This window comes from Taudactylus pleione, unplaced genomic scaffold (assembly GCF_031769625.1).
Source record: "Taudactylus pleione unplaced genomic scaffold, aTauple2 ptg000427l, whole genome shotgun sequence".
Classification (NCBI taxonomy): domain Eukaryota; kingdom Metazoa; phylum Chordata; class Amphibia; order Anura; family Myobatrachidae; genus Taudactylus; species Taudactylus pleione.
Genome location: NW_028284829.1, coordinates 243,575 through 531,932, shown reverse-complemented (window position 1 = coordinate 531,932; position 288,358 = coordinate 243,575). Strand labels below are relative to the sequence as shown.

Here is a 288,358-nt window from a genome sequence, read left to right as displayed (position 1 = left end):
TATAGGGGGAGGGGTCTGTATAGTGATATATAATGAGGAATAAGTTCCCAGCACACACACTGTGTATGTGATATTATTATATAGGGGGAGGTGGTCTGTATAGTGATATATAATGAGGAATAAGCTCCCAGCTCACACACTGTGTATGTCATATTATTATATAGGGGGAGGGGTCTGTATAGTGATATATAATGAGGAATAAGCTCCCAGCACACACATTGTGTATGTGATATTATTATATAGGGAGAGAGGGCTGTATAGTGATTTATAATGAGGAATAAGCTCCCAGCTCACACACTGTGTATGTCATATTATTATATAGGGGGAGGGGTCTGTATAGTGATATATAATGAGGAATAAGCTCCCAGCACACACACTGTGTATGTGATATTATTATATAGGGGGAGGGGTCTGTATAGTGATATATAATGAGGAATAAGTTCCCAGCACACACACTGTGTATGTGATATTATTATAAAGGGGAATGCTGGTCTGTATAGTGATATATAATGAGGAATAAGCTCCCAGCACACACTCTGTATGTGATATTATTATATAGGGGGAGGTGGTCTGTATAGTGATATATAATGAGGAATAAGCTCCCAGCTCACACACTGTGTATGTCATATTATTATATAGGGGGAGGGGTCTGTATAGTGATATATAATGAGGAATAAGCTCCCAACACACATTGTGTATGTGATATTATTATATAGGGAGAGAGGGCTGTATAGTGATTTATAATGAGGAATAAGCTCCCAGCTCACACACTGTGTATGTCATATTATTATATAGGGGGAGGGGTCTGTATAGTGATATATAATGAGGAATAAGCTCCCAGCACACACACTGTGTATGTGATATTATTATATAGGGGGAGGGGTCTGTATAGTGATATATAATGAGGAATAAGCTCCCAGCACACACACTGTGTATGTGATATTATTATATAGGAGAAGAGGTCTGTATAGTGATATATAATGAGGAATAAGCTCCCAGCACACACACTGTGTATGTGATATTATATAGGGGGAGCGGTCTGTATAGTGATATATAATGAGGATTAAGCCCCCAGCACACACACACTGTGTATGTGATATCATTACATAGGGGGTCTGTATAGTGATATATAATAAGGAATAAGTTCCCAGCACACACACTGTGTATGTGATATTATTATATAGAGGGAGGTGGTCTGTATAGTGATATATAATGAGGAATAAGCTCCCAGCACACACTCTGTATGTGATATTATTATATAGGGGGAGAGGTCTGTATAGTGATATATAATGAGGAATAAGCTCCCAGCACACACACTGTGTATGTGATATTATTATATAGGGGGAGGTGGTCTGTATAGTGATATATAATGAGGAATAAGCTCCCAGCACACACTCTGTGTGTGATATTATTATATAGAGGGAGGTGGTCTGTATAGTGATATATAATGAGGAATAAGCTCCCAGCACACACACTGTGTATGTGATATTATTATATAGGGGGAGAGGTCTGTATAGTGATATATAATGAGGAATAAGCTCCCAGCTCACACACTGTGTATGTCATATTATTATATAGGGGGAGCGGTCTGTATAGTGATATATAATGAGGAATAAGCTCCCAGCACACACATTGTGTATGTGATATTATTATATAGGGGGAGGTGGTCTGTATAGTGATATATAATGAGGAATAAGATCCCAGCACACACTCTATGTGATATTATTATATAGGGGGAGGTGGTCTGTATAGTGATATATAATGAGGAATAAGCTCCCAGCACACACTCTATGTGATATTATTATATAGGGGGAGAGGTCTGTATAGTGATATATAATGAGGAATAAGCTCCCAGCTCACACACTGTGTATGTCATATTATTATATAGGGGGAGAGGTCTGTATAGTGATATATAATGAGGAATAAGCTCCCAGCACACACACTGTGTATGTGATATTATTATATAGGGGGAGGTGGTCTGTATAGTGATATATAATGAGGAATAAGCTCCCAGCTCACACACTGTGTATGTCATATTATTATATAGGGGGAGGGGTCTGTATAGTGATATATAATGAGGAATAAGTTCCCAGCACACACACTGTGTATGTGATATTATTATATAGGGGGAGGTGGTCTGTATAGTGATATATAATGAGGAATAAGCTCCCAGCACAAACTCTGTATGTGATATTATTATATAGGGGGAGGTGGTCTGTATAGTGATATGTAATGAGGAATAAGCTCCCAGCTCACACACTGTGTATGTCATGTTATTATATAGGGGGAGGGGTCTGTATAGTGATATATAATGAGGAATAAGCTCCCAGCACACACATTGTGTATGTGATATTATTATATAGGGAGAGAGGTCTGTATAGTGATTTATAATGAGGAATAAGCTCCCAGCTCACACACTGTGTATGTCATATTATTATATAGGGGGAGGGGTCTGTATAGTGATATATAATGAGGAATAAGCTCCCAGCACACACACTGTGTATGTCATATTATTATATAGGGGGAGGGGTCTGTATAGTGATATATAATGAGGAATAAGTTCCCAGCACACACACTGTGTATGTGATATTATTATATAGGGGGAGGTGGTCTGTATAGTGATATATAATGAGGAATAAGCTCCCAGCACACACTCTGTATGTGATATTATTATATAGGGGGAGGTGGTCTGTATAGTGATATATAATGAGGAATAAGCTCCCAGCTCACACACTGTGTATGTCATATTATTATATAGGGGGAGGGGTCTGTATAGTGATATATAATGAGGAATAAGCTCCCAGCACACACATTGTGTATGTGATATTATTATATAGGGAGAGAGGGCTGTATAGTGATTTATAATGAGGAATAAGCTCCCAGCTCACACACTGTGTATGTCATATTATTATATAGGGGGAGGGGTCTGTATAGTGATATATAATGAGGAATAAGCTCCCAGCACACACACTGTGTATGTGATATTATTATATAGGGGGAGGGGTCTGTATAGTGATATATAATGAGGAATAAGCTCCCAGCACACACACTGTGTATGTCATATTATTATATAGGAGAAGAGGTCTGTATAGTGATATATAATGAGGAATAAGTTCCCAGCACACACACTGTGTATGTGATATTATTATATAGAGGGAGGGGTCTGTATAGTGATATATAATGAGGAATAAGCTCCCAGCACACACATTGTGTATGTGATATTATTATATAGGGGGAGGTGGTCTGTATAGTGATATATAATGAGGAATAAGATCCCAGCACACACTCTATGTGATATTATTATATAGGGGGAGGTGGTCTGTATAGTGATATATAATGAGGAATAAGCTCCCAGCACACACTCTATGTGATATTATTATATAGGGGGAGAGGTCTGTATAGTGATATATAATGAGGAATAAGCTCCCAGCTCACACACTGTGTATGTCATATTATTATATAGGGGGAGAGGTCTGTATAGTGATATATAATGAGGAATAAGCTCCCAGCACACACACTGTGTATGTGATATTATTATATAGGGGGAGGTGGTCTGTATAGTGATATATAATGAGGAATAAGCTCCCAGCTCACACACTGTGTATGTCATATTATTATATAGGGGGAGGGGTCTGTATAGTGATATATAATGAGGAATAAGTTCCCAGCACACACACTGTGTATGTGATATTATTATATAGGGGGAGGTGGTCTGTATAGTGATATATAATGAGGAATAAGCTCCCAGCACAAACTCTGTATGTGATATTATTATATAGGGGGAGGTGGTCTGTATAGTGATATGTAATGAGGAATAAGCTCCCAGCTCACACACTGTGTATGTCATGTTATTATATAGGGGGAGGGGTCTGTATAGTGATATATAATGAGGAATAAGCTCCCAGCACACACATTGTGTATGTGATATTATTATATAGGGAGAGAGGTCTGTATAGTGATTTATAATGAGGAATAAGCTCCCAGCTCACACACTGTGTATGTCATATTATTATATAGGGGGAGGGGTCTGTATAGTGATATATAATGAGGAATAAGCTCCCAGCACACACACTGTGTATGTCATATTATTATATAGGGGGAGGGGTCTGTATAGTGATATATAATGAGGAATAAGTTCCCAGCACACACACTGTGTATGTGATATTATTATATAGGGGGAGGTGGTCTGTATAGTGATATATAATGAGGAATAAGCTCCCAGCACACACTCTGTATGTGATATTATTATATAGGGGGAGGTGGTCTGTATAGTGATATATAATGAGGAATTAGCTCCCAGCTCACACACTGTGTATGTCATATTATTATATAGGGGGAGGGGTCTGTATAGTGATATATAATGAGGAATAAGCTCCCAGCACACACATTGTGTATGTGATATTATTATATAGGGAGAGAGGGCTGTATAGTGATTTATAATGAGGAATAAGCTCCCAGCTCACACACTGTGTATGTCATATTATTATATAGGGGGAGGGGTCTGTATAGTGATATATAATGAGGAATAAGCTCCCAGCACACACACTGTGTATGTGATATTATTATATAGGGGGAGGGGTCTGTATAGTGATATATAATGAGGAATAAGCTCCCAGCACACACACTGTGTATGTCATATTATTATATAGGAGAAGAGGTCTGTATAGTGATATATAATGAGGAATAAGTTCCCAGCACACACACTGTGTATGTGATATTATTATATAGAGGGAGGGGTCTGTATAGTGATATATAATGAGGAATAAGCTCCCAGCACACACACTGTGTATGTGATATTATATAGGGGGAGCGGTCTGTATAGTGATATATAATGAGGATTAAGCCCCCAGCACACACACACTGTGTATGTGATATCATTACATAGGGGGTCTGTATAGTGATATATAATAAGGAATAAGTTCCCAGCACACACACTGTGTATGTGATATTATTATATAGAGGGAGGTGGTCTGTATAGTGATATATAATGAGGAATAAGCTCCCAGCACACACTCTGTATGTGATATTATTATATAGGGGGAGAGGTCTGTATAGTGATATATAATGAGGAATAAGCTCCCAGCACACACACTGTGTATGTGATATTATTATATAGGGGGAGGTGGTCTGTATAGTGATATATAATGAGGAATAAGCTCCCAGCACACACTCTGTGTGTGATATTATTATATAGAGGGAGGTGGTCTGTATAGTGATATATAATGAGGAATAAGCTCCCAGCACACACACTGTGTATGTGATATTATTATATAGGGGGAGAGGTCTGTATAGTGATATATAATGAGGAATAAGCTCCCAGCTCACACACTGTGTATGTCATATTATTATATAGGGGGAGCGGTCTGTATAGTGATATATAATGAGGAATAAGCTCCCAGCACACACATTGTGTATGTGATATTATTATATAGGGGGAGGTGGTCTGTATAGTGATATATAATGAGGAATAAGGTCCCAGCACACACTCTATGTGATATTATTATATAGGGGGAGGTGGTCTGTATAGTGATATATAATGAGGAATAAGCTCCCAGCACACACTCTATGTGATATTATTATATAGGGGGAGAGGTCTGTATAGTGATATATAATGAGGAATAAGCTCCCAGCTCACACACTGTGTATGTCATATTATTATATAGGGGGAGAGGTCTGTATAGTGATATATAATGAGGAATAAGCTCCCAGCACACACACTGTGTATGTGATATTATTATATAGGGGGAGGTGGTCTGTATAGTGATATATAATGAGGAATAAGCTCCCAGCTCACACACTGTGTATGTCATATTATTATATAGGGGGAGGGGTCTGTATAGTGATATATAATGAGGAATAAGTTCCCAGCACACACACTGTGTATGTGATATTATTATATAGGGGGAGGTGGTCTGTATAGTGATATATAATGAGGAATAAGCTCCCAGCACAAACTCTGTATGTGATATTATTATATAGGGGGAGGTGGTCTGTATAGTGATATGTAATGAGGAATAAGCTCCCAGCTCACACACTGTGTATGTCATGTTATTATATAGGGGGAGGGGTCTGTATAGTGATATATAATGAGGAATAAGCTCCCAGCACACACATTGTGTATGTGATATTATTATATAGGGAGAGAGGTCTGTATAGTGATTTATAATGAGGAATAAGCTCCCAGCTCACACACTGTGTATGTCATATTATTATATAGGGGGAGGGGTCTGTATAGTGATATATAATGAGGAATAAGCTCCCAGCACACACACTGTGTATGTCATATTATTATATAGGGGGAGGGGTCTGTATAGTGATATATAATGAGGAATAAGTTCCCAGCACACACACTGTGTATGTGATATTATTATATAGGGGGAGGTGGTCTGTATAGTGATATATAATGAGGAATAAGCTCCCAGCACAAACTCTGTATGTGATATTATTATATAGGGGGAGGTGGTCTGTATAGTGATATGTAATGAGGAATAAGCTCCCAGCTCACACACTGTGTATGTCATGTTATTATATAGGGGGAGGGGTCTGTATAGTGATATATAATGAGGAATAAGCTCCCAGCACACACATTGTGTATGTGATATTATTATATAGGGAGAGAGGTCTGTATAGTGATTTATAATGAGGAATAAGCTCCCAGCTCACACACTGTGTATGTCATATTATTATATAGGGGGAGGGGTCTGTATAGTGATATATAATGAGGAATAAGCTCCCAGCACACACACTGTGTATGTCATATTATTATATAGGGGGAGGGGTCTGTATAGTGATATATAATGAGGAATAAGTTCCCAGCACACACACTGTGTATGTGATATTATTATATAGGGGGAGGTGGTCTGTATAGTGATATATAATGAGGAATAAGCTCCCAGCACACACTCTGTATGTGATATTATTATATAGGGGGAGGTGGTCTGTATAGTGATATATAATGAGGAATTAGCTCCCAGCTCACACACTGTGTATGTCATATTATTATATAGGGGGAGGGGTCTGTATAGTGATATATAATGAGGAATAAGCTCCCAGCACACACATTGTGTATGTGATATTATTATATAGGGAGAGAGGGCTGTATAGTGATTTATAATGAGGAATAAGCTCCCAGCTCACACACTGTGTATGTCATATTATTATATAGGGGGAGGGGTCTGTATAGTGATATATAATGAGGAATAAGCTCCCAGCACACACACTGTGTATGTGATATTATTATATAGGGGGAGGGGTCTGTATAGTGATATATAATGAGGAATAAGCTCCCAGCACACACACTGTGTATGTCATATTATTATATAGGAGAAGAGGTCTGTATAGTGATATATAATGAGGAATAAGTTCCCAGCACACACACTGTGTATGTGATATTATTATATAGAGGGAGGGGTCTGTATAGTGATATATAATGAGGAATAAGCTCCCAGCACACACACTGTGTATGTGATATTATATAGGGGGAGCGGTCTGTATAGTGATATATAATGAGGATTAAGCCCCCAGCACACACACACTGTGTATGTGATATCATTACATAGGGGGTCTGTATAGTGATATATAATAAGGAATAAGTTCCCAGCACACACACTGTGTATGTGATATTATTATATAGAGGGAGGTGGTCTGTATAGTGATATATAATGAGGAATAAGCTCCCAGCACACACTCTGTATGTGATATTATTATATAGGGGGAGAGGTCTGTATAGTGATATATAATGAGGAATAAGCTCCCAGCACACACACTGTGTATGTGATATTATTATATAGGGGGAGGTGGTCTGTATAGTGATATATAATGAGGAATAAGCTCCCAGCACACACTCTGTGTGTGATATTATTATATAGAGGGAGGTGGTCTGTATAGTGATATATAATGAGGAATAAGCTCCCAGCACACACACTGTGTATGTGATATTATTATATAGGGGGAGAGGTCTGTATAGTGATATATAATGAGGAATAAGCTCCCAGCTCACACACTGTGTATGTCATATTATTATATAGGGGGAGCGGTCTGTATAGTGATATATAATGAGGAATAAGCTCCCAGCACACACATTGTGTATGTGATATTATTATATAGGGGGAGGTGGTCTGTATAGTGATATATAATGAGGAATAAGGTCCCAGCACACACTCTATGTGATATTATTATATAGGGGGAGGTGGTCTGTATAGTGATATATAATGAGGAATAAGCTCCCAGCACACACTCTATGTGATATTATTATATAGGGGGAGAGGTCTGTATAGTGATATATAATGAGGAATAAGCTCCCAGCTCACACACTGTGTATGTCATATTATTATATAGGGGGAGAGGTCTGTATAGTGATATATAATGAGGAATAAGCTCCCAGCACACACACTGTGTATGTGATATTATTATATAGGGGGAGGTGGTCTGTATAGTGATATATAATGAGGAATAAGCTCCCAGCTCACACACTGTGTATGTCATATTATTATATAGGGGGAGGGGTCTGTATAGTGATATATAATGAGGAATAAGTTCCCAGCACACACACTGTGTATGTGATATTATTATATAGGGGGAGGTGGTCTGTATAGTGATATATAATGAGGAATAAGCTCCCAGCACAAACTCTGTATGTGATATTATTATATAGGGGGAGGTGGTCTGTATAGTGATATGTAATGAGGAATAAGCTCCCAGCTCACACACTGTGTATGTCATGTTATTATATAGGGGGAGGGGTCTGTATAGTGATATATAATGAGGAATAAGCTCCCAGCACACACATTGTGTATGTGATATTATTATATAGGGAGAGAGGTCTGTATAGTGATTTATAATGAGGAATAAGCTCCCAGCTCACACACTGTGTATGTCATATTATTATATAGGGGGAGGGGTCTGTATAGTGATATATAATGAGGAATAAGCTCCCAGCACACACACTGTGTATGTCATATTATTATATAGGGGGAGGGGTCTGTATAGTGATATATAATGAGGAATAAGTTCCCAGCACACACACTGTGTATGTGATATTATTATATAGGGGGAGGTGGTCTGTATAGTGATATATAATGAGGAATAAGCTCCCAGCACACACTCTGTATGTGATATTATTATATAGGGGGAGGTGGTCTGTATAGTGATATATAATGAGGAATAAGCTCCCAGCTCACACACTGTGTATGTCATATTATTATATAGGGGGAGGGGTCTGTATAGTGATATATAATGAGGAATAAGCTCCCAGCACACACATTGTGTATGTGATATTATTATATAGGGAGAGAGGGCTGTATAGTGATTTATAATGAGGAATAAGCTCCCAGCTCACACACTGTGTATGTCATATTATTATATAGGGGGAGGGGTCTGTATAGTGATATATAATGAGGAATAAGCTCCCAGCACACACACTGTGTATGTGATATTATTATATAGGGGGAGGGGTCTGTATAGTGATATATAATGAGGAATAAGCTCCCAGCACACACACTGTGTATGTCATATTATTATATAGGAGAAGAGGTCTGTATAGTGATATATAATGAGGAATAAGTTCCCAGCACACACACTGTGTATGTGATATTATTATATAGAGGGAGGGGTCTGTATAGTGATATATAATGAGGAATAAGCTCCCAGCACACACATTGTGTATGTGATATTATTATATAGGGGGAGGTGGTCTGTATAGTGATATATAATGAGGAATAAGATCCCAGCACACACTCTATGTGATATTATTATATAGGGGGAGGTGGTCTGTATAGTGATATATAATGAGGAATAAGCTCCCAGCACACACTCTATGTGATATTATTATATAGGGGGAGAGGTCTGTATAGTGATATATAATGAGGAATAAGCTCCCAGCTCACACACTGTGTATGTCATATTATTATATAGGGGGAGAGGTCTGTATAGTGATATATAATGAGGAATAAGCTCCCAGCACACACACTGTGTATGTGATATTATTATATAGGGGGAGGTGGTCTGTATAGTGATATATAATGAGGAATAAGCTCCCAGCTCACACACTGTGTATGTCATATTATTATATAGGGGGAGGGGTCTGTATAGTGATATATAATGAGGAATAAGTTCCCAGCACACACACTGTGTATGTGATATTATTATATAGGGGGAGGTGGTCTGTATAGTGATATATAATGAGGAATAAGCTCCCAGCACACACTCTGTATGTGATATTATTATATAGGGGGAGGTGGTCTGTATAGTGATATATAATGAGGAATAAGCTCCCAGCTCACACACTGTGTATGTCATATTATTATATAGGGGGAGGGGTCTGTATAGTGATATATAATGAGGAATAAGCTCCCAGCACACACATTGTGTATGTGATATTATTATATAGGGAGAGAGGGCTGTATAGTGATTTATAATGAGGAATAAGCTCCCAGCTCACACACTGTGTATGTCATATTATTATATAGGGGGAGGGGTCTGTATAGTGATATATAATGAGGAATAAGCTCCCAGCACACACACTGTGTATGTGATATTATTATATAGGGGGAGGGGTCTGTATAGTGATATATAATGAGGAATAAGCTCCCAGCACACACACTGTGTATGTCATATTATTATATAGGAGAAGAGGTCTGTATAGTGATATATAATGAGGAATAAGTTCCCAGCACACACACTGTGTATGTGATATTATTATACAGAGGGAGGGGTCTGTATAGTGATATATAATGAGGAATAAGCTCCCAGCACACACATTGTGTATGTGATATTATTATATAGGGGGAGGTGGTCTGTATAGTGATATATAATGAGGAATAAGATCCCAGCACACACTCTATGTGATATTATTATATAGGGGGAGGTGGTCTGTATAGTGATATATAATGAGGAATAAGCTCCCAGCACACACTCTATGTGATATTATTATATAGGGGGAGAGGTCTGTATAGTGATATATAATGAGGAATAAGCTCCCAGCTCACACACTGTGTATGTCATATTATTATATAGGGGGAGAGGTCTGTATAGTGATATATAATGAGGAATAAGCTCCCAGCACACACACTGTGTATGTGATATTATTATATAGGGGGAGGTGGTCTGTATAGTGATATATAATGAGGAATAAGCTCCCAGCTCACACACTGTGTATGTCATATTATTATATAGGGGGAGGGGTCTGTATAGTGATATATAATGAGGAATAAGTTCCCAGCACACACACTGTGTATGTGATATTATTATATAGGGGGAGGTGGTCTGTATAGTGATATATAATGAGGAATAAGCTCCCAGCACAAACTCTGTATGTGATATTATTATATAGGGGGAGGTGGTCTGTATAGTGATATGTAATGAGGAATAAGCTCCCAGCTCACACACTGTGTATGTCATGTTATTATATAGGGGGAGGGGTCTGTATAGTGATATATAATGAGGAATAAGCTCCCAGCACACACATTGTGTATGTGATATTATTATATAGGGAGAGAGGTCTGTATAGTGATTTATAATGAGGAATAAGCTCCCAGCTCACACACTGTGTATGTCATATTATTATATAGGGGGAGGGGTCTGTATAGTGATATATAATGAGGAATAAGCTCCCAGCACACACACTGTGTATGTCATATTATTATATAGGGGGAGGGGTCTGTATAGTGATATATAATGAGGAATAAGTTCCCAGCACACACACTGTGTATGTGATATTATTATATAGGGGGAGGTGGTCTGTATAGTGATATATAATGAGGAATAAGCTCCCAGCACACACTCTGTATGTGATATTATTATATAGGGGGAGGTGGTCTGTATAGTGATATATAATGAGGAATAAGCTCCCAGCTCACACACTGTGTATGTCATATTATTATATAGGGGGAGGGGTCTGTATAGTGATATATAATGAGGAATAAGCTCCCAGCACACACATTGTGTATGTGATATTATTATATAGGGAGAGAGGGCTGTATAGTGATTTATAATGAGGAATAAGCTCCCAGCTCACACACTGTGTATGTCATATTATTATATAGGGGGAGGGGTCTGTATAGTGATATATAATGAGGAATAAGCTCCCAGCACACACACTGTGTATGTGATATTATTATATAGGGGGAGGGGTCTGTATAGTGATATATAATGAGGAATAAGCTCCCAGCACACACACTGTGTATGTCATATTATTATATAGGAGAAGAGGTCTGTATAGTGATATATAATGAGGAATAAGTTCCCAGCACACACACTGTGTATGTGATATTATTATATAGAGGGAGGGGTCTGTATAGTGATATATAATGAGGAATAAGCTCCCAGCACACACACTGTGTATGTGATATTATATAGGGGGAGGGGTCTGTATAGTGATATATAATCAGGACTAAGCTCCCAGCACACACTGTGTATGTGATATTATTATATAGGGGGAAGGGTCTGTATAGTGATATATAATGAGGAATAAGCCCCCAGCACACACACTGTGTATGTGATATTATTATATAGGGGGAGGGGTCTGTATAGTGATATATAATGAGGAATAAGCTCCCAGCACACACACTGTGTATGTGATATTATTATATAGGGGGAGGGGTCTGTATAGTGATATATAATGAGGAATAAGCTCCCAGCACACACACTGTATGTGATATTATTATATAGGGGGAGGGGTCTGTATAGTGATATATAATGAGGAATAGGCTCCCAGCACACACACTGTGTATGTGATATTATTATATAGGGGGAGGGGTCTGTATAGTGATATATAATGAGAAATACGCTCCCTGCACACACACTGTGTATGTAATATTATTATATAGGGGGAGGGGTCTGTATAGTGATATATAATATGGAATACGCTCCCAGCACACACATTGTGTATGTCATATTATATAGGGGGAGGGGTCTGTATAGTGATATATAATGAGGAATAAGCTCCCAGCACACACACTGTGTATGTGATAATATTATATAGGGGGAAGAGGTCTGTATTGTGATATATAATGAGGAATAAGCTCTCAGCACACACTGTGTATGTGATATTATTATATAGGGGGAGGGGTCTGTATAGTGATATATAATGAGGAATAAGCTCCCAGCACACACATTGTGTATGTCATATTATTATATAGGGGGAGGGTTCTGTATACTGATATATAATCAGGAATACGCTCCCTGCACACACTGTGTATGTGATATTATTATATAGGGGGAGAGGTCTGTATAGTGATATATAATGAGGAATAAGCTCCCAGCACACACATTGTGTATGTCATATTATTATATAGGGGGAGGGGTCTGTATAGTGATATATAATGAGGAATAAGCTCCCAGCAAACACACTGTGTATGTGATAATATTATATAGGGGGAAGAGGTCTGTATAGTGATATATAATGAGGAATAAGCTCTCAGCACACACACTGTGTATATGATATTATTATATAGGTGGAGGGGTCTGTATAGTGATATACAATGTATTGTTCTGTAAGTTGCTTGTCTACAACTTGTTTATGTACTTTGTAAGGCGCTGCGGAACATTTGTGGCGCCATATAAATAAATAATAATAAGCTCCCAGCACACACACTGTGTATGTGATATTATTGTATAGGGGGAGAGGTCTGTATAGTGGTATAAAATAAGGACTAAGCCCTCAGTATACACACTGTATATTTGACATTATTATATGGGGGGAGGGAGTCTGTATATTTATGTATAATGTGGAATAAGACAGATTTATTTTGTAACTTCCTTATCTCATGTTGCACTAAGCTTTCCTATGATTACTCCTGAGATGGCAGAGCCATATTCTCTGCATACGGGACTGTCAGTCACACTGCTTCTAAATCCTCGCTAATAAAACTTCACGCATGTGGACTGCGACTCAGAGGTATGCCCTAATTGCTCAACTGCGTAATCATCGACATTACGTTCATCTCTTAATCAGACCCTAAGGCCGCTAAGGGGCATATTCAATTGGGTGTGAGGTAAAAAAGCCTTGTACCCAATTTTGTATTACCGCTGGTATGCGCGCTCCCGATACCGGCAGTAACCAATAAAAAAAAAGTAATTGCGGGGTTTTAAGCTGTGAAAACCCCACCAGTGTTCTCCCCAGGCTGTTTTCTGCGGGCGCATCGCCCGGCAGAAACAGCCTGCCGCCCGGCACTTTTCCCCACTGACCCCCGCCGACCCCCGCTGTGGAACACTAGCCTCTGAAGTGACCGGAGGCTAAAGAAGCCTCCGATCGCTTCAGAGGCCAGCGTTCCCAGTGATGCACTGCGCGGGTGACGTCATGACGTCACCCGCGACGTGAGGAGCCTTCCCCGCGCGTCTGCTGGATCTAGTTAGATCCAGTCAGCCCGCGGTAGCAGCAGCGGCGAGCGGGAGACCGGCCAGCAAGTAAAGGTAAGTGCTGGGACCGGGACCAGTCTGGGGGCATTTTATAAAGGAGCCAGCCTGGGGGTATTTTATAGTGGAGCCAGCCTGGGGGCACTGCACAAAGGGGCCAGCCTGGGGGCATTTTATAATGGAGCCAGCCTGGGGGCACTGCACAAAGGGGCCAGCCTGGGGGCATTTTATAAAGGAGCCAGCCTGGGGGCACTGCACAAAGGGGCCAGCCTGAGGGCATTTTATAAAGGAGCCAGCCTGGGGGCATTTTATAAAGGAGCCAGCCTGGTGGCATTTTATAATGGAGCCAGCCTGGGGGCACTGCACAAAGGGGCCAGCCTGGGGGCATTTTATAATGGAGCCTGCCTGGGGGCAATGCACAAAGGGGCCAGCCTGGGGGCACTAATTAAGCCTGGGGGCACTGCATAAAGGGGCCAGCCTGGGGGCACTGCATAAAGGGGCCAGCCTGGGGGCACTATTTAAGCCTGGTGGCACTACATAAGGGACCAGTCTGCAGGCACTACTTCAGCCAGGGGGCACTGCATAAGGGCAAAGCTAAACTACAGGGAGCAGTGCATAAAGGGGAAAACTACAGGGGGCAATGTATAAAGGGCACAAATACAGGGGGCACTGCATAATGGGCACTTTTGACTGAGAGCCAGTGGGGGAGCAGCCTGAGACATGTCGGGCTGGATTGGTCTGGGAGATACCCTTTTCCCGGCGCACGCATAATTGCAAAGGCCCCCACCCGGCTACTTTTGGATGCCACTCGGCTGGAAAAAATTTCTGGGGAGAACACTGCACGCTGCTTAAAAAAAATTACTTACCTTCCCAGGGGGTCTCCAGTGGTCTCTGCGGCTCCCGGTGGCCTCTCCTCCATCTTGTCACTGGGGAGGGGGCTGCTGGGAGGCTCAAGGGGCTGTAGAGAGGCGCAAGGGCTGCTGGGATATGTAGCACCGCCCGTTACATGGGGTAGGCATAGACTTACACTGGGGGGTTGGCATACACACAAACTCATGCACACACTCACTCATACACACTTACGATCCCTCACACACACTGACATACTCACCGCTGCTGCAGGAGACCAGCTCCCGACGCTGGATGCAGAAGACACGGCTTCGGAAGGTGAGTAATTAAGGACTAATTAAGCTAATTGTAAACTTCCAATTGCTTAATTAGTCCTCAGGGGGGGGCCTAACGATTTTAGGAAAAATCAGGCTTGCTCTGGAGGTGCTCGAAAAAACCTCCCGGCGCCCAAAATAGAAAAAAACACGCACCTAATTGAAAAGCACAAATCCTGCACCTGCAGGGAAGACCTCGCAGGTGCGGAATATTTTCTATTCTCTCCCCTAATTGAATTTGCTCCTAAGCGAATCCTCTGCTAGGGGCATCTTGGGACCGTCCCCAATATGGATGAAATAGAAAATAAGATTCTTGTTCTTCCCGTAAAATCTGTTTCCCTGAATCCATTTAGGGAACACTGCGATCCCTCCCCAGTTTCTCTTGTTATTTTTTTTTTTTTGTCTGATGGTTTGTATATACATGAGCTTTGTGGTGATAAACTGAAGTCCTTCCAGGAAAGGGGCATAGAGGGACAGAAGTCAGAGACCAACAAGTCTGTAGCTGTGTCCCCCAAATGGCTGCAGAAATACAGATTTCACAGTACTGTAAGTACAAAAATCCCTTTTTTTATATTTATTCCTAGACAAATGGGGCTGTGAGAAACCACAGAATATTTTATTAGGCTTCAAGTGAAGGTGAAACTGGTTCTGTATAAATCACTGATTCATGGAGGATGGACAAAGGCAAGAGTGACAGGATATTACATCTCACCCTGGAGATCATCTACGTGCTGACTGGGGAGGTGAGGTCTTATGGGAATGTCACAGTGACATCATACTTATCACTAGTAATAATACCGGGACATGACTGGGGAGGTGAGGGCTTATGGGATTGTCACAGTGACATACTTATCGCTAGTAATAATACAGGGACATGACTGGGGAGGTGAGGTCTTATGGGAGTGTCACAGTGACATCATACTTATCACTAGTAATAATACAGGGACATGACTGGGGAGGTGAGGGCTTATGGGAGTGTCACAGTGACATCATACTTATCACTAGTAATAATACCGGGACATGACTGGGGAGGTGAGGACTTATGGGAGTGTCACAGTGACATCATACTTATCGCTAGTAATAATACAGGGACATGACTGGGGAGGTGAGGGCTTATGGAAATGTCACAGTGACATCATTCTTATCGCTAGTAATAATACAGGGACATGACTGGGGAGGTGTGGTCTAATGGGAATGTCACAGTGACATACTTATCACTAGTAATAATACAGGGACATGACTGGGGAGGTGAGGGCTTATGGAAATGTCACAGTGACATCATTCTTATCGCTAGTAATAATACAGGGACATGACTGGGGAGGTGAGGTCTAATGGGAATGTCACAGTGACATACTTATCGCTAGTAATAATACAGGGACATGACTGGGGAGGTGAGGGCTTATGGGAATGTCACAGTGACATCATTCTTATCGCTAGTAATAATACAGGGACATGACTGGGGAGGTGAGGGCTTATGGGAGTGTCACAGTGACATCATTCTTATCACTAGTAATAATACAGGGATATGACTGGGGAGGTGAGGGCTTATGGGAGTGTCACAGTGACATCATACTTATCACTAGTAATAATACAGGGATATGACTGGGGAGGTGAGGGCTTATGGGAGTGTCACAGTGACATCATACTTATCACTAGTAATAATACAGGGACATGACTGGGGAGGTGAGGGCTTATGGGAGTGTCACAGTGATAACATTCTTATCACTAGTAATAATACAGAGGCATGACTGGGGAGGTGAGGCCTTATGGGAGTGTCACAGTGACATCATTATTATCACTAGTAATAATACAGGGACATGACTGGGGAGGTGAGGGCTTATGGGAGTGTCACAGTGACATCATTCTTATCACTAGTAATAATACAGAGGCATGACTGGGGAGGTGAGGGCTTATGGGAGTGTCACAGTGACATCATACTTATCACTAGTAATAATACAGGGACATGACTGGGGAGGTGAGATCTTATGGGAGTGTCACAGTGACATCATACTTATCACTAGTAATAATACAGGGACATGACTGGGGAGGTGAGGGCTTATGGGAGTGTCACAGTGACATCATTCTTATCACTAGTAATAATACAGAGGCATGACTGGGGAGGTGAGGGCTTATGGGAGTGTCACAGTGACATCATTCTTATCGCTAGTAATAATACAGGGACATGACTGGGGAGGTGAGATCTTATGGGAGTGTCACAGTGACATCATTCTTATCGCTAGTAATAATACAGAGACATGACTGGGGAGGTGAGATCTTATGGGAGTGTCACAGTGACATCATTCTTATCGCTAGTAATAATACAGAGACATGACTGGGGAGGTGAGGGCTTATGGGAATGTCACAGTGACATCATTGTTATCACTAGTAATAATACAGGGACATGACTGGGGAGGTGAGGGATTATGGGAGTGTCACAGTGACATCATAGTTATCACTAGTAATAATACAGGGACGTGACTGGGGAGGTGAGGACTTATGGGAGTGTCACAGTGACATCATTCTTATCACTAGTAATAATACAGGGACATGACTGGGGAGGGTGAGGTCTTATGGGAGTGTCACAGTGACATCATTCTTATCGCTAGTAATAATACAGGGACATGACTGGGGAGGTGAGGACTTATGGGAGTGTCACAGTGACATCATTCTTATCACTAGTAATAATACAGGGACATGACTGGGGAGGTGAGGGATTATGGGAGTGTCACAGTGACATCATAGTTATCACTAGTAATAATACAGGGACATGACTGGGGAGGTGAGGGATTATGGGAGTGTCACAGTGACATCATACTTATCACTAGTAATAATACAGGGACATGACTGGGGAGGTGAGGACTTATGGGAGTGTCACAGTGACATCATACTTATCACTAGTAATAATACAGGGACATGACTGGGGAGGTGAGGTCTTATGGGAGTGTCACAGTGACATCATTCTTATCACTAGTAATAATACAGGGACATGACTGGGGAGGTGAGGTCTTATGGGAGTGTCACAGTGATATCATTCTTATCACTAGTAATAATACAGGGACATGACTGGGGAGGTGAGGGGTTATGGGAATGTCACAGTGACATCATTATTATCACTAGTAATAATACAGGGACATGACTGGGGAGGTGAGGACTTATGGGAGTGTCACAGTGACATCATTCTTATCACTAGTAATAATACAGGGACATGACTGGGGAGGTGAGGGATTATGGGGGTGTCACAGTGACATCATTCTTATCACTAGTAATAATACAGGGACATGACTGGGGAGGTGAGGACTTATGGGAGTGTCACAGTGACATCATTCTTATCACTAGTAATAATACAGGGACATGACTGGGGAGGTGAGGGATTATGGGAGTGTCACAGTGACATCATAGTTATCACTAGTAATAATACAGGGACATGACTGGGGAGGTGAGGACTTATGGGAGTGTCACAGTGACATCATTCATATCACTAGTAATAATACAGGGACATGACTGGGGAGGTGAGGACTTATGGGAGTGTCACAGTGACATCATTCTTATCACTAGTAATAATACAGGGACATGACTGGGGAGGTGAGGGATTATGGGAGTGTCACAGTGACATCATAGTTATCACTAGTAATAATACAGGGACGTGACTGGGGAGGTGAGGACTTATGGGAGTGTCACAGTGACATCATTCTTATCACTAGTAATAATACAGGGACGTGACTGGGGAGGTGAGGGATTATGGGAGTGTCACAGTGACATCATAGTTATCACTAGTAATAATACAGGGACGTGACTGGGGAGGTGAGGACTTATGGGAGTGTCACAGTGACATCATTCTTATCACTAGTAATAATACAGGGACATGACTGGGGAGGTGAGGGATTATGGGAGTGTCACAGTGACATCATACTTATCACTAGTAATAATACAGGGACATGACTGGGGAGGTGAGGACTTATGGGAGTGTCACAGTGACATCATTCTTATCGCTAGTAATAATACAGGGACATGACTGGGGAGGTGAGGTCTTATGGGAGTGTCACAGTGACATCATTCTTATCGCTAGTAATAATACAGGGACATGACTGGGGAGGTGAGGACTTATGAGAGTGTCACAGTGACATCATTCTTATCACTAGTAATAATACAGGGACATGACTGGGGAGGTGAGGGATTATGGGAGTGTCACAGTGACATCATAGTTATCACTAGTAATAATACAGGGACATGACTGGGGAGGTGAGGACTTATGGGAGTGTCACAGTGACATCATTCTTATCACTAGTAATAATACAGGGACATGACTGGGGAGGTGAGGGCTTATGGGAGTGTCACAGTGACATCATTCTTATCACTAGTAATAATACAGGGACATGACTGGGGAGGTGAGGACTTATGGGAGTGTCACAGTGACATCATTCTTATCACTAGTAATAATACAGGGACATGACTGGGGAGGTGAGGGATTATGGGGGTGTCACAGTGACATCATTCTTATCACTAGTAATAATACAGGGACATGACTGGGGAGGTGAGGACTTATGGGAGTGTCACAGTGACATCATTCTTATCACTAGTAATAATACAGGGACATGACTGGGGAGGTGAGGGATTATGGGAGTGTCACAGTGACATCATAGTTATCACTAGTAATAATACAGGGACATGACTGGGGAGGTGAGGACTTATGGGAGTGTCACAGTGACATCATTCTTATCACTAGTAATAATACAGGGACATGACTGGGGAGGTGAGGACTTATGGGAGTGTCACAGTGACATCATTCTTAGCACTAGTAATAATACAGGGACATGACTGGGGAGGTGAGGGATTATGGGAGTGTCACAGTGACATCATACTTATCGCTAGTAATAATACAGGGACATGACTGGGGAGGTGAGGACTTATGGGAGTGTCACAGTGACATCATTCTTATCGCTAGTAATAATACAGGGACATGACTGGGGAGGTGAGGTCTTATGGGAGTGTCACAGTGACATCATTCTTATCACTAGTAATAATACAGGGACATGACTGGGGAGGTGAGGACTTATGGGAGTGTCACAGTGACATCATTCTTATCACTAGTAATAATACAGGGACATGACTGGGGAGGTGAGGGCTTATGGGAGTGTCACAGTGACATCATTCTTATCGCTAGTAATAATACAGGGACATGACTGGGGGGGTGAGGGCTTATGGGAGTGTCACAGTGACATCACTTATATCTATAGTAATAATACAGGGACATGACTGGGGAGGTGAGGTCTTATGGGAGTGTCACAGTGACATCATTCTTATCACTAGTAATAATACAGGGACATGACTGGGGAGGTGAGGGCTTATGGGAGTGTCACAGTGACATCATACTTATCACTAGTAATAATACAGGGACATGACTGGGGAGGTGAGGACTTATGGGAGTGTCACAGTGACATCATACTTATCACTAGTAATAATACAGGGACATGACTGGGGAGGTGAGGACTTATGGGAGTGTCACAGTGACATCATTCTTATCACTAGTAATAATACAGGGACATGACTGGGGAGGTGAGGGCTTATGGGAGTGTCACAGTGATATCATTCTTATCACTAGTAATAATACAGGGACATGACTGGGGAGGTGAGGACTTATGGGAGTGTCACAGTGACATCATTCTTATCACTAGTAATAATACAGGGACATGACTGGGGAGGTGAGGACTTATGGGAGTGTCACAGTGACATCATTCTTATCACTAGTAATAATACAGGGACATGACTGGGGAGGGGAGGGATTATGGGAGTGTCACAGTGACATCATTCTTATCACTAGTAATAATACAGGGACATGACTGGGGAGGTGAGGACTTATGGGAGTGTCACAGTGACATCATTCTTATCACTAGTAATAATACAGGGACATGACTGGGGAGGGGAGGGATTATGGGAGTGTCACAGTGACATCATAGTTATAGCTATAAAATTATCAGTTCTGCAATCTGCATAGAAGTTGGGATATATGACATATGATATCACAGTGTGCTGGTTTTTGTGGTCTCTATTACACTGATGGCACTTTGGGATCTACAGCGTTTTCTGTATATTTAGGTGTAATTAAATTACAGTTCTATTGTGTTCACTTTCCTGGACTTTCTCTAAATGTACACGGCGTGCGCATGCGCGAGCCCCGTAGCGAGAGAGAGAAATTCTCTCGCTCCGCGACTCACTACAAAAGGGGCGGCTGTCGATGTTGTTATCGACAGCTCACCCCGTTTTGTAGGCGGGGCGGGGGGGTGGCTACACAAACAGAGGCGTTCCCGAATGAACGCATGCCGTTTGTGGGCGGCCCTACTGACATCACTCGTGATGTCAGTAGGTGGACTTCCTGCTCTATTATAGCAGGAAGTCCACTGGGGCTTGGGCAACGAGACCCTACCACAAGGGTCTCGTCGCAAGCCCGATGGTAGCGATGGTCTTGACCATCGCGACCATCACCTGGCTGCTCGCATAAGCTGTGGGTGGTCACAGGAGGCCGTCTTTAAGAAAAAAAAAAAAGGGACGCTCTGATTCAGAGCGTGCGCTCTCAAAAAGCGTCCGGCTCTGAGTCAGGCCCTCAGACCGATGGGCCCTATGGAGATGTCGGGAGAGGTGACCCCTTGTATTGCTCTCTTTCCCAATACACAGGATTACACAGCACTGATACAGAGATCTGGTGAGTGTGAGACACCCAGGAGCCATCCCCATGTGTCAGGAGGCCTGAGCAAGACCCAGAGCTCCATCACGGTGCCTCCACCTCACTCCCTGATACATGAGAGAGACAATGACCAGAAGATCCTGGAACTCACCAACAAGATCATCCGGCTGGTGACGGGAGAGGTGACTGCTGGGAATGGGAGGTTATACAGTAACACCAGGGGATGTGTCTGGGTGATGACTGTGTCACTGTGTGTGTCAGGTTCCCATAAAGTGTCAGGAGGAGCCGGAGAATTCAGAAGGTCACCAAGATCTGTATGAGGATGTGAGGATGGAGAATCACTGGCCCCTCTCATCACTGGGTAAGTGGGGACTTTCATTTACTGCAAATGGGGGAGCGGATTTGGGGGTCACCTAGATACACTCATTATTTACAATGTACTCAGTCACCGTGTGTCTCCTACAGATGGACCCAGCAGCAGAAACCCCCCAGACAGAGATCTCCGTTATCGTCATTCACAGGAATGTACAGAGGGAAATCACAGGACCCCACAGGAGGATCAGGTAGGTGGGATTGTAGGGTCTCCGCATTTGTGACTTTTTATTACATGATATGTAAAAAAAGCTGCCTTGATCTTATACACAGTGATATCCTCCTGCTTCATGTCACTTTGGTCATTTATATAAATAAATATATCTTAATTCAAAAAAGTGAAAAGCGGGTGCTCATAGTGTAACATATCTTAGTATAATACCATAGTTAATTTTATGCATACTTTGAAATCATTGACTGTGAATGGAAAGTAACAGCTTCCGATTTTGGAAAGATTACTTTAAAACTTGCCGGAAAGCTGCCATTTTAAACCACGCATTGCCACAAGTCGCCATCCGTGTTGTGTTTTTGTACCCTCAAAATTTTGTGAACAGATATTGCCGGAAGTAAAAACGCGCCGAGTTCACAATTTGCTGACAAAAAATGGCTTTCTGCCCTGACACTGTTATTATAAAACATGAAAAAGACTTGTGCTCAGTGGCCACCTGAGCTTTCTGTCTGGTTACTCCTAGTGCGGAATTTGCCTACCTTGTGCACTGGTTGCCCCTCCGTACAATGGACAAACAAACTCAGCTCTGAAACGTCTCCTTCCCCCAGACTTCCCACTCTCCAAGTGCCTGTGTCCGGGCCTTCACATTCTATATGTCTCACTATCAGTATACAGCACTTGCTACTAGCGCCGCGAGCACTTGATCTAAGAGGGACCCTGAATAATTGACCGTAGCTCCTTCTCACTACAACTTTCTCACAGCCTTACCTTCTTTCCCGATGGACTCAGTGCCATGGGACCTGCTAATGTGCTGCCTCCAGGCCGTTCACTGCTCCCTCTCCTCAACTCTACTCTTCCTAAATAAACACCTGTTTATTTACCACAAAGCCTGAATGGAGAAGAGAAAGAGAGGCATGCAGATGAAGGACGAGGTGAAATACCCTGATGGCTCCATTCACTTTAATCTGTTTAGCTGTTTTACTGAAAAGTTTGTCTCTCTTCCAGGCGACCTTGAACAGTCCCAAAGTTCCCTTAGCTGACTGTCTTCAACTTGGCTCCAGGCTTGAAACTTACACCCCTCTTCTCCCCCTCTTTTATCAAGTGAGATGGTAACAGGTGCGCCTCAAACTCCAGTTCCACTATCCTCACTCTCAGACAATAGGTTTCTTGCAATTGCTCCACGGTTCTGAGGGTCTGATAGCGGATTTCTTATCTATCTGCTGTTACCGCTGTAAATAGAGAAAAAATCCCTTAGGACCCAACTCTTGGACAAAATTAAGGTCTTTGACACATGCCACAAAGCCTCCCATTAACTGACATTTGTATAGAACCCTCCTCTGTGAGGACAGTACTGAACAAGCTTTTCTATGAGAAGACTAAACTAGGCCTACCCAATTGTAGACACAAATCTTACCTTTGGAGCAACAAAACTGGTAGATGCCTCTTTAAGAGCACTTAGGCCCTGATTCAGAGCCGGACGCTCTGACCAGAGCGCTCGCTCTGAATCAGGGCCCACCTCCATTAAAATGGAGCGTCCTCCTGGACGCTCGTATAGCTGTGGGTCACCACCCACAGCATATACGAGCGTCCAACAAGATGGTCGTGATGGTCTTGACCATCGCGACCATCGGACTTGCGAGTGAAACCCTGTGGTCGGGTTTCTCAACCGCAAGGCCAGGAGTGATTTTGGCTTTATCAGAGCCAAAATCACTCCCACTGACATCACTAGTGATGTCAGTGGGGCCGGCTTCAGACGGTAGGCGTTCCCATAGGAACGCCTCCGTCTGGCAGGCACGCCCCCAGCACGCCCACCAAAGGGGGCGTGCTGTCAATCAACATCGACAGCACGCCCCCTTTGGTGCGAGACCCCGAGCGATGGAAAGTCCTTCGCTCGCCGGGCTCGCGCATGCGCACAACGGAGCTCCCTCCATCGTGCGCATGCGCAGTGGGGACCATCGACCCACTTGCGAGCGTACTGCCGCTCGCGAGTGGGTCTGAAAGACCCCTTAGTGGACAAAGAACTCAAACTTATGTGCATTCCGCCCGGGATATGAGATGTTCTTCTGTCTTTACTATTTACAGAATTGCAGAATCCTTCCATGATTATACCACAGCTTACTGTAGAGGCTTTATCTGTCTTGTGAGAACATTCACGATTGAGAAGGCTGATCACCTTGTTGGCGTCTACTTCTTATGGGAGGATCCTGGGCCCTTATGGGTACCAGTTTCCCATTATAAAGCTTTCTTAGGTCCCTCTTCTTGCACAAGTTCGATGGCGTGTCAAGTGAAGATATGTTCTTTACACTAGAGCCACACATCACTTTGAAAAGATAAATTAGTGTCACAAGCAGCAGCCGTGTCTTGTTGGACAATGGTGCTCCTGGCGCTCCTCTTAGGCCTGTTGCTGGGAGACGGGGACGCCACACTGTCGACTCATGAAGTGCTCCCATCTGGCTGTTACGTCATCTCTGCCTGGACTGGCTTGGTTCCTCCTTCTTTCTTTCCTGCTGGTGCGTTGCTCGGATGCCGGTGATAGTGTCTTTCGCGTGTTCCGGTTCCATAGAGTTGGTACCTCTCCTTGTGTACCTCCAGCGTTTCCAGTCCTGGTTGCGTTACTGTCTAGTGCTGAATCAGTTCCCGGCGGCACAGTACGCACTGCAGCGCCTGAGAATATCAGCATTACACCACGACACCTCCGCTGCATGGTGTTCCTGTCATCTTCAGGTGCCGCAGCACTACCTGACGGCATTTACCGCACAGCAGAGTCTGAGTGGACTCAGCCAAAACATCACGGCTATCTCCGCTGCTCTGCGTCTCCAGTCACCATAGTTGCTGCACCACTACCCGGCAGCATTTACCGCACAACAGCGTCTGAGTGGACTCAGCCAAAACATCATGGCTATCTCCGCTGCTCAAACATCTCCAGCCTTCTAGGCTGCAAGTTGGCATTGCACATCTTTAGCACAGAACATGGACAAAAATGCTGTGTTGCTTTAATGCGCATCCGGACTAAGATTGGTGCATTGAGCAAAGCCGGGTACACATTAGACCACCTGTGTACCCAGCCAACCCACAATGCGATGGACGAAATATTGTGCAGTCCGTACACACCCCACGATCTGGTGAACGACCGCATGATGTCGTTCACCAGCCGCATCCACAAGCATGGGGTCGTTCACCAGCCGCATCCACAAGCATGGGGTCGTTCACCAGCCGCATCCACAAGCATGGGGTCGCTCACCAGCCGCATCCACAAGCATGGGGTCGTTCACCAGCCGCATCCACAAGCATGGGGTCGTTCACCAGCCGCAACCACAAGCATGGGGTCGTTCACCAGCCGCAACCACAAGCATGGGGTCGCTCACCAGCCGCATCCACAAGCATGGGGTCGTTCACCAGCCGCAACCACAAGCATGGGGTCGTTCATCAAACTGACAGATTTAGCTGCACGTAGACTCGATCTGCTAATGCGATGAACGACCCCGCGGGAGCGCGCATAGTCGTTCATGGTGAGTACACACTTGCCGATGTGGACTATATGACGGCCTGATCCATCGGATCGGGCGATATATCGTGTAATGTGTACCCACCTTCTGAAACTGAAAGGATAGAAGAGAGGAACAGATTAAAGTTCATAAGAGAAATAAAAAGGGAGATTTGGCTTCTGGGCAAATATATAAGTAGAATAAATAGCTGTCACTTCCCCCGGAGGAATTAGGAGGATGGGGGAGGGGGTATGGGGCCAGAAAGCACCAGGAACAAAGATTGGTGGGAAGGGAAAGAACCCCCGAACTATCGGAGGAACAGAGGGCCTGATTCAGACCCGCTCGCGAGCGCTGAGCGCTTGCAAGCGGGTCGATGGTGCCCTAGTGCGCATGCGCACGACGGAGGGAGCTCCGTCGTGCACATGCGCGAGACCCGCATAGCGACAGCCAAGCTGTCGCTCCGGGTCTCGCACCAAAGGGGGCGTGCTGTCGATGGTGAGTGAGCTGTCGATGGTGAGTGGGCGTGCCGGGGGCGTGGCTGCAAGACTGAGGCGTTTCCATGGGAACGCCTACCGTCTGGGTCCGGCCCCACTGACATCACTAGTGATGTCAGTGGGAGTGATTTTGGCTCTGATAGAGCCAAAATCACTCCAGGGCTTGCGGTCACCGAGACCCTACCGCAGGGTCTCGTATCAAGCCTGATGGTCGCGATGGTCTTGACCATCGCGACCATCATCATGGACGCTCGCATAAGCTGTGGGTGGTAACCCACAGCTATGCGAGCGTCCAGGAGGACGCACCAAAAAAAACAACGCCCTGATTCAGAGCGGGCGCTCGCTCAGAGTGTCCGGCTCTGAATCAGGCCCAGAGGCCCAAGATGCAAATTAGAGGAGAAGCCGACATAAGAGTTGTTACCTTATTATGAAAGCTTATTACAGATGAACACACAGGCCTTCTCAGTGATGGAGCACACATTACCCGTATACACATGTATAAGCGGGAGATGGACCTTAAACTATTCAGTCTGAAATTGCTCTGATTTTCTCAAATAAAGAGAATTAGCACAGAAATATGCAAAGCTCACCCATGGTTATCTCAGAGAGTGACAACATACTTTGCGAGTCATTTACGGAGGATGGTAATACAGCCTGTCCCTGCTGTGGCGGCTGCCGGCTCCAGGGCTCCACGCGGGGATCTCGCGATACTTGCGAGATCCCGCGCATGCTCAGTAGAGCCGGCCGGGACAGAGACACAGCGCATCAGCACTAGGCTGATGCGCTGCTGTCTCTAACGGGTAGCGCCGGAGGGGAGAGTTAACGCTCCCCCTCTCCGGCCGATGAGATGTTCTTACATCTCATCGGTAGTGCTTCCTGCTTCGCCTCGGTAAAGAGGCGAAGCGGGAAGTGTTATAGCGGCACGGTAAGTGCCGCTATAATACATCTACCCCTATGTACGGTAACAATCACAGGAGCGCATTTTAGAAACTCTTAGTAAATGTGAGCCTGTGATGACATGGTGATAAATCCTTCAGGCAAGGGAGGCAATATTGTCATTTGGCTGAAAGCAGACTATGGGCCTGCGTCAGGGATGGATACTAATGCAGTCACATCAGCCATTTCACACGGAACACAGACGTGAGAATATGCTAATGTATCCAAAATGTACCCGGGGCTGAGGGACGCCCACTGCTGCCTTCTCCTATCTGTCCGATGACGTACAACAACGTAAACATCGGTAACATTGATGCAAAATCGGGCAGTCACACAGCATATGCTGCAAGTCTGACCAGCCGCAAATACGGCGTCTCTCCTGACACACAGGTGACTCTCATGCTGTGATGGCTAATTTAAGCACGCCCATGTAATGCCATTTAAACGGACAGACACACCTGCTTTATTCCAACTTCAAACCCCGCCCCCCCGTTGCCTCCCTCAAACGCTGACTACCTGTCACCCACTTTGCTAACGGATCGTGAAACGTCCCTTATAACATGTTGTGCATTCAGATGTTGTATTCTTTTCATAATAGGCATACAAGTGACCACCTCTCCCTCCTATGTAACTAGGACATGTCACACTGTGAGCGCTCTCTGTCCTCTATCTGTACTGTGTACTTGGTGTAACCCGTTGCTGGTTTGGGTTGTGATCAGGACAAAATGCTGATTATTATTGTATTTGCTTGTGTATCATACCTACTTCTGTCATTATACCCCATAGGGAGCTATGCTGATTGTTACTGTGCTGTGGTATGGGATTATTATCTTTATAATATATTTGTTGTGTCTGGGATTATTAGCTTTATGATATATTTATTGTGTCTGGGATAATTAGATTTATGATATATTTATTGTGTCTGGGATTATTATCTTTATGATATATTTGTTGTGTCTGGGATTATTATCTTTATGATATATTTGTTGTGTCTGGGATTATTAGCTTTATAATATATTTGTTGTGTCTGGGATTATTATCTTTATAATATATTTGTTGTGTCTGGGATTATTAGCTTTATGATATATTGGGTTGTGTCTGGGATTATTAGCTTTATGATATATTTATTGTGTCTGGGATTATTATCTTTATGATATATTTGTTGTGTCTGGGATTATTATCTTTATGACATATTTATTGTGTCTGGGATAATTATCTTTATGATATATTTGTTGTGTCTAGGATTATTAGCTTTATGATATATTTATTGTGTCTGGGATAATTATCTTTATTATATATTTGTTGTGTCTAGGATTATTAGCTTTATGATATATTTATTGTGTCTGGGATTATTAGCTTTATGATATATTGGGTTGTGTCTGGGATTATTATCTTTATAATATATTTGTTGTGTCTGGGATTATTATCTTTATGATATATTTATTGTGTCTGGGATAATTAGTTTTATGATATATTTGTTGTGTCTGGGATTATTATCTTTGTGATATATTGGGTTGTGTCTGGGATTATTAGCTTTATGATATATTTGTTGTGTCTGGGATTATTAGCTTTATGATATATTTGTTGTGCCTGGGATTATTATCTTTATGATATATTTATTGTGTCTGGGATTATTAGCTTGATGATATATTTGTTGTGTCTGGGATAATTAGACTGACGTCCTGACTGCTATTAAAGTAGAATTAGAAGAGGAGGAGGAAGAGACGTATGTGAGGGGTGATCGTCAGTGTAAGGAGGAGGAGATCCCTACAGATATCAGCGCAGGTGAGTGATACACTTGCTACAGGAAACTGTCTCTTATTCTTCACCCTCTGTCAGTATAAAGTAATGAGAGGAAATCCTGTCTTCCCAGGGAGGGGGTTATCAGACGTCACCTGTCCCTATTACCCCCCTGCTCTCCTCACATCACATCATTGTGTGCTGGTAGCTAATAGATCCCACCAGTGTCCTCCGCTGTATCTCCAGGGATGTCACCCAGAGCAGGCTCCATGGTGTCACCCATGATCCTCCCCCTATGGCATCACCTATTCTCATTTATCCGTATATCAACACCGTATTACTAAGGCAAATACCAGACTCTTCTCCCCCCTGTAAGATCACACAGCCCATCCCAACATCCACCTTCTCACACACACGGAGGTGTCACCACACAGCCGTCATTGCCCAATAGCTCCCCTCTAATCTACTGCTGCTCTTCATCTGCTCATCTGCCCCTGTACCCTCATCTGCCCCTATACCCTCACCTGCCCCTGTACCCTCATCTGCCCCGTACCCTCATCTGCCCCGTACCCTCATCTGCCCCTGTACCCTCATCTGTCCCTGTACCCTCATCTGCCCCGTACTCTCATCTGCCCCTGTACCCTCATCTGTCCCGTACTCTCATCTGCCCCTGTACCCTCATCTGCCCCGTACCCTCATCTGCCCCGTACCCTCATCTGTCCAGTACCCTCATCTGCCCTTGTACCCTCATCTGCCCCGTACCCTCATCTGTCCCTGTACCCTCATCTGCCCCGTACTCTCATCTGCCCCGTACTCTCATCTGCCCCGTACTCTCATCTGCCCCGTACTCTCATCTGTCCCGTACCCTCATCTGCCCCGTACTCTCATCTGTCCCTGTACCCTCATCTTCCCCGTACCCTCTTCTGCCCCGTACCCTCACCTGCCCTTGTACCCTCACCTGCCCTGTACCCTCACCTGCCCCGTACTCTCATCTGCCCCTGTACCCTCATCTGCCCCTGTACCCTCATCTGTCCCTGTACCCTCATCTGCCCTTGTACCCTCACCTGCCCCGTACTCTCATCTGCCCCTGTACTCTCATCTGCCCCGTACCCTCATCTGCCCCGTACTCTCATCTGTCCCGTACCCTCATCTGTCCCTGTACCCTCATCTTCCCTTGTACCCTCACCTGCCCCGTACTCTCATCTGCCCCTGTACCATCATCTGCCCCGTACCCTCATCTGCCCCGTACCCTCATCTGCCCCGTACTCTCATCTGTCCCTGTACCCTCATCTGCTCTGTACCCTCATCTGCCCCGTACCCTCATCTGCCCTTGTACCCTCATCTGCCCTTGTACCCTCATCTGCCCCGTACTCTCATCTGCCCCGTACTCTCATCTGCCCCTGTACCCTCATCTGCTCCGTACTCTCATCTGCTCCGTACTCTCATCTGCCCCGTACTCTCATCTGCCCCGTACTCTCATCTGTCCCTGTACCCTCATCTTCCCCGTACCCTCATCTGTCCCGTACCCTCATCTGTCCCGTACCCTCATCTGCCCTTGTACCCTTATCTGCCCCTGTACCCTCATCTGTCCCTGTGCTTTCTTCCACTTCATGCTGTTACCCGTCTGTGTCCTGCTCCATTTTCTTACTCTGTCCTGATGCTTTTTGTGTCTCTGTCCAAGGGTGTGTGTGTAGTGCCATGCCAGGTCTCGCTGCTAATGCCAATGGTGTGTGTGTAGTGCCATGCCAGGTCTCGCTGCTAATGCCAAGGGTGTGTGTGTAGTACCATGCCAGGTCTCGCTGCTAATGCCAAGGGTGTGTGTGCAGTGCCAAGCCAGGTCTCGCTGCTAATGCCAAGGGTGTGGGTGTAGTGTCATGCCAGGTCTCGCTGCTAATGCCAAGGGTGTGTGTGTAGTGCCATGCCAGGTCTCGCTGCTAATGCCAAGGGTGTGTGTAGTGCCATGCCAGGTCTCGCTGCTAATGCCAGGGGTGTTTGTGTAGTGCCATGCCATATCTCGCTGCTAATGCCAAGGGTGTGGGTGTAGTGCCATGCCAGGTCTCGCTGCTAATGCCAAGGGTGTGTGTGTAGTGCCATGCCAGGTCTCGCTGCTAATGCCAAGGGTGTGTGTAGTGCCATGCCAGGTCTCGCTGCTAATGCCAGAGGTGTGTGTGTAGTGTCATGCCAGGTCTCGCTGCTAATGCCAGGGGTGTGTGTAGTGCCATGCCAGGTCTCGCTGCTAATGCCAGAGGTGTGTGTGTGTAGTGTCATGCCAGGTCTCGCTGCTAATGCCAGAGGTGTGTGTGTAGTGCCATGCCAGGTCTCGCTGCTAATGCCAAGGGTGTGGGTGTAGTGCCATGCCAGGTCTCGCTGCTAATGCCAAGGGTGTGGGTGTAGTGTCATGCCAGGTCTCGCTGCTAATGCCAGAGGTGTGTGTGTAGTGCCATGCCAGGTCTCGCTGCTAATGCCAAGGGTGTGGGTGTAGTGCCATGCCAGGTCTCGCTGCTAATGCCAAGGGTGTGTGTGTAGTGCCATGCCAGGTCTTGCTGCTAATGCCAAGGGTGTGTGTAGTGCCATGCCAGGTCTCGCTGCTAATGACAGAGGTGTGTGTGTGTAGTGTCATGCCAGGTCTCGCTGCTAATGCCAGGGGTGTGTGTAGTGCCATGCCAGGTCTCGTTGCTAATGCCAAAGGTGTGTGTGTGTAGTGTCATGCCAGGTCTCGCTGCTAATGACAGAGGTGTGTGTGTGTAGTGTCATGCCAGGTCTCGCTGCTAATGCCAGGGGTGTGTGTAGTGCCATGCCAGGTCTCGCTGCTAATGCCAGAGGTGTGTGTGTAGTGCCATGCCAGGTCTCGCTGCTAATGCCAAGGGTGTGGGTGTAGTGCCATGCCAGGTCTCGCTGCTAATGCCAAGGGTGTGGGTGTAGTGTCATGCCAGGTCTCGCTGCTAATGCCAGAGGTGTGTGTGTAGTGCCATGCCAGGTCTCGCTGCTAATGCCAAGGGTGTGGGTGTAGTGCCATGCCAGGTCTCGCTGCTAATGCCAAGGGTGTGTGTGTAGTGCCATGCCAGGTCTTGCTGCTAATGCCAAGGGTGTGTGTAGTGCCATGCCAGGTCTCGCTGCTAATGACAGAGGTGTGTGTGTGTAGTGTCATGCCAGGTCTCGCTGCTAATGCCAGGGGTGTGTGTAGTGCCATGCCAGGTCTCGTTGCTAATGCCAAAGGTGTGTGTGTGTAGTGTCATGCCAGGTCTCGCTGCTAATGACAGAGGTGTGTGTGTGTAGTGTCATGCCAGGTCTCGCTGCTAATGCCAGGGGTGTGTGTAGTGCCATGCCAGGTCTCGCTGCTAATGCCAGAGGTGTGTGTGTAGTGCCATGCCAGGTCTCGCTGCTAATGACAGAGGTGTGTGTGTGTAGTGTCATGCCAGGTCTCGCTGCTAATGCCAGGGGTGTGTGTAGTGCCATGCCAGGTCTCGCTGCTAATGCCAGAGGTGTGTGTGTAGTGCCATGCCAGGTCTCGCTGCTAATGCCAGAGGTGTGTGTGTAGTGCCATGCCATTCCAGTACTCCGAAATACAGATTTTTTTTTAGCATGACTGAGATAGTGAAACCTTTGCTTTCTGAGTAGTACACAAACTTTGTTTAAGGCACAAAATTATTAAAATATTGTATAAAATTACCTTCAGACTTTGTGTATAATGTGTATATGAAACATAAATAAATTTCAGGTATGTACACTAATTTAGTTTGCGCCACAAAATTATTGAAAATATTGTATAAAACTATCTGCAGGCTGTGTGTATAAGGTGTATATAAAACATAAATGCATCCTGTGTTTAGAAATATCTTTCCCAAGATATTTCATAATGGTATGCAAATACTGTATACCAAAATACGGAATATTCCGATATCCAAAATACCCCTGGTCCCAAGCATTTTGGATATGGGAGACTCAACGTGTATTAACATTTTGGGCATTATAAAATAAGTTGTCTATATCCATATATTTATTTCTAGCAGATGGATACAAAGACGAGAATATCCTGGAGGGACAAGAACTTTTATGTACAGATTTTAAAACGGAAGATAACATCGTACAATACGCTCCAGGAGAAAACCCTATTATCCTAAATGTATATTCAATGCTTCCCAGTGCCGATAAATCATCGGATCCTGCTAATCCTGAGACATGTTCCCCTGATAACATAGACATTGCTACACATAGTACAGCTCATATCGATGACAAAATAGTTCCATGTTCTGAGGGTGGGAAAAGTTTTACCATTGAATCATCTGTAAAACACCAGAGAACTCACATAAGTAAGAAATCATTTCCATGTTCTCAGTGTGGTAGATGTTTTAAATACAAGTCAACTCTTGTTCAACATCAGAGAACTCACACAGGGGAGAAACTCTTTCCTTGCTCTGAGTGCGGGAAGAGATTCTCAGCTAAATCCTCTCTCCTTGAGCATCAGAGATCTCACACAGGTGAGAAACTGTTTCCATGCTCTGAGTGCGGAAAGGTGTTTACAACAAAGTCAAAACTTACTAGACACCACAGAACACACACAGGTGAGAAACCATTTTCATGTTCTGAGTGTGTTAAGGAATTCTCAACTAATTCCTCTCTCCTTGAGCATCAGAGATTTCACACAGGTGAGAAACCATTTCCATGTTCTGAGTGTTGGAAAGGGTTTCCAAAAAAGTCAAAACTTATTATACATCAGAGAACTCACACAGGTGAGAAACCATTTTCATGTCCTGAGTGTGGAAAATGTTTTACATACAAATCAAGTCTTATCCGACATCAGGCAAGTCTTGTTAAACATAACAAAACGAACATAACTGCAAAACCCTTTCCATGTACAGAATGCGAGAAATGCTTTACAACCAAAGAACTACTTATTGTACATCAGAGTACTCACACAGGTGAGAAACCGTTTCTATGTTCTCAATGTGGGAAATGCTTTACAAACAATTCGCAACTTATCGTACATCAGAGAACGCACATAGGTGAGAAACCGTTTCTATGTTCTCAGTGTGGGAAATGTTTTACAAACAATGCGCAACTTATCGTACATCAGAGAACGCACATGGGTGAGAAACCGTTTTCATGCTCTGAGTGTGGGAAATGTTTTATATACAAGGGACAACTTATTATACATCAGAGAAGTCACACAGGTGAGGAACTGTTTCCATGTTCTCAGTGTGGGACAAGTTTTGCGAACAATGCACAACTTATCGTACATCAGAAAGCGCACATGGGTAAGAAACTATTCCAATGCTGTGAGTGTGGGAAATGTTTTACATACAAGGGACAACTTATTATACATCAGAGAAGTCACACAGGTGAGAGGCCATTCCCGTGCTATGAGTGTGGGAAATGGTTTACAGCTAAATCCTCTCTGGTTGAGCATCAGAGAAAGCACACGGGTGAGAAACCTTTTCCGTGTTCTGAGTGTGGGAAACTGTTTATACAGCAATCAATACTTATTCGACATCAGAGAACACACACAGGTGAGAAACCTTTTCCGTGCTTAGAGTGTGGGAAGTGTTTTACAATGAAAACGCATCTCATTGTGCATCAGAGAACTCACACAGGTGAGAAACCGTATGCTTGTTCTAAGTGTGGGAGATGGTTTACACACAAACACAGTCTCGTCAGACATCAGGGAACTCACACGGGCTAGCAGTCATTTCCGTGCTCTGACCACAGATCAGGTCTTGCTCAACTTCATTACTTAGACTAAAAGCTGCTGGACGTAAAACGCGGTGGCTGCGTGACTGTAAATATCGTAGTAACAGTTGATATTAGTGCAGTTGAATAGATATGGTTTATATAATTTGTTACTTTGACATCTTTGACTTATGGAGATCAATGCAATGCTCCAGTCTCACGGTGTATATATAAACAATATATAAACTTACATATCATGTCTGTCAATGGGAATTATGTCACCAACATAGGATGGGAACAGATGTTGTGTGTGGAATTTTAGGGCAGATTGCTGACTATTGGACGCTGAGCACCACAGTAACAACTACACTTCGTTGTTATATAGAGTGTAAGTAGTGGTATAATCCTGGCAATGGGCTGGAGCTATGATGTTGGATCTGGGACACTATTACAGTATGTTCCTGTTCTCTGATGTGAGATGGATCATATAATTGGCCAGTAACCTGTGAGTAGCTCACTGGGGAGCGATTACAATGCTCCTAATGTACGGTGTAATACAGTTCTGTGATGCCAGGTGGCTGTTATTATACAAACGCTTCCATTTATGCCATATCCTTATCACTTATATAGGACTCAAGTGTTACGCATACTTAGAGCTGGGGAGGTGAGGCTTCAGCCTTTATCTTTATATGGGCCTGATTCAAGAGTTAGGAGCAGTTTGCACCCGAGCAAAGCCATGTGACACTGCAGGTGGAGCAGATTCTAACATGTACAGAGATTTATAGTTGGGAAAGGGTGTGACCTAGCCTCATTCTACATGGCAGTGTGAGAACCAGGCTGCCCAGTATGTGCTCATTACATGCACATCAGCCAGTGTGTACCCTGCATGCAGACATATAACTACATGGGCACCCCCGCCATTGCTACGTGGTTTATTCCAAGAGCAAATTGCTCCTTGGTTGCTCAATTTTATATGCTCCTAACTCTGAACTAGGACCAATAGGAGAAATGACATTTATAGGGACATACATGTAATAACACTCAGACACTAATGTAGCATGTAATAATTACAGTCCTTTGGGACATACATGAGGCGTGAATGAGAGCAGTGTTTTTGGAATAAAGTGTAAAAGGTGACATTAATGAGGAGTGTGGTGCTATATAGTAGACAGGATGTTTGGTTATAGTGGTTACTCTTTCCCCCATGCACATCTTCATCTTTACTCGCAGACTATTGCACAGTGACAGCTATATTTCTTCCCAAATGTGGCATGTGGGAATGCTCCCATGTCATCGCTGTGCCAGTATACAGGCGTATTTCTGTAACCGCGCTCTGGTTGGTAACTTACCCCCTGGGCTTCCAGCCATTCTCTGGTTGGGTGTTCCTGATAGAAGCGTTACTGTACATGGATTCCTCATGTCCTGGCAGCAGCCGGATAAGAGCCTCTCTCACCTTCTCCGTGGACTTGGATCAGGGGGATAAGGACATCTCTGTAATGATATCTGATGGCCTCTTACTTGGACATAATAAATGGTGCTAAGAGGCCGCAGGACATAGGGAACTGATGTGTGTCCATCTTGTCTTATACCATTTAACGCATCAGCTGCACAATATCCATGTGACAGGAAGGATTTGTACAGGAGATCCCCATATTTGCTGTATGTGAGTAATGAGTTGTTGGGCCTGTGAGGACTTCCTGGAGCTCTGACGTGGATAGAGGCACCGGCAGTATACAGATTAAGGACACAGACCTCATCCATGACCACGAGGGCAATTCTGACATTAATATCATTCAAGAGAACAAATTCAATCAGCATCTTTACAGCTAAAGTCATCACACTCAGCTTTGGGTTACATCATACAGACACATATATGTGACTACGTTATGACGGCACCCGTGATGTATTGCATGTAAGATGGCTCTAATAATTACAGTGTAACAATCAGTCATGGCCGCCATGTTGTGCGCTGTGGTGACCTCCATGAGAATGCCGCCTCTCCGCTCATTAGCAACCAATGACATCACCGAGGAATTTTATCACTGAATTCTAAAGACTTCCCCAAAATGGCGGCATGTACTATGGGCTGGTGACAATTAAGATATATATGTTAGATATCAGAATATTTTCACTCTTTATGCATGTTATGGTACATTATGCTTATGTCCCTCATATACTGTGTACTTTTGTAGTTTTCACAGTGACTAATGGAACTTGTTCTAGTTGATTTTATTTTGTATCTATACTTTTTATTCTTTGCATAGAGAATAAGTAGCTGATGTAACAATACAGGACATATATGGGCATGCCATGTAATTATGGGGTTAGTACACACAGCAGGTAATAAAGTCTATATTTACCAACCAAGTTCACTTCCTGTGGTTATTGTTTAAGATCATGTAAATATGGAAAAATAAGTGAAAAGACAAAGAAAGAAGCCCGTAATTAGGGGAAAGCCTGTATAACGTATGTATACAATATTGGGAATATATGGGCTATTACTATTCCCCATAGTGCTCTGCTAATATCTTCCTATACTGTGTCATAGCCTGTAATTCCATACTGTCACATATACGCTGGCCGTCTTCCCTCTGACACTAATGCTTGGCCTTCCATTGCCTTTATTCAGGACAGTGTGTAAGTCTGATCTCTTTGAAGCTGTTGTCATGACACCCAGGGGAGAGGCTGGGCCCAGTTGTCTCTGGTGACTTCTGAATTGTTGGAGATCTACTACTAGCGTCACTGGGCATCTATGAAACATTGGATAACACTCTGGATGATGCATCAAATTGTCTTCCAGGCATAGTGACACAGTGTTTTGGGGACATTATAGCCCTTTATAAAGACGCTATGCTGGGCCCGAAATGTGTATTATTGAACCAGAGTGCTGTCCTAGGTTTGTTCCTGAATATTTACCTTTTCGCATCAGGACATTTCATTTTTGTATTGTAGGTCCCCCCTTCCACCTTCTTTAAATCACAACACTGGGCTTTCTAATCGACTCTTGTTCCAATCAACCCTAATTTTGCTCTGCTAGTCTTGAGAAGCGGAGACTAATGAACCCCCTAGTGTGCAAGCACCGGATTAGACTGGTGAGGGAAGTAGAAACACTTGCAAACTTGAGAGCATAAGGTTCACGTATAGGAGAGGCACTGTAGAGCAGAGCAATGATAAATGCTTAGATGATACCGCAGGACTGCCGAAGCAGTGCGGGAGATTATGCGCGAGAGATGCTGCAGGACTGCTGGAGCAGTGCGGGAGATTATGCACGAGAGATACTGCAGGACTGCCGGAGCAGTGCGGGAGGTTATGCACTGGAGATGCTGCAGGACTGCTGGAGCAGTGCAGGAGGTTATGCACTGGAGATGCTGCAGGACTGCCGGAGCAGTGCGGGAGATTATGCGCGAGAGATACTGGAGGACTGCCGAAGCAGTGCGTGAGATTATGCACGAGAGATACTGGAGGACTGCCAGAGCAGTGCGGGAGATTATGCATTAGAGATACTGCAGGACTGCCGGAGCAGTGCGGGAGAGTATGCACTAGAGATACTGCAGGACTGCCGGAGATTATGCACTGGGGATGCTGCAGGACTGCCGGAGTAGTGTGGGAGATTATGCACTGGAGATGCTGCAGGACTGCCGGAGCAGTGCGGGAGATTATGCATGAGAGATACTGGAGGACTGCCGGAGCAGTGCCGGAGATTATGCACTGGAGATACTGCAGGACTGCCGGAGCAGTGCAGGAGATTATGCACTGGAGATACTGCAGGACTGCCGGAGTAGTTTGGGAGATGCTGCAGGACTGCCAGAGCAGTGCGGGAGATTATGCACGAGAGATACTGGAGGACTGCCAGAGCTGTGCGGGAGATTATGCACGAGATACTGGAGGACTGCCAGAGCAGTGCGGGAGATTATGCATTAGAGATACTGCAGGACTGCCGGAGCAGTGCCGGAGATTATGCACTGGAGATACTGCAGGACTGCCAGGGATTATGCACTGGGGATTCTGCAGGACTGCCGGAGTAGTTTGGGAGATTATGCACTGGAGATGCTGCAGGACTGCCGGAGCAGTGCGGGAGATTATGCATGAAAGATACTGGAGGACTGCCGGAGATTATGCACTGGAGATACTGCAGGACTGCCGAAGCAGTGCAGGAGATTATGCACTAGAGATGCTGCAGGACTGCCGGAGCAGTGCCGGAGATTATGCACTGGGGATGCTGCAGGACTGCTGGAGTAGTGTGGGAGATTATGCACTAGAGATGCTGCAATGCTGCCAGAGCAGTGTGGGAGATGCTGCAGGAATGCCGGAGCAGTGCGGGAGATTATGCACTAGAGATACTGCAGGACTGCCGGAGCAGTGCGGGAGGTTATGCACTGGAGATGCTGCAGGACTGCCGGAGCAGTGCAGGAGGTTATGCACTGGAGATGCTGCAGGACTGCCGGAGCAGTGCAGGAGGTTATGCACTGGAGATGCTGCAGGACTGCCGGAGCAGTGCGGGAGATTATGCGCGAGAGATACTGGAGGACTGCCGAAGCAGTGCGTGAGATTATGCACGAGAGATACTGGAGGACTGCCAGAGCAGTGCGGGAGATTATGCATTAGAGATACTGCAGGACTGCCGGAGCAGTGCGGGAGATTATGCACTAGAGATACTGCAGGACTGCCGGAGATTATGCACTGGGGATGCTGCAGGACTGCCGGAGTAGTGTGGGAGATTATGCACTGGAGATGCTGCAGGACTGCCGGAGCAGTGCGGGAGATTATGCATGAGAGATACTGGAGGACTGCCGGAGCAGTGCCGGAGATTATGCACTGGAGATACTGCAGGACTGCCGGAGCAGTGCAGGAGATTATGCACTGGAGATACTGCAGGACTGCCGGAGTAGTTTGGGAGATGCTGCAGGACTGCCAGAGCAGTGCGGGAGATTATGCACGAGAGATACTGGAGGACTGCCAGAGCTGTGCGGGAGATTATGCACGAGATACTGGAGAACTGCCAGAGCAGTGCGGGAGATTATGCATTAGAGATACTGCAGGACTGCCGGAGCAGTGCCGGAGATTATGCACTGGAGATACTGCAGGACTGCCAGGGATTATGCACTGGGGATTCTGCAGGACTGCCGGAGTAGTTTGGGAGATTATGCACTGGAGATGCTGCAGGACTGCCGGAGCAGTGCGGGAGATTATGCATGAAAGATACTGGAGGACTGCAGGAGCAGTGCCGGAGATTATGCACTGGAGATACTGCAGGACTGCCGAAGCAGTGCAGGAGATTATGCACTAGAGATGCTGCAGGACTGCCGGAGCAGTGCCGGAGATTATGCACTGGGGATGCTGCAGGACTGCTGGAGTAGTGTGGGAGATTATGCACTAGAGATGCTGCAATGCTGCCAGAGCAGTGTGGGAGATGCTGCAGGAATGCCGGAGCAGTGCAGGAGATTATGCACTAGAGATACTGCAGGACTGCCGGAGCAGTGCGGGAGGTTATGCACTCGAGATGCTGCAGGACTGCCGGAGCAGTGCAGGAGGTTATGCACTGGAGATGCTGCAGGACTGCCGGAGCAGTGCAGGAGGTTATGCACTGGAGATGCTGCAGGACTGCCGGAGCAGTGCGGGAGATTATGCGCGAGAGATACTGGAGGACTGCCGAAGCAGTGCGTGAGATTATGCACGAGAGATACTGGAGGACTGCCAGAGCAGTGCGGGAGATTATGCATTAGAGATACTGCAGGACTGCCGGAGCAGTGCGGGAGATTATGCACTAGAGATACTGCAGGACTGCCGGAGATTATGCACTGGGGATGCTGCAGGACTGCCGGAGTAGTGTGGGAGATTATGCACTGGAGATGCTGCAGGACTGCCGGAGCAGTGCGGGAGATTATGCATGAGAGATACTGGAGGACTGCCGGAGCAGTGCCGGAGATTATGCACTGGAGATACTGCAGGACTGCCGGAGCAGTGCAGGAGATTATGCACTGGAGATACTGCAGGACTGCCGGAGTAGTTTGGGAGATGCTGCAGGACTGCCAGAGCAGTGCGGGAGATTATGCACGAGAGATACTGGAGGACTGCCAGAGCTGTGCGGGAGATTATGCACGAGATACTGGAGGACTGCCAGAGCAGTGCGGGAGATTATGCATTAGAGATACTGCAGGACTGCCGGAGCAGTGCCGGAGATTATGCACTGGAGATACTGCAGGACTGCCAGGGATTATGCACTGGGGATTCTGCAGGACTGCCGGAGTAGTTTGGGAGATTATGCACTGGAGATGCTGCAGGACTGCCGGAGCAGTGCGGGAGATTATGCATGAAAGATACTGGAGGACTGCCGGAGCAGTGCCGGAGATTATGCACTGGAGATACTGCAGGACTGCCGGAGCAGTGCAGGAGATTATGCACTAGAGATGCTGCAGGACTGCCGGAGCAGTGCCGGAGATTATGCACTGGGGATGCTGCAGGACTGCTGGAGTAGTGTGGGAGATTATGCACTAGAGATGCTGCAATGCTGCCAGAGCAGTGTGGGAGATGCTGCAGGAATGCCGGAGCAGTGCGGGAGATTATGCACTAGAGATGCTGCAGGACTGCCGGAACAGTGCGGGAGATTATGCACGAGAGATGCTGCAGGACTGCCGGAGCAATGCAGGAGATTATGCACTGGAGATATTGCAGGACTGCCGGAGATTATGCACTGGAGATGCTGCAGGACTGCCGGAGCAGTGCCGGAGATTATGCACTGGAGATACTGCAGGACTGCCGGAGATTATGCACTGGGGATGCTGCAGGACTGCCGGGGTAGTGTGGGAGATTATGCACTGGAGATGCTGCAGGACTGCCGGAGCAGTGCGGGAGATTATGCATGAGAGATACTGGAGGACTGCCGGAGCAGTGCGGGAGATTATGCACTGGCGATGTTGCAGGACTGCCCGAGCAGTGCAGGAGATTATGCACTGGCGATGCTGCAGGATTGCTGGAGCAGTGCAGCAGATTATGCACTGGAGATGCTGCAGGACTGCCGGAGCATTGCGGGAGATTATGCAGGAGAGATACTGCAGGACTGCCGGAGCAGTGTGATGGTATAATGCACAGTTGTTACTGCAGGAACTGATTGTTTGCATTATTTTTGGTCATCAATGCCTACATCCTGGAAGAACAATCTTAGATTTACGATTGCTGTCCACAGCACTTAATTGGTCACCGGTTTGAGCTACGGTATCATGCACACCAGATGGGCGGGTGTTCCAATACGCTGCGTTTAGTGGGCTGGATACAATGCTGCCCACACCAGCATCCAGCGAGCAAGAGCTGACAGCGTGCACCTGTCAGCGTCCAACAGCCCGCTGCCACTCACGCATTTCAGAAGGAGGTACCGAGTCAGAATTCTGCAGTACAAGGTAGAGTGCACATAAAACTAAATACCCATGTGACTGGTGGTCATATGTAGGGGGACCCGGGCTCCGCGCTCCTCAGAAATCTGTGACCTTGCCAAGGAGAAAATGGTCGCCAGAGATCCTGGAAGAGGCGTTCCTGTGGGAGGAGAGCTGCTGCAGCTAAGCCAGACCACAGTGGAAGGCGCGCTATGCAGAGGGGAGGAGCCATCTGTAAACAGGGAAGGAAGCCTCCCCTGGCCGGTGATTAACTCCTGTGGCACTGAGAGTGCAATGTTTCCCAGGCAGCAATGTTTGCATCCCTCATGTCCTCAGGCAGGTTGTAAGTGGAAGCGCAGGTGTCCTATGGCCTCGCTCCACCACCGTCATCCCCCGGTCCGTCCCCAGAGATCCGGGGGGAAAGGACTGCAAAAAGCGGATCAGCGGTGATCCGCGGCTTACCTGACGTCCCCGTAAATCTGTCTGCAGTCCTGGGAGTGCTCCAGGGTCTGACTAGCACAGACCCCGGCTCCTGCCGCGATCCCCGGATCAGTACCGGCATCTCAGCAACAGCGGGGTGACGGAGCAGCAGCGTGGATGTCCTCCGGACTATCCGCTTACAGAAGCGAAGGGTCTTCTTTAAAATAAAAAATCTTCAGGGGCTGTTAACCCACCGTGTGCAGTGACCCAACTCCGGCCAGGCACCCAACGAAACTGAGGTGCCTTTGGCCCGGGGTGTAGGAGGGAGACCCAGTGGATCCTGGGAGAAAAATTTAACGGCGTGTTGCCCGGATGACTCCGTCACCTATACCCCAAGGTCACCCTGTGGAACCCTATGGACTCTCAAATAGAAAAATCAATATGATTAGTGCATGCTTAAAAAAAACCTGGCCTGTAACAGATGTTAAACAGCTGAATTCAACCGTATTTTAACATCGGCAGGCCATCGCTTCCACACCATTCAATGGTGACTACCATCAGAAAACTGCCATCGAATGGTGAAAACACGTCCATTACAAGGAAAACGTTAATGGTAATAAAACATTGGAAACAAGTGTCATCCCTACTGAGTATTAGGTTGCCGCTATTTCCAAGTTGGAGAAAGCACCTCTGTGACGTAACCACCACGTGACCGTTGCAGGAGGCTGGACCGCTCCTGCGTTACCATCCACTAGGGCATAGAGGGGGAATAAAGAATTGTGGCGAGCGCAGTGAGCCACCGTGCCCGAAGCGTAGCGAGCCCGCGAGGGGACACTTTTGGTCCCCCGTTACCATCCCCGCCCCTCCCCCTTTAAGGCCGGGTCACGTGGGTGTGACATCACAGGTCCATCTGCGTTCTATAGTCTAGTCCTAACCCTGAGTATTACCCTGGGCCACTCTCTAGTTCAGTCTGACCCTGCCTAGGACACCACATAAATATAAATAATAAATAGATAGAGCCACATGCAGCCATACACAGAGTGGAGAAGCCCCTGTAAGGCTACACAAAAATAGAAATCACTTCTCAGCAGTCACATATATTCCGTTGTGACATGTACAGGACGCCATAGCAACAGCAGCTGCACCCTCTGGCCGGGAGCAGCGTCACCAGCTGCCATACATACTTTATTATAGCTGTACTGTCCTCAGTATGCGGCGGCCATTTTCCTGTAGCCTCCCAGGCACTGACTTTGATGGTGGTACAGGTCTTTATCACCACCACTGACATTGCGTGGGGCTGCTGAGGGGACGTGGCCACGCAGTCTCCATGGCGCCATGTTGGAACCTGGAGAGCGGATGTTTCTCCTTCATGCTCTATAATTACATCCGGGGCTGTGAGCCGGGTAGAGGTAATATCTGTGTGTAATAATGTTATTATTTCCTCAGCAGGGGGGAGATATGAGGGAGGGTTATTATACCGTGCGATACAGCAGGGGATATCCAGCGTCCTCTGTATAATGGTGATGCGTTATTATAGACAGGTCTGTATAGTGATATATAATGAGGAATAAGCTCCCAGCACACACACTGTGTGTGATATTATTATATAGGGGGGAGGGGTCTGTATAGTGATATATAATGAGGAATAAGCTCCCAGCAAACACTATGTATGTGATATTATATAGGGGGGAGGGGTCTGTATAGTGATATATAATGAGGAATAAGCTCCCAGCACACACACTATGTATGTGATATTATTATTTCTACTTCAGGGTCCATAGGGGGTCCACAGGGTTGACCTTGGGGTATAGCTGGATCTGGATTCACGGGCACCACGCAGTTAAAGCTTTCATTGCTCCCAGGTTGCACTTGGGTCCGTCCTCCTCTATACCCCGAGCCACAGGCACCTCATTTTTAGTTGGTGCCCGGCCGGAGTCGGGTCACCCTGTTGCAGTGGGGCTGCAGGAGCAGCCCCATAGCTTTATTTTAAAGAGAACATTTTTTTTCTTTCTTTTTTACACTATGAGAGCGGCAGCATCAGACTGTCCTTTAGGACGTCCACGCTGCCGCTCCTATTCCCCGCTGGCGCCGCAACGCCAGTACAGATCTGGGGATCGCGGTGGGGACCCCAGAGTCTGTACTAGCAGGGCTCTGGGGACTCCCTTGGCTGCTGCCGGATCGCCGGGGATCAGGTAAGCCGCAGGTCGCCGCGTGCGGCGGCCCGCGGATACTTTACATGCAGTCAGATGCCTCCGGTCTCTGGGGACAGACCGGAGGCGCTAGCAGCGGCGGCGGGCTCCCCCTCTCTGAGGAATACCCAGCACGACCGCTAGACCACCAGGGTAGTAGGCTGGAAGCGGGACCAGCAACCCGGGGGTTAATTGCTAGCCAGGGGATGCAGCCTTCCCTGTCTAGCGGCTCCTCCCCTCAGCTCAGTGTGCCTTTCAGCATGCAGTCTGGTGTCGCTGAGCTGCTCTTATCTCTCGGCCACTCCTCCTCTGAGGTCTCCGGCGGCCATCTTTACTGGCAGGCATCGCAGAACTCCCAGGCGGTATCAAGTGGACCGGTCCCCCTGTGTACCTCTCCCCTGCTGAAGGACAGTGTACACAGCGCTATAGCCCTCCCAGACACTGAATCTGGGCGGCTGATTGTAGCGGAAGGTGCAGTGAGTACTAACTTTTCTGCATTGTATGTGACTATTGCTAGTGCTGCCTGTCTGTGACTTATTCTCCTTGCTGTCAGCTTATAACTATCCATTTCCTTCTCCTACGGCCCGGCAGGTGTGTGGGGGAAGGGCGTTTTTCTGGTAACCTCACTTATGTAAATCACGTATTTGTGAGGTCAGTCACATACTGTTGTGTGCTGCACAGTACCATATCTGGGCTGTTTGTGTTGCATACTGGTGAGTGTGCGGGTGTTAACACTGTAATTCCTCTGGTGATACGTATTCATTAAATATTTACTGTATCATGTCTGATGAGGAGATTGAGCGCTCCGGGGATCCTGTGTTGTTTTCCTGCAGACGCTGTTCTGCGAGAGTGGACAGGGAAGATTTATCTCAGGATGGTCTGTGCCAGCTGGTACCTGGTCCCTCTAAACTCCCTATATCGCAGGACCTTCCTTGGGCAATGTTATCCCAGGTGCTGGCGTCTATTGCGGACCGTTTATCAGTCTCAACAACGCTCCCTTCTCAGGCGTTCAGAGTTTTCCTCAGTGGGCTCCTCCGCCCTGGGTAGATGTTCTCTCCAGCTCGGTACTGAGTCTGGCAGCCTCATCTTCAGCGTTTCAGTCGATGTTGCAAAGTGATGTGCCACCAAGGGCGTTTAAGCATCCTGTTGTGGGTTCACTGACGGCGCATTTGTCGGACACGGACGTGTCGTCAGATGATGGAGAGATTCATGAGGACTCTGACTCTGATGCCGTGGGCCAGGAGGTAGAGACTAAGTCCTCCATTAATGTGCCGGCATTGGTTAGGGCGGTGCCGGCTATCCTCCATATAGAGGATGATGCGCCGGCTCCTAGGTCGAAGTTTCCTAATTTTAAAAAGGCTAAGGTAACTTCGAATGGTTTTCCCCTGTCTGACCAATTGACGGATCATATGGCGGTGGCCTGGCAGTTGCCCAGTAAGAGATTCCAACCGCAGAAAAGGTTGGCGTCTAATTATCCTTTTCCTGAACCACATTGCAGGAAATGGGAAACCCCACTGGCGGTGGATTCCCATGTCACCCGCTTAATTAAGAACGCTACGTTGCCATTGCCGTCTATCTCTTCTCTGAACGATCCCACGGACAGGAAAGTGGAGACTTGTTTAAAATCTATCTATTCCCTCTCTAGAGCTGTGGCCCATCCATCCATGGCCATCTCTTGGGTGGCTAAGGCCATTGAGAGCTGGGCCAACGCTTTGGAAGATACCTTTCCGGACGATGCTCCGGATAGGCAGTGGGCGTTGGTGGGACAAAGCATCGTTGGATGCTAGCCTGCTGACCTCTAGGGTGTCGGCTGCAGCTGTGTCAGCTCGTCGGTCCTTGTGGCTGCGGTCCTGGAGGGCGGATGCGGATTCTAAAAAGGGCCTGGAGGCCTTACCTTTTAATGGGGAGTTGCTATTCGGTCCGGACTTGGACAAAATAGTGGATACTCTGGCTAAATCCAAGTCTGCCTTCCTCCCTTTGGCTACAGCACCTGCTAAGGTGAGGAGCTCTGCTTTTTGGTCCTTTCGGGTTCAGGGAAAGACCAAAGGTCAGTCCTTTCCGAGGCAGTCGGCAACCAAGTCCGCCTCTAAACCCAAGAAGCAGGCCTGGAGTGCCAGGCGCCCTGCTTCCAAACAGGAAGATAAACCTTCTGCCTGATGGGATGGGCCTCCGTCTGGGGGACCCCAGAGTGGGAGGCTGACTTCTTCAATTTGCCCAGTGCTGGCACAATACCACTACGGATGCCTGGGTTCGAGAAGTGGTCTCCCAGGGGTATGCCCTGTATTTTCGGCACAGACCGCCCCACCAGTTTTTCTACACGAGTCCTTTTTAGGACAAAACCAAGGCTTTACAGATTCAGGAGGATATAGAGTCCTTGCTGAAAGCAGGGGTCATTGTTCCCATTCCTCAATCACAACGAGGGACGGGGTACTACTCTACTCTGTTTCTGGTGCAGAAACCCAATGGTTCTCATCACCCTATCCTCAATTTGAAGTCTCTGAACAAATTCCTCAGGGTTCCCAAATTCAGGATGGAAACGTTACGTTCCATCATTCTGGCATTACATGGTGCCCCTGGATATCCAGTATGCCTACCTCCATGTTCCGATAGCACCTTCGCACCAGCGGTATCTGAGGTTCGCTATCCTTCAGCATCACTATCAGTTCCGGGTGCTACCCTTTAGCCTCTCCACGGCACCAAGGGTATTCAGCAAGGTGATGGCAATCATGGCCGCACATCTTCGGAACCAGAACGTACGGCTGCTGCCGTACCTGGACGACCTCCTTTTCCTGGCGAGCTCTCATTGAGGTACTGCTTCAACATCTCCACCTGACGATCGCTTGTCTGCAAGAGCACGGGTGGTTGATACAGTGGAGAAAGTCTTCCCTGATTCCATCACAGCGGATGGTTCATTTGGGAGCCCTGCTAGATTCTTGTCAGCAAAGGATCTTCCTGACTCCGGAAAAGGTCTCCTCCCTACAGCTGCGGATACACAGTTGCCTGAGCAGTTGCCGCCTGTCGGTCCATTCGGCAATGAGAGTTCTGGGGTCCATGGTGTCGGCATTCGACATGGTGGAATTTGCCCAGTTCCATTCACGGCCCCTGCAGAGGCTGATTCTATCAGAATGGAATGGGTTACCTCACCGGATCCGCTCTCAGATGCTGGTGTTTTCCCCGGGGGCCCTGCAGTCATCCGGTACCGCTCTTCAAGGAAGGGCGGTTCAAGTTCAGTCCGACAACGCCACCACGGTGGCGTACATCAACCACCAGGGAGGAACTCGCAGTCGGGCTGCGATGTCGGAGGTGTCTCGAATCCTTGCTTGGACGGAGTGCCACATTCCAGCGATCTCGGCGGTCTTCATCCCTGGAGTCCTCAATTGGGAGGCGGACTTCCTCAGCCGTCACGATGTGCATCCCGGGGAATGGTCGCTTCACCCAGAGGTGTTTCAGCTACTCGTGGACAGATGGGTCTGCCGGAGCTGGACTTGATGGCCTCCCGTCACAATCACAAGTTGCCCGTTTACGGGTCAAGGACAAGAGACGCAGGCTCATGTCTGGTAGACGCGCTGTCGGTGAAATGGACGTTTCACCTGGTGTATCTGTTTCCTCCGATATACCTGCTACCTCTGGTCCTGCGGAAATTCAAGCAGGACGGCGGCACGCTCGTGCTGGTGGCTCCAGCGTGGCCCAGACGTCATTGGTACTCCGATCTGAGGAGCCTCTCCATCGACGCTCCGTACCTTCTTCCTCAGCGTCAGGACCTACTATCTCAAGGGCCCTGCCTTTACCCAGATCTGGGTCGGCTGTCTTTGACGGCGTGGCTCTTGAGACAGCCGTCTTAAGGTCTCGGGGCTTCTTGGGTTCGGTTATTAGTACCATGCTCAAGGCCCGCAAGTCTGCTTCAGCACAGATTTACCACAGGGTGTGGCGCACTTACTTTCAGTGGTGTGAGTCCAGAAACTATGCTCCTCAGATGTTCCGAGTTTCTAGGATCTTGGAATTTCTTCAATCAGGTTTGGACTTAGGCTTACGCCTTGCCTCACTGAAGTGTGTCGGCTCTGTCTGTGTGGTTCCAACGTAGGGTCGCTACACTGCCTGATGTTCACACTTTTTCCAAGGTGTTCTCCGAATCCAGGCTCCCTTCGTGCCTCCTGTGGCTCCTTGGGACTTGGCGATGGTTTTGCGGGTCCTGCAAGGTCCTCCTTTTGAGCCTCTTGAGTCGGTGGAACTCAAGTGGTTAACGTTTAAGACCATTTTTCTCCTGGCAATTGCTTCTGCCAGAGGGTGTCAGAGTTGGGGGCGCTTTCCTGTCGTCCCCCTTTTCTGATTTTTCACCAGGACTGAGCAGTGCTTCGCACTCGTCCTGAGTTTTTGCCTAACGTAGTCTCTCATCAATCAGGAACTTGTGGTGCCAGCTTTTCAGTATCCTGATCTTACAGCTGGTGAGGCTTTGTTGGACGTTGTCCGTGCTCTCAGACTTTATGTTGACAGGACTGCTTTGTTAGAAGGTCCGATTCTTTGTTTGTCCTCTTTGGTTTTTGTAAGAGGGGTTGGCCTGCCAACAAACAAACTGTTGCCCGTTGGCTTTGTTCTGTTATTCGTGAGGCTTATATACAGGAAGGTTTACCTGTTCCGGCCTCTGTTAAGGCTCATTCCACTCGGTCTGTGAGTCCTTCTTGGGCTGCTAGACGTGGCGCCTCTGCTGTTCAGCTGTGCAAGGCAGCCACTTGGTCTTCAATTCAGACGTTTTTGAGGTTTTATGCGTTTGACACCTTTGCCTCTCAGGATGCATCTTTTGGGCGCAGGAGTCTCCTTTCTGCACAGGAGCGTCCCCGCCCTTAGTTGAACTGCTTTGGGACATCCCCAAGGTCAACCCTGTGGACCCCCTATGGACCCTGAAGTAGAAAACAAGAGATATGGTAAGAACTTACCTTTGTTATCTCTGTTTCTACGAAGTCCATAGGGTCCACAGGGCGCCCGCCCTGACGCACCTGGCTTCAAATGGGCTGTGTGGCTGGTCACCGGTTTTTCTGTCTTCTGTGAGTATGGTTTCTTGTGTGTTCCAGTCTTCCTTCTCTCTGTTTAGTCTCCTCCTCCGGCCTTGGCTGCTTACCAACTGAGGTGCCTGTGGCTCGGGGGCGGGGTATAGAGGAGGACAGACCCAAGTGCATCCTGGGAGCAGTGAAAGCTTTAACTGCGTGGTGCCCGTGGATCCAGATACAGCTATACCCCAAGGTCAACCCTGTGGACCCTATGGACTTCGTAGAAACAGAGATAACAAAGGTAAGTTCTTACCATATCTCTGTTATAGGGTAGGAGGGTCTGTATAGTGATATATAATGAGGAATAAGCTCCCAGCACACACACTGTGTATGTGATATTATTCTATAGTGGGAGGGGTCTGTATGGTGATATATAATGTGGAATAAGCTCCCAGCACATACACTGTGTATGTGATATTATATAAGGGGAGAGGTCTGTATAGTGATATGTAATGAGGAATAAGCTTACACACTGTGTATGTAATATTATTATATAGGCGGAGGGGTCTGTATAGTGATATATAATGAGAAATAAGCTCCCAGCACACACACTGAGTATGTGATATTAGTATATAGGGGGAGGTATCTGTATAGTGATATACACTGAGGAATAAACTTCCAGCACACACATTTGTGTATGTGATATTATTATATAGTGGTAGAGGTGTGTATAGTGATATGTAATGAGGAATAAGCTCCCAGCACACACACTGTGTATGTGATATTATTATATAGGGGGAGAGGTCTGTATAGTTATATGTAATGAGGAATAAGCTTGCAGCACACACACTGTGTATGTGATATTATTATATAGTGGGAGGGGTCTGTATAGAGAAAAATAATGAGGAATAAGCTCCCAGCAGACACACTGTATATGTGATATTATTATGTAGTGGGAGGGGTCTGTATAGTGATATATAATGAGGAATAAGCTCCCAGCAGACACACTGTGTATGTGATATTATATAGGGGGAGGGGTCTGTATAATGATATATATAATGAGGAATAAGCTCCCAGCTCACACACTGTGTATGTGATATTATTATATAGTGGGGAGGGGTCTGTATAGAGAAAAATAATGAGGAGTAAGCTCCCAGCAGGCACACTGTATATGTGATATTATTATATAGGGGAGAGGTCTGTATAGTGATATATAATGAGGAATAAGCTCCCAGCAGACACACTGTGTATGTGATATTATCATTATATGGAGAATGAATGATGGGCTCTATGGAGATGTCGGGAGAGGTGACCCCTTGTATTGCTCTCTTTCCCAATACACAGGACTACACAGCACTGATACAGAGATCTGGTGAGTGTGAGACACCCAGGAGCCATCCCCATGTGTCAGGAGGACTGAGCAGGACCCTGAGCTCCATCACGGTGCCTCCACCTCACTCCCTGATACATGAGAGAGACAATGATCAGAAGATCCTGGAACTCGCCAACAAGATCATCCGGCTGGTGACAGGAGAGGTGACTGCTGGGAATGGGAGGTTATACAGTAACACCAGGGGATGTGTCTGGGTGATGACTGTGTCAATGTGTGTGTCAGGTTCCCATAAAGTTTCAGGAGGAGCCGGAGAATTCAGAAGGTCACCAAGATCTGTATGAGGATGTGAGGATGGAGAATCACTGGCCCCTCTCATCACTGGGTAAGTGGGGACTTTAAATTACGATAAACGGGGGAGCGGATTTGGGGGTCACCTAGACACACTCATTATGTACGATGTACTCAGTCACCGTGTGTCTCCTACAGATGGACCCAGCAGCAGAAACCCCCCAGACAGAGATCTCCGCCATCATCAGCCACAGGATGGTACAGAGGGAAATCACAGGACCACACAGGAGGATCAGGTAGGGGGGATTTTAGGGTCTCTCCAATTACCAAAGTGACTTTTTATTATATGATCTGTAAGAAACGCTGCCTGGATCTTATACACTAATATTCTTCTATTTCTACTTCAGGGTCCATAGGGTATCCACAGGATACCTTGGGGTATAGGTGTGACGTCAGTCGCAGGGCACCAAAGAGTTAAGCTTTCAGCCTCCCAGGATGCACTAGGTCCCCCTCCTATACCCCGCCCCCGGGCCAAGGCACCTCAGTTTAGTTTGGTGCCCGGCCGGCGTCGGGTGCACCTGTCGGAGTGGGGGCTAGAAGAGCCCCTGAAGCTTTCTTCAGTGCAGTCAGTCCTGACGTCCATGCTGTCTTCCCTACACCCCCGCCGGTACCGATCCGGGGATGCTGGTGAGCATCTGGGGTCACAGCTAGCGGTGACCCCAGATGTTCCGGACCATGGCCGGATCCAAGGGGGACAAAGGTAAGCAGCGGGGTCCCGCGGTGGGTCCCCGCTGGTCACATGGTCCTAAGTCCCCAGGCAGGGGGCTCCCTGGGGACTGTCTGCAGCGTGGAGCCAGGTACTGAACCTGCGCTTTCCACTACCCCCTGGGACAGCGGACCGCAGCAGAGCGGTAGCGCTGCGGCGTCCCAGGGGTTAAATGCATGCCAGGGGAGCGCGCCTTCCCTGTCTCACTGCCGGCGCCTCCCCCGCTGCACACAGCCCTCTCTGCATGCTGCCGACTGGTCCTGTGGCAGCGCTCCTCCCCCAGGCCAGCCTCCTCTCTGCTCCTCGGCGGCCATCTTCTCCAGAACGCATGGTGAACGCTGCTGGAAGCCTGGAAGGAAGCATCATGGTCTGGGTCCCCCCGCATACCTCTCCTCCGCTGTGGCTCAGGTCTGTGTATGCAGCGCTGTGTCCTACCAGGCCCTGTGTCTGTGTAGTTGAGTGATCAGCGCTGTTAGTGCAGGAATTGATTTTTTTTGCATTGTATGTGACTGTGCTAGCGCTGCTGCCTGTAACTTTATCTTCTCAAAACTGTCAGCTTTATTACTGTCCCTGTTCTTTCTGCTAAAGCCCTTGCAGTGCGGTGCTGCAGGGTGGTCTCTCGCCTATTTAATACTTAATTGGTGAGAGAGGTCACATACGTGGTGCCATCATGTCTGAAAGTGATTTTCCCCTCCGGCTACAGTGTACCACGTGCAAAGTACCGCTAGCGGAGGGGGAGGGTAGCGCGGAGGGCCTTTGCCGGCAGTGTTTGTCCATGGCGCGGCCTATTACGGTTACAGCACCGGTACAGGAGCCGCCCTGGGCTTGTTTCGCTCAGGCGTTAACAGCTTTAGTGGGCCAGTTAGCTCCGCAGCCCGCGTTTACTCCGATGGGTTTGTCCCAGCAGTCTGTGGTGTCGTCACCCATGCAGGGGTTCCCACGACAATTGGTGGTACCCCACAGTCTCCCTATTTCCCCGCTCCCGGGTTCTCAGGAGCCAGCGTGAGTTAACTCCCTGACGAGTTCTGTACAGCACTTGTCGGATGTGTTGCAAGGGGAGTCTGTGATGCGGCCTCATAAAAGGCCGATGGCGTCTCTGTCCGCTCCTTATGAGGATGACGAAGGGACGTCTGATGATGGGGAGATTCTGGATCCTTACGATCAGGAACCTCTCCATACTAAGGACACTGATGCTAAGTCCAAAGTATATATTCCTGGACTTATTCGGGCGGTCCGCACAGCCTTGGTGATTGAGGACGAAGTTCCCCCAGCGGCTAAATCTAAGTATGCCTTTTTCAAAGATGTGAAGGGCGATGCCACAGTCTTTCCTCTTTCGGGTCAGTTGGTGGACCATTTAGAGGAGGCGTGGAAACAACCTGGCAAAAGATACCAGCCGCAGAGACGCCTGGCGGTGGCTTATCCGTTCGCGGATAATTATTTTGCTAAGTGGGAATCTCCTCCACAGGTGGATTCTCACGTGACCCGTCTTGTCCGTAGTGCCACATTGCCGATGCCATCCATGTCCTCCCTTAAGGATGCTACGGACCGCAAGGTGGAGATCTGCCTGAAGTCCGCTTATTCCCTTGCAGGGGGGGCAGCACGGCCGGCTATGGCCATTTGCTGGGTTGCCAGAGCGATGGAGCGCTGGGCGGATTCATTAGAGGCTTCTTTTGAATCCGACTGTCCGGCCGAACAGGCGGAGTTGATTGGCAATCTCCGTGATTCGGCCACATATATCAACGAGGCGGCCCTAGACATTAGTACTCTGGTGTCTAGAATTTCTTCAGCAGCGGTAGCTGCTCGTCGCACCTTGTGGCTGCGATCCTGGAAGGCGGACGCAGATTCCAAGAAAGGTCTGGAAGCGTTGCCGTTTACCGGAGAAGTTCTCTTCGGTCCGGATCTGGATAAGATTGTGGCCACGCTGGCGGCAGCCAAATCTGCTTGTCTCCCGTCGGCCGCTGCTCCTTCTGGTTCTGGACCATCGTCCTTTCGGTCATCTAGGGCCCAGGGCAGGCCCAAACCACAGTCATTTCCTCGACAGGCTGGCCCTAAGAAATCGGTCAAGCCCCGGAAGCAGGCATGGAGTACCAGACGTCCGCCCCCCAAGCCAGATGACAAGCCTGCGGCCTGACGGTCCGGGCCTCCCTTTGGGGGATCCCAGGGTGGGAGGCCGCCTGCTACAGTTCGCCCAGTGTTGGTCGACCACTACGACAGACACTTGGGTTCTGGAGGTGGTTTCCCACGGATACGCCCTCTCCTTCCGGCACAGACCCCCGGCTCGATTCTTCACCACGGGTCTACCATCAGACCGGAACAAGGCTACGGAGCTGCGGAAGGTATTGCACACTATGCTCCAGGCTGGAGTTATAGTGCCTGTTCCATTCTCCCAGATGGGCCAGGGTTTCTATTCAAATCTATTTTTGGTACAGAAACCCAATGGGTCATATCGTCCGATTCTCAACCTCAAAGCACTCAACAAGTCTTTGCGGGTCCAGAAGTTTCGGATGGAGACCCTATGGTCCATCATTCTGGCGCTGGAACCTGGGGACTACATGGTGTCATTGGACATACAGGACGCTTACCTGCATGTCCCTATTCTTTTGCGCCATCAAGAGTTCCTTCGGTTTGCAATCCACAGTGACCACTTCCAGTTTCGGGCGTTACCTTTTGGCCTGGCGACAGCACCACGTGTTTTCACCAAGGTGATGGCGGTCATGGCGGCTTCTCTGCGGCTGCAAGGAGTCCGCATGTTGCCGTACTTGGACGACCTGTTATTGGTGGCAGGATCTCCAGAGCTCCTGTTACACCACTTGGACCTGACCATTGCACTGCTGCAACGGCACGGCTGGCTAATCAACTGGCAGAAGTCCACTCTAATCCCGTCTCGGAGGATTCTGCATCTTGGAGCCTTATTGGACTCGGGACAGCAAAGGATCTTCGTGACGGAGGACAAGATCTCTGCTTTACAGTCAAGGGTGCGCAGTTGTCTGCACAGCCGCCGGGTGTCCTTACACTCGGCGATGAGGTTACTGGGCTCCATGGTGTCGGTGTTCGACATGGTGGAATACGCCCAGTTTCACTCCAGACCTCTGCAGCACCTGATCTTGTCCAAGTGGAACGGGCTGCCTCAGTCTCTGAAGTTCCAGACGATTGTGCTCACCCCGGAGGTTCGCCTGTCCCTTGCGTGGTGGTTAAAGACGACCCACCTCAACAAGGGACGTCCGTTCTGGGTTCCAAATTGGGTCCTGTTGACAACGGACGCCAGTCTTCGGGGCTGGGGAGCAGTTTCGGGTCCACACTTGTTCCAGGGCAGGTGGACGCCGACAGAAGCGGAGCTTCCAATAAATATCTTGGAACTCCGTGCGGTCTTCAATGCTCTCCTGCAGGCACAGGACAACGCTACCACCGTGGCCTACATAAACAGGCAAGGAGGAACTCGCAGTCGGGCGGCTCTCGTAGAGGTCTCTCGGATCCTGGTTTGGGCGGAGCACAATCTACCGGCCATATCAGCGGTCTTCATCCCGGGAGTGCTAAATTGGGAGGCGGACTTTCTAAGTCGCCAGGACGTTCAGCCAGGGGAATGGTCCCTGCACCCGGACGTTTTTCAACTACTGGTGGGCAGGTGGGGTCTTCCAGAAATCTACCTCATGGCGTCCCGGCACAACAACAAGTTGCCGGTGTACAGGTCTCGCACAAGAGACGAAGGGGCGTCTCTGGTGGATGCTCTGTCCGTCCGGTGGACGTTCCGGTTCGCATACCTGTTCCCTCCGGTCTCCCTTCTTCCACGGGTAATCCGGAAATTCAAACAGGAAGGAGGGACGCTCCTGTTGATAGCTCCCGCGTGGCCCAGCGGGCACTGGTTCTCAGACCTTCAGGGTCTGTCCGTGGACAGTCCTCTGCGGTTGCCGCTACGACCGGACCTTCTGTCTCAGGGTCCTTGCCTTCACCCGGACCTGACTCGGCTGTCTTTGACGGCGTGGCTGTTGAGACGGCCACGCTGAGGTCCCGGGGGTTTTCCAGCTCTGTGGTGCGTACCATGTTACGAGCTCGGAAACCGTCTTCCGCAAGGATATACCATCGCGTGTGGCATACGTTCTTCCAGTGGTGTCGACCGAGAGGTTATGCACCGCGGGAGTTTCGTCTGTCTCGGATTCTCGCCTTCCTGCAAGCGGGACTAGATCATGGGCTTCGCCTTGCTTCTTTGAAGGTACAGGTTTCGGCCCTATCTGTCTGGTTTCACCGTAGGATTGCTACAATCCCGGTTGTGTTCTCCGTATTCAGCCGCCCTTTGTTCCACCTGTGGCGCCTTGGGATTTGGCTGTGGTCCTGAGGGCTCTCCAAGGACCGCCTTTTGAACCACTGGGCTCAGTGGATATTAAATGGCTAACAGCTAAGACTGTTTTCCTTCTGGCCATTGCTTCGGCCAGACGTGTTTCTGAGTTAGGGGCTCTTTCTTGTAGACCCCCTTTCTTGGTTTGGCAGTGCTCCGCACTCGGCCCGAGTTTCTTCCCAAAGTTGTTTCCCAGTTTCATGTTAACGAGGAAATAGTTGTTCCGGCCTTTAACTCACCGGGTCTTTCCGTGGGTGAGGCCTCTTTGGATGTTGTGCGGGCCTTAAGGACTTATGTTGACCACACTTCTTCGTTTAGGAAGTCGGACGCTTTGTTTGTCCTCTATGGCTTCCGTAAAAAGGGTTGGCCTGCTTCAAAGCAAACTTTGGCAGCCTGGATCCGTATGGCTATTTCTGAAGCTTATCTTCATGAAGGCCTACCGGTCCCTCCTTCTCTGAAGGCTCATTCCACTAAGTCTGTGGGTCCTTCGTGGCAGCTCGACGTGGTGCCTCGGCAGTTCAGATCTGCAAGGCTGCTACGTGGTCTTCTGTCCATACCTTCGTGAGGTATTACAGGTTTGACACCTTCGCCTCTCAGGATGCTTCCTTCGGGCGGCGGATTCTCCTTTCTGCACAGGAGCGTCCCCACCCTTACAGGATACTGCTTTGGGACATCCCCAAGGTATCCTGTGGATACCCTATGGACCCTGAAGTAGAAAATATGAGATATGGTAAGAACTTACCCTTGTTATCTCTATTTCTACGAAGTCCATAGGGTTCCACAGGACTCCCGCCCTGTCGCACCTGTGCTGCAGATGGGCTTTGCTCTGGTCACCTGTTTTCCGTCTCCCTCTGGTGAGAATCTGATTCTTGTATGTGTCCAGATCTTTGTTCTCTCTCTTCCTTCTCCTCCTCCGGCCTATGGCTTGGTAACTAACTGAGGTGCCTTGGCCCGGGGGCGGGGTATAGGAGGGGGACCTAGTGCATCCTGGGAGGCTGAAAGCTTAACTCTTTGGTGCCCTGCGACTGACGTCAGACCTATACCCCAAGGTATCCTGTGGAACCCTATGGACTTCGTAGAAATAGAGATAACAAGGGTAAGTTCTTACCATATCTCATATTTTCATATCAGTTTATTCAGTCATATATTATTAAATATATCTTAATTAAAAAAAAAACAAGAGACAGGAGAGTTCTCATAGTGTAACATCTTACCAATCGCTATGGTGATTTACCCGCAGCGATTATCGGTGGTGTGTGCATGCATCACACACGCGGGGAATGAATTGCGATCGAATGATCGAATTGTGTCAAATGATTGACAGGAAGAGACCGTTTTGTGGGTGGTTACAAGGCGTTCCAGCTAAAAGTCGTATCGGGGCCGTTTCCTGGGCGTGTACTAGCCAGCGTCTGCGATCGCACGCGCGTAGAACAAAGCTCCAGCGTCTCAGTTACCGCGGCCATTCTGAGTGACCATAGACTCACTCTAGGAGTCGATGTTTTCAGGATCTTGCTCCAATACTGCGTTTGTGTGCGCAGTTGTGGGCAGCTGTGAGGGCTCCGGTGGGCTTCTTAATACAAATTCCGTCAGCTGACGCATTACCATATTTTATTAATTGCTAAGCGGCAAAATGCGCAAATGCCTGTGAGCAGAATGGAACCGTCTCCGATTTTGGCAAAATGGCAGGTTTCCCGGTAATTGCTGTGAATTTTACACAACATTTTAACGCAAGCCGCCGTTCTGTGGTTTTTCCCCTATGTCCTGAATACTTATTGCCGGAAGTAATACGCGCCGAGTTAATAAGTTGCCAGAAAAAATGACGTTCTGGTCTGACACTAAAGGCTCGTGCTCAGGTCCTGTCAATGAAAGATTTCCGCAAAGCCAATATTTACGCAGAACAAACGATTGTTTCCAATTGCACATGTGCGAAAGCACACTGCGCGCCCGCAGCAATTACGCTCGTACAGAGGAATCACTCACAGAGTGAGTGACAGGTAGTCAGCGTTTGGGGGAGGTAACTGGAAGGTTAGAAGAACGCAGGCATGTCTTACCATATAAACGCCATTTCATGGGCGTGCATAAATCAGCCATTGCGTTCTCCTGCGCAGCATGAGAGCTCTCTGCGTGTCAGGAGAGACGCCGTGTTTGCGGCTGGTCAGACTGGCCTTACTGCGTGGCTGCCCGATGTTTGTTGATGTTACCGATGTTTACGCTGTTGGACGGATTTGAGAAGGCAGCAGTGGGCGTCCCTGTGTTCGGGTAAGCTTTGGAAGACATCATCAAATTTCCCCATGGAAATTGTTGCCGATGTGCCATCTTCAGGCCGTTCACTGCTCCCTCTCCCCTACACTCCTCACTGCTACCAGTCTGCTCTGCAGCCTCAGGTAGGGGGAACAACATCTCACTCCACCTGTGCTGCCCTTCTGCAGTGCTCCCTGCATGGTGACTGTCTCTTACAGCACCGACCTCACCTAACCACAGCCTGCTCTCCAGCCTCAGGTAGGGGGAACAAAATCTCCCTCCACCTGTGCTGCCCTACTTCAGTGTTCCCTGCATGGTGACTGTCTCACAGCACCGACCTCACCTAACCACAGCCTGCTCTCCAGCCTCCAGTAGGGGGAACAAAATCTCCCTCCACCTGTGCTGCCCTTCTGCAGTGCTCCCTGCACGGTGACTTCTCTTACAGCACCGACCTCACCTAACCACAGCCTGCTCTCCAGCCTCAGGTAAGGGGAACAACATCTCCCTCCACCTGTGCTGCCCTTCTGCAGTGCTCCCTGCACGGTGACTGTCTCTTACAGCACCGACCTCACCTAACCACAGCCTGTGCTGCCCTTCTGCAGTGCTCCCTGCATGGTGACTGTCTCTTACAGCACCGACCTCACCTAACCACAGCCTGCTCTCCAGCCTCAGTTAGGGGGAACAACATCTCCCTCCACCTGTCCTGCTCTTCTGCAGTGCTCCCTGCACGGTGACTGTCTCTTACAGCACCGACCTCACCTAACCACAGCCTGTGCTGCCCTTCTGCAGTGCTCCCTGCACGGTGACTTCTCTTACAGCACCGACCTCACCTAACCACAGCCTGCTCTCCAGCCTCAGGTAAGGGGAACAACATCTCCCTCCACCTGTGCTGCCCTTCTGCAGTGCTCCCTGCACGGTGACTGTCTCTTACAGCACCGACCTCACCTAACCACAGCCTGTGCTGCCCTTCTGCAGTGCTCCCTGCATGGTGACTGTCTCTTACAGCACCGACCTCACCTAACCACAGCCTGCTCTCCAGCCTCAGGTAAGGGGAACAACATCTCCCTCCACCTGTGCTGCCCTTCTGCAGTGCTCCCTGCACGGTGACTGTCTCTTACAGCACCGACCTCACCTAACCACAGCCTGTGCTGCCCTTCTGCAGTGCTCCCTGCATGGTGACTGTCTCTTACAGCACCGACCTCACCTAACCACAGCCTGCTCTCCAGCCTCAGGTAAGGGGAACAAAATCTCCCTCCACCTGTGCTGCCCTTCTGCAGTGCTCCCTGCACGGTGACTTCTCTTACAGCACCGACCTCACCTAACCACAGCCTGCTCTCCAGCCTCAGGTAAGGGGAACAACATCTCCCTCCACCTGTGCTGCCCTTCTGCAGTGCTCCCTGCATGGTGACTGTCTCTTACAGCACCGACCTCACCTAACCACAGCCTGCTCTCCAGCCTCAGGTAGGGGAACAACATCTCCTTCCACCTGTGCTGCCCTTCTGCAGTGCTCCCTGCATGGTGACTGTCTCTTACAGCACCGACCTCACCTAACCACAGCCTGCTCTCCAGCCTCAGGTAGGGGGAACAACACACCCTGCTCCGGCTGCATGAATCTCTGCCCATGCTGCTCCTCAGGCCCCCTGTCCTGGAGCTGTCACAGCCAGTACAGAGCCATCACATTCCACTTCCCTGGAGTGCAGTTGGCACCACACATCCGAGCCCTAGACATTGCCCGATGACTGTGTGGTGTGCCCATATCCCTTGCAGCTGAGCCTGCCATCACTATATTATGGAGGTATGGTGGAATCTAACACTCCGGTGACGCTCGCCATCTCATCACTTTAAGATACTTACTGCAGCGTCTGCCTCATTAGGTCTGTTGGTTGATCCTCTGATCCTATGTCTTTATCCATATTTATCCCTTAGACATGCCGCACTGTATGCTGCCTACCACCAGTATGTACTCTTTTGAGCTGCCTATCAAATACACCCACCGTTGCTCTATATATTACTCTGGCTTCATGGGTCTTGCTGCCACCTGCTGGGTAACTTTTTGTTCCTGTAGGCCCCAGTGGCAGGTTCAGGGTGGGGAGGCGTTTGTGCTCAGATCTGGCCCATCCCCCTACTCTCGGCCACACAGTCTGCTAAAGTGCCTCTGGCGTTACATTGTATCACTGCGTGGCCGTCTGATACACGGCAGTGTTACGTTCTGTCCCGGGTATAAGCTGCAAGTTGTAATTCAGTAGTTTCATCTGTTTGTGACGTCGCTAGGCGACCATACGTCACCCTGGCGTCGTGTGCTGATAGGAACTCGTATGCTGATCATTCATTGGCCTTCATGGGTTCCTTACTGCTCAGGTATCACAATTGGCCAGGACTCGGATAAATACATTCAGTGATCTTCTCACCTTGCTGGTGTTAGGTTCTACATAGTCCTCTGCTTGTGCCTGTACTTTCTGTGATTGGTCAGAATGTGCGAAAAGGCCTCGGATCCATACTGCACTGACCTCAACTTCAGCTGCCGCTGCGTATGTCCACCTGGCTCTGGGAGGTCCCAGATCACCTTCTATTCCCTACTGTGAGCAGCAATCATTTCGTCAGCCGGCTTTAAGCCATGGTTATTACCGCACTGCTCCAGATTGGCCTCTGTTTGGCCAGTGATTTATTAAAAGAAATAAATAACAGAGGCTAAGTGTGCAATAAAACGAAAAACCACACTAAATTATAGGGCGCAACACCTCACAGCAGCTCTGGTTTAAAAAAATGAAACACCACTTTATATACATACATAGGTACAACAGAGAAATCCATAAACAGCGCTGAGGGGTCAAAATCCACCGGGAGACACAGATCCCAAATGTGCAGCTGTAATATTCCAACGAAGCGGTTTTATATTCTCATAACTCCAACGTGGATTATCATGATATGAGAAACAAAATACAAAGAATGGGGTACATAACTATTAGGATGTACACAGTTACTGAAGGATGAGTCCATGGATTCCCAAGGACGTGCTCAGTAGTAGAATACACCGTTAGTGCATGTAGCAGAAGATGTATAAAGTAATTACTATAAGCTTACATCAGTAAGGCATATTGCAGGCTCACAAAGGTTTCTTCTCTCCATATATATTTCCCTTCAACTTCCCATTGGCCACATATATGAAAGTGAAGATAAACTCAGGATCTAGATACAAATCACTTTTTAATGTATAAAAAAAAATTATATATATATATATATATATATATATATATAGTGTTCCCTCTAGCTCCGGCGCGAGGCAGGGCGCCGGAGCTAGAGAGTACATGTCCGTGCGCCGCCGAAGGCTCGCGACCGAGAAGGGGGCGTGTCTATAAGACGCGTCCTCTTTTCCCCTTTTTGTCACTCTTGGGGGCGTGCCCAGCACTTACGGACACGCCGGGCAGCCCCCAAGCCCTGCAGACAGGGAGAATAGATGCCGGGCGCATGCGCCCGGCGTCTATTCTCCGGCGGTGACCGGGTCACCGCACATTTCTTCACCCGCGGGACACTGTGACTCTCGGGTGAAGACGGTTGCCGCAGGCTGTTAGGGCAGGGCGCTTTTTGCCCTCCTTCTGGAGGGCAGGGCGCTTTTTGCCTTCCAGAAAGAGGGCAGGGCGCCGCGCCCCGCTAAAACAGCCTAGCGGGAACGCTATATATATAAGCAATAATACATCCATACCAGATGGTAACAAGACTAATCCATGACCTTTACAGATGGTATAGAACCCGGGTGCTCTATTTAAATGGCATGAAATAGGCTTTGCAGGTACGGAATGTAAATTCACTGTCACTCACAACGCGTTTCAACGCTCGCCGGCGTCTTTATCAAGTGGAGTGACCCTCTTACAGGATCAAACCAGCACTAGTATCCACGGCCACGGTGAGTGACAGTGAATTTACATTCCGTTTGGAAGACGGGCCGGGGGGGTGGCAGCCCAAACGGAGGCGTTCCCATGGGAACGCCTACCGTTTGGGGGAGGCCCCACTGAGATCACTAGTGATGTCAGTGGAGAGCTTCCAGCTCTGACAGAGCCAGAAGCACTCCGGAGCTTACGACAAGGGAGACCCTACCCTAGGGTCTCGTCGTAAGCCCCGATGGTCGCGATGGTCTATGACCATCGCAACCATCACCCTAGCGGTCATTAGAGCTGTGGGTGTAAACCAACAGCCTAACGACCGAAACAGAGGCGGGCGGTCAGGATGCAAGCGGCCGCCCAGTTTCTGAGCGACCGCTTGCATCCTCCGACCGCCTCTGAATGAGGGCCCAAGTGTGGCCCGAAGTTTCATTAAGAATCGTGAATGGACACTTATGACATTTGCTGTATTCAGATATCCCTATTCTCTTATTCCATAGTAGGCATAAACCTGACCACCTCTCCCTCCTATGTAACTAGGACATGTCACACTGTGAGCGCTCTCTGACCTCTATCTATACTGTGTACTTGGTGTAACCCGTTGCTGGTTTGTTTTGTGATCAGGAGAAAATGCTAATTATTATTATATCTGCTTGTGTATCACACCTACTTCTGTCATTATACACAATAGGGAGCTATGCTGATTGTTACTGTGCTGTGGTATGGGATTATTATCTTTATAATATATTTGTTGTGTCTGGGATTATTAGCTTTATGATATATTGGGTTGTGTCTGGGATAATTAGCTTTATGATATATTTGTTGTGTCTGGGATTATTAGTTTTATGATATATATGTTGTGTCTGGGATTATTATCTTTATGATATGATTATTGTGTCTGGGATTATTAGCTTTATGATATAATTATTGTGTCTGGGATTATTATCTTTATGATATATTTATTGTGTCTGGGATTATTATCTTTATGATATATTTATTGTGACTAGGATTATTAGCTTTATGATATGATTATTGTGTCTGGGATTATTAGCTTTATGATATTATTGTGTCTGGGATTATTAGCTTTATGATATATTTATTGTGTCTGGGATTATTATCTTTATGATATATTTGTTGTGTCTGGGATTATGATATAATTATTGTGTCTGGGATTATTATCTTTATGATATATTTATTGTGTCTGGGATTATTAGTTTTATGATATATTGGGTTGTGTCTGGGATTATTAGCTTTATGATATATTTGTTGTGTCTGGGATTATTATCTTTATGATATATTTATTGTGACTAGGATTATTAGCTTTATGATATGATTATTGTGTCTGGGATTATTAGCTTTATGGTATATTTGTTGTGTCTGGGATTATTAGCTTTATGATATGATTATTGTGTCTGGGATTATTAGCTTTATGATATGATTATTGTGTCTGGGATTATTAGCTTTGATATATTTATTGTGTCTGGGATTATTATCTTTATGATATATTTGTTGTGTCTGGGATTATGATATAATTATTGTGTCTGGGATTATTAGCTTTATGATATATTTATTGTGTCTGGGATTATTAGCTTTATGATATATTGGGTTGTGTCTGGGATTATTATCTTTATGATATATTTGTTGTGTCTGGGATTATTAGCTTTATGATATATTTGTTGTGTCTGGGATTATTAGCTCTATGATATATTTGTTGTGTCTGGGATTATTAGCTTTATGATATATTTGTTGTGTCTGGGATTATTAGCTTTATGATATATTTGTTGTGTCTGGGATAATTAGACTGACGTCCTGACTGCTATTAAAGTAGAATTAGAAGAGGAGGAGGAGGAAGAGACGTATGTGAGGGGTGATCGGCAGTGTAAGGAGGAGGAGATCCCTACAGATATCAGCGCAGGTGAGTGATACACTTACTACAGGAAACTGTCTCTTATTCTTCAGCCTCTGTCAGTGCAAACCAATGAGAACAAATCCTGTCTGCCCAGGGAGGGGGTTATCAGACCTCACCTGCCCCTATTACCCCCCTGCTCTCCTCACATCACATCATTGTGCGCTGGTAGCTAATAGATCCCACCAGTCTCCTCCGCTGTATCTCCAGGGATGTCACCCAGAGCAGGCTCCATGATGTCACCCATGATCCTTCCCCCTATGGCATTACCTGTAATCCGCTCTGTGTGCTACACTTTATATCACCTGTTCTCTTCCCTGTGTGATAATCCATTAATATATGGTCTTCATTTATCCGTATATCAACACTGTAATACTAAGGCAAATACCAGACTCTTCTCCCCCCTGTAAGATCACACAGCCCATCCCAACAGCCACCTTCTCATACACATGGAGGTGTCACCACACAGCCGTCATTGCCCAATAGCTCCCCTCTAATCTACTGCTGCTCTTCATCTGCTCATCTGCCCCTGTACCCTCACCTGCCCTGTACCCTCATCTGCCCCTGTACCCTCACCTGCCCTGTACCCTCATCTGCCCCTGTACCCTCATCTGCCCCTGTACCCTCACCTGCCCCTGTACCCTTATCTGCCCCTGTGCTTTCTTCCACTTCATGCTCTTACCCGTCTGGGCCCTGCTCCATTCTCTTCCTCTGCCCTGATGCTCTTTGTGTCTCTGTCCAAGGGGTGTGTGTGTAGTGCCATGCCAGGTCCCACTGCTAATGCCAAGGGTGTGTGTGCCATGCCAGGTCTTACTGCTAATGCCAAAAGTGTGTGTGTAGTGCCATGCCAGGAGTCGCAGCTAGTGTCACCCATGCCTGCTCCAGTGTCTGTGGGTGAGGGCAGCGCCGCCTTGGATAATGCCACTGGCCGATGAGGCTTCCCATCCTATGGTACTGGCCGGGAAACGTGTCTGCTTCTGAAATGTTACTCGCCACAGTCTGCATTCTGCTGGCGCTGTCCCATGTGACCATGCAATCTGCGTGTCTGCGTGTCAGTGTGGCGTGTATGTATGTAATGTGCTTGCTGATGTGGTTGTATATTTGTAATGAGCTGTTCCTAGTTTTACAAATTGAAATGATACAACTGGACATCTTGAACTGGCATTCTAAAATAAGTTGTCTATATCCATATATTTATTTCCAGCAGATGGATACAAAGACGAGAATATCCTGGAGGGACAAGAACTTTTATGTACAGATTTTAAAACTGAAGATAACATCGTACAATACGCTCCAGGAGAAAACCCTATTATTCTAAATGTATATTCAATGCTTCCCAGTGCCGATAAATCATCGGATCCTGCTAATCCTGAGACATGTTCCCCTGATAACATAGACATTGCTACACATAGTACAGCTCATATCGATGACAAAATAGTTCCATATTCTGAGGGTGGGAAAAGTTCTACCACTAAATCATTTCTTCATAAAATGCAGAGAACTCACATAGGTAAGAAACCATTTCCATGTTTTGAGTGTGGTAGATGTTTTAAATACAAATCATCTCTTGTTGGACATCAGAGAACTCACACCGGGGAGAAACTCTTTCCTTGCTCTGATTGCGGAAAGGCATTCATAGCTAAATCCTCTCTCCTTGAACATCAGAGATCTCACACAGGTGATAAACTGTTTCCATGCTCAGAGTGTGGGAAAGGGTTTACAAAAAAGTCAAAACTTATTAGACATCACAGAACACACACAGGCGAGAAACCCTTTTCATGTTCTGAGTGTGGGAAATGTTTTACCAACAAATCGCAAATTCTTATACATCAGAGAATTCATACAGGTGAGAAACCATATCCATGTTCTGTGTGTAGAGAATGTTTTGCATATAAAGCGCAGCTTACTGTACATCAGAGATCTCACACTGGTGAGAAACCATTTCCATGTTCTGAGTGTGGGAAGTGGTTCACAAAAAAGTCAAAACTTATGGTACATCAGAGAACACACACAGGTGAGAAACCATTTCCATGTCCTGATTGTGGGAAATGTTTTACATACAAATCAAGTCTTATCAGACATCAGGCAAGTCTTGTTAAACATAACAAAACTAGCATAACTGTAAAACTCTTTACATGTACGGAATGTGTGAAATGTTTTACAACCAAAGGACAACTTATTGTACATCAGAGAAGTCACACAGGTGAGAAGCCGTTTCTATGTTCTCAGTGTGGGAAATGTTTTACAAACAATGCGCAACTTATCGTACATCAGAGATCACACATGGGTGGGAAACCGTTTCCATGCTCTGAGTGCGAGAAATGTTTCATATACAAGGGACAACTTATTATACATCAGAGAAGTCACACAGGTGAGAAACCATTTCTATGTTCTCAGTGCGGGAAAAGTTTTACAAACAATGCACAACTTATCGTACATGAGAGAATGCACACGGGTGAGAAACTATTCCAATGCTCTGAGTGTGGGAAATGTTTTACATACAAGGGACAACTTATTATACATCAGAGAACTCACACAGGTGAGAGGCCATTTCCATGTTCTGAGTGTGGGAAATGGTTTACAGCTAAATCATCTCTAGTTGAGCATCAGAGAAAGCACACGGGTGAGAAACCTTTTCCATGTTCTGAGTGTGGGAAACTGTTTATACAGCAATCAATACTTATTCGACATCAGAGAATTCACACAGGTGAGAAACCATTTACGTGCTCCGAGTGTGGGAAGTGTTTTACAATGAAAACGCATCTTATAGTGCATCAGAGAACTCACACAGGCGAGAAACCGTTCTCTTGTTCTAAGTGTGGGAAGTGGTTTACACACAAATCAAGTCTCGTTAGACATCAGGGAACTCACACGGGCTAGCAGTTATTTATGTATTCTGAGCGTTAGGCTACGTACACACCTAAAGATATATCTGTCTGGTAGGAACAAAAATCTGTTTGGGAGCAAATTTCTCTTGTTATTTGCTCCCATACATACCGGATTTTCCATCCCACCAGACTGACTGGACAGATCAATATTTAGGTTTGTACGCAGCATAAGAAGCTGTTTACACACAGATCAGGTCTTGCTCAGAATCCAAAAATTCACAGAGCAAAAGCAGCTGGATATTAAATGTGGCTGAGTGACTGAATATCGTAGTAACAGTTGATGTTAGTGCAGTTTAATAGATATAGTTTATCAAAATTGTTAGTGTGATATCTTTGACTTATGGAGATCAATTCAATGTGACAGTCTCACAGTACATATATAAAGAACTAGCTGAAGTACTTGGTGGTGCCCGGGTTTAAATTTTTACATTTTATTATATGATGTCGTCCAAATCCATCCCAGGCTCCCTGGGTCAAAGTTTTGACCGGCACCCTCCGCCGTGAGGTCCAACCAGGACCCCAACCACTCCGTTAGGCATCCCTGGCCAATTGCCACCATTCTGTCAAGTTTTCATTCAAATCCATCCAGTGGAAGGCTCAGGACAGGCTCCCCGGGTTAAAGTTCTGCCCAGCGTACACCAACACAAAAGTCAGACTGGTGTTTGTAACCCCCTAAAACCTGTCTAGGAACTGGACCAGCTCATGTTGGTTTCATCTCAGTCGGTGCAGGGGTGTAGGAATGCATAACCGGACAGGCAGATAAACAAACAGACTAATTACTTTTATATATAAGATGTATAAACTTACCCTCAACAGGTTTGGAATGCATGTCTCCAACATAAGACGGGAACTGATCTCTTGTGTAGACTGCTGATTATTATACCTTGTTGTCACACTCACAGTATTAGTGGTATAATCCTGGCAATGGGCTGGAGCTATGATGTTGGATCTGGGACACTATTACAGTATGTTCCTGTTCTCTGATGTGAGATGGATCATATAATTGGTCAGTAACCTGTGAGTAGCTCACTGGGGAGCGATTACAATGCTCCTAATGTACGGTGTAATACAGTTCTGTGATGCCAGGTGGCCGTTATTATACAAACGCTTCCATTTATGCCGTTTCCTCATCACTTAAATAGGACTCAAGTTTTACGCATACTTAGAGCTGGGGAGGTGAGGCTTCAGCCTTTATCTTTATATATGTGACTCCTTTTGTACCTTTCAGGTGCATTTAATGGGCCTGATTGAGAGTTAGGGGCAGTTTGTACCCGGGCAAAGCCATGTGACACTGCAGGTGGAGCAGATTTAAAAATACAGAGAGTTGTAGTTTAACATTTCAATGTGAAATCAAGGCTGCCCAGTACATGTTCATTATACGCTGTTATGTTCCTCTGTCTCCGCGGCTGATAACCCCTATACAGAACTATGGTGCGAGATGTGTCACCAATAACAGTAGCCTTTCCCTGAACCACACTGATCACTAGTACTTAGCTACCGCCTGGACTTCATCTGAGTAGTGCATAGCTGTTATCACCTAATAGTGAAGAAGAGTCTGGGAGAGAGACTCACAGCTATGGCGTCTCAAGCAGGACATATGATACAGACAGGATACATGGCAGGAGAAGGACACAGAACAGATGCAGGCAAGAGTTCAGGAGTCGGCTGGGATCCAGCGCATAGAATAGCACAATCCTCAGGAACGGAAATGACAGGAGCTCGTCCAGGTAAAACCTAACACTGACAGGGCAGTGACTGTACTGAAGGCCTGATTCAGAGCCGGACGCTATTTGCGCTCGCTCGTTCAGAAAAAGGGGCCGGATATTTAAATAGAGCGCTCGCTCTTTGCGGTCTGTTGACGCCTCTATGTCTGAACAAGCAAACGAAACATGTGCTCGCTATTTTTAAAAAAACACCCCCTGGCCGCTCGCATCCTACGTCATCTCCGCTATTTATTAGATTAATCGAGTACAACGAAAGGCGTATGAACTGCTCGCAGTGCTTGTGGTTGAATTTTCCTATAGCAATCATGCGAGCAGTTCAGGCTGAAAGACAACCAAGTGACGAGGTCGATGACGCTGCTTTGTTAATTATGCACACCCTTAAAACGCCCGTTTTGACCGTTTGGCACGCCTGCGTTCGGATCTCCACTCCCCGTTTTCAAGCACCTTCCCCTGTTACCACCCACAAACTCCTCCATTCTGTCACTCAAATTAGCAGGCATTCGCTATTTTGCGAGCACACAATTTCCGACCGCAATGATTGGTTCGCGCATGCGTATTACAACCCATGCGCAGTTGTGCGAACATCGCTCGGAGAGAATGAGCGGCTCTGAATCAGGCCCTGAGTCCATTTATATGTATAACACCCAATCGGCTGCTGGTATGAAATCATGTGACCAACCACAAGAACACAGTGTTGATTAAAGCAGCTGTGAACTAGCGGCCATGAGAGCTGTCAGTCAGGGCAGGAGCTGCCTAATTAATGGTGAGCCAGAGTGGAAAGGCAGTTACCTAGCAACCGCAGCACACACCATCCCACTACCAGCAGGCAGATCACAGACAGGAGTGTAAAGCTGCGTACACACGCAACGATTTTTTGGACGACAACGATAACGACATCGTTCAGTCGTCCAAAAAAAACGTTAATTATCAGCCCCATAACGATAACTACCAATGCGCACTCCCGTTTGTAGTTGGTAGTTATTGTTCATCGCCTAAACCTCCCATCCAACCTGACGATATAGTCAGGTTGAACATGTTCGGGGATGACGGAGGGAGCCCGGCATTGAACGATATCGTTCTTGATTTCGTTCAGTGTTTATGCTCCGTGTCGTTAACGGCTCTGAGCACACCCCTGCCGGGGACACACAGGACGCTTTCGTTCATGGAGCACATCGTCCCGCGTGTATGTACCGTAACACATGCACAATCGGTTACACCTATACATACATGTACACCCCCTGTATTGCAAAATGGTTTGTTCCAAGAGAAAATTGCTCGTTGTTGGTTCATTTTTCTATGCTCCTACCTGTGTATCAGGTCCAATATGAGAAAGTACATTTATAGGGACATACATGCACAAGTAATAACGCTCAGACACTAATGTGGCATGTAACAATTACAGTCCTGATGTTCTCTAGCTCATGATTTAGCACGAGGCGGGAATGAGCAGTACTTTGGAGAAAGGAGTAACAGCTGCAAAACTAGATGCACCAAAAACAGAGATATCATCCATAACCACAGGGACAATTCTAAGTCATGGCTTTCAGGTGTGGGTAATGTCACACAGACGTGTATATCACACAACAGCGTGCGGTGACTACCTTCTGGCTGCACGTAGGATGGTTCCTCTAACAATTACATTGTAACAATCAGTCATGGCCGCCATGTTGTGCGCTGTGGTGACCTCCATGAGAATGCCGCCTCTCCGCTCATTAGGAACCAATGACATCACCGAGGAATTTTATCACTGATTTATAAAGACTTCCCCAAAATGGCGGCATGTACTATGGGCTGGGGACGATATTGAAGATGTATGTAACACGTTAGATGTCACGATATTTTAATTTGCCGCTCTTTTGTATGTGTGTTACAGTACACTGCTAGCCTATCTTACGTTATGTTCATATTCCTCATATGTTATGTACATGTGTCGTTTTTTACAGTGACTTCTGGAATTTGTCTTAGGTTTGGTTTTATTTTGTATCTATACTTTTTATTCTTTGCATAGAGAATAAGTAGCTGATGGATCAGTACAGACATGACATGTAATTATGTGATTAGTACATGCAGCAGGTAATAAAGTCTATAATTACTGACCAAGTTCACTTCCTGTGTTTAATTGTTTTAAGATCATGTAACCATGGAAAAAGGTGAAAAGACAAAGCAGGAAAGGAGAATGTAACAAGGGGAAAGCCTGTATAATCTTATTAATACATGTTCTATTACTATTCCCCATAGTGCTCTGCTAATAGCTTCCTATACTATGTCATAGCCTGTAATTCCATACTGTCACATATACGCTGGCCGTCTTCCCTCTGACACTAATGCTTAGCCTTCCATTGCCTTTATTCAGGACAGTGTGTAAGTCTGATCTCTTTGAAGCTGTTGTCATGACACCCAGGGGAGAGGCTGGGCCCAGTTGTCTCTGGTGACTTCTGAATTGTTGGAGATCTACTACTAGCGTCACTGGGCATCTATGAAACATTGGATAACACTCTGGATGATGCACCAAATTGTCTTCCAGGCATAGTGACACAGTGTTTTGGGGACATTATAGCCCTTTATAAAGACGCTATGCTGGGCCCGAAATGTATATTAGTGATCCAGAGTGCTGTCCTAGGTTTGTTCCTGAATATTTATCCTGTCTGGCACCAGGACATTTCATTTGCCCTAAAAATTTGAAATCCATAACTCTTCTTCATTTCAAATTGAGTTGGTGTCTCTGTGGCTCTTGGATCAGGAGTGTAAAACCTGTTGATGACCAATGGTATAAGCAGAAAGATTAGAAACGAGTTAGGGATTGGGAGGGATGGAGGCTGGATTAGTGGCTTGAAGGATACTAAAGAGACCGATGTAGCGCTGGGCAAATAATTTGAATGAACTTTGTGTCAAGAGTGTCTCTGACCTTTAGATTATTAATGGCTCTGTTTGTCAGCAAAGAATTCATATTGATCAAAGGTCTTGAGATTGTACTTAATCTGCCAGATTTTAGAGAATTTTTTGAGATGAACCTTGGCAGCAGGAACTGACGGAGAAGGGAAAGAGGAAGGCAGAGGTACTCGAGGATGAAGACCATACACTATGTAGAAAGGAGAATTGGTGTATGAGTAATGACTAAACTGAGCTGCCCTCTTTTGATGAAGAGATATAGAATTGCAAGTTTTCCTGATCTTGGTTGACACATTCGGTCTTTCCATTTGATTATGCATGGTAACAGATGAAAAGACTGATTCCTCAAGCTTTATATAAGGCTCTCCAGAAGTTGCACCTTCCAGAAGATATCTCCTTTCCTCCAAGCGCAGGTGCAAAGTGAGAAGCTCCTAATCCCCAATGGTATTGTTTTAGTAAGTGGAGAGGCATTTCTAGAGTACAAACCACATAGATGAAGCTTCCCATCCTCAGACCTTTGAGAGAGTACAGAACCTGCTCAGACAGAGGAATCATCAACTTCCAAATAAAAAGATTTGGTCACATCCGGCTGTTTCAAGATAGGAGCTGACACAAAGGCTCTTTCAGGTTTTGGAAGACCAAGAACCTGAGGTGTGTTCCAATCTAAAGGGAATGTTGTTGAAGCCAAGATAACCCTAAAATAAGTTGGCAGGAAGTTTTTGGAATAATAAAAAAAGATCTTGGGATCTACAACCCCAATTTATAGATAGAACCATATGTAGCAATACATAGAGAGGTGAAGTACCTGTGAGGACACCACATACATAATAATTTGAATAAATAAAACCATATGTAGCCATACACGGGGAAGGTGCACCTGTGAGGACACTTTCCCCTCCGCTGCGTCATGGACAACCTCGTCCACACCTTCCAACGGGACATACACTTCTCACCTGGCCATCCAGGTGAGTAGTCTATGTCCCAGACGGAGGGGGGGATGTCCATGACCAGTCCATGACCTGGCACCTGCGCACACCTATGCATATACATAATAGGAAATAAATGAATAGATAGAGCCACATGTAGCCATACTTAGGGCTGTATTTATTAACATTGTGTGGTCTAAATAAGCAACAAGCTGATCACTGGAACAATAAAAACACCTGCATCCAGGGTGATCGGTGCTCTGATGAAGTTCAATGGGGCTCCAGTCAGCTGGTCTCCCGGCTCCTGCACAGTGACCCCCGGTCAGCTGCTGCATAGAATAGCTGACCGGGTCACAATGCAGGATGGGAGAACAGCTGACTGGAGCCCCAGAGGACATCACCGGAGGTAAGTGTGACTGAGCGGGGGGTCGCGGTATTCGGAGGCGACGCATGTGCAGTCTCCCTGTAATTTTTCCGAAAAATACAGGGAGAAGTGTGCGGAGGGGATTCTAAATAAACGACAAGCTTATCACTGCAAAAACCCCCTCTTACCTGCATCCAGGGTGATCGGTGCTCTGATAATGTCCAGTCAGCTGGGCTCCCGGCTCCTGCACTGTGACCCTGGTCAGCTACTGCATAAACAGCTGGCCGTGGTCACAGTGCAGGATGGGAGAACAGCTGACCGGAGCCCCAGAGAATATCAACGGAGCAACGATCACCGGCGGTGTGACTGAGCTGGGGGTCGCGGTATCCGGCGGCGGCGCATATGCAGTCTCCCTGTAATTTTTCCGAAAAATACAGGGAGAAGTGTGCGGAGGGGATTCACAGGGAGAGAGCTTTATCGCATGCTCTGTCCCTGCAAGAGATGTTTCATACGTCCCTGTGATATTTCCTTAATTCGTAATGCAAATTTCGTCGGAAATATCACACTACAAACACATTTTAAATGCGGATTGTAGTAAATAGAGCCCATAGAGAAAAGGAACACCTGTGAGGCTACACAGGGGTGCATAAAATAAGTCCCTCCATTCTTAGCAGTAACAGCTGAGCTATCCCTGGTGACACCCCGTACAGCAGCAGTCTGCATCCTCTGGCCGGGAGTAGCGCCTCCAGCAGCCATACAGATCTTAATATAGCTGTACTGTCTTCAGTAATCAACGGCGGCCATTTTCCTGTGGTCTCCTAAGCACTCACAGTAATGGTGTCATTAATCAATATCTCCACGTGACGCTGCTGAGAGGGCGTGGCCACGCAGTCTCCATGGCGCCATGTTGGAACCTGGAGAGCGGATGTAACGCCTCCAGGCTCTATAAGTACATCCGGGGCTGTGAGCTGGGCTGAGGTAATATATGTGTGTAATAATGTTATTATTCTCCTCAGCGGGGGGAGATGTGAGAGAGGGTTATTATACAGTGCGATATAACGGAGGATGCCTAGCGTCCCCTGTGAATAATGCCGACGTTATTATCATTATTATATAGGGGGAGGGGTCTGTATACTGCTATATAATGAGGACTAAGTTCAGAGCACACACACTGCATGTGATATTATTGTTTAGGGGGAAGGGTCTGTATAGTGATATATAATGAGGAATAAGTTCCCAGCACATACACTGTGTATGTGATATTATTATATAAGGGGAAGGGTCTCTATAGTGATATTATATAAGGGGAGGGGTCTGTATAGTGATATATAATGAGGAATAAGCTCCCAGCACACACTGTGTATGTGATATTATATAGGGGGAGAGGTCTGTATAGTGATATATAATGAGGAATAAGCTCCCAGCACACACATTGTGTATGTGATATTATTATATAGGGGGAGGGGTCTGTATAGTGATATATAATGAGGAATACACTCCCAGCACACACATTGTGTATGTGATATTATTATATAGGGTAGGAGGGTCTGTATAGTGATATATAATGAGGAATAAGCTCCCAGCACACACACTGTGTATGTGATATATTATTATATAGGGGGAAGGGTCTTTATAGTGATATATAATGAGGAATGAGCTCACAGCACACACTGTGTATGTGATATTATTATATAGGGGGAGGGGTCTGTATAGTGATATAAAATGAGGAATACACTCCCAGCACACACTGTGTATGTGATGTTATTATATAGGGAGAGAGGTCTGTATAGTGATATATAATGAGTAATAAGCTCCCAGCACACACTGTGTATGTGATGTTATTATATAGGGTAGGAGGGTCTGTATAGTGATATATAATGAGGAATAAGCTCCCAGCACATACACTGTGTATGTGATATTATTATATAAGGGGAAGGGTCTCTATAGTGATATTATATAAGGGGAGGGGTCTGTATAGTGATATATAATGAGGAATAAGCTCCCAGCACACACTGTGTATGTGATATTATATAGGGGGAGAGGTCTGTATAGTGATATATAATGAGGAATAAGCTCCCAGCACACACATTGTGTATGTGATATTATTATATAGGGGGAGGGGTCTGTATAGTGATATATAATGAGGAATGAGCTCACAGCACACACTGTGTATGTGATATATTATTATATAGGGGGAAGGGTCTTTATAGTGATATATAATGAGGAATGAGCTCACAGCACACACTGTGTATGTGATATTATTATATAGGGGGAGGGGTCTGTATAGTGATATAAAATGAGGAATACACTCCCAGCACACACTGTGTATGTGATGTTATTATATAGGGAGAGAGGTCTGTATAGTGATATATAATGAGTAATAAGCTCCCAGCACACACTGTGTATGTGATGTTATTATATAGGGTAGGAGGGTCTGTATAGTGATATATAATGAGGAATAAGCTCCCAGCACACACACTGTGTATGTGATATATTATTATATAGGGGGAAGGGTCTTTATAGTGATATATAATGAGGAATGAGCTCACAGCACACACTGTGTATGTGATATTATTATATAGGGGGAAGAGGTCTGTATAGTAATATATAATGAGTAATAAGCTCCCAGCACACACTGTGTATGTGATATTATATAAGGGGGGGGGGGTCTGTATAGTGATAAATAATGAGGAATAAGCTCTAAGCACACTCTGTATGTGATATTCTTATATAGAGGGGGTCTGTATAGTGATATATAATGAGGGCTAAACTCCCAGTACACACTGTGTTTGTGATATTATTATTATTATTATTATATAGGGGATAGGTCTGCATAGTGATATATAATGAGGACTATGCTCCCAGTACACACTGTGTATGTGATGATATTATATAGGGGGAGAGGTCTGTATAGATATATATATATATAATGATGAATAAACTCCAAGCACATACACCTTCTTTATGTGGTATTATTATATAGGGGGATGGGTCTGTATATTGATGTGTAATGAGGAATAAGACAGCTTCCAGCACACACACACTGTGTCTGTGTATGTGATATTATTATATAGAGGGAGGGGCCTGTATAGTGACATATAAAGAGTTATTTACTCCATGTTGATTATAGTTATTTTTATATTTTCTACACAATTGAGCTAGGAGAAACCACATAATCTTTTATTAGACTTCAAGTGAAAGTTAAACCCGTTGTGCATAAATCGAAGATTCACTAAGGATGGACAAAGACAAGAGTGACAGGATATTACATCTCACTTTGGAGATCATCTACGTGTTGACTGGGGAGGTGAGTTCTTATTGGGATAGAAACAGAATTTGACGGCAGATAAGAACCACTTGGCCCATCTATGTCACAGTGACATCATTAGCTCTAGTAATAATACAGGGACATGACTGGGGAGGTGAGGGCTTATGGGAGTGTCACAGTGACATCATTCTTATCGCTAGTAATAATACATGGACATGACTGGGGAGGTGAGGGCTTATGGGAGTGTCACAGTGACATCATTCTTATCACTAGTAATAATACAGGGACATGACTGGGGAGGTGAGGGCTTATGGGAATGTCACAGTGACATCATTCTTATCACTAGTAATAATACAGGGACATGACTGGGGAGGTGAGGACTTATGGGAGTTTCACAGTGACATCATTCTTATCACTAGTAATAATACAGGGACATGACTGGGGAGGTGAGGTCTTATGGGAGTGTCACAGTGACATCATTCTTATCGCTAGTAATAATACAGGGACATGACTGGGGAGGTGAGGTCTTATGGGAGTGTCACAGTGACATCATTCTTATCACTAGTAATAATACAGGGACATGACTGGGGAGGTGAGGACTTATGGGAGTGTCACAGTGACATCATTCTTATCACTAGTAATAATACAGGGACATGACTGGGGAGGTGAGGTCATGGGAGTGTCACAGTGACATCATTCTTATCACTAGTAATAATACAGGGACATGACTGGGGAGGTGAGGTCTTATGGGAGTGTCACAGTGACATCATTCTTATCACTAGTAATAATACAGGGACATGACCGGGGAGGTGAGGACTTATGGGAGTGTCACAGTGACATCATACTTATCGCTAGTAATAATACAGGGACGTGACTGGGGAGGTGAGGTCTTATGGGAGTGTCACAGTGACATCATTCTTATCACTAGTAATAATACAGGGACATGACCGGGGAGGTGAGGACTTATGGGAGTGTCACAGTGACATTCTTATTGCTAGTAATAATACAGGGACATGACTGGGGAGGTGAGGGCTTATGGGAGTGTCACAGTGATGTCATTCTTATCCCTAGTAATAATACAGGGACATGACTGGGGAGGTGAGGACTTATGGGAGTGTCACAGTGACATCATTGTTATCACTAGTAATAATACAGGGACATGACCGGGGAGGTGAGGGATTATGGGAGTGTCACAGTGACATCATACTTATCACTAGTAATAATACAGGGACATGACTGGGGAGGTGAGGACTTATGGGAGTGTCACAGTGACATCATTCTTATCACTAGTAATAATACAGGGACATGACTGGGGAGGTGAGGTCTTATGGGAGTGTCACTGTGACATCATTCTTATCACTAGTAATAATACAGGGACATGACTGGGGAGGTGAGATCTTATGGGAATGTCACAGTGACATCATTCTTATCGCTAGTAATAATACAGGGACATGACTGGGGAGGTGAGGGCTTATTGGAATGTCACAGAGACATCATTCTTATCACTAGTAATAATACAGGGACATGACTGGGGAGGTGAGGGCTTATGGGAGTGTCACAGTGACATTCTTATCACTAGTAATAATACAGGGACATGACTGGGGAGGTGAGGGCTTATGGGAGTGTCACAGTGACATCATTCTTATCGCTAGTAATAATACAGGGACATGACTGGGGAGGTGAGGACTTATGGGAATGTCACAGTGACATCATTCTTATCACTAGTAATAATACAGGGACATGACTGGGGAGGTGAGGGCTTATGGGAGTGTCACAGTGACATCATTCTTATCACTAGTAATAATACAGGGACATGATTGGGGAGGTGAGGCCTTATGGGAGTGTCACAGTGACGTAATTCTTATCACTAGTAATAATACAGGGACATGACCGGGGAGGTGAGGGCTTATGGGAATGTCACAGTGACATCATTCTTATCGCTAGTAATAATACAGGGACATGACCGGGGAGGTGAGGTCATATGGGAATGTCACAGTGACATCATTCTTATCACTAGTAATAATACAGGGACATGACTGGGGAGGTGAGGGCTTATGGGAATGTCACAGTGACATCATTCTTATCGCTAGTAATAATACAGGGACATGACTGGGGAGGTGAGGTCATATGGGAATGTCACAGTGACATCATTCTTATCGCTAGTAATAATACAGGGACATGACTGGGGAGGTGAGGCTTATGGGAGTGTCACAGTGACATCATTCTTATCACTAGTAATAATACAGGGACATGACTGGGGAGGTGAGGGCTTATGGGAATGTCACAGTGACATCATACTTATCGCTAGTAATAATACAGGGACATGACTGGGGAGGTGAGGTCTTATGGGAATGTCACAGTGACATCATTCTTATCGCTAGTAATAATACAGGGACATGACTGGGGAGGTGAGGGCTTATGGGAATGTCACAGTGACATCATTCTTATCGCTAGTAATAATACAGGGACATGACTGGGGAGGTGAGGTCTTATGGGAATGTCACAGTGACATCATTCTTATCACTAGTAATAATACAGGGACATGACTGGGGAGGTGAGGTCTTATGGGAGTGTCACAGTGACATCATTCTTATCGCTAGTAATAATACAGGGACATGACTGGGGAGGTGAGGTCTTATGGGAATGTCACAGTGACATCATTCTTATCACTAGTAATAATACAGGGACATGACTGGGGAGGTGAGGGCTTATGGGAGTGTCACAGTGATGTAATTCTTATCACTAGTAATAATACAGGGACATGACTGGGGAGGTGAGGGCTTTTGGGAGTGTCACTGTGATGTAATTCTTATCGCTAAAAAATTAGTTTTTCAGTTTAAAGGTTCCCACTTTCCTGGTCTGGAATTCAGAACGACGCTGGACCGAGCGAGGTAAGTACGGTCCGTGCGTCCTCATAGCCGCTGGGTTTAGGTTCAGGACACCCCGGGGGATTAAGGGCTAGGCACCCCCCGGGAGGGTTAGGCTAATGGAAGGGGGGGATTAGGCACCCCGGGGGAAGGTTAGGTGGAGGCACCCCCCCGGCAGTGTTAAGTTTAGGGTGCGGAGAGGGCGGGATAGGTTTAGGCACCCCAGGGGGGAGGTTGTGGTTAGGCACTAAGGGGGAAGGTTAGGGTTAGGCACCCCTAAAGGAGGGTTAGGGGGTGGGAGGGGAGGGTTAGGTAGTTTACTCACCTCCGTTGGGATCTCCACTGTTCGGCCTGCTGGCGTCGGGATTTCGAACGCCGGGCTCTTCGTCATTCATAACAATCCTGTATAAAGCACTTACCTCATACTATCTTCTGTAGTTCACCTGTTGTCAGCCCTCTGTCTACTACAGGCCTCTATATAAAGTCATCTCACTGTTTCCATTAATTTGATGAAAGCAGATGATAGACCTGTGGGTGCTGGCTGTAGATAGGGGACTCAGAATGATGGGCCCTATGGAGACGTCGGGAGAGGTGACCCCTTGTATTGCTCTCTTTCTCAATACACAGGACTACACAGCACTGATACAGAGATCTGGTGAGTGTGAGACACCCAGGAGCCATCCCCATGTGTCAGGAGGACTGAGCAGGACCCAGAGCTCCATCACGGTGCCTCCACCTCACTCCCTGATACATGAGAGAGACAATGACCAGAAGATCCTGGAACTCACCAACAAGATCATCCGGCTGGTGACAGGAGAGGTGACTGCTGGGAATGGGAGGTTATACAGTAACACCAGGGGATGTGTCTGGGTGATGACTGTGTCACTGTGTGTGTCAGGTTCCCATAAAGTGTCAGGAGGAGCCGGAGAATTCAGGTCACCGGGATCTGTATGAGGATGTGAGGATGGAGAATCATTGGCCCCTCTCATCACTGGGTAAGTGGGGATGCATATTCAATAAAATATACTGAACAACAGGATGCTATGACCCGGCTTAGTCGCATTTTCCCTAGTGCGCCAAACAGTGCGATGGAAGGATGGGTCAGTGAGGACACGTCTGTATGTACAATGTACTCAGTCACTGTGTGTCTCCTACAGATGGACCCAGCAGCAGAAACCCCCCAGACAGAGATCTCCGCCATCGTCAGTCACAGGGTGGTACAGAGGGAAATCACAGGACCCCACAGGAGGATCAGGTAGGGGGGATTTTAGGGTCTCTCCAATTACCAAAGTGACTTTTTATTATATGATCTGTAAAAGACGCTGCGTGGATCTTATATGCTGATATGCTTCTGCTTCATATTAATTTACTAATTCAAATATTAAATATGATTTATCAATTAAGAAAGAGATGAGATCCCTCATAGAGTAACATGTAACAAGTAAATAGGACGGACGTTATACACTTATGGTGAAATAGGAGACTGTGGGTGCTAGGTAACAGTTTCCGATTGTGGCAAGATGGCCGGTTCCTCGTGAATTGCAAATCACTGTATGTCATAGGGTAAACCCTTGGCCACAAAGCCGCCATTTTGAAGCCACACGACACCACAAAGTTGCTTTCCTGATTTGTTCCATGTTCTGTATAGTAATCGCTGGAGGTAATAAGCCCCTAGTGCACAAGTGGCAGAGAGCGCGCTGAGATATAGAGGTGTTAGTGACCGGCAATATGGCTGCTTTATATTACATGTACTTGGTGTCACCCAGTGCTGGTTTCTATTGTGATCAGGAAAAGCTGCCACGAATCTCTTGTGACTGTTATTATATCTGTGTATCTATCTCTGTGTATACACAATAGGGACCTACGCTGATGTTATTACTCTCCTTTTGTTATGGGATTATTAGTCTTATGTTATATTTATTGTGTCTGGGATAATAAGACTGACGTCCTGACTGTTATTATATCTGTGTATCTATCTCTGTGTGTATACACAATAGGGACCTACGCTGATGTTATTACTCTCCTCTTGTTATGGGATTATTAGTCTTATGTTATATTTATTGTTTCTGGGCTAATTAGACAAACGTCCTGACTGTTATTATATATATGTATCGATCTCTGTGTGTATACACAATAGGGACCTACGCTGATGTTATTACTCTCCTCTTGTTATGGGGTTATTAGGCTAATGTTATATTTGTTGTTTCTGGGCTAATTAGACAAACGTCCTGACTGCTATTAAAGTAGAATATCTAGACGGAGAGGAAGAGATGTATGTGAGGGGTGATCGGCAGTGTAAGGAGGAAGAGATCCCTACAGATAGCGCAGGTGAGTGATACACTTACTACAGAAAAGTCACCTATAGATGTCTCCTCATATACTGTTGCTAAAGTTATGTCTGATAGTCCCTCTCGCTGCGCAGGATTCTGGTCAACTCCGCTACACCAAGTGTCTTTCTCACTCAAAATGTGCGTCTTATTTGCAACAAAACTACTCTACTAGATTGCACTGATCAGTTTGATGGGCGACATTTGTACATCCGTGTGCGCCTGAGTTTGAATCTGTGTACGAAGCTCTACGGTGCAGAAGCCTTTTCCATTGTGCTTCATCTGCACCTTTCTACGTGTTTAAAACGAATTCCTGTGCTGTTAAAGTGGTAGCTCAGTGTCGGCAGTGTACTGTGAGTGACGTTTCCTTGCGTCTGTAGTGCGCTGTGAGTGGTTTTATCCTGCGTCTGTAGTGCACTATAAGTGCGGTTTCGCTTCTTTTGTAGTGCACTGTGAGTGGGGTTTCGCTACATCTGTAGTGTACTGGGAGTGGTTTTTCCCTTCATCTGTAGTGCACTGGGAGTGGTTTTCCCTGCGTCTGTAGTGCACTGGGAGTGGTGTTTCCCTACGTCTGTAGTGCACTGTGAGTGGTTTTTCTCTGCATTTGTAGTGCACTGTGAGCGGTTTTCCCTTCGTCTGTAGTGCACTATGAGTGGTTTTATCCTGCTTCTGTAGTGCACTGTAAGTGCAGTTTCGCTGCTTTTGTAGTGCATTGTGAGTGGGGTTTTGCTGCATCTGTAGTGTACTGTGAGTGGTTTTTCCCTGCGTCTGTAGTGCACTGGGAGTGGTTTTTCCCTGCGTCTGTAGTGCACTGGGAGTGGTTTTTCCCTGCGTCTGTAGTGGACTGCGAGTGGTTTTTCCCTGCGTCTGTAGTGGACTGCGAGTGGTTTTTCCCTGCGTCTGTAGTGGACTGCGAGTGGTTTTTCCCTGCGTCTGTAGTGGACTGCGAGTGGTTTTTCCCTGCGTCTGTAGTGGACTGCGAGTGGTTTTTCCCTGCGTCTGTAGTGCACTGTGAGTGGTTTTCCCTGTGTCTGTAGTGCACTGTGAGTGGTTTTTCTCTGCGTTTGTAGTGCACTGTGAGTGGTTTTTCCCTTTGTCTGTAGTGCACTGTGAGTGGTTTGATCCTGCTTCTGTAGTGCACTGTGAGTGGTTTGATCCTGCTTCTGTAGTGCACTGTCAGTGGGGTTTCGCTGCGTCTGTAGTGTACTGGGAGTGGTTTTTCCCTGCGTCTGTAGTGCACTGGGAGTGGTTTTTCCCTGCGTCTGTAGTGCACTGCCAGTGGTTTTTCCCTGCGTCTGTAGTGCACTGCCAGTGGTTTTTCCCTGCGTCTGTAGTGCACTGCCAGTGGTTTTTCCCTGCGTCTTTAGTGTACTGCCAGTGGTTTTTCCCTGCGTCTGTAGTGCACTGCCAGTGGTTTTTCCCTGCGTCTATAGTGCACTGCCCGTGGTTTTTCCCTGCGTCTGTAGTGCACTGCCAGTGGTTTTTTCCTGTGTCTGTAGTGCACTGTGAGTATTTTTTCCCTTGCGTTTGTAGTGCACTGTGAGTGGTTTTAGCCTGCGTCTGTAGTGCACTGTGAGTGGGGTTTCGCTGCGTCTGTAATGCACTGTGAGTGGGGATTATCTGCGTCTGTAGTGCACTGCGAGTGGTTTTTCCCTGCGTTTGTAGTGCACTGTGAGTGGTTTTAGCCTGCGTCTGTAGTGCACTGTAAGTGCGGTTTCGTTGTGTTTGTAGTGCACTGTGAGTGGGGTTTCGCTGCGTCTGTAATGCACTGTGAGTGGGGATTATCTGCGTCTGTAGTGCACTGTGAGTGGGGATTATCTGCATCTGTACTGCACTGCGAGTGGTTTTTCCCTGCGTTTGTAGTGCACTGTGAGTGGTGTTTCCCTGCGTCTGTAGTGAACTGCGAGTGGTTTTTCCCTGCGTCTGTAGTGGACTGCGAGTGGTTTTTCCCTGCGTCTGTAGTGGACTGCGAGTGGTTTTTCCCTGCGTCTGTAGTGGACTGCGAGTGGTTTTTCCCTGCGTCTGTAGTGGACTGCGAGTGGTTTTTCCCTGCGTCTGTAGTGGACTGCGAGTGGTTTTTCCCTGCGTCTGTAGTGGACTGCGAGTGGTTTTTCCCTGCGTCTGTAGTGGACTGCGAGTGGTTTTTCCCTGCGTCTGTAGTGGACTGCGAGTGGTTTTTCCCTGCGTCTGTAGTGGACTGCGAGTGGTTTTTCCCTGTGTCTGTAGTGCACTGTGAGTGGTTTTTCCCTGTGTCTGTAGTGGACTGTGAGCGGTTTTCCCTTCGTCTGTAGTGCACTGTAAGTGTAGTTTCGCTGCTTTTGTAGTGCATTGTGAGTGGGGTTTCGCTGCATCTGTAGTGTACTGTGAGTGGTTTTTCCCTGCGTCTGTAGTGCACTGCCAGTGGTTTTTCCCTGCGTCTGTAGTGCACTGCCAGTGGTTTTTCCATGTGTCTGTAGTGCACTGTGAGTGGTTTTTCCCCTGCGTTTGTAGTGCACTGTGAGTGGTTTTAGCCTGCGTCTGTAGTGCACTGTAAGTGCGGTTTTGTTGTGTTTGTAGTGCACTGTGAGTGGGGTTTCGCTGCGTCTGTAATGCACTGTGAGTGGGGATTATCTGTGTCTGTAGTGCACTGCGAGTGATTTTTCCCTGCGTTTGTAGTGCACGGTGAGTGGTTTTAGCCTGCGTCTGTAGTGCACTGTAAGTGCGGTTTCGTTGCGTCTGTAGTGCACTGTAAGTGCGGTTTCGTTGTGTTTGTAGTGCACTGTGAGTGGGGTTTCGCTGCGTCTGTAATGCACTGTGAGTGGGGATTATCTGCGTCTGTACTGCACTGCGAGTGGGTTTTCCCTGCGTCTGTAGTGCACTGGGAGTGGTTTTTCCCTGCGTCTGTAGTGCACTGGGAGTGGTTTTTCCCTGCGTCTGTAGTGCACTGGGAGTGGTTTTTCCCTGCGTCTGTAGTGCACTGCCAGTGGTTTTTCCCTGCGTCTGTAGTGCACTGCCAGTGGTTTTTCCCTGCGTCTGTAGTGCACTGCCAGTGGTTTTTCCCTGCGTCTGTAGTGCACTGCCAGTGGTTTTTCCCTGCGTCTGTAGTGCACTGCCAGTGGTTTTTCCCTGCGTCTGTAGTGCACTGCCAGTGGTTTTTCCCTGCGTCTCTGGTGCACTGCCAGTGGTTTTTCCCTGCGTCTGTAGTGCACTGCCAGTGTTTTTTTCCTGTGTCTGTAGTGCACTGTGAGTGTTTTTTCCCTTGCGTTTGTAGTGCACTGTGAGTGGTTTTAGCCTGCGTCTGTAGTGCACTGTAAGTGCGGTTTCATTGTGTTTGTAGTGCACTGTGAGTGGGGTTTCGCTGCGTCTGTAATGCACTGTGAGTGGGGATTATCTGCATCTGTAGTGCACTGCGTGTGGTTTTTCCCTGCGTTTGTAGTGCACTGTGAGTGGTTTTAGCCTGCTTCTGTAGTGCACTGTAAGTGCGGTTTCGTTGTGTTTGTAGTGCACTGTGAGTGGGGTTTTGCTGCGTCTGTAATGCACTGTGAGTGGGGATTATCTGCGTCTGTAGTGCACTGCGGGTGGTTTTTCCCTGCGTTTGTAGTGCACTGTGAGTGGTTTTAGCCTGCGTCTGTAGTGCACTGTGAGTGCGGTTTCGTTGTGTTTGTAGTGCACTGTGAGTGGGGTTTCGCTGCGTCTGTAATGCACTGTGAGTGGGGATTATCTGCGTCTGTAGTGCACTGCGAGTGGTTTTTCCCTGCGTTTGTAGTGCACTGCCAGTGGTTTTTCCCTGCGTTTGTAGTGCACTGTGAGTGTTTTTAGCCTGCGTCTGTAGTGCACTGTAAGTGCGGTTTCATTGTGTTTGTAGTGGACTGCGAGTGGTGTTTCCCTGCGTCTGTAGTGGACTACGAGTGTTTTTTCCCTGCATCTGTAGTGGACTGTGAGTGGTTTTTCCCTGCGTCTGTAGTGCACTGTGAGTGGTTTTTCCCTGTGTCTGTAGTGCACTGTGAGTGGTTTTTCTGTGCGTTTGTAGTGCACTGTGAGTGGTTTTCCCTGTGTCTGTAGTGCACTGTGAGTGGTTTTTCTCTGCGTTTGTAGTGCACTGTGAGTGGTTTTTCCATTTGTCTGTAGTGCACTGTGAGTGGTTTGATCCTGCTTCTGTAGTGCACTGTAAGTGCAGTTTCGCTGCTTTTGTAGTGTACTGTGAGTGGTGTTTCCCTACCTGTAGTGCACTGAGTGGTTTTTCTCTGCATTTGTAGTGCACTGTGAGCAGTTTTCCCTTCGTCTGTAGTGCACTATGAGTGGTTTTACCCTGCTTCTGTAGTGCACTGTAAGTGCAGTTTCGCTGCTTTTGTAGTGTACTGTGAGTGGTGTTTCCCTACGTCTGTAGTGCACTGAGTGGTTTTTCTCTGCATTTGTAGTGCACTGTGAGCAGTTTTCCGTTCGTCTGTAGTGCACTATGAGTGGTTTTACCCTGGTTCTGTAGTGCACTGTAAGTGCAGTTTTGCTGCTTTTGTAGTGCATTGTGAGTGGGGTTTCGCTGCATCTGTAGTGTACTGTGAGTGGTTTTTCCCTGCGTCTGTAGTGCACTGGGAGTGGTTTTTCCCTGCGTCTGTAGTGCACTGCCAGTGGTTTTTCCCTGCGTCTGTAGTGCACTGCCAGTGGTTTTTCCCTGCGTCTGTAGTGCACTGCCAGTGGTTTTTCCCTGCGTCTGTAGTGCACTGCCAGTGGTTTTTCCCTGCGTCTGTAGTGCACTGCCAGTGGTTTTTCCCTTTGTCTGTAGTGCACTGTGAGTGTTTTTTCCCCTGCGTCTGTAGTGCACTGTGAGTGGTTTTTCCCTGCGTTTGTAGTGCACTGTGAGTGGTTTTAGCCTGCGTCTGTAGTGCACTGTGAGTGGGGTTTTGCTGCGTCTGTAATGCACTGTGAGTGGGGATTATCTGCGTCTGTAATGCAATTAAGGAGTAAAATGTAAATACATTATGGCACCCTACTCCTCTTGGTGCTTCTCAGTGGCGTACATGCACTAGGTGTATGAAGATTCATCTGTATTGTTTTTATTTAGTCACTATAGCAATCTCTTATTCTACACCCTCCTCTGTCAGTGCAAACTAATGAGGAAAAAGTATCTGTCCGGGGGATTGTTTTGGAATAAAGTCCCCTGGTAAAGTCACATTATGTAGTCTTCCTTCTAGCACCCTGCACCTGTCACAGCCTGTGCAGTTCTTGTATCCTGCCTAGGATGTCACTCTCTGCTCTGGTGCTTCTAGCACACTCATCTGATGCAACAAACTGCTGAGATTAAGCAGTTTGTGTGCTAGCACCGAAGCAGAAAGCGACACCCCAGGCAGGAAAAGGAACTGCACGGGTTTTAACAGGTATAGGGAGCTAGAATGAACTCTATAATGTGAATATAACAGGTGATTTTATTTAATAAAATCTCCTTCATATGATAGTATAATCACAGGGGAAAAGCAACAATGTTGTTTTATCCTCCCAACTATTAAGGCACTAGCTTTATTTATTGTAGAGAAGCACCCCAAAGACTGACATATTGTTAAAACATTATATATCTATATATATCTATATATATATATATATACACACATACTACACTGATCCATAGATCACACACAGCGGACACTTATTTCCTACTTTGGACACATCAATCCTTAATCTGAATTCTTACACTTCACTATAGATATATAAACCACTGTGTATTTTTAGTGCATACCGAGAAACTTTACACTCTAACCAATAACGGGAGTTTCTCATGGAGATTACGATACTGTAACTAAATATGTATCTTTAAGTGATAATATGATCACAAACTACTCCCTGAGTGCGGCTATATGTACTCACCCGGCTCTAACTTGTGTTATCTGGTAGTGACTAGTGACTTTGGCTGCACCGCTTTAACCTTAAAAACTACAAATATATTAACGTATAAGTCATTGTATGAGAAACCTATAATACCAAATAAGATATTAAAGGTAATTATGATATACAGGTATTATTACATTAGGGAAGAGGATTAGCGGACCAATTGTTAGTAACTGAAAGACCATAATAGTCACTCTGTGCAGGGCTATTAGAAGTGGTGGATTATCTATAATCTCAGTATAGTATATACCCCGTGTGATAATATATGATTTTATGGTCTGCATTTAGCTATCTATCAACACTGTAATACTAAAGCATAATACCAAATGACCCCCTTCCCCAAAAAATATCACACACCCCATCCCAACGCCACTACACACAAACTCCACCTCCTTCTAAGGGAAGTGTAGCCACGCTCCCTTAGTGCCATCCCAACCGACACGCTTGGATGTAGGGTTTGCCAATTCGACACTAATTCCAATTAATATAGGGTCAACACATACAGATCGAATAAGGCCAAAAACCGTGGGTATAAAATTGATATTTTGGCACTAGAGTACTCTGGCGGTCATTCAGACCCAGTCGGAAGCACCGATGTGCTCGCAACCGGGTCGATGGGTAGCCCTGTGCGTGTGCAGTGGCCGCACTATGCGTGTGCAGTGTCTACACTGCGCGTGCGCAAGCCCCGGAGTGAGAGAGAAACTCTCTCGCTCCGGAGCTTGCTACAAAAGGGGCGGCGGATGTTGATCGACAGCTCACACCTTTTTGTAGGCGGGCCGGGGGGGTGGTTTCCAAAACGGAGGTGTTCCTTAAGGAACGCCTACCGTTTGTGGGCGGCCGCACTGACATCATCAGTGATGTCAGTGGGGAGCTTCCTGCTCCATCAGAGCAGAAAGCTCCCTGGGGCTTGCGAGTGCCCAGACCCAACCTTAGGATCTGGTTGCAAGCCCCGATGGTTGCGATGGTGATCACCATCGCGACCATCACCCTGGTCGCTAGCTAAGCTGTGGGTGGTAACTCACAGCTTAGCTTGCGACCAGGAGGCGCACCAAAAAAAAAAAACAGCGCCCGCCCTCATTCAGAGAGAGCGATTGCTTCTCTCTGAACGAGGTCCTCTGTCCCTAACATTAACTTCAGTTACTTATGACAGAGTCCCCGGGGTCTGTCATAGAGCTCAGCTGAGAACACGTAGAGGACACTAGCAGGTGTAGTGTCCTTGTTATGGCGACTGAATCCACCCCATTATAACCTGCTCCTCAATATAAAATAAGATTTGTTTTTCCATACATTTATTTCCAGCAGATGGATGCAGACACAGGAATATATTGGAGGGACGTCTCCTTTTATCCACAGATTTGGGAATAGGCGATAACATCATCAAACAAGAATTTCCAGGAGAAAACCCTGTCACCCTAACTATACATCCATTACCTCCCAGTGCGGGTACATCATCGGATCCCACTAATCATGGGACATGTTCCCCTGATAACATAGATACCGTTACACATAGTACAGCTCATACAGAGGACACCATCATCCCGCGTTCTGAGGACGGGCAATGGCTTACAGCTACATCCTCTCTTCATATACATCACGGAAGTCACACAGGGGAGAAGCCGTTTCCATGTTCTGAGTGCGGGAAAAGTTTTACATTCAAATCAAAACTTATTAGACATCAGGGAACGCACACAGGGGAGAGATTGTTTTCATGTGCGGAGTGCGGGAAATGTTTCAAATACAAATCAAGTCTTGTGGAACATAAGAAAACGCACACAGGGGAGAAGCCCTTCCCTTGTTCTGAGTGCGGGAAATGTTTTACGCAGAAATGGAAGCTTGTGATACATCACAGAACGCACACAGGTGAGAGACCGTTTATGTGTTCTGAGTGCGGGAAATGTTTTGCACTGAAATCATGTCTCGTCATACATCAGAGAATGCACACAGGGGAGAAATTATTCCCATGTTGGGAGTGCGGGAAAAGTTTTACCATGAAGTCTAATCTGGCCATACATCAGAGAAGCCACACAGGGGAGAGACCCTTTCTGTGTTCCGAGTGCGGGAAACGTTTTACATACAAATCAGGTCTTGTTGAACATAGAAAAACACACACAGGAGAGAGACCATTTCCCTGTTCTGAGTGCGGGAAACGTTTTCCACTGAAATCATGTCTCGTCATTCATCAGAGAATTCACACAGGGGAGAAACCATTTTCATGTTCTGTGTGCGGGAAACGTTTTGCAAATAAATCCAGTCTGGTGAGACATCATGGAACTCACACGGGTTAGAAATCCTTTCCTGGGATATGAGTGTGAGTAATGGCTGCCACACACGTTGGATCTTGTTCAACATCAAAAACATTGCACAGGACGAAGGCAATTGGGCATAGAATGCTGCTGCGATACTCTCTGATTGTAGATATGAGATGATATGTAGTTAGATGTGTAATATGTTACTATCCCACTGGGGTCCGGTTATAGTGCTGCTTTGTGATATAATGTGGCTGTTTTTATACAAACACTCCCATTTATACCGTACCCCCGTTGCTTAGTGCAGGGGTGGCCAGACTTTTGGACTCGGTAATCTACTTATAAAGCTAAAAAATTATTTTGTGATCTACCGAGTATGTACATTTGTTCTTCTGAAAAGGGGGTGTGGCATGCAAAATAGGGATGTGGCTTGCAAAAGGGGGTGTGACTTTGCAGCAACGGGCATGGGGACTGTCCTACCGAAATCACACTTTGACTCCATCAGCGACCCAGACCTTACCCCGTTTCTGTATGGTCAGTAATTAACAACGTTCATTATAGAATTAAAAATTTGTAGGAAAAAAATTAAATTGCTTAAAATTAATTTACAGTACACTGTTAACGGTGTTAGAAAGGGAATGCAATAAAAGCTGCTCTACAAATCCCGCATCTCATCATGCAGAACATAAGCATCACCACGAAAATGACAAATTAGAGCCCTTAAGCATGTACATTTATAGTGCTTAACGAGAGAGGGATTAATCGCTGTGTTCAGGCTTCCCATGTGGTCATGTTGGAGGGCTGGTAATGTAGTGATATAATTTATTTACAGATGGTTGTTGGCTTCTTTATATTTTCACATGAACCAAACTGCAACAAGTGATTTTTTTTTCCTATACAGAGAATTTAAATTAATTCAATTAAAATGAAAAAAAAACTGAGTTTTGAGGAGTTTTTGGCATTAGCCCTATCCTAAAATGCAGTTTAAAAAACGGCAGCTACTTGTGTACAGCATATGAGGTCTCGTAGTGTGTAGTATGTGGCCTCCATGTGGTCTCTTGCCCACCCTGCAGAATTTGCTCACCTGTAAAATTTGCACCTATCTACCCCATTCTGTACTAATAGTAATTTTGATTTTGGAAATGAATATGGTTATATTAATATTATATTGCTATTATTATGATGTGTATAGTGCCGCTAAATCCATATCGGCATGTACTGTCCTGGAACATCATAATCACTCTTGCGTACCAAATACATAAATAGAAGTGATCCCGGTGTATGGATGAAGAGAAAAGGAAACCTATGTAATATAGTAATTAACACATCAATCCTAATATAATAAAGCTACATGTACAATAATTACAAAGACCTACAATACCCCCAGGGGCAGTCCAGGAGTTCTGTTGCTCTTTTTTTGCCTTAGCAAGCAGTATTGTGCAATGTAAATGGGGTACAAATATAAAAGATGTCAACTTGTACTGATAGTGGTCAAGGTATTCTAAAAATGCAGCTCCCCGACGCGTTTTGTTCCGATTCCTAGAACTTCATTAGGGGTATATATTAACTAACATGTTTATATAGTCACTAAAAAAGGTCCAGTGTGAATGTGCATGTGTCAGGGGCCAGGTAAAGCAATCATTCATGTGTCCACAGTAATATAATGCAGTGAGAAGACACAAGCAAATCGTATTGCTTAACTGCACAAGTGCACCCATATCACTTTGCCTGTACATAAATATGGTCTATAACGAATAAGGTTTAAGTACAAATTTAATATGCATGTGTCAGCAGCCTATATAAAGCAACCTAAGTGCATCATCCAGTAGGAAACAAGTACAGAAATGGAGAAACGCGTGCCTGGATTGTTCTGCATGGCCATACAAGCAAAACATATCTAGAAAATAATGACTGTAACTTGTTAAATTAAATAAACACAAGACCAATTGTAAATACAATTAACTTATCAAACAATTATTAAACATAGCTCCCGGGAACATAAACACATCATTACACAAGAGACCGAGTAAAAAAACAGGTACAAATATACTCTAAGTTGATAAGGAAAAAGTTAACACACACTAAATGTTAGAAAAAGCCCTGCAACGTTGATAAATATTGCAGAAGAACTATACATATGCTCACCACTTCTTACATTCTCCGGTGAGTTAGGAGATGTTTTAATTAGCAGAGATCCGATGGAAGTGAAGAAGAGCCCAATAGGTTCAGGCTCAAATAGACCCACCTGTGTGTTCACAAATCCCATAAGGCAGACTAGCATATTGGTGTGTTATTATCTGGGGAGTCAGCAGGGCAATAGCAGCAGACGGCGTATTCACTGAACGGGGAGCCGGGCTGATGGAGCTAAGCTCCGAACTCTACTCACTAATGCCGCTGTGACTTGCTGTGTTACCAATCTCTGAGACACGACCACAAGGATTAATGCCACGGAATGTCCGCCTACTTGTAAGTGTTAGGCACTAGGTGTGGGGGGGGAGTTAGGGTTAGGCACGACCTTGGGAGGGTTAGGGGGGGGGGGGTTAGGGGTAGGCATAGCATACTAACCACCCCTGTCGGGATATTCATCAATTGGTATACCGCTGTCTGGATATCATACCAAACCCCCTATTACCCAATGTGACCGGACGCCTTTCGCCTAGGCCGTCCCTGGTCATGGGTTAGCGCTTTGGACTCCCACTCACCGTCAGTGACCGCCTGTCACTGACTCCACCCACTGCGCCGTGGGCGTTTAACGATGCTGCCACCACCAAACTCTACCATCGGCGTTTGGAACCGCTTATTATGTACACTCAGGCTCCTGCCTCGGAACCTGGAACCGCTTCTGCTGCGTATGCGTTTGATTAACTGCAGACACACCTCCTGTTTGGTGTCGGCTGTTCCCACCTGATCCCTCGCAATGGACCAGGTCTGCACGGTAGCTGGCAGAAGGCTTGAACTTGGAGACACGGAGCTCTTACCCAGAACAGCAGGAGAACGGAATAGTGTTTTGGCGCAATTCTGTTGGTCGCAAGATTGAGGCAAACGGTGTTTATTTGCTCAATGTCTTGAAGAAGACCCTCCCTTCCGTCTGAAGGGGAATATCACACAGAAATCAAACAGCAATTCTCCACAAAGGATTCCCAAAGATGTACCACATACAGGAATCTTATCAGCAGGTCTCCTCCACATAGAAGTTACAGGGTTGTACACATACAGGGCTCACAGTCCCTCTTTTTATGTCATTGTTACACACATCACCACAGGGGGGCAAATCCACCCTGTGCTCCTTCTAGCCAATCAGGCTATCTCAGAAAACATAAATTAACAACATATTACATTTCAAAGGAGTCTCTCAATATCCTCCTTCCTAATCCACCACACAAACTGATTTATCATACATTATACTGTCTCCTATAATGTTGGTATAACATGTCACAGGAAATGGTAAATGACATTCATCCTTATCAGTTTGGCATTTCCAACCTTAACACTATTCAGTGACATCCAAAAGGTTCTTAAAAACAAATTGTCTTTTCAAAGTAAGTTCTGTACATGAAGTGTTTGGCTATATGACACCATTCACACCTTCACACAGAGAACTTCCAGTCACCCTATTCATCACACCTCCTGCTAAGGGAATCACAATCAGCATCTAGTATCTGCAGACACAGAGGCTGCTCATGTCTTATACAGACATATATTCAAGAAGTGCATTTTCTCTACAAAATATACATGTAAAGTAAACCATATAGTGCATAGCCTATTAAATATACGTTGCTTCATGCACTAATGCATTGCAGCAATACATATATACTTTAATATAGTTTATTATAAACCACGTGCAGTGTGCTTTTACACTGTCCTTTTAAAAATGACGGCACAGCACGGGGGTTAACTCTTTCAGTGCTGTGGCAGCCATTAACCCCGTGTGGCCTGCCTCCGGCCACTCCCCATTTAAAGGAACTTGTGTTTAGTAAAGTCTCATTTCAGTTGAGCTTAGGCCAGCAGAAAACTTTCTTGGGACAGGCAAGTTTTTGTATAAAGATGATCACAGTTCTATTATACGGGTTAGATGAACACTCTTCAGAGCTACTACAGAGAGACAGGTGGTATACGCCACGCTTGTGTCCGATTTCCTCATTTCTGTTTGCCACATAGCGAATTTTATGGCCCTGCATTATTACGGCTTCTGATGTTTCACTAAACAAGTGACGGTTGTCCAAGAGCTCTAACACACAGGTTCTCAAACTCGGTCCTCGGGACCCTGAACAGTGCATGTTTTCCAGGTCTCCTCACAGAATCACAAGAGAAATAATTAGCTCCACCTGTGGAACCTTTTAAAATGTGTCAGTGAGTGATGAATACAGCTGTGCACCTACTGGGTGACCTAGGAAATGTGTCAGTGAGTAATGACTACACCTGTGCACCTGCCGGGTGACCTGGGAAATGTGCCAGTGAGTAATGACTACACCTGTGTACCTGCTGGGTGACCTGGGATATGTGTCAGTGAGTAATGACTACACCTGTGCACCTGCTGGGTGACCTGGGATATGTGTCAGTGAGTAATGAGTACACCTGTGCACCTGCTGGGTGACCTGGGAAATGTGTCAGTGAGTAATGACTACACCTGTGCATCTGCTGGGTGACCTGGGGAATGTGTCAGTGAGTAATGACTACACCTGTGCACCTGCTGGGTGACCTGGGATATGTGTCAGTGAGTAATGACTACACCTGTGCACCTGCTGGGGGACCTGGGAAATGTGTCAGTGAGTAATGACTACACCTGTGCACCTACTGGGTGGCCTGGGAAATGTATCAGTGAGTAATGAGTACACCTGTGCACCTGCTGGGTAACCTGGGAAATGTGTCAGTGTGTAATGATTACACCTGTGCACCTGCTGGGTGACCTGGGAGATGTGTCAGTGAGTAATGACTACACCTGTGCTTCTGCTGGGTGACCTGGGAAATGTGTCAGTGAGTAATGACTACACCTGTGCACCTGCCAAGTGACCTGGGATGTGTCAGTGAGTAATGATTACACCTGTGCACCTGCTGGGTGATGTGGAAAATGCGACCTGTGTGGGGTCCTGAGGACCGAGTTTGAGAACCACTGCTATAACGTTTCACCTAAAAACTTAGCCTGTTTTAATTTCAAGGATTGAAGCTGCTCAGATTGAGAGAGATAGGAAGGGAATCTCCGGAAGACTATTCGTGGTCCCACTGACGGATGCCTAAACGCTGGAGTGTGATTGGTTATGTCAGTGTCATCCAGTCCAGCATCAAAAAGCAACAGATGTGTGAGAAAGATCCATGGATTCCCAAGGGAACATGTATTAACGTTCATTGTGGTTACATAACCACCAAGGGTCCACCAGGGTACGGTTTGCCTTAACTTGTGAGCCTAGAAGTGGTGTTTGATGGGGAGGTCGAAATGTCAGCTGTACGTAAATCACCTCCTATGTTGAGATTAGGAGTGTCCCTCCTAAATACGAGGTGGGGGATTACAAAAAGATTTAGGGTGGCATCAAAGGGGTATCCAGAAATGCAGCCTGAGGAAAAAGGAATGATACCAACAGCCCCAAAATAGGAGGGGTGTGTAAGTGGTCCCATTGCTCAGGGCCCTGGGCCGACACTATGGAGAAAGAATATGGCAGAGGGAGAACGTACAGGGAGAGGAAGAGAATATATGGAGCAAGAGTACAGCAGGAGGGAGAGAGGACAGGGAGAGGAAGAGAATATATGGAGAGAGTACGGCAGGAGGGAGAGAGGACAAGGAGAGGAAGAGAATATATGGACAGAGTACGGCAGGGGGGAGAGAGGACAGGGAGAGGAAGAGACTATATGGAGAGAGTACGGCAGGAGGGAGAGAGGACAGGGAGAGGAAGAGAATATATGGAGAGAGTACGGCAGGGGGGAGAGAGGACAGGGAGAGGAAGAGAATATATGGAGAAAGTACGGCAGGGGGGAGAGGAAGAGAATATATGGAGAGAGTACGGCAGGGGGGGGAGAGGAAGAGAATATATGGAGTGAGTACGGCAGGAGGGAGAGGAAGAGAATATATGGACAGTACGGCAGGGGGGAGAGAGGACAGGGAGCGGAAGAGAATATATGGAGTGAGTACGGCAGGAGGGAGAGAGGACAAGGAGAGGAAGAGAATATATGGAGAGTACAGCAGGAGGGAGAGAGGACAGGGAGAGTAAGAATATATGGAGAGAGTACGGCAGGAGGGAGAAAGGACAGGGAGAGAAAGAGAATATATGGAGTGAGTACGGCAGGAGGGAGAAAGGACAGGGAGAGGAAGAGAATATATGGAGTGAGTACGGCAGGAGGGAGAGGAAGAGAATATATGGAGAGTACGGCAGGAGAGAGAGAGGACGGAGAGGAAGAGAATATATGGAGAGTACGGCAGGGGGGAGAGAGGACAGGGAGAGGAAGAGAATATATGGAGAGCGTACGGCAGGAGGGAGAGGAAGAGAATATATGGAGAGTACGGCAGGGGGGAGAGAGGACAGGGAGAGGAAGAGAATATATGGAGAGCGTACGGCAGGAGGGAGAGAGGACGGAGAGGAAGAGAATATATGGAGAGAGTACGGCAGGAGGGAGAGAGGACAGGGAGAGGAAGAGAATATATGGAGAAAGAGTACGGCAGAAGGGAGAGAGGACAGGGAGAGTAAGAATATATGGAGAGAGTACGGCAGGAGGGAGAAAGGACAGGGAGAGGAAGAGAATATATGGAGTGAGTACGGCAGGAGGGAGAGAGGACAGGGAGAGGAAGAGAATATATGGAGAAAGTACGGCAGGAGGGAGAGGAAGAGAATATATGGAGAGAGTACGGCAGGAGGGAGAGAATATATGGAGAGAGTACGGCAGGAGGGAGAGAGGACAGGGAGAGGAAGAGAATATATGGAGAGAGTACGGCAGGAGGGAGAAAGGACAGGGAGAGGAAGAGAATATATGGAGAGTACGGCAGGAGGGAGAGAGGACAGGGAGAGGAAGAGAATATATGGAGAGAGTACGGCATGAGGGAGAGAGGACAGGGAGAGGAAGAGAATATATGGAGAGAGTACGGCATGAGGGAGAGAGGACAGGGAGAGGAAGAGAATATATGGAGAGAGTACGGCAGGAGGGAGAGAGGACAGGGAGAGGAAGAGAATATATGGAGTGAGTACGGCAGGAGGGAGAGAGGACAGGGAGAGGAAGAGAATATATGGAGTGAGTACGGCAGGAGGGAGAGAGGACAGGGAGAGGAAGAGAATATATGGAGTGAGTACGGCAGGAGGGAGAGAGGACAGGGAGAGGAAGAGAATATATGGAGAAAGAGTACGGCAGGAGAGAGAGGGAGAATATATGGAGAAAGAGTATGGCAGGAAGGAGAGAGGACGGAGAAGAAGAGAAGATATGGAGAGAGTACAGCAGGAGGGAGAGGGAGAATATATGGAGAAAGCATGGCAGGAGGGAGAGAGGACAGGGAGAGGAGAATATATGGAGAGAGTACGGCAATAGGGAGAGGAAGAGAATATATGGAGAGAGAACGGCAATAGGGAGAGGAAGAGAATATATGGAGAAAGTACGGCAGGAGGGAGAATATATGGACAAAGAGTACGGCAGGAGGGGGTATGCAGTCAGGAAGCCGACGGTCGAAATGCCAACTGCCGGCTACCCGACTGTCTAATCCCGGCAGGGGTCTAATGACAGGCGTCGAAATCCCGTCGCCTGTCATTTTACTGATGCCGGGAGCCTGACGCCCAGCATCCCGATCGAAGGTAAGCTGAGCCGGGTTAAGGTTAGGCTAGTGGAAAGGGGGGTTAGGGTTAGGCACCCCTCGGGAGACTTAGGTTTAGGCTTCGGGGAAGGGGGGTTAGGTTTAGGCACTTACAAGGGGGGGGGGTTAGTGTATTAGGTTAGTGAATACTAAAATACTTACCTCTCGGGATTAGAACCGCCGGTCTTCCTTTCATACTGATCCCGTTGAGAATATATGGGAAAAAAATTAAACCACAAGTAGGCAACAGCAGGTTCAACATCAAAGTATATATATATATATATATATATATACTTGCAATACTATCCCTTTAAACCAGGACACTTATGAATTATACATGCTCTGTGGCTGGCTGAAGTCAGATGAAAAGCAGACTTGAAGTCAGCCAGCCACAGAACCTGTATAATGCATGGGTGTCCTGGTTTAAAGGGACAGTATGGTAAGCCTCTATATATGTATATATTTATATTTATTTGTTGCAGCATACAATAGGTACAGTGGTCATATCATACCTCCCAACATGACCCCTCCATCAGGTACACAGTGCTCTGCTCCTGGACTTCTTACCTAGTGTATGATTGCAGCCACCTGTGGGGAAACACCTTTCTCATCAATGACCTAGTTCCCCACAGGTGGCTGCAATCTTACATTAGGTGGGGAGTCCAGGAGCATGGTACTAAACCTGGTGAGAGGGGTCATGTTGTGAGGTATGGTCATATGAGGTCCTATCTCCAACTTTGATCCATTTTGGACAGGTGTTATCACAGGTTGTTTTTAATTCATAACTGTTCAGATAAATTCTAGGTCAGTGTTAAGCACAGGCCAGGTATTCCTCTGCAATGTCTGCAAGTTGTGCTGTTGGTAAAGATACAGTGTAGCGCGGCAGCCATTTTCCTGTAGACTTCCAGGTACATACGTCTCAGGAGTAGTTCTTCCCCACGTGATTCTACGAAGGGGGCGTGGCCACGTTGTCTCCTTTGCGCCATGTTGGAATCTGGAGAGCGGATGTAAGTACTTCCGGGGCCGTGAGACGGGCGGAGGTAACATCTAGGTGTAATGTTGTTGTTCTCAGCGGGGAGAAGTATGAGGGGGATTAGTATATCATGCGAAATTGCGGGGCATACCCAGCGCTCCCTGTGTATAATGCCGGCGATATTATCAATATTATAGAGTGGGAGGGGTCTTTAGAGTGATATATAATGAGGGGTAAGCCCACAGCACACACATTGTCTATGTGATATTATTATATAGGGGGAGGGGTCTGTATAGTGATATATAATGAGAAATAAGTTCCCAGCACACACACTGTGTATGTGATATTATTATATAGGGGGAGGGGTCTGTATAGTGATATATAATGAGGAATAAGCTCCCAGCACACACACTGTGTATGTGATATTATTATATAGGGAGAGAGGTCTGTATAGTGATATATAATGAGGAATAAGCTCCCAGCACACACACTGTGTATGTGATATTATATAGGGAGAGAGGTCTGTATAGTGATATATAAGGAGAAATAAGTTCCCAGCACACACATTGTGTATGTGATATTATTATATAGGGGGAGGTGGTCTGTATAGTGATATATAATGAGGAATAAGCTCCCAGCACACACACTGTGTATGTGATATTATATAGGGAGAGAGGTCTGTATAGTGATATATAAGGAGGAATAAGCTCCCAGCACACATTGTGTATGTGATATTATTATATAGGGAGAGAGGTCTGTATAGTGATATATAATGAGGAATAAGCTCCCAGCACACACTGTGTATGTGATATTATTATATAGGGGGAGGTGGTCTGTATAGTGATATATAATGAGGAATAAGCTCCCAGCACACACACTGTGTATGTGATATTATATAGGGAGAGAGGTCTGTATAGTGATATATAAGGAGGAATAAGCTCCCAGCACACATTGTGTATGTGATATTATTATATAGGGAGAGAGGTCTGTATAGTGATATATAATGAGGAATAAGCTCCCAGCACACACTGTGTATGTGATATTATTATATAGGGGAAGGGGTCTGTATAGTGATATATAATGAGGAATAAGCTCCCAGCACACACACTGTGTATGTGATATTATTATATAGGGGGAGGGGTCTGTATAGTGATATATAATGAGGAATGAGCTCCCAGCACACAGTGTATGTGATATTTTATAGGGGGAGGGGTCTGTATAGTGATATATAATGAGGAATAAGCTCCCAGCACACACACTGTGTATGTGATATTATTATATAGGGGAAGGGGTCTGTATAGTGATATATAATGAGGAATGAGCTCCCAGAACACATTGTGTATGTTATATTATTATTATATAGGGCAGAAGTTCCCAATCACGGTCCTCAATGCTCCCCAACAGTTTAGGTTTTAGAGATATCCTGGTTGAGCACAGGTGACTTAATTAGTACCTCTGTCAATTTAATTTAACCATCTGTACTCTACCAGAGATATCTCTAAAACCTGAACTGTTGAGGTGCCTTGAGGACCGCGTTTGGGAACCTCTGATATAGGGGGATGTGTCTGTATAGTGATATATAATGAGGAATAAACTCACAGCACACACTGTGTATGTAATATTATTATATAGGGGAGGGGACTGTATAGTGATATATTTTAAAGAATTAGCTCCCTGCACACACTGTTTATGTGAAATTATTATATAGGGTCAGGTCTTTATAGTGATATAATAAAGGATTTTACTCTATGTTGATGATTTTTATATTTATTCTTAGACAAGAGCTATGAGAAGCCACATAATCTATTAGACCTCAAGAGAAAGGGAAACTGGTTCTGTATGACTCACAGTTTCACTGAGGATGGACAATAACAAGAGTGACAGGATATTACATCTCACCCTGGAGATCATCTACGTGCTGACTGGGGAGGTGAGGTCTTATGGTAATGTAACAGTGACATTCTTATCACTAGTAATAATACAGGGACATGACTGGGGACGGGAGGTCTTATGGGAGTGTCGCAGTGACATCATTCTTATCACTAGTAATAATACAGGGACATGACTGGGGACGGGAGGTCTTATGGGAGTGTCGCAGTGACATCATTCTTATCACTAGTAATAATACAGGGACATGACTGGGGAGGTGAGGTCTTATGGGAGTGTCACAGTGACATCATTGTTATCACTAGTAATAATACAGGGACATGACTGAGGAGGTGAGGTCTTATGGGAGTGTCACAGTGACATCATTCTTATCACTAGTAATAATACAGGGACATGACTGGGGAGGTGAGGTCTTATGGGAGTGTCACAGTGACATCATTCTTATCACTAGTAATAATACAGGGACATGACTGAGGAGGTGAGGTCTTATGGGAATGTCACAGTGACATCATTCTTATCGCTAGTAATAATACAGGGACATGACTGGGGGGTGAGGGCTTATGGGAGTGTCACAGTGACATCATTCTTATCGCTAGTAATAATACAGGGACATGACTGAGGAGGTGAGGTCTTATGGGAATGTCACAGTGACATCATTCTTATCACTAGTAATAATACAGGGACATGACTGGGGAGGTGAGGGCTTATGGGAATATCACAGTGATATCATACTTATCACTAGTAATAATACAGGGACATGACTGGGGAGGTGAGGGCTTATGGGAGTGTCACAGTGACCTCATTCTTATCACTAGTAATAATACAAGGACATGACTGGGGAGGTGAGGGCTTATGGGAGTGTCACAGTGACATCATTCTTATCACTAGTAATAATACAGGGACATGACTGGGGACGGGAGGTCTTATGGGAGTGTCGCAGTGACATCATTCTTATCACTAGTAATAATACAGGGACATGACTGGGGACGGGAGGTCTTATGGGAGTGTCGCAGTGACATCATTCTTATCACTAGTAATAATACAGGGACATGACTGGGGAGGTGAGGTCTTATGGGAGTGTCACAGTGACATCATTCTTATCACTAGTAATAATACAGGGACATGACTGGGGAGGTGAGGTCTTATGGGAGTGTCACAGTGACATCATTCTTATCACTAGTAATAATACAGGGACATGACTGAGGAGGTGAGGTCTTATGGGAATGTCACAGTGACATCATTCTTATCGCTAGTAATAATACAGGGACATGACTGGGGAGGTGAGGTCTTATGGGAGTGTCACAGTGACATCATTCTTATCACTATTAATAATACAGGGACATGACTGGGGAGGTGAGGGCTTATGGGCGTGTCACAGTGACATCATACTTATCACTAGTATTATTACAGGGACATGACTGGGGGGTGAGGGCTTATGGGAGTGTCACAGTGACATCATTCTTATCGCTAGTAATAATACAGGGACATGACTGGGGAGGTGAGGGCTTATGGGCGTGTCACAGTGACATCATTATTATCACTAGTAATAATACAGGGACATGACTGGGGAGGTGAGGGCTTATGGGAGTGTCACAGTGACCTCATTCTTATCACTAGTAATAATACAGGGACATGACTGGGGAGGTGAGGACTTCTGGGAGTGTCACAGTGACATCATACTTATCACTAGTAATAATACAGGGACATGACTGGGGAGGTGAGGGCTTATGGGAGTGTCACAGTGACATCATACTCATCACTAGTAATAATACAGGGACATGACTGGGGAGGTGAGAGCTTATGGGAGAGTCACAGTGACATCATACTTATCTCTAGTAATAATACAGGGACATGACTGGGGAGGTGAGGGCTTATGGGAGTGTCACAAATACATCATTCTTATCACTAGTAATAATACAGGGACATGACTGGGGAGGTGAGGGCTTATGGGAGTGTCACAGTGACCTCATTCTTATCATTAGTAATTATACAGGGACATGACTGGGGAGGTGAGGGCTTATGGGAGTGTCACAGTGACATCATACTTATCACTAGTAATAATACAGGGACATGACTGGGGAGGTGAGGGCTTATGGGAATATCACAGTGATATCATACTTATCACTAGTAATAATACAGGGACATGACTGGGGAGGTGAGGGCTTATGGGAGTGTCACAGTGACCTCATTCTTATCACTAGTAATAATACAAGGACATGACTGGGGAGGTGAGGGCTTATGGGAGTGTCACAGTGACATCATTCTTATCACTAGTAATAATACAGGGACATGACTGGGGAGGCGATGCCTTATGGTAATGTTACAGTGACATCATTCTTATCGCTAGTAATAATACAGGGACATGACTGGGGAGGTGAGGCCTTATGGTAATGTTACAGTGACATCATACTTATCACTAGTAATAATACAGGGACATGACTGGGGAGGTGAGGGCTTATGGGGATGTCACAGTGACATACTTATCACTAGTAATAATACAGGGACATGACTGGGGAGGGTGAGGGCTTATGGGAGTGTCACAGTGACATTCTTATCACTAGTAATAATACAGGGACATGACTGGGGAGGTGAGGTCTTATGGTAATGTCACAGTGACATCATTCTTATCGCTAGTAATAATACCGGGACATGACTGAGGAGGTGAGGTCTTATGGGAGTGTCACAGTGACATCATACTTATCACTAGTAATAATACAGGGACATGACTGGGGAGGTGAGGACTTATGGGAGTGTCACAGTGACCTCATACTTATCACTAGTAATAATACAGGGACATGACTGGGGAGGTGAGGACTTATGGGAGTGTCACAGTGACATCATACTTATCACTAGTAATAATACAGGGACATGACTGGGGAGGTGAGGACTTATGGGAGTGTCACAGTGACATCATACTTATCACTAGTAATAATACAGGGACATGACTGGGGAGGTGAGGACTTATGGGAATGTCACAGTGACATCATTCTTTTCGCTAGTAATAATACAGGGACGTGAGTGGAGAAACTGTGATATTCTTATTGTTGAACATTTATCAGTCCTGTAATTTGCACAAAGGTTGGGATATACATTACACTGGCTGATGTACCTAGTTTCAACTGGGTCGACCTTAGATATATACTGTTTCCATTTCCTTCTCTTTACTTCAGTTACACATTAATCCTTCACCTCTGTAGTAATGCATCATTGCTATAGTAAGACATTACCCTCCCTCACCTGTGTACTAACACATTTCACTCACCTCACACCTGTAGTAACACATTACCCTCACACCTGTAATAACTCATTGCCCTCCCTAACCTCTGGAGTAATACATTCCCCTCACTTACCTCTGTAGTAACACATTCCTCTCCTTCGCCCGTGTTGTAACACATTTCTCTTCCTTCACCCCGTAGTAACACATTTGACATTCCCTTCCCTCACCTGTGTAGTAACACATTCCCCTAGCTCACCTCCGTAGTAACACATTCCCTTGCATCACTATACAAATTGGGGAGCCACACCAACTGCCAGTGATGTTTGGCAGCACCTGGGGTGACAGTTGGTGTTTGAATTCTGAACCGAGCTGCAGCCACGATGAGACAGTCAGTCAGGACATTGCACAGGGGGAGGAGGGGAGGAAACATTTTTAGCCCTTTTCAACCCTTTAGGAGTATAATTTAGAAAAATCCCTTTTTAGTGGGTGCCTACGTCATAGAAGGAATATACTCCCCGATTTTCATGTTTCGAGATGTTTGGAACAACCCCTCTGCCGAGTTCCTTCAAAAACTGTGCAAGTGTACCTAGAAGAATTGATGCTGTTTTGAAGGCAAAGGGTGGTCACACCAAATATTGATTTGATTGAGATTTCTCTTCTGTTCATTCACTTTGCATTTTGTTAATTGATAAAAATAAACTATTAACGCTTCTACTTTTCAAAGTATTCTTTACTTTGCAGCATATTTTCCACACCTGCCTAAAACGTTTGCACAGTACCGTATGTAACTGAAATAGAAATGCAGTAAATTAGAACATATAATATAATTTAATTAAATCTGTGGCCACATAACCAAAAAATAAAACAGAAGTGACTGCATAAAGCAGACTTGTATGGCTGACAGCTGCTGTCTGGGTGGGGGCAGGAAGTGCACAGTCTCCCTAATAATGTGGTATTAGAGGGCGAGTCTTAGACACGTACTGCTTAGACAGCTGTAATCAGTGGTATTTGTTACAGGCCGGTAATCACTGTAATATTCTGCGTTATTTTACTGCCCACCTGATCCGGTCTATTAAACATGCAGCATAGCTCGTCAGGGAAGTTCCTAATATACAGACAGAATATCCCACAGCACACACGTCACCGACAGCACAATGTGCTCACAGATATCAGCTTCTCCAAGCCTCAAGCAGCCTGGTACTATATCCAGCAATATCAAGCTTATACAGATCATGGCGGAGCTCAATCTCCACTGTGTCTCTCCACCTGCCGCTCAGTCTCTCATCTGGTGCTGGGCTTATTGATCTCTCGCTCGGCACTCTTGTTTTTTTTTTAGTGCTGCACACTTGTGGCTAATGTTTGGTCTCTCATCCGGCGCTCAGAGGAGTGGTCTCTCACCCGGCGCTCTTGAGTGCTGAACCGGAGAATCGCAACTCCACACGCTGTTGACTCCAACCCAACGGCTTACTTTCCTCCATGCATTTAAATGGAACCGCCTCTTCCTATAGTGGTTTCATTAGATACATCTCCTGTCCTAAATGTATACTGTATCCTATGTGTGCTGTCTGGTAGACTATATTAAGTACTTACCTCTCATACTATCTTCTGTAGGTCTCCCGTTCTCAGCCCTCTATCTACTACAGGCCCCTCTATAAAGTCATCTCGCTGTTTCCATTAATTTGCTGAAAGCAGATGATAGACCTGTGGGTGCTGGCTGTGGATAGAGGACTCAGAACGATGGGCCCTATGGAGATGTCGGGAGAGGTGACCCCTTGTATTGCTCTCTTTCCCAATACACAGGATTACACAGCACTGATACAGAGATCTGGTGAGTGTGAGACACCCAGGAGCCATCCCCATGTGTCAGGAGGACTGAGCAGGACCCAAAGCCCCATCACGGTGCCTCCACCTCACTCCCTGATACATGAGAGAGACAGTGACCAGAAGATCCTGGAACTCACCAACAAGATCATCCGGCTGGTGACAGGAGAGGTGACTGCTGGGAATGGGAGGTTATACAGTAACACCAGGGGATGTGTCTGGGTGATGACTGTGTCACTGTGTGTGTCAGGTTCCCATAAAGCGTCAGGAGGAGCCGGAGAATTCAGGTCACCGGGACGTGAAGATGGAGAATCACTGGCCCCTCTCATCACTAGGTAAGTGGGGATGCATATTCAATAAAATATACTGAACAACGGGATGCTATGACCCGGCTTAGTCGCATTTTCCGTGATGTGCCAAACAGGTCGATGGGAGGATGGGTCAGTGAGGACACGTCTGTATGTACAATGTACTCAGTCACTGTGTGTCTCCTACAGATGGACCCAGCAGCAGAAACCCCCCAGACAGAGATCTCTGCCATCGTCAGTCACAGGATGGTACAGAGGGAAATCACAGGACCCCACAGGAGGATCAGGTAGGGGGGATTTTAGGGTCTCTCCAATTACCAAAGTGACTTTTCATTATATGATCTGTAGGAGAACCTGCCTGGATCTTATACACTATTGTTTCTTCATTTTTATTAATTCAGGTATAATTAAATATGATAAATAAGAAAGAGATGAGATTCCTCATAGAGTAACATGTAACAAGTAAATAGGATGGACGTTATACACTTATGGTGAAATAGGAGACTCTGGGTGCTAGGTAACAGTCTCCGATTGTGGCAAGATGGCCGGTTCTCCGCGAATTGCAAATCACTGTATGTCATAGGGTAAACCCTTGGCCAGAAAGCCGCCATTTTGAAGACACTCGACACCACAAAGTCGCTTTCCTGATTTCTTCCATGTTCTGTATAGTAATCGCTGGAGGTAATAAGCCCCTAGTGCATAAGTGGCAGAGACCGCGCTGAGATATAGAGGTGTTAGTGACCGGCAATATGGCTGCTTTATATTACATGTACTTGGTGTCACCTGGTGCTGGTTTCTATTGTGATCAGGAGACGCTGCCACCAATATCTTGTGACTGTTATTATATCTGTGTATCTATCTCTGTGTATACACAATAGGGACCTACGCTGATGTTATTACTCTCCTCTTGTTATGGGATTATTAGTCTTATGTTATATTTATTGTTTCTGGGATAATTAGACCGACGTCCTGACTGTTATTAAAGTAGAATGTCTAGAGGGAGAAGAAGAGACGTATGTGAGGGGTGATCGGCAGTGTAAGGAGGAGGAGATCCCTACAGATATCAGCGCAGGTGAGTGATACACTTACTACAAAAGAGAGTCATATATCATCTGTATTCAGGGCCTGATTCAGCAAGGATAGTAATTGCAAAGCTGCACTAAGGGCTATAGGTATATGATGTATACACGCAGGCTATAGATATGATGTATAAATGCAGGCTATAGATATCTGATGTCGGCACGCGGGCTATAGATATCTGATGTCGGCACGCGGGCTATAGATATCTGATGTCGGCACGCGGGCTATAGATATCTGATGTCGGCACGCGGGCTATAGATATCTGATGTCGGCACGCGGGCTATAGATATCTGATGTCGGCACGCGGGCTATAGATATCTGATGTCGGCACGCGGGCTATAGATATCTGATGTCGGCACGCGGGCTATAGATATCTGATGTCGGCACGCGGGCTATAGATATCTGATGTGGGCACGCGGGCTATAGATATCTGATGTGGGCACGCGGGCTATAGATATCTGATGTCGGCACGCGGGCTATAGATATCTGATGTCGGCACGCGGGCTATAGATATCTGATGTCGGCACGCGGGCTATAGATATCTGATGTGGGCACGCGGGCTATAGATATCTGATGTGGGCACGCGGGCTATAGATATCTGATGTGGGCACGCGGGCTATAGATATCTGATGTGGGCACGCGGGCTATAGATATCTGATGTGGGCACGCGGGCTATAGATATCTGATGTGGGCACGCGGGCTATAGATATCTGATGTGGGCACGCGGGCTATAGATATCTGATGTGGGCACGCGGGCTATAGATATCTGATGTGGGCACGCGGGCTATAGATATCTGATGTGGGCACGCGGGCTATAGATATCTGATGTGGGCACGCGGGCTATAGAAATATGATGTGGGCACGCGGGCTATAGAAATATGATGTAGGCACGCGGGCTATAGAAATATGATGTAGGCACGCGGGCTATAGATAAATGATGTAGGCACGCGGGCTATAGATAAATGATGTAGGCACGCGGGCTATAGATAAATGATGTAGGCACGCGGGCTATAGATAAATGATGTAGGCACGCGGGCTATAGATAAATGATGTAGGCACGCGGGCTATAGATAAATGATGTAGGCACGCGGGCTATAGATAAATGATGTAGGCACGCGGGCTATAGATAAATGATGTAGGCACGCAGGCAGCTTTGCAATTGTGATCCTAGTAGTTATGGTAATGCAGCAGATGGCATCACGCCTCCTGTACATTACTTAACCGAGCTGCGTTGTCCAACGCAGCATCGGATACTCTGCGGACCATCGGCCGGCTGCGTGACCCATGGGGTCCCGCAGCCGGCCGCCACAAATTAGAGTAAGAGGCCAGGAAATCTCCATCAGCCGACGGAGATCCTGGCCTCTTCTCTCCCCCCCCCCCCCCCCCAACGGCGGCGACAGGCCATCGCCACCCCCTCCCTGCCCACAAACACCAGCATACTGACAATCTGCGTGCGGGATTGCAGGCCCATTCAGAACATGTCATGTGCCTGCGCAGGTTCCCGATCAGCAGGAATCTGCGTTCAGCAGTGCTCGCTGAATTAGACTCTCAGTCCCCAAAACAATCTCTTATTCTACACCTTCTTCTGTCAGTGCAAACTAATGAGGGGAAAGTATCTGCCCGGGGAATGGGGGCAGGAGCTCCTATTTGAACCCTGCTCCCTCCCTATCAGTCTGACTATGCTTTGTATTTACATACATTTATTTCCAGCAGATGGACGCAGACACAGGAATATATTGGAGGGACGTCTCCTTTTATCCACAGAATTGGGAATAGGCGATAACATCATCAAACAAGAATTTCCAGGAGAAATCCCCATCACCCTAACTATACCATTACCTCCCAGTGCGGATACATCATCGGATCCCACTAATCATGGGACATGTTCCCCTGATAACATAGATTCTGTTACACATAGTACAGCTCATACAGAGGACACCGACATCCCGTGTTCTGAGGATGGGCAATGGCTTACAGCTACATCCTCTCTCCATATACATCACAGAAGTCACACAGGGGAGAAGACGTTTCCATGTTCTGAGTGCGGGAAAAGTTTTAAATACAAATCAAGTCTTGTGGAACATAATAAAACGCACACAGGGGAGAGACCCTTTCCGTGTTTTGAGTGTGGGAAACGTTTTATGCAGAAATGGAAACTTGTCAACCATCACAGAACGCACACAGGTGAGAGGCCCTTTCCGTGTTCTGAGTGCGGGAAACGCTTTGCACTGAAGTCCAATCTCGTCATACATCAGAGAATGCACACAGGGGAGAAATTATTCCCATGTTGTGAGTGCGAGAAAAGTTACACCATGAAATCAAATCTCGTCATACATCAGAGAAGTCACACAGGGGAGAGACCCTTTCCGTGTTCTGAGTGCGGGAAACGCTTTACGCAGAAAGCAAAACTTGTCATCCACCGCAGAACACACTTAGTGGAGAAACCATTTTCATGTTCTGTGTGCGGGAGACGATTTGCAAGAAAATACAGTATGGTGAGACATCAGGGAACTCACACGGGTCAGAGATCCTTTCCTGTTATCTGAGTGTAAGAAATGGTCGGATCTTGTTCAGAATCAGAATCGTCGCACAGGACAATGGCAACTGGACAATAAAATGCTGCTGCGATGCTCTCTGATTATAGGTGTAAGATGTTATGCAATTAGATGGGTAATATGTTAGTATCTTACTGGGCACCGGTTATAGCGCTTCTCTGTGACGCCATGTGGGTGGTTTTGTACAAACGCTCCCCTTTATACTGTAACACCATTGCGAAGTCATTATGCACCTGCAGAATGCAGAGCGTTGCTCCATCATATGGTAGGGGGTACGTGGGTCTGGTATTTCCTTTCTGCCAGGCCGGTATGCTTTAAATTATATCTGAAATGCACAGAGCCGCAATATGATGAAAAATTTTAATCTGTAATTATTAAAAATACACTAGTTACTAAATGTACAAATTACTAAAACATCACCGCATATAATACAATGATTCGCATATCTACCTTGGGGACTAAATTATATGTTACATTCCCATCAGAGAAGATGTATTATAGATACTTAGTCAGGAAGAGTCAAAGGAAATGTGTATAAATTGTAAATCTCTAACCTGTTATAATGGCTCAGTGTTATTCTCACCAGGAGCTGCTCCTGGTCTCTATACACCGTACACTGCTTATTCCTACAGCCAGGTGTACGTGGTACCGTGTGATGGGGTGTGCGTATATTGACGCAGTCTAAGCCGCTAATCGCTGCTTCGGAATAGTCGCTGATAAATCTTGAGACCTAGAAGGAAGATGCATCTGTAATTGCATTAGAGCAGGGAAATATTCAGAATGACGGTGATGCTATGCACATCTGTCATTATCTGCGCCGATGTACCTTGATACGTCATTCCGACAAGTGCAGGTATCGAGTCTGACAGCTCTTTTTGTCGCTTGCGCACACACAGCACCGTCCCTGGCTGTCGGAATGTGTGAACACAGTTTATTTATTTTTTTTAATTCTGCTATAGTTACACCTTTTTGGAAAATTGGTTGCAGGTGCTGCTGGGAAGTTTAGTCCGTCGAGTGTGAATCACCCTCTTCTGCAAAAGCTTTTTTCACACATTCTGTCGATAATGGGTCCTGCTTTACCTTATAAGCTAAGCAGGGTCTCCACATAATGATCTTTACAGTGAAGCTTAATCCATCTCCCCCAGGGTATCCTAAGAAGAGCAGCTAGGTAGCGTGGCGTACAAGTCACAGATTAGTCAGGATGCCTGGAGTGTGTAGTATGTGGTCTCCATGTAATGATCTTTACAGAGAAGCTTAATCCATCTCCCCCAAGGTATCCTAAGAAGAACAGCTAAGTAGCAAGTGTGACGTACAAGTCACAGATTGGTCAGGATGCCTGGAGTGTGTAGTATGTGGTCTCCATGTAATGATCTTTACAGAGAAGCTTAATCCATCTCCCCCAAGGTATCCTAAGAAGAGCAGCTAGGTAGCGTGGCGTACAAGTCACAGATTGGTCAGGATGCCTGGAGTGTGTAGTATGTGGTTTCCATGTTGTCTTTTGCCCATTTTGCTAAATTTGCTCACAGGCAAAATTTGCGCCAAACTCTCTATTTGCCCCATTGTGTACTAATAGCAATTTTGGTTTTGGAAATGAATATGGTGATATTAATAGCGTTCCCGCTAGGCTGTTTTAGTGGGGCGCCGCGCCCTACTCGATTTCAGAAGGGCAGAATGCGCTCTGCTAAAACAACCTGCAGGTTGCCGTCCTCACCCGCGGGTGGCAGTGGTCCGTTGGCTGGAAAAATAGCGGTGCAGCGGTGCAGCGATCACAGAGAAGGGAGAGCTTGGGGGCAGCCCGGCATCTCCATAAAGACAAGCCGGGCACGCCCCTAAGAGTGATGAATAGGGTGCGCATCGTAAAGACATGCCCCCTTTTCTCATGGACATGCCCCCTTTCTGGGTGCCCTTATTAGGTCTGGCACTGGATGTAGTGTGAACACTATAATAAGATTATATTGATATTACTATGATGTGCCACACACTGACCATTTTATAGTGCCACTAAATCCATATCCGCATTAAATTTCCTAGAACATAATGATCACTCCTGCGTACCAAATACACAAATTAATGTGATCGTGTCTGTGGACAGGGTGATCGCAGCTGGATCACCATACTGGTAGCATTGTCACTTCTCAAGTTCCAGTGTATGGAAGCCTATGTAATATAGTAATTAAAACATTAAATCTTCATATATTAACAATATCCCCGGAACCAGTGCAGGAGTTCTGTTGCTCTTTATTGCCCTAATGAGCATTTTTGTGCAGTGTATATGGGGTACACAATTGAAAGATGTCCCCTTGTACTGAAAGCGATCAGTATATTCAGATAAAGTGCAGCTACCCGACCCGTTTTGTTCTGATTCCTGGAACTTCCCTAGGGGGTATATATTGACTAACATATTTAGTCCATGTGAAGATCCCCTTGTGAGTGTACATGTGCCAGTGGCCAGGTAAGGCAACCATTTATGTATCCACAGTAATATCATGTATCGAGAAGACACAAGTACTCGTATTGGTTGCTCTTACCTGAATTTGGTCTATAACGATTAGGGTCTATGAGCAAGATTAATATGCATGTGCCAGCAGGCTATATAAACCAACTGTGAATGCATCAACAGGTGGCAAACATAACATATGCAGAAATGGAGAAACGCGTACATGGGTTGTTGTACTGCATAGCCATACAAGCTAAACCAATCTAGAAAAGTACTTGTTGAATAAACACAAGACTAACTGTAAATAATAAATAAAGAATATCTCCTGCCTGCATAAACACATCAATTACACAAAATGCCACATATGTAAAGAAACAGGCTCAAATATACTCTAAATTCATATAGAGAACTTAACTTACACTAAATGTGAGAAAAGGTCCTGCACCGTTGATAACGATTCCAGAACTATACATATGCTCACCATTCTCCGGGGATTTAGGAGATGTGTCAATCAGTAGAGAGCCGATGGAATTGAAGAAGAGCCGAGTAGGGAGCAGTGGTTCAGGCTCAAATAGATCAGTCTCTGTGGTCAAAATCCCACTAATGCCTCTCTGTGACCCACTAATGCCTCACTGTGACCCACTAATTCCTCTCTGTGAATTACTCACTGACACATTTCCCAGGTCACCCAGCAGGTGCACAGGTGTAGTCATTACTCACTGACACATTTCCCAGGTCACCCAGCAGGAGCACAGGTGTAGTCATTACTCACTGACACATTTCCCAGGTCACCCAGCAGGTGCACAGGTGTAATCATTACTCACTGACACATCCCAAGTCACCCAGCAGGTGCACAGGTGTAGTCATTACTCACTGACACATCCCAAGTCACCCAGCAGGTGCGTAGGTGTAATCATTACTCACTGATACATTTCCCAGGTCACCCAGCAGGTGTACTCATTACTCACGGACACATTTCCCAGGTCACCCAGCAGGTGTAGTCATTACTCATTGACACATTTTAAAATATCCACAGGTGGAGATAATTATTTCACTTGTGATTCTAGGAGGAGACCTGGAAAACATGCACTGTTTGGGGTCCTGAGGAACAAGTTTGAAAACCTGTGTATTAGACCCTTCAACATGACCCATTCCTCTGGTAAAAAATGCTCTGTTCCTAGACTTCCTTCTTAGGCCTGTATGCAATTAGCTGCGAAAAGTTAAACTTAAAGACTAGCAAAATAGACTTTAGGGGGGTCTGCAAGTATGGGGTGAGGTGTTTTTTGGATTGCAGGTTCTTGCTTCAGGTGCATTTTTTACAACTTTACTTTAGTGACTTTAAACCATGCTTGCTCCCATTTTCATGTACCCCAAATGTGACAGGACTACTTATTTTCACCATAAAAAACTGCTTAATGCCATTCTTCACCACTAGTGCAAAGACACTAATTAGAAGAAACTGACACAACTTAAGTACCCCAAACAGCTTTATTAGGGCTATACGGGGGCATGTCCATTGATCCCTGATGTTAGTGCATCTTTTAGGGGGTGTCAAGCTCATTTTCCCAATTCCGACAGCACTTTTCGCCTGATTTTCATTCGCCGGGTTGCGTTATCGCATGTTTTGGAATTGAATACGGCGAATCGCGGGGATACGTGCAATAAGTTTCTGCTGCTAAAATACGCGATGTAGGCGAAAAGTCCGGCATATGAAAAAGTATTGCGGATGCGAAACTAATTGAATACGGCCCTTAGTGTATGATTGCAGCCATCTATGGGGAAACACCTGTCTCATCAATTCACTAGTTCCACACAGTTGGCTGCAGTCATACATTAGGTGGGGAGTCCAGGAGCAGAGCACTGTGTACCTGGTGGGAGGGGTCATGTTGGAGGGTAGGATAGATACAGATAAATATATTAAAATATATATAGATACACACAAGATATGTACAGTGGTAATACACTATATGCAGACGAATACCCTGTGCACAACACTGAGCTAGAATTTATCTGATCAGTTATGAATTACAAAGAGCCTGTGATAACACCTGTTTTCAGTGACTGCGGCCATTTTCTTGTAGTCCTCATTAGAGGTCACTCTGACAGGTTATTAATCTCAGGGCAGATCTGTATGTAAATTCTAACACAATCCTTCCAGTTATCTTGTAGTACTGACAGTAGCATAGAGAACTAGAGATACAATAATGAACAGCGGCGGCCATTTTCCTGCAGACTTCCAGATACGGTATAGAGCTCTACGTCAACAACAAATCTTTGCCCCCTTAAACCGCCTAATGCTGCGGACGGGCGTGGTCACGCAGTCTCCCTGGCGCCATGTTGGAATCTGGAGAGCGGATGTCACTCTTCAAGGCTCTATAAGTACATCCGGGGCCGTGAGCCGGGTTGAGGTAACGTCTGTGTGTAATAATGTTATTCTCCTCTGCGGAGGAAGATATGAGGGAGGGTTATTATACCGTGCGGTATAACGGGGGATACCCAGCGCCCACTCTGTATAATGGCGGCGTTATCATTATTATATAGGGGGAGGGGTCTGTATAGTGATATATTATAAGGAATGAGTTCCCAGCACACACACTGTGTATGTGATATTATACAGGGGGAGGGGTGTGTATACTGATAAATAATAAGAAATAAGCTCCCAGTACACTGTGTATGTGATATTATTATATAGGGGGAGGTGGTCTGTATAGTGATATATAATGAGGAATAAGCTCCCAGCACACACACTGTGTATGTGATATTATTATATAGGGGGAGGTGGTCTGTATAGTGATATATAATGAGGAATAAGCTCCCAGCACACACACTGTGTATGTGATATTATTATATAGGGGGAGGTGGTCTGTATAGTGATATATAATAAGGAATAAGTTCCCAGCACACACACTGTGTATGTGATATTATTATATAGGGGGAGGTGGTCTGTATAGTGATATATAATAAGGAATAAGCTCCCAGCACACACTGTGTATGTGATATTATTATATAGGGGGAGGTGGTCTGTATAGTGATATATAATAAGGAATAAGCTCCCAGCACACACTGTGTATGTGATATTATTATATAGGGGGAGCGGTCTGTATAGTGATATATAATAAGGAATAAGTTCCCAGCACACACACTGTGTATGTGATATTATATAGGGGGAGGTGGTCTGTATAGTGATATATAATAAGGAATAAGTTCCCAGCACACACACTGTGTATGTGATATTATTATATAGGGGGAGGGGTCTGTATAGTGATATATAATAAGGAATAAGTTCCCAGCTCACACTGTGTATGTGATATTATTATATAGGGGGAGCGATCTGTATAGTGATATATAATAAGGAATAAGCTCCCAGCACACACACTGTGTATGTGATATTATTATATAGGAGAAGAGGTCTGTATAGTGATATATAATAAGGAATAAGTTCCCAGCTCACACTGTGTATGTGATATTATATAGGGGGAGGTGGTCTGTATAGTGATATATAATAAGGAATAAGTTCCCAGCACACACACTGTGTATGTGATATTATTATATAGGGGGAGCGGTCTGTATAGTGATATATAATAAGGAATAAGCTCCCAGCACACACACTGTGTATGTGATATTATTATATAGGGGGAGGGGTCTGTATAGTGATATATAATAAGGAATAAGTTCCCAGCTCACACTGTGTATGTGATATTATACAGGGGGAGGGGTGTGTATACTGATAAATAATAAGAAATAAGCTCCCAGTACACTGTGTATGTGATATTATTATATAGGGGGAGAGGTCTGTATAGTGATATATAATGAGGAATAAGCTCCCAGCACACACACTGTGTATGTGATATTATTATATAGGGGGAGGGGTCTGTATAGTGATATATAATAAGGAATAAGTTCCCAGATCACACTGTGTATGTGATATTATTATATAGGGGGAGCGGTCTGTATAGTGATATATAATAAGGAATAAGTTCCCAGCACACACACTGTGTATGTGATATTATTATATAGGGGGAGGTGGTCTGTATAGTGATATATAATAAGGAATAAGTTCCCAGCACACACACTGTGTATGTGATATTATTATATAGGGGGAGGTGGTCTGTATAGTAATATATAATAAGGAATAAGTTCCCAGCTCACACTGTGTATGTGATATTATTATATAGGGGGAGCGGTCTGTATAGTGATATATAATAAGGAATAAGCTCCCAGCACACACACTGTGTATGTGATCTTATTATATAGGGGGAGAGGTCTGTATAGTGATATATAGTGAGGAATAAGCTCCCAGAACACACACTGTGTATGTGATATTATTATATAGGGGGAGAGGTCTGTATAGTGATATATAATGAGGTATAATCTCCCAGCACACACACTGTGAATGTGCTATGATGTATGGGGAGGGTTCCGTATAGTGATACATCTAGAGGAATAAGCTCCCAGCACACACTGTTTATGTGAAATTGTCATATAGGGAACAGGTCTTTATAGCGTGTGTGTGTGTGTGTGTGTATATATATATATATATATAAAATAAAGGATTTTACTCTATGTTGATGATTTTTATATTTATTCGTAGACAATTAAGCTATGAGGAGCCACATAATCTATTGGACCTCAAGAAAAAGGGAAACTGGTTCTGTATAAATCACAGTTTCACTGAGGATGGACAAAAACAAGAGTGACAGGATATTACATCTCACCCTGGAGATCATCTACGTGCTGACTGGGGAGGTGAGGACTTATGGAATTGTCACAGTGACATCATTGTAATTGCTAGTAATAATACAGGGACATAATCGGGGAGGTGAGGCCTTATGGGAGTGGCACAGTGACATCATACTTATCACTAGTAATAATACAGGGACATGACTGGGGAGGAGATGCCTTATGGGAGTGTCACAGTGACATCATACTTATCACTAGTAATAATACAGGGACATGACTGGGGAGGAGATGCCTTATGGGAGTGTCACAGTGACATCATTCTTATCACTAGTAATAATACAGGGACATGACTGGGGAGGTGAGGGCTTATGGGAATGTCACAGTGACATCATTCTTATCGCTAGTAATAATACAGGGATATGACTGGGGAGGTGAGGACTTATGGGAGTGTCACAGTGACATAATTCTTATCACTAGTAATAATACAGAGGCATAACTGGGGAGGTGAGGTCTTATGGGAGTGTCACAGTGACATCATTCTTATCACTAGTAATTATACAGGGACATGACTGGGGAGGTGAGGACTTATGGGAGTGTCACAGTGACATCATTCTTATCGCTAGTAATAATACAGGGACATGACTGGGGAGGTGAGGTCTTATGGGAATGTCACAGTGACATCATTCTTATCACTAGTAATAATACAGGGACATGACTGGGGAGGTGAGGTCTTATGGGAGTGTCACAGTGACATCATTCTTATCGCTAGTAATAATACAGGGACATGACTGGGGAGGTGAGGTCTTATGGGGATGTCACAGTGACATCATTCTTATCACTAGTAATAATACAGGGACATGACTGGGGAGGTGAGGTCTTATGGGAGTGTCACAGTGACATCATTCTTATCACTAGTAATAATACAGGGACATGACTGGGGAGGTGAGGGCTTATGGGAGTGTCACAGTGATGTAATTCTTATCACTAGTAATAATACAGGGACATGACTGGGGAGGAGATGCCTTATGGGAGTGTCACAGTGACATCATACTTATCACTAGTAATAATACAGGGACATGACTGGGGAGGAGATGCCTTATGGGAGTGTCACAGTGACATCATACTTATCACCAGTAATAATACAGAGACATGACTGGGGAGGTGAGGACTTATGGGAGTGTCACAGTGACATCATTCTTATCACTAGTAATAATACAGGGACATGACTGGGGAGGTGAGGGCTTATGGGAATGTCACAGTGACATCATTCTTATCGCTAGTAATAATACAGGGATATGACTGGGGAGGTGAGGTCTTATGGGAGTGTCACAGTGACATCATTCTTATCACTAGTAATTATACAGGGACATGACTGGGGAGGTGAGGACTTATGGGAGTGTCACAGTGACATCATTCTTATCGCTAGTAATAATACAGGGACATGACTGGGGAGGTGAGGACTTATGGGAGTGTCACAGTGACATCATTCTTATCACTAGTAATAATACAGGGACATGACTGGGGAGGTGAGGTCTTATGGGAATGTCACAGTGACATCATTCTTATCACTAGTAATAATACAGGGACATGACTGGGGAGGTGAGGTCTTATGGGAGTGTCACAGTGACATCATACTTATCACTAGTAATAATACAGGGACATGACTGGGGAGGAGATGCCTTATGGGAGTGTTACAGTGACATCATTATTATCACTAGTAATAATACAGGGACATGACTGGGGAGGTGAGGGCTTATGGGTATGTCACAGTGACATCATTCTTATCGCTAGTAATAATACAGGGATATGACTGGGGAGGTGAGGACTTATGGGAGTGTCACAGTGACATAATTCTTATCACTAGTAATAATACAGAGGCATAACTGGGGAGGTGAGGGCTTATGGTAGTGTCACAGTGACATCATTCTTATCACTAGTAATAATACAGGGACATGACTGGGGAGGTGAGGACTTATGGGAGTGTCACAGTGACATCATTCTTATCACTAGTAATTATACAGGGACATGACTGGGGAGGTGAGGACTTATGGGAGTGTCACAGTGACATCATTCTTATCACTAGTAATTATACAGGGACATGACTGGGGAGGTGAGGTCTTATGGGAATGTCACAGTGACATCATTCTTATCACTAGTAATAATACAGGGACATGACTGGGGAGGTGAGGTCTTATGGGAGTGTCACAGTGACATCATTCTTATCGCTAGTAATAATACAGGGACATGACTGGGGAGGTGAGGTCTTATGGGGATGTCACAGTGACATCATTCTTATCGCTAGTAATAATACAGGGACATGACTGGGGAGGTGAGGTCTTATGGGGATGTCACAGTGACATCATTATTATCACTAGTAATAATACAGGGACATGACTGGGGAGGTGAGGTCTTATGGGAGTGTCACAGTGACATCATTCTTATCACTAGTAATAATACAGGGACATGACTGGGGAGGTGAGGGCTTATGGGAGTGTCACAGTGATGTAATTCTTATCACTAGTAATAATACAGGGACATGACTGGGGAGGAGATGCCTTATGGGAGTGTCACAGTGACATCATACTTATCACCAGTAATAATACAGAGACATGACTGGGGAGGTGAGGACTTATGGGAGTGTCACAGTGACATCATTCTTATCACTAGTAATAATACAGGGACATGACTGGGGAGGTGAGGGCTTATGGGAATGTCACAGTGACATCATTCTTATCGCTAGTAATAATACAGGGATATGACTGGGGAGGTGAGGACTTATGGGAGTGTCACAGTGACATAATTCTTATCACTAGTAATAATACAGAGGCATGACTGGGGAGGTGAGGTCTTATGGGAGTGTCACAGTGACATCATTCTTATCACTAGTAATTATACAGGGACATGACTGGGGAGGTGAGGACTTATGGGAGTGTCACAGTGACATCATTCTTATCGCTAGTAATAATACAGGGACATGACTGGGGAGGTGAGGTCTTATGGGAATGTCACAGTGACATCATTCTTATCACTAGTAATAATACAGGGACATGACTGGGGAGGTGAGGTCTTATGGGAGTGTCACAGTGACATCATTCTTATCGCTAGTAATAATACAGGGACATGACTGGGGAGGTGAGGTCTTATGGGGATGTCACAGTGACATCATTCTTATCACTAGTAATAATACAGGGACATGACTGGGGAGGTGAGGTCTTATGGGAGTGTCACAGTGACATCATTCTTATCACTAGTAATAATACAGGGACATGACTGGGGAGGTGAGGGCTTATGGGAGTGTCACAGTGATGTAATTCTTATCACTAGTAATAATACAGGGACATGACTGGGGAGGTGAGGTCTTATGGGAATGTCACAGTGACATCATTCTTATCACTAGTAATAATACAGGGACATGACTGGGGAGGTGAGGGCTTATGGGAGTGTCACAGTGATGTAATTCTTATCAATAGTAATAATACAGGGACATGACTGGGGAGGTGAGGACTTATGGGAGTGTCACAGTGACATCATTCTTATCGCTAGTAATAATACAGGGACATGACTGGGGAGGTGAGGGCTTATGGTAGTGTCACAGTGACATCATTCTTATCGCTAGTAATAATACAGGGACATGACCGGGGAGGTGAGGGCTTATGGGAGTGTCACAGTGACATCATTCTTATCGCTAGTAATAATACAGGGACATGACTGGGGAGGTGAGGGCTTATGGGAATGTTACAGTGATATAATTCTTATCGCTAGTAATAATACAGGGACATGACTGGGGAGGTGAGGGCTTATGGAAGTGTCACAGTGACATAATTCTTATCGCTAGTAATAATACAGGGACATGACTGGGGAGGTGAGGGCTTATGGGAGTGTCACAGTGACATAATTCTTATCGCTAGTAATAATACAGGGACATGACCAGGGAGGTGAGGTCTTATGGGAGTGTCACAGTGACATCATTCTTATCGCTAGTAATAATACAGGGACATGACTGGGGAGGTGAGGTCTTATGGGAGTGTCACAGTGACATAATTCTTATTGCTAGTAATCATACAGGGACATGACTGGGGAGGTGAGGTCTTATGGGAGTGGCACAGTGATGTAATTCTTATCACTAGTAATAATACAGGGACATGACTAGGGAGGAGATGCCTTATGGGAGTGTCACAGTGACATCATACTTATCACTAGTAATAATACAGGGACATGACTGGGGAGGAGATGCCTTATGGGAGTGTCACAGTGACATCATACTTATCACCAGTAATAATACAGAGACATGACTGGGGAGGTGAGGTCTTATGGGAGTGTCACAGTGACATCATTCTTATCACTAGTAATAATACAGGGACATGACTGGGGAGGTGAGGGCTTATGGGAATGTCACAGTGACATAATTCTTATCGCTAGTAATAATACAGGGACATGACTGGGGAGGTGAGGGCTTATGGGAATGTCACTGTGACATCATTCTTATCACTAGTAATAATACAGGGACATGACTGGGGAGGTGAGGACTTATGGGAATGTCACAGTGACATAATTCTTATCACTAGTAATAATACAGAGGCATGACTGGGGAGGTGACGTCTTATGGGAGTGTCACAGTGACATCATTCTTATCACTAGTAATTATACAGGGACATGACTGGGGAGGTGAGGGCTTATGGGAATGTCACTGTGACATCATTCTTATCGCTAGTAATAATACAGGGACATGACTGAGGAGGTGAGGACTTATGGGAGTGTCACAGTGACATCATTCTTATCGCTAGTAATAATACAGGGACATGACTGGGGAGGTGAGGTCTTATGGGAGTGTCACTGTGACAGCATTCTTATTACTAGTAATAATACAGGGACATGACTGGGGAGGTGAGGGATTATGGGGGTGTCACTGTGACAGCATTCTTATCACTAGTAATAATACAGGGACATGACTGGGGAGGTGAGGGATTATGGGGGTGTCACAGTGACATCATACTTATCACTAGTAATAATACAGGGACATGACTGGGGAGGTGAGGTCTTATGGGGATGTCACAGTGACATCATTCTTATCACTAGTAATAATACAGGGACATGACTGGGGAGGTGAGGTCTTATGGGAGTGTCACAGTGACATAATTCTTATCACTAGTAATAATACAGGGACATGACTGGGGAGGAGATGTCTTATGGGAGTGTCACAGTGACATCATACTTATCACCAGTAATAATACAGAGACATGACTGGGGAGGTGAGGACTTATGGGAGTGTCACAGTGATGTAATTCTTATCAATAGTAATAATACAGGGACATGACTGGGGAGGTGAGGTCTTATGGGGATGTCACAGTGACATCATTCTTATCACTAGTAATAATACAGGGACATGACTGGGGAGGTGAGGTCTTATGGGAATGTCACAGTGACATCATTCTTATCACTAGTAATAATACAGGGACATGACTGGGGAGGTGAGGTCTTATGGGAGTGTCACAGTGACATCATTCTTATCACTAGTAATAATACAGGGACATGACTGGGGAGGTGAGGTCTTATGGGAGTGTCACAGTGATGTAATTCTTATCAATAGTAATAATACAGGGACATGACTGGGGAGGTGAGGTCTTATGGGGATGTCACAGTGACATCATTCTTATCACTAGTAATAATACAGGGACATGACTGGGGAGGTGAGGTCTTATGGGAGTGTCACAGTGACATAATTCTTATCACTAGTAATAATACAGGGACATGACTGGGGAGGAGATGTCTTATGGGAGTGTCACAGTGACATCATACTTATCACCAGTAATAATACAGAGACATGACTGGGGAGGTGAGGTCTTATGGGAGTGTCACAGTGATGTAATTCTTATCACTAGTAATAATACAGGGACATGACTGGGGAGGTGAGGTCTTATGGGAGTGTCACAGTGACATCATTCTTATCGCTAGTAATAATACAGGGACATGACTGGGGAGGTGAGGTCTTATGGGAGTGTCACAGTGACATCATTCTTATCACTAGTAATAATACAGGGACATGACTGGGGAGGTGAGGTCTTATGGGTATGTCACAGTGATGTAATTCTTATCACTAGTAATAATACAGGGACATGACTGGGGAGGTGAGGACTTATGGGAGTGTCACAGTGACATCATACTTATCACTAGTAATAATACAGGGACATGACTGGGGAGGAGATGCCTTATGGGAGTGTCACAGTGACATCATTCTTATCACTAGTAATAATACAGGGATATGACTGGGGAGGTGAGGACTTATGGGAGTGTCACAGTGACATCATTCTTATCGCTAGTAATAATACAGGGATATGACTGGGGAGGTGAGGACTTATGGGAGTTTCACAGTGACATCATTCTTATCACTAGTAATAATACAGGGACATGACTGGGGAGGTGAGGACTTATGGGAGTGTCACAGTGACATAATTCTTATCACTAGTAATAATACAGAGGCATGACTGGGGAGGTGAGGTCTTATGGGAGTGTCACAGTGACATCATTATTATCACTAGTAATTATACAGGGACATGACTGGGGAGGTGAGGACTTATGGGAGTGTCACAGTGATGTAATTCTTATCACTAGTAATAATACAGGGACATGACTGGGGAGGTGAGGACTTATGGGAGTGTCACAGTGACATCATTCTTATCGCTAGTAATAATACAGGGACATGACTGGGGAGGTGAGGGCTTATGGTAGTGTCACAGTGACATAATTCTTATCACTAGTAATAATACAGGGACATGACTGGGGAGGTGAGGTCTTATGGGTATGTCACAGTGATGTAATTCTTATCACTAGTAATAATACAGGAACATGACTGGGGAGGTGAGGTCTTATGGGAGTGTCACAGTGACATCATTCTTATCGCTAGTAATAATACAGGGACATGACCGGGGAGGTGAGGGCTTATGGGAGTGTCACAGTGACATCATTCTTATCGCTAGTAATAATACAGGGACATGACTGGGGAGGTGAGGGCTTATGGGAATGTTACAGTGATATAATTCTTATCGCTAGTAATAATACAGGGACATGACTGGGGAGGTGAGGGCTTATGGAAGTGTCACAGTGACATAATTCTTATCGCTAGTAATAATACAGGGACATGACTGGGGAGGTGAGGGCTTATGGGAGTGTCACAGTGACATAATTCTTATCGCTAGTAATAACACAGGGACATGACCAGGGAGGTGAGGTCTTATGGGAGTGTCACAGTGACATCATTCTTATCGCTAGTAATAATACAGGGACATGACTGGGGAGGTGAGGTCTTATGGGAGTGTCACAGTGATGTAATTCTTATCACTAGTAATAATACAGGGACATGACTGGGGAGGAGATGCCTTATGGGAGTGTCACAGTGACATCATACTTATCACTAGTAATAATACAGGGACATGACTGGGGAGGAGATGCCTTATGGGAGTGTCACAGTGACATCATACTTATCACCAGTAATAATACAGAGACATGACTGGGGAGGTGAGGACTTATGGGAGTGTCACAGTGACATCATACTTATCACCAGTAATAATACAGGGACATGACTGGGGAGGTGAGGTCTTATGGGAGTGGCACAGTGATGTAATTCTTATCACTAGTAATAATACAGGGACATGACTGGGGAGGAGATGCCTTATGGGAGTGTCACAGTGACATCATTCTTATCACTAGTAATAATACAGGGACATGACTGGGGAGGTGAGGGCTTATGGGAATGTCACTGTGACATCATTCTTATCACTAGTAATAATACAGGGACATGACTGGGGAGGTGAGGACTTATGGGAGTGTCACAGTGACATAATTCTTATCACTAGTAATAATACAGAGGCATGACTGGGGAGGTGAGGTCTTATGGGAGTGTCACAGTGACATCATTCTTATCACTAGTAATTATACAGGGACATGACTGGGGAGGTGAGGACTTATGGGAGTGTCACAGTGACATCATTCTTATCGCTAGTAATAATACAGGGACATGACTGGGGAGGTGAGGTCTTATGGGAATGTCACAGTGACATCATTCTTATCACTAGTAATAATACAGGGACATGACTGGGGAGGTGAGGTCTTATGGGAGTGTCACAGTGACATCATTCTTATCGCTAGTAATAATACAGGGACATGACTGGGGAGGTGAGGACTTATGGGAGTGTCACAGTGACATCATTCTTATCGCTAGTAATAATACAGGGACATGACTGGGGAGGTGAGGTCTTATGGGAATGTCACAGTGACATCATTCTTATCACTAGTAATAATACAGGGACATGACTGGGGAGGTGAGGTCTTATGGGAGTGTCACAGTGACATCATTCTTATCGCTAGTAATAATACAGGGACATGACTGGGGAGGTGAGGTCTTATGGGGATGTCACAGTGACATCATTCTTATCACTAGTAATAATACAGGGACATGACTGGGGAGGTGAGGTCTTATGGGAGTGTCACAGTGACATCATTCTTATCACTAGTAATAATACAGGGACATGACTGGGGAGGTGAGGGCTTATTGGAGTGTCACAGTGATGTAATTCTTATCACTAGTAATAATACAGGGACATGACTGGGGAGGTGAGGACTTATGGGAGTGTCACAGTGACATCATTCTTATCGCTAGTAATAATACAGGGACATGACTGGGGAGGTGAGGGCTTATGGTAGTGTCACAGTGACATCATTCTTATCACTAGTAATAATACAGGGACATGACTGGGGAGGTGAGGCCTTATGGGAGTGTCACAGTGACATAATTCTTATCACTAGTAATAATACAGGGACATGACTGGGGAGGTGAGGTCTTATGGGTATGTCACAGTGATGTAATTCTTATCACTAGTAATAATACAGGGACATGACCAGGGAGGTGAGGTCTTATGGGAGTGTCACAGTGACATCATTCTTATCGCTAGTAATAATACAGGGACATGACCGGGGAGGTGAGGGCTTATGGGAGTGTCACAGTGACATCATTCTTATCACTAGTAATAATACAGGGACATGACTGGGGAGGTGAGGTCTTATGGGTATGTCACAGTGACATCATTCTTATCGCTAGTAATAATACAGGGACATGACTGGGGAGGTGAGGGCTTATGGGAATGTTACAGTGATATAATTCTTATCGCTAGTAATAATACAGGGACATGACTGGGGAGGTGAGGTCTTATGGAAGTGTCACAGTGACATAATTCTTATCGCTAGTAATAATACAGGGACATGACTGGGGAGGTGAGGGCTTATGGGAGTGTCACAGTGACATAATTCTTATCGCTAGTAATAATACAGGGACATGACCAGGGAGGTGAGGTCTTATGGGAGTGTCACAGTGACATCATTCTTATCGCTAGTAATAATACAGGGACATGACTGGGGAGGTGAGGTCTTATGGGAGTGTCACAGTGACATAATTCTTATCACTAGTAATAATACAGGGACATGACTGGGGAGGAGATGCCTTATGGGAGTGTCACAGTGACATCATACTTATCACTAGTAATAATACAGGGACATGACTGGGGAGGAGATGCCTTATGGGAGTGTCACAGTGACATCATACTTATCACTAGTAATAATACAGGGACATGACTGGGGAGGTGAGGTCTTATGGGAGTGTCACAGTGACATCATTCTTATCACTAGTAATAATACAGGGACATGACTGGGGAGGTGAGGGCTTATGGGAATGTCACAGTGACATAATTCTTATCGCTAGTAATAATACAGGGACATGACTGGGGAGGTGAGGGCTTATGGGAATGTCACTGTGACATCATTCTTATCACTAGTAATAATACAGGGACATGACTGGGGAGGTGAGGACTTATGGGAATGTCACAGTGACATAATTCTTATCACTAGTAATAATACAGAGGCATGACTGGGGAGGTGACGTCTTATGGGAGTGTCACAGTGACATCATTCTTATCACTAGTAATTATACAGGGACATGACTGGGGAGGTGAGGGCTTATGGGAATGTCACTGTGACATCATTCTTATCGCTAGTAATAATACAGGGACATGACTGAGGAGGTGAGGACTTATGGGAGTGTCACAGTGACATCATTCTTATCGCTAGTAATAATACAGGGACATGACTGGGGAGGTGAGGTCTTATGGGAGTGTCACTGTGACAGCATTCTTATTACTAGTAATAATACAGGGACATGACTGGGGAGGTGAGGGATTATGGGGGTGTCACTGTGACAGCATTCTTATCACTAGTAATAATACAGGGACATGACTGGGGAGGTGAGGGATTATGGGGGTGTCACAGTGACATCATTCTTATCACTAGTAATAATACAGGGACATGACTGGGGAGGTGAGGGATTATGGGGGTGTCACAGTGACATCATTCTTATCACTAGTAATAATACAGGGACATGACTGGGGAGGTGAGGTCTTATGGGAGTGGCACAGTGATGTAATTCTTATCACTAGTAATAATACAGGGACATGACTGGGGAGGAGATGCCTTATGGGAGTGTCACAGTGACATCATACTTATCACTAGTAATAATACAGGGACATGACTGGGGAGGTGAGGTCTTATGGGGATGTCACAGTGACATCATTCTTATCACTAGTAATAATACAGGGACATGACTGGGGAGGTGAGGTCTTATGGGAGTGTCACAGTGACATAATTCTTATCACTAGTAATAATACAGGGACATGACTGGGGAGGAGATGTCTTATGGGAGTGTCACAGTGACATCATTCTTATCACTAGTAATAATACAGGGACATGACTGGGGAGGTGAGGTCTTATGGGAATGTCACAGTGATGTAATTCTTATCACCAGTAATAATACAGAGACATGACTGGGGAGGTGAGGACTTATGGGAGTGTCACAGTGATGTAATTCTTATCACTAGTAATAATACAGGGACATGACTGGGGAGGTGAGGTCTTATGGGAATGTCACAGTGACATCATTCTTATCACTAGTAATAATACAGGGACATGACTGGGGAGGTGAGGTCTTATGGGAGTGTCACAGTGACATCATTCTTATCACTAGTAATAATACAGGGACATGACTGGGGAGGTGAGGGCTTATGGGGATGTCACAGTGATGTAATTCTTATCAATAGTAATAATACAGGGACATGACTGGGGAGGTGAGGTCTTATGGGGATGTCACAGTGACATCATTCTTATCACTAGTAATAATACAGGGACATGACTGGGGAGGTGAGGTCTTATGGGAGTGTCACAGTGACATAATTCTTATCACTAGTAATAATACAGGGACATGACTGGGGAGGAGATGTCTTATGGGAGTGTCACAGTGACATCATACTTATCACCAGTAATAATACAGAGACATGACTGGGGAGGTGAGGACTTATGGGAGTGTCACAGTGATGTAATTCTTATCACTAGTAATAATACAGGGACATGACTGGGGAGGTGAGGTCTTATGGGAGTGTCACAGTGACATCATTCTTATCGCTAGTAATAATACAGGGACATGACTGGGGAGGTGAGGTCTTATGGGAGTGTCACAGTGACATCATTCTTATCACTAGTAATAATACAGGGACATGACTGGGGAGGTGAGGTCTTATGGGTATGTCACAGTGATGTAATTCTTATCACTAGTAATAATACAGGGACATGACTGGGGAGGTGAGGACTTATGGGAGTGTCACAGTGACATCATACTTATCACTAGTAATAATACAGGGACATGACTGGGGAGGAGATGCCTTATGGGAGTGTCACAGTGACATCATTCTTATCACTAGTAATAATACAGGGATATGACTGGGGAGGTGAGGACTTATGGGAGTGTCACAGTGACATCATTCTTATCGCTAGTAATAATACAGGGATATGACTGGGGAGGTGAGGACTTATGGGAGTGTCACAGTGACATCATTCTTATCGCTAGTAATAATACAGGGATATGACTGGGGAGGTGAGGACTTATGGGAGTGTCACAGTGACATCATTTTTATCACTAGTAATAATACAGGGACATGACTGGGGAGGTGAGGACTTATGGGAGTGTCACAGTGACATAATTCTTATCACTAGTAATAATACAGAGGCATGACTGGGGAGGTGAGGTCTTATGGGAGTGTCACAGTGACATCATTATTATCACTAGTAATTATACAGGGACATGACTGGGGAGGTGAGGACTTATGGGAGTGTCACAGTGATGTAATTCTTATCACTAGTAATAATACAGGGACATGACTGGGGAGGTGAGGACTTATGGGAGTGTCACAGTGACATCATTCTTATCGCTAGTAATAATACAGGGACATGACTGGGGAGGTGAGGGCTTATGGTAGTGTCACAGTGACATAATTCTTATCACTAGTAATAATACAGGGACATGACTGGGGAGGTGAGGTCTTATGGGTATGTCACAGTGATGTAATTCTTATCACTAGTAATAATACAGGGACATGACTGGGGAGGTGAGGTCTTATGGGAGTGTCACAGTGACATCATTCTTATCGCTAGTAATAATACAGGGACATGACCGGGGAGGTGAGGGCTTATGGGAGTGTCACAGTGACATCATTCTTATCGCTAGTAATAATACAGGGACATGACTGGGGAGGTGAGGGCTTATGGGAATGTTACAGTGATATAATTCTTATCGCTAGTAATAATACAGGGACATGACTGGGGAGGTGAGGGCTTATGGGAGTGTCACAGTGACATCATTCTTATCGCTAGTAATAATACAGGGACATGACTGGGGAGGTGAGGGCTTATGGGAGTGTCACAGTGACATCATTCTTATCACTAGTAATAATACAGGGACATGACTGGGGAGGTGAGGTCTTATGGGAATGTCACAGTGACATCATTCTTATCGCTAGTAATAATACAGGGACATGACTGGGGAGGTGAGGGCTTATGGGAATGTTACAGTGATATAATTCTTATCGCTAGTAATAATACAGGGACATGACTGGGGAGGTGAGGGCTTATGGAAGTGTCACAGTGACATAATTCTTATCGCTAGTAATAATACAGGGACATGACTGGGGAGGTGAGGGCTTATGGGAGTGTCACAGTGACATAATTCTTATCGCTAGTAATAATACAGGGACATGACCAGGGAGGTGAGGTCTTATGGGAGTGTCACAGTGACATCATTCTTATCGCTAGTAATAATACAGGGACATGACTGGGGAGGTGAGGTCTTATGGGAGTGTCACAGTGACATAATTCTTATTGCTAGTAATCATACAGGGACATGACTGGGGAGGTGAGGTCTTATGGGAGTGGCACAGTGATGTAATTCTTATCACTAGTAATAATACAGGGACATGACTGGGGAGGAGATGCCTTATGGGAGTGTCACAGTGACATCATACTTATCACTAGTAATAATACAGGGACATGACTGGGGAGGAGATGCCTTATGGGAGTGTCACAGTGACATCATACTTATCACCAGTAATAATACAGAGACATGACTGGGGAGGTGAGGAATTATGGGAGTGTCACAGTGACATCATACTTATCACCAGTAATAATACAGGGACATGACTGGGGAGGTGAGGTCTTATGGGAGTGGCACAGTGATGTAATTCTTATCACTAGTAATAATACAGGGACATGACTGGGGAGGTGAGGGCTTATGGGAATGTCACTGTGACATCATTCTTATCACTAGTAATAATACAGGGACATGACTGGGGAGGTGAGGACTTATGGGAGTGTCACAGTGACATAATTCTTATCACTAGTAATAATACAGAGGCATGACTGGGGAGGTGAGGGCTTATGGGAGTGTCACAGTGACATCATTCTTATCACTAGTAATTATACAGGGACATGACTGGGGAGGTGAGGTCTTATGGGAGTGTCACAGTGACATCATTCTTATCGCTAGTAATAATACAGGGACATGACTGGGGAGGTGAGGTCTTATGGGAGTGTCACAGTGACATCATTCTTATCACTAGTAATAATACAGGGACATGACTGGGGAGGTGAGGTCTTATGGGAGTGTCACAGTGACATCATTCTTATCGCTAGTAATAATACAGGGACATGACTGGGGAGGTGAGGTCTTATGGGAGTGTCACAGTGACATCATTCTTATCACTAGTAATAATACAGGGACATGACTGGGGAGGTGAGGGCTTATTGGAGTGTCACAGTGATGTAATTCTTATCACTAGTAATAATACAGGGACATGACTGGGGAGGTGAGGTCTTATGGGTATGTCACAGTGATGTAATTCTTATCACTAGTAATAATACAGGGACATGACTGGGGAGGAGATGCCTTATGGGAGTGTCACAGTGACATCATACTTATCACTAGTAATAATACAGGGACATGACTGGGGAGGTGAGGTCTTATGGGAATGTCACAGTGACATCATTCTTATCACTAGTAATAATACAGGGACATGACTGGGGAGGTGAGGTCTTATGGGAGTGTCACAGTGACATCATTCTTATCGCTAGTAATAATACAGGGACATGACTGGGGAGGTGAGGTCTTATGGGAGTGTCACAGTGACATCATTCTTATCGCTAGTAATAATACAGGGACATGACTGGGGAGGTGAGGTCTTATGGGAATGTCACAGTGACATCATTCTTATCACTAGTAATAATACAGGGACATGACTGGGGAGGTGAGGTCTTATGGGAGTGTCACAGTGACATCATTCTTATCGCTAGTAATAATACAGGGACATGACTGGGGAGGTGAGGTCTTATGGGAGTGTCACAGTGACATCATTCTTATCACTAGTAATAATACAGGGACATGACTGGGGAGGTGAGGACTTATTGGAGTGTCACAGTGATGTAATTCTTATCACTAGTAATAATACAGGGACATGACTGGGGAGGAGATGCCTTATGGGAGTGTCACAGTGACATCATACTCATCACTAGTAATAATACAGGGACATGACTGGGGAGGTGAGGGCTTATGGGAATGTCACAGTGACATCATTCTTATCGCTAGTAATAATACAGGGATATGACTGGGGAGGTGAGGACTTATGGGAGTGTCACAGTGACATCATTCTTATCACTAGTAATAATACAGAGGTATGACTGGGGAGGTGAGGTCTTATGGGAGTGTCACAGTGACATCATTCTTATCGCTAGTAATTATACAGGGACATGACTGGGGAGGTGAGGACTTATGGGAGTGTCACAGTGACATCATTCTTATCGCTAGTAATAATACAGGGACATGACTGGGGAGGTGAGGGCTTATGGTAGTGTCACAGTGACATCATTCTTATCACTAGTAATAATACAGGGACATGACTGGGGAGGTGAGGACTTATGGGAGTGTCACAGTGACATCATTCTTATCACTAGTAATAATACAGGGACATGACTGGGGAGGTGAGTGCTTATGGTAGTGTCACAGTGACATCATTCTTATCGCTAGTAATAATACAGGGACATGACTGGGGAGGTGAGGTCTTATGGGAGTGTCACAGTGACATCATTCTTATCGCTAGTAATAATACAGGGACATGACTGGGGAGGTGAGGTCTTATGGGAGTGTCACAGTGACATCATTCTTATCACTAGTAATAATACAGGGACATGACTGGGGAGGTGAGGTCTTATGGGAGTGTCACAGTGACATCATTCTTATCGCTAGTAATAATACAGGGACATGACTGGGGAGGTGAGGTCTTATGGGAATGTCACAGTGACATCATTCTTATCACTAGTAATAATACAGGGACATGACTGGGGAGGTGAGGTCTTATGGGAGTGTCACAGTGACATCATTCTTATCACTAGTAATAATACAGGGACATGACTGGGGAGGTGAGGGCTTATGGGAGTGTCACAGTGATGTAATTCTTATCACTAGTAATAATACAGGGACATGACTGGGGAGGAGATGCCTTATGGGAGTGTCACAGTGACATCATACTTATCACTAGTAATAATACAGGGACATGACTGGGGAGGAGATGCCTTATGGGAATGTCACAGTGACATCATTCTTATCACTAGTAATAATACAGGGACATGACTGGGGAGGTGAGGGCTTATGGGAGTGTCACAGTGACATCATTCTTATCGCTAGTAATAATACAGGGACATGACTGGGGAGGTGAGGTCTTATGGGGATGTCACAGTGACATCATTCTTATCACTAGTAATAATACAGGGACATGACTGGGGAGGTGAGGTCTTATGGGAGTGTCACAGTGACATCACTTATATCTATAGTAATAATACAGGGACATGACTGGGGAGGTGAGGACTTATGGGAGTGTCACAGTGACATCATTCTTATCGCTAGTAATAATACAGGGACATGACTGGGGAGGTGAGGTCTTATGGGAATGTCACAGTGACATCATTCTTATCACTAGTAATAATACAGGGACATGACTGGGGAGGTGAGGTCTTATGGGAATGTCACAGTGACATCATTCTTATCACTAGTAATAATACAGGGACATGACTGGGGAGGTGAGGGCTTATGGGAGTGTCACAGTGACATCATTCTTATCGCTAGTAATAATACAGGGACATGACTGGGGAGGTGAGGTCTTATGGGAGTGTCACAGTGACATCATTCTTATCACTAGTAATAATACAGGGACATGACTGGGGAGGTGAGGGCTTATGGGAGTGTCACAGTGATGTAATTCTTATCACTAGTAGTAATACAGGGACATGACTGGGGAGGAGATGCCTTATGGGAGTGTCACAGTGACATCATACTTATCACTAGTAATAATACAGGGACATGACTGGGGAGAAGATGCCTTATGGGAGTGTCACAGTGACATCATACTTATCACCAGTAATAATACAGAGACATGACTGGGGAGGTGAGGACTTATGGTAGTGTCACAGTGACATCATTCTTATCACTAGTAATAATACAGGGACATGACTGGGGAGGTGAGGGCTTATGGGAATGTCACAGTGACATCATTCTTATCGCTAGTAATAATACAGGGATATGACTGGGGAGGTGAGGACTTATGGGAGTGTCACAGTGACATAATTGTTATCACTAGTAATAATACAGGGACATGACTGGGGAGGTGAGGTCTTATGGGAGTGTCACAGTGATGTAATTCTTATCACTAGTAATAATACAGGGACATGACCAGGGAGGTGAGGTCTTATGGGAGTGTCACAGTGACATCATTCTTATCGCTAGTAATAATACAGGGACATGACTGGGGAGGTGAGGGCTTATGGTAGTGTCACAGTGACATCATTCTTATCACTAGTAATAATACAGGGACATGACTGGGGAGGTGAGGCCTTATGGGAGTGTCACAGTGACATAATTCTTATCACTAGTAATAATACAGGGACATGACTGGGGAGGTGAGGTCTTATGGGTATGTCACAGTGATGTAATTCTTATCACTAGTAATAATACAGGGACATGACTGGGGAGGTGAGGACTTATGGGAGTGTCACAGTGACATCATTCTTATCGCTAGTAATAATACAGGGACATGACTGGGGAGGTGAGGTCTTATGGGAGTGTCACAGTGACATCATTCTTATCGCTAGTAATAATACAGGGACATGACCGGGGAGGTGAGGGCTTATGGGAGTGTCACAGTGACATCATTCTTATCGCTAGTAGTAATACAGGGACATGACTGGGGAGGTGAGGGCTTATGGGAATGTCACAGTGACATAATTCTTATCGCTAGTAATAATACAGGGACATGACTGGGGAGGTGAGGGCTTATGGGAGTGTCACAGTGACATAATTCTTATCGCTAGTAATAATACAGGGACATGACCAGGGAGGTGAGGTCTTATGGGAGTGTCACAGTGACATCATTCTTATCGCTAGTAATAATACAGGGACATGACTGGGGAGGTGAGGACTTATGGGAGTGTCACAGTGACATAATTCTTATTGCTAGTAATCATACAGGGACATGACTGGGGAGGTGAGGTCTTATGGGAGTGGCACAGTGATGTAATTCTTATCACTAGTAATAATACAGGGACATGACTGGGGAGGAGATGCCTTATGGGAGTGTCACAGTGACATCATACTTATCACTAGTAATAATACAGGGACATGACTGGGGAGGTGAGGTCTTATGGGAATGTCACAGTGACATCATTCTTATCACTAGTAATAATACAGGGACATGACTGGGGAGGTGAGGTCTTATGGGAATGTCACAGTGACATCATTCTTATCACTAGTAATAATACAGGGACATGACTGGGGAGGTGAGGTCTTATGGGAGTGTCACAGTGACATCATTCTTATCGCTAGTAATAATACAGGGACATGACTGGGGAGGTGAGGTCTTATGGGGATGTCACAGTGACATCATTCTTATCACTAGTAATAATACAGGGACATGACTGGGGAGGTGTGGTCTTATGGGAGTGTCACAGTGACATCATTCTTATCACTAGTAATAATACAGGGACATGACTGGGGAGGTGAGGGCTTATGGGAGTGTCACAGTGATGTAATTCTTATCACTAGTAATAATACAGGGACATGACTGGGGAGGTGAGGTCTTATGGGTATGTCACAGTGATGTAATTCTTATCACTAGTAATAATACAGGGACATGACTGGGGAGGTGAGGTCTTATGGGAGTGTCACAGTGACATCATTCTTATCACTAGTAATAATACAGGGACATGACTGGGGAGGTGTGGTCTTATGGGAGTGTCACAGTGACATCATTCTTATCACTAGTAATAATACAGGGACATGACTGGGGAGGTGAGGGCTTATGGGAGTGTCACAGTGATGTAATTCTTATCACTAGTAATAATACAGGGACATGACTGGGGAGGTGAGGTCTTATGGGTATGTCACAGTGATGTAATTCTTATCACTAGTAATAATACAGGGACATGACTGGGGAGGAGATGCCTTATGGGAGTGTCACAGTGACATCATACTTATCACTAGTAATAATACAGGGACATGACTGGGGAGGTGAGGTCTTATGGGAGTGTCACAGTGACATCATTCTTATCACTAGTAATAATACAGGGACATGACTGGGGAGGTGAGGACTTATGGGAGTGTCACAGTGACATCATTCTTATCACTAGTAATAATACAGGGACATGACTGGGGAGGTGAGGACTTATGGGAGTGTCACAGTGACATCATTCTTATCACTAGTAATAATACAGAGACATGACTGGGGAGGTGAGTGCTTATGGTAGTGTCACAGTGACATCATTCTTATCGCTAGTAATAATACAGGGACATGACTGGGGAGGTGAGGTCTTATGGGAGTGTCACAGTGACATCATACTTATCGCTAGTAATAATACAGGGACATGACTGGGGAGGTGAGGTCTTATGGGAATGTCACAGTGACATCATTCTTATCACTAGTAATAATACAGGGACATGACTGGGGAGGTGAGGTCTTATGGGAGTGTCACAGTGACATCATACTTATCGCTAGTAATAATACAGGGACATGACTGGGGAGGTGAGGACTTATGGGAGTGTCACAGTGACATCATACTTATCGCTAGTAATAATACAGGGACATGACTGGGGAGATGAGGTCTTATGGGAATGTCACAGTGACATCATTCTTATCGCTAGTAATAATACAGGGACATGACTGGGGTGGTGAGGTCTTATGGGAGTGTCACAGTGACATCATTCTTATCGCTAGTAATAATACAGGGACATGACTGGGGAGGTGAGGTCTTATGGGAGTGTCACAGTGACATCATACTTATCGCTAGTAATAATACAGGGACATGACTGGGGAGGTGAGGTCTTATGGGAGTGTCACAGTGACATCATACTTATCGCTAGTAATAATACAGAGACATGACTGGGGAGGTGAGGGCTTATGGGAATGTTACAGTGATATAATTCTTATCGCTAGTAATAATACAGGGACATGACTGGGGAGGTGAGGTCTTATGGGAGTGTCACAGTGACATCATTCTTATCACTAGTAATAATACAGGGACATGACCGGGGAGGTGAGGGCTTATGGGAGTGTCACAGTGACAGCTTTCTTATCCCTAGTAATAATACAGGGACATGACCGGGGAGGTGAGGCCTTATGGGAGTGTCACAGTGACATCATTATTATCGCTAGTAATAATACTGGGACATGACTGGGGAGGTGAGGCCTTATGGGAGTGTCACAGTGACAGCATTCTTATCCCTAGTAATAATACAGGGACATGACTGGGGAGGTGAGGCCTTATGGGAGTGTCACAGTGACATCATTATTATCACTAGTAATAATACAGGGACATGACTGGGGAGGTGAGGGCTTATGGGAGTGTCACTGTGACGTCATTCTTATCGCTAGTAATAATACAGGGACATGACTGGGGAGGTGAGGCCTTATGGGAGTGTCACAGTGACATCATTCTTATCACTAGTAATAATACAGGGACATGACTGGGGAGGTGAGGTCTTATGGGAGTGTCACAGTGATATCATTCTTATCGCTAGTAATAATACAGGGACATGACTGGGGAGGTGAGGCCTTATGGGAGTGTCACAGTGACATCATTATTATCGCTAGTAATAATACAGGGACATGACTGGGGTGGTGAGGTCTTATGGGTATGTCACAGTGATATAATTCTTATCGCTAGTAATAATACAGGGACATGACTGGGGAGGTGAGGGCTTATGGGAGTGTCACAGTGACATCATTCTTATCGCTAGTAATAATACAGGGACATGACTGGGGAGGTGTGGTCTAATGGGAGTGTCACAGTGACATAATTCTTATCGCTAGTAATAATACAGGGACATGACTGGGGAGTTGAGGGCTTATGGGAGTGTCACAGTGACATAATTCTTATCGCTAGTAATAATACAGGGACATGACTGGGGAGGTGAGGACTTATGGGAGTGTCACAGTGACATCATTCTTATCGCTAGTAATAATACAGGGACATGACTGGGGAGGTGAGGGCTTATGGGAGTGTCACAGTGACATCATACTTATCACTAGTAATAATACAGGGACATGACTGGGGAGGTGAGGTCTTATGGGAGTGTCACAGTGACATCATTCTTATCACTAGTAATAATACAGGGACATGACTGGGGAGGTGAGGTCTTATGGGAGTGTCACAGTGACATCATTCTTATCGCTAGTAATCATACAGGGACATGACTGGGGAGGTGAGGTCTTATGGGAGTGTCACAGTGACATCATTCTTATCGCTAGTAATAATACAGGGACATGACTGGGGAGGTGAGGTCTTATGGGAGTGTCACAGTGACATCATTCTTATCGCTAGTAATAATACAGGGACATGACTGGGGAGGTGAGGGCTTATGGGAATGTTACAGTGATATAATTCTTATCGCTAGTAATAATACAGGGACATGACTGGGGAGGTGAGGGCTTATGGGAATGTTACAGTGATATAATTCTTATCGCTAGTAATAATACAGGGACATGACTGGGGAGGTGAGGCCTTATGGGAGTGTCACAGTGACAGCATTCTTATCCCTAGTAAAAATACAGGGACATGACTGGGGAGGTGAGGCCTTATGGGAGTGTCACAGTGACATCATTATTATCACTAGTAATAATACAGGGACATGACTGGGGAGGTGAGGGCTTATGGGAGTGTCACAGTGACATCATTCTTATCGCTAGTAATAATACAGGGACATGACTGGGGAGGTGAGGGCTTATGGGAGTGTCACAGTGACATCATTCTTATCACTATTAATAATACAGGGACATGACTGGGGAGGTGAGGCCTTATGGGAGTGTCACAGTGACATCATTATTATCGCTAGTAATAATACAGGGACATGACTGGGGAGGTGAGGCCTTATGGGAGTGTCACAGTGACATAATTCTTATCACTAGTAATAATACAGGGACATGACTGGGGAGGTGAGGTCTTATGGGTATGTCACAGTGATGTAATTCTTATCACTAGTAATAATACAGGGACATGACTGGGGAGGTGAGGTCTTATGGGAGTGTCACAGTGACATCATTCTTATCGCTAGTAATAATACAGGGACATGACCGGGGAGGTGAGGGCTTATGGGAGTGTCACAGTGACTTAATTCTTATCGATAGTAATAATACAGGGACATGACTGGGGAGGTGAGGGCTTATGGGAATGTCACAGTGACATCATACTTATCGCTAGTAATAATACAGGGACATGACTGGGGAGGTGAGGGCTTATGGGAGTGTCACAGTGACTTCATTCTTATCGCTAGTAATAATACAGGGACATGACTGGGGAGGTGAGGGCTTATGGGAATGTCACAGTGACATCATACTTATCGCTAGTAATAATACAGGGACATGACTGGGGAGGTGAGGGCTTATGGGAGTGTCACAGTGACATCATTCTTATCACTAGTAATAATACAGGGACATGACTGGGGAGGTGAGGTCTTATGGGAGTGTCACAGTGACATCATTCTTATCACTAGTAATAATACAGAGGTATGACTGGGGAGGTGAGGTCTTATGGGAATGTCACAGTGACATCATTCTTATCGCTAGTAATAATACAGGGACATGACTGGGGAGGTGAGGTCTTATGGGAGTGTCACAGTGACATCATTCTTATCGCTAGTAATAATACAGGGACATGACTGGGGAGGTGAGGTCTTATGGGAGTGTCACAGTGACATCATTCTTATCGCTAGTAATAATACAGGGACATGACTGGGGAGGTGAGGGCTTATGGGAATGTTACAGTGATATAATTCTTTTCTACTTCAGGGTCCATAGGGTATCCACAGGATACCTTGGGGGGTATAGGTGTGACGTCAGTCGCAGGGCACCAAAGAGTTAAGCTTTCAGCCTCCCAGGATGCACTAGGTCCCCCTCCTATACCCCGCCCCCGAGCCAAGGCACCCCAGTTTAGTTTGGTGCCCGGCCGGAGTCGGGTGCACCTGTTGGAGTGGGGGCTAGAAGAGCCCCTGAAGCTTATTCTTCATGCAGCTGTGGCTGCACAACTGGATGAACAGCATGGACAGTCAGTCCTGACGTCCATGCTGTCTTCCCTACACCCCGCCGGTACCAGAACGCCGGTACTGATCCGGGGATGCTGGTGGGCGTCTGGGGTCACAGCTAGCGGTGACCCCAGATGCTCCGGACCATGGCCGGATTCAAGGGGGACAGAGGTAAGCAGCGGGGTCCCGCGGTGGGTCCCCGCTGATCCCTGGGGACTGGCTGCAGCGTGGAGCCAGGCGACCAACCTGCGCTTCCACTACCCCCTGGGACAGCGGACCGCAGCAGAGCGGTAGCGCTGCGGCGTCCCAGGGGTTAAATGCATGCCAGGGGAGCGCGCCTTCCCTGTCTCACAGCCGGCGCCTCCCCCGCTGCACACAGCCCTCTCTGCACTGTGCTGACTGGTTCTGTGGCAGCGCTCCTCCCCCAGGCCAGCCTCCTCTCTGCTCCTCGGCGGCCATCTTCTCCAGAACGCATGGTGAACGCTGCTGGAAGCGCTGGAAGGAAGCATCGTGGTCTGGGTCCCCCCGCATACCTCTCCTCCGCTGTGGTCAGGTCTGTGTATGCAGCGCTGTGTCCTACCAGGCCCTGTGTCTGTGTAGTTGAGTGATCAGCGCTGTTAGTGCAGGAATTGTTATTTTTCTGCATTGTATGTGACTGTGCTAGCGCTGCTGCCTGTAATCTTTTCTTCTCTATACTGTCAGCTTTATTACTGTCCCTGTTCTTTCTGCTAAAGCCCTTGCGGTGCGGTGCTGCAGGGTGGTCTCTCGCCTATTTAATACTTAATTGGTGAGAGAGGTCACATACGTGGTGCCATCATGTCTGAAAGTGATTTTCCCCTCCGGCTACAGTGTACCACGTGCAAAGTACCGTTAGCGGAGGGGGAGGGTAGCGCGGAGGGCCTTTGCCGGCAGTGTTTGTCATGGCGCGGCCTATTACGGTTACGGCACCGGTACAGGAGCCGCCCTGGGCTTGTTTCGCTCAGGCGTTAACAGCTTTAGTGGGCCAGTTAGCTCCGCAGCCCGCGTTTACTCCGATGGGTTTGTCCCAGCAGTCTGTGGTGTCGTCACCCATGCAGGGGTTCCCACGACAATTGGTGGTACCCCACAGTCTCCCTATTTCCCCGCTCCCGGGTTCTCAGGAGCCAGCGTGGGTTAACTCCCTGACGAGTTCTGTACAGCACTTGTCGGATGTGTTGCAAGGGGAGTCTGTGATGCGGTCTCATAAAAGGCCGGTGGCGTCTCTGTCCGCTCCTTATGAGGATGACGAAGGGACGTCTGATGATGGGGAGATTCTAGATCCTTACGATCAGGAACCTCTCCATACTAAGGACGCTGATGCTAAGTCCAAAGTATATATTCCTGGACTTATTCGGGCGGTCCGCACAGCCTTGGTGATTGAGGACGAAGTTCCCCCAGCGGCTAAATCTAAGTATGCCTTTTTCAAAGATGTGAAGGGCGATGCCACAGTCTTTCCTCTTTCGGGTCAGTTGGTGGACCATTTAGAGGAGGCGTGGAAACAACCTGGCAAAAGATACCAGCCGCAGAGACGCCTGGCGGTGGCTTATCCGTTCGCGGATAATTATTTTGCGAAGTGGGAATCCCCTCCACAGGTGGATTCTCACGTGACCCGTCTTGTCCGTAGTGCCACATTGCCGATGCCATCCATGTCCTCCCTTAAGGATGCTACGGACCGCAAGGTAGAAATCTGCCTGAAGTCCGCTTATTCCCTTGCAGGGGGGGCAGCACGGCCGGCTATGGCCATTTGCTGGGTTGCCAGAGCGATGGAGCGCTGGGCGGATTCATTAGAGGCTTCTTTTGAATCCGACTGTCCGGCCGATCAGGCGGAGTTGATTGGCAATCTCCGTGATTCGGCCACCTACATCAACGAGGCGGCTCTAGACATTAGTACTCTGGTGTCTAGAATTTCTTCAGCAGCGGTAGCTGCTCGTCGCACCTTGTGGCTGCGATCCTGGAAGGCGGACGCAGATTCCAAGAAAGGTCTGGAAGCGTTGCCGTTTACCGGAGAAGTTCTCTTCGGTCCGGATCTGGATAAGATTGTGGCCACGCTGGCGGCAGCCAAATCTGCCTGTCTCCCGTCGGCCGCTGCTCCTTCTGGTTCGGGTCCATCGTCCTTTCGGTCATCTAGGGCCCAGGGCAGGCCCAAACCACAGTCGTTTCCTCGACAGGCTGGCCCTAAGAAATCGGTCAAGCCCCGGAAGCAGGCATGGAGTACCAGACGTCCGGCCCCCAAGCCAGATGACAAGCCTGCGGCCTGACGGTCCGGGCCTCCCTTTGGGGGATCCCAGGGTGGGAGGCCGCCTGCTACAGTTCGCCCAGTGTTGGTCGACCACTACGACAGACACTTGGGTTCTGGAGGTGGTTTCCCACGGATACGCCCTCTCCTTCCGGCACAGACCCCCGGCTCGCTTCTTCACCACGGGTCTCCCATCAGATCGGAACAAGGCTACGGAGCTGCGGAAGGTATTGCACACTATGCTCCAGGCTGGAGTTATAGTGGCGGTTCCATTCTCCCAGAGGGGCCAGGGTTTCTATTCAAATCTATTTTTGGTACAGAAACCCAATGGGTCATATCGTCCGATTCTCAACCTCAAAGCACTCAACAAGTCTTTGCGGGTCCCGAAGTTTCGGATGGAGACCCTACGGTCCATCATTCTGGCGCTGGAACCTGGGGACTACTTGGTGTCATTGGACATACAGGACGCTTACCTGCATGTCCCTATTCTTTGGCGCCATCAACAGTTCCTCAGGTTTGCAATCAGCAGCGACCACTTCCAGTTTCGGGCGTTACCTTTTGGCCTGGCAACAGCACCACGTGTTTTCACCAAGATGATGGCGGTCATGGCGGCTTCTCTGCGGCTGCAGGGAGTCCGCATGTTGCCGTATTTGGACGACCTGTTATTGGTGGCAGGATCTCCAGAGCTCCTGTTACGCCACTTGGACCTGACCATTGCACTGCTGCAACGGCACGGCTGGCTAATCAACTGGCAGAAGTCCACTCTAATCCCGTCTCGGAGGATTCTGCATCTTGGAGCCTTATTGGACTCGGGACAGCAAAGGATCTTCGTGACGGAGGACAAGATCTCTGCTTTACAGTCAAGGGTGCGCAGTTGTCTGCACAGCCGCCGGGTGTCCTTACACTCGGCGATGAGGTTACTGGGCTCCATGGTGTCGGTGTTCGACATGGTGGAATACGCCCAGTTTCACTCCAGACCTCTGCAGCACCTGATCCTGTCCAAGTGGAACGGGCTGACTCAGTCTCTGAAGTCCCAGACGATTGTGCTCACCCAGGAGGTTCGCCTGTCCCTTACGTGGTGGTTACAGACGACCCACCTCAACAAGGGACGTCCGTTCTGGGTTCCAAATTGGGTCCTGTTGACAACGGACGCCAGTCTTCGGGGCTGGGGAGCAGTTTCGGGTCCACACTTGTTCCAGGGCAGGTGGACGCCGACAGAAGCGGAGCTTACAATAAATATCTTGGAACTCCGTGCGGTCTTCAATGCTCTCCAGCAGGCACAGCGGTTTCTCCAGGGTCGCCCGGTGCAGGTCCAGTCGGACAACGCTACCACCGTGGCCTACATAAACAGGCAAGGAGGAACTCGCAGTCGGGCGGCTCTCGTAGAGGTCTCTCGGATCCTGGTTTGGGCGGAGCGCAATCTTCCGGCCATATCAGCGGTCTTCATCCCGGGAGTGCTCAATTGGGAGGCGGACTTTCTAAGTCGCCAGGACGTTCATCCGGGGGAATGGTCCCTGCACCCGGACGTTTTTCAACTACTGGTGGACAGGTGGGGTCTTCCAGAAATCGACCTCATGGCGTCCCGGCACAACAACAAGTTGCCGGTGTACGGGTCTCGCACAAGAGACGAAGGGGCGTCTCTGGTGGATGCTCTGTCCGTCCGGTGGACGTTCCGGTTCGCATACCTGTTCCCTCCGGTCTCCCTTCTTCCACGGGTAATCCGGAAATTCAAACAGGAAGGAGGGACGCTCCTGTTGATAGCTCCCGCGTGGCCCAGACGGCACTGGTTCTCAGACCTTCAGGGTCTGTCCGTGGACATTCCTCTGCGGTTGCCGCTACGACCGGACCTTCTGTCTCAGGGTCCTTGCCTTCACCCGGACCTGACTCGGCTGTCTTTGATGGCGTGGCTGTTGAGACGGCCATGCTGAGGTCCCGGGGGTTTTCCAGCTCTGTGGTGCGGACCATGTTACGAGCTCGGAAACCGTCTTCCGCGAGGATATACCATCGCGTGTGGCATACGTTCTTCCAGTGGTGTCGACCGAGAGGTTATGCACCGCGGGAGTTTCGTCTGTCTCGGATTCTCGCCTTCCTGCAAGCGGGACTAGATCATGGGCTTCGCCTTGCTTCTTTGAAGGTACAGGTTTCGGCCCTATCTGTCTGGTTTCACCGTAGGATTGCTACAATCCCGGATGTGCGCACCTTTATGCAGGGTGTTCTCCGCATTCAGCCGCCCTTTGTTCCACCTGTGGCGCCTTGGGATTTGGCTGTGGTCCTGAGGGCTCTCCAAGGACCGCCGTTTGAACCACTGGGCTCAGTGGATCTTAAATGGCTAACAGCTAAGACTGTTTTCCTTCTGGCCATTGCTTCGGCCAGACGTGTTTCTGAGTTAGGGGCTCTTTCTTGTAGACCCCCTTTCTTGTTTTTTTATGGGAACAGGGCAGTGCTCCGCACTCGGCCCGAGTTTCTTCCCAAAGTTGTTTCCCAGTTTCATATTAACGAGGAAAAAGTTGTTCCGGCCTTTAACTCACCGGGTCTTTCCGTGGGTGAGGCCTCTTTGGATGTTGTGCGGGCCTTAAGGACTTATGTTGACCGCACTTCTTCGTTTAGGAAGTCGGACGCTTTGTTTGTCCTCTTTGGCTTCCGTAAAAAGGGTTGGCCTGCTTCAAAGCAAACTTTGGCAGCCTGGATCCGTATGGCTATTTCTGAAGCTTATCTTCATGAAGGCCTACCGGTCCCTCCTTCTCTGAAGGCTCATTCCACTAGGTCTGTGGGTCCTTCGTGGGCAGCTCGACGTGGTGCCTCGGCAGTTCAGATCTGCAAGGCTGCTACGTGGTCTTCTGTCCATACCTTCGTGAGGTATTACAGGTTTGACACCTTCGCCTCTCAGGATGCTTCCTTCGGGCGGCGGATTCTCCTTTCTGCACAGGAGCGTCCCCACCCTTAAAGGATACTGCTTTGGGACATCCCCAAGGTATCCTGTGGATACCCTATGGACCCTGAAGTAGAAAATATGAGATATGGTAAGAACTTACCCTTGTTATCTCTATTTCTACGAAGTCCATAGGGTTCCACAGGACTCCTGCCCTGTCGCACCTGTGCTGCAGATGGGCTTTGCTCTGGTCACCGGTTTTCCGTCTCCCTCTGGTGAGAATGTGATTCTTGTATGTGTCCAGATCTTTGTTCTCTCTCTTCCTTCTCCTCCTCCGGCCTATGGCTTGGTAACTAACTGAGGTGCCTTGGCTCGGGGGCGGGGTATAGGAGGGGGACCTAGTGCATCCTGGGAGGCTGAAAGCTTAACTCTTTGGTGCCCTGCGACTGACGTCACACCTATACCCCCCAAGGTATCCTGTGGAACCCTATGGACTTCGTAGAAATAGAGATAACAAGGGTAAGTTCTTACCATATCTCATATTATCGCTAGTAATAATACAGGGACATTACTGGGGAGGTGAGGGCTTATGGGAGTGTCACAGTGACATCATTCTTATCACTAGTAATAATACAGGGACATGACTGGGGAGGTGAGGGCTTATGGGAATGTTACAGTGATATAATTCTTATCGCTAGTAATAATACACGGACATGACTGGGGAGGTGGGGGCTTATGGGAGTGTCACAGTGACATCATTCTTATCGCTAGTAATAATACAGGGACATGACTGGGGAGGTTAGGGCTTATGGGAGTGTCACAGTGACATCATTCTTATCACTAGTAATAATACAGGGACATGACTGGGGAGGTGAGGTCTTATGGGAGTGTCACAGTGACATCATTCTTATCGCTAGTAATAATACAGGGACATGACTGGGGAGGTGAGATCTTATGGGAGTGTCACAGTGACATCATTCTTATCGCTAGTATTAATACAGGGATATGACTGGGGAGGTGAGGGCTTATGGGAGTGTCACAGTGACATCATTCTTATCGCTAGTATTAATACAGGGATATGACTGGGGTGGTGAGGTCGTATGGGAGTGTCACAGTGACATCATTCTTATCACTAGTAATAATACAGGGATATGACTGGGGAGGTGAGGTCTTATGGGGATGTCACAGTGATGTCATTCTTAGCACTAGTAATAATACAGGGACATGACTGGGGAGGTGAGGGCTTATGGAAATGTCACAGTGACATCATACTTATCACTAGTAATAATACAGGGATATGACTGGGGATGGTGAGGTCTTATGGGGATGTCACAGTGATGTCATTCTTAGCACTAGTAATAATACAGGGACATGACTGGGGAGGTGAGGGCTTATGGAAATGTCACAGTGACATCATACTTATCACTAGTAATAATACAGGGATATGACTGGGGAGGTGAGGTCTTATGGGGATGTCACAGTGATGTCATTCTTAGCACTAGTAATAATACAGGGACATGACTGGGGAGGTGAGGTCTTATGGGAGTGTCACAGTGACATCATTCTTATCGCTAGTAATAATACAGGGACATGACTGGGGAGGTGAGGGCTTATGGAAATGTCACAGTGACATCATACTTATCACTAGTAATAATACAGGGACATGACTGGGGTGGTGAGGTCGTATGGGAGTGTCACAGTGACATCATTCTTATCACTAGTAATAATACAGGGATATGACTGGGGAGGTGAGGTCTTATGGGGATGTCACAGTGATGTCATTCTTAGCACTAGTAATAATACAGGGACATGACTGGGGAGGTGAGGGCTTATGGAAATGTCACAGTGACATCATACTTATCACTAGTAATAATACAGGGATATGACTGGGGAGGTGAGGTCCTATGGGGATGTCACAGTGATGTCATTCTTAGCACTAGTAATAATACAGGGACATGACTGGGGAGGTGAGGGCTTATGGAAATGTCACAGTGACATCATACTTAACACTAGTAATAATACAGGGACATGACTGGGGTGGTGAGGTCGTATGGGAATGACACAGTGACATCATTCTTATTGTTAGTAATAATACAGGGACATGACTGGGGAAACAGTGACATCATTCTTATTGCTTAAAATGTATCAGTCCTGTAATATGCAGAAAGGTTGTGATATATATTATACTGGCTGATGTACCTGGTTTCAACTGGGTAGACCTTAGATATTTTCTGTTTCCATTTTCTTCTCTTTACTTCAGTAACACATTAATCCTTCACCTCTATAGTAATACCTCACTGCTATAGTAAGACATTACCCTCCCTCACCTGTGTACTAACACATTTCACTCCCTTTCCTCTGTAGTAACACATTTCCCTCCCTCGCCCGTGTTGTAACACATATCCCCTCCCTCACACTGTAGTAACACATTACCCTCACTCACACCTGTAATAACTTGTTCCCCTCCATCACTTCTAGAGTAACAAATTCCGCTTCCTGACCTCTGTAGTAACACATTCCTCTCCTTCGCCCGTGTTGTAACACATATCCTTCGTTTACTCCATAGTAACACATTTGACATTCCCCTCCCTCACCTGTGTAGTAACAGATTTTCCTCTCTCACCTCTGTAGTAACACGTTCCCTTCCCTCACTATACAACTAAGGGAGCCACACCAACTGCCAGTGATGTTTGGCAGCACTTGGAGTGACAGTTGGTGTTTGAATATGATCTGTGCTGCAGCCACGAAGAGACAGTCAGTCAGGACATTGCACAGGGGGAGGAAACATTTTAGCCCTTTTCACCCTCTTAGAAGTCTAATTTAAATAAATCCCTTCTTAGTGGGCATCTACGTCATGGAAGGAATTTACTCCCCAATTTTCATGTTTCTAGGGCCAGGGGTTTGGGCTGAGTGTTGATGAGTCAGTCAGTGACACAATTTGTTTTTCTGTCACTGTTAAGCTGCGTATCCACTAGACGATATAATGAACGATAATGATATTGTTATCTTTCAATCGTTCATTATATCGTCCAGTGGATATGCCATCAACGGCATTGACGACGCTCATCGCCTGAACGAGATCGTCAGGTTGTGCAGGTTCGGGGATGAGGGAGGGTGCCGGCCATGAACAATATCGTGAATGATATCGTTCAGTGTGTGTGTTCAAAGTCATTAAGGACGCCGAGCACACCCCTGCCGGAGACACACTACACAAAATCGCTCATGGAGCGATATCGTTTAGTGGATATGCAACATTACTGTACATTGATGACATATTTGGTATTTTCAGCATTTTTTGTATATCTGGGTGTAATTTCATCTAAAGGTGGCCACACACACAGTGATCTGCACACGATCAGCGGATGTGCACGATTTGTGTACGATTGCCCTTGAAACTCTCCCCGGCAGCTCTGCACACGATCTGCACACGATTTGGTGTCCAATCTTCATACGATCTCTCCTGCATCCAGACTGTCACAGTATATTGTGTCCTAGATTGTCAGATCTGCCCTACTGCACGGCAGATCTGATGATGCGATGTGCGACCAGCGGGGACGCGCATCGCATCGTGAAAGTGAGTGGGGACTCAGGATTTACTAAGGATTTGGCCATATTTTACACGATCTGTCGTTCCAGTGTGTCGGAATCGGCCAGATCGGGTAACATATCGCTATGTGTGTGGCCAGCATAAAACATCAATGGTGTCTACTGTCCTGGCTGTCACGATCAGGGCTGACAGGCTGCCGAGATCGCGGTCCTCACCGCTCCAGGCGCTCTGGCGCGGCATCTCCGGCGTGGGGTGCAGGGTCCTGGAGAGCAGCGCTGGGTACTGTGAGCCTCCGCAGACTAAGGGCTTCCATCTGGAGGCAGGTGAGAGGGGATGAGACTGAAAGCGCTTCCGCACGGTGACCACTGGGCGCGGCCATCTTGGATTTGGGTCACATGTTGATTTGGGCCAATCAGGTAACAGCCTGGGCTAGGGAGGCTAGCAGCCAATCCTGCACTACCTGAGGGTACTAAAGGGCTGTCAAGAGGCTCCTTAGTTGCCAGTGCAACGTCTATCACAGCGTATGCTGTGAGCTAGTTCTCTGTGCTCCCTTGCTCCTTAAAGTGCCATCGCTCCAGTGTGTTTCTGTAGTTTCACCTCTCAGCCTTGGTGCGGTTCTGCTCCTGTCTCCTGACACCGGCTACCCGCTATTTGCCCAGCCTACCCCGGTTCTCTGAGTACCGCCAGTGTCTCCCAGCTTTGTCTCACCCCGTCGTGTGTACCATTCCTTCATGAGTTATACCCCCCTAAGACCAGCTGCTTTCAAGTACCAGCAAACGAACCCTCACTCGCCATCCGACTCCACTCCGGGTCCAGGCGCACGCCAAGCCGTGACACTGGCCTTTCTATAAGAGTATAAAATAGAGAAGGACTTATTATGCACAGAATAAAACAATGGGCGCTATGTTAATTAATAACTAGAAATGAAGATGTGTATAGTAGGTAGCTCCTGCCTTTAATGAGCAGATCTTGCAGCAAATGACACTGGTAGATATAGAGATATATAGATGCTGCTATCATGGTCATTTATTAATTTCACTTGACTTGATTCACATATATAAAAATGCATGAAGTGAATACACATACAGTACTGTGCAAAAGGTTTAGGCAGGTGTGGGGAAAATGCTACAAAGTAAGAACGCTTTCACACATAGAAGCCTTTATAGTTTATTTTTATCAATTACCAAACTGCAAAGCGAATGAACAGAAGAGAAATCTAAATCAAATCAATATTTGGTGTGACCTCACTTTGCCTTCAAAACAGCATCAATTCTTCTAGGTACACTTGCACAGTTTTTGAAGGAACTCGGCAGAGGGGTTGTTCCAAACATGCTGAGAATAAAACAAGAGATATGGTAAGAACTTACCTTTGTTATCTCTGTTTCTACGAAGTCCATAGGGTCCACAGGGTTGACCTTGGGGTATAGCTGGATCTGGATTCATGGACACCACGCAGTTAAAGCTTTAGCTGCTCCCAGGATGCACTTGGGTCCGTCCTCCTCTATACCCCGCCCCCGGCCACAGCACCTCAGTTGGTAAGCAGCCAAGGCCGGAGGAGGAGACTAAACAGAGAGAAGGAAGACTGGAACACACAAGAAACCATACTCACAGAAATGGGAGACGGAAAACCGGTGACCAGCCACACAGCCCATTTGAAGCCAGGTGCGTCAGGGCGGGCGCCCTGTGGACCCTATGGACTTCGTAGAAACAGAGATAACAAAGGTAAGTTCTTACCATATCTCTTGTTTTCTACTTCAGGGTCCATAGGGGGTCCACAGGGTTGACCTTGGGGATGTCCCAAAGCAGTACAACTAAGGGCGGGGACGCTCCTGTGCTGAAAGGAGTACCCGGCGCCCAAAGGATGCATCCTGAGAGGCAAAGGTGTCAAACGCATAGAACCTCAAAAACGTTTGAATTGAAGACCAAGTGGCCGCCTTACACAGCTGAACAGCAGAAGCGCCACGTCTAGCAGCCCAAGAGGGACCCACAGAACGAGTGGAATGAGCCTTAACAGAGGCTGGCACAGGTAAGCCCTCCTGTGCATAAGCCTCACAAATAACGGAACGAAGCCAACGGGCTAACGTTTGTTTGTTGGCAGGCCAACCCCTCTTGTGAAAACCAAAGAGGATAAACAAGGAATCAGACTTCCTAACCGAAGCCGTCCGGTCTACATAAATTCTAAGCGCCCGGACCACATCTAAGGAAGTCTCACCAGCTGAAAGATCAGGGGACTGAAAAGCTGGCACAACAAGTTCCTGATTAATATGGAACTTCGAGACCACTTTGGGCAAAAACTCAGGACGAGTGCGGAGCACCGCTCTGTCCTGGTGAAAAATCAGGAAAGGAGGGCGACAGGAAAGCGCCCCCAATTCAGACCCCCTCCTGGCCGAAGCAATTGCCAGGAGAAAAACCGTCTTAAATGTCAGCCACTTGAGCTCCACCGCCTCAAGAGGCTCAAACGGAGGACCCTGCAGGACCCGTAGCACCACCGCCAAGTCCCAAGGAGCCACAGGAGGCACAAAGGGAGGCTGGATCCTGAGAACACCTTGGAAAAAGGTGTGAACGTCTGGTAGTATTGCAATCCACCGTTGAAACCACACGGACAAGGCGGACACATGAACCTTCAGAGATGCAAGGCGTAAGCCGAGATCCAATCCTGACTGAAGAAATTCCAAGATCCTAGAAACTCGGAACACCTGAGGATCATAATGTCTGGACTCACAACACTGAAAGTAAGTGTGCCACACTCTGTGATAAATCCGTGCTGAAGCAGGCTTGCGTGCCCTGAGCATGGTACCAATAACCGAACTGGAGAAGCCCCGAGACCTCAAGACGGCTGTCTCAAGAGCCACGCCGTCAAAGACAGCCGACCCAGATCCGGGTAAAGGCAGGGCCCCTGAGACAACAGGTCCCGACGTTGAGGAAGAAGGTACGGAGCGTCGATGGAGAGGCTCCTGAGATCGGAGTACCAAGGACGTCTGGGCCACGCCGGAGCTACCAGCACGAGCATGCCGCCGTCCTGCTTGAATTTCCGCAGAACCCGAGGAAGCAGGGATATCGGAGGAAACAGATACGCCAGGTGAAACGTCCATTTCACCGATAGCGCGTCCACCAGACTTGCACCTGCGTCTCTTGTCCTTGACCCGTAAACGGGCAACTTGTGATTGTGACGGGAGGCCATCAAGTCCAGCTCCGGCAGCCCCCACCTGTCCACGAGTAGCTGAAACACCTCTGGGTGAAGCGACCATTCCCCGGGATGCACATCGTGACGGCTGAGGAAGTCCGCCTCCCAATTGAGGACTCCGGGGATGAAGACCGCCGAGATCGCTGGAATGTGACCCTCCGCCCAAGTCAGGATACGAGACACCTCCGACATCGCTGCCTGACTGCGAGTTCCGCCTTGGTGATTGATATACGCCACCGTGGTGGCGTTGTCGGACTGCACCTGTACCGCCCTTCCGTGAAGAGCGGGGCCGGACGACTGCAGGGCCCTGTATACTGCCCGCAGTTCCAGGATGTTGATGGGGAGAAGTGCTTCTTCCGCTGACCAACGACCCTGAAGCGACAAAGAGCCGGTCACTGCCCCCCAACCCCGGAGACTGGCATCCGTCGTGAGCAGGACCCAGTCCGGGATCCAAAATGGGCGCCCCTCGACCAGATGAGCTGTCTGAAGCCACCAAGCCAAAGATAGCCGAACGTCCGGAGACAACACCAGCACCTGAGAGCGGATCCGGTGAGGTAACCCGTTCCATTCTGATAGAATCAGCCCCTGCAGGGGCCGGGAATGGAACTGGGCAAATTTCACCATGTCGAATGTCGACACCATGGACCCCAGAACTCTCATAGCCGAATGGACCGACAGGCGGCAACGGCTCAGGCAACTGCGTATCCGCAGCTGTAGGGAGGCGACCTTCTCTGGAGTCAGGAAGATCCTTTGCTGACGCGAATCCAGCAGGGCTCCCAAATGAGCCATCCGCTGTGATGGAATCAGGGAGGACTTTTTCCAATTTATCAACCACCCGTGCGCTTGCAGGCAAGCGATCGTCAGGTGGAGATGTTGAAGCAGTACCTCCGGGGAGCTCGCCAGCAACAGGAGGTCGTCCAGGTACGGCAGCAGCCGTACATTCTGGTTCCGAAGATGTGCGGCCATGACCGCCATAATCTTCGTGAACACCCTCGGTGCCGTGGAGAGACCAAAGGGTAGCGCCCGGAACTGATAGTGGTGTTGAAGGATAGCGAACCTCAGATACCGCTGATGTGAAGATGCTATCGGAACATGGAGGTAGGCGTCCTGGATGTCCAGGGACACCATGTAATCCCCCGGTTCCATCGCCAGAATGATGGAACGTAACGTTTCCATCCTGAACTTGGGAACTCTGAGGAATTTGTTCAGAGACTTCAAGTTGAGGATAGGGCGATGAGAACCATTGGGTTTCTGCACCAGAAACAGAGACGAATAATACCCCGTCCCTCGTTGTGATAGAGGAACGGGAACAATGACCCCTGCTTTCAGCAAGGACTCTATAGCCTCCTGAACCTGTAACGCCTTGGTCTTGTCCTGAGAAGGACTTGTGCAGAAAAACTGGTGGGGTGGTCTGTGCCGAAAAGACAGGGCGTACCCCTGGGAGACCACTTCTCGAACCCAGGCATCCGTGGTGGTATTGTGCCAGCACTGGGCAAATAGAAGAAGTCGGCCTCCCACTCTGAGGTCCCCCAGAGGGAGGCCCGTCCCATCCGGCCGAAGGTTTATCTTCCTGCTTGGAAGAAGGGCGCCGAGCACTCCAGGCTTGCTTCTTGGGTTTAGAGGCCGTCTTACTCGCAGACTGTCTCGGGAAGGACTGACCTTTCGCCTTACCCTCAACCCGAAAGGAACGAAAAGCCGAACTCCGAACCTTAGCAGGCAGTGCCGCCGAAGGGAGGAAGGCCGACTTGGATTTAGCCAGGGTGTCCACTATTTTGTCCAAGTCCGGACCAAATAGTAATTCCCCATTGAAAGGTAAGGCCTCCAGACCTTTCTTTGAATCAGAGTCCGCTCTCCAGGACCGCAACCATAAGGATCGGCGGGCAGACACCGCTGCAGCCGATACCCGCGAGGTCAGCAGACTAGCATCTAAAGAAGCTTCTCCAATGTAAGAAGCAGCGTCCCTCATTTGTCCCAACAACGCCCGCTGGACATCCGGAGCGTCGTCCGGGAAGGTATCTTCCAATGCATTGGCCCACCCCTCAATGGCCTTGGCCACCCAGGAGATGGCCATGGACGGTCGGGCCACCGCCCCGGAGAGGGAGTAAATAGACTTTAAGCAAGTCTCAACTTTCCTGTCCGTGGGATCCTTCAGCGAGGATATCGACGGTAATGGTAAGGTGGCGCCCCGAGTTAAACGGGTGACATGGGAATCCACCGCCGGTGGAGTTTCCCATTTTTTACAATGTGCCTCAGGGAAGGGGTAATTAGAAGCCAACCGCTTCTGAGGAAGGAATCTCTTACTGGGCGCCTGCCAAGCTACCGCCATATTATCCGTCAACTGATCCGACAGGGGAAACACCGCAGAAGCCACCTTAGTTTTTTTGAAACTAGGAAACTTCGACTTAGGAACCGGTGCCTCATCCTCTATAAGAAGAATAGCTCGCACCGCCCTAACTAGTGCTCGCACATTAATGGACGACTTGGCATCCATTTCCTGGACCGAGGCGTCCGAGTCAGTGTCATCAGGGACCTCCCCATCATCTGAGGAACCCTCTGAGTCCGATACCTGAGCAGCCCGTGTCATGAGTGGGCGTTTTGAAATCCTAGAAGGCATGTCAGTCTGCAACATTGACTGAAAAGCTGAGGAAGCGGCCGCCAAATTTTGCACGGAGTTGGAGAGCACATCCACCCAGGGTGGAGGAGTCACCATAGGGGCCTGAAAAGGTACCACAGGCTGCTGCGGCACAGGGGAAGCCTGTATATACATAGGCAACCCCGCATAGGGACCCACCGACTGAGACCCAGGAGGACTCCGCAATAACTGCGGGACACCCGGGGAATGGGGGATGGTCGGCTGGGACAACGACCTAGTAGGGAGAGCAGTCGGGACCGACAGACGGTCCGCAATAGACACCAGCACTTGAGAAAACATCGCCCACGGTGGTTCCTGCGCCAGAGAAGGTCTGGATGGGCCAGGAGCCACCTGGCATCGACTACACAGGCCATCCTGTGACAAATCCTCCCTATCTACTCCTGCAGAACAGCGTCCGCAGGAGGCCAACACCGGAGCCACTGAGCGCTCAACCTCCTCGTCTGACATGACAGAATATATTATATATCTGGCACCAGGGTAGAAGTAAAACGCACTCACCGGTGTGCTGAACAACAGCCCACAATATGGCACTGAGTAGCACACAACTGTATGTGACGGACCTCACAAATACGTGATCTATATAAGTGAGGTCAGTAGAAACGCCCCTCCCCCACACACCTGTAGGGCTTGTAGGAGAAGTAAAGGGATAGGTATAAGCTGACAGTAAGTAGAAAATAAGCACAGACAGGCAGCACTAGCAAAAGTCACATACCATGCAGGAAGATATACTCACTGCACCTTTCCACTACAATCAACCTGCCCAGATTCAGTGTCTGGGAGGGCTATAGTGCTGTGTACGCTGTCCTTAATCAGGGGAGAGGTACACAGGGGGACCGGTCCGCGTGCTCCCTGAAGATCTGCGCTGCCACTGTGAGAAAATGGCCACTGGAGACCTCAGAGGAGGAGTGGCCGAGTAGCTGCAGCTCAGCGACGCCAGACTCCGTGCTGAAAGGCGCGCTGAGCTGAGGGGAGGAGCCGCTGACAGGAAAGGCTTCCTCCCCTGGCTAGCATATTAACCCCAGGGCTTGCCGGCATCCCGCTTGCCATATATCCCTGGTGGTCTAGTGGTCCCATGGGTTATTCCTCCTCAGAGGGGGAGCCCGCCGCCACCGCTAGCGGCCCCCGGTCTGTCCCCTAGGACCGGGGGCAAAGGACTGCATCTGCAGGCAAAACCCGCGAGCCGCCGCTAATCGGCGACTCGCGGCTTACCTTGTCCCCGGCGACTCCGGCAGCAGTCCAGGGAGGGACCCAGAGTCCGGCTAGTACGGACTCTGGCCTCCCGCCGCGATCCCCAGTGCAGTACTGGCGTCGCGGCGCCAGCGGGGAAGGAGAGCGGCAGCGTGGGCGTCTGCATAGACAGCCCGTCGCTGCCACACTAGAGCCTCTGTTTTAAAATAAAAATCTAACAGGCTCTTTTTTTTTTTAAATAAAAATAGAAAGCTTTTGGGGGCTGCTCCTGCAGCCCCCCTGCGCAGGTGACCCGACTCCGGCCGGGCACCAACTCAAACTGAGGTGCTGTGGCCGGGGGCGGGGTATAGAGGAGGACGGACCCAAGTGCATCCTGGGAGCAGCTAAAGCTTTAACTGCGTGGTGCCCATGGATCCAGATCCAGCTATACCCCAAGGTCAACCCTGTGGACCCCCTATGGACCCTGAAGTAGAAACTATTAATGCTACTATTTGTGAAAATATTCTTTACTTTGCAGCGTTCTTTCCACACCTGCCTAAAACGTTTGCACAGTACCGTATGTAACTGAAATAGAAATGCAGTAAATTAGAACATATAATATAATTTAATTAAATCTGTGGCCACATAACCAAAAAATAAAACAGAAGTGACTGCATAAAGCAGACTTGTATGGCTGACAGCTGCTGTCTGGGTGGGGGCAGGAAGTGCACAGTCTCCCTAATAATGTGGTATTAGAGGGCGAGTCTTAGACACGTACTGCTTAGACAGCTGTAATCAGTGGTATTTGTTACAGGCCGGTAATCACTGTAATATTCTGCGTTATTTTACTGCCCACCTGATCCGGTCTATTAAACATGCAGCATAGCTCGTCAGGGAAGTTCCTAATATACAGACAGAATATCCCACAGCACACACGTCACCGACAGCACAATGTGCTCACAGATATCAGCTTCTCCAAGCCTCAAGCAGCCTGGTACTATATCCAGCAATATCAAGCTTATACAGATCATGGCGGAGCTCAATCTCCACTGTGTCTCTCCACCTGCCGCTCAGTCTCTCATCTGGTGCTGGGCTTATTGATCTCTCGCTCGGCACTCTTGTTTTTTTTTTAGTGCTGCACACTTGTGGCTAATGTTTGGTCTCTCATCCGGCGCTCAGAGGAGTGGTCTCTCACCCGGCGCTCTTGAGTGCTGAACCGGAGAATCGCAACTCCACACGCTGTTGACTCAAACCCAACGGCTTACTTTCCTCCATGCATTTAAATGGAACCGCCTCTTCCTATAGTGGTTTCATTAGATACATGCCCTGCCCTAAATGTGTACTGTATCCTATGTGTGCTGTCTGGTAGACTATATTAAGTACTTACCTCTCATACTATCTTCTGTAGGTCTCCCGTTCTCAGTCCTCTGTCTACTACAGGCCCCTCTATAAAGTCATCTCGCTGTTTCCATTAATTTGATGAAAGCAGATGATAGACCTGTGGGTGCTGGCTGTAGATAGGGGACTCAGAACGATGGGCCCTATGGAGATGTCGAGAGAGGTGACCTCTTGTATTGCTCTCTTTCCCAATACACAGGATTACACAGCACTGATACAGAGATCTGGTGAGTGTGAGATACCCAGGAGCCATCCCCATGTGTCAGGAGGACTAAGCAGGACCCTGAGCTCCATCACGGTGCCTCCACCTCACTTCCTGATACATGAGAGAGACAATGACCAGAAGATCCTGGAACTCACCAACAAGATCATCCGGCTGGTGACGGGAGAGGTGACTGCTGGGAATGGGAGGTTATACAGTAACACCAGGGGATGTGTCTGGGTGATGACTGTGTCACTGTGTGTGTCAGGTTCCCATAAAGTGTCAGGAGGAGCCGGAGAATTCAGAAGGTCACCAAGATCTGTATGAGGATGTGAGGATGGAGAATCACTGGCCCCTCTCATCACTGGGTAAGTGGGGACTTTCATTTACTGTAAACGGGGGAGCGGATTTGGGGGTCACCTAGACACACTCATTATGTACAATGTACTCAGTCACCATGTGTCTCCTACAGATGGACCCAGCAGCAGAAACCCCCCAGACAGAGATCTCCGCCATCGTCAGTCACAGGATGGTACAGAGGGAAATCACAGGACCACACAGGAGGATCAGGTAGGGGGGATTATAGGGTCTCTCCAAACTCCAAAGTGACTTTTTATTATATGATCTGTTGGAGAAGCTGCCTAAATTGTATACACTATTGTTTCTTAATTTTCATATATTCAGATATAATTACATTTGAAATGAGATCCCCCATAGAGTAACATGTAACAAGTAAATAGGATGGACGTTATACCCTTATGGTGAAATAGGAGACAGTGAGTGTTAGGTAACAGTATCCGATTGTGGCAAAATGGCCAGTTCCTCGTGAATTGCAAATTACTGTACGTCATAGGGTAAACCCTTGGCCAAGCCGCCATTTAGAAGACACACGACACCACAAAGTCACCTCCCTGATTTCTTCCATGTTCTGTATAGTAATCGCTGGAGGCAATAAGCCCCTAGTGCACAAGTGGCAGAAAGCGTGCTGAGATATAGAGGTGTTAGTGACCGGCAATATGGCTGCTTTATATTACATGTACTTGGTGTGACCCGGTGCTGGTTTCTATTGTGATCAGGAGAAGCTGCCACCAATATCTTGTGACTGTTATTATATCTGTGTATCTATCTCTGTGTATACACAATAGGGACCTACGCTGATGTTATTACTCTCCTCTTGTTATGGGATTATTAGTCTTATGTTATATTTATTGTGTCTGGGATAATAAGACTGACGTCCTGACTGTTATTATATCTGTGTATCTATCTCTGTGTGTATACACAATAGGGACCTACGCTGATGTTATTACTCTCTGCTTGTTATGGGATTATTAGTTTTATGTTATATTTATTGTTTCTGGGATAATAAGACTGACGTCCTGACTGTTATTATATCTGTGTATCTATCTCTGTGTATACACAATAGGGACCTATGCTGATGTTATTACTCTCTGCTTGTTATGGAATTATTAGTCTTATGTTATATTTATTGTTTCTGGGATAATAAGACTGACGTACTGACTGTTATTATATCTGTGTATCTATCTCTGTGTGTATACACAATAGGGACCTACGCTGATGTTATTACTCTCCTCTTGTTATGGGATTATTAGTCTTATGTTATATTTATTGTGTCTGGGATAATAAGACTGACGTCCTGACTGTTATTATATCTGTGTATCTATCTCTGTGTGTATACACAATAGGGACCTACGCTGATGTTATTACTCTCTGCTTGTTATGGGATTATTAGTCTTATGTTATATTTATTGTTTCTGGGATAATAAGACTGACGTCCTGACTGTTATTATATCTGTGTATCTATCTCTGTGTATACACAATAGGGACCTATGCTGATGTTATTACTCTCTGCTTGTTATGGAATTATTAGTCTTATGTTATATTTATTGTTTCTGGGATAATAAGACTGACGTACTGACTGTTATTATATCTGTGTAGCTATCTCTGTGTGTATACACAATAGGGACCTACGCTGATGTTATTACTCTCCTCTTGTTATGGGATTATTAGTTTTATGTTATATTTATTGTTTCTGGGATAATAAGACTGACGTCCTGACTGTTATTATATCTGTGTATCTATCTCTGTGTGTATACACAATAGGGACCTATGCTGATGTTATTACTCTCCTCTTGTTATAGTATTATTAGTCTTATGTTATATTTATTGTGTCTGGGATAATAAGACTGACGTCCTGACTGTTATTATATCTGTGTATCTATCTCTGTGTGTATACACAATAGGGACCTACGCTGATGTTATTACTCTCCTCTTGTTATAGTATTATTAGTCTTATATTATATTTATTGTGTCTGGGATAATAAGACTGACGTCCTGACTGTTATTATATCTGTGTATCTATCTCTGTGTGTATACACAATAGGGACCTATACTGATGTTATTACTCTCCGCTTGTTATGGGATTATTAGTCTTATGTTATATTTATTGTGTCTGGGATAATAAGACTGACGTCCTGACTGTTATTATATCTGTGTATATATCTCTGTGTGTATACACAATAGGGACCTACGCTGATGTTATTACTCTCTGCTTGTTATGGGATTATTAGTCTTATGTTATATTTATTGTTTCTGGGATAATAAGACTGACGTCCTGACTGTTATTATATCTGTGTATCTATCTCTGTGTGTATACACAATAGGGACCTACGCTGATGTTATTACTCTACTCTTGTTATGGGATTATTATTCTTATGTTATATTTATTGTGTCTGGGATAATAAGACTGACGTCCTGACTATTATTATATCTGTGTATCTATCTCTGTGTGTATACACAATAGGGACCTACGCTGATGTTATTACTCTCTGCTTGTTATGGGATTATTAGTCTTATGTTATATTTATTGTTTCTGGGATAATAAGACTGACGTCCTGACTGTTATTATATCTGTGTATCTATCTCTGTGTGTATACACAATAGGGACCTACGCTGATGTTATTACTCTCCTCTTGTTATGGAATTATTAGTCTTATGTTATATTTATTGTGTCTGGGATTATTAGACTGACGTCCTGACTGTTATTATATCTGTGTATCTATCTCTGTGTATACACAATAGGGACCTATGCTGATGTTATTACTCTCCTCTTGTTATGGGATTATTAGTCTTATGTTATATTTATTGTGTCTGGGATAATAAGACTGACGTCCTGACTATTATTATATCTGTGTATCTATCTCTGTGTGTATACACAATAGGGACCTACGCTGATGTTATTACTCTCTGCTTGTTATGGGATTATTAGTCTTATGTTATATTTATTGTGTCTGGGATAATAAGACTGACGTCCTGACTGTTGTTATGTCTGTGTATCTATCTCTGTGTGTATACACAATAGGGACCTACGCAGATGTTATTACTCTCCTCTTGTTATGGAATTATTAGTCTTATGTTATATTTATTGTGTCTGGGATTATTAGACTGACGTCCTGACTGTTATTATATCTGTGTATCTATCTCTGTGTATACACAATAGGGACCTATGCTGATGTTATTACTCTCCTCTTGTTATGGGATTATTAGTCTTATGTTATATTTATTGTGTCTGGGATTATTAGACTGACGTCCTGACTGCTATTAAAGTAGAATTAGAAGAGGAGGAGGAGGAAGAGACGTATGTGAGGGGTGATCGGCAGTATAAGGAGGAGGAGATCCCTACAGATATCAGCGCAGGTGAGTGATACACTTACTACAGAAGAAAGTCTTATATTCTGTGTATTCAGTCCCTAAAACAATTTCTTATTCTACACCCTCATCTGTCATCTGGATGAAAGGAAGGGGGGAGGGGGATTGGGGGGGGGGCAGGAGTCACCCTGCTCCCTCCCGGTCAGTCTGACTATGCTTTGTATTTACTTACATTTATTTCCAGCAGATGGATGCAGACACAGGAATGTATTGGAGCGACATCTCCTTTTATGTACAGATTTGGGAATAGGCGATAACATCATCAAACAAGAATTTGCAGGAGAAATCCCCGTCACCCTAACTATACATCCATTACCTCCCATAGCGGGTACATCATCGGATCCCACTATTCATGGGACATGTTCCCCTAATAACATAGCTACTGTTACACATAGTACAGCTCATACAGAGGGCACCATCATCCCGCGTTCTGAGGACGGGCAATGGCTTACAGCTACATCCTCTCTCCATATACATCACGGAAGTCACACAGGGGAGAAGACGTTTCCATGCAATGAGTGTGGGAAAAGTTTTAAATACAAATCAAGTCTTGTGGAACATAATAAAACGCACACAGGGGAGAGACCCTTTCCGTGTTCTGAGTGCGGGAAACGTTTTCGGCAGAAATGGAAACTTGTCAACCATCACAGAACGCACACAGGTGAGAGGCCCTTTCCGTGTTCTGAGTGTGGGAAGTGTTTTTCACGGAAATCATGTCTCGTCATACATCAGAGAATGCACACAGGTGAGAAATTATTCCCATGTTGTGAGTGCGGAAAGAGTTTTTCCATGAAATCAAATCTCGTCATACATCAGAGAAGTCACACAGGGGAGAGACCATTTCCGTGTTTTGAGTGCGGAAAACGTTTCACGCAGAAAGCAAAACTTGTCATCCACCACAGAATGCACACAGGGGAGAAGCCATTTTCATGTTCTGTGTGCGGGAGACGATTTGCAAAGAAATACAGTATGGTGAGACATCAGGGAACTCACACGGGTCAGAGATCCTTTCCTGGGATCTGAGTGTAAGAAATGGTCGGATCTTGTTCAGAATCAGAATCGTCGCACAGGACAATGGCAACTGGACATAGAATGCTGCTGCGATACTCTTTAATTATAGTCCGTATTCAATTAGGAGCGAAAAGTCACGCTTGTCAAAAAGCGTTCGCCAATGTTTTCTTTTTGCGCATCCCAGCGTATCGTGCTATTCAATTCCTAGACGTTTTCGCAGGTGCAAAAACTCCATAGGCAGAAACAGGCGAAAAGTTTTCACCACCTCAGAGGCAGGTGAATAGATGTACAAAATCCCTATTTTGCCCTAAAAATGTGGAGACTTGGGGCCTGATTCAGCTTGGACCACAGGCCCTGATTCAGAGCCGGACGCTCTGACAGAGCGCTCGCTTTGAATCAGGGCCGTCTCTCCTACTTTTTGGAGCGGCCTCCTGGCCGCTCGCATAGCTGTGGGTGACCACCCACAGCTACAGCGAGCGGCCAAAATGATGGTCGCGATGGTCAAGACCATCGCGACCATCGGGCTTGCGACGAGACCCTTGCGGTAGGGTCTCGCTGCTGCAAGCCCTGGAGTGCTTCTGGCTCTATCAGAGCCAAAAGCACTCCCACTGACATCACTAGTGATGTCAGTGGGGCCGGCCCCAGACGGTAGGCGTTCCCATGGGAACGCCTCCGTCTGGACAGCCACGCCCCCGGCACGCCCACCAAAGGGGGCGTGCTGTCAATCACCATCGACAGCACGCCCCCTTTGGTGCGAGACCCATAACGACGGCTTGGCCGTCGTTATTCGGGTCTCGCGCTTGCGCACGACGGAGCCGCCTCCGTCGTGTGCATGCGCACTTGGGCAACATTGACCCGCTTGTGAGCGTGTCTGAATCAGTCCCACAGTTGCTAATACGCAAGTGACTGTGTGTTCACACGCCGTTTCAGGCGCGTACATAAATTATCCACTGCGACAGCCTACGCAGCCTGAGTTCTCATAGCGTGCTTGGCTGTTAGCAATTCCTGAGTAAGGTCAGGGCTTGTGCAACTGTGCGTGAGGCTGTGATGGTACTCTATGTTACCGATGGTTTCACTATTCAGCTAAGTATTATAAATGTGTGTAAGGTAAAGTGGGCGTCCCAGTGCAGTGCTGTGAGGGCATAGCGATCACAATGTATTAGCAAAGATTAGCATATCATCGCAGTGGGACTGCGTGCGTATAACAGCTGCGATCGCAGTAGCCATCCAGGCTGAGTCAGGCCCTTGGTTCGGATCATGGAACCCATGTTTCACAATGGATATAAATTGTAAATCTCTTAACTGGTTATAAGGGCTCAGTGTTATTCTCGCCAGGAGCTGGTGTCCGTACACGGTCATTTCACAGCGATGTACACTGAATATTCTATGGCCGGGCGTGAGTAGTACCGCAGTACTGTGTGACAGGGTGTGCGTATATTATTGCGGACTCAGCCGCTAATCGCTGCGCTGGAATGTATGCTGATAAATCTTGAGACTAGGGAGTATGTTTACAAAAGTGCGGGTATTTAGAAGTGGAGCAGTAACCAATCAGTTTCTTGCTATTATCTTCTAGAAGGTGCTAGACAAATGATATGTACTGACTGTGGATAGGGTGAGATTGGGTATATGCTGAATCTCATATGGTTGGGTTTGACAGATTGATATAGTTATATGTCATTATTAGAGAGTAACACACATGGAGATAGGAGTCATAGGGGAGACACAGGAAGAGATATGTACTGTGTGTAAGATTGTTACTGTATGGTGTAAAGATGTGACCTCATACCTAGCGTCTTTGTGACATTTGCCGTGAGACATTAGGCATGACTGAGGTGCTCCAACGCGGGTAACGTAGCAAATCTTACTTTAAATTTTGTGTCTTAGTCACATCTCAAACGCACCGAAAAGCCGCTCACAGTGTCCCAGAGATGCCGGCCTGTGACTTTACCTGCACGAGAATTGGTATGAAACGCGTACAAAGTCCCAGATGGAGCACAACGGAAGGTGGAGCGAGAAGGCCGCTGGTATGGGAGACCTTTATACACATATTTCAGACTGAAACGCACACAGATGTACTAGTACCGCAATCCTCAATGGTCAGTGTACGCCAGCAGTGTAGTTTTGTCGTATCGGTTTGCTTTAACAGCGTGAAAAAGATGCACAGTTTGAGCCTATAAGACGCTTGGCGCGGCCGAGTCGCAGAGACCTTGGCACGCCGAGAAGGACTATATGGTGTGACTGAGCCACAGTGTATGAGAACACATCTGTAGTAACATTGTTGTGTATATATTGTTATTTTATACATAAATACCTTCTACGTGATTGTGGGTTTTCTATGTACAGCCCTGGTACAGTCACTTTTGAGAAAAGGGCTCCATCAGGGTTGTATGTAATGAAGGTGACTGTGGTGTAAATATCACATAAGAGGGTGTAATTAAAGCACAAGGGGGCAAATGTAAGAAAGTATGTTACATGTATTTGGGGTAACTGCACACGTTATTAAAGCAGGGAAATATACAGAATGATGGAGACGCTATGTATGATGTGCAATGCACTGACCATTTTATAGTACTGCTAAATCCATGTCAGCATTAAAAGTCCTGGAACATAATAAACACTCCTGTGTACCAAATACATACATTGAAGTGACCTTATCTGAGGACATATGATCTTGGTACTGGTAGTGATGTCACTTCGTAACGGTGAGTAATTCTTAAGTTCCCAGTGTATGGTTGAAGAGAGAAGGAAATCTATTTAATATAGTAATTTAAACATCAACCCTATAATAACAAAAATACATGTACAATAATTACAAAGACTTAAAGCTACTTTGGACATATATCCAGGACCAGTCCCAGAGTCCTGTTGCTCTTTTTTGCCCTAGCGAGCACTATTGTGCATGAAAATGGGGTACACAGTGGAAAGATGTCCCCTTGTACTAATAGTGGTCCAGATAGTCCAAGAAAACGCAGGCATTATAATAATGCAGCTTTCCGACGCGTTTTGTGCCAATTCCTGGAACTTCCCCAGGGGGTATATATTAACTCACATATGTATTTAGTCCATGAAAAGGTCCCGTGTGAATGTACTTGTGTCAGTACCTATGTAAGCCAACCATTCATGTGTCCACAGTCATTTTCAGCGAGAAGACACAAGAAACTCGCTTTGGTTGCCCTAACCTAAATTTGGTCTATAACGATGGGGCTATGTACAAAATTAATATGCATGTGCCAGCAGGCTATATAAACCAACTGTGAATGCAGCAACATGTGGGAAACCTAACACATTCAGAAATGGAGAAACGCGTACATGGGTTGTTCTACTGCATGGCCATACAAGCCAAACCAGTCTAGAAAAGTATGAATGGAACTTGTTAAAAAAAAAACGCAAGACCAATTGTAAATACAATTAATTTATCAAACAATTAATAAACAATATGTCCCGGGAGCATAAACACATCTATTACACAAAAGGCCACATATAAACAAAACAGGTACAAATATACTCTAAATTCATATAGAGACCTTAATACACACTAAATGTCAGGTATGGTCCTGCAATGTTGATAAAAATTCAAGAAGAACTATACATATACTCACCACTTCTTACAATCTCCGGTGAGATCCGATGGAATTGAAGAAAAGCCGAGTAGGGAGCAGTGGTGCAGGCTCAAATAGATCCGTCTGTGTGGCCAAAATCCCATAAGGCAGACTAGCACATTGGAGTGTTATTATCTGGGGAGCCAGCAGGGCAGTAGCAGATGGTGCATGCACTGAATGGGGAACCGGGCTGATGGAGCTGAGCTCAGACTTCTACCAAGTAATGCCTAACTGTGACCCACTGTGTTGCGATTCTCCGATACCCGACCAAATGGAATTATGCCATGGAATGTCCAGCTCCTGGTAGGTAAAGTTCCAGCTTAGAAACAAATTGGAAGAGCATGAGGGTGCTTAACACGTTTCTCCGACACGTCAGCTTTTTCATAAGGAAAGATAGATGGAAATGACCCCAGGTCCAGGATTATACCTTGTAATTTTATTGTTATATTAAGAACACATAGGGTATGTTGGGTCTTGGTTAGCTAGATGACCAAATATGTGATTTATTTTTTTTCGCCCACTTCATACGAACAACCCTCAACCAGTGTGCTCCCCCCAAATACATCAACAGAACAAACTGCACTCAGAGATTCTTACATCAGTGAACTTCCTCACAGGGTGTTTTGCTAACAATCTACGTTTTTGGGGAACGTATCCCCTACCTCAGGACAGAATAAAACACAATGTAACAAAGTAACATATATATTGTGTAACAGAAACTTACCCTCATACCCAAGCGTATGCGTCCCGTTCCCGCCGGCCGCCCATCCTGCAGGACCATTTCCGGTGACGGCGCCCCCATCGGGCTGGAAGTGACATCATACTGTCAGACCCCAGGACCATGGCAACACCCTAACAACAACATATATCGATAATGTGAACAACAGTACCAGCATGCATAATAATAAAACGGTTTTACATATAAAGCAAACATCCAGTGCAAATAAAGCTCAATACACATTAAAGTGCAAGTACTTAGCAAAAACATATCCAAAATATCTTCTAATATACTTGTTGATATGAGAAAAATACGAGGAAAAAGAATTAACACTATGAAACTATCACCATTTGGTACAGTATGCGGTCAAGAAGCCGGCTTCCGAAATGTTGACCGCCTGCTTCCCGACAGCGTAATCCCGGCATAGGCTTTGAAATGCCGATACCTATGTTAATTCTGACACCGGGCACCAGCCCCACCATCCCGATCGTCCACTACGGGTAAGTAAAACAGCCCGGGGATGGGGGGTTAGGTTTAGGGACCCCCGGGGAGATTTAGGGTCAGGAACCTCCCAGGGAAGGTTAAGGTTTCCTAGGGAAAGGGGGGGTTAGGGTTAGGCACCCCTAAAGGTGGGTCAAGGGTTAGGAATAGTTAAAATACTCACCCGGTCAGGATCTTCACTGTTCTGTCTTCCAACGTCGGTATTACATCCGCCGGGCTTAGGTCATACCGGTTCCATTGGTACACACATAACTATTGTTCATACTTAAAACTATCTGGGAATAGCTAAAAACAACGTAGACTATACAATCCATCTAAAGTGCAGTGTATTAGTGAAATATAGTCTGTGATATAAAATACAAAAAAGGTGCCGCAACCGGAAGTGGTCCAGCAGGTTAGGCAGCCGACGGGACTGGGACGCACATGCTGGAGGATGGGGGTAAGTTTCTGTTACACTCTATATATGTATACCTACCGACATCTGAGATTCCCATTTCTGGGAGAAACACGGGGCTTAGAAGCAGATGGATGGGTCCCTTCATTAAGCCACGCCCATCATGGGAATTAGCAGTGAACAATGCATATTTAATTAGGGGGCTGGGCTAAATGGTGCGATTCTCATAGAATCGCTCCATAAGAATCTGGCGCCTACTCACGGACCCGCAGATCCCAGCGATATTCTGCCCACTTCACTAGGAAGTGGGCAGGCATTGCGGGGGGGGGGGGGGGGGTTACCCAAAAAATCAGGAGCCTCCCGCAGGTCCCGGTAGGGTAGGCAAGTATGTGTATTGCACTTTGTTACAGTGTGTATTATTTGAAACGTAGATTGTTATTAAAACACCTTGTGTGGAAGAGTCTCTCAGTGCCGTGTGTGTGTGTGTATATAATTATATATATACACGGAAAATAGGCGGCAGTCCAGAGGCTTGTATCTTTAGTGAACATTAGTGGTTTTAGTTAATCAACGTTTTGGGGTTCACAACCTCTTCTTCAGGATCCACCTGTCTCATCAATTTACTAGTAACACACAGGTGCCTGCAGTCTTATATTATGTGTTTTGTACCTAGTAACACACAGGTTCCTGCAGTCTTATATTATGTGTTTTGTACCTAGTAACACACAGGTTCCTGCAGTCTTATATTATGTGTTTTGTACCTAGTAACACACAGGTGCCTGCAGTCTTATATTATGTGTTTTGTACCTAGTAACACACAGGTGCCTGCAGTCTTATATTATGTGTTTTGTACCTAGTAACACACAGGTTCCTGCAGTCTTATATTATGTGTTTTGTACCTAGTAACACACAGGTGCCTGCAGTCTTATATTATGTGTTTTGTACCTAGTAACACACAGGTGCCTGCAGTCTTATATTATGTGTTTTGTACCTAGTAACACACAGGTTCCTGCAGTCTTATATTATGTGTTTTGTACCTAGTAACACACAGGTTCCTGCAGTCTTATATTATGTGTTTTGTACCTAGTAACACACAGGTTCCTGCAGTCTTATATTATGTGTTTTGTACCTAGTAACACACAGGTGCCTGCAGTCTTATATTATGTGTTTTGTACCTAGTAACACACAGGTGCCTGCAGTCTTATATTATGTGTTTTGTACCTAGTAACACACAGGTGCCTGCAGTCTTATATTATGTGTTTTGTACCTAGTAACACACAGGTGCCTGCAGTCTTATATTATGTGTTTTGTACCTAGTAACACACAGGTGCCTGCAGTCTTATATTATGTGTTTTGTACCTAGTAACACACAGGTGCCTGCAGTCTTATATTATGTGTTTTGTACCTAGTAACACACAGGTGCCTGCAGTCTTATATTATGTGTTTTGTACCTAGTAACACACAGGTTCCTGCAGTCTTATATTATGTGTTTTGTACCTAGTAACACACAGGTGCCTGCAGTCTTATATTATGTGTTTTGTACCTAGTAACACACAGGTGCCTGCAGTCTTATATTATGTGTTTTGTACCTAGTAACACACAGGTGCCTGCAGTCTTATATTATGTGTTTTGTACCTAGTAACACACAGGTGCCTGCAGTCTTATATTATGTGTTTTGTACCTAGTAACACACAGGTTCCTGCAGTCTTATATTATGTGTTTTGTACCTAGTAACACACAGGTGCCTGCAGTCTTATATTATGTGTTTTGTACCTAGTAACACACAGGTGCCTGCAGTCTTATATTATGTGTTTTGTACCTAGTAACACACAGGTGCCTGCAGTCTTATATTATGTGTTTTGTACCTAGTAACACACAGGTGCCTGCAGTCTTATATTATGTGTTTTGTACCTAGTAACACACAGGTGCCTGCAGTCTTATATTATGTGTTTTGTACCTAGTAACACACAGGTGCCTGCAGTCTTATATTATGTGTTTTGTACCTAGTAACACACAGGTGCCTGCAGTCTTATATTATGTGTTTTGTACCTAGTAACACACAGGTGCCTGCAGTCTTATATTATGTGTTTTGTACCTAGTAACACACAGGTGCCTGCAGTCTTATATTATGTGTTTTGTACCTAGTAACACACAGGTTCCTGCAGTCTTATATTATGTGTTTTGTACCTAGTAACACACAGGTTCCTGCAGTCTTATATTATGTGTTTTGTACCTAGTAACACACATGTGCCTGCAGTCTTATATTATGTGTTTTGTACCTAGTAACACACAGGTTCCTGCAGTCTTATATTATGTGTTTTGTACCTAGTAACACACAGGTGCCTGCAGTCTTATATTATGTGTTTTGTACCTAGTAACACACAGGTTCCTGCAGTCTTATATTATGTGTTTTGTACCTAGTAACACACAGGTTCCTGCAGTCTTATATTATGTGTTTTGTACCTAGTAACACACAGGTGCCTGCAGTCTTATATTATGTGTTTTGTACCTAGTAACACACAGGTGCCTGCAGTCTTATATTATGTGTTTTGTACCTAGTAACACACAGGTTCCTGCAGTCTTATATTATGTGTTTTGTACCTAGTAACACACAGGTGCCTGCAGTCTTATATTATGTGTTTTGTACCTAGTAACACACAGGTGCCTGCAGTCTTATATTATGTGTTTTGTACCTAGTAACACACAGGTTCCTGCAGTCTTATATTATGTGTTTTGTACCTAGTAACACACAGGTTCCTGCAGTCTTATATTATGTGTTTTGTACCTAGTAACACACAGGTGCCTGCAGTCTTATATTATGTGTTTTGTACCTAGTAACACACAGGTGCCTGCAGTCTTATATTATGTGTTTTGTACCTAGTAACACACAGGTTCCTGCAGTCTTATATTATGTGTTTTGTACCTAGTAACACACAGGTGCCTGCAGTCTTATATTATGTGTTTTGTACCTAGTAACACACAGGTTCCTGCAGTCTTATATTATGTGTTTTGTACCTAGTAACACACAGGTTCCTGCAGTCTTATATTATGTGTTTTGTACCTAGTAACACACAGGTTCCTGCAGTCTTATATTATGTGTTTTGTACCTAGTAACACACAGGTGCCTGCAGTCTTATATTATGTGGGAACCCAGGAGCAGAGCACTGTGCACCTGGTGGAAGGAGTCATTTTGGAGGGTAGGAGATATATTTATTACAACACAAAATAGGTACAGTGATCATCTACTATATGCAGAGAAATACCCTGTGCACAACACTGAGCTAGAATGTATCTAATAAAACTACTGTCCTCAATTACCGCAAACATTTATTTGTAGTACAGAACATTGTCAGTAAGGCCTGGCTTATTCTTATTCTCTCGTCATAGTCCTCATAGAGGTCAGTCTGACAGGTTATAATACTCAGGGGAAGCTATGTGTAATACTAACAAATATCTGACACAATCCTTGGAGCATAGACTGTTACTAGAGATACAAACTACAGCAGCGGCGGCCATTTTCCTGTAGTCTCCAAAGTACCGTAATGGTGTCACAGATATATATGTATATACACATAGACCTCTTAAACCAAGAAACGCTGCAGGGTGGGCGTGGTCACGCAGTTTCCATGGCGCCATGTTGGAATCTGGAGAGCGGATGTAACGCCTCCAGGCTCTATAAGTACTTCCGGGGCTGTGAGCCGGGCTGAGGTAATATCTGTGTGTAATAATCTCAGCGGAGGGAGCTATGAGGGAGGGTTATTATGCCGTGCGATATAACGGGGGATACCCAGCGCCCTCTGTGTATAATGCCGGTATTATCATTATTATACAGGGGGAGGGGTATGTGTAGTGATTTTTATGTTTATAGAATAATGTACATGCTCAGAGCACACACACTGTGTATGTGATATTATATAGGGGGAGCGGTCTGTATAGTGATATATAATAAGGAATAAGTTCCCAGCACACACACTGTGTATGTGATATTATTATATAGGGGGAGGGGTCTGTATAGTGATATATAATAAGGAATAAGTTCCCAGCTCACACTGTGTATGTGATATTATTATATAGGGGGAGCGGTCTGTATAGTGATATATAATAAGGAATAAGCTCCCAGCACACACACTGTGTATGTGATATTATTATATAGGGGGAGGGGTCTGTATAGTGATATATAATAAGGAATAAGTTCCCAGCTCACACTGTGTATGTGATATTATTATATAGGGGGAGCGGTCTGTATAGTGATATATAATAAGGAATAAGCTCCCAGCACACACACTGTGTATGTGATATTATTATATAGGGGGAGGGGTCTGTATAGTGATATATAATAAGGAATAAGTTCCCAGCTCACACTGTGTATGTGATATTATACAGGGGGAGGGGTGTGTATACTGATAAATAATAAGAAATAAGCTCCCAGTACACTGTGTATGTGATATTATTATATAGGGGGAGAGGTCTGTATAGTGATATATAATGAGGAATAAGCTCCCAGCACACACACTGTGTATGTGATATTATTATATAGGGGGAGGGGTCTGTATAGTGATATATAATAAGGAATAAGTTCCCAGATCACACTGTGTATGTGATATTATTATATAGGGGGAGCGGTCTGTATAGTGATATATAATAAGGAATAAGTTCCCAGCACACACACTGTGTATGTGATATTATTATATAGGGGGAGGGACCTGTATAGTGATATGTAATGAGGAATAAGCTCCCAGCACACACTGTGTATGTGATATTATTATATAGGGGGAGGTGGTCTGTATAGTGATATATAATGAGGAATAAGCTCCCAGCACACACACTGTGTATGTGCTATAATTATATAGGGGGAGGGGTCTGTATAGTGATATATAATGAGGAATAAGTTCCCAGCACACACACTGTAAGTGATATTATTATATAGGAGGAGGGACCTGTATAGTGATATATAATGAGGAATAAGTTCCCAGCACACACACTGTGTATGTGATATTATTATATAGGGGGAGGGGTCTGTATAGTGATATATAATGAGGAATACGCTCCCAGCACACACTGTGTATGTGATATTATTATATAGGGGGAGAGGTTGGTATAGTGATATATAATGAGGAATAAGCTCACGTCACACACACTGTGGGGTAGATTCAATTATCGCCGCGACTAATTGCCGTCCAAAATCCCTGTGGCACGGGGAAAAGCTATTCAAATAAATAGCCCCTTCCCGTGCCATAAAATCGGGACTCGTGCGCGTAAACACATAATTCTGCATAAACTGTGGATTCAGTTCGTTTTTTCCCCGCGTGCGAGGCCGATTTGGTTGTTTTAACGTGGATTTTACCTCGTACCTCCATGAGCTGCGAGGTAAATGCCGACTGCGGTAACTCGCGCCTGGGGTATCGAAGACTCCCGCACGAGGAATCACCCGCAATTGAATTGGCCTGGTGCGCAATTAGCTGTGGGGTTTTAATTGAATCTGCCCATGTATGTGATATTAGTATATAAGGGAGGGGTTTGTATAGTGATATATAATGAGGTATAATCTCCCAGCACATACACTATGTATGTCATATTATTATATAGGGGAGGGTCTCTATAGTGATATATAATGAGGAATAATCTCCCAGCTTATACACTGTGTATGTTATATTATAATAGTGTCTGTACTGTGATATATAATGAATATTAAGCTCCCAGCATGTGATATTATTATGTATGGGGGAGGGGGTCTGTACTGTGATATATAATGAAGAATAACTTCCCAGCACACACTGTTTTTGTGATATTATTATATATCACATAAACATTATTGTATAGTGATATATAATAAAGAAATTTACTCTGTATTGATGATTCATTTTTTTATATTTATTCTTAGACAATTGAGCTATGAGAAGCCATAGAATCTTTTATTAGACCTCAAGAGAAAGGGAAACCCATTCTGTATAAATCACTGATTCACTGAGGATGGACAAAGACAAGAGTGACAGGATATTACATCTCACCCTGGAGATCATCTACGTGCTGACTGGGGAGGTGAGGACTTATGGGAGTGTCACAGTGACATCATTCTTATCGGTAGTAATAATACCGGGACATGACTGGGGAGGTGAGGACTTATGGGAGTGTCACAGTGACATCATTCTTATCACTAGTAATAATACAGGGACATGACTGGGAAGGTGAGGGCTTATGGGAGTGTCACAGTGACATCATTCTTATCACTAGTAATAATACAGGGACATGACTGGGGAGGTGAGGTCTTATGGGAGTGTCACAGTGACATCATTCTTATCACTAGTAATAATACAGGGATATGACTGGGGAGGTGAGGGATTATGGGAGTGTCACAGTGACATCATTCTTATCGCTAGTAATAATACAGGGACATGACTGGGGAGGTGAGGTCTTATGGGGATGTCACAGTGACATCATTCTTATCACTAGTAATAATACAGGGACATGACTGGGAAGGTGAGGGCTTATGGGGATGTCACAGTGACATCATTCTTATCACTAGTAATAATACAGGGACATGACTGGGAAGGTGAGGGCTTATGGGAGTGTCACAGTGACATCATTCTTATCGCTAGTAATCATACAGGGACATGACTGGGGAGGTGAGGGCTTATGGGAATGTCACAGTGACATCATTCTTATCGCTAGTATTAATACAGGGACATGACTGGGGAGGTGAGGTCTTATGGGAGTGTCACAGTGACATCATTCTTATCACTAGTGACATCATACTTATCACTAGTAATAATACAGGGACATGACTGGGGAGGTGAGGGCTTATGAGAGTGTCACAGTGACATCATACTTATCGCTAGTAATAATACAGGGACATGACTGGGGAGGTGAGGGCTTATGGGAGTGTCACAGTGACATTCTTATCACTAGTAATAATACAGGGACATGACTGGGGAGGTGAGGGCTTATGGGAGTGTCACAGTGACATCATTCTTATCGCTAGTAATAATACAGGGACATGACTGGGGAGGTGAGGGCTTATGGGAGTGTCACAGTGACATCATTCTTATCGCTAGTAATAATACAGGGACATGACTGGGGAGGTGAGGGCTTATGGGAGTGTCACAGTGACATCATTATTATCACTAGTAATAATACAGGGACATGACTGGGGAGGTGAGGGCTTATGGGAGTGTCACAGTGACATTCTTATCACTAGTAATAATACAGGGACATGACTGGGGAGGTGAGGGCTTATGGGAGTGTCACAGTGACATCATTCTTATCACTAGTAATAATTAAGGGACATGACTGGGGAGGTGAGGACTTATGGGAGTGTCACAGTGACATCATACTTATCGCTAGTAATAATACAGGGACATGACTGGGGAGGTGAGGGCTTATGGGAGTGTCACAGTGACATCATTCTTATCACTAGTAATAATACAGGGACATGACTGGGGAGGTGAGGGCTTATGGGAGTGTCACAGTGACATCATTCTTATCACTAGTAATAATACAGGGACATGACTGGGGAGGTGAGGGCTTATGGGAGTGTCACAGTGACATCATTCTTATCACTAGTAATAATACAGGGACATGACTGGGGAGGTGAGGGCTTATGGGAGTGTCACAGTGACATCATTCTTATCACTAGTAATAATACAGGGACATGACTGGGGAGGTGAGGGCTTATGGGAGTGTCACAGTGACATCATTCTTATCGCTAGTAATAATACAGGGACATGACTGGGGAGGTGAGGGCTTATGGGAGTGTCACAGTGACATCATTCTTATCACTAGTAATAATACAGGGACATGACTGGGGAGGTGAGGGCTTATGGGAGTGTCACAGTGACATCATTCTTATCACTAGTAATAATACAGGGACATGACTGGGGAGGTGAGGGCTTATGGGAGTGTCACAGTGACATCATTCTTATCGCTAGTAATAATACAGGGACATGACTGGGGAGGTGAGGTCATATGGGAGTGTCACAGTGACATCATACTTATCGCTAGTAATAATACAGGGACATGACTGGGGGGGTGAGGGCTTATGGGAGTGTCACAGTGACATCATTCTTATCACTAGTAATAATACAGGGACATGACTGGGGAGGTGAGGTCTTATGGGAGTGTCACAGTGACATCATACTTATCACTAGTAATAATACCGGGACATGACTGGGGAGGTGAGGGCTTATGGGAGTGTCACAGTGACATCATTCTTATCACTAGTAATAATACAGGGACATGACTGGGGAGGTGAGGTCTTATGGGAGTGTCACAGTGACATCATTCTTATCACTAGTAATAATACAGGGACATGACTGGGGAGGTGAGGTCTTATGGGAGTGTCACAGTGACATCATTCTTATCGCTAGTAATAATACAGGGACATGACTGGGGAGGTGAGGTCTTATGGGAATGTCACAGTGACATCATTCTTATCACTAGTAATAATACAGGGACATGACTGGGGAGGTGAGGGCTTATGGGAGTGTCACAGTGACATTCTTATCACTAGTAATAATACAGGGACATGACTGGGGAGGTGAGGGCTTATGGGAGTGTCACAGTGACATCATTCTTATCACTAGTAATAATTAAGGGACATGACTGGGGAGGTGAGGACTTATGGGAGTGTCACAGTGACATCATACTTATCGCTAGTAATAATACAGGGACATGACTGGGGAGGTGAGGGCTTATGGGAGTGTCACAGTGACATCATTCTTATCACTAGTAATAATACAGGGACATGACTGGGGAGGTGAGGGCTTATGGGAGTGTCACAGTGACATCATTCTTATCACTAGTAATAATACAGGGACATGACTGGGGAGGTGAGGGCTTATGGGAGTGTCACAGTGACATCATTCTTATCACTAGTAATAATACAGGGACATGACTGGGGAGGTGAGGGCTTATGGGAGTGTCACAGTGACATCATTCTTATCACTAGTAATAATACAGGGACATGACTGGGGAGGTGAGGGCTTATGGGAGTGTCACAGTGACATCATTCTTATCGCTAGTAATAATACAGGGACATGACTGGGGAGGTGAGGGCTTATGGGAGTGTCACAGTGACATCATTCTTATCACTAGTAATAATACAGGGACATGACTGGGGAGGTGAGGGCTTATGGGAGTGTCACAGTGACATCATTCTTATCACTAGTAATAATACAGGGACATGACTGGGGAGGTGAGGGCTTATGGGAGTGTCACAGTGACATCATTCTTATCGCTAGTAATAATACAGGGACATGACTGGGGAGGTGAGGTCATATGGGAGTGTCACAGTGACATCATACTTATCGCTAGTAATAATACAGGGACATGACTGGGGGGGTGAGGGCTTATGGGAGTGTCACAGTGACATCATTCTTATCACTAGTAATAATACAGGGACATGACTGGGGAGGTGAGGTCTTATGGGAGTGTCACAGTGACATCATTCTTATCACTAGTAATAATACAGGGACATGACTGGGGAGGTGAGGGCTTATGGGAGTGTCACAGTGACATCATTCTTATCACTAGTAATAATACAGGGACATGACTGGGGAGGTGAGGGCTTATGGGAGTGTCACAGTGACATCATTCTTATCACTAGTAATAATACAGGGACATGACTGGGGAGGTGAGGGCTTATGGGAGTGTCACAGTGACATCATTATTATCACTAGTAATAATACAGGGACATGACTGGGGAGGTGAGGGCTTATGGGAATATCACAGTGACAGCATTCTTACCTGGTTACCTTTAACATGAGGGCATCTATAACGTTGTCACACTGATAATCTAAATATCGCTCAGTTTAATAGAAATTTGTTTTGTTCTTGTTTATATGTTATAACAATAGGTCCCATGTGTACAGTTCTGTGCCCTCACTATAATACTGTACCCAGAGTTGTGTACTGACTACACAATGATAGTTTTTCCCATGATCCTCTCCTCTCTGGTCACATGGTGGCGTCAGTTCTGCCCATCCTCCATCTTCTCATCTGCGCAGCTGTAGACAAACTGCAGGTAGACGCTGTGAGATAAACGTCATCAGTCACAGGAGTTGGGATATATGTCATTGCTGACTGTACGTTTTTTTTTATGTCACTAATACATTCATGACACTGGCATTAACAGATTTCTCTCTATATTTAGGTGTAAGTAATTTTTACAATTCAATCGGTGCCTCTTCCCTGGCCTTTCTCTAAATGTATAACATAGAGAATAAAGGCTTTTCTACTTCAGGGTCCATAGGGGGTCCACAGGGTTGACCTTGGGGGTTATAGCTGGAACAGGATCCATGGGCACCACACAGTTAAGCTTTTAGCTCCCAGGATGCACTTGGGTCCTCCTCTATACCCCGCCCCCGAGCCACAGGCACCCCAGTGTAAGCTGGTGCCCGGCCGGAGTCGGTCACCGCGCAGGGGGGCTGCAGGAGCAGCCCCCAAAAGCTTTTATTTTAAGTTAAATTTTATTTATTTTTAATCTATTTTTACTACAGACGGCAGCGAAGGGCTGTCTGTACAGACGCCCACGCTGCCGCTCTGATCCCCGACTGGCGCTGCGACGCCAGTACTGATCTGGGGATCGCGGCGGGAGGGCAGAGTCCGTACTAGCCGGACTCTGTCTACCTCCCAGGACTGCTGCCGGAGTCGCCGGGGATTCAGGTAAGCCGCGCGTCGCTGGCTAGCGGCGGCGCGCGGAATGCCTTAAATGCAGTCCTTTAGCCTCCGGTCCGGGGGACAGACCGGAGGCTGCTGGCAGTGGCGGCGGGCCCCCCCCATAACCCGTGGGACCACTAGACCACCAGGGATAACCGGCAAGCGGGAAGCCAGCATCCCTGGGGTTAATGGCCAGCCAGGGGAGGAAGCCTTCCCTGTCAGCGGCTCCTCCCCTCAGCTCAGCGCGCCTTTCAGCACGCAGTCTGGCGTCGCTGAGCTGCAGATTCCTCGGCCACTCCTTCTCTGAGGTCTCCAGCGGCCATTTTCCCAGTGGCAGCGCAGATCTCAGGGAGCACGCGGACCGGTCCCCCTGTGTACCTCTCCCCTGATTAAGGACAGCGTACACAGCACTATAGCCCTCCCAGACACTGAATCTGGGCAGGTTGATTGTAGTGTAAAGGTGCAGTGAGTATATCTTCCTGCATGGTATGTGACTTTTTGCTAGTGCTGCCTGTCTGTGCTTATTTTCCGCTTACTGTCAGCTTATACCTATCCCTTTACTTCTCCTACAAGCCCTGCAGGTGTGTGGGGGAGGGGCGTTTCTACTGACCTCACTTATATAGATCACGTATTTGTGAGGTCCGTCACATACAGTTGTGTGCTACTCAGTGCCATATTGTGGGCTGTTGTTCAGCACACCGGTGAGTGCGTTTTACTTCTACCCTGGTGCCAGATATATAATATATTCTGTCATGTCAGACGAGGAGGTTGAGCGCTCAGTGGCTCCGGTGTTGGCCTCCTGCGGACGCTGTTCTGCAGGAGTAGATAGGGAGGATTTGTCACAGGATGGCCTGTGTAGTCGATGCCAGGTGGCTCCTGGCCCATCCAGACCTTCTCTGGCGCAGGAACCACCGTGGGCGATGTTTTCTCAAGTGCTGGTGTCTATTGCGGACCGTCTGTCGGTCCCGACTGCTCTCCCTACTAGGGCGGTGCCCCAGCCGACCATCCCCCATTCCCCGGGTGTCCCGCAGTTATTGCGGAGTCCTCCTGGGTCTCAATCAGTTGGTCCCTTTGGGGGGTTGCCTATGTATATACAGGCTTCCCCTGTGCCGCAGCAGCCTGTGGTACCTTTTCAGGCCCCTATGGCGACGCCTCCACCATGGGTGGATGTGCTCTCCAACTCCGTGCAAAATTTGGCGGCCGCTTCCTCGGCTTTTCAGTCAATGTTGCAGACTGACATGCCTTCTAGGATTTCTAAACGCCCACTCATGGCACGGGCTGCTCAGGTATCGGACTCAGAGGGTTCCTCAGATGATGGGGAGGTCCCTGATGACACTGACTCGGACGCCTCGGTCCAGGAAATGGATACCAAGTCGTCCATTAATGTGCGAGCACTAGTTAGGGCGGTGCGAGCTATTCTTCTTATAGAGGATGAGGCACCGGTTCCTAGGTCGAAGTTTCCTAGTTTCAAAAAAACTAAGGTGGCTTCTGCGGTGTTTCCCCTGTCTGATCAGTTGACGGATCATATGGCGGTAGCTTGGCAGGCGCCCAGTAAGAGATTCCTTCCTCAGAAGCGGTTGGCTTCTAATTACCCCTTCCCTGAGGCACATTGTAAAAAATGGGAAACTCCACCGGCGGTGGATTCCCATGTCACCCGTTTAACTCGGGGCGCCACCTTACCATTACCGTCGATATCCTCGCTGAAGGATCCCACGGACAGGAAAGTTGAGACTTGCTTAAAGTCTATTTACTCCCTCTCCGGGGCGGTGGCCCGACCGTCCATGGCCATTTCCTGGGTGGCCAAGGCCATTGAGGGGTGGGCCAATGCATTGGAAGATACCTTCCCGGACGACGCTCCGGATGTCCAGCGGGCGTTGTTGGGACAAATGAGGGACGCCGCTTCTTACATTGGAGAAGCTTCTTTAGATGCTAGTCTGCTGACCTCGCGGGTATCGGCTGCAGCGGTGTCTGCCCGCCGATCCTTATGGTTGCGGTCCTGGAGAGCGGACTCTGATTCAAAGAAAGGTCTGGAGGCCTTACCTTTCAATGGGGAATTACTATTTGGTCCGGACTTGGACAAAATAGTGGACACCCTGGCTAAATCCAAGTCGGCCTTCCTCCCTTCGGCGGCACTGCCTGCTAAGGTTCGGAGTTCGGCTTTTCGTTCCTTTCGGGTTCAGGGTAAGGCGAAAGGTCAGTCCTTCCCGAGACAGTCTGCGAGTAAGACGGCCTCTAAACCCAAGAAGCAAGCCTGGAGTGCTCGGCGCCCTTCTTCCAAGCAGGAAGATAAACCTGCGGCCTGATGGGACGGGCCTCCCTCTGGGGGACCTCAGAGTGGGAGGCCGACTTCTTCTATTTGCCCAGTGCTGGCACAATACCACCACGGATGCCTGGGTTCGAGAAGTGGTCTCCCAGGGGTACGCCCTGTCTTTTCGGCACAGACCACCCCACCAGTTTTTCTGCACAAGTCCTTCTCAGGACAAGACCAAGGCGTTACAGGTTCAGGAGGCTATAGAGTCCTTGCTGAAAGCAGGGGTCATTGTTCCCATTCCTCTATCACAACGAGGGACGGGGTATTATTCGTCTCTGTTTCTGGTGCAGAAACCCAATGGTTCTCATCGCCCTATCCTCAACTTGAAGTCTCTGAACAAATTCCTCAGAGTTCCCAAGTTCAGGATGGAAACGTTACGTTCCATCATTCTGGCGATGGAACCGGGGGATTACATGGTGTCCCTGGACATCCAGGACGCCTACCTCCATGTTCCGATAGCATCTTCACACCAGCGGTATCTGAGGTTCGCTATCCTTCAACACCACTATCAGTTCCGGGCGCTACCCTTTGGTCTCTCCACGGCACCGAGGGTGTTCACGAAGATTATGGCGGTCATGGCCGCACATCTTCGGAACCAGAATGTACGGCTGCTGCCGTACCTGGACGACCTCCTGTTGCTGGCGAGCTCCCCGGAGGTACTGCTTCAACATCTCCACCTGACGATCGCTTGCCTGCAAGCACACGGGTGGTTGATAAATTGGAAAAAGTCCTCCCTGATTCCATCACAGCGGATGGTTCATTTGGGAGCCCTGCTGGATTCGCGTCAGCAAAGGATCTTCCTGACTCCGGAGAAGGTCGCCTCACTACAGCTGCGGATACGCAGTTGCCTGAGCCGTTGCCGCCTGTCGGTCCATTCGGCTATGAGAGTTCTGGGGTCCATGGTGTCGACATTCGACATGGTGGAATTTGCCCAGTTCCATTCCCGGCCCCTGCAGGGGCTGATTCTATCAGAATGGAACGGGTTACCTCACCGGATCCGCTCTCAGGTGCTGGTGTTGTCTCCGGACGTTCGGCTATCTTTGGCTTGGTGGCTTCAGACAGCTCATCTGGTCGAGGGGCGCCCATTTTGGGTCCCGGACTGGGTCCTGCTCACGACGGATGCCAGTCTCCGGGGTTGGGGGGCAGTGACCGGCTCTTTGTCGCTTCAGGGTCGTTGGTCAGCGGAAGAAGCACTTCTCCCCATCAACATCCTGGAACTGCGGGCAGTATACAAGGCCCTGCAGTCGTCCGGCCCCGCTCTTCACGGAAGGGCGGTACAGGTGCAGTCCGACAACGCCACCACGGTGGCGTATATCAATCACCAAGGCGGAACTCGCAGTCAGGCAGCGATGTCGGAGGTGTCTCGTATCCTGTCTTGGGCGGAGGGTCACATTCCAGTGATCTCGGCGGTCTTCATCCCCGGAGTCCTCAATTGGGAGGCGGACTTCCTCAGCCGTCACGACGTGCATCCCGGGGAATGGTCGCTTCACCCAGAGGTGTTTCAGCTACTCGTGGACAGGTGGGGACTGCCGGAGCTGGACTTGATGGCCTCCCGTCACAATCACAAGTTGCCCGTTTACGGGTCAAGGACAAGAGACGCAGGTGCAAGTCTGGTGGACGCGCTGTCGCTGACATGGACGTTTCACCTGGCGTATCTGTTTCCTCCGATATCCCTGCTTCCTCGGGTTCTGCGGAAATTCAAGCAGGACGGCGGCATGCTCGTGCTGGTAGCTCCGGCCTGGCCCAGACGTCCTTGGTACTCCGATCTGAGGAGCCTCTCCATCGACGTTCCGTACCTTCTTCCTCAACGTCGGGACCTGTTGTCTCAGGGGCCCTGCCTTTACCCGGATCTGGGTCGGCTGTCTTTGACGGCGTGGCTCTTGAGACAGCCGTCTTGAGGTCTCGGGGCTTCTCCAGTTCGGTTATTGGTACGATGCTCAGGGCACGCAAGCCTGCTTCAGCACGGATTTATCACAGAGTGTGGCACACTTACTTTCAGTGGTGTGAGTCCAGACTTTATGATCCTCAGGTGTTCCGAGTTTCTAGGATCTTGGAATTTCTTCAGTCAGGATTGGATCTCGGCTTACGCCTTGCATCTCTGAAGGTTCATGTGTCCGCCTTGTCCGTGTGGTTTCAACGGCGGATTGCAATACTACCAGACGTTCACACCTTTTTCCAAGGTGTTATCAGGATCCAGCCTCCCTTTGTGCCTCCGGTGGCTCCTTGGGACTTGGCGGTGGTGCTACGGGTCCTGCAGGGTCCTCCGTTTGAGCCTCTTGAGGCGGTGGAGCTCAAGTGGCTGACATTTAAGACGGTTTTTCTCCTGGCAATTGCTTCGGCCAGGAGGGTGTCTGAATTGGGGGCGCTTTCCTGTCGCCCTCCTTTCCTAATTTTTCACCAGGACAGAGCGGTGCTCCGCACTCGTCCTGAGTTTTTGCCCAAAGTGGTCTCGAAGTTCCATATTAATCAGGAACTTGTTGTGCCAGCTTTTCAGTCCCCTGATCTTTCAGCTGGTGAGACTTCCTTAGATGTGGTCCGGGCGCTTAGAATTTATGTAGACCGGACGGCTTCGGTTAGGAAGTCTGATTCCTTGTTTATCCTCTTTGGTTTTCACAAGAGGGGTTGGCCTGCCAACAAACAAACGTTAGCCCGTTGGCTTCGTTCCGTTATTTGTGAGGCTTATGCACAGGAGGGCTTACCTGTGCCAGCCTCTGTTAAGGCTCATTCCACTCGTTCTGTGGGTCCCTCTTGGGCTGCTAGACGTGGCGCTTCTGCTGTTCAGCTGTGTAGGGCGGCCACTTGGTCTTCAATTCAGACGTTTTTGAGGTTCTATGCGTTTGACACCTTTGCCTCTCAGGATGCATCCTTTGGGCGCCGGGTACTCCTTTCAGCACAGGAGCGTCCCCGCCCTTAGTTGTACTGCTTTGGGACATCCCCAAGGTCAACCCTGTGGACCCCCTATGGACCCTGAAGTAGAAAACAAGAGATATGGTAAGAACTTACCTTTGTTATCTCTGTTTCTACGAAGTCCATAGGGTCCACAGGGCGCCCGCCCTGACGCACCTGGCTTCAAATGGGCTGTGTGGCTGGTCACCGGTTTTCCGTCTCCTATTGCTGTGAGTATGGTTTCTTGTGTGTTCCAGTCTTCCTTCTCTCTGTTCCATATTCTCCTCCGGCCTAGGCTGCTTACCAACTGGGGTGCCTGTGGCTCGGGGGCGGGGTATAGAGGAGGACCCAAGTGCATCCTGGGAGCTAAAAGCTTAACTGTGTGGTGCCCATGGATCCTGTTCCAGCTATAACCCCCAAGGTCAACCCTGTGGACCCTATGGACTTCGTAGAAACAGAGATAACAAAGGTAAGTTCTTACCATATCTCTTGTTATTATGTACATACATCCCCTGTCCTACCTGTAACGGTTTCCTATGTGTACTGTCTGGTAGACTATATTAAGTACTTACCTCTCATACTATCTTCTGTAGGTCTCCCGTTCTCAGTCCTCTGTCTACTACAAGCTCCTCTATAAAGTCATCTCGCTGTTCCCATTAATTTGATGAAAGCAGATGATAGACCTGTGGGTGCTGGCTGTAGATAGAGGACTCAGAACGATGGGCCCTATGGAGATGTCGGGAGAGGTGACCCCTTGTATTGCTCTCTTTCCCAATACACAGGATTACACAGCACTGATACAGAGATCTGGAGAGTGTGAGACACCCAGGAGCCATCCCCATGTGTCAGGAGGACTAAGCAGGACCCTGAGCTCCATCACGGTGCCTCCACCTCACTTCCTGATACATGAGAGAGACAATGACCAGAAGATCCTGGAACTCACCAACAAGATCATCCGGCTGGTGACAGGAGAGGTGACTGCTGGGAATGGGAGGTTATACAGTAACACCAGGGGATGTGTCTGGGTGATGACTGTGTCACTGTGTGTGTCAGGTTCCCATAAAGTGTCAGGAGGAGCCGGAGAATTCTGAAGGTCACCAAGATCTGTATGAGGATGTGAGGATGGAGAATCACTGGCTCCTCTCATCACTGGGTAAGTGGGGACTTTCATTTACTGTAAACGGGGGAGCGAATTTGGGGGTCACCAAGGCACACTCATTATTTACAATGTACTCAGTCACCATGTGTCTCCTACAGATGGACCCAGCAGCAGAAACCCCCCAGACAGAGATCTCCGCCATCGTCAGTCACAGGATGGTACAGAGGGAAATCACAGGACCACACAGGAGGATCAGGTAGGGGGGATTTTAGGGTCTCTCCAATTACCAAAGTGACTTTTTATTATATGATCTGTAAAAAAGCTGCGTGGATCTTACACCGTAATATTTTAGTTTATTAATTCGTATATTATTAATTATGGTATTTTAATTCAAAAAGAGAGTTTTTATAGTGTAACATGTCTTAGAGTGGATATATCGGAAAATCTGTGAGCAGAATGGAACAGCCTCGGCTTTTGGTAACATGGCAGGTTTCCATGCATGCAGCAATCTATTATTAACCACGTGTTACTGCAAGTCACCGTCCTGTTTTTTTTGCTCAGTGTTCTGAATAGAAATTTAGAAAGTAATACCCGCCTAGTGTACAATTAGCTGGAACAAATGGCTTTCTGGTCTGTTACAATGGTTTAAAACATGAAAAAGGCTTGTGCTCCGTGTCCACCTGGGCATTTGTCTGGTTATTGCACAGCACGGAATTTGCCTACCTTGAGCACTGGTTGCCCCTCCGTGCAGTGGACATGCCATTGAGAAAACCATCTCTGAATCTGCTCCTTCTCCAGACTTCCCACTCTCCGAGCGCCCGAGTCAGGTCTTCTCATCCTATGTGCCTCACTACCACTTGCTACTAGCCCTGGAGGCCCTTACACTCCTTGGAGGGACCCTGGACACTTGAGCTCCAACTCACTACCACTGTCTTTCCCCATGGAAATTGTTGCCGATGTACTATCTTCAGGCCGTTCACTGCTCCCTCTCCCCTACACTCCTCACTGCTACCAGTCTGCTCTGCAGCCTCAGGTAGGGGGAACAACATCTCCCTCCACCTGTGCTGCTCTTCTTCAGTGTTCTCTGCAAGTTGAGTGTCTCTTACAGCACCGACCTCACCTAACCACAGCCTGCTCTCCAGCCTCAGGTAGGGGGAACAACATCTCCCTCCACCTGTGCTGCCCTTCTGCAGTGCTCCCTGCACGGTGACTGTCTCTTACAGCACTGACCTCACCTAACCACAGCCTGCTCTCCAGCCTCATGTAGGGGGAACAACATCTCCCTCCACCTGTGCTGCCCTTCTGCAGTGCTCCCTGCACGGTGACTGTCTCTTACAGCACCGACCTCACCTAACCACAGCCTGCTCTCCAGCCTCAGGTAGGGGGAACAACATCTCCCTCCACCTGTGCAGGCCTTCTGCAGTGCTCCCTGCACGGTAACTGTCTCTTACAGCACCGACCTCACCTAACCACAGGCTGCTCTCCTGCCTCAGGTAGGGGGAACAACATCTCCTTCCACCTGTGCTGCCCTTCTGCAGTGCTCCCTGCACGGTGACTGTCTCTTACAGCACCGACCTCGCCTAACCACAGCCTGCTCTCCAGCCTCAGGTAAGGGGAACAACATCTCCCTCCACCTGTGCTGCTCTTCTGCAGTGCTCCCTGCACGGTGACTGTCTCTTACAGCACCGACCTCACCTAACCACAGCCTGCTCTCCAGCCTCAGGTAGGGGGAACAACACACCCTGCTCCGGCTGCATGAATCCCTGCCCATGCTGCTCGTCAGGCCCCCTGTCCTGGAGCTGTCACAGCCAGTACATAGCCATCACATCCCTCTGCCCTGGAGTGCAGTTGGCACAATACAGCCGAGCCCTAGACATTACCTGATGGCCATGTGGTGTGCCCATATCCCTTGCGGCTGAGCCTGCCACCACTGTCTTATGGAGATACGGTGGAGTCTAACACTCCGGTGACACTCGCTGTCTACTTACTCCAAAATACTTACTGCAGTATCTGCCTCATTCCTGACCAAATCCCCAAATCCATTGGCTGAAATGCAACTCTCAGGGAACCTCCACCATGCGTCACTGTTGCCTGCAAACACTCATTATTGTTCCGCTCTCCAGGTAATTGAGAAAAATAAACTATAAACGCTCCTATTTGTGAAACTATTCTTACTTTGCAGCATTTTTTCCACACCTGCCTAAACCTTTTGCACAGTACTGTATGTGTATTAATAACTAGCTGTTATTGTACAGTGCATCATTTTGTGTGTGTATATATGCATACATATATGTATATATATTTTTTAGTTAATATATACGTTATTGTTTATTATGTTTCCTTTTGTTATTTGGCCAATCAGTTCACTCCATAAACGTGACCACCTCTCCCTCCTATGTAACTAGGACATGTCACACTGTGAGCGCTCTCTGACCTCTATCTATACTGTGTACTTGGTGTAACCCGTTGCTGGTTTGTTTTGTGATCAGGAGAAAATGCTAATTATTATTATATCTGCTTGTGTATCACACCTACTTCTGTCATTATACACAATAGGGAGCTATGCTGATTGTTACTATGCCGTGGTATGGGATTATTATCTTTATGATATATTTGTTGTGTCTGGGATTATTAGCTTTATGATATATTTGTTGTGTCTGGGATTATTATCTTTATGATATATTTGTGTCTGGGATTATCTTTATGATATATTTGTTGTGTCTGGGATAATTAGCTATATGATATATATGTTGTGTCTGGGATAATTATCTTTATGATATATTTGTGTCTGGGATTATTAGCTTTATGATATATTTGTATGTGGGATTATTATCTTTATGATATATTTGTTGTGTCTGCGATTATTAGTTTTATTATATATTTGTTGTGTCTGGGATTATTATCTTTATGATATATTTGTGTCTGGGATTATCTTTATGATATATTTGTTGTGTCTGGGATAATTAGCTATATGATATATATGTTGTGTCTGGGATAATTATCTTTATGATATATTTGTGTCTGGGATTATTAGCTATATGATATATTTGTTGTGACTAGGATTATTATCTTTATGATATATTTGTGACTAGGATTATTAGCTTTATGATATATTTGTATGTGGGATTATTATCTTTATGATATATTTGTTGTGTCTGCGATTATTAGTTTTATGATATATTTGTTGTGTCTGGGATTATTATTTTTATGATATATTTGTTGTGTCTGGGATTATTAGCTCTATGATATATTTATTGTGTATGGGATTATTAGCTTTATGATATATTTGTGACTAGGATTATTAGCTTTATGATATATTTGTGTCTGGGATTATTAGCTCTATGATATATTTCTTGTGTCTGGGATTATTAGCTCTATGATATATTTATTGTGTATGGGATTATTAGCTTTATGATATATTTGTGACTAGGATTATTAGCTTTATGATATATTTGTGTCTGGGATTATTAGCTCTATGATATATTTCTTGTGTCTGGGATAATTAGATTTATGATATATTTGTGTCTGGGATTATTATCTTTATGATATATTTGTTGTGTCTAGGATTATTAGCTTTATGATATATTTGTTGTGTCTGGGATTATTAGCTTTATGATATATTTGTTGTGTCTGGGATTATTAGTTTGATGATATATTTGTTGTGTCTGGGATTATTATCTTTATGATATATTTGTTGTGTCTGGGATTATTAGTTTTATGATATATTTATTGTGTCTGGGATTATTATCTTTATGATATATTTGTTGTGTCTGGGATTATTAGACTGACGTCCTGACTGCTATTAAAGTAGAATTAGAAGAGGAGGAGGAGGAAGAGACGTATGTGAGGGGTGATCGGCAGTGTAAGGAGGAGGAGATCCCTACAGATATCAGCGCAGGTGAGTGATACACTTACTACAGAAGAAAGTCTTATATTCTGTGTATTCAGTCCCTAAAACAATTTCTTATTCTACACCCTCATCTGTCATCTGGATGAAAGGAAGGGGGGGAGGGGGATTGGGGGGGGGGCAGGAGTCACCCTGCTCCCTCCCGGTCAGTCTGACTATGCTTTGTAGGGAGGAGGAGATCCCTACAGATATCAGCGCAGGTGAGTGATACACTTACTACAGGAAACTGTCTCTTATTCTTCACCCTCTGTCAGCACAAACTAATGAGAGCAAATCCTGTCTGCCCAGGGAGGGGGTTATCAGACGTCACCTGCCCCTATTACCCCCCTGCTCTCCTCACATCACATCATTGTGCGCTGGTAGCTAATAGATACCACCAGTCTCCTCCGCTGTATCTCCAGGGATGTCACCCAGAGCAGGCTCCATGGTGTCACCCATGATCCTCCCCCCTATGGCATTACCTGTAATCCGCTCTGTGTGCTACACTTTATATCACCTGTTCTCTTCCCTGTGTGATAATCCATTAATATATATGTTCTTCATTTATCCGTATATCAACACTGTAACACTAAGGCAAATACCAGACTCTTCTCCCCCCTGTAAGATCACACAGCCCATCCCAACATCCACCTTCTCACACACACGGAGGTGTCACCACACAGCCATCATTGCCCAATAGCTCCCCTCTAATCTACTGCTGCTCTTCATCTGCTCATCTGCCCCTGTACCCTCACCTGCCCTGTACCCTCATCTGCCCCTGTACCCTCACCTGCCCTGTACCCTCATCTGCCCCTGTACCCACACCTGCTCCCGTACCCTCACCTGCCCGTGCTTCCTTCCACTTCATGCTGTTACCCGTCTGTGTCCTGCTCCATTCTCTTCCTCTGTCCTGATACTCTTTGTGTATCTGTCCAAGGGGTGTGTGTGTAGTGCCATGCCATATCTCGCTGCTAATGCCAAGGGTGTGTGTGTAGTGCCATGCTTGGTCTCACTGCTAATGCCAAGGGTGTGTGTGTGTAGTGCCATGCCAGGTCTCACTTCTAATGCCAAGGGTGTGTGTGTAGTGATGCCAGGTCTCACTGCTAATGCCAAGCGTATGTGTAGTACCATGCCAGGTCTCACTGCTAATGCCAAGGGTGTATGTGTAGTGTCATGCCATGCCAGGTCTCACTGCTAATGCCAAGGGTGTGTGTAGTGCCATGCCAGGTCTTGCTGCTAATGCCAAGGGTGTGTGTGTAGTGATGCCAGGTCTCACTGCTAATGCCAAGCGTATGTGTAGTACCATGCCAAGTCTCGCTGCTGATGCCAAGGGTGTGTGTAGTGTCATGCCATGCCAAGTCTCGCTGCTAATGCCAAGGGTGTGTGTAGTGTCATGCCAGGTCTCGCTGCTAATGCCAGGGCTGTGTGTGTAGTGCCATGCCAGGTCTCGCTGCTAATGTAGCCCGTGTCTGCTCCAGTGTCTGTGGGTGAGGGCAGCGCTGCCTTGGATAATGCCACTGGCCGATGAGGCTTCCCATCCTATGGTGCTGGCCGGGAAACGTGTCTGCTTCTGAAATGATACTCGCCACAGTCTGCATTCTGCTGGCGCTGTCCCAATCTGCGTGTCAGTGTGGCGTGATGTATGTAATGTGCTTGCTGATGTGGTTGTATAATTGTAATGAGCTGTTCCTAGTTTTACAAATCATATTAATATTTTGGGAATTATGAAATAAGATGTCTATTTCCTTATATTTACTTCCACCAGATGGATGCAAACACGGGAATACCCTGGAGGTACAACTCCTTTCATCTACAGATTTTAAAATGGAAGATAACATCTCACAAGACAGTACAGTAGAAAACCCTATTATTCTAAATGTATATTCAATACTTTCCAGTGCCGATAAATCATCGGATCCCTCTAATCATGAGACCTGTTCCACTGATAACATAGACATTGCTACACATAGCACATCTCTTATCGATGACAAAATAGTTAATTGTTCTAAGGGTGGAAAATGTTTTAACGCTAAATCTTCTCTTCATAAACATCAGAGAACTCGCATAGATAGGAAACCATTTCCATGTTCTGAGTGCGGAAAAGGGTTCACAGCTAAGTCATCTCTTCTTGAGCATCAGAGATCTCACACAGGGGAGAAACTCTTTCCATGTTCTGAGTGTGAGAAATGTTTTACCAACAAATCGCAGCTTCTTATGCATCACAGAACACACACAGGTGAGAAACCATTTCCGTGTTCTGAGTGTGGGAAATGTTTTACCAACAAATCACAACTTCGTATACATCAAAGAATTCACACAGGAGAGAAACCATACCCATGTTCTGTGTGTGGGAAACAGTTTAGACAGCTATCAATTCTTATTCGACATAAGAGAACTCACACGGGCGAGAAACCGTTTCCATGTCCTGAGTGTGGGAGATGTTTTTCATGCAAATCAAGTCTTATCCGACATCAGGCAAGTCTTTTTAAACACAACAAAAGTAACATAACAGCAATACTCTATCCATGTTCGGAATGTGGGAAATTTTTTAAAACCAAAAGACAACTTTTTGAACATCAGGGAAGTCACACAGGTGAGAAACAGTTTCCATGTTCTCAGTGTGGGAAATGTTTTAAAACCAAAAGACAGTTTCTTGTACATCAGAGAACTCACATAGGTGAGAAACAGTTTCCGTGTTCAGAGTGTGGAAATTGGTTTACAAAGAAAGCGCTACTTATTATACATCAGAGAACTCACACAGTTGAGAAACCTTTTCCATGTTCTGAATGTGGGAAATGTTTTAAAACTAAAAGACAGTTACTTATACATCAGAGAATGCACACAGGTGATAACCCACTTCTATGTTCTGAGTGTGGGAAATGTTGTACAAACAAAGCGCAGCTTATTATACATCAGAGAACGCACATAAGTGAGAAACCTTTTCCATGTTCTCAGTGTGGGAAATGTTTTAAAACCAAAAGACAGTTTCTTGTACATCAGGGAACTCACACAAGTGAGAACCCAATTATATGTTCTGAGTGTGGGAAATGTTGTACAAACCAAGCGCAGCTTATTCTACATCAGAGAACGCACACAAGTGAGAAACCTTTTCCATGTTCTGAGTGTGGGAAATGTTGTACAAACCAAGCGCAGCTTATTATACATCAGAGAACTCACACAGGTGAGAAACTATTTCCATGCTCTGAGTGTGGAAAATGTTTTACATCTAAGGGACAACTTATACATCAGAGAACTCACACAGGTGAGAAACAGTTTTCGTGTTCTAAGTGTGGGAATTGTTTTACAAAGAAAGCGCTACTTATTATGCATCAGAGAACGCACAAGGGTGAGAAACCGTTTCCATGTCCTGAGTGTGGGAAATGTTTTACAAAAAAAGCAAAACTTATCATACATCAGAGAATGCACACGGGTGAGAAACCGTTTCCATGCTCTGAGTGTGGGAAATGTTTTACAAAGAAAGCGCAATTTATCATACATGAGAGAACGCACACGGGAGAGAAACTATTCCAATGTCCTGAGTGTGGGAAATGTTTTACCGACAAATCGCATCTCCTTATACATCAGAGAACTCACACAGGTGAGAGGCCATTTCTGTGCTCTGAGTGCGGAAAATTGTTTACAACTAAATCCTCTCTGGTTGAGCATCAGAGAAAGCACACTGGTGAGAAACCTTTTTCATGTTCTGAGTGTGGGAAACTGTTTATACAGCAATCAATACTTATTCGACATCAGAGAACTCACACAGGTGTGAAACCGTTTATGTGCTTTGAGTGTGGAAAATGTTTTACAATGAAAACGCATCTTATTGTGCATCAGAGAACTCACACAGGCGAGAAACCGTTTTCTTGTTCTAAGTGCGGGAGATGGTTTACACACAAACACAGTCTCGTCAGACATCAGGGAACTCACACGGGCTAGCAGTCATTTCCGTGCTCTGACCACAGATCAGGTCTTGCTCAGCATCAGTAACATCACTCAGAACAAAAGCAGCTGGTGCCGTGACTTAATATTGTAAAAGCAGTTGATAGTAGTGCAGTTTAATATATATAGATTATAAAAATTGTTAATTTGACATCTTTGACTTATGGAGATCAATTCAATGCTCCAGTCTCACGTTATTTATAAACAATGTATAATCTTAATTCCTATCAACATACATGGTATGTATGTCCTCAACATAGGATGGAAACAGATCTCTTGTGTGGAATTTAGGGCAGATTACTGACTATTGGGCGCTGCATACCACAGTAATAATTACACTTTGTTGTTATATTGGTGTAAGTCAGGAGTCTTCTACCCGTGGCGCCGTTCACCGTGGCCCACCGATTGGGGTACCCTTGGAGCTGTTGCCCATTGCTCGCCTGTTGTGTCTCTTCAGTATTTTGTGAATGAGACACAGAGGCAGGCATTAGGGTGCGCGGCTGCTTACAGTGACTGGGGGGGTGGAGGGGGACGCACCTTGGAGTCATGCTGAGTATACTGCCTGGCCACAATCAGATTAGAGCGGCCGGGCAGCCGCAGCATTCTCTTCTAGACCATGACTCCCGTGTCTCGGCCACCAGTCATCTGACTCCCCTCCTTGCCCCGCCGGCTGTAACATCACAGCAGTGCACTGTCTGTACACTGTTTTGGTTGCTAGATAGCTGATTGGTGGATGATGCTGGCCATCCACCAATTACTGTCGTGGGTGTATCTAAGCATTGCTTTGTGGATGGCTGGAGCTATCCACCAATCAAAGGAAAGGAAACTACAAATGCAAAGCAGGAGAAGTGTGGAGCCATAGGGCACAGCAGCAGGAGAAAAGAAGATGGCCGCCCCCATAGATCTGAGGTCTGATTTTTGAATGGATCCTTTATGCTGGAGGGGGGCAGTTATGGGGCATAATTGTTTGAGGATGGGGGAAACTATCTGACATTAATGGAGAAGGATATGGGGCATAATTATAATTGTGGGAGGAGGGGGACCGTTCTGGACCTAATTAAAATTGTAGGGGGAGGCAGTTATAGAACATAATTGTGTGAGGAGGAGGCAGGGTCTAAATACCACAGTATAGCTTAGTGGCCCTCAGGCTTCGTTGAATGTTTTAATGTGGCCCACTCGGTTGAAGACCCCTGATGTAAGTAGTGGTATAAAAGGACTCAAGTTTTACGCATACTTAGAGCTGGTGAGGTGTGACGTCTTTTGTACCTTTTAGGTGCACTTTATGGGCCTGATTAAGATTTAGGAGCAGTTTGCACCCGGGCAAAGCCATGTGACACTGCAGGTGGAGCAGATTCAAACATGAGCAGAGCTTTATGGTTGGGAAGGGGTGTGACCTAGCCTCAATCTACATGGCAGTGTGAGAACCAGGCTGCCCAGTATGTGCCCATTACATGCACATCAGCCAGTGTGTACCCTGCATGCAGACATATAACTACATGGGCACCCCTGGCATTGCTACGTGGTTTGTTCCAAGAGCAAATTGCTCCTTGGTTGCTCAATTTTATATGCTCCTAACTCTGAACTAGGACCAATAGGAGAAATTACATTTATAGGGACATACATGTAATAACACTCAGACACTAATGTAGCATGTAATAATTACAGTCCTTTAGGACATACATGAGGCGTGAATGAGAGCAGTGTTTTTGGAATAAAGTGTAAAAGGTGACATTATTGAGGAGTGTGGTGCTATATAGTAGACAGGATGTTTGGTTATAGTGGTTACTCTTTCCCCCATGCACATCTTCATCTTTACTCGCAGACTATTGCACAGTGACAGCTATATTTCTTCCCAAATGTGGCATGTGGGTATGCTAATATGTCATCGCTGTGCCAGTATACAGGCGTATTTCTGTAACCGCGCTCTGGTCGGTAACTTACCCCCTGGGCTTCCAGCCATTCTCTGGTTGGGTGTTCCTGATAGAAGCGTTACTGTACATGGATTCCTCATGTCCTGGCAACAGCCGGATAAGAGCCTCTCTCACCTTCTCCGTGGACTTGGATCTGGAGGATAAGGACATCTCTGTAATGATATCTGATGGCCTCTTTCTTGGACATAATAAATGGTGCTAAGAGGCCGCAGGACATAGGGAACTGATGTGTGTCCATCTTGTCTTATACCATTTAATGCATCAGCTGCACAATATCCATGTGACAGGAAGGATTTGTACAGGAGATCCCCATATCTGTTGTGTGTGAGTAATGAGTTGTTGGGCCTGTGAGGACTTCCTGGAGCTCTGACGTGGATAGAGGCACCGGCAGTATACAGATTAAGGAAGATGCAAAACTAGATGCATGAAAACACAGACATCATCCATGACCACGAGGGCAATTCTGACATTAATATCATTCAAGAGAACAACTTCAATCAGCATCTTTACAGCTAAAGTCATCACACTGAACTTTGGCTTACATCATACAGACACATATATGTGACTACGTTGTGACTGCACCCGTGATGTATTTCATGTAGGATGGCTCTAATAATTACAGTCAGTCATGGCCGCCATGTTGTGCGCTGTGGTGACCTCCATGAGAATGCCGCCTCTCCGCTCATTAGGAACCAATTACATCACTGAGGAATTTTATCACTGAATTCTAAAGACTTCCCCAAAATGGCGGCATGTACTATGGGCTGGTGACATTTAGGATATATATAATATGTTGGATATCAGAATATTTTAATATGTCACTATGCGTGTTACGGTACATTGCTAGCCTATGTTATGCTCATATACTGTGTACATGTGTAGTTTCACAGTGACTGATGGAATTTGTTTTAGGTTCAGTTTGATTTGAAATTTTATATATACTTTTTCTTTGCATAGAGAATAAGTAGCTGATGTGACAGTACAGGACATATATGGGTATGCCATGTAATTATGTGATTAGTACACACATCAGGTAATAAATTCTGTAATTACCAAACAAGTTGACCTCTTGCGTTTTGTTTTTAAAGATCATGTAACAAAAGAGTAAAAAAGTGAAAAGAGAATGCAGGAAAAGAGCCTGTAATAAGGGGAGAGCCTGTATAACGTCTGGAGAGCAGGGAGAGTGATGTTGGTAATATACGGGAATTTTTATTCAATAAATTGCGGGTTTTTAGAAGTGGAGATGTTGCCCATAGCAACCAGATTCTAGCTAAGTAGAATCTTATTGGTCGCTATGGGCTTAGAGTCTTCCAGCAATATACCAGAAGGAGACTCATGAACATGGCAGCATAAGATACCCAGCAACCAGGAGCCAGGGATCCACTGATCATAAAGGTTAGATAAAGCCCAAGCAAAGAGGGAGTGCACAGGAGTCACTTAAAACTCCTGCCTCTGAAGTGCCTAGTGAGTGCTAGCACCGCTCAGCTGATCACATGTCCAGGTATCTGGTCTTCTGCAAAGGGGTAGTAAATCCAAGATTACATCATCCATGAACTAGCACCACCATGTGGTACCTGGATGCAGGCGCTGGTGGAGAGGAGCCACATCTCGGCAAACCCTGCTGTGAGAGAAGCAGGCACCAGTGACTGATTGGACCCGGTAAGTAGGAGCCTCTGTTCAGCAGTTTAATGACAGTACCATTCCTTTTAAAAGTGGTCTCAGGACACCTTCCAAGAGGTCTATGAGGAAACTGCTGATGGAATTTCTTGACTAAAGCAGCGGCATGTACATTATTAATGTCCACCCAAGTCCTGTCTTCTGGGTCATATCCTTTCCACCAAATAAAATACTGTAGTTTTGCCCTAGAAATCTGGAATATTTAAATGACTTCACCTCAAACTCTTCCCCAAATTGAGTTGGTATCTCTGTAAGTCTCGGATCAGGAGTGTAAAATCTGTTGATGATAAAAGGTTTAAGCAGAGAGATGTGAAAAGCGTTGGGGATTCGGGGGGAAGGAGGCTGGATTGGTGACTCGAAGGATACTAAAGAGACAGATGTAGCGCTGGACAAATTTCTTGGAAGGGACCCGTAGTCTCAGGTTCTGTTTCGAGAGCCAAACTCTGTCTCTGACCTTTAGATTGTTCATGGCTCTACTTTTCTTGTAGGCAAAGAATTCATAGTGATCACAGGTCTTGAGATTGTAATTAATCTGCCAGATATTAGAAAAGATTCTTGGCAGTAGAAACATAGCTTAACATGCAATGGGTGTTTTTGGGCGCCAGCAATGCAGATGCACAGAATAGATACCTGTCACAATCCGGTGAAGGTGATCCTCTGTGGAGGACGGTGAGCCAGGGGGTTCAGGTGACTATCGGAGTGACTGTGGCTAGGTCTCCTATTTGCGGCCGAACCCAGGTTTGGCTAGACTTGCCCAGAGGCGCGGAGTCTAACTCACTTGGTGGTTTTCTCCAGTGACCCCTCCAATTGGGATTTGGTTTTCCGCTGCACCAAGTGAGCAGGTCGCGGCCCTCTGAACAGGTACCTGGGAATGGCAGAAGACCGGAAACTATATTACGTTAAGTTATTGCTAGAACACTGGAGATACATTGGAACACAATTAGAAATCCTGATCACCGGCTTGCATGAGATTACTGAGAATGTACTGAGAATCACTAAGAAATCAAGGAGCTGACTAGCTCAGCAGCTCAGGGAGATGTGGACACAGGCAGGTACTGGAGTTTGCTAAATATGCAGGAAAGCACAACCATATAATGGGGATTGCACATACAAGAGTAGAGTGGACTCAAGGAAAATATTGGGAATGCTAGAAATGTGGTACTGGACAAAGGCCAAATACTGGGAGAGCTAGAAATGCTGGTACTGGGCAAAGGCAAAATACTGGGAATAATTATATATGCAGGTGCAGATTGCACAGACAAGACATATAGAGAAGATAGGCATACACTGGGAGAGTGCTAACTGCAAGTGCAGATTTGCACTGACAAGACACAGAGCAGATTGACACAGACATGTGCTGGGGGGTCCAGCTGTGAGCTACTTAATACCAGCAGGTAATCTGACACTTCATTGATACAGGGTAATAGCCACAGGAAAGCTGCAATAGAATTAGCAGCACATATACAAAGACACACAGGGAAGGGAAATGAAAACTGAAGTACTGTGAGAAAGCTAAAGTCTCAGAGTAAGGTTTAGCATGGAAGCTAATACAGGAAACTGGGAAACTGTGAGCAGGCTGAAGCAACACGCTGAAGGATTTAGCAGAGAGCAACAGTGGGAGTAACAGGCACATGGAATAACGAAGTTGAACAGCAACTTCCTGGAGTTCTGGAGGCGGATTTATACCCAGGGGTAGCAGATTACTGGAGCACAGCATCAGCTGACTGAAATCATGCTACCATAGGTTAGGAGTACTGTTACATGAGTGGAACTTTCATGGCGGCGCCCATGATGGGAACTCAGATCCCCAACACACACAGCCGACCATGGAAGCTCGCAAAAAGCACCTAAGGCAGAATACTCAGCCCCACATCCATCACTGCACCAGACGTCTGACCGCAAGGAAGTCAGGGGAAGCCGGCAAGGAGGGGAGAGAGGCCGATCCTAGGCTGAACCCTGACAATACCTTTCCTGGGAGTATTATGATAACGGCTGGGGATGGAGATGGGACGCCTGTGTCAGAGGGATCTGTCATACACAGCATGGGGTGGGTGCAGGTGCTGATACTAATGATGGTGGCTGGGGATGGAGATGGGACGCCTGTGTCAGAGGGATCTGTCATACCCAGCATGGGGCAGGTGCAGGTGCTGATACTAATGATGGTGGCTGGGGATGGAGATGGGACGCCTGTGTCAGAGGGATCTGTCATACACAGCATGGGGCAGGTGCTGATACTAATGATGACGGCTGGGGATGGGAGATGGGACACCTGTGTCAGAAGGATCTGTCATACCCAGCATGGGGCGGGTGCAGGTGCTGATACTAATGATGACGGCTGGGGATGGAGATGGGACGCTTGTGTCAGAGGGATCTGTCATACACAGCATGGGGCGGGTGCAGGTGCTGATACTAATGATGACGGCCTGGGATGGAGATGGGACGCCTGTGTCAGAGGGATCTGTCATACCCAGCATGGGGCGGGTGCAGGTGCTGATACTAATGATGACGGCTGGGGACGGAGATGGGACGCGTATGTCAGAGGGATCTGTCATACACAGCATGGGGCGGGTGCAGGTGCTGATACTAATGATGACGGCTGGGGATGGAGATGGGACGCCTGTGTCAGAGGGATCTGTCATACACAGCATGGGGCGGGTGCAGGTGCTGATACTAATGATGACGGCTGGGGATGGAGATGGAACGCCTGTGTCAGAGGGATCTGTCATACCCAGCATGGGGCGGGGCAGGTGCTGATACTAATGATGACGGCTGGGGATGGAGATGGGACGCCTGTGTCAGAGGGATCTGTCATACACAGCATGGGGCGGGTGCAGGTGCTGATACTAATGATGACGGCTGGGGATGGAGATGGGACGCCTGTGTCAGAGGGATCTGTCATACACAGCATGGGGCGGATGCAGGTGCTGATACTAATGATGACGGCTGGGGATGGAGGTGGGACGCCTGTGTCAGAGGAATCTGTCATACACAGCATGGGGCGGGTGCAGGTGCTGATACTAATGATGACGGCTGGGGATGGGAGATGGGACGCCTGTGTCAGAGGGATCTGTCATACACAGCATGGGGCCGTGCAGGTGCTGATACTAATGATGACGGCTGGGGATGGAGATAGGACGCCTGTGTCAGAGGGATCTGTCATACCCAGCATGGGGCGGGTGCAGGTGCTGATACTAATGATGACGGCTGGGGATGGAGATGGGACGCCTGTGTCAGGGATCTGTCATGCACAGCATGGGGCGGGTGTAGGTGCTGATACTAATGATGACGGCTGGGGATGGAGATGGGACGCCTGTGTCAGAGGGATCTGTCATACACAGCATGGGGCGGGTGCAGGTGCTGATACTAATGATGACGGCTGGGGATGGAGGTGGGACGCCTGTGTCAGAGGGATCTGTCATACCCAGCATGGGGCGGGTGCAGGTGCTGATACTAATGATGACGGCTGGGGATGGGAGATGGGACTCCTGTGTCAGAGGAATCTGTCATACCCAGCATGGGGCGGGTGCAGGTGCCGATACTAATGATGATGGCTGGGGATGGAGGTGGGACGCCTGTGTCAGAGGGATCTGTCATACCCAGCATGGGGCGGGTGTGTCACGCTTGGCGCTGGGGGAGTGGAAACTCTGGGTCCGGGTTGCGGGAGGAAACGAAGGCGAGGGGCCTGGATATATGTTCTCATCCACAGCTCTCGAGTGTTGACGAGACCTGGGCAATGGTGCGGAGTCTAACCCACAGGATGGTGTTCGCCAGTGACCCCTCCAATCAGGATTTGGGCTTAGCTGCACCCTGTGAGCAGGTCGCGGTCCTTTGACCAGGTACCCGAGCTCAGTGGGAATTGGAGACACAAATAACCGTGGCCCTAATAAGAGATGCCTAAGGTTTAAGGCACTGTGGAGTGATCCACAAACAACGTAAAGAAGTCTGGCAATACTGTAGCACAAAGTTCACTAGTGACACGTTTAACACACAGGCAGATGGTAATTCACTGTTGCAAGAAATTCACTAGAGACACGTTTAGCACACAGGCAGATGGTAACTCACTGTTGCACAGGGATCACAGTAACGTCTTGGCACACAGGCAGAGATGGAACACACTGTGGAGGAAATAGAACGCCAGGAACCTGGACCGGAACTCAACTAGGGACTAGGAGACAACCGTTGTTCAGGCAGTTTGCAGAAAGGTGGAAGCAGGCTATATACCCCACAGAACCCTTTGATAGGTGCACAGCGATCAGCTGACGCTCACCTATCCCAGGCCAGAAGTACAGTCACATGGGCCGACTGACATGGCGGCGCCCATGCCGGGAACCCCGAGTCCAGACACCGGACCGCCCGCAGTCCCCTACGCACGGGGAGAATGCTCAGCGTCCTCTCAGCCGCCGCGCCAGCTGCCCGACCGCCCGGGAGATCAAAGGAAGCCGGCGAGGAGGTAAGGCTGCGCTGATCCCCGGCAGAGCGCTGACAGTACCCCCCCCTTTCAGGGTGGGCACCGAACACCCCATAGGCTTATTTGGAAATTTCCTATGGAAGTCTCGGACCAACCGTGGAGCATGCACATTGGAAGCCTTGACCCAAGCCCTTTCTTCGGGACCATAGCCCCTCCAATCGATGAGGTATTGAAGAGTATTAAACTTAAGGCGTGAATCCAAGATCTTCTCCACTTCAAACTCAGTACCCTGTAAAGTCTGTACTTGAGGCAATTTGGGAGGAACAATTTGAAATCGATTGAGCACCAGAGGACGTAAAAGAGAAATATGGAATGTATTGCAGATTTTCATTTGTGGAGGAAGTTCCAACTTATACACTACTGGATTGATTATCTTAATGATGCGATAGGGGCCAATAAAGCTTGGAGCAAGTTTCATCGTGGGTACCTTCAAACGAATGTTCTTGGAAGATAACCAAACCCTATCCCCAACTTTTAAAAAGGGAACAGGCAAAACGTTTCCTATCGGCAAATCTCTTGTAATTCTTTGAGGATTGTACCAAGGAATGGTGAATCTTATTCCACAGGGTTGAAAATGACTCAATCTCCTTGACTGCTGCCGGAACTTCTACCGCTGGAAGTTGTTCGAAATCAGGGACTTGGGGATGTCTACCGAAGACAGTGAAGAAGGGTGTGGACTTGGATGACGAATGATACTTAAAATTGTGAGAAAATTCTGCCCATGGTAGAAGGTCCACCCAATCATCCTGAGAAGATGATACAAAAAGCCTGATGAAGGTCTCAAGTTCTTGATTAACCCTTTCGGTTTGACCATTCGTCTGAGGGTGGTATGCTGAAGAAAATTTTAATTTAACTCCACATGTAGTGCACAGGGCTCTCCAAAATTTGGCCACGAATTGGACCCCACGATCAGAGATTATCTCCTTAGGGAGACCGTGTAATCTGAAGATATCCAGGATGAATATTTTAGCCAATTGAGGAGCCGATGGAAGACCAACCAGAGGAACAAAATGTGCCATTTTTGAGAAGCGATCCACGACCACCCATACCATATTGTGTCCCTTGCATCGAGGTAGCTCGGAAATGAAGTCCATAGAGATATGAGTCCATGGGGCAACTGGAACCGGTAATGGACCCATCACCCTCCTGCGAGGTGTCTTATGCTGCGCACATTTAATACAGGACAGGACAAATTCTCTGACATCTCCCTTCATGGTGGGCCACCAGTAGGAACGTAGTAGGAATTGGTAAGTTTTAGTGATTCCTGTATGACCAGCAAATAACGAAGCGTGAGCCCATGTCAACAGTTTTTTACGTAAACTGGGAATAACAAAAATTTTTCCCAGAGGCGGAGAGGATATCTGTGTAGGAGCGAAAACAATTGGATCAAGAATTGGACGTATCTGCGGATGGTCCTCTTCCTCTACCATAGTCATAAAAGAACGGGAGAGAGCATCCGCTTTTTTGTTTAAAATGCCTGGGCGAAATTGAAGCCTTAGATTGAACCTGGAAAAAAAAAGAGACCATCGGGCCTGCCTGGCATTCAATCTATGAGCAGTTTGTAGATAAGTTAGGTTCTTATGGTCTGTAATGACCGGAACTGGAAATCTAGCTCCTTCCAGAAGATAACGCCATTCCTCTAGTGCCAAGCGTATAGCTAATAGTTCCTGATCTCCAATAATATAATTTTTCTCTGCGGGAGAGAATTTCCGGGAGAAGAATCCGTAGGGGTGGAACTTCCCATCTTCAGCGATCTGAGACAATACGGCCCCAATTCCAACAGAGGATGCGTCCACTTCTACCGTAAATGGTTGATCCAGCTGAGGCTGGCGGAGAATTGGGGCTGTGGAAAATGCAATTTTAAATTTTTTAAAAGCTTGTATTGCTGGATCAAGAGGATGGGCTGGCTCCCTTCCTTGTGAGAGAAGTGATAGGAGAGACCAATGTGGAGAAATGTGGAATGAACCTCCTATAATAATTTGCAAAACCCAAGAAACGTTGAGTAGCTTTCGACGAAGTAGGCTGAGGCCAATCAGCAATAGCTTTCAGTTTATCAGGGTCCATTTGAAGAATTTTTCCAGAGATTATATGCCCCAGGAAGGGTACCGAGGTCTGATTAAAGAGGCATTTTGACAACTTTCCAAAGAGACGATGATTTCGGAGACGAGACAACACTTCTAGTACATGCCGATGATGGTCTTGTAAGTTTGTAGAAAAAATTAAAATATCATCGAGATAAACTACCACAAATTTATAGAGAATGTCCCGAAAAATCTCGTTGACGTAGCCTTGAAATACAGCTGGCGCGTTACAGAGTCCAAAAGGCATTACCAGGTACTCGAAGTGTCCATCCCTCGTATTAAAAGCGGTTTTCCACTCATCCCCTGCCTTTATTCGAATTAAATTGTAGGCCCCGCGTAAGTCTAGTTTGGTGAAAAACTGAGCTTCTCGGACCTTGTAGAAAAGTTCGGAAATCAAGGGTAGTGGATACCGATTCTTTATCGTAATTTGGTTTAGGCCCCGATAATCTATACAAGGGCGGAGCCCTCCGTCCTTTTTTCCTACGAAGAAGAACCCTGCTCCAGCAGGAGAGGATGACGGCCGGATAAATCCTTTAGCAAGGTTGTCCTTAATGTACTCTGCCATAGCGGTAGTCTCAGGAACAGATAATGGATAAACACGGCCACGAGGAGGGGTCTTCCCCGGAAGCAGGTCAATAGCACAATCCCATGGTCGATGCGGAGGGAGTTTATCTGCCGCTTGTTCGCAGAATACATCAGCGAAATCCTGGTAGGGTTCTGGTAAATTGGACTGAGAGGGACCCACAGAGATAGAGGGTGGAGAGAACATCTCGGATGGACAGGTAACTGTGGTTAACTTACGCAAAGGTACCACCTTGGTCAAACACTTCTGTAAACAACTTGATCCCCAGGACAAAATTTGCATCTTATTCCAATTGAACACAGGGTTGTGCTTTTTTAACCAGGGTAGCCCCAACACCAGCTCATAGGGAGATTTAGGTAACACAAATAATTCCAGCCATGCCTGATGAAGACATCCAATCTTGATGGATACTGGATGGGAGAGAGAAGAAAGAGATTCTCCTAGCACTGTTTTACCATCTAAGCCGGAGAGTACTAGTTTATTGGGTAATGGAACGACAGGAATACCTAGAGTCCGAACGAGAGTATCTGAAATGAAATTGCCTGCCGCTCCGGAATCAATTAGAGCTTTAACCCTCTTTGTCCTGGACCCATGGGAAAGCGACACTGGTAGAAGACTGTCTGTTATTTGGGATGACTTGGACATAACCCCTAACTGAATGCTCCCTACTTCAGTCAGGGTCTCGCATTTCCCGCAAGCAGAGGACAATTCTTCAAAATGTGGTCGGGAGCAGCACAATAAATACATGATTTATTTTGGAAACGCCTGTTGCGTTCTACAGCTGTAAGCTTGGACTTATTGACCTGCATGGGTTCTTCTTCACTACTAGGAGAGAGAAAAGACTGGTTCACAGGAGGAGTACGGACCTGAAAGCGTTCCCCCCTGCCTCTACTAGCCCAGCGTTCCCGATGGCGAAGGTCGATCTTGATGCAGAGGGAGATGACATCAGCAAAGGACTCCGGTAAATCTCTGGAGGCCAACTCGTCCTTCATCCTTTCTGATAGTCCATAGAGGAAGGATGCCTTGAGAGCTTCCTCGTTCCACTTTAGCTCAGATGCCAGGGTTTGAAACTGAACTACATACTGACCAACAGATCGGGTCCCCTGGCGCACACGAAGCAAATCGGATGAGGCTGAAGCGGAGCGGCCTGGTTCGTCAATAATCCTTTTAAATGCTGAAACAAATCCTTCATAATTTGACACAATGGGGTCAGCTCGTTCCCACAGGGGAGAGACCCAGTCCAGAGCAGCCCCGGTCAACAGGGAAATAACATATGCCACCTTTGCTCGAGAGGTGGGGAAATTCTGGGGGAGACATTCAAATTGGATCTCGCTTTGGTTAATAAACCCTCGGCACCACCTAGGATTACCATCAAATCTTTCCGGGGTTGCCAACTGGAGACGAGATTTAGATCCCGAAGCCCCTTGAGGCAAAACAGGTGGAGGGGGTGCAGCGGCTGCAGCTGGTGGAACCGGGAGAATAGATGCCAATGTAGTTTGGATCGAGACCAGCTGTCTAGAGAGCTCCTGCAGTTACTGGGCCACTTGCTGTTGGGCTGCCTCCTGGTTATCCATCCGAGAGGCCAGGTCCTGAAGGGACCCTGTACCTTGGGACCCAGCGGCTTCCATTGTGCGGCCTGAACAAACTGTCACGCTTGGCGCTGGGGGAGTGGAAACTCTGGGTCCGGGTTGCGGGAGGAAACAAAGGCGAGGGGCCTGGATATATGTTCTCCTCATCCACAGCTCTCGAGTGTTGACGAGACCTGGGCAATGGTGCGGAGTCTAACCCACAGGATGGTGTTCGCCAGTGACCCCTCCAATCGGGATTTGGGCTTAGCTGCACCCTGTGAGCAGGTCGCGGTCCTTTGACCAGGTACCCGAGCTCAGTGGGAATTGGAGACACAAATAACCGTGGCCCTAATAAGAGATGTCTAAGGTTTAAGGCACTGTGGAGTGATCCACAAACAACTTAAAGAAGTCTGGCAATACTGTTGCACCTGGTTCACTAGAGACTTGTTTAGCACACAGGCAGATGGTAATACACTGTTGTATGAAGTTCACTAGAGACACGTTTAGCACACAGGCAGATGGTAATTCACTGTTGCAAGAAGTTCACTAGAGACACGTTTAGCACACAGGCAGATGGTAACTCACTGTTGCACAGGGATCACAGTAACGTCTTGGCACACAGGCAGAGATGGAACACACTGTAGAGGAAATAGAACGCCAGGAACCTGGACCGGAACTCAACTAGGGACTAGGAGACAACCGTTGTTCAGGCAGTTTGCAGAAAGGTGGAAGCAGGCTATATACCCCACAGAACCCTTTGATAGGTGCACAGCGATCAGCTAACGCTCACCTATCCCAGGCCAGAAGTACAGTCACATGGGCCGACTGACATGGCGGCGCCCATGCCGGGAACCCCGAGTCCAGACACCGGACCGCCCGCAGTCCCCTACGCACGGGGAGAATGCTCAGCGTCCTCTCAGCCGCCGCGCCAGCTGCCCGACCGCCCGGGAGATCAAAGGAAGCCGGCGAGGAGGTAAGGCTGCGCTGATCCCCGGCAGAGCGCTGACAGGGTACAGGTGCTGATACTAATGATGACGGCTGGGGATGGAGATGGGACGCCTGTGTCAGAGGGATCTGTCATACACAGCATGGGGCGGGTGCAGGTGCTGATACTAATGATGGGGGATGGGAGATGGGACGCCTGTGTCAGAGGGATCTGTCATACCCAGCATGGGGCGGGTGCAGGTGCTGATGCTAATGATGACGGCTGGGGATGGAGATGGGACGCCTGTGTCAGATGGATCTGTCATACCCAGCATGGGGCGGGTGCAGGTGCTGATACTAATGATGGTGGCTGGGGATGGAGATGGGACGCCTGTGTCAGATGGATCTGTCATACACAGCATGGAGCGGGTGCAGGTGCTGATACTAATGATGGGGGATGGAGATGGGACACCTGTGTCAGAGGGATCTGTCATACCCAGCATGGGGCGGGTGCAGGTGCTGATACTAATGATGATGGCTGGGGATGGAGATGGGACGCCTGTGTCAGAGGGATCTGTCATACACAGCATGGGGCGGGTGCAGGTGCTGATACTAATGATGACGGCTGGGGATGGAGATGGGACTCCTGTGTCAGAGGGATCTGTCATACCCAGCATGGGGCGGATGCAGGTGCTGATACTAATGATGGTGACTGGGGATGGAGAAGGGACGCCTGTGTCAGAGGGATCTGTCATACCCAGCATGGGGCGGATGCAGGTGCTGATACTAATGATGTTGGCTGGGGATGGAGATGGGACGCCTGTGTCAGAGGGATCTGTCATACACAGCATGGGGCGGGTGCAGGTGCTGATACTAATGATGACGGCTGGGGATGGAGATGGGACACCTGGGTCAGATGGATCTGTCATACACAGCATGGGGCGGGTGCAGGTGCTGATACTAATGATGACGGCTGGGGATGGAGATAGGACGCCTGTGTCAGAGGGATCTGTCATACACAGCATGGGGCGGGTGCAGGTGCTGATACTAATGATGACGGCTGGGGCTGGGGATGGGACGCCTGTGTCAGATGGATCTGTCATACACAGTATGGGGCGGATGCAGGTGCCGATACTAATGATGGTGGCTGTGGATGGAGATGGGACGCCTGTGTCAGAGGGATCTTTCATACCCAGCATGGGGCGGGTGCAGGTGCTGATACTAATGATGACGGCTGGTGATGGAGATGGGACGCCTGTTTCAGGGATCTGTCATACACAGCATGGGGCGGATGCAGGTGCTGATACTAATGATGACGGCTGGTGATGGAGATGGGACGCCTGTGTCAGAAGGATCTGTCATACACAGCATGGGGCGGGTGCAGGTGGTGATACTAATGATGACGGCTGGGGATGGAGATGGGACGCCTGTGTCAGATGGATCTGTCATACACAGTATGGGGCGGATGCAGGTGCCGATACTAATGATGGTGGCTGTGGATGGAGATGGGACGCCTGTGTCAGAGGGATCTTTCATACACAGCATGGGGCGGGTGCAGGTGCTGATACTAATGATGGTGGCTGGGGATGGAGATGGGACGCCTGTGTCAGAGGGATCTGTCATACACAGCATGGGGCGGGTGCAGGTGCTGATACTAATGATGACGGCTGGGGATGGAGATGGAACGCCTGTGTCAGGGATCTGTCATACACAGCATGGGATCGGGTAACTGTAGGAAGTATCTTCACTAGCTGTAACTATGGCAATAGAGGATAATGTATCAAATAGTTTGGAGGTATGTGTAGGGCTTCCAGGACATGAGCCGGTTCTCAAAACTCCCTAAATCATAGACCATGCAGAATAAGAGAGAGTGATATTGGGGGGGGAGAGGAACACAGGGAAAGGGAGCGAGACATTATATGGAGGGGGAGGAACATGGGGAGAGAGAGAGACACTTAGGGGGAGAGATATGAAGGAGAGGGCCGAGGAAAACACAGTAAAACAGAAACTCCAGCACTGCTGGGCATGATAGGTAGTGACCTTGTGACTGACGGGCCCAAATCACTAGTAAAGTTATAAAACTGATGTCTGAATATATCATATAGAACATACATACATAGGGTAGAATTAAAAGTCTGGTCTTGAGAACCACTGGATGGATTTTGATGCAGTTGTCACTATTGTATAGAGCATATGTGGCGGAAGGTTTAGGTGTATGACTGTCAGGTTGTGGCCTAGGATCGTCCGTTACTCACCTCAGCGCCGGTTTCCCCTGATCCCTCGGGTGGTCAGGTGCGGCGGCGAGTGACGCGCTGAGCAGTATGCCTAGAGCCACGTGGACATCCATGAGCTGTGCCGTGCCTTAGTTACTGTGGTTGCCGTCATGGAGGCAGCCATGACAGTCATCATCACCTGACTACCCTTTACCCAATGGTAGCATGGTGATGGTCAGCTGACGCTGTACACCAATGATCTGCTACCTCGGTATAAAGCCAGTCTCATGACAGCAGGAAGTTGCCTGTGCAACAATGCGTCCAATCATCTTGCCTGTGTGCCATACAAGTGTCATCTTCTTGTGCAGGAGGGCGTCATAACACCTTGCCTGCGTGTACTTACAAGTGCCACCTTTCGGTGCAGCGGTGCGTCAAAGCACTTTGCCGTGTACAATTATAAGTGCCACCTCTTGGTGCAACTGTGCGTCAAAAACCCTTGTGTACAACCACTAATACCAACTCCTTGTGCAACTGTTCTTCTTACTGAAGTATGGGTCTGTTTCAGAGCCGGACGCTATTTGCGCTCGCTTGTTCAGAAAAAGGGGCTGGCTATTTAAATTGACCGTTCGCTCTTTGCAGTCTGTTGACGCCTCTATGTCTGAACGAGCGAACAAAACATGCGGTCGTTATTTAGAAAAAAACGCCCCCTGGCCGCTCGCATCATACATCATCTCCGCTATTTATTTGATTAATCGAGTACATCGAAAGGCGAATGAACTGCTCGCTATTCTTGTGGTTGCATTTTCCTACCGCAATCATGCGAGCAGTTCTGGCTAAAAGACACCCAACTGACGTGGTCGATGACGCTGCTTTGTTAATTATGCACACCCTTAAAACGCCGTTTTGATCTTTTGGCACGCCTGCGTTCGGATCTCCACTCCCCGTTTTCAAGCACCTTCCCCTGTTACCACCCACAAACGCCTCACTCTGTCACTCAAATTAGCAGGCATTCGCTATTTCTACTTCAGGGTCCATAGGGTATCCACAGGATACCTTGGGGTATAGGTGTGACGTCAGTCGCAGGGCACCAAAGAGTTAAGCTTTCAGCCTCCCAGGATGCACTAGGTCCCCCTCCTATACCCCGCCCCCGGGCCAAGGCACCTCAGTTTAGTTTGGTGCCCGGCCGGAGTCGGGTGCACCTGTTGGAGTGGGGGCTAGAAGAGCCCCTGAAGCTTATTCTTCATGCAGCTGTGGCTGCACAACTGGATGTACAGCATGGACAGTCAGTCCTGACGTCCATGCTGTCTTCCCTACACCCCGCCGGTACCAGAACGCCGGTACTGATCCGGGGATGCTGGTGGGCGTCTGGGGTCACAGCTAGCGGTGACCCCAGATGCTCCGGACCATGGCCGGATTCAAGGGGGACAGAGGTAAGCAGCGGGGTCCCGCGGTGGGTCCCCGCTGATCACATGGTCCTAAGTCCCCAGGCAGGGGGCTCCCTGGGGACTGGCTGCAGCGTGGAGCCAGGCGACCAACCTGCGCTTCCACTACCCCCTGGGACAGCGGACCGCAGCAGAGCGGTAGCGCTGCGGCGTCCCAGGGGTTAAATGCATGCCAGGGGAGCGCGCCTTCCCTGTCTCACAGCCGGCGCCTCCCCCGCTGCACACAGCCCTCTCTGCATGCTGCCGACTGGTCCTGTGGCAGCGCTCCTCCCCCAGGCCAGCCTCCTCTCTGCTCCTCGGCGGCCATCTTCTCCAGAACGCATGGTGAACGCTGCTGGAAGCGCTGGACGGAAGCATCGTGGTCTGGGTCCCCCCGCATACCTCTCCTCCGCTGTGGTCAGGTCTGTGTATGCAGCGCTGTGTCCTACCAGGCCCTGTGTCTGTGTAGTTGAGTGATCAGCGCTGTTAGTGCAGGAATTGTTATTTCTCTGCATTGTATGTGACTGTGCTAGCGCTGCTGCCTGTAATCTTTTCTTCATCTAAACTGTCAGCTTTATTACTGTCCCTGTTCTTTCTGCTAAAGCCCTTGCGGTGCGGTGCTGCAGGGTGGTCTCTCGCCTATTTAATACTTAATTGGTGAGAGAGGTCACATACGTGGTGCCATCATGTCTGAAAGTGATTTTCCCCTCCGGCTACAGTGTACCACGTGCAAAGTACCGTTAGCGGAGGGGGAGGGTAGCGCGGAGGGCCTTTGCCGGCAGTGTTTGTCCATGGCGCGGCCTATTACGGTTACAGCACCGGTACAGGAGCCGCCCTGGGCTTGTTTCGCTCAGGCGTTAACAGCTTTAGTGGGCCAGTTAGCTCCGCAGCCCGCGTTTACTCCGATGGGTTTGTCCCAGCAGTCTGTGGTGTCGTCACCCATGCAGGGGTTCCCACGACAATTGGTGGTACCCCACAGTCTCCCTATTTCCCCGCTCCCGGGTTCTCAGGAGCCAGCGTGGGTTAACTCCCTGACGAGTTCTGTACAGCACTTGTCGGATGTGTTGCAAGGGGAGTCTGTGATGCGGTCTCATAAAAGGCCGGTGGCGTCTCTGTCCGCTCCTTATGAGGATGACGAAGGGACGTCTGATGATGGGGAGATTCTAGATCCTTACGATCAGGAACCTCTCCATACTAAGGACGCTGATGCTAAGTCCAAAGTATATATTCCTGGACTTATTCGGGCGGTCCGCACAGCCTTGGTGATTGAGGACGAAGTTCCCCCAGCGGCTAAGTCTAAGTATGCCTTTTTCAAAGACGTGAAGGGCGATGCCACAGTCTTTCCTCTTTCGGGTCAGTTGGTGGACCATTTAGAGGAGGCGTGGAAACAACCTGGCAAAAGATACCAGCCGCAGAGACGCCTGGCGGTGGCTTATCCGTTCGCGGATAATTATTTTGCGAAGTGGGAATCCCCTCCACAGGTGGATTCTCACGTGACCCGTCTTGTCCGTAGTGCCACATTGCCGATGCCATCCATGTCCTCCCTTAAGGATGCTACGGACCGCAAGGTAGAAATCTGCCTGAAGTCCGCTTATTCCCTTGCAGGGGGGGCAGCACGGCCGGCTATGGCCATTTGCTGGGTTGCCAGAGCGATGGAGCGCTGGGCGGATTCATTAGAGGCTTCTTTTGAATCCGACTGTCCGGCCGATCAGGCGGAGTTGATTGGCAATCTCCGTGATTCGGCCACCTACATCAACGAGGCGGCTCTAGACATTAGTACTCTGGTGTCTAGAATTTCTTCAGCAGCGGTAGCTGCTCGTCGCACCTTGTGGCTGCGATCCTGGAAGGCGGACGCAGATTCCAAGAAAGGTCTGGAAGCGTTGCCGTTTACCGGAGAAGTTCTCTTCGGTCCGGATCTGGATAAGATTGTGGCCACGCTGGCGGCAGCCAAATCTGCCTGTCTCCCGTCGGCCGCTGCTCCTTCTGGTTCGGGACCATCGTCCTTTCGGTCATCTAGGGCCCAGGGCAGGCCCAAACCACAGTCGTTTCCTCGACAGGCTGGCCCTAAGAAATCGGTCAAGCCCCGGAAGCAGGCATGGAGTACCAGACGTCCGGCCCCCAAGCCAGATGACAAGCCTGCGGCCTGACGGTCCGGGCCTCCCTTTGGGGGATCCCAGGGTGGGAGGCCGCCTGCTACAGTTCGCCCAGTGTTGGTCGACCACTACGACAGACACTTGGGTTCTGGAGGTGGTTTCTCACGGATACGCCCTCTCCTTCCGGCACAGACCCCCGGCTCGCTTCTTCACCACGGGTCTCCCATCAGACCGGAACAAGGCTACGGAGCTGCGGAAGGTATTGCACACTATGCTCCAGGCTGGAGTTATAGTGGCGGTTCCATTCTCCCAGAGGGGCCAGGGTTTCTATTCAAATCTATTTTTGGTACAGAAACCCAATGGGTCATATCGTCCGATTCTCAACCTCAAAGCACTCAACAAGTCTTTGCGGGTCCCGAAGTTTCGGATGGAGACCCTACGGTCCATCATTCTGGCGCTGGAACCTGGGGACTACTTGGTGTCATTGGACATACAGGACGCTTACCTGCATGTCCCTATTCTTTGGCGCCATCAACAGTTCCTCAGGTTCGCAATCAGCAGCGACCACTTCCAGTTTCGGGCGTTACCTTTTGGCCTGGCGACAGCACCACGTGTTTTCACCAAGGTGATGGCGGTCATGGCGGCTTCTCTGCGGCTGCAGGGAGTCCGCATGTTGCCGTATTTGGACGACCTGTTATTGGTGGCAGGATCTCCAGAGCTCCTGTTACGCCACTTGGACCTGACCATTGCACTGCTGCAACGGCACGGCTGGCTAATCAACTGGCAGAAGTCCACTCTAATCCCGTCTCGGAGGATTCTGCATCTTGGAGCCTTATTGGACTCGGGACAGCAAAGGATCTTCGTGACGGAGGACAAGATCTCTGCTTTACAGTCAAGGGTGCGCAGTTGTCTGCACAGCCGCCGGGTGTCCTTACACTCGGCGATGAGGTTACTGGGCTCCATGGTGTCGGTGTTCGACATGGTGGAATACGCCCAGTTTCACTCCAGACCTCTGCAGCACCTGATCCTGTCCAAGTGGAACGGGCTGACTCAGTCTCTGAAGTCCCAGACGATTGTGCTCACCCAGGAGGTTCGCCTGTCCCTTACGTGGTGGTTACAGACGACCCACCTCAACAAGGGACGTCCGTTCTGGGTTCCAAATTGGGTCCTGTTGACAACGGACGCCAGTCTTCGGGGCTGGGGAGCAGTTTCGGGTCCACACTTGTTCCAGGGCAGGTGGACGCCGACAGAAGCGGAGCTTCCAATAAATATCTTGGAACTCCGTGCGGTCTTCAATGCTCTCCTGCAGGCACAGCGGTTTCTCCAGGGTCGCCCGGTGCAGGTCCAGTCGGACAACGCTACCACCGTGGCCTACATAAACAGGCAAGGAGGAACTCGCAGTCGGGCGGCTCTCGTAGAGGTCTCTCGGATCCTGGTTTGGGCGGAGCGCAATCTTCCGGCCATATCAGCGGTCTTCATCCCGGGAGTGCTCAATTGGGAGGCGGACTTTCTAAGTCGCCAGGACGTTCATCCGGGGGAATGGTCCCTGCACCCGGACGTTTTTCAACTACTGGTGGACAGGTGGGGTCTTCCAGAAATCGACCTCATGGCGTCCCGGCACAACAACAAGTTGCCGGTGTACGGGTCTCGCACAAGAGACGAAGGGGCGTCTCTGGTGGATGCTCTGTCCATCCGGTGGACGTTCCGGTTCGCATACCTGTTCCCTCCGGTCTCCCTTCTTCCACGGGTAATCCGGAAATTCAAACAGGAAGGAGGGACGCTCCTGTTGATAGCTCCCGCGTGGCCCAGACGGCACTGGTTCTCAGACCTTCAGGGTCTGTCCGTGGACATTCCTCTGCGGTTGCCGCTACGACCGGACCTTCTGTCTCAGGGTCCTTGCCTTCACCCGGACCTGACTCGGCTGTCTTTGACGGCGTGGCTGTTGAGACGGCCATGCTGAGGTCCCGGGGGTTTTCCAGCTCTGTGGTGCGTACCATGTTGCGAGCTCGGAAACCGTCTTCCGCGAGGATATACCATCGCGTGTGGCATACGTTCTTCCAGTGGTGTCGACCGAGAGGTTATGCACCGCGGGAGTTTCGTCTGTCTCGGATTCTCGCCTTCCTGCAAGCGGGACTAGATCATGGGCTTCGCCTTGCTTCTTTGAAGGTACAGGTTTCGGCCCTATCTGTCTGGTTTCACCGTAGGATTGCTACAATCCCGGATGTGCGCACCTTTATGCAGGGTGTTCTCCGCATTCAGCCGCCCTTTGTTCCACCTGTGGCGCCTTGGGATTTGGCTGTGGTCCTGAGGGCTCTCCAAGGACCGCCGTTTGAACCACTGGGCTCAGTGGATCTTAAATGGCTAACAGCTAAGACTGTTTTCCTTCTGGCCATTGCTTCGGCCAGACGTGTTTCTGAGTTAGGGGCTCTTTCTTGTAGACCCCCTTTCTTGGTTTTTTATGGGAACAGGGCAGTGCTCCGCACTCGGCCCGAGTTTCTTCCCAAAGTTGTTTCCCAGTTTCATATTAACGAGGAAATAGTTGTTCCGGCCTTTAACTCACCGGGTCTTTCCGTGGGTGAGGCCTCTTTGGATGTTGTGCGGGCCTTAAGGACTTATGTTGACCGCACTTCTTCGTTTAGGAAGTCGGACGCTTTGTTTGTCCTCTTTGGCTTCTGTAAAAAGGGTTGGCCTGCTTCAAAGCAAACTTTGGCAGCCTGGATCCGTATGGCTATTTCTGAAGCTTATCTTCATGAAGGCCTACCGGTCCCTCCTTCTCTGAAGGCTCATTCCACTAGGTCTGTGGGTCCTTCGTGGGCAGCTCGACGTGGTGCCTCGGCAGTTCAGATCTGCAAGGCTGCTACGTGGTCTTCTGTCCATACCTTCGTGAGGTATTACAGGTTTGACACCTTCGCCTCTCAGGATGCTTCCTTCGGGCGGCGGATTCTCCTTTCTGCACAGGAGCGTCCCCACCCTTAAAGGATACTGCTTTGGGACATCCCCAAGGTATCCTGTGGATACCCTATGGACCCTGAAGTAGAAAATATGAGATATGGTAAGAACTTACCCTTGTTATCTCTATTTCTACGAAGTCCATAGGGTTCCACAGGACTCCCGCCCTGTCGCACCTGTGCTGCAGATGGGCTTTGCTCTGGTCACCGGTTTTCCGTCTCCCTCTGGTGAGAATGTGATTCTTGTATGTGTCCAGATCTTTGTTCTCTCTCTTCCTTCTCCTCCTCCGGCCTATGGCTTGGTAACTAACTGAGGTGCCTTGGCCCAGGGGCGGGGTATAGGAGGGGGACCTAGTGCATCCTGGGAGGCTGAAAGCTTAACTCTTTGGTGCCCTGCGACTGACGTCACACCTATACCCCAAGGTATCCTGTGGAACCCTATGGACTTCGTAGAAATAGAGATAACAAGGGTAAGTTCTTACCATATCTCATATTTTTGCGAGCACACGATTTTCGGCTGCACTGACTGGTTCGCGCATGCGTTTTACAACCCGTACGCATGCGCAGATGTGCGAACATCGCTCGGAACGAACGAGCGGCCGCTTATTAGCGGCTCTGAATGAGGTCCTATATCTCTTGGGCCTTCGTTGTATTGTCTCTATTCCTGTGGATATCGTATACCTGACCAAAGGGCCACGACCGGTCTGCTGGGTGCAGCTTCAACCCATATCTCGCTTGGAGGGGTCACTAGTGAACACATCTCAGCAGGTTAGACTCTGCGCCTTTGGTCAGGCCTTGCCAACATCCGATATTCGTGGATAAGAAGATCGTATATACAGGCCCCACGCCTCCGATTCCTCCCTCGACCCAGGACCTCAGCTTTCACCCCCTCTGTATGGGTGAAATGTACGACAGAAGGGAGCTGAGCAGTGACGGTTTTAGTGAATCAAGTCCATGAAAAAACGGACATCCGAGCTCTTTTTTGGCTAACGCTGCCTAAACCGTTATCCCAACAGGAGGCAGAATTCCAGCGGCTGCGAGAGTTATGGTTTGGGGGACCGTTAGCTGCGGAAGTTAAAGTTTAGCCTGCGGGAGAGGTTTCAGCACTAGGGGGAGAGTTAGGGTTAGGCTGGGGTGTGTGGGAAGGTTAGGGTTAGGCTGGGGGGGGAGGCACTAGGGGGAGAGTTAGGGTCAGGCTGGGGGGTGTGGGAAGGTTAGGCTGGGGGGGGGAGGTTAGCCTGCAGGGGGAGGGTTAGGCACTAGGGGGAGAGTTAGGGTCAGGTGTGGAGGAAGGTTAGGCTTAGGGGCGGGGGTTAACCTGCGGGGGAGGGTTAGGATTAGGGGCTAGGGTGAGAGTTAGGGTTAGGCCAAGGGGGAAGGTTAGGGTTAGGCTGCGAGAATGGTGGGTTAAGAGTAGGGTTACATTACTCACCTGCATGCGTCGGGATTCCAGCACCAGTATTCTGGCAGCTGGCATTGTGCGCCCTGGGAACCCATCTCCAACCCTTATCCAGTTCCGCCAGTTAGACAATACGCATGGCTACCACCTGACATATACGCACCGTCAGCGTGGCTGTGATGATCTGCGGCTGGTCCGCAGGGGCAGTGTGGAGGAATGGATCGTGCCCAGTCATTTGCCAAATACGTGTTCATGTGGTTTTCAGTGGCAGCGCCCTATAGGCCTCCCAGGGTAGAGGGCAGAGCTCTGGGTCGAGTGTGGTATAAATGATCAGACAGTTGAAAGATCCACATTGGCTAGATAGACACCAGATGCTAGACCGGCAATGGGTCGACATGGTTTTGTTGTTTTTTAACCCTAATCTTCACCCTAACACTCCCCTTGGTGCCTAACCCTAACCGTCCCTTCTAGTGACTAATGCTAACCCTCCCTCCTGGTGCCTAACCCTAACCGTCCCTTCTAGTGACTAATGCTAACCCTCCCTCCTGGTGCCTAACCCTAACCGTCCCTTCTAGTGACTAATGCTAACCCTCCCTCCTGGTGCCTAACCCTAACCGTCCCTTCTAGTGACTAATGCTAACCCTCCCTCCTGGTGCCTAATCCTAACCGTCCCTTCTAGTGACTAATGCTAACCCTCCCTCCTGGTGCCTAACCCTATCCGTCCCTTCTAGTGACTAATGCTAACCCTCCCTCCTGGTGCCTAACCCTAACCGTCCCTTCTAGTGACTAATGCTAACCCTCCCTCCTGGTGCCTAACCCTAACCGTCCCTTCTAGTGACTAATGCTAACCCTCCCTCCTGGTGCCTAACCCTATCCGTCCCTTCTAGTGACTAATGCTAACCCTCCCTCCTGGTGCCTAACCCTATCCGTCCCTTCTAGTGACTAATGCTAACCCTCCCTCCTGGTGTCTAACCCTAACCGTCCCTTCTAGTGACTAATGCTAACCCTCCCTCCTGGTGTCTAACCCTAACCGTCCCTTCTAGTGACTAATGCTAACCCTCCCTCCTGGTGCCTAACCCTAACCGTCCCTTCTAGTGACTAATGCTAACCCTCCCTCCTGGTGCCTAACCCTAACCGTCCCTTCTAGTGACTAATGCTAACCCTCCCTCCTGGTGCCTAACCCTAACCGTCCCTTCTAGTGACTAATGCTAACCCTCCCTCCTGGTGCCTAACCCTAACCGTCCCTTCTAGTGACTAATGCTAACCCTCCCTCCTGGTGCCTAACCCTAACCGTCCCTTCTAGAGACTAATGCTAACCCTCCCTCCTGGTGCCTAACCCTAACCGTCCCTTCTAGTGACTAAAGCTAACCCTCCCTCCTGGTGTCTAGCCCCAACCGTCCCTTCTAGTGACTAATGCTAACCCTCCCTCCTGGTGCCTAACCCTAACCGTCCCTTCTAGTGACTAATGCTAACCCTCCCTCCTGGTGCCTAACCCTAACCGTCCCTTCTAGTGACTAATGCTAACCCTCCCTCCTGGTGCCTAACCCTAACCGTCCCTTCTAGAGACTAATGCTAACCCTCCCTCCTGGTGTCTAACCCTAACCGTCCCTTCTAGTGACTAATGCTAACCCTCCCTCCTGGTGTCTAACCCTAACCGTCCCTTCTAGAGACTAATGCTAACCCTCCCTCCTGGTGCCTAACCCTAACCGTCCCTTCTAGTGACTAATGCTAACCCTCCCTCCTGGTGCCTAACCCTAACCGTCCCTTCTAGAGACTAATGCTAACCCTCCTGGTGCCTAACCCTAACCGTCCCTTCTAGTGACTAAAGCTAACCCTCCCTCCTGGTGCCTAACCCTAACCGTCCCTTCTAGTGACTAATGCTAACCCTCCCTCCTGGTGTCTAATCCTAACCGTCCCTTCTAGTGACTAAAGCTAACCCTCCCTCCTGGTGCCTAACCCTAACCGTCCCTTCTAGTGACTAATGCTAACCCTCCCTCCTGGTGCCTAACCCTAACCGTCCCTTCTAGAGACTAATGCTAACCCTCCTGGTGCCTAACCCTAACCGTCCCTTCTAGTGACTAATGCTAACCCTCCCTCCTGGTGCCTAACCCTAACCGTCCCTTCTAGTGACTAATGCTAACCCTCCTGGTGCCTAACCCTAACCGTCCCTTCTAGTGACTAATGCTAACCCTCCGTCCTGGGGCCTAACCCTAACCGTCCCTTCTAGTGACTAATGCTAACCCTGCCTCCTGGTGCCTAACCGTCCCTTCTAGTGACTAATGCTAACCCTCCTGGTGCCTAACCCTAACCGTCCCTTCTAGTGACTAATGCTAACCCTCCCTCCTGGTGTCTAACCCTAACCGTCCCTTCTAGAGACTAATGGTAACCCTCCCTCCTGGTGTCTAACCCTAACCGTCCCTTCTAGTGACTAATGCTAACCCTCCCTCCTGGTGTCTAACCCTAACCGTCCCTTCTAGAGACTAATGCTAACCCTCCCTCCTGGTGCCTAACCCTAACCGTCCCTTCTAGTGACTAATGCTAACCCTCCCTCCTGGTGTCTAGCCCCAACCGTCCCTTCTAGTGATTAATGCTAACCCTCCCTACTGGTGCCTAACCGTCCCTTCTAGTGACTAATGATAACCCTCCCTCCTGGTGCCTAACCGTCCCTTCTAGAGACTAATGCTAACCTTCCCTCCTGGTGCCTAACCCGAACGTCCCTTCTTGTGACTAATGCTAACCCTCCCTCCTGGTGTCTAACCCTAACCGTCCCTTCTAGAGACTAATGCTAACCCTCCCTCCTGGTGCCTAACCCTAACCGTCCCTTCTAGTGACTAATGCTAACCCTCCCTCCTGGTGTCTAGCCCCAACCGTCCCTTCTAGTGATTAATGCTAACCCTCCCTACTGGTGCCTAACCGTCCCTTCTAGTGACTAATGATAACCCTCCCTCCTGGTGCCTAACCGTCCCTTCTAGAGACTAATGCTAACCTTCCCTCCTGGTGCCTAACCCTAACGTCCCTTCTTGTGACTAATGCTAACCCTCCATCCTAGTGTCTAACCCTAACCGTCCCTTCTAGTGACTACTGCTAACCCTCCCTCCTGGTGCCTAACCCTAACCGTCCCTTCTTGTGACTAATGCTAACCCTCCATCCTAGTGTCTAACCCTAACCGTCCCTTCTAGTGACTAATGCTAACCCTCCCTCCTGGTGCCTAACCCTAAACGTCCCTTCTAGTGACTGCTAACCCTCCCTCCTGGTGCCTAACCCTATCCGTCCCTTCTAGTGACTAATGCTAACCGTCCCTCCTGGTGCCTAACCCTAACCGTCCCTTCTAGTGACTAATGGTGGCCATACACGGTGCGATTTGTAATCGGATCTGATGTCACATACGATTTCCCTTGAAAATTCTTCCCTTCAGATTCTGTACGATAGGTGTTTAAAATGCAACGATTCCATATAAGACCATATGATTTGATCTGTAGTACACTATTTAAAATCCATCAAGGGACATCACAGATCCTACATCGGATCGCAGTTTAACAAAAGTACATACGATGTGTGTCACATCATACACGATCGGTTGAGGTCTCTCTGCAAAACCATCTGATCTGCAATCCAACTAGAGGACGGCGGGGACGCCCATTGGGGTCGCAGAACACACAAAAAACACCTATTTTCATACCCTCCAACATTTCCCAGTAAGAACCCGGTACATGGGGGGCGTGGCCACAGATAAAGGGGCATGGTCACGGGTAAAGGGGCGTGTCCATGGGGGCTGGAGGCATCGGGCGCTGGCTAGTTTAGAACTTGCAGTAATATACTGCATGTTCTGTATGTATACCGGCGCTGGCAGTCAGAGCAGAGAAGCACGGAGGTCGGCTGTCACTCAGCAGCGCTGCGGGAGTCCTGTGTCCCAACAGCGCTGCTTAACAAATCTGGTGAGTGTACCAACCCGGTACAAAACGGTACAGCCCCGTTTCCCGGTACAGACCATTAGAAAACCGTATGGTACCGGCTAAAACGGTATAGTTGGAGGGTATGTATTTTCATACGATTGGTCTCTACAACCCGTCGAAACTGTCCATATTGGGTAAAAAATCGTACTGTGTGTGGGCACCTTTACCCTCCCTCCTGGTGCCTAACCCTAACCGTTGGGGTAAGTGCCTAACCTAATCCTCCAGTAAGTGCCTAACAGTACACAGTATAAGTCAATTCTTCTCAACAGTGACATAATATAACCTATACAGTAGCAATACAGACATTACTATAGCTATACTGTCCTCAATATGCGGCAGCGGCCATTTTCCTGTGGTCTTCCAGGCATTGTAATGGTGTCACCAATGTATAGCTCAGCTTACACCACGTGACGCTCTTACGCTGCAGAGGGGACGTGCACACGCAGTATCCCAGGCGCCACGTTGGAATCTGGAGAGCGGATGTAACGCCTCCAGGCTCTATAAGTACATCCGGGGCTGTGACCTGGGCTGAGGTAATATCTGTGTGTAATAATGTTATTATTCTCAGCGGGGGGAGGTGTGAGAGGGGGTTATTATAACGGGGGATACCCAGCGTCCCCTGTGTATAATGCCGGCGTTATTATCATTATTATATAGGGGGAGAGGTCTGTATAGTGATATATAATGAGGAATACGCTCCCAGCACACACTGTGTATGTGATATTATATAGGGGGAGGTGGTCTGTATAGTGATATATAATGAGGGGTAAGCCCACAGCACACACATTGTGTATGTGATATTATTATATAGGGGGAGAGGTCTGTATAGTGATATATAATGAGGAATAAGCTCCCAGCACACACACTGTGTATGTGATATTATTATATAGGGGGAGGGGTCTGTATAGTGATATATAATGAGGAATAAGCTCCCAGCACACACATTGTGTGTGTGATATTATTATATAGGGGGAGGGGTCTGTATAGTGATATATAATGAGAAATAAGCTCCCAGCACACACTGTATGTGATATTATTATATAGGGGGAGAGGTCTGTATAGTGATATATAATGAGGAATACGCTCCCAGCACACACTGTGTATGTGATATTATTATATAGGGGGAGGTGGTCTGTATAGTGATATATAATAAGGAATGAGCTCCCAGCACACACACTGTGTATGTGATATTATTATATAGGGGGAGGTTTCTGTATAGTGATATATAATGAGGAATAAGCTCCCAGCACACACACTGTGTATGTGATATTATTATATAGGGGGAGGGGTCTGTATAGTGATATAAAATGACGATTACACTCCCAGCACACACACTGTGTATGTGATATTATTATATAGGGGGAGGGGTCTGTATAGTGATATATAATGAGGAATAAGCTCCCAGCACACACTGTGTATGTGATATTATTATATAGGGGGAGCGGTCTGTATAGTGATATATAATGAGGAATAAGTTCCCAGCACACACACTGTGTATGTGATATTATTATATAGGGGGAGCGGTCTGTATAGTGATATATAATGAGAAATAAGCTCCCAGCACACACACTGTGTATGTGATATTATTATATAGGGGGAGCGGTCTGTATAGTGATATATAATCAGGAATAAGTTCCCAGCACACACATTGTGTATGTGATATTATTATATAGGGGGAGAGGTCTGTATAGTGATATATAATGAGGAATAAGCTCCCAGCACACACTGTGTATGTGATATTATATAGGGGGAGGGGTCTGTATAGTGATATATAATGAGGAATAAGCTCCCAGTACACACTGTGTATGTGATATTATTATATAGAGGAGGGGTCTGTATAGTGATATATAATGAGGAATAAGCTCCCAACTCACACACTATGTATGTGATATTATTATATAGGGGAAGAGGTCTGTATAATAATATAAAATGAGGAATAAGCTCCCAGCACACACACTGTGTATGTGATATTATTATATAGGAGGAGAGGTCTGTATAGTGATATATAATGAGGAATACGCTCCCAGCACACACACTGTGTATGTGATATTATATATTGGGAGGGGTCTGTATAGTGATATATAATGAGGAATAAGCTCCCAGCACACACACCGTGTATGTGATATTATTATATAGGGGGAGAGGTCTGTATAGTGATATAAAATGAGGAATACACTCCCAGCACACACACTGTGTATGTGATATTATTATATAGGGGGAGGGGCATGTATAGTGATATATAATGAGGAATAAGCTCCCAGCACACACACTGTGTATGTGATATTATATAGGGGGAGGGGTCTGTATAGTGATATATAATGAGAAATAAGCTCCCAGCACACACTGTGTATGTGATATTATTATATAGGGGGAGAGGTCTGTATAGTGATATATAATGAGGAATAAGCTCCCAGCACACACTGTGTATGTGATATTATTATATAGGGGGAGGGGCCTGTATAGTGGTATATAATGAGGAATAAGCTCTCAGCACACACACTGTGTATGTGATATTATATAGGGGGAGGGGTCTGTATAGTGATATAAAATGAGGAATACACTCCCAGCACACACACACTGTGTATGTGATATTATTATATAGGGGGAGGGGCATGTATAGTGATATATAATGAGGAATAAGCTCCCAGCACACACACTGTGTATGTGATATTATATAGGGGGAGGGGTCTGTATAGTGATATAAAATGAGGAATACACTCCCAGCACACACACTGTGTATGTGATATTATTATATAGGGGGAGGGGCCTGTATAGTGATGTATAATGAGGAATAATCTCCCAGCACACACTGTGTATGTGATATTATATAGGGAGAGGGGTCTGTATAGTGATATATAATGAGGCATACGCTCCCAGCACACACACTGTGTATGTGATATATAGTGGGAGGGGTCTGTATAGTGATGATATATAATGAGGAATACACTCCCAGCACACACACTTTGTATGTGATATTATTATATAGTGGGTAGGGGTCTGTATAGTGATATATAATGAGGAATAAGACCCCAGCATATACACTGTGTATGTGATATTATTATATAGGGGGAGGGGCTGTATAGTGATATTTAATGAGGAATAAGCTCCCAGCACACACACTGTGTATGTGATATTATTATATAGGGGGAGGGGTCTGTATAGTGATATATAATGAGGAATAAGCTCCCAGCACACACACTGTGTATGTGATATTATTATATAGGGGGAGAGGTCTGTATAGTGATATATAATGAGGAATAAGCTCCCAGCACACACACTGTGTATGTGATATTACTATATAGGGGGAGGGGTCTGTATAGTGATATATAATGAGGAAAAAGACCCCAGCACACACACGATGTATGTGATATTATTATATAGGGGGAGGAGTCTGTATAGTGATATATAATGAGGAATAAGCTCCCAGCACACACACGTTGTATGTGATATTATTATATAGGGGGAGGGGTCTGTATAGTGATATATAATGAGGAATAAGCTCCTAGCACACACACTGTGTATGTAATATTACTATATAGGGGGAGGGGTCTGTATAGTGATATATAATGAGGAATAAGCTCCCAGCACACATATTGTGTATGTGATATTACTATATAGGGGGAGGGGTCTGTATAGTGATATATAATGAGGAATAAGCTCCCAGCACACACACTGTGTATGTGATATCATTACATAGGGGGTCTGTATAGTGATATATAATGAGGAATAAGCTCCCAGCACACACACTGTGTATGTGATATTATTATATAGGGGGAGAGGTCTGTATAGTGATATATAATGAGAAATAAGCTCCCAGCGCACACACGTTGTATGTGATATTATTATATAGGGGGAGGGGTCTGTATAGTGATATATAATGAGGAATAAGCTCCTAGCACACACACTGTGTATGTGATATTACTATATAGGGGAGGGGTCTGTATGGTGATATATAATGAGGAATAAGCTCCCAGCACACACACTGTTTATGTTGTGTTAATATTTTATAGGGGGAGGAGTCTGTATAATGATATATATAATGAGGAATATGCTCCCAGGACACACAGTTTATTTAATATTTCTTCTTCAGGGTCCATAGGGCTACACAGGGGAGACAATGGGACGGTGGTGGTACTTGGGGAACCGGACACCAACAGCAAAGTTTTTTCTATCCCAGGATGCTTCGGTCCTTCCCCTTCCCCCTATACCCCGCCCACAGCCTAAAGACAACTCAGTTTCGTTGGTGTCCTTCAGGAGCTGGATCACCATTAGACAGTGGGACTGCTATAAGCAGCCGAAGCTTTATTTTATGATTTATTTTTATTTACATTTTTTTACTATAGAGCAAGCAGCGCTAGACAGTCCTCTGCACTGCTGCTCCATCACCCATCCGCCACGCCGCAACACCAGCCCTCAGGACCTAGCTAGCAGGGCTCCTCGGACCCCAAACTGCAGCCGGGCCTGAAGGAGACAGGTAAGGCGGGTCCCCGATTGTGAAGACCCGCGTCTATGTGTAGTTTTTCCTCCGGTCTCAGGAAACAGACCGGAGTCTCTGATGGGGACACCGGTTCATCCGGGACTCCACTAGACCACCAGGGCATAACCTATAATGGTGCAGGGGATAGCTAAGGCCATGGACCTGGTGGTTGATGTCAGCATAGGGGAGAAGGTCCTTTCCCTGCGGCCCCGCCCATCAGAGACTCACAACAGCCTCAGGTCTCCGGTAACGCTGGATCCGGTCTCTCTGTATCCCTCTTTCAGCAGCCAGGTTATACAGCGCTATTTCCTCCAAGCCACTGCACTCTGTGTAGTTGAATTTAGTGCCCACTGCAGTTATATTGTGTGCTCTGTATTGTATGTGACTTGTGCTAGCGCTGCTGTCTGTGCAGTTATATTGTGTGCTCTGTATTGTATGTGACTTGTGCTAGCGCTGCTGTCTGTGTAGTTATATTGTGTGCTCTGTATTGTACGTGACTTGTGCTAGCGCTGCTGTCTGTGCAGTTATATTGTGTGCTCTGTATTGTACGTGACTTGTGCTAGCGCTGCTGTCTGTGAAGTTATACTGTGTGCTCTGTATTGTACGTGACTTGTGCTAGCGCTGCTGTCTGTGCAGTTATATTGTGTGCTCTGTATTGTACGTGACTTGTGCTAGCGCTGCTGTCTGTGCAGTTATACTGTGTGCTCTGTATTGTACGTAACTTGTGCTAGCGCTGCTGTCTGTGTAGTTATATTGTGTGCTCTGTATTGTACGTGACTTGTGCCAGCGCTGCTGTCTGTGAAGTTATACTGTGTGCTCTGTATTGTACGTGACTTGTGCTAGCGCTGCTGTCTGTGCAGTTATACTGTGTGCTCTGTATTGTACGTGACTTGTGCTAGCGCTGCTGTCTGTGCAGTTATATTGTATACTCTGTATTGTATGTGACTTGTGCTAGCGCTGCTGTCTGTGCAGTTATATTGTGTGCTCTGTATTGTACGTGACTTGTGCTAGCGCTGCTGCCTGTGCAGTTATATTGTATGCTCTGTATTGTACGTGACTTGTGCTAGCGCTGCTGTCTGTGTAGTTATATTGTGTGCTCTGTATTGTACGTGACTTGTGCTAGCGCTGCTGTCTGTGCAGTTATATTGTGTGCTCTGTATTGTATGTGACTTGTGCTAGCGCTGCTGTCTGTGCAGTTATATTGTATACTCTGTATTGTATGTGACTTGTGCTAGCGCTGCTGTCTGTGCAGTTATATTGTGTGCTCTGTATTGTATGTGACTTGTGCTAGCGCTGCTGTCTGTTTTATTTTTCTTAACTGTCAGCTTATACCTTTCCCTTTCATTATAACCCTGGAATACTGAGGTATAGGGGGTTCACTGTACCTCACATCTATCTATTTGTGAGGGCTGTCACATACTGTATATGTGTTGCGCACTGCACTGTGCCATATTGTACATATATCTGTGTTGCTCACTGCACTGTGCCAGATTGTGTGCTACATTATCCTTGCAGCTATGTCTAGCAAAGGCAAGAATAACAATCGGCCTGCTGCTCCCACTCTGGTGTCCTGTAAGCCCTGTTTAGCAGGCTGAGCTTCAGAGGATCTCATTCAAGATGGTTTATGTGCATCTCGTAATACTGCACCTGGCCCATCAGCCCCTGCATGCTCTCCTCATGATCTGTTGTCTCAGGGTCCTTGTCTACAACCGGACCTGGTCCATCTGTCTTTAACGGCTTGGCTCTTGAGATATCCCTCCTAAGGCCTAAAGGGTTAAACCGGCCTTTGCCAGGATTTATCACCGAGTGTGGCATATATATTTCCAGTGGTGTGCTACTAGAAACTATGACCCTCAGGTTTTTAGGGTTTCTAGAATACATGCCTTTCTTCAAGCTGGATTGGATCTCGGACTCTGCCTAGCCTCTCTGAAAGTGCACGTCTCTGCTTCCAGTGCAGAATTTATTTTCTGCCGGATGTTCACACCTTCTTGCAGGGTGTTCTCCGTGTAGAACTTCCCTTTGTCCCTCCTGTGGCTCCGTGGGATTTGTCATTAAATCTACTCGCCATACAGAAACCTCTATTTGTACCCATGAATTCAGTACCCATGAAATGGCTCACTGCAAAGTCTCTTTTTCTTCTGGCTATGGCATCTGCCCGTAGGGTATCGGATTCAGGGTTGCTCTCCTGTCGCTCCCCATTTCTGATCTTATATCCGGACAGGACTGTTCTTCAAATGCGCCCAGGCTCCTTCCTAAGGTGGTCTCTCGTTTCCACCTCAATAAGGAAATTGTGGTTCCAGCCTTTCACTCACCAGATCTCTTGGCAGGTGAGGCCTCTTTGGATGTAGTCCGTGCTCTACGTGGACCGTACTAGCTCCATCAGGAAATCGGACTCGGTCAGCTAACACACAGACTCTGGTCAGATGGCTTTGCATGACCATCTCACAGGCTTACATGCAGACTGGCCTTCCTGTGCCGGTTACAGCATCTGCTCATTCTACTCGCTCTGTGGGTCCCTCGTGGCCCTCCCGCCGTGGCGTGTCTGCCGAACAACTATGCAAGCCGGCCACCTGGTCTTCTGTCCACACCTTTGTTAGGTTCTATGCCTTTGATGCATTTGCCTCTCAGGGTACTTCCTTTGGGCGCCGGGTTCTTCTCTCAGCTCAGGAGCGTCCCTGCTTTTGAACAACTGCTTTGGGACATCCCCATTGTCTCCCTCTGGAGCCCTATGAAGAAAGAGAGTTGAGAAGGGTAAGTTTTACCATAACTCTCCTTTTCTATTAATATAATGAATAGGGAAGGGTCTACATTGTAATGTACTAGGGCTAATTGAAAAGAAACTGCCTCTTCTGTCCCATAGGTAGACGTAGCAACACTATGCTGGTTATTGTGAAGCTCATACATCGATGTGTCTGAACTGTCTTAGTGTTCTTGGTTTGGTCACAGCGAGTGGAAGATCTTCATACGTTTCGTCATGGCGGATGAGGAAGGCGCTTCTGTGAGATTACATCTGAGATGTATGATTGAATTTTGTGTTAAACTTGTAAATAGCGGAAATGAAACTCATGAAATGTTACGGCAAGCATACGTTGGAGAAACAATTAGCCGTGCTGCAGTATTTCGGTGGTGGAAGCACTTCAAAGAGGGTAATACGCGAGTGACTGACGACACGCATTCTGGGAGACCACTCACAGAAGAGCAGATGCAACGTGCAAGAACACTGTTTGAATGTCGGAGAGGATACTCAATTTCCTGACATCGATTGTAACGTGTGACAAATCGTGGATTCGTTATTATGATCTGGAATCCAAACAACAGTCCAGTGTATGGAAACATTTCCGCTTTTTCCAAGTTTAACACAAAATTCAATTGCACATCTCTGACGTAATCTCACAGACACGTCTTCCTCATCGGCCATGACGAAACGTACGAAGATCTTCCACTCGCTTTGACAAGATAAAGAAGACTACAGCAGACCAACAGCAGGTTCTGACACATCAATGTATGAGCTTCATAATAACCAGCATAGCGGTGCCACGTCTACCTATTGGGCACGCTCATTACTTTTCCATCAGCCCTCGTATAATGAAGAATAAGCTCCCGTCATACACACAGTTTATGTGATATTATTATTATATGGAAGATGCATCTGTATAGTGATATATAAAGAGGAATTTATTCTGTGTTGATGATTATTCAGTTTTTATTTATTCCTAGAGAATAAAGCTATGAGAAGCCACAGAATCGTTTATTAGACTTCAAGTGAAAGTGAAACCGGTTCTGTATAAATCACTGATTCATGGAGGATGGACAAAGACAAGAGTGACAGAATATTACATCTCACCCTGGAGATCATCTACGTGCTGACTGGGGAGGTGAGGACTTATGGGAATGTCACAGTGACATCATACTTATCACTAGTAATAATACAGGGACATGACTGGGGAGGTGAGGACTTATGGGAATGTCACAGTGACATCATTCTTATCACTAGTAATAATACAGGGACATGACTGGGGAGGTGAGGGCTTCTGGGAGTGTCACAGTGATATCATTCTTATCACTAGTAATAATACAGGGACATGCCTGGGGAGGTGAGGGCTTCTGGGAGTGTCACAGTGACATCATTCTTATCGCTAGTAATAATACAGGGACATGACTGGGGAGGTTGAGGTCTTATGGGAGTGTCACAGTGACATCATTCTTATCGCTAGTAATAATACAGGGACATGACTGGGGAGGTGAGGGCTTATGGGAGTGTCACAGTGACATCATTATTATCACTAGTAATAATACAGGGACATGACTGGGGAGGTGAGGGCTTATGGCAATGTCACAGTGACATCATTCTTATCGCTAGTAATAATACAGGGACATGACTGAGGAGGTGAGGTCTTATGGGAATGTCACAGTGACATCATTCTTATCGCTAGTAATAATACAGGGACATGACTGGGGAGGTGAGGGCTTATGGGAATGTCACAGTGACATCATTCTTATCACTAGTAATAATACAGGGACATGACTGGGGAGGTGAGGACTTATGGGAGTGTCACAGTGACATCATTCTTATCACTAGTAATAATACAGGGACATGACTGGGGAGGTGAGGGCTTCTGGGAGTGTCACAGTGACATCATTCTTATCACTAGTAATAATACAGGGACATGACTGGGGAGGTGAGGGCTTATGGGAGTGTCACAGTGACATCATTCTTATCGCTAGTAATAATACAGGGACATGACTGAGGAGGTGAGGGCTTATGGGAGTGTCACAGTGACATCATTCTTATCGCTAGTAATAATACAGGGACATGACTGGGGAGGTGAGGGCTTATGGGGATGTCACAGTGACATCATTCTTATCGCTAGTAATAATACAGGGACATGACTGGGGAGGTGAGGGCTTATGGGAGTGTCACTGTGACGTCATTCTTATCACTAGTAATAATACAGGGACATGACTGGGGAGGTGAGGGCTTATGGGAGTGTCACAGTGACATCATACTTATCGCTAGTAATAATACAGGGACATGACTGGGGAGGTGAGGTCTTATGGGAGTGTCACTGTGACATCATTCTTATCACTAGTAATAATACAGGGACATGACTGGGGAGGTGAGGGCTTATGGGAGTGTCACAGTGATGTAATTCTTATCGCTAAACAAATATCAGTTCTGCAATCTGCATAGAAGTTGGGATATATTGCATTGCTCACCGTGCTCTGTTTTTTTTGTCTCTATTACACTGATGGCACTTTGGGATTTACAGCGTTTTCTGTATATTTAGTAAATTTTTCAGTTTAATGGTTTCCACTTTCCTGGTCTTTCTCTAGGTTAGGGTTAGGCACCCCTAAAGGAGGGTAAGGGGGGGGAGGGGGGTTAGGTAGTTTACTCACCTCCGTCGGGATCTCCGCTGTTCGGCCTGCTGGAGTCGGGATTTCGAACGCCGGGCTCTTCGTCCGGCGGTCATTCATACCGATCCCGTATAAAGCACTTATCTCATGCTATCTTCTGTAGGTCACCTGTTGTCAGCCCTCTATCTACTACAGGCCCCTCTATAAAATCATCTCGCTGTTCCCATTAATTTGATGAAAGCAGATAATAGACCTGTGGGCGCTGGCTCTAGATAGAGGACTCAGAACGATGGGCCCTATGGAGATGTCGGGAGAGGTGACCCCTTGTATTGCTGTCTTTCCCAATACACAGGATTACACAGCACTGATACAGAGATCTGGTGAGTGTGAGACACCCAGGAGCCATCCCCATATGTCAGGAGGACTGAGCAAGACCCAGAGCTCCATCACGGTGCCTCCACCTCACTCCCTGATACATGAGAGAGACAGTGACCAGAAGATCCTGGAACTCACCAACAAGATCATCCGGCTGGTGACGGGAGAGGTGACTGCTGGGAATGGGAGGTTATACAGTAACACCAGGGGATGTGTCTGGGTGATGACTGTGTCATTGTGTGTGTCAGGTTCCCATAAAGTCTCAGGAGGAGCCGGAGAATTCAGGTCACCAAGATCTGTATGAGGATGTGAGGATGGAGAATCACTGGCCCCTCTCATCACTGGGTAAGTGGGGACTTTCATTTACTGCAAATGGGGGAGCGGATTTGGGGATGACCTAGATAATCACATAGATATGTGTCCTTATTCACCATGCATTTTGCGCTAGATGATGAGACTTATAGAAAAAAAAGGAGAAATGGTGGAACCAGAGATCGTCAGTGAATCACTGACAGCTGACACAGGGGGATTCCTGCCTCACTAACCCCAAAAACCAAGGATAAAAAATAACTATGTGTCTGCCCCTAAGATCACTGAAACATGGGTGTCAGACAAAAGAGCTTTAGCTAGAAGTTATTTTATTCATATTCACAATGGCCACAATAAATCTAATATGAGAACTGCAGTTCCTAAAATCGACAATAAAAAGTTATATGACAAATAAAATACAGCACTGTTCATGACTACACCACCAGTATGACTACACCACCAATATGACTACACCACCAGTATGACTACACCACCAGTATGACTACACCACCAGTATGACTACACCACCAGTATTACTACACCACCAGTATTACTACACCACCAGAGGAAAATCTAGTGTAGCTCCCTATGGGAAAGAATAAATGAACTGACTGTGATTAATCAGGAATAGATAGTTCAGCATATAAGGGAACCCATAGAGGAGTACATGTAAAATTGAATACTTAGTTGCTCAAAATAGAAAATCACCAGCGTCTCTCTCCCAATTTGGGGAATGGCCGTGGATCCTCAGTGATGTTAAAATCACTCACCACTCAATTTAAGGCAGTCATGGGCATGGAGCAAAAATCCAGGCGGTAGGTATATAGAGTCGTCTATCCTGGGCAGAAATGCAGACCGCTGTAAGCAGGCTTCCTGTTAGGTAGTAGCCGGAGTGAATTCCGCGGCTGCTTGTCCTGCGTGAATCCACAGCAGTGTAGTGCAGATGATTGCAGAGGGCGAGCAGCCCAAGCGCCGTGCCGCAGCTGGTTAAAGGTTCCTGTAACAGGAGGGCCCAGACGGCAATGGAATCTGTGCACCTTGATCCCACACTCCAGTGTGTTCCGTGTCCCGGATAGAGACCCCCAACAGCGGCAGCAGAGAATTAGCTGGTGATAGACTGGTGGTTCAAAAGAACCGGAGCAGTTCAGTAAAAGTATAAGAACCTTGACGCGTTTCTCCTCTGTAACAGAGGTTTTTTCAAAAGGCAAGAGACTTGTGCCGCGTATCCACTAGACGATATGCTCCATTAGCGATGTCATCTAGCGTTTCCCCGGCAGTGGATGTTCTCAGTGTCATTACCGATATCGTTCAGTGACGTCACCCTCCCTCATCCCTGTACTTGCAGAACCTTACGGTATTGTCAGGTTGCCCTGCAAGTACGGGCGATGAAAGATGTCGTCAATGACCAGCTGGTCGTTGACGGCATATCCACTGGACGATATGGCAGACGATAAACGATATCGTTATCGTTCACAACGTCCAATATATGGTCTAGTACAGTGGTGTTAAACTCGGGCCCTCCAGCACAAATAGAGCTACACATCCCGGCATGCAGTGCCACCGTTTTGCTATTAGGGCATGCTAAAACTGTGGCAGGGCATGCTGGGATATGTAGTCCCACAACAGCTGAAGTGCCCGAGTTTGACACCACTGGAGTGGAATTAGATTGTGCGCTACGTATAGCCAGTTGCTGACTCTCTCACTTTAATGCCCCAGTCTCTTGCCTTTTTACTTAGATTAGCATCTTCTTGTGACATTGCTATTGCTCATAAATCCATTAGTGGCGTACAGGGTGTCACACATTGGGGCCCGGCACCCGTTATCACATCCTGCGGTGTCACCTCAAATGCCATATGTGTCCCCGCTGGGCTCCAGTGGCATCTCTGAGACCTGTGGCACTGATCTGTAACTTGCCGTTTTGCTGTTCTGCTTCATTGGCGCTGACATCTGGGACTGTATCACATGACCCACCCTGACAAACCAGTCTCCAGAAATTCCGGTCACATGATTCAGCCATCCTATCAGTTCCAAGGGCGCCTTTACTCAGTTCTTCCAATTTTGGTATTTCTGCTACTTCAGGTTCCTGATATCTGTCTCGACGTTACCAGTGGGAACATTTAACATTGGGAGGGTTAGGCTGCGGCAGGGGAGGGTTAGGGTTAGGCTACTGGGGGGGAGGGTTAGGGTTAGGCTGCGGGAGAGGAGGGTTAGGGTTAGGCTGCGGGGGGGAAGGGTTAGGCTGCTGCAGGGGAGGGTTAGGGTTAGGCTGCTGCAGGGGAGGGTTAGGCTGCTGCAGGGGAGGGTTAGGGTTAGGCTGCGGGGGAGGAGGGTTAGGCTGCGGGGGAGGAGGGTTAGGCTGCGGCAGGGGAGGGTTAGGGTTTTACTGCGGGAGGGGAGGGTTAGTGTTAGGCTGCGGCAGGGGATGGTTAGGATTAGGCTGCGGGGGGGAGGGTTAGGGTTAGGCTGCGGGAGGGTTAGGGTTAGGCTGCGGGAGAGGAGGGTTAGGGTTAGGCTGCGGGAGGGAATGGTTAGGGTTAGGCTGCGGCAGGGGAGGGCTAGGGAAAGGCTGCGGCAGGGGAGGGCTAGGGAAAGGCTGCGGCAGGGGAGGGCTAGGGAAAGGCTGCGGCAGGGGAGGGTTAGGCTGCGGCAGGGGAGGGCTAGGGAAAGGCTGCGGCAGGGGAGGGTTAGGCTGCGGCAGGGGAGGGTTAGGGTTAGGCTGCGGCAGGGGAGGGTGAGGGTTAGGCTGTGGGAGGGGAGGGTTAGGCTGCAGGAAGGGAGGGTTAGGCTGCTGTTTAGGCTGCAGGAAGGGGGGGTTAGGGTTAGGCTGCGGGAGGGGAGGGTTAGGTTTTGGCTGTGGAAGGGGAGGGTTAGGGTTAGTCTGCGGAGGTGGGGGAGGGAGCGGTTAGGGTTAGGCTGCGGTGGAGGGGAGCAGTTAGGGTTAGGCTGCGGCAGGGAAGGGTTAGGCTGCAGGGGTGGAGCATTTAGGGTTAGGCTGCAAGGGGGGAGCAGTTAGGGTTAGGCTGCGGCAGGGGAGGGTTAGGGTTAGGCTGTATGGGGAGGGAGCGGTTAGGGTTAGACTGCGAGGGGGGGGATGCAGTGAGGGTTAGGCTGCGGCAGGGGAGGGTTAGGCTGCAGGGAGGAGCGGTTAGGGTTAGGCTGCATGAGGAGGGAGTGGTTAGAGTTAGGCTGCGAGGGGGGGGATGCAGTGAGGGTTAGGCTGCAAGGGGGGAGTGGTTAGAGTTAGGCTTGCGGGGGGGGGGCAGTTAGGGTTAGGCTGTGGCAGGGGAGGGTTAGACGGCTGCAGGGGGGGTGGTTAGGGTTAGGCTGCATGGGGGGAGCGGTTAGGCTGCGGCAGGGGAGGCTGCGGGGGGGCATAGGCTGCGGGGGCGCAGTTCGGGTTAGGCTGCGGGGGGGGGGCAGTTCGGGTTAGGCTGCGGCAGGGGAGGGTTAGGCTGCAGGGGGGGTGGTTAGGGTTAGGCTGCATGGGGGGAGCGGTTAGGCTGCGGGGGGGCAGTTAGGGTTAGGCTGCGGGGGCGCAGTTTGGGTTAGGCTGCAGGGGGCAGTTCGGGTTAGGTTGCGGCAGGGGAGGGTTAGGTTTTGGCTGCAGGTGAGTTAGAATTAGTCTGCGGGGTTGGAGAAAGGAGCAGTTAGGGTTAGGCTGCAACAAAGGTTCTGTAGGTTACCTGCATGCATTGGGATTTCCACCATTGGGATTGCGCTACTGGGATTCTGACCACTGATATATATATAAAATATGCCAGGATTTACGATGAATAATTTACATGCTGATAGGTATAGCCTATTATTGTGTAATGAGATGACTAATGTGGGCCCTTTGAAGGTTTTTTGGATGCTGTAGTGCACCTTTTGGAGTTTATGCATGTGATGGTGGTGTGCTGGTCTCCTGGTGTAATCTTTTGGGGCACTTCAAGGTGCATTTTGTATTGTTTTGTGACCGTGCACCCTCCTTTGTCTAAATAAGGTGTGTGCGATTTACTTCTAAGATATGTATTTATATATATATATACATATATATATATATAAATATAATGTGTGTAAACAACAATGCAGTGGCACTCACAGGACTTGTAACTAATAATACTTGCGTTGTATTGTCACCTAACACAAACCAGTATCTCCGTGTATTCAACGTTTAATTTTATTGCTGAATTTTGTCAGGACAAAGATACAGTGCATCGTGCTTACCTTATATACAGAAGACAAGAACACAGAAAGCGGTAGTTTAATGGTGCATAACTTTTAATAATTATTGTTTAAGAGAAAACAATTCCCCTCCAGGAATAGGTTGACGAAGTATTGAAAAAATAATAATATAGTGAAGAAATGAAAATAAAAATGATGTTAAAAACCAGTGTGTCAGGGGTATAGTCGTAGTCTGTTGACTATTCACTTAGAATATCAATTTGAATCTATTGATCAGTGGGTAATTATCTCTAGTCTGTCATATATCAAAGTTGGGGGTATTTACGTTACCACATTACCCCTCAATATTGGTTTGATCAGAGAAATATAAGATCTTATGTGCCCAATATGTTAGAAATTAACTGTTTTCAAAGTCCACAAGCTATAAATTAGCCAGTATGACCAAATTGGACAGGATTTAAATGATGAGACCCACTACTTCTCAGGTTATGAAATATTTGATAAATAGTGACTAAGCGGAACAAAACCCATGTATAGCTAAACTGCTGAGAATTGTATTGAAGATTTATTATGTGTTACTCCAACAATTTTATTCAGCATTCATTAACATCATTGGCTGTACAAAGCTACCATAAAAAAAATCAGCATTCTACCGCTTTCTGTGTTCTTTTGTTATGGTTATTGGTAGTTGGTAGCACACCCCTCTTTCAACAGGTAATTTATTCCCTTATTACAATGTGAGGGGGTTGTCGAGTAGGACTAGTGTGGTAGATTCTTTTGCTCTATCTTATATACAGAAGACAAGATCCACGATCCATGCCCCGTTTGCTGCCCGCCGGGTCCTGGTGACGTCACAACAAGCCCGGCGCTACCCAGGAATCCCTGCGGTGGCTAGATAACAAATAGAAAGTTCACCAAGTGCATTTAGTCCCAAAGCCACAAGATGGCAGTAGAGGTGAGATACATGTAACGTCAAAGCAAGACACACTGATTGGGCCTAAACCCATATGATAAAAACATTCTAAATAGCATAATATACTTGAACAGTTAAACATCCCATTATAAATTAAAAACATATATATATATATATATATATATATATATATATATTTATATAAAAGATATGGCTGACAAGTGTGTTAAATCCAGATCTGATAATATACAACACGCGATCTACATAAACAACTGGGTGTGGTAAGTAAATACAAACTCCACACCATTGTAATATTCAATAGAGATATAGAAAGTACCAGCTATACAATATAAATATATACAGTAAGGCTAACCACCTACTGTAGCCAACCACATCTCCACAGTTTATGCTAATGCTAATGTCCCGAGTCGGCGCCGACCAAATTCCGGGTCTTATCCGGATAGGAACCCTGTTCCAACTCCGGGTCAGACCCAGAATTTTTGGGCAAAAACAGGTATTAGTCCTGTGAGTGCCACTGCAGTGTTCTTTATGTGTATTGACTTATCCTGGAGGCACCCAGGCATGATGGATTTATTATTATATTGAGTGCCAGCATACTCTGCTTTATATATATATATGGGGCCCTCGGCTTGATCATACAATATAACCAGAAGTTTATACAGATAGTCAACATGGGGCGAGAGGGAGTCACACACACCACTACCATTAACCCCTGCTGCTCACACACTCCTCACCACTACCATTAACCCCTGCTGGTCACACACTCCTCACCACTACCATTAACCCCTGCTGCTCACACACTCCTCACCACTACCATTAACCCCTGCTGGTCACACACTCCTCACCACCACCATTAACCCCTGCTGGTCAGTCTCTCCTCACCACTACCATTAACCCCTGCTGGTCACACACGCCTCACCACCACCATTAACCCCTGCTGGTCACTCTCTCCTCACCACCACCATTAACCCCTGCTGGTCACTCTCTCCTCACCACCACCATTAACCCCTGCTGGTCACTCTCTCCTCACCACTACCATTAACCCCTGCTGGTCACTCTCTCCTCACCACTACCATTAACCCCTGCTGGCAACACGCTCCTCACCACTACCATTAACCCCTGCTGGTCACACACGCCTCACCACCACCATTAACCCCTGCTGGTCACTCTCTCCTCACCAACACCATTAACCCCTGCTGGTCACTCTCTCCTCACCACCACCATTAACTCCTGCTGGTCACTCCTCACCACCACAATTAACCCCTGCTGGTCACTCCTCACCACCTCCATTAACCCTTGCTGGTCACTCTCCTCACCACCATCATTAACCCCTGCTAGTCACTCTCCTCAGCACCACCATTAACCCCTGCTGGTCACTCTCTCCTCACCACCACCATTAACCCCTGCTAGTCACTCTCCTCAGCACCACCATTAACTCCTGCTGGTCACTCTCTCCTCACCACCACCATTAACTCCTGCTGGTCAGTCTCTCCTCACCACCACCATTAACCCCTGCTGGTCACTCTCTCCTCACCACCACCATTAACCCCTGCTGGTCACTCTCTCCTCACCACCACCATTAACCCCTGCTAGTCACTCTCCTCAGCACCACCATTAACCCCTGCTGGTCACTCTCTCCTCACCACCACCATTAACCCCTGCTGGTCACTCTCTCCTCACCACCACCATTAACTCCTGCTGGTCACTCTCTCCTCACCACCACCATTAACTCCTGCTGGTCACTCTCTCCTCACCACCACCATTAACCCTTGCTGGTCACTCTCCTCACCACCACCATTAACCCCTGCTGGTCACTCTCTCCTCACCACCATCATTAGCCCCTGCTGGTCACTCTCTCCTCACCACCACCATTAACCCCTGCTGGTCACTCTCTCCTCACCACCACCATTAACCCCTGCTAGTCAGTCTCTCCTCACCACCACCATTAACCCCTGCTGGTCACTCTCTCCTCACCACCACCATTAACTCCTGCTGGTCACTCTCTCCTCACCACCACCATTAACTCCTGCTGGTCACTCTCTCCTCACCACCACCATTAACCCCTGCTGGTCACACTCTCCTCACCACTACCATTAACCCCTGCTGGTCACTCTCTCCTCACCACCACCATTAACTCCTGCTGGTCACTCTCTCCTCACCACCACCATTAACTCCTGCTGGTCACTCTCTCCTCACCACCACCATTAACTCCTGCTGGTCACTCTCTCCTCACCACCACCATTAACTCCTGCTGGTCACTCTCTCCTCACCACCACCATTAACTCCTGCTGGTCACTCTCTCCTCACCACCACCATTAACCCCTGCTGGTCACACTCTCCTCACCACCATCATTAGCCCCTGCTGGTCACTCTCTCCTCACCACCACCATTAACTCCTGCTGGTCACTCTCTCCTCACCACCACCATTAACTCCTGCTGGTCACTCTCTCCTCACCACCACCATTAACTCCTGCTGGTCACTCTCTCCTCACCACCACCATTAACCCCTGCTGGTCACTCTCTCCTCACCACCACCATTAACCCCTGCTGGTCACTCTCTCCTCACCACCACCATTAACCCCTGCTGGTCACTCTCTCCTCACCACCACCATTAACCCCTGCTGGTCACTCTCTCCTCACCACCACCATTAACCCCTGCTGGTCACTCTCTCCTCACCACCACCATTAACCCCTGCTGGTCACTCTCTCCTCACCACCACCATTAACCCCTGCTGGTCACACTCTCCTCACCACCACCATTAACCCCTGCTGGTCACACTCTCCTCACCACCACCATTAACCCCTGCTGGTCACTCTCTCCTCACCACCACCATTAACCCCTGCTGGTCACTCTCTCCTCACCACAACCATTAACCCCTGCTGGTCAGTCTCTCCTCACCACCACCATTAACCCCTGCTGGTCAGTCTCTCCTCACCACCACCATTAACCCCCGCTAGTCACTCTCTCCTCACCACCACCATTAACCCCTGCTGGTCAGTCTCTCCTCACCACCACCATTAACCCCCGCTAGTCACTCTCTCCTCACCACCACCATTAACCCCTGCTGGTCAGTCTCTCCTCACCACCAGCATTAACCCCTGCTGGTCAGTCTCTCCTCACCACCACCATTAGCCCCTGCTGGTCACTCTCTCCTCACCACTACCATTAACCCCTGCTGGTCACACACGCCTCACCACCACCATTAACCCCTGCAGGTCACTCTCTCCTCAGTATTCTGCACATCATATTTATACTTGTTACGGTGAGCTGCATGATGAGAGGCGTTACCAGTCCCCCAGGCTTCGTACACTCTCCTACAAGTGTAGCTGACCCTATGGGTCCCGATCCAAAACCACACGACCCCAGTGACGTGACACAGGGCGGCATCCTTTGCGCTTTTATCACTTGCGCAGCGCGAAGCAGACGAAAATTCTATGAATAAATACTGAACGTCGGGACACATGATGCGTCTTAGTCGCATTTTCTCTGGTGCGCCAAACAGGGCAATGGGAGGATGGGTCAGTGAGGACACGTCTGTATGTACAATGTACTCAGTCACCGTGTGTCTCCTACAGATGGACCCAGCAGCAGAAACCCCCCAGACAGAGATCTCTGCCATCGTCAGTCACAGGATGTCACAGAGGGAAATCACAGGACCCCACAGGAGGATCAGGTAGGGGGGATTTTAGGGTCTCGCCAAAGACCAAAGTGACTTATCATTAGACGATCTGTAGGAGAAGCTGCCTGGATCTTATACACATGTATTCTTCATTTTTAGTAATTCAGATATAATTAATATGATACTTTAATTAAGAAAGAGATGAGATCCCTCATAGAGTAACATGTAACAAGTAAATAGGATGGACGTTATACACTTATGGTGAAATAGGAGACTGTGGGTGCTAGGTAACAGTTTCCGATTGTGGCAAGATGGCCGGTTCCTCGTGAATTGCAAATTACTGTACGTCATAGGCTAAACCCTTGGCCAGAAAGCCGCCATTTTGAAGACACACGACACCACAAAGTCACCTCCCTGATTTCTTACATGTTCTGTATAGTAATCGCTGGAGGTAATAAGCCCCTAGTGCATAAGTGGCAGAGACCGCGCTGAGATATAGTGGTGTTAGTGACAGGCAATATGGCTGCTTTATATTACATGTACTTGGTGTCACCCGGTGCTGGTTTGTATTGTGATCAGGAGAAGCTGCCACCAATAACTTGTGACTGTTATTATATCTGTGTATCTATCTCTGTGTGTATACACAATAGGGACCTACGCTGATGTTATTACTCTCCTCTTGTTATGGGATTATTAGTCTTATGTTATATTTATTGTGTCTGGGATAATAAGACTGACGTCCTAACTGTTATAATTATATCTGTGTATATATCTCTGTGTGTATACACAATAGGGACCTACGCTGATGTTATTACTCTCCGCTTGTTATGGGATTATTAGTCTTATGTTATATTTATTGTGTCTGGGATAATAAGACTGACGTCCTGACTGTTATTATATCTGTGTATCTATCTCTGTGTGTATACACAATAGGGACCTATGCTGATGTTATTACTCTCCTCTTGTTATGGGATTATTAGTCTTATATTATATTTATTGTGTCTGGGATAATAAGACTGACGTCCTGACTGTTATTATATCTGTGTATCTATCTCTGTGTGTATACACAATAGGGACCTACGCTGATGTTATTACTCTCCTCTTGTTATGGGATTATTAGTCTTATATTATATTTATTGTGTCTGGGATAATTAGACTGACGTCCTGACTGTTATTATATCTGTGTATCTATCTCTGTGTGTATACACAATAGGGACCTACGCTGATGTTATTACTCTCCTCTTGTTATGGGATTATTAGTCTTATATTATATTTATTGTGTCTGGGATAATAAGACTGACGTCCTGACTGTTATTATATCTGTGTATCTATCTCTGTGTGTATACACAATAGGGACCTACGCTGATGTTATTACTCTCCGCTTGTTATGGGATTATTAGTCTTATGTTATATTTATTGTGTCTGGGATAATAAGACTGACGTCCTGACTGTTATTATATCTGTGTATATATCTCTGTGTGTATACACAATAGGGACCTACGCTGATGTTATTACTCTCCGCTTGTTATGGGATTATTAGTCTTATGTTATATTTATTGTTTCTGGGATAATTAGACTGACGTCCTGACTGCTATTATATCTGTGTATCTATCTCTGTGTGTATACACAATAGGGACCTACGCTGATGTTATTACTCTACTCTTGTTATGGGATTATTAGTCTTATGTTATATTTATTGTTTCTGGGATAATAAGACTGACGTCCTGACTGTTATTATATCTGTGTATATATCTCTGTGTGTATACACAATAGGGACCTATACTGATGTTATTACTCTCCTCTTGTTATGGGATTATTAGTCTTATGTTATATTTATTGTTTCTGGGATAATAAGACTGACGTCCTGACTGTTATTATATCTGTGTATATATCTCTGTGTGTATACACAATAGGGACCTATGCTGATGTTATTACTCTCTGCTTGTTATGGGATTATTAGTCTTATGTTATATTTATTGTTTCTGGGATAATAAGACTGACGTCCTGACTGTTATTATATCTGTGTATCTATCTCTGTGTGTATACACAATAGGGACCTATGCTGATGTTATTACTCTCTGCTTGTTATGGGATTATTAGTCTTATGTTATATTTATTGTGTCTGGGATAATAAGACTGACGTCCTGACTGTTATTATATCTGTGTAGCTATCTCTGTGTGTATACACAATAGGGACCTACGCTGATGTTATTACTCTCCTCTTGTTATGGGATTATTAGTCTTATGTTATATTTATTGTTTCTGGGATAATTAGACTGACGTCCTGACTATTATTATATCTGTGTATCTATCTCTGTGTGTATACACAATAGGGACCTATGCTGATGTTATTACTCTCTGCTTGTTATGGGATTATTAGTCTTATGTTATATTTATTGTTTCTGGGATAATAAGACTGACGTCCTGACTGTTATTATATCTGTGTAGCTATCTCTGTGTGTATACACAATAGGGACCTACGCTGATGTTATTACTCTCCTCTTGTTATGGGATTATTAGTCTTATGTTATATTTATTGTTTCTGGGATAATTAGACTGACGTCCTGACTATTATTATATCTGTGTATCTATCTCTGTGTGTATACACAATAGGGACCTACGCTGATGTTATTACTCTCCTCTTGTTATGGGATTATTAGTCTTATGTTATATTTATTGTTTCTGGGATAATTAGACTGACGTCCTGACTATGATTATATCTGTGTATCTATCTCTGTGTGTATACACAATAGGGACCTATGCTGATGTTATTACTCTCCTCTTGTTATGGGATTATTAGTCTTATATTATATTTATCGTGTCTGGGATAATAAGACTGACGTACTGACTGTTATTATATCTGTGTATCTATCTCTGTGTGTATACACAATAGGGACCTACGCTGATGTTATTACTCTCTGCTTGTTATGGGATTATTAGTCTTATATTATATTTATTGTTTCTGGGATAATTAGACTGACGTCCTGACTGTTATTATATCTGTGTATCTATCTCTGTGTGTATACACAATAGGGACCTATACTGATGTTATTACTCTCCTCTTGTTATGGGATTATTAGTCTTATGTTATATTTATTGTTTCTGGGATAATAAGACTGACGTCCTGACTGTTATTATATCTGTGTATCTATCTCTGTGTGTATACACAATAGGGACCTATGCTGATGTTATTACTCTCCTCTTGTTATAGTATTATTAGTCTTATGTTATATTTATTGTTTCTGGGATTATTAGACTGACGTCCTGACTGTTATTATATCTGTGTATCTATCTCTGTGTGTATACACAATAGGGACCTACGCTGATGTTATTACTCTCCTCTTGTTATGGGATTATTAGTCTTATGTTATATTTATTGTTTCTGGGATAATAAGACTGACGTCCTGACTATTATTATATCTGTGTATCTATCTCTGTGTATACACAATAGGGACCTATGCTGATGTTATTACTCTCCGCTTGTTATGGAATTATTAGTCTTATGTTATATTTATTGTTTCTGGGATAATTAGACCGACGTCCTGACTGTTATTATATCTGTGTATCTATCTCTGTGTATACACAATAGGGACCTACGCTGATGTTATTACTCTCCGCTTGTTATGGAATTATTAGTCTTATGTTATATTTATTGTTTCTGGGATAATTAGACCGACGTCCTGACTGTTATTAAAGTAGAATATCTAGAGGGAGAGGAAGAGACATATGTGAGGGGTGATCGGCAGTGTAAGGAGGAGGAGATCCCTAAAGATATCAGCGCAGGTGAGTGATACACTTACTACAGAAGAGAGTCTTATATTCTGTGTGTTCAGTCCCTAAATCAATCTATTATTATACACCCTCCTCTGTCAGTGCAAACTACTGAGGGGATAGTATCTGTACAGGGGAAGGGGGCAGGAGTCATCAGCTCCTATTGGAACCCTGTTCCCTTTCTGTCAGTCTGACAAGACTCCATAAAATGACCCATGATCCTCCTGTACACTACCTTATGTATAATATCTCTGTACTGCACACTACCTTCTCTGCTGTTATATATAATAACTCTGTACTGCACACTACCTTCTCTGCTGTTATATATAATAACTCTGTACTGTACACTACCCTCTCTGCCATTATCTATAATCTCCCTGTACTGTATACTACCTTCTCTGACGTTATTTATAATCTCCCTGTACTGTACACTACCTTCTCTGACGTTATTTATAATCTCCCTGTACTGTACACTACCTTCTCTGACGTTATTTATAATCTCCCTGTACTGTACACTACCTTCTCTGACGTTATTTATAATCTCCCTGTACTGTACACTACCTTCTCTGTCGTTATATATATCTCTGTACTGTACACGACCTTCTCTGACGTTATTTATAATCTCCCTGTACTGTACACTATTTTCTCTGACTTTATTTATAATCTCCCTGTACTGTAAACTTCCTTCTCTGTCGTTATCTATAATCTCTCTTACTGTACCTCCTCTGTCATTATCTATAATCTCACTGTACTGTACACTACTTTCTATGAAATTATTTATAATATCCCTGTACTATACACTACCTTCTCTGCCATTATCTATAATCTCTCTGTACTGTACACTACCATCTCTACCATAATCTATAGTCTCTCTGTACTGTACACTACCTTCTCTTCCATTATCTATAATCTCTCTGTACTGTACACTACCATCTCTACCATAATCTATAGTCTCTACTGTATACTACCTTCTCCGCCATTATCTATACTCAATTCTGTACACTACCTTCTCTGCCATTATTTATAACCTCTGTACTGTACACTACCTTCTCTGCCATTATCTATAATCACACTGTACTGTACTCTACCTTCTCTGCCATTATCTTTACTCACTACTGTACACTACCTTGTCTGCCATTATCTATAACCTCTCTGTACTGTACACTACCTTCTCTGACATTATCTATATCTCTCTGTACTGTACACTACCTTCACTTCCATTATCTATATCTCTCTGTACTGTACACTACCTTATCTGCCATTATCTATACCCAGTACTGTACACTACCTTCTCTGCCATTATCTATAACCTATCTGTACTGTACACCACCTTATCTACCATTATCTATAATCACTGTATTGTAATCTACCTTCTCCGCCATTATCTATAGTCTCTCTGTACTGTACGCTACCTTCTCTGCCATTATCTATAGTCTCTCTGTACTGTACGCTACCTTTTTTCCATTATCTATCCCCTCTCTGCCATTATCTATAATCTCCCTGTACTGTACACTACCTTCTCTGACATTATTTATAATATCCCTGTACTGTACACTATATTCTTTGACGTTATTTATAATCTCCCTGTACTGTACACTGCCTTCTCTGCCGTTATGTATAATCTCCCTGTACTGTACACTACCTTCTCTGCCGTTATGTATAATCTCTCTGTACTGTACACTACCTTCTCTGCCATTATCTATAATCTCTCTGTACTGTACACTATCTTCTCTGCCATTATCTATAATCTCTCTGTACTGTACACTATCTTCTCTGCCATTATCTATAATCTCTCTGTACTGTACACTATCTTCTCTGCCATTATCTATAATCTCTCTGTACTGTACACTATCTTCTCTGCCATTATCTATCATCTCTTTATAGTATATACCCTGTGTAATCTATGAAAATATTATCTTTATTTATCTGTATATCAGCACTGTAACACTAAAGCATAATGCCAAATGACCCCCTCCTCCCCCAAGATCGCACACCCCATCCCTCAATACACTGCACACAAACTCCACCTCGTCACACGCAGGGAAGTGTAGCCATGCACCCTCATTACACATTTGTACCATCCCATTTTTTACGCTTGGAATTAGGGATGGGCAATTTGACAATAATCCGAATTGTTATAGTGTCAACACATACAGATCGAATTAGGCCAAGAACCGTTGTTATAAAGTGGATACTTTGGTCTGTCATAGAGCTCAGCTGAGAGCGCGTAGAGAACACTAGCAGGTGTAGTGTCCTTGTTATGGCGGCTATATTGGCCCCATAGTATGCATTATAATCTGCTATAATTATGTCAAACTCAAAATACCAACTGGGCCGAATATTAATAAAAACCAATGCAGTGCTCCTTATGCAATTCTCCCCTGTATTAGAGCCCTTTATGCAGTGCCCCCAGTAATGTACCTAGTAGTGCACCTTACGCAATGCCCTCAAGTAATGAACCTTATGCAGTGCCCCCAGTATTGCCCCTTATGCAGAGTCCCTGTAATGTCCCTTATGCAGTGCCCCAGTAATGTCCCTAGTAGTGCCCCTTATGTTGTGTCCCCAGTAATGTCGCTAGTAGTGTCCCTTATGCAGTGCCCCTAGTAGTGCCCCTTATGCAGTGTCCCAGTAATGCCCCTTATGTTGTGCCCCTTATGCAGTGCCCCAGTAATGTCCCTTATGTTGTGCCCCTTATGCAGTGTCCCCAGTAATGTCCCTAGTAGTGTCCCCAGTAATGCCCCTAGTAGTGCCCCTTATGTTGTGCCCTAGTAATGTCCCTAGTAGTGTCCCCAGTAATGCCCCTAGTAGTGCCCCAGTAATGTCCCCAGTAATGCCCCTAGTAGTATCCCTTATGCAGTGTCCCCAGTAATGTCCCTAGTAGTGCCCCAGTAATGTCCCTAGTAGTGTCCCCAGTAATGCCCCTAGTGGTGCCCCTAATGTTGTGCCCCTTATGCAGTGTCCCCAGTAATGCCCCTAGTAGTGTCCCCAGTAATGCCCCTAGTAGTGTCCCCAGTAATGCCCCTAGTAGTGCCCCAGTAATGTCCCTAGTAGTGTCCCCAGTAATGTCCCTAGTAGTGCCCCTAATGTTGTGCCCCTTATGCAGTGTCCCCAGTAATGTCCCTAGTAGTGTCCCCAGTAATGTCCCTAGTAGTGTCCCCAGTAATGCCCCTAGTAGTATCCCTTATGCAGTGTCCCCAGTAATGTCCCTAGTAGTGCCCCAGTAATGTCCCTAGTAGTGTCCCCAGTAATGTCCCTAGTAGTGCCCCAGTAATGTCCCTAGTAGTGTCCCCAGTAATGCCCCTAGTAGTGCCCCAGTAATGTCCCCAGTAATGTCCCTAGTAGTGCCCTAGTAGTGTCCCCAGTAATGCCCCTAGTAGTGTCCCCAGTAATGTCCCTAGTAGTGCCCCTAATGTTGTGCCCCTTATGCAATGTCCCTAGTAATGCCCCTAGTAGTATCCCTTATGCAGTATCCCCAGTAATGTCCCTAGTAGTGCCCCAGTAATGTCCCTAGTAGTGTCCCCAGTAATGCCCCTAGTGGTGCCCCTAATGTTGTGCCCCTTATGCAGTGTCCCCAGTAATGTCCCTAGTAGTGTCCCCAGTAATGTCCCTAGTAGTGCCCCTTATGTTGTGTCCCCAGTAATGTCCCTAGTAGTGCCCCTTATGTTGTGCCCCTTATGCAGTGCCCCAGTAATGTCCCTTATGTTGTGCCCCTTATGCAGTGTCCCCAGTAATGTCCCTAGTAGTGTCCCCAGTAATGCCCCTAGTAGTGCCCCTTATGTTGTGCCCTAGTAATGTCCCTAGTAGTGTCCCCAGTAATGCCCCCAGTAATGTCCCTAGTAGTGTCCCCAGTAATGCCCCTAGTAGTATCCCTTATGCAGTGTCCCCAGTAATGTCCCTAGTAGTGCCCCAGTAATGTCCCTAGTAGTGTCCCCAGTAATGCCCCTAGTGGTGCCCCTAATGTTGTGCCCCTTATGCAGTGTCCCCAGTAATGCCCCTAGTAGTATCCCTTATGCAGTGTCCCCAGTAATGTCCCTAGTAGTGCCCCAGTAATGTCCCTAGTAGTGTCCCCAGTAATACCCCTAGTAGTGTCCCCAGTAATGTCCCTAGTAGTGCCCCTAATGTTGTGCCCCTTATGCAGTGTCCCCAGTAATGTCCCTAGTAGTGTCCCCAGTAATGTCCCTAGTAGTGTCCCCAGTAATGCCCCTAGTAGTATCCCTTATGCAGTGTCCCCAGTAATGTCCCTAGTAGTGTCCCCAGTAATGTCCCTAGTAGTGTCCCCAGTAATGTCCCTAGTAGTGCCCCAGTAATGTCCCTAGTAGTGTCCCCAGAAATGCCCCTAGTAGTGCCCCAGTAATGTCCCTAGTAGTGCACTAGTAGTGTCCACAGTAATGCCCCTAGTAGTGCACCTTATGCTGTGTCCCCAGCAATGCCCCTAGTAGTGCACCTTATGTTTTGCCCCCAGCAATGCCCCTAGTAGTGCACCTTATGTTTTGCCCCCAGCAATGCCCCTAGTAGTGCACCTTATGCTGTGCCCCCAGCAATGCCCCTAGTAGTGCACCTTATGTTTTGCCCCCAGCAATGCCCCTAGTAGTGCACCTTATGTTTTGCCCCTAGTAGTGCACCTTATGTTTTGCCCCCGGCAATGCCCCTAGTAGTACACCTTATGCTGTGCCCCCGGTAATGCCCCTAGTAGTGCACCTTATGCTGTGTCCCCAGCAATGCCCCTAGTAGTGCACCTTATGTTTTGCCCCCAGCAATGCCCCTAGTAGTGCACCTTATGTTTTGCCCCCAGCAATGCCCCTAGTAATGCACCTTATGCTGTGCCCCCAGCAATGCCCCTAGTAGTGCACCTTATGTTTTGCCCCTAGCAATGCCCCTAGTAGTGCACCTTATGCTGTGCCCCCAGTAATGCCCCTAGTAGTACACCTTATGTTTTGCCCCTAGCAATGCCCCTAGTAGTGTCCCTTATGCTGTGCCCCCAGTAATGCCCCTAGTAGTGCACCTTATGCTGTGCCCCCGGTAATGCCCCTAGTAGTGCACCTTATGTTTTGCCCCCAGCAATGCCCCTAGTAGTGTCCGTTATGCTGTTCCCCCTCCCAGTATAGAACAGGCCCCACTCACTTGTGCAGTACTTACCTTTCTTCACGATGGCCGCTGAGCACCGCTCCTCCAGTCTACGCTGCCATCACTCCCACCGTCCCGCGTAGACGCTGCCGCTGACTGGATCTAATTAGATCCAGAGCGGCAGGCTCAGGCTCCTCTCATCGTGGGTGACGTCATGGCGCTGTATCACTGGGAACGCTGGCCTCAGAGGTTTCTTTATTCTCTGATCGCTTCAGAGACCAGCATTGCCAGCTTTAAAGTAAACACTGCCCGATCTGAGCTGAGCTCCGATCATGCCAGGGGTGTGGGCCGCATATTATATATATTTGGACCCACACTGTCGGGCCGCATAAAATGTTTATTCGAGCCGAATGTTTGACTTGCCTGTGCTACTCAATATAGAATAAAATTTCCATACATGTATTTTATTTCCAGCAGATGAATGCAGACACGGGAATATCTTGGAGGGACGTCTCCTTTTATCTACAGATTTGGGAATAGGCGATAACATCATCAAACAAGAATTTGCAGGAGAAATCCCCGTCACCCTAACTATACATCCATTACCTCCCAGTGCGGATACATCATCGGATCCCACTAATCATGGGACATGTTCCCCTAATAACATAGATACTGTTACACATAGTACAGCTCATACAGAGGGCACCGACATCCCGCGTTTTGAGGACGGGCAATGGCTTACAGCTACATCCTCTCTTCATATACATCACGGAAGTCACACAGGGGAGAAGACGTTTCCATGTTCTGAGTGCGGGAAAAGTTTTACTTACAAATCAAAACTTATTAGACATCAGGGATGTCACACAGGGGAGAGACCGTTTCCTTGTCCTAAATGCGGGAAATGTTTTACACAGAAGTCAAAACTTATTAGACATCAGGGAACACACACAGATGAGAAACCGTTTTCATGCTCCGAGTGCGGGAAATGTTTTAAATACAAGTCAGGTCTTGTGGAACATAAGAAAAGTCACACAGACAGGAAGCCGTTTCCATGTTCTGAGTGCGGGAAATGTTTTACACTGAAATCCAGTCTTGTCCTACATCAGAGAATGCACACAGGGGAGAAATTATTCCCATGTTGTGAGTGCGGGAAAAGTTTCACCATGAAATCAAATCTCGCCATACATCAGAGAAGTCACACAGGGGAGAGACCCTTTCCGTGTTCTGAGTGCGGGAAACGCTTCACGCAGAAAGCGAAACTTGTCATCCACCACAGAATGCACACAGGGGAGAAGTTATTCCCATGCTCTGAGTGCGGGAAACGCTTTACACACAAATCAAATTTTGTGAGACACCAGGCGACACACACAGGGGAGAAGCCGTTTCCATGTTCCGAGTGCGGGAAATGTTTTGCCCTAAAATCAAGTCTCGTTATACACCAGAGAGCGCACACAGGTGAGAAGCCATTTCCATGTTATGAGTGTGGAAGATGTTTTACACAGAAATCCAAACTTGTTAGACACCACCGAAGTCACACAGGGGAGAAGCCATTTTCATGTTCCGAGTGCGGGAAACGATTCGCAAAGAAAACCAGTCTGGTGAGACATCAGGGAACTCACACGGGTTATAGATCCTTTCCTGGGATCTGAGTATAAGAAATGGCTTCCACACACGTCTGATCTTGCTCAGCATCAGAATTATCGCACAGGTCAAAGGAAATTGGACATAAAATGCTGCTGCGGATACTCTCTGATTATACGTGTATGATGTTACTATCTCACTGGGCTCCAGGTATAGCGCTTCTCTGTGACGCCATGTGGCTGTTTTTGTACAAACGTTTCCATTTATATTGTATCGCAGTCGCTTAGTGAGTCATTATGCAGCTGCAGGATGCAGAGCGTTGCTCCAGCCTATGGTAGGTGGGTCTGGTATTTCCTTTGTGCAGGTGGTTAGGTGCACTCATACAATTTGTAGTGAGGCAGCAGGTGAGCAGGACAGTTTGTGTTGCTGGGTGAGAGGTCTACATGAGGATGAATGGCTGCCGGGCGCGCGTACACCGGGGTCCTCTCTCTGTAGCAGGATGGAAGGACAGCTGCATGATGGCTCAGTCTGTATGGTGGCAGGTCCTCTATGGTGGAGTCTGGGGTGCAAAACCCGTTGTGAACTTGTACGGGGCAGTTTGTTAATTTTTAAGGTAGTCAAAAAAAATTTGTTAATAAAAGTGCTATCACTGACCTCCCTACTCGCAATGCTAGCGGATGCCCTGAAATCTTACACACCTTGAAAAAGACCTTATTTGGGTTGAAATGCGTTGGTGCTGTATCCTGTGTTGCTGCCATCTACCCTGACTGTGGGAAGGTATTGCTCAAATAGGGGGAGCAGATAATTTACCCCTACATGCCTAAAACTGTGCCTTTCTGTAAAGGTTATGGATGGTACGCGACCATTTTTTATTAATGTTGTTTTGAATAAATGTTTTATGGTTTTACACTATGTATTCTCCCCTCTTTTTGTCTTATATGGCCTTTTGATGCTGAGGGGTATTAGTGTGAAAAACCAAGTGGAGAAACCAGGTTGCTGACTCTAAAGAAAATAAGGATGTACAACAGTTGAACTATAAACAAGTGACTATTTTATGTCAATTGGACAACACTATATTTTTACTTTACTTGCGTGCTTTTAATGTTCTTTATTTTTGACCTTTCAGGAGATTTGAACCGGGGGTTCCACCAACTTTGCCAATAGTGAGATCAGCATCTAACCCGCTAAGCCACACGGGCTTCAGTCAGACAGGCAGATATTTCCCACTTTCATCAACGAGCCTAGTGCAAAATTCACAATACTACGGTAAATGGAAACTTACATAGGGATTAGAACCAGGGACTTTACCATCATTGCTCATAGGAAGAGCAGTTACTAACCTACTAAGCCACTAAGGCTATGGTTGGCAAAGCAGATATTTTTTACTTGTATAAACTAGCTTAGTGCAGTATCCACAAAACTAAATGGAAACCTACATGGAGATAAGAAACAAAGTATCCACTAACATCACCATTAAAGCAGCAGCGTATTAGTGCACTGAGCTATCCTGATCTTGATGACATTTAGCAAAATATCTTCTCTTCAAATCCTGAGATAGCTCCGTCTGTATGTCTGCAGGTTCTTTATGGTGTTGCGACTTAGACTTCTCATCCCATTGGGATCTTGTTTTGTTTGCCCATTGCTCTGGGGTGATTGATGATATTGAGAAAAAGCTTTACATTGCTAGAAGACCTGAGATAGCTCAGTTGGCTGGCAGCTTCCCTTTGGTGCTGGGTCCAGGGGTTCTAATCCCGTGGTGACCTTGTTTTGCTGTATATTGGCCATTGCAATTGATGACATTGAGAAAAATCTTCTCGTCGCTATAAGACCTCAGATTGCTCAGTCTGTATGTCAGCAGATTCTTTATGGTGTTGGGGCCTAGGGTTCTAATCCCACGGTTGTTGTGTATTGCTCATTGCAATGGGGTTATTGATAACATTGAGAAATATCTTCTTATCACTATAAGGTCTGAGATGGCTCAGTCTGTTGGCAGATCCACTATGATGCTGTGGTTGTGATCTTGTTTTGCCGTTAGTTGCCCATTGCCCTGAGCTGATTGATGGTATTGAGAAAAATCCACTCATCACTACAAGATTTGAGATTGGTCAGTCTGTATGGTAGCAGTTTCTCTATGGGGCAGGGGTCTCGGGTTCTAATTCCATGGTGGTCTTGATTTGTTGTATATTGGCCATTGCACTGAGATGTTTGATAACATTGAGAAAAATCTACACCTCACTATAAGACCTGAGATGGCTCAGTTGGTTGGCAGGTCATGGGTTCTACTCCCATGGTGAACTTGTACGGGGCAGTTTGTTATTTTTTATGGTACTCCAAAAAGAAAGTTAAAAAACGAGCCCGGGCTTCCTATCGCTGACCTCCCTACTGGCAATGCTGGCGGATGCCCTGACTCAGAGCTCCTGGTGGGGGATGCTCCTTGCAAGCTCTGATTGTGTTTTATACACATCAGAGCTGCTGGGAGCATCCTCCACCGACGTGCCCATAGAGGCACCTAGCTACATGAGCCATTCATCATCCAGACACATACTACATTCATACACATGCCGCATTCATCCACATACAGCATGCAGACATACAGGGGGCTAAAGCAGAGTTTCCGAAACTCCGCCATTAGAGTCCAGGTATTAAGGCTATTCATGCATGAGCGCATGTGACTGAATTAGTACCCCAGTCTATTTGATTTAATCATCTGGACCGTAATAGTAGAGTTAGGGAAACTGTGCTAAAGGGAAGGCCTTCAGGAGATTTGAACCGGGGGTTCCGCCAACATTGCCAGCAGTGAGATCAGCGTCTAATCCACTGATACCCCTTTCACAATGAAAATGAAAATACCGGGTAATTAATTTTTACCCAGTAATTTGCTAAACAACCCGAGTTTTTTCCCTGTGTGAAAGGGTCATCCCGGGACTAAATTCCCGGGTCTCCGACCCTGGTTATTTGGACGGTCGTAGACCCGGGAATTTAGTCCCGGGATGACCCTTCACACGGGTAAAAAACACAGATTGTTTAGCAAATTACCAGTTAAAAGTGAATTACCCGGTATTTTCATTTTCAGTGTACAAGGGGTATAAGCCACACGGGCTTCAATCAGACAGGCAGATATTTCTCACGTTCATCAATGAGACTAGAGCAAAATCCACAAAACTAAATGGAAATTTACATAGGAATTAGAACCAGGGACTCTACCATCTTTGCCTGTGGGAAGAACAGTTACTAACCTACTAAGCCAGTCTGGCTACAGTCAGCAAATCAGATATTTCTCACTTTTATCAACTAGCTTAGTGCAATATCCACAAAACTAAATGGAAACCTACATGGAGATAAGAGACAAAGTATCCACTAACATCACCATTAAAGCAGCAGCGTATTAGTGCCCTGAGCTATCCTGCTCTTGATAATATTTAGCAAAATGTCTTCTCTTCAAATCCTGAGATAGCTCCATCTGTATGTCTACAGGTTCTTTATGGTGTTGTGACCTAGAGTTCTCATCCCATTGGGATCTTGTTTTGTTGTGTATTGCCCATTGCTCTTCGGTGATTGATGATATTGAGAAAAAGCGTCACGTCACTAGAAGACCTGAGATAGCTCAGTTGGCTGGCAGCTTCACTTTGATGCTGGGTCCAGGGGTTCTAATCCCGTGGTGACATCATTTTGCTGCCAATTGCACTCGGGTTAATTGATGACATTGAGAAAAATCTTCTTGTCACTATGCGACCTCCGATGGCTCAGTCTGTATGTCAGCAGGTTCTCTATGGTGTTCGGGGCTAGGGTTGTAATACCATGGTTGTCCTGTTTTGTTGCCCATTGCACTGAGCTAATTGATGATATTGATAAAAATCCACTCATAACTACAAGTCTTGAGATGGCTCAGTCTGTATGGTGGCAGGTCCTATATGGGGAAGGGGTCTTGGGTTCTAATCCCATGGTGGTCTTGTTTTGTTGTATATTGCCCATTGCACTGGAGAGATTGATTACATTGTGAAAAATCTTCTCTATAAGAAATAAGATGGCTTGGTTGGTTGGCAGCTTCTCTCTGGTGCTGGAGTCTGCGGTTCTAATCCCATGGTGATATTGTTTTGTTGTATATTGCCCATTGCACTGGGGTGATTGATAACATTGAGAAAAATCTTATCCTTGCTATAAGACCTTAGACGGCTCAGTCTGTATGGTGGCAGGTCCTCTTTGGAGGTGAAATAAGGGGTTCTAATCCCATTGTGGTTTTGTTTTGTTGCATATTGCACTGGGGTGATTGATAACATTAAGAAAAATCTTTTTCCTACTATAAGATTTGAGATGGCTCAGTTGGTTTGCGTGTCCTCTATGGTGGTGGAGTCAGGGGTTCTAATCCCATGGTGATCTTGTTTTGTAGTATATTGCCCATCACTGGGGTGATTGATAACATTGAGAAAAATCTTATCCTCACTATAAGATCTGAGGTGGCTCAGTTGGTTGGCTGGTCCTCTATGGTGCTGGAGTCAGGGGTTCTAATCCCATGGTGAACTAATACTGGGTAGTTTGTTACTTTTTATGGTGCTCCAAAAATAACGTTTAAAAAACCGAGCCCGGGCTTCCTATCGCTGACCTCCCTACTGGCAATGCTAGTGGATGCCCTGTCTCAGAGCTCCTGGTGGGGGATGCTCCTTGCACGCTCTGATTGTGTTTTATACACATCAGAGCTGCTGGGAGCATCCTCCACCGACGTGCCCATAGAGGCACCTAGCTACATGAGCCATTCATCATCCAGACACATACTACATTCATACACATGCCGCATTCATCCACATTCAGCATGCAGACATACAGGGGGCTAAAGCAAGGTTTCCGAAACTCTGCCATTAGAGTCCAGGTTTTAAGGATAGCCATGCATGAGCGCATGTGACTGAAATATTACCTCAGTCAATTTGATTTAATCATCTGGACCGTAATAGCAGAGTTAGGGAAACTCTGTGCTAAAGGGAAGGCCTTCAGGAGATTTGAACCGGGGGTTCCGCCAACATTGCCAGTAGTGAAATCAGCGTCTAACCCACTAAGCCACACGGGCTTCAGTCATATAGACAGATATTTCTTAGCTTTATCAACGAGCCTAGCTCAGTCTGCATGACCGTAGGTTTTCTATGATTATGGAGTCTGGGGCTCAAATCTCATGGTGGTCTTGTTTTGCTGTATATTGGCCATTGCAATTGATGACAGTGAGAAAATTCTACTGACCCCCTATGAAGCCCGAGGTAGCTTTAGACAGGTGTGGAAAATATGCTGCAAAGTAAGAACCCTTTCAAAAATAGAAGTGTTAATAGTTTATTTTTTATCAACTAAGAAAATGCAAAGTGAATGAACAGAAATCTAAATCAAATCAATATTTGGTGTGACCGCCCTTTGCTTTCAAAACAGCATCTTTCTTGGGGAACTAAGCACAGATCTTCTGTGGATGTAGCTGGCTCACATCCTTCTGTCTCTTCATGTAATCCCAGACAGACTCTATGATGGTGAGATCAGGGCTCTGTAGGGGCCATATCATCACTTCCAGGACTCCTCGTTATTCTTTATGCTGAGGATAGTTCTTAATGGCTTTGGCTGTATGTTTGGGGTCGTTGTCCTGCTGGAGAATAAAATAACCTATATGTGCATTGACAAGCCTGCCCATGAGAACTGTTTTTTTTTTTTTTTGCAAAATTGGGGTCAATCCAAACCCGAGAATTCTTCTGTGGGCATTAGGAAAGTATTGAAGGTTTTTTAATGGTGACAAATGGCTGATTTGTGATTTTAGCCCAAAAAATGACATGTAATTATTGGACTAATGAAGCTAATTGGAAACTTCTAGTTGCCTAATTAGTCATTTGGGGTGGGCCAAGAGGTTCAGCACTGTATCTGACATTTTAACCTTAAAGATTTTCCCTTCCATCTCTCACCCTCATGGAGGTATGAATGGAAAATTGCAAATTCAGTCTGACTGGATCAGTGCGAGTTGCTAATTGGCTTGCAAAATGAATTCGCTGTGCTAATTAGAAGAGAAAATAGCAACGTGCACCTCACTGTCACAACCTGGGGCTGTTTCCCCTGTCGCCGGGTCACTCACCGATTCTGCTAGCGTTCTCTGTCACATCCCAGACGCACAGGCTTCAGTGTTTCTGGGCCTGCTAGGCCCCAAGCAAGATCTAAGCCTGCTACAGAGTACTGCAGTGACAAGTCCCGATCACCTGTCTGCAGCAGCCAATCGAGTGATAACCTGAGCCTCTCTGTACCAGCTGTCTCTGCTCAGCCTATCCCAGCTAACCCAGGAGTATATATCCCAGCAGGTGACGCTGCCTAATTATCAGTGCAATGTCTAATCTCAGTCCCTGCTGAGTGAGCTATACTGAGCGCCTGTTGTGTATGTGGATCCAGTTTTGCTATACGGATTCCTGCAAGTGATCTACACCTGGGGCAGCTATTCGACTGGCAGCGCGGAGTGTCTCAGCCTGTTCCTGATATCTGAACCTGCCGCTCGCCTGTGTATGCTGTTCTCATTACATGGTGAGCGTACCTGGTTCCTGCGTCATTGATGCTGTTCCTGGTATCATCACTTACTATCCATTCTGGTGTTTTGTCTGCATCCAGTCCTGCTACCATCTGAGTGCTCCTGGATCCCTGACTACAGCGACAACCCAGTTTCAGCCTGGTGAATACGTTGCCAAGATCTACAGTACCACTCCAGCATTCCGGTTACAGTAAGAAGTGTTATATATCTACTGTATTAATCCCGTATCAGCCTGGTCAATCTACTGCCACACTCTCCTCTGATTGCACATAACTTGTCTTCAACACTGATGTCCCTGGTGGTCTAGTAGGTACGATCCGGCATCTCTCTGCCGAGACCCGGGTTCAATTCCCGGTCAGGGTAGTGTTCTTCATTACATGCCAGGAAGACTCCGTAGGCCTGCCAGCTTTCTGTACATGCCTCCAGACACCAACACAGACGACTATCAGACACCGGGTTCACAAACAAATACTAGTGTAAAGGTGCCCATCCACTTAAAGACATGAAAATGACTGCACGATAATGACATTGTAATGGTGCAGTCGTTTGTCAGTCTGTGATGAGCCTGCACTGATCGAGCAGTCGTTCAGTGCAGGCTCATCAATCATCTGCAAACATGCTCAGCCTGACGTTATCGTCACATTGTTCAGCATGTTTGCACAATGATGTCCTAAATGACCAGCAGGAGCGCACATCGCTGGTTGTTTTACACATTTTTGCAAGTGATTTATGAATGATTGCGTTATAATTCAATCACCCACATAAATAGTCCAGTGTACGGGCACCTCTACACTCACTATTCGCACCTAATTGGATTGACCCCATTGTATCTATGTAGATTTGCACTACAAATACAGTACATTGTGGCTCTTAATATATTACTATGTTACCATCTAATGTTCTAATTGTGTTTAGTCTCCAAATAAAAACTTAGCATTTATTTCTATTTGAGCCTCTTAGTGAAATGTCACTCACTTTAGTGTATATATACTTGGGCATTTACATAGCACAGTATCATTTTAATGTTTTCTATGTTTTTATCATTTTTGAAGTTTTTTTTGCCAAACTTTAGACACTTGCTGCAGTTTATATGTTGTCTTCATATTGGGACTTACTAGCACCGGGAGTGAAGGCAATGACTTCATTACCCACTTTGTTCTGTCAATTCAGTTGCGGCACTTCTGTTGGTCCTGGACGAGGCTTTCTGCATGGCCGAATATTTTGTGGGCAGAATAAGGACACCGGCAATAGTGCCTACTACTTCCAATAAAGCTGGTGGTGATGGCCGTATGACTTAAGGCATCATGGCCACAGGTGGTGAGATGGTAAAGGTGTTGGCAGTTGTGCCGTTAGTGATAATATAATATACATGGAACCTAAAACGGCAGCATAGAAGATGGAGATAATGACCACCAGACTGTCCAAACAAATAAACCCGCTTGCAGTAAAATGTTAAATGACCCCTAGATCAGAGAGTCTATAAGTAAGTTGCTGCTGAAAGGACGTCTAAGCAAAGAGTAATCCCCAGCACTGTTGCTGTAATCACATTCGGTGCTGTACTAGCTGCAAAGTTCAAGTTGATAAGTAGAAGTTTTGTACAGTAGACAAAGTGCAAATAGAGGCAGGCAATGTATATAAAGTTCCACTAGGTGGTGCTATTGTACAATAGGATAAGATAGCAGCATATAATTCCCTATGTTTTAGTTCTGTGTAATTGTGGTTTTACACAGGACCATCTTAATGTATGGAAACACTGGGCAGCTGCCCATGGTCCCATGTTTCTAGGGGCCTGTTTTGGCAGGTACTGGCAAATGGGGTTGTACCGGGTCTTGGCCTGTCAAAGTCCTTCCCGGTCTAATCTCTATACTATAGCAGCACTGCTGAAGTGACAGGCGGCTCCTCTGTGGTGGGAATGGACTTCGATGGCCGATGTTTGGGGGGGTAGAGGAGTATTCACAACTCTTTTCTTTTTCCACACTTCTTGTTACAGCCTTATTCCATACTTGAATAAATTAATTTTTGTCCTCAAATTCTACACACAATATCCCATAATGACAATGTGTAAAGTTTTTTTATTTTTTTATTTTATTTAAATTTGCAAAAATCTAAAAAAAAAACCAAAACTACAATCTTTAAGAAAGACCCCTCCTTACTGGGTCCAAGGTCGCACCATTGCAGTCCGTCACAATGGTAGCTCCTGAAGCCTATCGCAGTCACAGTGGGTCTTGGCCACTTTTGAGGCCAGGAAATCTTTGTCCACTGACGCAGACCCTGACCTCGTCCATCCTGGAAAACGGGTGACCCTCCCCCATTTCTAGGAACGATGGCCAGCCACAGCCCCCCCCCCCCCCCCCCACCCCAAATGCTGCAATATGTGGATCCTGCTACAGCTTGGGTGGAGGACCTGAAACATTGGAGTGTGCAACAACCATCGGGTTAGCGTACATTCCTGTATCAGGCCATTTGTATGGGAACTACAGGCCAGGATTGTCGGGGTATCCGCCAGGAGAATGTAAAAGTCGTATAGCATTTTGGGTACTACATGCTGTTCTGTAATAATTTATTTTTCCCTTTTGTGTCTACCTTCCATTAGAGATTCTGTAACGCAGATGGTGGCGTTTTCATTGAGACTTTGCCATAAAAGATAAAGGGTCTATTTTATTAAACCAACAAAAGTTGTTTCCCAGGTTTAAAATATATAGCGCACTAATCCACGGCACTCACCATTCCTAGCTTTGGGGTGCAACATGGTATGTGACCACATTGTTTAAATAGAAATCACAGGGGCTCTGCACTCACCATAATAACTAATAATAAACAGAGGGGTTTTGGTTCATGAATTGATCAATGCATTTAAGCTTGCAGCCCATCGTCACGGGACCCCACTTTACTGCAAGTCCCTACTCTATTGCTCAGAATTATAACATGGACATAGCCATCACTTTTAACTAGTTATGTAACTTGTGTCAGCTGTTTTCCTAGGTGCTTTGCAACAGGGGTGCTTGGTAACTGTCTCACATTTAAAAGCAAAGTTGCTGTGAGCTTTACACCTTGATAGCATACCCTGAGTGTAACACTAATGTGATGGCTATGTCCATGTTATAATTCTGAGCAATAGAGTAGAGACTTGCAGTAAAGTGGGGTCCCGTGACGATGGGCTGCAAGCTTAAATGCATTGATCAATTCATGAACCAAAACCCCTCTGTTTATTATTAGTTATTATGGTGAGTGCAGAGCCCCTGTGATTTTTATTTAAACAATGTGGTCACATACCATGTTGCACCCCAAAGCTAGGAATGGTGAGTGCCGTGGATTAGTGCGCTATATATATATATTTCTCTATTTAATACACTCCAAACGGCTCTTAAGTTTCACCTTGTATACTAGTTCTGCCCCACCAGTGTGCAATGGGGGGTGAGCACTTTGTTTATTAAGATGCAAAAAGCTTTTTGGATTATTAGTTGCAGAAAAAAGCACCATTTTAGGACCGTGCAGGGTCTGGCTGCATCTGTGCAATCTTCCAATTGTACCCGGCGTATGTGAATAAAACTGTTAAGCATTCAGAATAGGGGTTTAAACAGTAGAACATGAATGACTGCTGTCACTGTAAGAGGGTCTGGCTTTGGAAAGATTATGTATCATACAGTGAATTGTTAAATGCTTCTTCAGGGTCAGGGCTGGCATGTCTGCTCACTGTGTGCAGGGCTGGATTCTGAAGCTGCTGCTCGGTTAAGTCCTGTTCACGTTCTTTGAATTGATCACCCCTGTGCAGGGTGCCAGTTGTTTTTGGTGAGGATTGATGTGAAGTCCTGAGAGTTATGTAGTTATGTTGACATTTATTGAAAATGTTGTCAGCAGTGCCTCTGAGAGATGTTAATGTTTACACTGTCAGGGACACACACCCATGTTTGACAAATATATTTTCTTTGATTTAAGTTACTTTAAAAAAACAAAACCAACTTTAATGAAATATATTAGTCTGATTTACATGATGTAAAGGTGCTTTCTGTTGCTGGGAAGGATGTGCGGAAAATTGTTATAGAATTGTCACACATTGTATCTGCGGAAAATATATACCATGCAATGCTGTATTTATTTGCATTAGATGATTATTTTTAGCAAATATGTCCCTTACTGGGGGGCAAAGCTGGCATCCCTAGATTTACCCTTACAGCTATTCCTCACACCATGGCTGGATGGATTGGTGGAGTCAGTGACCTGTGGTATATAGAGGAGGATGGTGCACAGAGCTTTATATTAGTAAGGTAAGACAATCCCCTTCATCTATAGTATAAACTAGAAGAATACATTTTGAGTTGGAATTAAAAATAGATACAAAGGTTCAGAAAGGGTCTGTAACCATTTATTAGATACACGCTCCAGCTGTATGTGATACTGTACCCTTACATATTAGTCACATAAAGGGGGCCAGGTACAGTATATTACTATATAACCACAGTCATTACTATAGCTCTTTTCTATGCCTGGCCCCAGCCATCCTTTGGGCAGATGTATAATGTTCTATAATTACTTATGAACACACTTAAGCTGCGTACACACTAGACGTTATGCTCCCTGAGCGATATCGTGTAGTGTCCCCGGCAGGCTGTGCTCAGTGTCGTTCATGACATTGAGCACAGCCGCTGAATGATATCATTAACGATATCGTTCAGCGCCGGGCTCTCTCCCCCATTCCCTGACATGCAGCAACCTGACGAGATTGTCAGGTTGGCCTGCATGTCAGCCCGATGAACGATGATGACGAACGTCCCGTGGGAACGCGCGTCGTCGTCATCGTTCATCTTTTTGGGCTAAAAAATGGACGATAAAGTGGACGACTGAACGATAACGATATCGTTATCGTTCAGTCGTCCACTTTATCGCCCAGTGTGTACGCACCATTAGAGTATGTCACTATCACCCTTGTGTGTGTATATAGTGACCACTAGATGCGGTATGCGGGTGTTACAGCCCTGCTTTTAATGTACATGTTAAATACTGGGACTTGTAGTGTACAGGTAAAGTAGCACTGGCCATAAAAAGCATAACAAACAAATTCCTGATGATGATGATGATGATGATACAGAACAGCAGAATCATTGGTGGGGAAATAATACAACAAATTGATCCATCCAACCGCACAGGCAGGCGAGGCACAGGAGTCACACTCCCCATCTGTCCAACCGCACAGGCAGGCGAGGCACAGGAGTCACACTCCCCATCTGTCCAACCGCACAGGCAGGCGAGGCACAGGAGGCACACTCCCCATCTGGCCAACCGCACAGGCAGGCGAGGCACAGGAGGCACACTCCCCATCTGGCCAACCGCACAGGCAGGCGAGGCACAGGAGGCACACTCACCATCTGGCCAACCGCACAGGCAGGCGAGGCACAGGAGTCACACTCCCCATCTGTCCCTGTGTTACAGTACTGGGAGCAGGCGTCGCACTGGCCACCCTGTGGTCACATGGTGCATTGCAGCCAATAACATGGTGCTCAACCTTGCCCATCTCCGCGGCTGGCGCTACAGGAGAGATGTCGGGTTAGCGTAGGTGGGTCACATTTATACATATATTATCTAGTTGCCACAATGTGTCATCATTGATCCTAAAATATTATCTTCATGTCGGATGTGTGCATTTGTCTCAGGCCATCTTTTTGTTCCTCAGACCATTTAAGTTTAACGAGTCTAAAAGAGAGAAAGACATCGACATTGGAATTAGCATTCAGGACGTATATAAATATATCACAGGCAGCGTATAAAGAAACCTCCCCCTCCCCACTACACACTGATACATGCAACTGGGGAATCTGACCAATCACAGTTCATGGAGAAACCAGTCAGTGACCTCAACAATGCTGACAGGTGAAACATCGATGGTTCACTCCTGCACATGCGTGGCCATGATCTCAGCATAGGCAGACCACCCGCCATCCACCAGAGGACCTGTCACCTCAGATTTGGATGGCAGAGGATCTGCACCTGCAAAACTATTTGCCATTGTCCTGGAATCATTAGTAGTTAATCACCGATGGTCACTGGCCGACCCGAGCTCATTCTAGCAGCCTTATACTGTGGCTAAGGTGGGTTACTTGTTAGCACCATCACTTATCCAGGAGTGGGGATACAGAGGTAAGTCACTATGACACCATGTAATATATTGGTTAGGACATGAGACTGCCTATTGCAGGAGATCAGACCACACAATGCATGGCAGAAGCCAATTACCTGGGTCAATGCTTTATTCTGACGGGTGGATATATTTATACTGAACCAGTCTTTGGGCCTGATACAGAGATGTACCCAATGCTGATGTGTACTCAGACTGAGCCTTTGTTCCCCATTGTGCATGCATGCTAATATTTATTAAACACTATAGTCATTATATTATGTGGCAATATTAATTTACATCTTTATAAACTAACACTGATGGAAAAGTATTTTATTAGTGGCTGTAATTACAGATGTAGTCACAATACTGACATTTACAATCCTGACGTCTATAATGGTGACAGGCTGACATGTTCAGTGACCACATATGAAACTCCAACATTCTGCATGGACCGGCAGTGGATGGGGAGTTAGTCACTAGGTGGACGGTCAGGCTACCGGAGGGTTAGGGTCAGGCTACCGGAGGGGAGGGTACTAGGGGAGGGTTAAGCTACAGGAAAGTATGGGTAAGGTTGAGATAAGGCTGCTGGCGGAGAGTTAGTAAGGCACTAGTGCAGGCCTGGCCAACCTGAGGCTCTCTAGCTGTTGTGAAACTACAAGTCCCAGCATGCCCTGCCACGGTTTTGCTATTAGGAAATGTTAAAACTGTGGCAGGGCATGCTGGGACTTGTAGTTTCACAACAGCTGGAGAGCCACAGGTTGGCCAGGCCTGCACTAGGGGGAAGGTTGAGATTAAGTTACGGGAGAGGAGGGTTAGGCTGCGGCTGCAAAGGGTTAAGCACTAAAGGGAGAGTTGGGGTTATGCACTAGGGGGGGAGTTGTGGTACCGGAGGGAAGGGTTAGGCATTAGGGGGAGAGTTGTGGTACCAGTGGGAAGGGTTGGGCACTAGGGGGAGGGTTTGGGTTAGCGTTAGTACCTGATCTCTCGCTCTCGCGTTATACTGGTGTAGCTAATAGTAATAGGAGCTCTATGTACCTGATCTCTTTCAAGCTCTTCAATCTCTGTATAAGATCTTTGATAGAACTGTAGCTTTGGTCCTCAAATTTATTGTAACTGAGATCCAGATGTGTGAGATTTGTGTTCTTACTTAGTGACACCAGTAGTGCAGAATCTTTATCTGTAATCTTTGTATCCCTGAGGCTGAGATATGAGAAACACTTGTTACACATTATAAAGATAAACAAACTACCATATGGGAACAAGCTTATGAGGTCACTTTAATCGATGTTCTTATGATCTGCAAAATAAGATTGGGGCCGGAAGTCATGGTATGAATGCGTTCTCAGTATGACACACGAGAGATGGTCACTCACGGTGGCTATAGGGGCCTATGTATTAATAATCGTGGTATTGCCGCAATTAACATTTCAGCTCGCCGGGAATATTTTCATTTCTAATATAAAATATCCCAGCTATGTATTAATGGGAACTCGCAGGGACAGCGGTTGTGGTAACTTCTGTCCCCGTAGTCTCCATTGATAATAATGGGGACTGGGATCTGAAGTGCCAATTGGCACTTTGAAGGAGATTTCTGTGACATCCACAGTATTGTGCTATTAGTACATAGGATCTATACATGCAGTTTCTGCATAATTTTATGTAAAATAAAATGGCTTTATACATAGGCCCCATAGTTTGTTGGATTAATTCCCAAATGTTTATTTAAAATATTGGTACTAATAGTAACTCTAGCACAATAACAATTCAAAACCTTTTACTAACCTAGATACTAAACAACTGACTTATTAATAAACTTCCCTACATATGTACAATCTGCTAACTACTATAGCAAACTCCCCTTCCTGGCGGAGGGGGAACCACAAGATGAGGGGGCTACAGGGGCGGAGGGGGAACCACAAGGTGAGGGGGCTACAGGGGCGGAGGGGGAACCACAAGGAGAGGGGGCTACAGGAGCGGAGGGAGAACCACAAGGTGAGGGGGCTACAGGGGCACCACAAGGTGAGGGGGCTACAGGGGCACCACAAGGTGAGGGGGCTACAGGGGCACCACAAGGTGAGGGGGCTACAGGGGCACCACAAGGTGAGGGGGCTACAGGGGCACCACAAGGTGAGGGGGCTACAGGGGCGGAAGGGGAACCACAAGGTGAGGGGGCTACAGGGGCGGAGGGGGAACCACAAGGTGAGGGGGCTACAGGGGCGGAGGGGGAACCACAAGGTGAGGGGGCTACAGGGGCGGAGGGGGAACCACAAGGTGAGGGGGCTACAGGGGCGGAGGGGGAACCACAAGGTGAGGGGGCTACAGGGGCGGAGGGGGAACCACAAGGTGAGGGGGCTACAGGGGCGGAGGGGGAACCACAAGGAGAGGGGGCTACAGGAGCGGAGAGGGAACCACAATGAGAGGGGGCTACAGGAGCGGAGAGGGAACCACAATGTGAGGGGGCTACAGGGGCACCACAAGGTGAGGGGGCACCACAAGGTGAGGGGGCACCACAAGGTGAGGGGGCTACAGGGGCACCACAAGGTGAGGGGGCTACAGGGGTACCACAAGGTGAGGGGGCTACAGGGGCGGAAGGGGAACCACAAGGTGAGGGGGCTACAGGGGCGGAAGGGGAACCACAAGGTGAGGGGGCTACAGGGGCGGAGGGGGAACCACAAGGTGAGGGGGCGGAGGGGGAACCACAAGGTGAGGGGGCTACAGGGGCGGAGGGGGAACCACAAGGTGAGGGGGCTACAGGGGCGGAGGGGGAACCACAAGGTGAGGGGGCTACAGGGGCGGAGGGGGAACCACAAGGTGAGGGGGCTACAGGGGAACCACAAGGTGAGGGGGCTACAGGGGCGGAGGGGGAACCACAAGGTGAGGGGGCAGAGGGGGAACCACAAGGTGAGGGGGCTACAGGGGCAGAGGGGGAACCACAAGGTGAGGGGGCAGAGGGGGAACCACAAGGTGAGGGGGCTCTGCACACCAGTTTGTGAGCATTCTCACTTTCAGCAGCGAAGCCAAAAACAATCCCTGCAGATGAGGATACCCCTGATGAATACCTGATCCCACCAATGGGAAGGGTTTGGAGGTGAATACTACAGAGACAATATCCTACACAGTCCACAATATGATCTGGTCAATCCTTCACAAAGTAAATAATGAATTGATTGACTGCATGTTTCAGGCTTCATGGCCTGTCCTTTGAACAACAAACTGAGATCCCCTATCTGAAATTATATAAATTTCAGAGGTCCTCCTATTACCTGCTGGGCAATAATTTGAGTTTGCCCTCTACCCATTATACAGAGGATGATCCAGACTCGGCAAATCAGTGCCTGGTGCAATATTTCAGATGTTCTATTTAAAGTACATTACAACTAAGCAACATTTTGCCTTGGTCTGAGGTTGCCTACAATATCCCCTATAATGCTTCAAGTACCCTTTATCTTCCTCCCAAAGTTCTGGAAAGCTATGTTTAGGTGGACTTCAGAGGAAGCTATTTGCAGCCTTATTACAGATTACTGATCAGCTATCAATTATAACGTAGCTGAAAGATTGTGGTTGTCCACATACAATATCACACTCTGGCAGCCTTTGAATAAGTTTTTACATTGTTTTGAAAATGCCAATAAGCTTAAGAATGGAAACCCTCTTTACCTCCAGTTGGATTTAAATAGATTATTAAACCTTTTGACCCAAAGCATGATTCATTGCAGGGCGTGACGACCCATGGTGGGCCCGGCAGCAGATCACTGACGCTCCACGCACCTCCTAGGATTCTGTTCCATGAAACACCACACTTCAGGTCAGAACTTAGGACATTGTCCCAAACTAGGCAGAGCAGTCCCAATTTGTTGCGGTCATAAAAATAGCGACTTTGAAATGATGGAAACCTGAATCCAGAGCTCTGTTCAAAGTCTCCCTGGATCTCCTGCCTAATTCCATCATGAGCCCATGACCATGGAGTTCCAGCTCTGCCACAGAACTCAGACCCTATGTTGCTTATTGTGCCCACTACACCTGCTCTGGGCCGCTCCTGTCCCCGGGAACATAACTCAGCCAGAGACCCCAATCACCATCTTGAAGGCCAGCATGGCTTCCATACCCAGGGCACCCATGGACTCCTGGTAGTAACCTACAGTTGTCCCATTGACCTGTACTCTCTCTGGGTGTCCGGGTACCCTTACGGTACTTACCCAAGTCCACCTCCTCCTGAGCACTGACTACAGCTTCTGGTAATTCATGGACATCTTACCGACCCATGTAAGATGTCCATGAATTACCTTAACTGTCTTTCCTCCGAGGGCAGTGCACTTGTAGCAGCCATCATCTCACTGTAGCTGCACAAAGCGCATGTACTGTATGCTCCATGCAGTTACGGGGCACCTTGACTGTTTACCTCCTATGGATTTTCTGTCAACTTCTACTGCACCCCACTGTCTCTTCGACTCCATTTCTCAGGGAACATGCCTGCTCCCCCTTGCTGTACCCCTCTGACAACCTGTTTGCTGGGTTAAGAGACGTGAGGGCACTGCTTCAGATGTCCCAGGTCTCTAATCCATTAATCCATCACTACCTAAAGTGAGGCTCCAAGTTTTCACTTTGAACTGAAGCTGGGCTGACATGAGACAGAGATGAACACATCGCACCCACATACAGGTCATCCGTATACTCACTCTAACTCCTCTATCTGGCACGTTGGGCTGGACAGAGCCGTCATCAGGTCACTGAAGTGGGGGCCAGACAGGTTATTACCAGCCAGGAAAAGTTTCCTCAGGTTCTGGTTATTACCCACTACAGAGGCCAGCTGGGAACAAGAACTCGCTGTTAGGTGAACAAACCTCAAGCTGTAGGAAAGCAGAAAGGTTATAAAAAGAGCCAACAAATCATGAACGCAGATTAATTAGGACAGAATGTCTATGTAACAAGATAAGAATATTACACTTTTTCTTTTAAACTGGAAATTAAATGAGGCCGAAACATTTAGATGAGAGAAACCCAAATCCCTCAGCACCCTGCAATGGGCCGGAGTCCTGCACGCTACATGAGAACTCCGTTACACACCTTTGTAAATATATAGCAAGCCACTGGGGCGTTTCCAGGGGCGGGTGAGTTGTGACACTGGCAACCAGAGCAGGGGAATGGGTGCAGCGCAACTGAAGGCAACAGCCATGGGCTCTGCCAAGTGGCTCATATGCTGCCCAGGCCGTAACCTAAGGCAACGTGATGACATAAGTCATGCAGCCGCCTGAGAGGATGTGGCAAGCAGGACCCCAGGAGAGGATGTGGCGTCCGGGGAACTAGACTCAACCCCTCATCCAGCCTCTGCGTCTGTGCTGTAGTGCTGCTGGCCGCGGGTGAGTAAGAGGGAGAGACTGGGAGCTCTACTCGCCAGTGTTGCCGCCAGGTCAGGTAAGTCTTCTGTGGGAGGCGGGGGGTAACTGTTTTTTTTTTTTGTTTGTTTTTTTTATTGTGGGTTTTTTATTTACTGTGGGGGCCAAAGTGTGTGTTTTTGTTTTCACTGTGGGGTCTATAGTATTTTATTTTGTTTACTGTGATGCACAGTGTGCGGTTTTTTTTTTGTGAGGCTACGTCCCCTTCCTTGGTGAAATTATCTACTGATGGCATCTGGCTCATAGCCAAAGTGCCACGAGGCTGAAGTTGGCTTCTTATTCCAGCTCCAGCTTCTTATTCAGAACATGTTATATTAAAACATTTTTATCAAACAGAATCACTAAGCTTACATTGTATAAACAATATATGGTATGTATTACACAAACTTCAATTGTATTTTGCTTGGCCCACAAAGCTTTTGGCCATGAAACTGGGTGGTAAAGTGGGCACAGGGACCAGATTTTCTATATTTGAATAAGTAGCTGTGGTTGTGCAAGGGGTTAAGTAGCCGTGGGCAACAAATGTGAGACTTGAAATATACAGCGGGGGGGGGGTCACTTACATATGACCCACTTGCAAATGGCCTTGGCCAGCAAGGTTTTGGGCATGAAATAAGGTGGTAAAGCTGGAAGACAGACGCCGGACTGATCGAGGCAAGATCGGCGTGTCTTCACTGTTAGCTGCTGGGTTGGGGGGGGGGGGGGGGTTAAGTTTAGGCACCCTGGGGGGACTTAGGTTAGGCACCCCCTGGGGAGGGTTAGGCTACGGAATGGGGCACTTGGCCCACCCCCGGTGTAGCAGAATGGGGCACTTGGCCCACCCCCGGTGTAGCAGAATGGGGCACTTGGCCCACCCCCGGTGTAGCAGAATGGGGCACTTGGCCCACCCCCGGTGTAGCAGAATGGGGCACTTGGCCCACCCCCGGTGTAGCAGAATGGGGCACTTGGCCCATACCCGGTGCAGCAGAATGGCGCACTTGGCCAACACAGTATGAAATTGATCATTGGAAATTAAAGGATTATGTTTAAACTGTTGGGAGGTACAGATTACCCCACCTGGATCAGATATAGATCTTATTACTTTTTATTTATATATATATATATATATATATTCCAGAAATAGAAGGAAATTTGGATTTCCTCAGAAGGAAAAATGTGAAGTAAAAAGGAAACGTCTTTGTTTTGTTCAATTCAGAGTTTTATTTGCTTTTTGTATTATACCTGTTTTAGGAGAATACGGTCTTCTAGGAGGGGGTCGCTTCTAAGCCGCTCAGCCCAGTGCACATCTATGGGGGGGGGGGGGGGGTGCGAGGCAGAGGAGACTGCTCAGTAGCAGCGAGTGCTGAGGCAAGAGGGCGGGGGCAGTGTCTGACCGTGTTTACACCCTGAGGTTGTGGCAAATCACAGGCATTTTATATCCGGCTATTGTGTGTTATAGGTACTGGGTTTAGTTGGGGGATGGGCGAGTGAAGGAGCCCCTCCCACCACTATTGCTGACCTCTCTGGCCATCGGCCTTCATTGCTCAGTCCCACTAATGACAAACGCATATATAACATTATCTGTACCTATTAAAATGTACACATTCAATATAAATACCAATGACCACTTGTCTTGTGTAATATGGATGTAGTTTGGGTAATACGGTCTATCTGTATTGAATGATATTAGGGGAAGGGGAATTCCCTCTCCAACATTACTGCAGTAAAGAAACTAGTAACATTAAGAACAGCACAAACACCATACCCTGTGCCTCTCCAAACATAAGAAAATTAAGTTTAAATGGAAGATTAATAGATCTCAAGAGATTGCTGCCTCATGTAGCCACCAAAAACTATGGGGATTAATGTACAACATGGTGCAGAGAGCAATGATGCACTGTAAAGCCCAGCAAGAACGCAGACGTGTTCATTGTGCAGTCAGTCATGTGGCTGATCATCGTAGGTCACAATACGGATCTGTGATCTGCACCAGGTTATTGGTGGTCTCAGGCCAGCACAGCTCCAGCCCAGAGCTCAGCACCTTCTGTACCGGTCTCACCCGCATACAGATCTCTTATACTCACCGTAACTCCGCTATCCCGCATGTAGGGCTGGACAGAGCTTCCCCCAACTCTCTGAACTGGGGACCATCCAGATTGTTACCAGACAGATCCAGGGTCCTCAGGTACTGGTTCTCCCGTACAACAGAGGCCAACGGGGAACAGCAGCTCTCTGTTAGGCGGGTGTAAGTCAAGCTGTAGGAATGCAGACAATACGCGTTATAAGAAGCCACTAAAGCAGAGAGAATGCGCCGTGTATAACAGCGAGATCACAACACAGGTGGTGTGCAGGCATATTTTCAACTACAATTATGTTCTTTTTTTTTTTTTAAAAGAGACTCCCAGAAAACACAGCAAAACCGGTTAGAGACCCCCTGTTTGTTCCTTTATAAGTGTGGCTCTATTGCTTGGTGCCATCAGTGGATGACAATTTGCCTGGAGACATCACTTTTGCTGGCCGCTAGCCCCAGTGGTGCCCCTACACAGGCGCTGGCCGCTAGCCCCAGTGGTGCCCCTACACAGGCGCTGGCCGCTAGCCCCAGTGGTGCCCCTACACAGGCGCTGGCCGCTAGCCCCAGTGGTGCCCCTACACAGGCGCTGGCCGCTAGCCCCAGTGGTGCCCCTACACAGGCGCTGGCCGCTAGCCCCAGTGGTGCCCCTACACAGGCGCTGGCCGCTAGCCCCAGTGGTGCCCCTACACAGGCGCTGGCCGCTAGCCCCAGTGGTGCCCCTACACAGGCGCTGGCCGCTACACAGGTGCTGCATGGGGACACCAGGAATAGCTGCTCTGTGTAAGGGGAGACTTCTACCACCGGACTGGTGACCAGTAAACGCGGTTGTACATGCTATAGCCGCTCATTGTCTGGGGACGCGGCATAACTGAGTGCACAGCTAAACAGCATGGCGTTTTATGCGGGTGTGGATCATTAGGTCTACAGACAATGCAAGACAGGCTATAGGTCGACAGGGTCATATGGTCAACACGTTTCGTTTGTTTTTTTTTTTTTTTTTCTAGCCCTAAACTCTACCCTAACCATTCCCCTTGGTGCCTAACCCTCCGGTAAATGCCAGGCCCTTAAATAAAATAAAGTGTTGACCATTTGTATATCGACCTAATGACCCCATCACCTTCTCACTAGTCGACCTTTAGTGTTCAGATCATGTCGACCTACGGTATTGCCTGTCTAACTTGCGTTGTCTACCTTTTTTTTTTACTGTAGACCTAATGACCGGAAACAGTTTCATGCACCTGTGCTAATGACCTCACATAGGTTCAAGGCATTAAGGTGAACTTAGCCCAGGAGATCCTGATAACCGGGCCAGCAATAACAGGACTTTGGAAATTTGCTCCTTTAAAAACACATTTATTTACAGATCTACTTGGATACAATATCGATTACACCCAAAAAAGACACAATCTGCTGTGGAGAGCGGTCACACTAATGGCCATTACAGGGGACCAGTTTATAGACCCCTGGAGTATAAACAGAAGAGACGTTATATTTTCCTTTTGTGTTAATGGTGGTTTTTTGCCATTTTATTGTGAATTGTGGTGGTTTTTTAATATTTTTTTTTTATAGGAATATACACTGATATAGCAACCAGTTGTAACCTTTACACTGTTAAATTGTGCAATAAATACTTTATTTAAAGCATTTTAGAGTATTTGCGTGCTTAATTCACATGCCAGACCTCTTTAATAATTGGCGCAAAAACTAATATATATTTATAAAATAAAAAAAAAACACAACCCAATAGTCTATCACAATGGATATCTTGCAAACTATAACCTGAAGTAGATGTGAAATGATGATGGATCTGGGTAATTATCTGAACACGTGATTTTGGCCAGAATGTCAGATTTAATGACTTGTCATGTACTAAAAGATGCACTTACAGACCTTTCAAAGTATAAGTTCCCATTCACTGCTGGATCCTATATATGGAAGAGAGCCCATATATCCTTATGTCAGAGGTTCCCAAACTCTGTCCTCAAGGTACCCTAACAGTCCAGGTTTTAAGGATATTCATCGCTCTCCAGTCTGTATTGTGAGGCTGTGTGACACTGAATGCAGGCTGGCTGTAATTACACCTGCGCTGGGAGCATTGCATGCATGGAACTAAATGCAGATATTCGCTCACACGCAACTGCTCTGACATGATCAATAAGCTTGGCTTCATAGCCAGCTCCACTATCCGTGTGCCCCTGAGATGGGCATGACAACGAGTTTTATTATAAACGAGGAGTAATACAACTGGCTGCGTATGATAATGGTGCTCCAGCCAATCGGCTCCCAACTGTCATCTGTTTGAAAAATGACAGTTGGAAGCTGATTGGCTGGAGCACCATTATTATCGGTGAATAATACAACGCGCTGCTAAGTGTGGCCCTCAGTCACCTGCAGATGTGTGTGCAGAGCAGTAACACACCAGATCCATGCCCAAAACTCACCCGCATTCAGCTCTGCAGGAGCTCACATGGGCTTATTATAACATGATGCAAAGAACAGCGTTTGGCGCAGCAATGTACACACTATCCGATGCGTCAGCTGTTCAGTGATGTAGTGCCGTCAGAATAATGAGAGAAGAGCATCACTGCCCTCAGCACCAGCTCTAGAAGTCATGTCCAAAACTTATACTTTGCCTGATGCCATCACAGCATCCGGGCAGAGCGCAGCACTCTCTGTACATACAGGTCTGTTATACTCACAGTAATTCCTCTATCCTGCACGTAGGGCTGGACAGAGCCGTCATCAATACACAGAAGTGAGGACCTTCCAGGTTGTTATCGGACAGATTCAGTTTCCTCAGGGACCAGCTATTAGTCACTGCGGAGGCCAGATGGCGGCACGATAACTCCTTCAGGTGCGTATAATTCAGGCTGTGGAAAAGCAGAAAATAAGTTGTAAAGAGCCACCAAATCATACAATCATAGCATGTGTGTGTATAACAGTGAGGTCACAGGAACATGTGATACAATCAGTGCGTGTATTACACCTGTGCTGTATAACAGTGAGGTCACAGGAACATGTGATACAATCAGTGCGTGTATTACACCTGTGCTGTATAACAGTGAGCTCACAGGAACATGTGATACAATCAGAGTGTATTACACCTGTGCTGTATAACAGTGAGCTCACAGGAACATGTGATACAATCAGAGTGTATTACACCTGTGCTGTATAACAGTGAGCTCACAGGAACATGTGATACAATCAGTGTGTATATTACACCTGTGCTGTATAACAGTGAGGTCACAGGAACATGTGATACAATCAGTGCGTGTATTACACCTGTGCTGTATAACAGTGAGCTCACAGGAACATGTGATACAATCAGTGTGTATATTACACCTGTGCTGTATAACAGTGAGGTCACAGGAACATGTGATACAATCAGTGCGTGTATTACACCTGTGCTGTATAACAGTGAGGTCACAGGAACATGTGATACAATCATAGCATGTGTGTGTATAACAGTGAGGTCACAGGAACATGTGATACAATCAGTGCGTGTATTACACCTGTGCTGTATAACTGAGGTCACAGGAACATGTGATACAATCAGAGCGTGTATTACACCTGTGCTGTATAACAGTGAGGTCACAGGAACATGTGATACAATCAGTGTGTGTGTATGGGTATTACAGCACAGATGTATCACAGTGAGGTCACAGGAACATGTGATACAATCAGTGTGTATGGGTATTCCAATTGTGCTGTATCACAGTGAGGTCACAGGAACATGTGATACAATCAGTGTGTGTGTGTGTGTGTGGGTATTACATCGGTGAAGATCAGTGAGGTCACAAGAACATGTGATACAATCAGTGTGTGTATGGGTATTACATCGGTGAAGATCAGTGAGGTCACAAGAACATGTGATACAATCAGTGTGAGTAATACATCTGTGCTGTATAACAGTGTCGAAGCTGGATAATTGGCTGAGACAAGTTGTCCTACATGTCTCTGTACAGGTCTATTATACTCACAGTAATTCCTCTATCTGGCATGTAGGACTGGACAGAGCTTCCGCCAAGTAATGAAAGTTAGGACCTTCCAAACAGTTATCGGAGAGATCGAGCTTCCTCAGGGACTGGTTATTACGTATTACAGGTGCCAGCTGGGAGCAGGATCTGTCTGTCAGGTCACTTGTACTGAGACTGGGAGAGAACATCAGAATAGACAGATTGGTATTTTGTTTATCTTTACTTGTGACTAATAAAAGAAGGAGCCAATTATCCTACCAGTGTATGTATTAGTTGTGGGAGGAAGCCCACATAAGCATGGGTAGAATATACAAACACCACACAGTTAGAGCTGTGGTGGGATTTGAACCCAAAACCCCAGTGCACTGAGGCAGGGAACAATCTTGTTTGCGATTTCCCTTGAATTCCTGAACTCTCCCGGTCATACGATATTGTGCCCACACACTGAACGATTGTATGAACGACCAAACGATATAGATGGGTCGTAACTGACTGCAGTATGAAGTACTATCGACCATCGCATCGCTCATCATGCACACATACGGAACGATGTGGGTCAAATCATGTATGATGGGTCGTAGTCTTTCTGCATGTTCAGTTGATCTACGATGACTAGACACGACGCACATCGTTATCATGCCCACACGCCACTTTTTACATAATTGGTTGTTCCAATCGATCGAAATCTGCCATATTGTATAAAAACAAATTGCACCGTGTATGGGGGCCTTTACACAAATCATGCTGCAAAACCATGAACTAATATATAATGTGAAATATAAGGATATAACCTGCCACCAAGGACATATAGGGCCTGATTTAGAGTTCAATAAAAATTTAATAAAGGCTGCGCACTTTACACACCCAGAGCCAACAAAGCCAGACACGAAAAAAAAAATATATACATATATACCTTTATTAAAAACAATAGCATAAATAAAACATACAATAGAATTAGCACACTTTTGTAAAAAATCCACATACAATACATAAATGAAAGGGAATAGCCAATAAAAGAGACTGTCAACACCCAATCTGCTGGTCATACACGGCAGTACCTAGGTTTCGGGGCTCAGAAGCACCCCCCTCCCCCGCACTATGCTTTAATTTTGTTTAAGGGGGTGTGGTCATGCTTCCCGTAAATAGGCCACACCCCTCCCCCCGAGCCAGCCTTCCCTGGTACCAGACATTAAGATCAGGCATATAGGACTCTCAGTATAGGAAGTATCCGGGGCGGATTGGGGCACCTGGAGAGCAGGAAATGTCCCGCTGAGTCAGTCACATCCCCCCTCTGCCGTGCCAGCTCACACTGCCTGCCGGCCCGGGCTGAATGATATGCAGCGATTCCGGTATTTGCGTTCCACTGTGGAGCGCAAACTAGAACCTGTCATCTCCGGCTAACAGGCACTTCCGGGTGCCGTTAGCCAGAGCAGCAGCGGCTTTTTGCCACCACAATACAGCTGTTGCTGGGGCCTCGGCCGGCATCACTGACAAGCTGGGAGCGAGTGCCCAACCCGGCAGACATGGTCACACCGACCCACTATGGATCCCAGGAGCCGGGAAAGGTGCTGCGGCAGGAGGAGGATGGCTGGAGGCTGGCACCACCTGGAGCAACTCGAGACAAGTGTGACATGGACGTTGGAGAGGTGGCCAGCTTCATTCAGCCGGGGAGAGGGGGGGCACAGACATTTATAGGTTTATTTACTGCTGTAAACAACAACAAAAAAATGCTAAGCCTGCAGCCACCTCACAGCTGTAGTCCATGCCTCTCCCTATCACCCACTATCTCTGTCACCCTCTGCCTCTCCCTATCACCCTCTGCCTCTCCCTATCACATGCTATCCCCTGTCACCCTCTTCCTCTCCCTATCACCCACTATCTCCCTCACCCACTGCCTCTCCCTGTCACCCTCTGCCTCTCCCTATCACATGCTATCCCCTGTCACCCTCTGCCTCTCCCTATCACATGCTATCCCCTGTCACCCTCTGCCTCTCCCTATCACATGCTATCCCCTGTCACCCTCTGCCTCTCCCTATCACATGCTATCCCCTGTCACCCTCTGCCTCTCCCTATCACATGCTATCCCCTGTCACCCTCTGCCTCTCCCTATCACCCACTATCTCCCTCACCCACTGCCTCTCCCTGTCACCCTCTGCCTCTCCCTATCACATGCTATCCCCTGTCACCCTCTGCCTCTCCCTATCACATGCTATCCCCTGTCACCCTCTGCCTCTCCCTATCACATGCTATCCCCTGTCACCCTCTGCCTCTCCCTATCACATGCTATCCCCTGTCACCCTCTGCCTCTCCCTATCACATGCTATCCCCTGTCACCCTCTGCCTCTCCCTATCACATGCTATCCCCTGTCACCCTCTGCCTCTCCCTATCACATGCTATCCCCTGTCACCCTCTGCCTCTCCCGATCACATGCTATCCCCTGTCACCCTCTCCCGATCACATGCTATCCCCCTGTCACCCTCTATCTCCCATTCACAAACTGACTTTAAAGCTGAGCTTTGGGATCTCCGTACTTTTCCCCGGCCCCAGAAACATACACCTCACACCCTAACCCCATGCCCAGAGACATACACTACTCACTCTACCCCCTGCCCTAGAGATATAAACTACTTACCTCACTCAATGTGTTTACTTTTTTCTTGTGGGTGCTAATGTTATTTTTTTTTTTTTTTCCTATGGAGGACAATGTGTTATGTTGTTTTCTGTAGGGGACAATGTGTGTTTGTTTTTTTTTGTTTTTGTTTTTTTTTTTTGTGCAATGTTTTTAGTCTGCACATGTATCTGCGTTGCATTACAGATGCTTCCCAATGCTGTTCGTACAGAGCGGCAGTACACATTCTGAAGCACGTACCAAGAAGTGTATCAGAAATGTGTTGGGTGTTCCTAGTTGGTTACAGGAGGTTGGCTAATCAGACACAGATGTCACGTAGTATGGGAGTGTTGCTGGAGGTGGTTGTGTACAGAGATGCTGTATTGCTCACACAGGAGGCCTTATACTCCAGATGATCTGACCTAGCATGGGACTGGTGAAAGGCTCATTGCTATGACTGTTGGTGGCGTGTATGGATGCACAAAGCATGATTACAGTGTCTGTAGACACTGACAATGGGTGTCGGATGCACGGCTGTACACCAGGGAAGGGCACTGTAGCGGTATTAGCATAAAGTCAAAGGTGAAACTTTGTCCAACTCAAAATCAGGTCCTCAACAGACTCCACCCCCATTAGGGCTGCCTCCAAAAATTTCTCAGACTGGTTTTCCATCCCAATCCGCCCCTAGGAAGTATATACCTGTTCCCAGAATAGGGAGACTAATACCCCTTTTACACCAGAGCAAAAACCTGGGTTTTTGCTGGGTCTACCCGGGTCGCAGCTCAGTGTAAAAGGGTCCCTGAAAAATAACCTGGGTCAAGTGACCCTGCAATCCAACCCAGGTAGCTACCAGGGTTGGACCCAGGATGGACCCAGGTAATGGTGCAGTGTAAACGGTGCAACCCGGGTTATCCAACCTTGGTCATGCCTAAAATTAGCTTATTGGTGGTTGTGGAGCATTCACCTCCCACTTTTTATGACCTCACAGGTTTAGCAGGGCAGACCTGAGTTCAGTGTGAACAGGGCTGACCTGGGAGTAACCCAGATCAAAGGTGCAGTGTAAATGGGTCGGACCTGGGTTTTTGGTGGAAAAGAGGTATTAGTTATCTTCAGGCAAAAAGCCGTTGCTGTAATCCAAGAGTGTCTAGTCAAGGACCATCTTTCTAGTGCAGCTCTGCAGATGGATAAAGCTGGCAGAGCTAAGGCTGGGTACACACCTAAAGGTTTTCTGTCCCTATCCAACTAGTTGATTGGTTGGAATGAAAATCTGGTAATGTATGATAGTAAATGACAATCAGCAATTTGCTCCCAAATGTCGGAAAATGGACAAAAACTGTTTCAACAAATTGTTACACTGTCCTACATGTCTCTGTACAGGTCTGTTATACTCACACATGTCACACCCCTCACCTGTACTGTGTATATATCATACATTGTTACTGTCCTACATGTCTCTGTACAGGTCTGTTATACTCACACATGTCACACCCCTCACCTGTACTGTGTATATATCATACATTATTATACTGTCCTACATGTCTCTGTACAGGTCTGTTATACTCACACATGTCACATCCCTCACCTGTACTGTGTATATATCATACATTATTATACTGTCCTACATGTCTCTGTACAGGTCTGTTATACTCACATGTCACACCCCTCACCTGTACTGTGTATATATCATACATTATTATACTGTCCTACATGTCTCTGTACAGGTCTGTTATACTCGCACATGTCACACCCCTCACATGTACTCTGTGTATACATCATACATTGTTACACTGTCCTACATGTCTCTGTACAGGTCTGTTATACTCACACATGTCACACCCCTCACATGTACTCTCTGTGTATACATCATACATTGTTACACTGTCCTACATGTCCCTGTACAGGTCTGTTATACTCACACATGTCACACCACTCACCTGTACTGTGTATATATCATACATTGTTACACTGTCCTACATGTCTCTGTACAGGTCTGTTATACTCACACATGTCACACCCCTCACCTGTACTGTGTATATATCATACATTGTTACACTGTCCTACATGTCTCTGTACAGGTCTGTTATACTCACACATGTCACACCCCTCACCTGTACTGTGTATATATCATACATTATTATACTGTCCTACATGTCTCTGTACAGGTCTGTTATACTCACACATGTCACACCCCTCACCTGTACTGTGTATCTCATACATTGTTACACTGTCCTACATGTCTCTGTACAGGTCTGTTATACTCACACATGTCACACCCCTCACCTGTACTGTGTATATATCATACATTATTATACTGTCCTACATGTCTCTGTACAGGTCTGTTATACTCACACATGTCACATCCCTCACCTGTACTGTGTATATATCATACATTATTATACTGTCCTACATGTCTCTGTACAGGTCTGTTATACTCACACATGTCACACCTCTCACCTGTACTGTGTATCTCATACATTGTTACACTGTACTACATGTCTCTGTACAGGTCTGTTATACTCACACATGTCACACCACTCACCTGTACTCTCTGTGTATACATCATACATTGTTACACTGTCCTACATGTCTCTGTACAGGTCTGTTATACTCACACATGTCACACCCCTCACATGTACTCTGTATATATCATACATTGTTACACTGTCCTACATGTCTCTGTACAGGTCTGTTATACTCACACATGTCACACCCCTCACCTGTACTCTGTATATATCATACATTGTTACACTGTCCTACATGTCTCTGTACAGGTCTGTTATACTCACAGTAATTCCTCTATCCGGCATGTAGTACAGGACAGAGCTTTCGCCAGGGCAGAGAAGTCAGTGCCTCCCAGCTTGTTACCAGATAGATCCAGTGTCCTCAGGGACTGGTTAGTCCATATTGCAGGTGCCAGCTGGGAGCATGAGCTGTGTGTCAGGTTGTTGTTACTCAAACTGTAAGAGAAATTTGGAGTAAATACATTTTTTGGTGACTATTTTGTCTCTAATAAATTTTTTATTGAATTTTTCAAAAAGAAGAACACAAATACAATAAAACACAGTAGACTAAAAATAAAATAATCTACAAAAATTAGGAAACAAGGGTGTACAGCAAAAGAAAGGAAGAAAACACAACGGAAGGGAAAGATGGGGGGGGGGGGCACAATACCCAAATATAAACATTCCAATATATAGTTATCAAAGCCAAACAAATACAAATGTAAATTTGTTACTATAGAAATCAGACAGTTATTTGGGAACATACTGTGCCGAGGGGCTGGGGACCGTGCGCCTTATATACATGTAATTTCACTCCCTTGATACGTTCCGTTACTAAGCAGTTGGATGATGGGGATGATCTACCTCTACTAGGTCAAGCGGATGAGTTAAAAAGCATCTTGTTACCAAAACTGTCCTATAGTAGAAGGGTATTCTGAAGATACCCATCAGGATATATATAATGCAGATTTGGCGCACTGGTCTAAAAAAAAAAGCTACATTTCAATGTCACAAACGTGTAAAACATGGTGAAGGTGGTCTTGTTGTTCCAAACATTAGCCTACTTACCCCTGCTGTGTGTTATGGTTCTACCACTGATTGGTGCAGTACTAACATCTAGTCCTTTTCTCGGAGATACAGACCTCTCATGGGTCAAGATGCAAAAAATTCTTTCTAGTGATTATACTTTTTCACAATCTCTACCTGTGTGTGCAAATCCTTGTGTTCTTCCTGCATCTGATAATGTTTGGTGTAAGGAATAGAGGAAGGGATTATGGCAACTAAAGATATCTTTGATTCTGGGGGCACTAACATTTCAGGTATGAATGGATAAATATGGATTACTGTTGTTTGGACTAGAGGTGCGTACACACTAGACAATGTGCTCACCATGCCATGTCGTTAGCGATTTCCCTTGAACTCTCCTCTGCAGCTCCCAGGCTCTCCAGAACACGATATGGTGCCAACAAGTGTCCAATCTGACTAAAGATCAATCTGCACAAAATAGTGTACAAGATTGGCAGATCTTGCCCACAGTAGGCAAGATCTGAAGATGCAATGTACGAGCATTGGCATAGTGATCGTCAGTGGACACTCACGATTTGGACACATTTTACACAATTTGTCGTTCCGATGCATCGACAGCGGTTGAACCGTGTAAAATATCTTCTAGTGTGTACGCACCTTTTTTAAGCTTTGACATCCATTATATGCCAAGTGGTTGGGAGATTTTCCTGAAAGCTGTACTTCGGTGGGATCACTAACCCAGATGGAGCTTCCCTTGAAATATGTTCCATGTGCTACTATCTAAGACAGTGATTCCCAACCTCGGTCCTCAAGGCACACTAATACCTCTTTTCCACCAAAAACCCAGGTCCGACCTGGGTTTTTGGACATGGTTCCAACCCTGGTCAGACCCATTTACACTGCACCTTTGATCTGGGTTACTCCCAGGTCAGCCCTGTTCACACTGAACTCAGGTCTGCCCTGCTAAACCTGTGGGGTCATAAAAAGTGGGAGGTGAATGCTCCACAACCACCAATCCTCTCATTTTAGGCATGATCCAGGTCAGATAACCCGGGTTGCACCGTTTACACTGCACCATTACCTGGGTCCAACCCTGGTAGCTACCTGGGTAGGATTGCAGGGTCACTTGACCCAGGTTATTTTTCAGGGACCCTTTTACACTGAGCTGAGACCCGGGTAGACCCAGCAAAAACCCAGGTTTTTGCTCTGGTGTAAAAGGGGTATAACAGTCCTAGTTTTAGTGATATCCCTGATTGTGCACAGATGGTTAAATCAATATAACTGAGGTACTAATTAAGTCACTTGTGCTTAAGTATGGCTATCCCTAAACCCTGGACTGTTAGCGTGCCTTGAGGACCGTGGTTGGGAACTCCTGGTCTAAGGTCCATTTTCGCACCATACACAGAGCTTGTATTGCTGAGGGGCAGCGGATGCATATGGTGGTGGAAGAGATGGGTCAGTGCCCCAAGTGTACTGCACAGAAGCACTTTTTTTTACTATATATTTTGGGTATTGCCCAAAAGTAATACCCCATTCAGACATACGACCCGGGAAACTTCCTGCTCAGACCCGGGAATTTCTCCTGTGCAAATTCCCGGGTATTTGGTAGAGACCCCCCTTTCACACTACAGAGTCTACCCGGGAAATTCCCAGGTAGACCCCTTTCAGACATAAGACAGGTTTTTTAGTTTTTATTATTACCTGCCCTTCCTAGTCTATCCCCTCTGGCTGCCGCTGATCATGTCGTCATCATCATGCAGCCGGCCAATCACTGCAGCCATTTTATTATGAAATTATTTATATCTGCCCTGGTGGTCCAGCAGAAGTGCGGCCGGCCCTCTGTGGCAGAGACCCGCCGGTGGGTGTCCCCGGCATCCGGTTGGGGTTCTCTGTACACAGCCAGCGGTGCGGGGGGTGGGGGTGCAGCAGCGCTGAGCGTCCTATAGGACGCTCTTCGCTGCCAACTCAATGTAAAAGCTGCTTGGTGCAGCCCGGGAGTAAATTCCCAGGTAGCACCATTCAGACATAAGCAGGGTAATTTCCCGCAACTGAAGTCCTGGGAAATTCCCTGGACTATTGAAGGGTTGGCTACTCTGGAACGTGTTCCCGGGTAGGTACCTTTCAGACATACGCAGCAACCCTGGAATTTGGCTGAGGCAGGCCAAATTCCCGGGATTCTCGCTATGTCTGAAAGGGGTATAAGTGAGAAGTTTCAGTCCAGCATTTCTTTACATAAGGTAGGAAATAAAACTCGCAGAAGAGATCAGAACTTTTACAGAGGTGATAGAGTACAAAAAATAAAATCTTACCCCAGGCGTTGGATCCTGCACTTAGGATGACTTAATGCAGACGTTATGAAATGAATACGTGAATCATTTAGGCCAGTGGCGGTGAAACTGGAAAACAAATAAACAGGAGATTACATTATGCTAGTGATTGTAAAGAGACTCTGCTCAGACATAGGAGCATATTAATTTTGTCTGATCCTAAAAATTAAGATTGTGGTAATAATTAATCTTTTATTGCTGGATTATATTACAGTACAGTTGCCGGTATAAAGGCTCCGAGAATAACCTATATAGCAGTCAGTGAGCCCTCTAGCGAAAAAAAAAAAAAAAAGTAAAATGTAGCTCGTAGGTATTTGCATAAAATGCCGATGTGGCTGGTTTCCCTCGTCTACCACCTTCTGGTGTCCGTGCTGCCATCACCACTTAGAAATTATTCTGTCTACACGTTTCATCCAGTTTGGACTGTCAGAGATCCCTGGGTGGACACTGGAAGATGTTGCACAAGGGAAGCTGGAAGTAGTCACCCTGAGCGCCTTAACAAACGCTCGGAACCTGGCACAAAGTATCACCTCATACTGGATCACACTGAGTGGGATTGAGGGCACTCAAGGGGTTGGCCTTGCACCGCAGGATATTACCAAGGACGTGCTGTTACAAACTCCTTTACAATCCTGGGACAACCTTGTTTAAACGTATGAAGTTACTGGGAACTAACGTAGTTCATTTATAGAGTATCAGCTCCTGGGACACCAGATTTTTTTTTTTTTTTTTTAAACTCTCATCAAAACCACTTATGCTGATTAGACAAATTATACATTATACTTACAAGGAATTGCTGCCCGTGATTTAAAGACAATCCGCTCTCGGGACTATTGAGTTTTTAACTCCTCTGACTACAGGTGCCATTTAGGCAGTTTTACATACTAGTATTATTTTCTAACAAAACTATTTCATGTATTTCTGGACAAATTTGCTTGTGTTTTATTTACCTTTAGGGACAAATAAATGTTTTTTTTTTATTCTATGTCTAGTTGTCTATACAGTGATCAAAAATTAAGTTATACATGTAATGCTATTTTATATAGTATTTTTATTAAAATTTGTATTTAAGTTAGTTTTAGGTTTAATATATACAGTCAATTCATAATTAAAATTTTGATAATAGCTTAACAGCTGAAAAATATTTTTTTATCTGATTACCTCCGAGATCCAGTGATCACCCCCTCGCCCCTCATAGTGTTTTTAATTATGAGCCATTTTAATATTTTTTGGGGGTTTTTTTTAGCAAGGAGGGGAACCTTACTACATCTTAGGGCTGCTGGTAACGTCCCCTCTCACAATTTAGCTTTATACCCCAAAATATACTTACAAAAAGAAATATACAGATAACTTCACCCTAAATAAATTACTAACATGGTAATTAAACATTTATTAAAAAATTATTGGCCAAACTAGAATGGATGGAGAATCTTATTACTATTATTTTTGCTATTATTGATTAAATTCACAGGAGAAACCATTAACCAAAGACTGTCAGTAATTTAGCCAAATTACAATCATGAGGTGCACCGGAGTATGTAAGCAGTGGCGTTTCCATAATGGGCGCTACGTGTCTACAGTAGGCATACAAGTAATAATAGGGATACTTGGCATTCTACAAATTTGTTATAATATTGTGCTTCACCCAACATAAATTCTAGATTAAATTATGATATAAAATATTTTTCAAGAAGACTTTTGGGATGTTGGAGTAGTGTATACATGGGTTGGGTATGTAATGCCACCGGATGGAAAACTGGCGGTTGAAATCCCGACGCCAGAAGGCCGGCAGATGAAGATCCCAACAGGGGAGGTAAGTAGGCTATCACCCCCCCCCCCCCCCTAACCCTCCCTTAGTGGTGCGGAACCTCTCCCCAGGGTTGCCTAAACTTACGCCCCTGCCACTTAGGGAGGATTAAGGTGCGGGGTGGGGAGGGGGGGGGGGGGGGGTTTTATCTATAATGGGTGCAGGGGGAACACAGGCCCCTGGGTCCAGGGGGGCCCCGCACCGCACACCCTGCACCCATTATTTTTTTTTATTACATTTTACAGTAAAGGGTACACAGAACATTACATTACAATACAGTAACCAAAATATAAACAGAACACAAGTAACAATTAGCAACATAATTCTCCATACACAGTACAGCTCTGATGGTGACGGCTGTCATAGAAGTGTTAGAGAAGAAGGCTGTGAGACAGTGGGGAGGAGGACCCTGCTCCTAGGAGCTTACAATCTAGGGGAGACTGACAGATGACATGAGGCATGAGTGTGTAGAGGGGGACCTGAGTGCAGGAAGTAGGTGAGGTAGAGATGGCTGAGGCGGGAGGGACAGAGACCTGGTGACACGGTTATGTGGTGGAAGGGTATGCTTTGGTGAACAGGTGGGTTTTCAGTGCACGTTTGAAGCTCTGAAGGGTCGGGGAGAGCCTGAACGAGCGAGGAAGCTCATTCCAGTGAAGGGGGCTGCACGGGCAAAGTCTTGGACACGAGCATGAGATGAAGTAACCAGGGTGGAGGAGAGGTAACAGTCATTGGCAGACCGGTGTGAGCGGGAGGGAGTGTGTAAGACAATGAGGTTGGAGATGTAGGGAGCAGTAGAGTTAGAGAGGGCCTTGTATGTGAAGGTGAGGAGTTTGAAGAGGATTCTGTAGGGGAATGGGAGCCAGTGAAGGTTTTGGCAGAGGGGAGCAGCAGAAGTGGAACGGTGGGAGAGGAAGATAAGTCTAGCTGCAGCATTGAGAACAGACTTGAGGGGGGCAAGATGGCAATGTGGGAGGCCAGTAAGGAGAAGGTTGCAGTAGTTGAGACGAGAAATGATTAGTGAATGAATAATCAGTTTGGTAGCATTCTGGGAGAGGAAAGGCCTAATGCGAGCGATGTTGCGTAGCTAGAACAGACAGGATTGTGCCAGAGATTGAATGTGGGGGGTGAAGGAGAGAGTGGAGTCAAGGATGACACCCAAACAGCGAAGTTGGGATACAGGGGAGACTATGGTGTTGTCAACAGTGATAGCGAGATTGGATGGAGTTGAGACTCTATTAGGGGGAAAGATGATGAGTTCGGTTTTGTTCATGTTGAGCTTCAGAGAGCGCTCGGACATCCAGGAATAGATGGCGGAGAGGCAACTGGTTATCTGAGAGAGGACAGAAGGGGAGAGCTCAGGAGAGGAGAGTTATAGTTGCCTGTCATCGGCATAGAGGTGGTATTGGAGGACGAAGGAGCTGATGAGTTCGCCTAGTGTAGAGTTGTACAGGGAGAAGAGCAGCGGGCCCAGGACAGAACCCTGCGGGATATGGGATAGGGTGGAAGGTGGAGCCAGAGGCAGACACTGAGAAGGAGCGGTTGGTGAGGTAAGAGGTGAACCAGGCATGGATGGTGTTAGAGATGCCAAAGGTCTGAAGGGTGCGGAGGAGGAGAGTATGATCCACGGTGTCGAAGACTGCAGAGAGGTCCAGGAGGATGAGCAGAGAGAAGTGGCCCCTGGATTTGGCTGCTAGCAGGTCATTGGTGACTTTGGCCAGGGCAGTTTCAGTGGAGTGAAGTGGGCGAAAGCCAGATTGAAGAGGATCAAGGATGGCGTTGTCGGAGAGATAGCTGGTGATGCGGCTGTAGACAAGCCGCTCAAGTAGTTTTGAGGCAAAAGGGAGAAGAGATATGGGGCGGTAATTGGCGGGTGAGGACGGGTCGAGGTTGGGTTTTTAAGAATAGGTGTGACAAGAGCATGTTTGAATGAGGAGGGAAAGATGCCGTTGGAGAGAGATAAGTTGAAAAGGTGAGCAAGGTTGGAGCAGGCAGTTGAGGAGAGGGAGCGTAGAAGGCGAGAAGGGCAGGTGGAAGGTGGAGAGGACAAGATGAGGGAGTGGACCTCATCGCACGTGGTGGGGCTAAAAGAGCACAAGGTGGGATGGCCGGGAGGTACGGATGGCGGGGGAGGTAGGGTTGCAGCAAAGAGATTTGAAGGAAATACTGTGACTAATTGCCTCAATTTTGGAAGAGAAGGAGGCAAAGTCAAATGCAGTGAGGGAGGCGTGGAGGGGGGGATGAGGGAGAGTGTTAAAAGTACCAAAAAGGCGGCGGGGATTGGAGGACTGAGAGGTGATGAGCAACTGGAAGAAGGATTGCTTGGCGAGGGAGAGGGCTGAGCTGTATGAAGAGAGGACAAACTTGAAGTGAAGGAAGTCCGCCAGAGAGCGAGATTTCCTCCTGAGGCGCTCGGCTGTGCGTGAGCACTTTTGGAGAAACCGGGTCAGTTTTGGAGTGCCAGGGTTGGGGTTTGGACTGACTGAGGGGGACAGAGGAGGTGGGGGCTACAGAGTCAAGTGCAGAAGTGATGGTGATGTTGTAGAACGAGGCTGCCTGATTAAGGCAGGCCATGGTTGAGAGAGGAGAGTATCAAGTGATGAGGACAGGACAGCAGGGTCAAGAGTCTCAAGATTGCGTCTGGTGATGGTGGCTTTGGGTGAGTGGAGGAGTTGAGAGAGTGAAGGAAAGCAGATGGTGGTCAGAGAGGGGGAAGGGAGAGTTGGAGAAGTCAGAGAGAGCACACAGATGGGTAAAGACAAGGTCAAGGGGGTGGCCGAAACAGTGGGTAGCGGTGGAGGTCCATTGAGAAAGTCCAAAGGAGGAGGAGAGGGCAAGAAGATTGGTGGATGCAGGATTAGTGATTTCAATACGGATGTTAAAGTCAGCAAGGATTATAGAGGGAAGGTCAGCAGAGAGGAAGTGGGGAAGCCAGGCAGCAAAGTTGTCAAGGAATTGGGTGGGGGAGCCTGGGGGATGGTAAATGACTGCAACGCGGAGATGAATGGGGTAGAAGAGACTGATAGTGTACCTCAAAGGTGGAGAAAGAAAGGGAGGGCTCAGGTGATATAATGCGAAAGATGCAGTTGGGAGATGAGAGGATGCCCACTCCGCCGCCTTGGCGATTGTCAGGTCTGACAGAGTGGGTGAAGGAGAGGCAGCGGGGGAGGCAGGTTTCGGTGATGGCGAGAAGATTTAGAGTGTGAAATAAAAAGGTCGTGGATAGCGGGCAGTTTATTGCAGACAGATCTGGTGTTCCAGAGAGCACAGGAGAATGGGAGGGAGGGGACGGGGGATATGTGGATGAGATTGTCTGGGGTGAGGGCATGTGGGCTAGATCTAAGGGGAAGGTGTAAGCTGGTGAATATGGTTGGTATGGGGCAGGGGCGAGGAGGCATGGTGGCTGACTCAGGGTGGAGGGAAAGTGAAGGTTGACAAGAGAACAAGCAGGAGGTAGGCAGGAAACCACAGCAGAGGATGCAGCTAATTAGAGGGGAGGCAGACAATTAGGAAGTGTGATATGGTGGTGAGGTAGTGGAAGAGACTAGGTAAATATTGTTGGAGGAATAAAATGTCACATGATGAGTAGGAAATAATACACTGGTAAGAAGTAGATTAGACAGGGTATTCATGTGTATATAAAGCAAATGACATTATTTGGGGTGTGCAATCAGAGGTTTTTCAAGATCTGAAATTTCAGTGCAAGAAGCTGCAGCTGAGGAGAAATAATAATAATACTTTCCTCTCCGGAGTCCCACGTCGGCGCCATTTTCCCTTAGTCTTCGCATGCGCAGTACAGGGAAAATGGCCGCCGCAGCCATTTTCCCGGTTACCTGTGCATACACTGTACACTTTGGGCACGCTCTAGTGCCCAGAGTCTATAACTCCGGTGCTGGCCACGCACAGCTCAGTGCGCTGCCGGACGGAGAGGAGGGGGCCCATGTCGGAGACCGCAGGGCCCCCTCCTCTCTAGAAACGGCCCTGCTTAGTGGTGCCTAACCCTCCCAGGCAGGTGCCTAACCCAAAGTCTCCCTGAGAGTCCCTAAACCTTACCTCCCCCCGCGCGGCTAATAGCTCCCAACGCCCGGCTTACCCAAGTTCTGTATGCCGGGCGTCGAGATTTCACCGTGGGGCTAATGATATGTGTAGGTATTTAGACACCTATCTTTAGTCCCATGTCGGGCTTACAGTGTCGGGAAGTTGCCGGTTGGCATTTCGACCGCCGGCTTCCTGACTACATCCTGGTATGGAGTTCAAGTATTAACTAGTTTTTCCAACTAGTTTGTGGGCCAAATGTAATAGCCGTTGAGGATTTATTGATATTATAACAATTTAGCTGCAAGACTTACAGTGGCAATTTTTTTTTAACGTAAAACCAGGTCGGTTGCTGCTCTAAATCTTGTTGGTAAATCGTAAAACTACCAGGTTATTATATTTGAGCTTCTCTCTGTTAATGCTAGATTCCACCCAATCCGTACAAAATAAATAATCAATTCAGTTAATTACTGGCACAACTGCTGCTCCCCAGTGTGATAATACTCTGCTTCTTCCAAAAAGCCAATCCTAAAAGTAGTTTTCCGAAGACCATACGTTTACTTCTCTTGTATACTGTAGAGTTCCCAGATTGCCCAGTCACGAGAAGGTAAATGACATTTAAAAGATTAATTTTATATAGTTTAGAATTATTTTCCAAAGGCAATATTGTAAGGCTAACTATAATATTATATAAACAACAGAAGAAGTCAGCCTCAGGTGATTTACAGGTGTGATATTATCTTGACTACATCCAATCTTGTACAATATGTTAATGCAGACAATAAACAAGCCTTATGTAATATTTAGAAAATCTTTTCTCTGTATAAGTTGGATATTTTATTTTAACATGGGCACCCAAAATCCGCTTAAGATTCAATATTGGGAATTTGTTGTAGAATGAAATGCGAAGCACCTCACTATTAGGAGTTCTAGGTGTCGTCACTGCAACTTGCAGATTGAGGGGGATCCAGGATCCCCTCAGAACAAGAGAAGTCAAATATAATAATAATATAAAATGTATTATGGTCAAAGATTCAATCAAAAAGTAGATATCATACAGCGCTCATGAGGATAGTGCATTGTATGATATCACCCAAGGAGACATAGAGACTACCATCTCTGAGATTTTTTCCACCTGTATACCTGGTTAATGTGGGGGTAGCGGTATTATAGTATGTTTTAAAGATTTATGTGATCAATTTTATTCGTAATATTAAAACATCAAGTTTTATTATCAAGTGCACTTCATCTGGTTTTAATTGATTAATATACTATC

General features: G+C 46.6%; 7 protein-coding genes across 12 annotated transcripts in view; 6 read left to right on the top strand and 1 right to left on the bottom strand.

Annotated features, from left to right (window-relative positions):
- The first annotated feature begins 15,786 nt into the window (after positions 1–15,786).
- On the top strand, positions 15,787–35,219 carry LOC148506103 (uncharacterized). The gene is made up of 6 exons (XM_088447273.1): positions 15,787–16,061; positions 22,185–22,376; positions 22,456–22,555; positions 22,660–22,757; positions 29,324–29,435; positions 33,398–35,219. Exons 1-6 carry the CDS (start codon positions 15,804–15,806, stop codon positions 35,068–35,070), a joined length of 2,433 nt encoding a protein of 810 aa, XP_088303399.1. The 5' UTR covers positions 15,787–15,803; the 3' UTR covers positions 35,071–35,219.
- A 15,051-nt stretch (positions 35,220–50,270) lies between these two features.
- LOC148506102 (uncharacterized) lies at positions 50,271–71,466 on the top strand. The gene is made up of 6 exons (XM_088447274.1): positions 50,271–50,316; positions 51,360–51,551; positions 51,631–51,730; positions 51,835–51,932; positions 64,649–64,763; positions 65,959–71,466. The coding sequence occupies exons 1-6, from the start codon at positions 50,287–50,289 to the stop codon at positions 67,632–67,634; spliced, it is 2,211 nt and encodes a 736-aa protein (XP_088303400.1). The 5' UTR covers positions 50,271–50,286; the 3' UTR covers positions 67,635–71,466.
- A 3,065-nt stretch (positions 71,467–74,531) lies between these two features.
- LOC148506101 (uncharacterized) lies at positions 74,532–112,250 on the top strand. The gene is made up of 7 exons (XM_088447283.1): positions 74,532–76,852; positions 80,308–80,499; positions 80,579–80,675; positions 80,838–80,935; positions 81,900–82,008; positions 89,163–90,143; positions 109,090–112,250. Exons 1-7 carry the CDS (start codon positions 76,784–76,786, stop codon positions 109,701–109,703), a joined length of 2,160 nt encoding a protein of 719 aa, XP_088303409.1. The 5' UTR covers positions 74,532–76,783; the 3' UTR covers positions 109,704–112,250.
- Positions 112,251–114,486: 2,236 nt separating this feature from the next.
- On the top strand, positions 114,487–164,415 carry LOC148506100 (uncharacterized). Of its 3 annotated transcripts, XM_088447282.1 has the most exons (8): positions 114,487–114,557; positions 116,741–116,895; positions 157,079–157,270; positions 157,350–157,449; positions 157,554–157,651; positions 160,681–160,795; positions 160,992–161,468; positions 163,703–164,415. In XM_088447282.1, the coding sequence occupies exons 2-8, from the start codon at positions 116,827–116,829 to the stop codon at positions 163,993–163,995; spliced, it is 1,344 nt and encodes a 447-aa protein (XP_088303408.1). In that variant the 5' UTR covers positions 114,487–114,557; positions 116,741–116,826; the 3' UTR covers positions 163,996–164,415. The 3 variants fall into 3 exon arrangements, with proteins under 3 accessions (XP_088303408.1, XP_088303406.1, XP_088303405.1); XM_088447280.1 differs by lacking the exon at positions 163,703–164,415 and having other exon boundaries at positions 160,995–162,509; XM_088447279.1 differs by lacking the exon at positions 163,703–164,415 and having other exon boundaries at positions 160,992–162,509.
- An 8,504-nt stretch (positions 164,416–172,919) lies between these two features.
- Positions 172,920–194,798, top strand: LOC148506099 (uncharacterized). Its single transcript, XM_088447271.1, has 6 exons — positions 172,920–173,069; positions 183,663–183,854; positions 183,934–184,033; positions 184,138–184,235; positions 187,763–187,877; positions 189,631–194,798. Exons 1-6 carry the CDS (start codon positions 173,001–173,003, stop codon positions 191,802–191,804), a joined length of 2,748 nt encoding a protein of 915 aa, XP_088303397.1. The 5' UTR covers positions 172,920–173,000; the 3' UTR covers positions 191,805–194,798.
- Positions 194,799–219,506: 24,708 nt separating this feature from the next.
- On the top strand, positions 219,507–250,049 carry LOC148506098 (uncharacterized). Of its 4 annotated transcripts, none has more exons than XM_088447278.1 (7): positions 219,507–219,599; positions 227,261–227,418; positions 229,251–229,442; positions 229,522–229,618; positions 238,257–238,354; positions 241,972–242,083; positions 247,613–250,049. In XM_088447278.1, exons 2-7 carry the CDS (start codon positions 227,350–227,352, stop codon positions 248,782–248,784), a joined length of 1,740 nt encoding a protein of 579 aa, XP_088303404.1. In that variant the 5' UTR covers positions 219,507–219,599; positions 227,261–227,349; the 3' UTR covers positions 248,785–250,049. The 4 variants fall into 4 exon arrangements, with proteins under 4 accessions (XP_088303404.1, XP_088303401.1, XP_088303403.1 ...); XM_088447275.1 differs by having other exon boundaries at positions 247,610–250,048; XM_088447277.1 differs by lacking the exon at positions 219,507–219,599 and adding an exon at positions 220,147–220,166 and having other exon boundaries at positions 247,610–250,048.
- Positions 250,050–265,982: 15,933 nt separating this feature from the next.
- Positions 265,983–288,358, bottom strand: part of LOC148506097 (uncharacterized) — a 205,770-nt gene continuing 183,394 nt past the window's right edge. Inside the window, 6 exon segments of the mRNA XM_088447270.1 lie at positions 265,983–266,167; positions 268,817–268,987; positions 271,503–271,673; positions 272,784–272,954; positions 278,176–278,346; positions 281,226–281,312. Coding sequence (XP_088303396.1) covers positions 266,155–266,167; positions 268,817–268,987; positions 271,503–271,673; positions 272,784–272,954; positions 278,176–278,346; positions 281,226–281,312 — 784 coding nt within the window. The 3' untranslated portion in view covers positions 265,983–266,154.

Coding starts and splice junctions, on each gene's coding strand:
- LOC148506099 (XM_088447271.1), top strand. CDS start 173,001: ATGGACAAAGACAAGAGTGACAGGATATTACATCTCACCCTGGAGATC. Junction 173,070..183,662: donor TCTACGTGCTGACTGGGGAG/GTGAGGACTTAT, acceptor CCCAATACACAG/GATTACACAGCACTGATACA. Junction 184,034..184,137: donor CTGGCTCCTCTCATCACTGG/GTAAGTGGGGAC, acceptor TGTCTCCTACAG/ATGGACCCAGCAGCAGAAAC.
- LOC148506101 (XM_088447283.1), top strand. CDS start 76,784: ATGGACAAAGACAAGAGTGACAGGATATTACATCTCACTTTGGAGATC. Junction 80,676..80,837: donor TTGGCCCCTCTCATCACTGG/GTAAGTGGGGAT, acceptor TGTCTCCTACAG/ATGGACCCAGCAGCAGAAAC. Junction 90,144..109,089: donor ACATCATGGAACTCACACGG/GTTAGAAATCCT, acceptor CAGCTCATACAG/AGGACACCGACATCCCGTGT.
- LOC148506103 (XM_088447273.1), top strand. CDS start 15,804: ATGGATGAAATAGAAAATAAGATTCTTGTTCTTCCCGTAAAATCTGTT. Junction 22,556..22,659: donor CTGGCCCCTCTCATCACTGG/GTAAGTGGGGAC, acceptor TGTCTCCTACAG/ATGGACCCAGCAGCAGAAAC. Junction 22,758..29,323: donor GGACCCCACAGGAGGATCAG/GTAGGTGGGATT, acceptor TGGGATAATTAG/ACTGACGTCCTGACTGCTAT.
- LOC148506102 (XM_088447274.1), top strand. CDS start 50,287: ATGGACTTCGTAGAAACAGAGATAACAAAG. Junction 51,552..51,630: donor TCCGGCTGGTGACAGGAGAG/GTGACTGCTGGG, acceptor TGTGTGTGTCAG/GTTCCCATAAAGTTTCAGGA. Junction 51,933..64,648: donor GGACCACACAGGAGGATCAG/GTAGGGGGGATT, acceptor TGGGATAATTAG/ACTGACGTCCTGACTGCTAT.
- LOC148506098 (XM_088447275.1), top strand. CDS start 227,350: ATGGACAAAGACAAGAGTGACAGAATATTACATCTCACCCTGGAGATC. Junction 229,619..238,256: donor CTGGCCCCTCTCATCACTGG/GTAAGTGGGGAC, acceptor TGTCTCCTACAG/ATGGACCCAGCAGCAGAAAC. Junction 238,355..241,971: donor GGACCCCACAGGAGGATCAG/GTAGGGGGGATT, acceptor TGGGATAATTAG/ACCGACGTCCTGACTGTTAT.
- LOC148506100 (XM_088447279.1), top strand. CDS start 116,827: ATGGACAAAAACAAGAGTGACAGGATATTACATCTCACCCTGGAGATC. Junction 157,271..157,349: donor TCCGGCTGGTGACGGGAGAG/GTGACTGCTGGG, acceptor TGTGTGTGTCAG/GTTCCCATAAAGTGTCAGGA. Junction 157,652..160,680: donor GGACCACACAGGAGGATCAG/GTAGGGGGGATT, acceptor TGGGATTATTAG/ACTGACGTCCTGACTGCTAT.